Raw genomic sequence first — 288,358 nt, forward strand, 5'->3', positions numbered from 1 at the left:
TTTAATACTAGGAAAAAAAATCTAATGTGATTTCTGGAAGTACCAAATTTTTACTTTCTGGAAAGAATCAGTTATTGGTAAATAGATTTGTTTGACATCCATCCATGTTTATTCAGATTGGTTCTTGCGCTTGGAATCTGCTGGCTTGTTTTCTGCTGTTGAGAGAGCAGCAGGAATTCAATATTTACTAACAGAATTAAATAATACTTATAATTTAAGGGAGACTTCCTATGTTATGACTCCTATTTTACACTTTTCAAAATGCTATTGCCATAATGAATACCTGAGACTTTGTGAAAGTTTTCTGTGGTAGTCAGTAACTTGTGTTACTGTGCAACACAGGAGGGATCAGTTCTTGTTGGAGAGATAAAAGTCAGTGCTGAATAAAGGGAAGGATCTCATCCTCAGTAAGCTGGTAGGACTCTTCAAATGCCTTTTATTTTTCTGCTCACTCACAGCAGAAGCCCTCCTTCTCTCATAGTCTGTTTTCTTAAGCTACATACAGCAAAGTTCTCCAAATAATCACAAATAATTTTGATTAATTCAGTTCTGGCTTTGAAGACTTCTAGGGTCTGATTTCATACCAAAGCCATATAAGCCTGGTTTTACCTTGGAGTTTTTGAGCAGAAAAATGCAAGGAATAATTCAAGCACATAAGTCCCATTGAACACGTTTATTGGCCCCTGGCCTGGCTTTCCAACTTCACAGGGAATCACAGTGGCAGCTCAGAGAGAGCCTCTACTTCGCATCATGGAAAGACTCTTCAACAAGGTTTATCAAGCAAAGGATTTACCTAGAAAATAAATTCCTTTGAAGTAAGGCTGCAGCTTATTTTCTATTTTTGTTGACAGCTGCAAAATGCTGGCAGTTTTTCTGTTAAAGTTCTGCCCAACACTGATATTTTGAATGGTCTTTGGTAGGGCTTGAGAAAGGTACAGGAGTGACAATAGCCTGAATGTCTGCAAGTGAGCTGAGCCAAGTCAGGTAGCAGAGAACATCAGTTTGTTATGAGAGGAATTGAATTTGGAGTTGCTTTTAGAGTCCCAGTAGAGCACTTTTCTGCTGAGAAATGCTTATTCAAGTTCAATTTGAAATATTTTGCAGGAAGCTGTTTCTAAAAAAAGCCCCTTTTGATAGCTAACGTAATTATATTAACATTGATATATAATAACAGTTTGTGTCTAAGATAATTGAGAGAGTGACTGTTAGAGTCAATATATGAGAAATGCCTTCCAGTAGGATTTGGGAAAGAACGAACTGTCAGCATTTTGAAGTGATTAAAAGTGCATCTATACATTTGCCATCTCTTGAGGGCTGTTACAACTCAAAACAGCACTGACTGTCAGCACAGGGAGTGAAAAACCTCTCTTTATGAGAAGTATATTTTTTCCTTGATACTCTTGTGTAATTTTATACAATAATTTCTCTCAGTGGCTATGACAAGTGTACCTGTTGTATGCCTGCGACCTGTTTGTGTCCCTCCACTCACGGTGCTGTTCTGAACCTCCTGCAAGTTTTTTGGCTTTCTCTTTCCATTTGTTATTATTGGACTGAAAAACTCAGGAACTGTGGGGCCTGTGTTACAGCTAGGTGCAGAGAAGAAACTGGTTAGTGACAGTTTCTTGAAGAGAAAAGTGTATAAAGGGAAGGGACCTTCCTGATTTATTGATTTGTTCTCCTATAAGCAAAATGGCACTTAGGGATTGCTCTGTTGGATCAGGATTTGTCCCATTTCTTCCTAGGGCTGTTTAATGAGGGGATAGATATTGGGCATTTTTGGAGGAAGAATCTGTGTTAAGGAAATAGTGTTAATCTTGAAGCAACTAGTAATTGGCCAAATTCAGCTGAGGATGCAAGAGGTGGCTACTGTTGGGTGGCTCTACTCTGCAGAGCTTCCCTGGCCCATCACAGACCTTCAGCAGGATTCTGGAGCTTGGGCTGAGGCAGGAAGGAGGATGCAGTGTCCTACCTGTTGGAAGGGGAGCAATTGGTGTAGAATCATGAAAAATGGAAAATGGATTGATACTTCTGTATAGAGACCTGGCTAGACCTTTTGTTTTAGGTGGAAAAATGGCTTTTACAGCTGCAAGACCCTTTTAAAAAATGAAGGATTGCTATGGAGAGGAGTATCTACCTGGCTAAATGGGGCAACAGCACCTTTGTCAACAGGCTGGCCAGCCTGATGAAGACAGGGAAGGGCACAACTTGGGAAGTAAGGACATCATATGTGAAGATGCAAGCTGGCAGTTTGCAAGAAACAGCTCAGAAACAATAAAACAGGGCCAAATACACCTGTATGAAATGTATGTATATGAATGTATGGGGCCTGTAAAACAAATGGGAGGAACAATCACTCTGGTTGTGCTTGCAAAATCTACAGTCAAGCTGTATCACTTGAAGGGATTGGTTAGCTCTCTTGACTTGTCACTTGGTAGGCCATATCTGGGCTACTGCATGCAGCCTTGGACAAGCCCCCTTCTCAGTGCAAGAGAGACATTCAGCAGAGGCCGTCAGGGTGGGAGCCCTTGTCCTGTAGGAAGAGGCTGAGGGACCAGGGTTTGGAGCAGGGATGTACTTTGGGGTTCCTAGCAGCAGCCCTGTATGCTTGTGGAGAGGTTACTGGGGAAAAAGACCAGCCATGCATGGGCAAGATGTGAAAAGCAACTTGCAGAAGCTGAAATAGAGGGTCCAGATTGCATGTGAGGAACAAAGACTTCCCCATGAGGAAAGGCCAGCAATGAAGCAGGCTGCACACGCTTTGGTGCATTCTACTTAGTAGAAATTGGAGTAGCTGCAATTTATCACAGTTCTGCCTCAGTAATATCTCAGGAGAGTCAGGAGTGATTGACATGTTCCTAGCTGATCTTTGTGCATGGCTCAAATATGCCATGTCATCTCGTGGGCTTTGGGGAATAATGTCACCAACTGCTCTGTGCTTGTTGTTACTTTCTTAGTCCTATGCAAAATTGTCAGGGAATGCAATTCTGGTCTTTCTAAGGTTGTCTTTTCTGTTCACAAATTCACAGACTTAGTGGATTTGCTGGCCTCTTTTAATACCTTAGTGTTTCAGTTTTCTGTTTTAGAAGGAGGATTATAAAAGGACTATACTGGTAGAATTCTGGGGAAGCTAGTTCAGCATAAAGCTCTCTGCAGTTATTATTTGGTTACTAATCTGGTTTGTCTCATTTTTTAACCATAAGTGTAGAACATGCAAATTAATTTTGCTCAAATAATATCTGAATCTGTGTATGGGATTTCACTATCCCAAATATAATATTTTGATTTTTCAGTAAGTGAAACCTATATTCCTTGTTCTGGGAACAGTGCCTTGATCACACACTTCACACACTTAGCATGCCATAAATTATTTAGACAATTCCATTTAAATATTAGAGATGTTACAGTTCTATCCAAAATAAAACTTCAGTACAGACAAATTGTGCCAGTCTGGCTTTAGGCCTCTGCCTAGAGCTCTAATTTAAGAGCTTGTGATGTTTCAGCTCAATTTGTAGAAGCTATGTAGGGCATTCAAAGAGATTATAGGATGGGCATATCAGATTCCTGCAATCACATCCAGTCCTCCCACAGTACTCTTTGCTCTTCTCAAGTATAAATTCAAATTAATTTCAGTGGAATAGAGATTTCAGAAAGAACTTATACTTACCTTATACATTACAAATAAAATTTGCTGCTGCTCCGTACGTACTGATGAATTCTTGGATGTTTTGGGTTACACCAGCCAGTGAGCCAGGGGATGTAATAAAAGTTCATCTGTTTCCTCACAGCAAAGTTGGTGTAATGGTATGCTGATTGAGTTATGTCCAAATGATGGTACCTCATTTCAGTGGAATAATTTTCTATACATTCAAATCTATTTCTGTACAGCACAGCATCAGTTTTTGCAGACCTGTTTCTTGACATCCTCAATAGTTTGATTTGGCCTTGGGATGTATTCTTGTTCTCATCTTGTAGAGATTTAGTTGCTAATTGCTTGTTTGACAATAGAGTTAGATATTTGATACTAGAGAAAAAAATCTGAAGCAGACTTATGGAATATGGCCCTCTTTTCATAGAGCTTGCACCATATCTTTGTTTTGTCAAAAGAATTTTTCTGTATTTTTCCACTCCTTGTTACAATCTCTAAATTTTCTTATAAGTGATAACTGTTCTTGTACTCTGTCTAGAGTAGTGTACAGAGGTGAGTATTGTTTCCAAAGGGATTCACAGGGCAGTTCACACATAATTTATTTTATAAATCTATTTTGGTTTTTGACTGGGTTTGTATTTTTAGTCTTGGTATGAAATCTGTGCACCCCTGCATAGGTAGTTACATGTATCCTATGCTTAGTTTGGGGAAAAGGACCCCAGTGACCAGATTATGCTACTCTGGTTTTTATGTACTGGAAGATGGAAAATGTCACATGCAGTAAGGCCACTGATTTATCATTGAGTTGGCATCTTCATTAAGTTACAACATATTGCTAAAGAATTCAAAACTGGAGCATCCAGGAAATTGATGCTGAAGCTCCAAAGACTGTGAACAAAATGCAGAAGATCTGTTCTGGGCCTCTTTCTTCTGCTCTGTGTACACTACACTGAAAATGAAAGAGTTTGGTCACATATTCAATAATTTTAGCTTTAATATCTGAGACTTGTATCTGGCAAGAGTAACATAAAGGCTTTGGAGGACAAAAAGAGCCAATGACATAATTAGACTGTTAAAAAGTCAGTGAAAAGTTAACCCAACCTTTGTGTAATCAAGGTCCTTTACAAACTTAATCCTCAAAAGGAATTTGGAACTCTGAGTGTATTTTGGCTTCATGGTTTAAACCATGTGTGAACACTATTGGTGTGAACACTATTCTGATTTGAATGTGCAAAGAGTCATCCATAATAGATATTTTTCCCCTTGGCTAAATCCTGATGAGACTGTAGTTTAAATGTTAGACTCAATATCTAAAATCAGTATTTTGCAGAAGTTTGCTATCACACTGATTGTTCAGCTACCTTGATGTTTTAATTAGTTGGCTGAAGATATTTTTGGTCAGAACATAAACATGAATATGTATCTTGCTGAATTTGCAGGCACATGAGTTTCTTCACTTTCTTAGGACTGGTGACAGGTTAAGCATGTCCTTGAATAACTTCTGTAATTGTGGAAAAATGTGGTGCAACTTTTGGTCCTTGATGAAGGAACTGGTCTAGTCAACCAACAGTGCTTTCCTGCACTTTTTTTTTTTTTTTTTTTTACTTGCACAGTTGGACAGGGCAAAGATGACCTTCAATTTCTAAGCTGATAGCAGTTTGCTTGATAAATAAGGTGAGGGAAATCTAAATCTCTCACGCTGGAGCTTACAAAGACCTCTAGATAGCCAGCTTTGGATGGTAAAATGCTGTATTTCTTGTGTGAGGGTAGCCTGATGGCTTTGGTGTTGGTTACATAACATTCTCCTTTCTATATTTGCAGATACTGCTCAGGCAGCTTAAGCACTGCCCTGACTTTGGCTGTACACAAAACACTGCCCTGACAAAGTAAATTTTGTGCCATATTTTGAATCATCTGGAATGTTTATGTATGAGTGAGAACAACTGGATTAGTTGTATTGATTTATGACTAAGTCATTCAGCTATTGATTCAATATGTTATTGGCAAGTAACACACTGCATTGCAGAATTATATGCCTGCTAATCAACTCCATTGTTCACCACAAAATGATTTGGTTTTTCTTTCCAATGGAAATGAAATCCTTAGCTGGAAAAGACTGAAAGCATATTTCTGTTGCTGTCTCTCAGTTTCTAACCCTGATATAACATTTGCTGTTTGCCTGGTTCTTGCCATGCTGCTGCATGCCAGGGGCAGTGCAGTTGGTGTTAGAAGTTTCACTGGGTAGACAAAGTTTAGAGTACTTTATAAACTTCATGATTTCCTTCTGAGAAAAAGGTCACTTTTCTCATCAGTTGTGTACTCCTGGGGCACTTGGTCCTCATCTAGTAAAGCACAAAGTTTTTGGATATGCAAGGAGGCAGAGCATGAGCCTTAGTGCCTGCAGGTTGTTGGTGTCTGGGTGGGTGCTTCAGGGACACTCCCTCTGCAGCTGGGCTGTGCAGCAGCTTTGCTTCTGATTTGTACTGTTGGATAATAAATTCATGCAGAAGGCAGAGTGGATGTGCTATATTAAACTAGCATTGTTCTACATTTGTCTGGCTGCTCCCGTGGGATTGCGCTTGTACTTGGTTTTTAAGCAGGAAGCTGCAGGGGCAGCCCCCCACGAGTGCCTGCAATTGGAACTGAGGGTTCAGGGAACAGTGAGCTTGTAATACTTCTTCATGTCACCTAAGAGGAATCAGAAACCACAGATGAGCAATCTGCAATCTTTTTTTCTTTCTTTTTTTTTTTTTTTTTAAACAAGCTTTTCCCTTCTTCATTTCTTGCAATAAATTTTAGATTCTGTAAAAATAGTTCCAAGTTATTCGCTATTGAGTTCAAAGGCCCTCTTGGAGAAAGTGTGAGATAGCACACTTCTGCTGGCTCTTGTACTAGTGCTTTTATCAAAGTTCTCTGAATGTTAAAAACAAGCTGTACTTAGAAGGAGAAACTTGCCCTCAATCAGTGTGTTTGACTTTCCCAAAGGCTATTAAGCTGCTAGTACCTCAGTGAGAGACCAGGGGACAAATCATGGTACATTACTACAGGAATTCTGCATTTCTTTGGAATATGGGAAGGCTGCTGCATCAAAGAAGTAATAAAGTATTTTAAATAAGAGTTTATTAGCAGTGGGATGCTAAGCCTGTCCTTGTTAGAGTCTCAGTGTTTCTGTATTGAGTTATAACTGTAACAATTTCCCTTGTACATTTTGAAATACCACCCAATGGTCATATAATAAGGGATTTTTAATTAATATTATTCTGGTTACATTTTGTTTTAAGGGAGCATAACATCTTGGGAAACAATTGTGTTTTGGACTAGGGGCTTTTTTATTTCCGATGAAGGCTTTATAAAACACAGGTTGTTGCCTTAAAGTACAAGGTTTGCTTTTAATTTCCTGTTTTAGAAACCTAAGATAGATATTTGAAAGCTGAACTTCTAGAAATGGCACAAAGAGGATTTTTATTATGATAAATATTCTAAAAAGTGTGGGGTTGTCATATTTTGAAAATATATATATGGAATGGTTGCAAGCCTTAAGTTTAGTTCAAGGTATATGTTCAATATATAAGTTGAATTAGTAACTATTGTCTATGCAATAGAAATCTGAGGTTTTAATTGTTTCACGTAAATATTTAATTCTGAATTTGTTCTACTCCAGCTGTAATGAAGATATGAGGAGCTGAGCAGCAATTACTGCAGTTGTCACAAAATTAATCATTAATGTAGGACAGTCAAAGTGAAAATTATTCTTCAGCACTTTCTCTCTGGCCTGACAGATACCCTTCAATTTCTGCTGCTTTTGGTTAAATATGTTCCCCTTTGCAGCGATGGATTTTCCCTTTTCAAACAACAGGCACAAGCTGAGTCTCTGCTTGCTGGTGAAGGATGCAGACCTTGCAAAGAATTCAGCTTGGCTTTTAGAGCAGGACTCTGAAGTTCTTTCTTTTGTGTCTGGCAGAGAGGTAAAAACAATAAGTGCAGTTTTCTCCTCATGAAAATAAAACAGATTTAATGGTTATTTGTAATAACAGCTATCTAGGACAGTTGGTTTTGACCTTATTGATTTATGGAAGGGGGAAGAATTAAATTCTCCATTTAAAATATATTGAAATAATTTGGTTTTTAAACCCATGTTTTTGCATGGTAACATTTTTGAGTCACTATTTTAAGCCAAGTGCTGATTTCAGAATGAAAAAAAAGTTATGTTAGAGTTGATTTGTTGGGAGAAATGACTGAAAACCTGAAATATTTTGTGAATCTGAAAATTATGTCAAAGGGTTGTTTTTATTACAATTTTTTGGAAAAAAAGAAGCTGGGAAGGGAAGGTGTCTGGGGCAAAATGTCTTCTAATCCTCCTATTTGAAAGTCCTCAACCACTTTTAAAAAAAGCAGCAATCTGGTGTCTTACTGTGCTGGCTGTTCTAGGGTGGGTCTGACAGGCAGCAAGCAGCCTTTTGATGAACAGCGAGTTGCTTTTGAAGTGGGAAAATTTGAATGACTAATAGCTGGGACCATTTTCAGTGATGTGTAGCCTCACTGAGGTCTTACAGGAATAAATATTTGATAACAGAGTGATGTTTCATATTTGTGTTTCTTGCTTTTAAGTGAGGTTGGCATTCCATCCACCAAGTAATCACTTTAATTCATGTTCTGTGAGAATTTCTTGCTGAGAAATCTTTGTGTGTTTGCTTTTAATCTATTCTACCAGAAACAGGCTGGAAGAAGCAGCAGATGCTTGCAATGACTGTACTGCTTTCCTTTTTGCCTGGTGTTGAAAGAGGGAAGAGAGCTGGTTTAGATGTGCTGCTTTCTAAATGAAGAGTTTTTGGAATTCGTGAGAGCTAGGAGATACATGTTGGAAAGCAGAATGGAAAATAAGGAGCAATGATAACTGTGGAGCTATAATCTGCCACTTTACCTAATTTTAAAGCCATTAGCTGTTGTCTGTATGATACCTCATACTTTCATAATGATATTGCAGGGGGCTAGTGATGATCTCTCACATTAGAAAAGGAATTCAAAAAACTGCAAGTCTTGACACTTTCTGAAGACCACTCCTGGCTTTCCTCCCTGCCATTTTCTTTTGCATCAGCTTGCTGGCAGAGCTTGGGAAACTGAACAGTCACTGACGTAAGGCAAGCCTTAAGCCTTAGTTAGCAACAGACAAAAACATCAGTGTGTTGTCATCATTATTTTCATACTAAATCCAAAGCACAGCACTGTACCAGTGACTAAAAAGAAAATTAACTCTATTCCAGCCCAAAACAGGAAAGCACTGTTGGTTAACTAGACTAGTTCCTTGCTTCACATTGGTGTTTGGGCAGAGACTTCTGAGAGATGAGAGACAGAAGGATAGCAAGGACTAGAACAAATAGAATCTGAAGCTGTTTTATGTATGTGTGCTGAAGTACAAACAACATTGCCTTTGTTGAGATACTTACCCCCTCTTCACACACTTGATGTGGCACTTGGAAACAAAAAGAAATCCTTCAGGTCATGGATCTCAGCTGCTCAGCCTGCATAGCTGTGCTGCATCAATGTTCCTGGCGGAGGTAAATGTGTGTAGGTAAAAGAATTTGAAAATTCCAGCAAACTAATTTGTGTTGATTATAAACAGTCCTCCCTTGAGAGCACTTGCTGACATTGCACCTGGATCATGTTTTACCTGCTTCACATTGAACTTCCTGATTGTGTCTGATCTGAACTTTCTATTTTGCTTGTATAAAAGCTGAAAACAGACTAACTTAATTGTTCCATTTAAATCTAACCCTTTATAAACAATTTTTAATGGAAATTTATTCTTTATTCAAATAGTGTTTCTGTGGTCCAGCAAGTTTCTAAGTTTTCATTCAATTTCTCAACTGACTATGTGAGGGTGAGCCTTAGTAGAATGTGTACCACCAGTAAATCCTTCCCTCTTTCCCCTAACTTTTGGGAAGTGTGGGAATTAACTTCTTTCCTGCCTGGAAGATGTTAACTATAAGCTGAAGGAGAAGTTTGGGCTGTCTTTTGACCAGCCATTCTTTAGGATTCTTGACTTATTTATGAGATCAAGCTATTATTCATCTCAATTTGTAATATGAATGGGTGGAGGGAAGAGGAAGCCTTCTAAGTAATTATTTTCAGGAGTCCATAAGAAGTTATCGCTAGCTTGCTTGAGATTAGTGACTCAAGATTTTTGACATTCAGTCCATCAGTTCTGTGTATTTCTACATGTAGAGGATAAACATAATTTTACATTCCTTGAAATCATAACTTTTAGAAAAAAAAGGTGGTTTTGTTTTGGTGTTTTCTTTTAAACTGAACTGTACATGTTTGAGTCACAACATTGTTTTTCCTGTAGGGAGGCATAATTAATATATGAGCCTCTATCTTTTTCTCATTCTAAAGTAAGAAGTACCAAACAATTATATATGCAAAGATCTTTTTTATTCAGCACAGCAGCATGCTGGTCTGCAAGCAGATCTGCTGATTTAAATGGTTCTGTTTCTGAATATTGTTAGAAGAGTTAGAACAAATTTAGAAGGTCATGTTTGATTCTGATGAGGCCACAGCTGCAGAAAAGTGTTTGAAGCATGTACAAGTTGCAGAACACAGCCTTATTACAAATGGGCGATTATGCAGATTTGAGTGTGGTCTTCCATGTGTGATGTCTTCTTTCAGTAGAGAAATTATACATTTTAGAGCTATACCATCTTAGATCAAGATGGTGTGCAGCAGGTTTCACCTATTTTCTATTTCAGAAATTGACTATTCTTGCATTCATTTCAAAATTCTGTATGATGGGTTTGTGCATAAAATTCAGAATTTCAGAACAGAATTTCAGAACAAATGTTTTTTTTCTTGGTTATCTGTTATAGGCCTTTCACAAGTAGCTTACAGAAATGAAGGTTGGAAGTCATTAGGAATAACATCTTTGTTCTCTGTCCTATTACTGGGTAATGAACTCTTTGTTGAGCAGCAGTGGTGAGCACCCAATGGCCACCAGCAGCTGATTCCCCGTAGAAATGATAATGCTTTCACAGATGTAAGTATTGATGTAATTTTCCCTCTGTTTTAGGGGATTGGATGATGCTTATTGTTTATTATCTCTTTGGCTAACAGATGTTGGTAGTGGAAATACTGATAGAATAAATTCCTGAGTCTGTCAGGCACCTGGTGAAGTATTCTGTTGGATGAGCCTTTCCAAGTCCAAAGACCTCTGGATGAAGGAAACACTGCTGTGTGCAGAGCTCTGGCAGCTAATTTTTTTCCCCTTTCCTATCTGTGGAGAATTATAGTAAACTTTAATGATGAACTCTCTTAATCCTGACTGGATAAGGAATTCCCTCTTGCTACCACAATTTTTTCTCTTGAGAAGTCTTTGCCATGGTGGTCTGTAATATTACTGGTTCTGCAGCTATGTGTGAAAAAGGATCAGTCATCCAAATTATGGGGCTTTTTGATGCTTAAGTAGGAATAAAACAATCCTTTCCTTCACCTCCCCTCCAGTATTGAACCCAAAATGTTCTCGGTATTTCTCTGCATTTTGACTTTCTCAGATTTGAACTTGTTTTTTTTATAGGAAGTCTACCTTCTTTTCTAACCCTTCATGTCAGTGTCTGCCTTAAACTGAAGATCTTACTTGCTTCTGGTTTTTCTGGGACCTCAACTATATCCCATGCAAAATGTCATATTTCCACAAAAGCTCAGTCTCATATTGTACCTGTTGTGTCTGGACAGATTTGGGTTTACATGTCAAAAATGGTCAGAAAAATAGTTTGTAATACTCTTCTTTGTTTGCTTCATGCAGGAGAAGGTATGCTGAAGGTGTCAGCTGAAAGGGGAGTTAAGCATCAGTCTTCATCATTTATTAATTTTAAAAAATGAATTATTGTGTAGAGGCGAGGGACAATTGTTTCTTCTTTATCTGAACCTTCTGTGTGTTGCTGTGAATGTGGGCATGGGGCAAGATAAATGTCACCTGATCATTCAGGACTGGAATGTGAGCTACTAAATGTGATCTTTAGTTAGCCCTTCAAAATGCAGCAAAGGCCAGGGAGCTGAGGAGCAAAACCATTTTAAGAACATGGTCTGTAGCTCTAGCTTCCCTTTTTACGGTCACTTGTTCTTGAGGCTGAACAACTGGTCTCCTTCTTGTTCATTACTTTCTTGATAATGATATTTTTTTTCTACAGAGGGCCGGAAAGTCTCTTTTTTTTTCCAGTAGAGTGATGTCAGAACATTTTCTTAATCAGTGGAAGGACAGGAAGAAATCTGTGAAACAATCATGGGAGTTTTTGTGGGAGAAGAGGGCTTGCTGTGACTGCTAGGTGTCTATTACTTCCTAATGAGACAAGAAATGTATTGAAGTGTCTAGGCTTTCACATGAAGTAAGTTGGTCTAGGGACAGGATGAGAATGAGATACATTTTTATAAGTAAATTTTTATCAGTAAACAATTTTCTTCATTGAAATGAAGAGAAAGTGTGAACCAATACTATGTTAAATAGGATAAATGTTAGCTGGATGCAAATGCAAACTCAAGGGGTTTTTAATACTTCACTGAAACTGGATTAATGTTTAATTCTGATGACTAAATCCATTAATAGATATATTTCTTACTAACTTAGATAAATGAGTTTTTCAGGCAATTTTGTTACTCCCTCAGGACATGGTTTCCACTTGCCTGAATATTGCTCTAATTAGATGATGACACAGTATCCCAATAGCTCTTTTTAAGATATAGGACCTCTGCTACTAGACAATAAGTTTAGTTCATCTTCTTTTTTTTTAATTAATGAAAAGGGGTTATTTTGTTTGAAGTAATCAAATAATACTCTGGGGATATGAAGTATTTAGTATCATCCCAGGTAGGGTAGAACAGACTGAATTTAGAAGACATGGAAGATCTTTACTGCAAAAGGCAGTTCCAAAAGTTCTTCTATATTTTCCATTTTTGTGTCTCTTGAAATAATTAAATTCTTATTTTATCAAATTAAGAATGACCCTACTCTCTAACTGGCTTTCAAACAAAAGTTATTGTTTGAAATCTATTACAAAAATCAAGGGGCAACGAGAAAGTTGAACTTTTAAAAACAGTTTGGTAGGTGCAGTTAACTGAAACCTACAGAAAGGTGGAGTAGATGGTGCAGGCTGTTCTTCATATTCTTTGTGATAACTCATGACTGGAATGTGAGCTACTAAATGTGTGGCTGACATGGGAGGAAACAACCTGGCTTTAGATAATGGATCTGCAGGGGAAGAAAAAGAATCCTTCTGATATCAGCTACAAAACTGAGGCTACAATGACAGGATGCATTTTCCAACAACGATTTACATAAAGGGTTTTTGCTTGACATAAGGCATTGCTCTGTTTCTTCCACCTGTTTGTGTGACATCTGTCACTACTCTCATTGCTCTGGTCCATGAGCATACCAGAATGTGAGTCCCTGGGTGGGAATTACCTTGATTTTCTTCCTACCTGCTGGATGTAGAATCATTCCCAGCACATGTCGACACAAAAAAATAACTTGTCTAGCTTTATCTAGAGAATAATATTGGGCAACCATATTTAAAAGTAAAGACCATAAATCTTGAATTTTGGAATTATAAGGAGCATCTAGATAATCTAGTCCCTGCTTGAAATGGGGGTTAACTAGCTTCAGAGTTAAGTCAGGGTACTTAGGCCTTGTCCTGCTGAATTTTAAATAGCTCCAAGAATGTAAACCCCCAGACCTCTCAGAGCAATCTGTTCCAGTGCTTTCCCATGCTCACTGTGAACCTTTATTCCCTTTTATAGGTAGCAGTAATTTGCAGAGTCTCAACTAGTGACTACTGTCCTTCTTTCACTGTGCTCATCTGAGAAAATGGTGGCATCTTCTATATAATAACCCACAAGGTAGAAGACACTATATTTATTCCTGAGAACTTGAAGTTCTTGAAGTTAGACTTGACCTAGCATAACAGATTATATTGAGAAGGCAGGAAGAATAGACATTTCAAGCAATAGAGATGGAAACAGAAGTCTGGTGATTGGCTGCTGGGATTTAGGATTCACAGGCTCAAGTTTTTGCTCAACTTCATTCAAAGTGAAGATCTTTCTGCCTCTGGCAAAAAGACAATGTTAGAGCTTTAGTTTGTCACAGGGGCTGTGACAGGGTTTCAGCATGATGTGACTTTACAGAATCTCCAGTGCCAGTAAAATGTACAATCTAACTTTAAGGACTGCCTTTGGTTGGCAGATGGCTTTTTATCTGTTTTCATGAGCAGTGATAGTGTGATATTAGGTAACTATTTGCTTTCATAAAATATGTGACTTGACAGGAATCTTGATGCAAGTTTTGACTTAGTCTTGGGGGAAATTGATAAGTCAAGAAGTTTAAAAGCAGTTAAATAGTCTTAAAATGTTGAGAATAGGCACTTTCTACTTTTTTTTTTCCTCTTGAGTTAACTGCGTGTATTTCTGTTTTAATTCCATTTACCCAAATAAAAAAAGCCCTTTACAGTCTCATTTTGAAAGAATACAAACAGTGAGTACAGCAAATGAGGTGTATAAATGTGTGACTAGGACACAAAATGTCAGCACAGATTTGGCCTTTTTTGCATTTGCAGTTGTCACTGCCAAGGGAGTAAGTGACATTCAGCATTGGCTTCAGTATTAAAACATGGCATTCCCCTATGGCAGTATCCCAATGAGGCAGGCAGAGTTTCAGAGTGAAAAGAGCAGAGGCAAATATAATTTTTTTCTCTGTTTCTTTTTAATGAGTAGTTTTATGATATTTTTCTTTGTGTGAAGGAAATAATTTGAAACAGCAAAATCTAAGGCAAGTAATTTAACTGCTAGTGAAAGACTTTCTTCTAGGGCAAGAGTTTTCAGCAGACAGGAACACAGAGGATGCCTCAGTGGCTACAGTGCTGGTCTTGGAGAATGGGGCTCATTCAACTTATTTCTCGGAGATTTGTCATTAAATGGTTCTTTCCTCTCTACCTGTGCTGTTTGGCAGGTGCTGAAAAGGGAAGACTGAGGAGGGTTAATGATTGAGAGCTTTGTTGATACTTGTATGATAGAAATTCTGATTTCTAGTCCAAACATTCTAGTGGAGTGCTGCAGCAGAATTGTCCAGGTTCAATGGGCAATGATTATCCACTAGCCTTTATGCAAGGGAATGGTACCACCTCCCAGTCTCTGAATATGGAAGAACCTTGAAATCAGGCTAAAGAAGGAGGTCATAGTATTTTGGCAATTTCAAGGTGCACAGCCTGAATGGTGATCTGGATTGTGACATTTTACCAGTCTTGCAGAATCACTAGTAGGTGCTAAAGTGAAATGCTTCCCTGAGCAGTGCTAAATTCTACCAAACTGAATTGTGTTCAGTCTTGCACAAGATCAAGATACCCCACACTGCCTTACCTTGAACTTCACTTCAAAATGTTAAAGCAAAAATTGAGGTTGTGTTCTGAAAGTTGATCTTGTGATTAAAAAGAGAAAGGATATAAGGGTCAGGAGGGCTGGCTTTTATGAGTCTCTGTGGGGAAATTTGTTTTTATTGTCTCAGTTGCAAGAACTGCAGGAAACTGCTTTTCTATCAGAGCTGGCATGCTACCATGGAATTTATTGCTTGGAATACCTGTGATTCCATCTGAGATACCTATTGAGTACATGTGCTCTTTATTTCCTGGCAAGCAAGGGAGTCATCTTTCATATAAGCCGTGCTGATGCATTTTCTGGAGCACATTGGAAGAATGTGAAATTTACTTTGAAGAACAGTTAGGTAATGCACTGCCTTTGACCTTGGGGTTTCCCAACTGTTGGTAGCATTGCTCATGTTGATGACAGAGTAAGCAAGAGGGTTATTTTCCCACTGTTGACCTGCTGCACAGAGTGGGGTGTGCTGTCATATGCTGGATCACCCAGCCCCTACTCATGAGTACATGCAGAATTGACTCACTTGCTTAGTGTTACCTTTTTTTTTTTTTCATTTTTTCCCCCCTTAGAACATAATAAAAATATTCAACTGTTCAGGAAAGAGTTTTGTATTTGTATCTTAACAGTATGTTTGATTTCTTTTTTTAAAACTCTTGTGTCTGGCCTCAATAAATTACAGAGGGTTTGCTCGTTTGAATGTAAAACTATCTGCTTTTGTCCTTAAGTTTATGCCTTATCTTTTTATGTATTTTCAGTCCTCATAGGTGCAAAAGTTGATACTTCTACACACCTTGAATTTGGATTTCAATAAATTTTATGCATTGTTTTGCAGCAATGAAGATCTTTCATTTTGTCAGCTAGTCCTTAAGACTTTTCTTGAAAACTTTGGCTGTTTTCTTCAGTGATATATTGTCATAAAAGAAGGAGGAGAACATAAGTGGAATTGAATTCAGAAGAACTTTTTGGTTGCTAGATTTGGTTTATTCTAATTGCTCAGAGAGCAAAGGTCTGACAACAGCTCTTTGATTAGGTTTTGCACTTGATACATGTTTTCAATATGTTCATTTCTGTTTTAAAACCCAGAAAACCTGCACATCTTTTTCTTCACCCTAGTACTCGGAATTGGTGTCTTGATTTGGACTTGCTTCAGGGGAGAGCTTATGTATAGGTATTTATTTGTAGGTGATTTCATCCTTTAATTCTGACTTGTAGGAATCTGGTTTTGAAAAGATTTCTTTTCAGTGTTATGTTTACTGACTTCCATTTCAGGGTTCCTTCTGGTGAGTCGAGTTTTCAAATGTCATGTGTTCTTTTCTTGCCCAAGTATCCAAATAGACTCGACAAACTTCTAAATAGTGAATGAAAATAATAAAATAATAAAAATCAAGTGCTCCGACTTGCGGCCTCATTGGATTTGTTCGGAGCTGTGTGGGAGACTTCTAAAGTGTTAAAGTTTTGCTGCATTTGTGATACTTCTATGGGGCAAGAAAGTAACTGTATCTAATTTAGTTAAAAGTACTGAGAAGGCTTGAATGTAGCTGTATTCTAGATGGCCAAGATTAAATCAGACCTTTACAGCTGAAATAATACGGTAAATAAACTCCCTATTTTACTGACTTGCAGAGCCACCTGTATCTATTAAAATACCAGGACCCTCCTGAAGTCAGAGAGAAGGGCTGCTGCTGGGTGGAACTGTGTCTCCTTGCTTTGCTCTGTCTCTCCCTGCAGCTGGAACGAAATGAAATGAATGTGATAAATGCCAATTAGTTATGGCTTTTTGATGCAGATGAGACTTGGAAGACACCTGGCCCATCTCCTGCTGAAATGTTTGGGAATGAGCCTGGTGCTATATTTGGAGCATAACTGTAACTGGACAGATTATTTTCTGACTCACCCTAAGCCATTTAAACAACAAGGCTCTCATCCTGCTGGGTGAACATGGGGTGAATTTGGCTGCTGCTGAAGAAAGTCTGTGGATTCACTGTGCAGGAAAAGAGTGCCATTAATGCTTAATGCCATTAAGCAGTTGCTATACTTGTGACTGTTTCAGCAGTTGTAATTTAATGAAGGAGGGGTCGGCACATATGCAGATGTGATTTGTGTGTATAATTTGATACATAGGTCTGGATTAGTTTGCCTGTGACTGACTGAAGATCCTTTGGATGAAAGATGAGCTGCTAATGTGCTGCTAAGTTTATTAATATCCAGCAGAGCAGCTATTATCCATTTTATCAACAGATTACAATGCTTGGTTAATAGCTCCTTTTTTGTCTTCTCATGACTTGTCAAATTGCTTCCAACTGAGTATCAATGCTTCAAAGCTACAATACCTGCAGAAAGCACTGCAAGTATGTAAAATTAATCTTTCATGGTGCAACTAATTTTCTTTGACTGAAGAATACCAGTGCATTAATGTCTATCTGCATTTGTTTTTAAGGAACTCTAGACTTTTACTGAAAACTTGATTGAGCATCACTCTGACATATAGAACTTGCTGTATTGTATGACCTAAGTGCTGTACTTGTCACCCAGCAATCCAGATACATAGGGCATGCAGATCAAAACCAAGCACAGAGTTTTGCTGTGGAGTTTTTCTGCTGGAAAAAGAATTTTTTTTTTCTTGGTGTAGTTCCTAAATTCTGAGTAATTGAATATGAATGAGTATAGATAAATTACCCATGTATTAATGATTTTGGAACTAGTTTTAAAGCTTATTGAAGCTTGTCTAGTGATTAATTCAATGATCTGCATTATTCTAAGGTGATTGGTATTTCAAATATGTTATTTGAAATTTGACAACTTTTAGCAGAAAAGAGCTTTATATGTTGCTTATACTCTGTTTCTGTTCCTTGAGTAAAGGTACCTGAATTAATTATTTAATGAGTGAAGAGGAAAGGATATTTGCTCACCATGGTTAATTACTACCATATGTCCTGTGCTTGCTTTGCTACCATTAATCTTCCTAAATCTTGGGAAATTTTTGTAGGTTGGTGTGTCTCAGGATTAGCTGGGAGAGGACATCCACTTGTGGTGTAGCAGCCAAACTGCACCTACTGTGAGATCCTTTCCCAAGCAGGTTTCCTGCTGTCAGGATAGCTGCTCTCCATCTGCTCTTCCTTACTGCAGAAGAGTTTGTGCATCCATTGCCACATCATATTCTTCTTGCTTTCTCTGGCATGATATGAAAAGGTATCTGTATGGAAATAATATTGCTCCAAAACATAATGCACAATCAGAGCTGCTGCAATAGACTGCTGCAGTTCTGTAATGGGTCCTGGCATGAAGTGTCCTGGGGAGACTCCAAGAGCACTTGGAGCACTGCACTGGCTGCTAATGGCAGCAGTTTGTACTGTCATCCCTGATGGATGCTGGTTAGTAGGTCATCTCCCTTCCAGAGCTGTATCTGGTTTTGGCACTGCTTTACTGCAAATAGAGCTGTAGACTGGTTTTACAATGGCTTGACATTTGACTAGTGGTGCACAAGCAATAACAATGTCCCAGAATTTTTTTTTAATTTTATTTTTTTAGTTTCCATGAACTGACACAGATTCAGGGTATTTTAAGCTGCTGAAGTACCCAGACAGGACAGTTACTTCCTGCAGACAGTGTGTTTCAACCTCAAAGGAAAAGCACTGTGCTAAATAAGCTTCTCAGCCTGCAATGTGAATTTTTGAGAGTCTTAAAACTACTATTAACTGCTGTTCCAGTCTGGTTTTGTAGGCTGGATATGGATCACTTGTATTACAACATTTGTGGATCATAACCCAAGTGAGTTACTACTTTATTCTTCTGGATTTAAAACAGGCTAAGATGGTAAAGAGCAAACAGGCTTCAGGATGGGAGGAGGAGGACATAAGACTACATGTTAGAAGTGGCAAAGCTTGCACTTCAAGAAATTAATTCTATTTCTGCTGTAAAATCGCTTAACAGGGCACAGGAGATATTTTTTCTTTGGAGATTTTTGAGCTCAAGGCTTTTCACTGGTTATCACTGAAAACACATATCAGCTAAGGCTGTTTGAAATTTCTGTACAAACTGAGAGTTGAAGAAACTTTCTATAATATTCCCAGTGGAAAGTGCTTTTTTGCTAGTGTGTTTACATGGCTGAAGAGGATGGTAGACATGCATGGGCAGCCATGGATGGGATAGGAACAATGTTAAATTAGATTGTTGACTTTGAAAACTTCTGTATAGGAGTTGTGTTTTTATAATTGTATTATCCACTTGTTTAGAAACTCTAGCTGGTTCCTGGGATCTCTGTGAGTGGTAGGTGCTAGGAAACATTGAATTTTCTCTTAAGTGGTCACAAAAATTGGACTGTTCCACCTCTATGGGAAAATATACAAATGTAAATATATACATATGTATTCAAAGAAAATTAGAGATGAATGTAAATGGCAATCTAATAGAATTCCACAGCCCCACCCCTACCCCCAACTAGTTTAGCCTTAAGTTAATTCTGTTGATTTACTTTAGTAGGGAGAGGAAAAAAAGCCAAGGAGGGAAGTTTCAAAACTTATGTACTCCCTCAAAAAACTACAAAGTTAAGGACTTTATTAAGTTTTTGCCTTAAAGGTAAGGACTTTATTTTGTCCAATAAAGGCTTCTGTATTGTCAAGTAGACCCTACAGTGCAGGAAATATCTAAAGTAAAGCTACCCTGCTGCCTTTAGTGCTTTCATGTGCTCCACAATGTATCTATGCAACTCTTTCCACTTGGAACCTTGCCTCACTTTGATGGACTGGCAAGAGAAAGAGGCAGCTGTTAATGTTTATGGTCATCCTTCATAGAACCACAGAATGATTTGGATTGGAAAGGGCCTTAAAGATAATCTAGTTCCAATCCCCCCTTGGGACACCTTCCAATAGGCAATAATGCTTGCTGGGAATAGGAACACATCCAGGACAGAGGTTGTGTTCTAATGAAGCCGTAAAGGCAGGGACTCTGGCAAAGGCTTGTTATGCTGTTATAGCCTGCATATCTATATAAAATAATGAGAGACTGATAATGTTTCAATGTAACTTTAGCCTAGCTAGACCTACTACTTTTTCTTTTCTATTTTTAAGTTTGTTTATTTTTTGATTTTTATGAGGAGGAAAATTGAGTGTCATCTTCCTGAGACAAGCGGAGGTTAGGTGAGACCATGTCTCTTGTACTTAGAGATGAACTTTACAAAATTGTTTTTTTCTTTCAAGACTGTAGGGGAAAGTACATTCTTCCTGTTCCTAATTTCCAGATGTGTGCAGGGTTGGTTTTGGAATTAATTAAAAAATTTGAAGATGTTATCTTGTGTAGCAATATTAAGTCAAGGTGCATGAAGATAAAAGTTCTTTATCTGCTCAAGCCTAGCAAGCAAAGCCTGCGAATTTCTAGTGAAATCTTTCCTACTCTGTGGTATAATTGCATTGTGACAATACTAGCTTTTTAAACTGTTTAATGAAATACTTCTGCATCACAGGAACTGCTGCTAGTATTTCCCCCTTCTTTTCTGCTGTTCCATTTATCTTTTATTCTTGAATAATCTTTGATATTTATATATTTCCTGCGATTTTGGTGGTATTTAGCAGTCTTACTGCAGTGCTAATGATTAACTTTTTTTTACAGTATTCAAGATGTAATATCAATAGAAAGAGGTAGAAAAGCTTTTTAAAATTTGTATTTATTTCTTTTTAAAATTCTGCACAAGTCATCAAAAAGCAAGCAGATGAACTATTTTTAATGCTATTTTGCATTACTGTATTTGCCTGCCTTCCATATTGGATTGCTTGAAAATGTCAGTGGGAGAAAATTTCCACTTTCTGTAATCCTCAACTTTTCATTTGCCCTCTTATTTTTTCACTTTACAGCTAGCTATGATATACTCTAGGCAGGCCTACTTTGAAGGAAGAAAGAGTACTGGCAACATAAAAGGCTGGAGAGGCAGAGAAGTATTTGAAGACCTCAGGAAAAAAGAAATGCCTGGACAACACAATGGTGAAGAAGCAGAGATGAAAGTAGAGAGACTCATATCTCAGCCTGTAAGATAATAGTTCCTAAATCTGTAAATTTTAAGACCTGTGTGTCACTCTGCTCTGAAGGTTTGCTGCTCCTTACAGCAAGGGGAACATTTTCAGGACAGTAGGGGCCTCAGGACTGTGACCATGGCTGAGCAGCCCCTTTGATTTTAGTAGGGATAACTTTGGAAAGTTTGGAAAAGGTGTGGCAGTGGGTAGAAGATGTGAAGCCAAACAGTGAGCTGCACTCTAGGGGCACATCAACTGGTGGATGTGTAGTTTGTCATGTATTATTTTGAGAATCCTTAAGACAACATTATTTTTTGTAGGGGATCAAATTACTGGGTTGCACATGTAGGAGGGGCAAGAACATGTATTCAGTCACTGAGTATTTCAAACTAGAGAATCATCAGAAATAATCACTAATATTCAAAATGGAGAAGTATGTTGTACCCCTTTTCCTGCACCTCTGGAGCCTTTTACATCCATAAGGCAGCATCTTTTTGGCACTGATTCCTATCTCTTCACAGATCAGCAGGATCTTCAGGCATGATGGTGGGTTTAACTATGATTATCTGTCTGCAGTTACCTGGCTTTTAAAACTGTTCCAAACAAGAGATCATCATTTCACCTAACAAATGGACAGGGAATGTTTGCAAGCTGCTAAATTTGAATAAAAGCCTTTTGGAGTGAGTAGTTAGCATGGCTGGCACCAGAAGGCCACTGCAGCTTTTGGGTTTTTGTATTCTCTGGCAGCTTTTGGGTTTTTGTATTCTCTGGTGTATTCCTGCAAACTACAAGAAAAACAGAGATAACAGGGAGGAGATGATTCCCCTAGAACATAATAGAACAGCAAAATGTTCTAATATGGCTGGCAGGTTTGCTTATCTAGTGCTATTTTAAGCTAATGAAAGCAGTATTTCATCCTTGGATCAAGGTTTATACATATTCTTACAGTTGTGAGGGTTGTCAAAGTAATTGATGTACTGCCAAAACTGCAGTGAGGATACAAATAGATTTTTGTGTGGGTTGGAGTAGATCTCATGGTAATTTAGTGGCAATTGGTGTGTGTAGGAAGACTATTTAGTCCCTTGTTCTGAGGTAAAAACAGTCCATTTGTAATGTTGATCTTGAGGAAAAGGGATGTTGCCTTCCTGAAGAGGGCCAGTAATTGATCTAACTTTGTATTTTGCTTGGATCAGTGGCCAAAACAACAGAGGAGGATGCAACCCTTTTGAAATTTGAGCTGTTATGGATGTCCTGAACTAGCTTCTCTTTGCATCTGTATATGAGTGTTATGTTTTTTCACTTTAACATGAGCAAAGTTCTGGTCCCTGTGATCAGCTGCTGGTATGGATGTTTTGTGGGAAAGGGAGGAAAGTATTCACAAAGATTTCTCTGGGTACCTAGCAAGGAAGCAGTGCAGCACACTGACCTTCAGAGTCCAGCATTTCCTGTGTGCCAGCAAAAAGCTGTGTGATCTTTCTGGGTGCTGTGACTGTTCTCCCTGCACACTGTTGTGCTACAGTTCAACTGTTCAGTGTCTTGTCTTGTGGTGTGTTCTGACCCAGACTACTCCAGGCCAAGGGCTTGGCCAGAGTACAGGGTACCTCTTCTCTGTGCTTCTCATCATAAGAAAAATGAGGCTGAAAGGTGAGGGAGAATTGAACTCTTTCCGCCCCAGTCTGTTCTGTTACAGAACAGTACAGTTCCAGTGTGGATCATTACTCTAAGCTCAAAACGTTTCTAGGTCCCTCATTTTAGATACAGGAAAGTGTCTTTGTGCATTTGACAGAGCCATTTTGTGTTAATTTAATCTGCCTAAGAGTGCTTCTAGTTAGGAGTTAGAGAAGAATACCAAAGGTGTTGAATATGACCATGTGTTTCACTGAATTGACAGATCCTTATCTCTTTCTAGTATCAAAAAATGCAATGGTTCTGTTGATGCTGTCCAGCTGAACTGTGTCTTTTGCTCTCTTGAAATTAGAAACCAAGCTCTTAGATACATACAAGATGTATGATTGCTTTCTAATAATGTATGCTAATTTCTATATGAGTTTCTTTATTTTGAGAAGCTTTACTTTGTTTCTGAAGCTGTTCCTTTTGAACTAATGTCCCTTCCAAGTAGAAGTGATGGGATCTTGTGATGTGTCAAAGAGAAGCAGGCAGAGAACTGGTATAATGTCTTGGTTTCTTTCTTTCCAATAGAGAATGACAGGGTCGCTACTGCCAAGAGTGTGGGAGGACTTTGAGCCCAGTAAAATATAGGCAAGGACAGATATGGGTGTAAATGTCCTGATAAAAATGAAAGAAGCAGCTTACTGTGTTCAGCGACTCTTCCTGAAGATGAACTGCATATTTTTTGCTGCTCTTGTTGCTATACACTTTAAGACAGATGGATTTTAAACTCTTTCTTTTTAGAATCAGCAAGGTAGAGGGAAATAGAGTTTTTTTTTGGGGGAAAGCCTACCAGTGATCTGTTTCTACTGCAAACCCACAACCATTACTTACTGGTGCTGCTGATACCATGTATGTACAGGCTGATGTTTGTCAGCTCCATGGTACAGTAAGGACCTATTTGCTTGCTTTTATTTTGTCTGATTTGGTATGCATGTGAGTTATAAGCTTTAAATGCAAGAAAAAGTGAAATAAGAGTGATAATATTTTCCAATAACCATTGGAATAACCATCCAATTCTTATTACTTTCCTTTTTTTTTTTTTCTTTCTTTCTTTATTTGTTGTTGGGGGTGAGGGCTAGGCTTAAGGAAGCACTATTTCAATAGTTGAACGACGTGATTTCCATTTCCTTTCATTTGGGTAGCCTTTTTCAGTTGAGGTGAGAGCACACTAACAGCTGATTGAAGCCTGAAAATGGATTTCCTTTTCCTTATTGCCTTTTATGGTCCTCACAGGAACGGTCTGCGATCTTTGAAGGGCTGTTTCCCGGCTGGGAGCCGCTGGAATATCGGAATCGGCGTTGTGGGGGAAGCCCATTGGCAGCAGTTATGGGATCGGCCGGCAGATGGCGCGGTCAGGAAAAACGATCCCGCCGAGACCTCGGCTGGAACGAGGAGATTTTGGGGTTTGTGACGAGATTTTGGGATTTGTGACTTCCAGCAAGGTCCTCGGCTCCCGAGACTAATTACCTGCTCGGTGTGATTTGATATTTTCTTCTGTGAAAAGAAAATATCGTGTTGCAGCCTGGTAATCTCAGCCGTGGAATTTAGAGCCAGCTATAACTGCTATAATGCTCAGAACGATGAGTTTGGGAGGAAATATGCAGCTATTCTGCTCAATGGTTGAATATGCTGCTAGATTAAATCCTGTCTACCCTATAGAGTGCAGACTTATACTATGACAAATCTACTTTCATGCTTGGCCAAAACATTTTGGAGCTTTTAAAGATAACCTGCAGCTGGACCTTTTGACACATCAGTGTGTTCCAACTCTGTTGTCTTTTAAACCGGAGGTCGTCATCCTTTAAGGACTAAGAGTCTCTGGTTAATCTGAATTTTGTCTGAGAAATGTTATTTTCCTTGGGGTACTGTGAATAATTGCTCTGAAAATGTTCTTCAGCATGGCTAAATTGATAAGTTGCAGATTTTTAATGCAGCTTTTAGGTGCTGTGTTTGGAAACATTTGGTGTGAAGGATCAGCTACTGCAGTATGTTTCAAAAATATTAGGGGGCACTATGAAGAGAAAATTCTTGGTTAGTTTTCTAGAATCTGAGAGAATCTGTTGGTAAAGAGCATTATTAATCTGAAGTTATTGGAAGGATTTGGTTTGAAGTTTTAAAATGACATAAAGGCAGAATGTATACCTCTGAGTTGGTATAAAACTGAAAGTATAGTTATTTGCTATGAATTGACTATTTATTCAAATGGTTATGCACTCAAATTAATGTTTTTGTGATTACACAATGAAAAATTCCACAGTATTTGAGAAATTCAAGGAAATATTTTATGATGACCTGCATCAGTTCTTTAGCCTGTGAAGCATGCTATTGGCCATGGAACAATCAAAGGAAAACCATTTTTTGGTTCTTGAGCACAATCTAAAAATTATAAAGCTGGGATCAATAGCTGTCCAAGTAATGTGATTTTTGTTTGTTTGAATAATTTTGTGGGTAATGTTGACTACATACTTTGGAAGGGCTGTTGACAAGGCAGGAGAAGACTGAAGTAGAAGGGAATGGCAAAGCATAAAGTGAGATGAATTTTTGTAGAGTTTGGCTAAAAAAATGTGTTCAACAGTCTTCATGGTTGCTTAAATTTCTCAACACTAAGGCAAATATTTTCAAAAGCAATTATGACAGTTGTATACATCAATTTTATGTAGCAGGGCAGCTGTATTACACTCTTTACTCTCTGTAAATGCTCAATTACTGTTTTGCCTATTATAAAAAAAAGATCTATTCTTTCAAGATAATTCTAATTGAGCATCTGAAAATTAAGCCACTCAGTACACTAGTAAAATCTGGCGAATTAGGCCAAGCTTGGGAAATAAGCTGATGTTGATCATTTTAGCACAAAGTGAATAGGAATAAAGTTCTTGTAAAACTACTGATCCAGGGTTTGCTTTTTTGTTGTTTTCTTGTTTTTTAGAAAATTTAACTGCTTTAGAAGGCTCAATCCACTTTTTGACCCAGTCACACTGTCAGAGATTTGTTCAAACTAGAAAGCTTTTAATGCTTCCTCTGCATGGAATTGTCTCTCACAGATCTCCAGTTTATGAATGCTGTGTTTAAAGTCCAAGAAGCGCACCAAGTTCTGCTGTTGTTTTACCTCTGAAATAACCTTGCTTCCAGGATTCCTGGTCCTCTGCTGCCAGCAGAGAACACTATATACTCCCCAAGACTTTCCTAACTGTGGATTGCAAGTTGCTAGCTAAAAACTTGCACTGGTGTGCTGACACTGTGAATCCTGGTACGTGACACCCAAAATGACGGGAATTGCCTGTTTCCCCAGGAAGTGTTGCCTCTTCTTACACTTTGTGTTTCACTGTAAATGCCATTTGCTTGGTGTTGTGAGGCTGGGAGTGAATCACAGATGCTCTGTTTGTCAGCAGGTTATGAACTTGATGTTCTTGGAGAATTTAAGGACTTTCTAAACAAAGAGCGTGTTATTTCTTTGCAAATATTACTTTGTCATTGTTCCAAAGATGGCAAGAAACTGTGTTTTTAATCTTCAGCCTTCTCAGCTCTTCACAAGAAGTAGATGTGCTGTTAATATCACACAGCTCCTTTAATTAGGTAATTAGCACTGGAATGACAATGCTAAGAAATCAGGAATGGGAAAAATAATTGACTTTCCAGGCCTTAACTGTCTATCTGTTACTACAGTAATCTTTTAGCCTCTTTCCTTTATGAACTAATATCCTCAGTGGTACTGTCATGTCTATAACTTTATTCCCATCAATGAAGCTGCACAGACTAATAGATCTGTCCCAGGTAAGCAGTTTTCACTCTGCAGAACATAGATGCTTTGCCTACTCAATGGTCCGTGTCAGCTATTAAGTACTGACAATGGGCTTCCCTGAACAGCCTTTTAGCAAACAGCCTATTTCAGTGAGCTTCCCTGGTGCTACAGGAATGATGAAAGGTGGGGTTTTTTTGGTTGCTGGTTGGAGTTCTTGATAATTTAATATTCAGTATCAATGCAGACAATAGTTGTATCTTTATGGTAAGTGTATTGGGTCAAAAATACCTCCTTACTCAACATGGCTTTTTAAAAATTGGTGCACAAAATGCAAGCTGCTTTTAACAGTTCATCCTTCTGGTCACTGAACACATTTATTAATCATTCAGTACATTTTGCTGTTTTGATAGCTGAGAAAACCTTTGATGATGCATTGTTTGAGTGCATTGGTTTGGCTTGGGTTTTGTTTTTAGCTTTTTTTCCTTTGTTTTCCAAAGGGAAAAATGGTAAAATATAGGATTTTTCTTTATGCAATGTTTTCTTTGACTTTCTCCAGCCTGCTGTTACTAAGATGATTAATTGCTCATGCTGGAAGATAGGACTCTTTTCAGAGTCTTCTTTATCTGATAGAGTCTAAATTCATTGGGGGTGGGGAGAGGAAAATATATTGGTTTTGGATTACAAATAGTTTGTGCATTTTAGAAGTAAAGTTTGAAGGAACCCCAGCGTTTCTGAGAGAGGCATGAGAGAGAAAGAAAGGCAGCTCCATGAAGTAAATCATGTTTGTTTTTTAGGAGCTGTTGGACTACTTGGCAATGGGAAGAGTTAATTCTGTATGTGTCCAGGAGACTTAATAATGCATTTATAGTAGTAGCATTCATCTGCAAACTAAGTCTCTGGACTGCTTGCATGACAGCTTGTGCAAAGTCATTCACTGTAGTGTGAGGTCATGTCTTCAGAATCATCATCTCCAGGGAAAACTATCTCAGTCTGTCTCACTGGAGAAGTGTGCTCATTGTCAGAATTCTGGGATGGAGGATGGATGGTCATCCTGTGGACCCAGATGGCTCCTTGGAGTCTCCTGAGAATGGGGTCACTCTGTGTGGATGTTTGCTACATACCTCAGGAGAGATGCTGGATGGTGGCAGAGCCTGAAGGAGGAGCTGGGGAGATGCTGCTTAGGATCCAGAGCTCTGGGTGGATTTTCTCAGAGTACTTACCCAGGATGAAGGTCCCTGCTGATCCTGGTGAGAGGTACAGATAGCCTTGGGAAGGTGACAGCAGAAAAACACGTTTTCACTTGCCGTGCTCTCTCCTGAGCTCAGATGCTATCTTGTATAACTAGGGCTATTTGCTGAGGATTTCCTTTAGTCCAGGGTTACATGGACAGCAAAATCTCTGTAAGAACATAATGACTTGTATGGCAATAGTCACAAGTAAGGGATCCAAAGTGATTTCTGACCTGCTAGAGACAAGAGTCTCTGTGGTAAGCTCTGTGCAAGGATGGCCTGTGTGGATCCCCTGCTTTCTCTCTCTGTATTTCACTGTGTGTGCCCTTCTGCAGGGAGTGTTGGCTGATGGGCTGGCCTGGCATAGGCTGACTTGGAACAGCTGCTTCTTCTGTGGCATACAATGAGGAGAGATCCATTCTCTTTAGCAGCTGTGAGAGTGCCCCTTTGGTGGTGCTGACAAAAGGTCATCTGCAGCCCCACCTATGTAGGAAGATTTCCACTGGTTTGGTTCTTCTCCAAAGCTGGTCCCGCTTTCTGTTTTTGCTGCAATGATATCTAAATTCCACTGAGGAGAGCTACAGTGTCCTAAGTGTGCATCTCTAAGCTCTTGTGACAATCCAAGCCTCTTGTTTTGTTGCATGTAGTGGTGTTAGGGCTGATCTAAATCTGAGTGGCTTGGCTGGCTGTAGAATTTTTGACTGGGATGGGGAAAATGAAGGAAAATCTTGTGAGATGGGAAAATCACTTCCTTTTGTCTCTTTCTCTCTCTTTCCCTACCAACTTTATGAAATAAGTTATAGCTTTCAGATCTGAGTATTTTCAAATGATATTGCCTCCTATGATTGCTTTCTGTAAATGAAAAGTAAGCCCAAGAATTTGAAGTCCTTCTAGAGTAAGTAGATTTTGTGTTTTTCCTTGAACCAAGTTTTGTGCATAGATTTTGGTATTTTAGCAGAACTATTTCTATACCAAATTTTCTACTCCTGCTTGTCTTCCTTATCACCACCCCAAACTGCTCCTCCCACTCCAGATAGAACTTAAGAGGGGGCTGGAGTGCCAGAAGTATCAGACTGATCTCTTAGTCACCTCAGAAAGTTCTGTTTTTTCAGTGAATAAGTTAGAGAATAAAGGAGCAGCACTGTAGGAGAAAAAGAATTTGGGCTGTTTTGAAATGGAAAATACCTGTCACCTCTATCAGCTCTTCTCTTCAGCCTCCAGAAATGCAAGCGTTAATCCTGTCCCAGAATATCACTGGATAGTCTAACTCTGAAACCCCCATTTCTGTTAGGACTTTGCTGCCTTCCTCTCAGTATCATTCATACTGTATAATTATATTCTGAATTATGTGAAATGATTACTTTCTGTAAGTGGGTTGAGCTAGCCATTTGGTACATACTGCTCTAGATATAAATAATCCATCTTTGAAACAGGCTAGATGGTCTCTGGAAACTTTTCTAGCACTTTGTTTCTGTAGTGGGCATGAGAAAACACTGTCAGGTTTTTGTTTACACAATGTAGTTCATAGGTTTTTCTTTTGAAGAAAAAGACAGCTTGTTTTTGATGTCAGTTTCTTCTGCCCAAAACTTGCTGATTGCTATGACCTTACATTGTCCACGTAAGAGGAAAAATTTTTGCTTCCTGCTATAACTGACTAATGGATGATGTGCCAAAGAAAAGTAAAAATCTAGTGTGAAAGTTACATGAGAGTAATGTATATCTTTATCTAAAGAGGTCTTAAAAATATATAGTTTATTCAGGAGAGTTTTGGATGGGATATTGGTCAGGCATTGGAATGGTGGAATCATCTGGAAGTGTTTCAATAACATCTAGGTGTGGTACTTGGGGACATAGTTTAGTGGTGGGCTTGGTAGTGCTGAGTTAACTGGTTGACTCAATGAGCCTAAAGGTCTTTTACAACTGTAATGATTCTGTGATTTTATGAATATTTTACATAGTGTGTTTACAGCAACTTTGGAGTAAGAGGCTGTGTTACAGTAAGGTAACTGGGCCATTTGTTATGGTTACAGAACAGATTTATCAGAACAACAGTTACATCTGGGGATGAACAAGAAACAGGAATAGCACAAATAACATACTGTTATTGAAGCATATTGCAATGCTTTAATAATAATCTGGATAACAAAAAGTTGAAATACTATACTCCATTAGCTTTTTCTCTTAGGTTGAGTAATTTGATCAGAGAAGTCAATGGCACCTTGTACACCAGAGAAAATCTAGGAGCATCACTGTCTAAAGAGCCCAGCTGGAAAGTGACATGATGGCTCATGTCACCCTGCCAGTGATGCCTCCTTGTCATCAGAATTGTCATCAATGCTGCTGTTCTTTCAGGTAGTTGTACTTGACTATTCACCAGATTTTGTCCTGCTTACTTACAAAATGTGTCCACCACAGCTTTAGGTGGTAGCTCGAAGAGCTGCAGCTCTTTAGTGTTGGGAGCAGTAATGTGGTGACATAAACAGCAATGAATCCTTCTAGGGTGATAGAAGATCTGCGACTAAGCCATAAGTGGTTTTTTTAGTAGTTTTAGTTTTAAAGTTTACATAAATACCTTTTTCTTTAACATGTACAAAACTGAGTTGGGTGTTTCAAGAAAACTACCTAACTCTAAATTCCTTCTTGTATTTCTTATTTCCAGTTGGGCCAGAAAAATAGAGCCTGTGTTATGACTCTATAATATAAAAAATTTAGAAGGAATGTAAAATAGAGTTCCTATCTATTTTTCTTTTCCCCTTGTGTTTTTTTTTTGGGTTTGTTTTTTTTTTTTTTGTGCCTTTGTTTTTTGTTGCATCTTCAACACTGGGAAAAGTATTAGAGTAATGCTTCACTCTGTCTTGGACTTTATCCATTACAAAAGACAGTCACTTTTTCTGGTTGTTGGATTTTTTGTTGTTTTGTCTATTTGTTTAGGTTTTTTAGTCCTAAAGTACCTGGTTTTTCTCTTTCCCTCTCAGCGGATAATTTTAATTATTAAAACAAAATATGTATGCTTTTAATCTCAAGTGCCCTCTAGATATTGTTTAATGACCTTTAAGTTGATTCTGGAAAAAAGTTATTTCATGATGGTGAAGATGCAAGTTTTGGGATCCTTAACCTCTTGTCTAGAACTGTTTGTGGAAGAGCACCCTTCTTATTTGCTGGATTGGAAGGATTCTGAATTTGTAGTGTGACTGTACTTGGACTCGTTGGCACTGTTGTAAAAATGAGTTAGATGGTGCCTAGAGTGTATATAGGAGTTTAACTGTGTAATATTTTAACCTACAGTGAAGGTAGGAAAATAAGAAAAGTTGGGCTATTAGCTTTATACCGAGTACAGAACATGTTATGTTTTAATGAGTTATCTGGGGCATAAAAGGGAACAAGCACAGAATCAAAGTAGCAAGATTTTATCATTGTTGCAGGAAATAAGAGCAATATTATGTTATTTTATCTTAAGGATGGCAGGATGTTATTTTAATATTATTGGAAGGTGAAACAATGTTTCCATGTTGGAAAATGTAGTAATGTTTGAGGTTTTGTAGTAAATGCTGATCTTCTGTTGGGAGAAGAAATACTTCTGTTGGGAAAGATAAGTGTACATGAGCAAATGTGATCAAAGTTATGTGATCTTATGCTTGCAAAATAAAACCATGATGAAAGCCCTGGCCTTGGCTATTTTGTGCTTAGAGCATGTCATTAATCATATCTTTTACTTTTAATTTAAGTTTTAACTTCTTTGTTGTTGTGTAAGATGTGTAGCAGTTTCTAATTGGATAGTATTCATTATTATTTGGAAAAGGTGGGACAGATGAGAAGCTATGGACTCAGAATTGATAAAACTTGTCTAACCAGCAATGCAGTTAAAATGACTTTTTTGAGATTACCTCAGTTTTGCAGCAATGCTTTACAGATTACTCTTCTCTGCCTTGTATTGACAGGTCAAGAGAGAGGACATAGTCAAGATACAACTTCAAGTATAAGAGTAGAGACATCTTGTCTATTTTTTCTGTGAAATCTCTTTAAGTGTGGCATTTGCTTCCCATTTAAGTAAAATCTAAACCAACCTGCAAATTTGCAGAGTGTGCAGCAGAGTGTCTCTTGACAGGAAACTTGAAGGAAGTGATAAACTGGCAGATAAAAAAAAAAAAAAAGTTAGTTTTGGCTGCAATATACTTGGAAATTACTTCAACAAGAATTCCTGACGTTTTTTCCCCCCTATCTCCTACCTGCTAATATGTATATGCCATCTGTCAGAATTCTGCCAATCAGCTGACATGGTTAGACATTTTTCTGTCTCTGCTGGAGAAATGTCTTTTTCCCTCTGGCTCATAAAAGCCTGAAAAGGAAATGTCTGATGACAAAAAGACAAAACTTGGTAACTCATTAATAGGCCATATAGAAAGAAATGGATTCCTTTTTGTAGCGTTTAAAGTTGTGATTTGATTCAGAAATATAGGCTTCCCCTTAAGCTATTTTTCTTAATTTGTGTTTTTCTTTACACTCCAGCCCCCCGCCCCATGGTGCTTGTTTGTTTTATTTGAGTTTTAAAATAAATGCAGTACAGAAAGCCCCCAGGTGTAATGATGAGTATTTAATATTGTGATTCTGACAGCTACACGGTTTAGGCCTTATCTGTAACCAAGTTGGCTTTTCTCCAAGATGGGCACATCTGATAAGGGGTCTGATATCAGGTGTTTGCTCTGAAGCCAGGACTGAAATCTTAAAAAGCTGTGGTGGTGTGGTTTTTTTTTTTTTTTGGTTTGGTTTTTTTTTGTTTTGTTTTGTTTTTGTTTTTTTTCTTTTTAATATATTTTCTTTCTCTCCCTACTAACAGACTGGTGATCTTTCCAGATTTTATTCTCTTGAGGTTTGAGAAGCTTCTTTACCTGAAGCTCGCTGCAAACATTGCACATCCAGTGAACACAAAAAGCCCTACTTGACCAATTGTAAATAAGCAATACAGTCTACTTGGTCATGGGTAAATATTTCACAGATCTGTGTGCATAAATAAATAAATAAAAGGCCATTGTTTAATTAGTTTCCAATGAGATATGAAAAGACATCAGACCATTTCTATCACTGAAGAGACTGAACTGTCTCTGTTCAACCATTGGTTAAAGTCTGGTCATGTTTGTGCCTTGATATTTGTTTTAGTAATGCTCTGTCTCAGTGAATACATATTTGGTGTCCTGCAGAAAGCAGCTTAAATTGTGTGCAGAGAGGTACAGTCCAAGGCTCCTGATGGAGCACTTAAGGATTCAAGAGATTTGCATTCTGAATAAGAAGATCCTCAGTTCTGTGTAAAAACTGATATCCTGGTACACTTGGCTACTGCACAGATTACCAGTGTTGGTTGGCATCGGTTGTTTCTTTTTGTTTCTTTGCCTTGTTGGGTCCAGTGGTAGAATAAAATATTTTGGTAGCTGAATGGATAACTATATTTAAAATAGCAAATACTTAGCAATAGAGTGTTTTAAAAAGCAAAACACCAGCATCAGTGTCCTGGCCATACACCCCTCAATAATAATGGACAAAACACCAAAATTCAGAAGTAAAACTCTGCCATAGATAAGAAAAAATTGTAGTTAAGCAAACATTGTGCTGTTTGATGCAAGAACAGAAATGTGTCAGCTTTTGCTAACCCCAGTGTGTAAGTGGGAGTGTAGTTGCCTGACAGTCTTGTCATGGTATTCCCCAATTAAGTGCTCCCATCACAACCACACTGCTGCTTGTTCCCTCCACTTTTGCCCTCCCCTTCCCCACTTTGATGGAGAGCAGATTTGGAGGCCCAAAGGCAAAGATCATTGGTTGAGATAAGAACAATTTACTGAAAACAGCAACGGGACAAGAAAATAAGCAGTAACAGCAACAATACTAATGACAAAGGGTGCGAGAAAAGAAACAATTCACATGGAAACACAACCAGAAATGGACAGCTCCCAGTGCTGGGGAAGGAAGCACTTCTCCCTGGAAGAGAGTCTTTTTCATGTGCCCTGGCAGTGATGTGAGGTGGTACAGAATAATCTCCGTGTCCTGGCCATGCCCCCTCCTGGATACTGAAAAAATTAACCCTGTCCTGGCTGGAACCAGGACATCTGCCCATAGAAAGTCTGTCATAATTAAGTTGTTGCAGACAACTGTGCAAGTCTTACACCAGATTTAAGAGCAGCTATTTTCTGCCTTTCTTTTTTTGTGTTGTTTTTGGTGCAGACACTGCAGAAGCTGCTTTGGACCCTTTCCAAAAAGTTATTGAAATCAGTCTTCAGTAACTGTATTGGTTTTTACTGTGCACCAAGGTTACTGAGCTGCATGAGCAGACAGCTGTGTTAAAAACAGGATTTAGGATTTTAGAAGGTGTCTTTTTACAGTTGGACTAAATAAGGTGTATAAAAGCATGCATACATCTAGTATTTACTACTTTTATCCTAATCTTCTGCCTCTTTTTCTCTCCAGCTATGGTCCTGCTGGTCAGTTTTGAAATCAGTAGCAGCTCTCCAACATTTATCATGTCGAACCTCTGAAGAGAAGAGAGGTATTGGGTGCCCCACAGTTGCTGGCACTGCTAATTAGAAATACAAGTACATGTCTTTTGAGCAGGGTGGTATGTTGTACTTCTATACAAAGGAGGTGGTAATTTTTGATGAAGTTGCTTGGTATTTTCCCGATGAAGTATTGTTCTCAGCAGAAACAAAATCCATATGTCAAAAATGGACTTCTTTCTGTCTAAAGCTTCAAGACAGTCATGTTTGAACTAAACTTGTTCACCTTTTGTGTGAAATAGAATTTTAAAAGGACATGCAGGTGCAAAGGCTGCTTTTACTATACCCACCATGGCATTCTATCCACCATAGTGTGAGGCCTGGATTCAACCTGTCCCCTACCTACATTAGACCAGTCACCAGAACCAGATGAGTTAAGACACTAAGACATTATTTGCTTTGGGGTAGATCTCTTATTTCTTCTCTTGAAACATGTTATTTCATGTTCACACTGACACAGACCTTCAGTAATTCAGCCTAGGTGGATGTGGGAAGGGAGGGGTAGAATTAATTTTGTCATGCCTATCTTTGCTTTGTTTTAGGAGTAGATCTTGGATGTCTAGAACAATAGTGTCAGTATACTTTTATGAATCCCAGGTAGCTGTAGGAAAGGCACTTTTTGCAGAGTTCTTTAGACTGAGATATGCTTTTAATTTACTTACATTAGAATATGTGATGGAGAAAGACAATATTTTAGAGAAAAGAGCTTGCAACTAGGGTGAGCATTTTTAAAAAATGAAGTATCATAGTAAGTACCTGGAGGAGGACTTGGGAACTCTCAGCCTGTGAAGAACATATGACCTACACTTCATTTGTTATGACAAAAAGTTAAATGCTTATTTTATTACTTGTGTTTTTTTGTTGGTGTTTTTTTTTTTAATATATATACACTATTATTGACTGTTGTTAAAATCAGAATAGCTGGCCAAAGAAGCTTCAAAGCTGTAGTTCCTTCAGCAAGGATAAAGACATAGAACCATTATTGTAGGATTTCTGTAAACTCCATATGAATTTGTGTGGTCTGTTTTATTCCCAGAATTCCCCAGAGGTGACCCCTGCCTTCCTCACAGTATCTTTTCATAAGGGAAACTTTTCTGAATGTACGTAACTGGATAAGTGCCTTCAGCATTAACAAACTTATTAACCACTAATCCAGCACAACAATTCTTAGTGCAGCTGCTGCAGAAATGCACAGTGAGGAAGCACAAAAACTGTGCCTGAAGACAGAAAAATAAATAACTGTAGTGATAATTGCTTCCTGTAGGTACTGCAATGTGGCAGTCATCAGAAACCTATTCACTGCATCTGCCTTTCCCTCTCTCCCTGATGAGTTTCCTTCATCCCCCCCCCATGCTAGCCTGCCTACAACCTTTTAGAGAAGTTCTCTGGATTCTGGCTGGAATGCTAGCAGTAATTAGATAAAACATTGCTGTCAATTTCTGTGAAGAGAAATAAATTTATTACCTTAGTTGAATTCAAGCCAAACTTAGCTTCTTCAATATATAAGTAGTTGGCTGAACAGATAAACAGCTGGCAAAAGTAATTTTGCTTTATCTACCTTCAGAGAGGACAAAAGGTAACAAACCAAAATGACCAAGGAATCGGAAATCTGTCACTTTAACACTGGCTTTTTTAATCATGGTCAGATACTTCACCTTCTGCATAAACTGCTGAGTACTCACTTCTTGTGTCTTACCTTGTCAGGCTGAGGAGCCCTCCCAGAGAAAGGTCACACTTTTAGCTGATGGTAGGTTGCTGCTGGCATGAGTCAGGACAGGATGAAATCCTGATGCATGTATCTTCCAATGTCAGCTGGAATTTTTTGTGGGTGTGCAAGGAGTGGGAGATCAGCACTTCCAAATTAATCCAGTGTGCACTGGGACGTATTGGCCACTTGGATTTGATAAGGTACCCACCTTGTGCCTGAAGCCCGTGGTCTGACTGAGGGTTAGTGGTGGCTTGCAACAATTCTACTTTAAGAGTTGTATAAGAGTTATACAGTGGAATATATAATGCAAAGAAAAAATAAGGAATCAGAAATCAGAGTTTTGAAATTGAGTGAATCATAGGAATTAGGGCAAGCTCAAGTGACTAAGCAAAGCTATTGAATTTGATGCTCCATCAAAATGTAAGAGTGTATTTGGTGTGATTGTGACTCAGCACTTGCTGGTGAGTCATTCCTCATTCCTCATCACTGGGACCTCAGTGCTGTTGGTTTTTGGGCTGAAAAAGAAAAGTCAAGTGGGAAGGGATTTAAACCTACAGAGAAAGTTTAAACTTCATGAATACAAAGGAGAAGGGGGAACTTGTACCCCCAGTTAGATTATTTTTCTTGGGAGACTTTATTTTTAACTTTTGAATCTGTTATTTTCAATGGAATGAGATTAATTTTCCCAGTGTTACTTATAGTGGATGCTTTTTTTTCCAGATCATTCATTTGTGACTACATAAAACTATCAAAGCTTTAAGGCAATGTATTTTGCTTTTCCATGGCTCTTTCACACAGATGAGTTTAAAATATTTCATACCAATAACTCGGTTGTGAGAAGACAATAATAGTAGAGAAGAATTAAAATCAATCAGTGCAAATAGGAGAACAAAAGTCTGAGAATATACAAGTATTTAATGAACTTTGTATGTCTAGTAGAAACTGCAGAACATATCAGCAGTTATAATGTCCTAAGAAGGTGAGAACTTGAGGTGAAAAGCAGTGAAATCCTCACCAGAACTCTGATAGTCTGTGTTCATCCCACTGCAAGTCAGTAATGGAATATCAGTGTAAGAGGTTCTATCATCTCTATAAAGCCAGAACAAGGGTATCCCCCTTCAGCTGCAGTGATGGCCAGGATGACAGTGTTAATCTTTTTGTGAAGCTTCAAACTTAGCTATTAATAGAGATGGGTTTGTTTGTGGGGATGATTGGGTGTATTGGTGTGTTACCCTGTTTTACCAGATATGGAGATCAGGAGGGAAGCCCCTTTTTCCTTTTCTGTTCTATTTGGCAAGTCTGGCAGAGACCATGGGGGAGCTGTAGTTTGTGTTGTAATGTGCAGTATGGGCAGCTGCTTGGGAACACCTGGGGATCCCAATTCACAAGTTCTTTGCACTCCTGCAGGGCCAAGGCACTGGCAGTGTTGTTTTTTTTTCTTCTTCCTGTGTCAAATTGAAGTTGCTTTTTTGGTCCTTTTATTGCAGGTCTCCATATATTATGATCCATTCCTACCCATGTCTATGTTACTAGCTGTTTGTATAGGTTATAAAGAATTTCTAAATGCAGCATTAATTCAAAAAAGTAGCAGAATCTGGGGTGTTTTTCTAAATGCAGCTTTTTAAACCATTTTCTGCAGGTGATGTGCTGCAAAATACCTGCAGTGTCAGATCTTGCTTTTCTTTTTTAATCAAAGGATGTGATAAAATCACTTAATGTGGCGAAGACACTGTCATATGTGCTCATTACTTGTTTTGATCTCCAGACTCTGAGTTTTGCTTTCAAATGTAAGTGCCTCCATGGGATTTGTGAATCTCTGATGGGCAGGTTGTTTGTACATTAGGTACAAAAGCATACCAGTGTTCCCACTAGAAACTTTGACTATCTAGCAATGTTATGTTAAGGAACATAAAAGAAGATGATTAGGGACAGACAAGGTCTAGGAAACACATCTGGAGGATTTAATAAATGAGGAGTAGTTTTAAGGGATATATCATTCTTTCCTTACACACACTCTTTCAGCACTATGGGGAATTATCACTGGTATTTGATTTATGTTTAGAAGTAATATATCTTATGCTCATGCTTTTATTGCATATAGTTGGTACTTTTCCAGATTGTTAAGTAATTATGTTTAAGTGGTGACTGAGCTAATGTGGAGCCTGGCTTAGAGTCTGAAGGAATGGATATATGGCAAAGCCCATAAGACCTGATTCAAAAAGATCTTTTACTTCAAAAAGCCCATAATTAGTTTTATGCAAATTATAGAGGAGGATATCTTGGTAAAGCAGGAAGAAACAAAGGAAGATCCCAAGTTAATTATTCTTTCATCCTTATTTTGTTATAGCACATGAGTCTGGTGATGGCTCTGGCATAAGAATATCTGTGTGCTGGTGTGAGCCCATCTCTGCTACATCCCCACAACATGCTGGTGCCATGCTTTCAGATGAGATCAAGCAATGTAGTACTGGGGGTTCTACTTCAAAATGTTGTCTAAGGATTTAGGTTTTAAGAGCTGTTAAAAGTAACTTTAAATTTCTGTACTTGTAGTGGAAAACAAGTGTCTAAATAACGATTAAGTAGGTTGCTTAATTTCTTTTCCCTCTCAAAATTATAATAACAAAGGACTTTAATTTCATATACTACATACACTTGGGTATTGAGTATCTTGAGTATTTTATGATAGATGAACAGAGAACAGTTCTGATTCTCAGCAGTTTGTACAGATTCTCAGCAGGGGTTACAGATTGTGTCCTTTTTTTTTACATTAGAAAAAGACTGTAATGTTTTGGTGATACTGCATAACAAAATTGCACAGAAATTACCCATTTTCTATTTTGAAGGGCCAAGATTTAATTTCAGCTGCTTTAGCTGAAATTAACTAATCCCACTGTATCTTGGATATCTTTCAGGTGAAAACTTTAACCTGTTTCACTGGAAATGTTCTGATTAGTTCCAGCTTCAGAGTATTTTAAAACCAGAACAAAGCAGCAAACTGCTAGCAAATGTGAGCCAAGAGAAATAAAGTGTGCAAAGGATTAGACCCAAGGACTCTGAGAAGCAGGGCTGTAGTCAGGGCTTAGGCCAGATCTAGCTCAACCTAGAAATCCTGTTGGTTTGAACAAGGTATTTCCCAGTTCTTGGCAGTTGCTTGTCTTGGAACACCCCAAAATCAAAGTGTTGTGGTATTATTTGTTACTCAAAAATTGCTAAATAAAGGACTATTCTGCATGGCTTCTTTACTTTTTATGTGTTTCTGTTTAGATGAAGCTAATCTGAAAACACTTCAGCTGTGCTAGAAAACAAATATGAAGCCAGTTGGCTTAATATGGTTTTATTCAGATTTTAATGGGACAGAAGCTTTTTCACAATTAGATACAAAATATTAAGAAATGTGTATGAGAGAGTGAATTTTCTGGTCAAGTAATGGTTTTGCTCTTCCAAGAGGGACCAGCCTCCAAAGTAACCTTTTCAATATCTGTTTGTTTCTGCTTGCAAAATGATGACTGTTCCTTAGTAAGGAGTCCATGCTCCTGTTTGGGAGGCAGACATTAAGAAAGCAAGTGAAGCCATATTTGCCCTCTCCACCTCATACTTTCGAGCAAATGCTTATAATTTAATTAGTATGGGATTTTAACTATTCTTCACATGAAAGACAAGGGAAGAGTAAGACTGATATTTGATAAATGCACAATTTGGGATTTTTTTGTCTACGGTCTTCTGGTTTGTCTTTGTATCTGCTGCAGATTGTAGGAGTAGGATGGGAGATGCAAGATGTTATTTAGGCTGCAGAAGTTTCAGTTTGAAACTCTTTTCTCTGTCTAGGCAGGAGTAGATATGCTGGAAGAGAATGGGTTATTTTTAGGATTTTTTAAAGGATGAAGAATCTTTTTCACTGGGAAAAGGCCATATAGGTGTTACTTCACCCTTTCTACCATTCACCAGGTGAATCAGAGTCCATTTATGCATTTCTGCATAAACCTGAATTTGTGGTATCTGGGGGCTCTAAGAATAGCTGTGACGTGAATAATATTCTGTGAATGAGTTTTCCTATGGCATTATGCATTTCTTCCTGGAGGAGACCTTGCAACTTTATGGCTTCTGTGGTGTCATCTATTACATTACTGCAGCAATGAATGGATGCAGAAGACAAGTGTCTGTTACTTACCTCTATTCTACGTTTAAGGTGCTGGACCACTACTTCTCTCCTTCTCTCTGGGATGCATTGAAAATATGGTAAGGTGGAAGCTATTACCATCAAGTGTAATACAGTTTGGTTATGTAAAGATCTTTGTAATTTTATTTTCCTGTGTTCCTTGCTAGTAAAGAACCAATGAAAATCTTTTCTATGCTCTTGGAATGTTAGTGATTCCAGTTGCTCTTTTATAATCTCCATGTAGCCAGACACTGTTTTTATTGTTATTAGTCACAAAAAGAAAGATTCAAAAGGTTAATGAAAGCCTTTTGTACATATGATTTTGAAGAGTACATATTTGTGTCATTAGTTAAATCTCTGTGTATAATCAAATAACACTGCTTTTTATGGACTCTTGCTCTCCTCCATCCCATACAGTTTGCAATCAGTATCATGAGTTGGGTTTTTTTGCATGGAAATTGAATCCACTCTATTCACATGCATTGGATTTAACCTGGCATGCTACATACCAATAGAGAATAGCAATGGGCAATGCTATTCACAAGTATTTCTGTAGCTCTTATACTATCTTGCTCTGACAGGAGCCTACCAAATAGATCTTGTTTTTCTTTGTTTAGGCTTTGAGACCTGAAGTATAGAGAAGAAAAACTGAGCCACAGTGGCAAAGACTGATCAAACCATTTGTTTTGCATAACTCCTTTTCCTGTACCTCACTTCAATTTCAAAGAAACATCTGTGCTGTCAGTTTTCCTCAATAATAGTTGCATGTTTAGTAGTTAAGTAGTTTCAGACCACTTATTTGCTTTGCACATAGACTTTATAATAATACTACTTCTTTCTGTGGGTATTTGGCTATTGAAACACACATATTGATTTTTCACTGGTATTTGGTTTGTTGTGGAACTGGGAGAAAATGGTTTACTTGCAGCTGCTACGGGGGGTAGGGCTTGGCATTTCAAAGCATTTGAAGATTTGCCTTCAATTAATGATGGCTCCATATTTGGCACATTCTGCTTAATTGTGAACATTCTGCTCTCTTCAGCAGAGAAGAAAGTTTTTTTGTGTACAAATGGAAATTGGTTTCTCCCTCCTTAGTACACCTATCAAAATTCAAGGCTGGGCACTGGGATTCAAGATCTTGCCTAGTTACTTGGGTACCTTGTCAATAAAGAAAGCTGTTGTTTCTGTGCCAGAGGGATATAAGGCAGAAGCAGACTATTATCATGTGAGAAACTTTATTTCCAAATGTATTGTGCTCTGATGGAGCAAGGTCCTCACTTATGTAAATGTTTAAACAGCATTATCACTGGATGGGTATTTCTGGAATATAAAACAGTTGTACTGCGAAAGCCTTGTCTATGTAGAAGAACATTCTCCAGTACTCCTTCAAATTGTTTAGTACTACTGAAATTGTTCAATACTTCTTCATACTCTTCTAGTAAATATTGATCAATTGATGATCAAAAATATGAGAGTTTGATCAGTTTGCACCAAAATTGCAGGGTGATATTGGTATCTTCAATAGAAACACATTATTTTCTCATGTAATTTTTGTTTAAAAATAAAAACACTCAAAGCTCAATGTTTGAAAACATTTTGTCTATATTTATGTAAATAAAGTGGTCTACAGCTCCCTCATGGGGGAAGCACAGGGGCAGGGCTGATCTCTGTGGTGACAGAAATAGGAGCTGAGAGAATGGCCTGAAACTGTGTCAGGGGAGGTTTAGGTTGGATATTGGGAAATTTTTTTTTTACCCAAAGGGTGACTGGCTATTGGAACAGGCTCCCCAGGGAAGCGGTCTCATCACCAAGCTTGACAGAGCTCAAGAAGTGTTTGAATAATACTCTCAGGCACATGGTGTGATTTTGGGGGCTGTCCTGTGCAGGGCCAGGAGCTGGACTTGGATAATCCTTGTGGATCACCCTTCCAACAGAGAATATTCTATGACTATATCAAATTAAATCCCTTGTTCCAGATTATTTGCTTAGTTTTGTGACTTTGACTTTGCTTGATTACCAAGGTCAGTTTGGAAGAAGAAGTGGCCTGTTTTTACTGAGGAAGGTATGCAGGGTATTGCTCTTGCTGGATCACTTAAGTTGTGATTTGAATGCAGTGAGTGAAATGCACAGGAGGCAAGATAGATAATAGCTACAGAAAATATTCAGAAAGAGTGATGTGGTGGGCTGACCCCAGCCCACAGCAAAACTCCTGCCCTAATAATCTTTCCCTCTCCTATCAAATATGTGTAATGATTTCTTGGGAAGACAAATGCTATCATGAACGTCCCCACACCCTATCCATTTCCTTGATAATTTATTGCTAAACATGGCATTGTGTGGAATGGAATGTCTGTTTTGTCAGTGGCAGCAGCTGTCCCAGCTGTGTCCCCTTCTAGCCCTTTGCCTACCTCTGACCTGCTGGCCTCTGAGTGTATGGGAGGTTGGAGAGAAAACCTTGGTTCTTGCCTTAGCAAGAACTATTCAGCATTAGCCAAAAAGTTGGTGTGGTACAAACACTGTTTCACCTTCAAATGCAGAGAACAGATTACATAGGTTGCTATGAAGAAAGAAGAAAACTCAGTGAAAATAAATAGGTTTTAGGAAACCTTAATTGCATGAATCTGCATTTGCATCTTAGTAGCATAAAAAATTACCATCAGAGATAAGTGAGGAAGAAGTAAAAAAATCTATTAGGTGACTTCCCAATTCCATACTGACTTTAATTCGTGTACTGCTGTCTGTAAATGAATGAAATTATACCACAATGACTGAAATATTTCTTAGAATGCATAGATTTTTGCATGATGGAATGTATTTGAACTTTAATTACAAGAGTAAAAGATAGCTTGACAGGTTTCTCAGGAAAAATGCATTATTAATTTCTAATTATTAACTGTAGTTCTGACAAAAATATTATCCAAATTAAAGTAGGATGCTATCTGGGATCTCAGTTCTGTGTAAGTAGTACTCAGTGAGGCTTCTTGCAAAGTGGAAGAAAGGCTTGAAGTACAGACAGAAAAAAAAATCCATTCCTGACTTTGGGAAAGCTTTTCTCTGTTCTGGAAGCAGTTGATTTTGAGACAGATGCAGAGTTAAATTTGGATGAAGAATAATGTACTTAGTTATATGTTTATTTATTTGGTTTATTGTGGCTGGTCAGTTTTACATGTTACTTGTAAGAGTATATGTTCTGCCAGTGCTCAAGTGCCCAAATTCTTAGTCTCTGAGAGAAGCAGAAAAAGATGGAAAGAACAAAAGAGATTCTGCATGTTCTCCTTGTATTTGTCCTGTTTGCAGTTTTTTGTTGCTAAAAACATAAAGCTTTGCTTGGAGATGAAAATTGCTAATCAGTACGTGGGTGAGGAACTTGCCATTCTGCCCTTGCTGAAATGAATGATCCTTTGCAGACTCTGCAGCACTCAAAGTTTCTGCAATACCTCTTTATTTAATCCTGATCTCTTGCCCTTGTGAAAACAGTCCACAAATGTTTTAGTTTAAATCCACATTGATTGTGGGCACACACTATTGTTACTCTGAGGTTGGATGATTAGTTAGATGTTTTTAAGCAGTTACAAGCAGACCAAATATAAGATGCAGTCTTTCTCTTACTCTTGGGCAAAAAGATGGCTTTCTATTTATTTTGGTCTTTCCTGTCTAGAAATGTTCCTTTTGATTGGTCCTTATGCAGTGATTTTCCTCAAGTTCTGTGTGACTCTGATAAAGACCTCTCCTTATCTGTCTTTTTGTTAAGACTTTTTTACAAATGGAAGCACTTTGTTTACAGACGGATATCTCTGTAGCACAGTGAGGATTTCTTATTCTGCAGTGATGCCTAATTATCCAAGGAGCACAGGAAAGATGCAAGTAGCTCTGAGTGTTTGGAAAATCAAGGCTATTTGCCTTTTGTTCCTGGTTAGCAGCTGATAAACGACCCTTTCTCCAGTTTGGGCTGTTGCAGCAGAGACTGCTAGTATGTTCATGTTAAAAATCGGACCAAATATTTATATGCACATTTTGATAAGCTCTTGACATCTTTTTGCATTGTTAATTCTCTACAGAACAGAGACACATAATGTAATATTAATGAAGATGGTGCAATTAGTAATGTGCCACTTTGCTTGGATACATCCTCCCTGTTTTTTTTATCAATCAATGTCAATGAAGGGAGAAGAGACAGAGGGGTGAAGTGGTTGAATGGATTTTGGCTCAGCCATCTCTGCATGAGGTCCAGACTAGTTATTTTTAGGCTTCATGGATATGGCTTAATAAATGTAAAGGAGCAGTAAAATTCATTTATGTAATTTCTATATAAATAAGTTGTGCACTGAGCTGACATTTACTGCATACATATGTTCTCTGTATACATGCAAAAAACATGAGTTGTATGTATATGATGTCTAAATGTGTAAATTTAATGTATTTTAAGTAGCAGCTCCTTACGATTCAGCTAGTAGGATATTTGGCAATTAAAGTGTCCAAGGATTTCTGTCTAGTTTCCTAGGCAGGAAACTAAACCGTGTATAGGGAGTTTAATTTTGAATCCATAGAATATCATCTACCAACTTGAGACTAGAAAATCTATTTCAATGTAAGTGGCCCTATATTGATGTTTTGTGTAGAAGTTCAGGATTTAAGAAAATAAGGTTTTGCAAAATATGTTAAAACATGTGAGTAGCAGTCACCCAAAAGTTAGGAGCTGAAATACAGTTATAGATTTGGTGAAGCTTTGTGAGTTATCAAAAGCTATGTCCATTTGTGTTGCATCTAATGAATTAATTCATGCTTTATTTCAGATAGAAAATCTTTCTGGCAGTGGAAGTGCCTTCATCAAGTACCTTAATGTTCCATAGGCATAATCTGTAAGAGTCTAATGGATTTATCAGTGTTACTGTTATTGTTGTTTGATTTCTTTATTTTTATAGAACTTGCTATGGTAACTCCCCTGCTGTTAGCAGACTGGCAGCCACTCTGTGATCAGCTCATTGAAGACAACAGTCAAGAGATGTGACCCAGCATGGTTCCTCTCCGAGTTCTTATTGTGATTTTGTTTTACTTTCCCCAATCTAAAAGAGTCTCTGTGGCTGCATAGGTATTTCCTGCCTTTCATGTGGGGAAATCTGATGCTTGACAAGGAATAAACAACATGCTGTTCAGCGCTGAAAATGCAGATGGATGCAACAATGCTTTGCAGTCCTTCTCTGTGCTAGAAATAGCAGAAGGCATTTAAATTTCTCTCAAATGGCTTTTTCTTGGCAGAGATTTAGATAGCACTAGAAGCACAGAGCAATAAAGTGTGGGGTACCCAGGCCCAGCTGTGCCTGGGTGGATCAGCAGAGGCAGAGTCTCACAGCACCTTTCTCATGCAAACTTTGGTAAATGTTAAGCAGACTTACAAAAGGCTGCAGATCAAAATGTCTTGGATAGCAGAAGGGTTGGATGAAATTCTGTAAGAACACAGGGTGAAATGTGATAATAGCCCACTGTTTTTGATGGGGGTTTTTATGTTTTTGTTTTTTTTTTTTTTTTTCCCTTTCTCCACAGCTCCTAATTTTCTGTAGTGAAGGCCAGGCTCAAAATTAGATACCAGTGTCTGGTGCCTGTTGGAACAAAGCAAATCCTCCATCCTCTAAGTGAGGCTATTCAGTAACATTAATCTGTGTATGGGTGGTTTAGGTAAGACTTAACTTTTACAAAATGTATAACATGTGTGTTGACCTCCAGAAAAAGGGATGTACTCTACATTTACAAAGAGAAAAAAAAATCAAATGAGCATTTAAATAGAATTTTTTTATTGTGGAACAACATTTTTTTTCTGCATAGAAAAAGATCCTGTATTTCATCACTATAGAAATCTTATGTTCTTTTTCACTCAAGCAGACTAAAACTTACAGGATGAATGATTTCAATAAAAGTGAATGTTGGTTTTAAATGCAGTTCTGTAAAACATATCCTGGGGTAAACCCAAACCCTTCTGTGTACTATATTTGAATTACAAAAACAGCAGGACCTAAGTTGAACTATAAAACAGCAGGATCAAAGTGAGAACCTTTTAAAGAAAAGCTAACAGGTGATGTACAGTGGGGCAATCAACACTAATTCCCACTGAGACAGCACTAGGCCGTGCCCCTGGTGTGCTACAATTGATAAGTGATTGTAAGCCTGCATGGAGAGAAAATATAAAAATTCTTGTAATGGCATAATAAAGTAGGTCTACTCTTGGAATTGTCACCATAGGATTTTCAAGCCCTCAAAAGTAAGCATTCAGAGCATCAGTTGGTGAAATCATTTTCTGCAACCTGGGGTCCTTGTTACAAAGGAGCGCGGGGCTTGCTGCAGTGTTGGTGCCCAGGTGCCAGTGCTGATGCTGCCTGCCTACCATTTATTGTGGTAGCATCATTATGCTGGGGTAGGCTTTTATGTAAGTGCTTCTTCTGAAATGCCTCAGAGCAAAGATGCTCAAAGGATGAGATGGGCGATAGATCGACAAGATGAAACACTGGCATGCTTCCAGGTAGAGTGGTTTTTTCTTGTTAAAAAGGAGAGTGTTATTTAGCATTTTAAACAGAAGTGCTTTGTTTGGAAAGGAAAAAAGAGGGATGTTTTGTGAAAATCTCAGATTTACTTGCCATGGTGGAAGGAAGCTGGGATGCATATATCTTCCCCAAAGCTGGAACCCACTGCATAGAGCGTCAGACATATTGGCAATACTTTATGTTCTAAACTTTTTCATAGATTTTCCATAGTGTAGTTATAAAAGTTTGCAGAAGTTCTGAGAGTTGTCATAAAGTTTTGTTTTTAAGGTGGTTTTTTTTTTCCTCACATTAGCACAGAGTCAGTGCACAGTGATTCTCTTCTTATAAACTGAAATTGGTGCATCCATGAGTAAGTCCTAGCTCTGACAAGGATGCCTTTCCTAGCATAAAACAGTGGACTTCTTCTGGTCATTGTTACTTTTTCAGAATGCCTAACAAGCCAAATTGTACTTAATTACAGTGAAGATAAATCTGAATCCCTTTGCCTTGTTGAGAAAGACACTGAATCCTACACAACCTGTTATCCTCTTAGTTCATAGGATTGCACCAGGAGTGAAAACATATTGTCCTCTTTGCCCTGGAAAAATGAGATGAGAAATAGGACTTCACCAACTCAGATAATTTCTGTTTTTCTGTTCCAGACAGTGGAGTTTTTTGAATCAAAAACCAGGCTGAGACTTTGCCACCAACTGTGCAGTTTCATTACAGTATCTATATTGCAGTCCTGCCTTGCTCTGATGGCATGCAGCTTCTGAATCTCCCCATGAATGTTGAGGAATTCAGGCTGGTTTTTATCCATCTTCCCTCTTTCATGTCTGACTAAAACATTTTGAGTTCAGTGATCACAGGAGAAGGCTGTCTGTGGCATGCTAACCTTGATCTCCCTTTGTGCTCAGAGGACGGAGTGCTTATATTGATGAACAGGTCCCTGGGGTGGTGCTCAAAGGTGGGAGGCTACAGTGCAAGCTCAGCCACAACTTGTTTGTAATCTTCCTGTGTGAGAGAGACACCATAAGCTGTCTTATGTAACTTATTTCTTACATTTAATCAAAATCTTTCATTTATGAAGCCGAATAGAGAGAAATGTGTAAAGATTTTATATAAAAAGATTTAATATTTTAGTAAAACTCTGTCAGCTGTAATTGAATCAGTTAGTGGAAGAACCACAAGGAAATAGCAGCCCAATTTGTTATAAGACCTGTATTTTCATATGAGTTTCTTTAAAGAGTGTTGCTATATAATTCTGCCATTAGCAAGGTCTGTGCATCACCATAATGTGCCTGTAAACAGGATGTGAAAGTGGTTGTGCTTCATTAGATGAAGACAGTAATTCACTGGGCACTCAGACCTGCATTGAGCTCTCTTTTGGGATGCAGTCTGGGTGCTGCTGATGTTCCAGTCAGGGGAAACAGAAATCATTTGGTACCTAAAAAGTGTATCCAAAAAAATCCCCCAAAATTTAGCATGAGTACATACTAATTTGTTGAAGTGGATGTGGCTTCTCTCCACATATTGCATTCTGGGGTATATTTATTTTCATCATGGTCTTTGTAAGCTACTTGTATTCAGCAGATGCTCTGTCCTCCTGGAAAGGATAAACTTCTGTGGTTAATTAGCTGTTAAATGTTTATTTTTGAGAATTTCTGTAATATACTAGGGTCTTGCAAAAAATATATACACTTAAAAAAGCAATTCACTTTCCATTCAAAACTATTTTAACTTCTCAAGCTTTGTATCTTAGTCTAACATTGCTTCAGGCTGGGCATGGCTAATAGGGGATACAACTTTGGCCACCAAGAGTCTGAACACTCAGTTTTTATTGAAATAACCTTTCTATCTTAGGCACATTAAAAACAAAGATGTTCTGATTATTTAATCCTGTTTCCATTAGTCCTCTTCTTTCAACTTGCCACCTCTGCCCCTTGTGTCTCTCAGGGCAAGGAGAGGGAAGTGGCTTGAGGTTTTCTTTCTAGTGGGAGTTTTAAATTGAGGGATACCATTCCTAAACCATGACAGGTGAGTGAAAAAAACCCACACAGTGTTCTCTGTACTCTTATAACTTTAAAATTTTGTTTAATACACAGAAAAGCTATGCACCAATACTTCATAAAGGTCTTATTTTTGACACAGAAAGATTTATTTTCAAGACGAGAATGCTATAGTACTTAGGTTAGTTTTAAAACTCTCCATGCTAGTGAAATGGTTATTTTTGGAAATTAAAGAGAGACTTTTAGTGTAGTTAGCACACATTCTAATTAGCATGTTTCTATGCTTAAAAGAGCATAAAAGATGCTATAGTAACAGTGTTTTTTTCCCTGAGTAAAAACCCACCATTTATTTCTTCTGGCAGGACTGATTCTCCTTTTAGGAAGAACCTGGAATAATTACATAATGAAAACACTCAGTGGCTGTTTTGTGGGTGTTTTTTGTGTGTTTTTTTTTTTTTTTTTTTTTTTTGTGGGATTTTGTTGTTGTTGTTGCACTTTTGTGCTGTGCCTATTGTCTAATTTTTCATACCCTTTCAAAATCCAAAATTTAATCTCATTCTACATACACCTCTCTTTTTATTTTTTTTTTTACAAAATGTTTTACTTCTTTGTTGTTTGTTTTAGGGTGAATCACACTATGTGTTTTTAATTTTACTCCTATGCTGTGTTATTGAATTAACTGAGCTCCTAGTTTGGTTTGCATGCCTGGCAATGTAACATGGTCTATTGTATTTTAAGTTAAGGGGGAAAAATAGTGTTAATTATCATCTTCTTTATTAAAGTTATAGGCATTTCCTATTTTGCATAAAAAAAGTCCACAGTTTATTAAATTTTTGATTGCATCAGTGTGAATAAACTTGAAAAGGACTTTAAGGGGAGGGAGAGGTTGTCATCTTGCCTAGAGTGTATCTGTTATTTTTCTGTCCTTTATGTAACAGACATCAGCAGTGATTGTTTGGTGAGACTGTAAGTAAAGGTCACTGTGTGGGTCAGTAGCCATCATTTCATGGGGTCCTACTCCCTGCTGTTACACTGCAGTTCAATGCATGGCTTCTTCTGTTTCATATGAATTTATGAATTTTTCTAAAAGAGAATGTGCAAATTTAAACACAACGTATAGTTGTGTGCAAATTATATATTTGCACACAACTATAAATTATATATATAAATTATAAATTATCTATAAATTATAGATAATATATAATTATCTATAAATTATCTATAAATTATTGACACTCAATTAAAGATCTTCTCTTTATTTTTGCCAGATGCAGAAGATTAATGATAGCCATTCAAAAAATATTATTGATCAGAAATCGGCTGCTTTGCATTGAATACTTGAATACTTGCATCTTCAAATTTAAAGTATATTGCTAACTTTATTTAAATGCCATTCATCATTAGTGTGCATACAGGCTTTAACCTCTACCTGAAAAAAGGCCTTTCTCTTGAAAAGTCTCCAGAGCACATTGTGAACAGTGCACAAATGTGACTAGACTCCCTTGAAGTCAAAAGCAATACTTTTAATTGACATAGATGGGACCAGATTGACAAATGTATGTACAAGGATTGTTTCTCCCTCCAGTGAACTGAAACCCCTTCAGGGGGTGAGGGCCAGTCTCTGTTTCACCAATTTTCTGGCTGTATAACTTCATTGATTTCCACTGCACAACCATGACATGTGAAATGGAGTGGACAATCAGGCCCTAGGGATGGTGGTTGCACAGTCAGCTCTGCCTTGTGCTTTGGGGTGAGAAGCATAAAAGGAAATATGTGCTCTCCTCACAAACTCCTCTGCAAGCTGGGCACCCTGCCTGTGGCTCCTCTCCTCCTGTGTGCTCTGTACAGGCAGTTGGTATTCTCTTTGTAAAGGGTTCAGCAAAGATTTGGGCACCTGGTACAGAAATCCATCAAAAGTGCATGGGGTTGTTAGATCTAGGCAGTCGTATATAGTGTTCATGTGCTCAAGAAACCCAGCTTCCTTCTGTAGTTGGAAAAATCCAATATTCTTTAATAAAACTTCACTCAGCTGGGAGTGTATCATCTCACAGGAGGTGTTTTGTGCATTCTACTTTAGGTTCATAGATGCATCCCATAAGTAATGATGAAAATATGTCTTTATTAACATAGCTTAGGAAGTACCAATCAAGTAAATTTGCAAATTTTTGTCATCGTAACTAAGTTAAGTCAGCATAGAATAATGCCTTTTGAAAACATTTCATTCTAGAAAAGAGCCATCTCTATTTTCAGTGCCCATTTAATTTTCTACATGATATATTTAATCATTATGCTCTATAAGATAGAAAATTTCTGCCAAGAAAAATTTGATTTTACTGATGGCAGCAACAAGGAATGATGGGAACATCCTCAATATATTTTGAACTACATGGTAGCATGTAGCAGAAAATCCTACTTGAAAAATTCAAATTTATTTGAATGCCACAGTAGCATCATGTGGGTTGCAGTCTATGTCATGTCTTCTATATAAAGATACTGAAATGCAGGAAAAATTTATAGATTGAAAGGAGAAGTCCCTTCTGCAGATGTTTGCACGAATTAATGCTAACTGCAGTCTTCTTAGTCCTGCTCTTTGACAAGAGGTGAAAATGGGCTTATTATTTATGCAGTTAGAGTGCTCTTGTAGATCTAATCCAGACACAGCTTGCTCAGGAATGACAAGCAAAGAGCAGATCTGTGTGGTGCTTCTCTGTGGCAGCCTGCAGCCTTGGGAAGTTCCCATTGTAAATAACTCTGTGTCACAGGCTGGGGTGCCTTTCCCTCTGGTATTAAGAACCCCTTAAGGCTGGTAGAGCAAGCAGAGATCATCTGAGACCCAAAAGTGTGACAATGCCCTCTCCTCCTTCCTCCAGGGAGGAAGGCTGTCCCCATCCCCGCTGGGTTGTGCTGATCCCATGCAAGGCTTCCTTACATGCTACAAAGCACCAGCCGGAGCAGCTGTCAGCCTGGTGGCAGTGCCAAAATGCCACTGAAGGAACTGAGCTGGGGTGAGCATTTGTTCTGCAGCCTGTGCTGACAGATTTGAGTCACTACTGTTAAGCTGCAACTGTTGTAGAACATTTTGTAATGGTGTAAATGACTTGTAATGTTTTGCAGCTGTAGGATACACTTACCAAGGTCTTAGGGGTCCCTTCAAGTAAGTTGGATGTTGGCATATGCAGTGTTTGTCTCCAACTGTAAATACTTTCAAAATTTGGAGATGAGTGATTTTTCTATAGGTATTCATTTGGATCAGAATGAGACCTCTCCTTATCCCTCCTATAAAGTATAGCCTTCCTATAACTTATTAGTCTTCTGTTTAGAGATAATACATTTTTTCCCCCCCACAATGGATTATTTATACCCATACCAAAGTGAAGAATTGAGTTCATTTGCTCTCCATGTGCTGCAGCGATAGCAGCAGATGTGCTAATGCACCTTCAGCTTTTCCATGTTAGTATTTCTTGTCTCATGACATCCCTGTGCTCCCATGGGTACTGGCTGAACAAGAGGGGAAATGACTGAAAGGAAATCTTGATTTATAGCAGCTGGATGCAGCATCTCAAGCCAGCTCCTAAACATCCAAGTCTTCATGGGTGGGAGGGAAAAATCTGTTTCCTGAGCTGAGGATGCTAAGGTGTTTCTGCATGTTTGCACATTTAGTTCTGTGAAAGAAGGCAGATGTAGGAGCCTGGAAATTAGAAGGAGTGTGAAAGCAATCTGAGCTGATTCAGCATGTACTGGGTTCAGGTGAGGGTGGAAAATTTGGCTGATTTTCTTCATCAGACAAGAAGAAAGACTGTTAACACAGTCCACACAGTGTTGTATTTTAGGCTGGTAACCAAACCAGTGTTTGTAGCACACCAGTGTTTTTGCTATTGATGAACAGTCCTTGCAAAGCATCAAGGCTTTCTCACTTTGCCACCTCAGTGAGAACTCTGGGCAAGATGCTAGGAGGGGATAGCAGACTCTAATTGACCAAATGCATGCCTCATGGCATATGATGTTATGCTTGGCAATAAAATTGTGTGTGTGTGTGTGTGTGTTTGGGTGGAGGGTGTGGGAAAAGGGGGAGAGTTTTTCCCAGGATAGCTGTTTCTGGGGCATCATTCTGGCTGGGTATGAGTCCATTGGTGATGAGAGGTTGCTTTTCTTCCTTTCTTTTTCATCACTTATTGAACTGTCTGTGTCTTGATCCTTTATGTACTTTTTGCCCTTCCAATTCTCTCCCCTGTTCTGCTTGGGGGTTAAGTGATTTGCCTGTCAGCTGTGGTCAATCTACCACGTGCACTGTGATTTGAAATGAGACTAGTGAGGACTCTTTAACATTTAATGCTCATTGGTCAGTATCACCTTATGAATCCCTCATTTTTCTTGTAACTGTATTATTAGCTGTGGTATCACAGACTTGGCTTATATTTTTGACTGGCAAGATCAAGCTTAGTTAGCTCTTGGCTTCATGCAGACATAAGTAAGATCAAGTATATGCTGACAGCAGACTATCATGTGCTTGTTCAATTGAATGAGATTGTGCAGAAAGCCTGGGTGAAGAGGTTGAGGTATTCTCCCAAGAGAGCATCTTTATCCCCAGGGGAAGGGGTCACAGGCAAATGAATCATTCCTCTTTCTGGTCCAGTAAGTCACAAATCACGGTTTGCTCAGTGCCGTGGCTTTAGTGGGGAGGTGAATTATGTCACACCTGTGTGCTTTCTGCAGGGAAATATGTATATTTCAGCCTCCTCAGGCTGAAGAGACAACATTGGTCAGTGCTTTTCTGAAAAAGTGATTTAGCCACTGGGCTATTGCATAAAAGAAGTACTCTAACCACTGGGAAACAGAAGTATTTGTGTCTGTAGTGTTTTAAAATGCTTAATTCTTGAAGTGGGCATGAAACATCCATTGTACATGCCTCTCATATTAAATCCTTCTAGTGAGCTGTGAAGAACATGTAGTCCTGTGTGACCACTGGAATGATGCTACTCCAAACTCCAGAGCCCATATTCCTGTTTATCAGCTGATAAGGATTAAGCCAAGGAGGATATGTATTAATTTACATCACAATGTAGTTTACATGGTTCTTCTAACAGATTTCTATAAAGTGTGGGATTAACTCTCCTAATGAGTTACTTTTACTTGATTCACTATTAGTTAGAAAGTTTCTACAGAAGTAAGGATCCAGCTCCCCAGTTCCAGTCCACTGACTTAGAAAATTGCACAGGGCCTAACCAGTAAGGCCAAGGATGTTGGTTTATATATGGGTGGAAAATGAAAGAATAAGCTGGTGGACAGAACTTTGTGCAAAAAGTTTGTCTTAAATTGAACTAGAAAATGGGAAACACATGTCAACCTTTCACAGGTATGTATGTGGATTTTGCTTGTAGTTATCCAGCTGGGAAATGTGAAACAGTCCTTATTTTTCCTGCAAGTTTGTAACAAAATGAATTTTTATGTCCCTCTATTAAAAATATATCTATCTATATATATTTTAACATCTCAGGTTGTTTGATTGAAAAATGTACATCTCAAATTGGGATTTTTAAATTTCAATTTTTGAGGTTTGGCTGTGGAACAATTTTCTATGTGACATAAATAATTTTGGAAGCAGGCTTGTGTCCTGGACTTTGTGAAATACTAAGGGTTTGAAGTTCTGTCATTGTCCAAGAAAAAGGAATGACTGCTGTTAGGGATATTGTTCTTTAAGTCTCTTCCCCCCAATCAGTAAATAATTTATTTATTAGTAAATAAATCTGGTGCTCCCTTCACATAGCTGTAAAAAAAAAAAAAAAAAAAAAAAAAAAGGCCAATTTTTGCTATGTCTTTTTCAACTTACCCAGTTGCTATCTTGTGTTACTTGTAACTTCAATGTGCAGTTCTACTGTAGTCCTTGTTACCAAGTATGCTGCAGTTAAATATTGTGTGACATTTTTGAATTCATTACAGAAAAAGAAAACTCTCAACAAACTTCCACATGCAAAGATAAATATATATATGCACAGTTAGCCAGTGCTCCTGTTTGTGCTTAAATGTGGAAACCTAGCTGTATTTTGCATTGTTAGATTTCTAGGTGGCTTTTGCATGTGATTCAGACAAGGCCATTTTGCATATTAGTCAACTTTTAACTTTTCTTACTAAACAATTTGGTTTTGCTTATGTAAGTATGCTCAAATGTGTTTTTTTTTTGGTATTGCTGTCATCAGGGATAAATGTACAGATATTTGTTTTCAAGATTGCATTTTCTAGGAGTGAGTTGGATGTATTCAGTTTTATCTTTTTGTTGATGGTGGCTAAAAGAATGAGATACCTTTCTTCACTGACAAGTTTAAGATAAACAAAGGAAGATTCAAATATCCATGGAGAGTTTTCCTTTGAGACTCTGATAGTAAATATCAAATAATGTTTACCAAATTGGCTAGTCCAGTTCATCGCAGGGTCAACAACTGCAAAAGTTGGCTTGTTTTTTATGGCAGTTTAGGTAGAAATGATATTACCCTTTTTTTTTTCCCTCTCAAACCCTCCTTTTTGGCGTAAGTTTTTGGTTTTGGCTATTTTTTCTCTAGTGTTTACTCTATCCCATCACTCTGTTTCAGGAACTTAAAACAAGCCAAAATATTTACTTTTTCTTTGGAAGCATGTAATTAATACAAAATTTTCTCAATTAGAAATCTTGCTAGCCTGTTTATGTGATAACTGAAATACTGATGAATGAAAAATATAAAATTTCACAGAAATAGTTGCTTTTTCCAAATACTGAACAGGAATTCTATTATGCAAAAGAATGTTATACCACTCCTAAATGTTTTTACAGATTGTACAGGGCTGCTTCTTTACCTTTTACAACTTTATTGCCTTTTGCAATAGAACTTTAAACAATTGCATTTGTTTCCTCAATAAAACAGGAATTATCTTAGCGATAGAAACAGATGTCACTGTTTTAGTTAGTTATCATACCAAGTAAGTTATTGGAATCCTTGAAGACATTTTATATACCTATTGTATTTTGACAAATATGAAAAATACAGACTTAATGGTTGAAAGACAAATTCCTAGTGCATCATGGACCAGGCTTGGATTTGTCCATTCATACCTAATAAAAATAGTCTTCTTGCTTTAGAAAAAAATATTTAAGAATCTGGGTGTGAGTGCAAATGTATATGGATTGTTGAATCAGATGCTTTCTCTGCAGCACATTGGTCTCCTTCATGTGGAAACCCTGGGTAACAAAAGAAAGGATAAATGTTTTAAGAGCAATGGCTGAAAGACTTGCACCAAACTGATGGAGCAAAAAGCAAAATCTGTCTTCAGCCCTGCCAAGGAGACTGGAAGAGGAGTGGCAGTGGAAAGTACAGGTGATGTATCTGGGGGAAAGGAGGAGATGCAATGAACGGATTGGCAAACAGACCTGGAATGTTATGGCATTGGTCAAGATGTGGTGACACATTTAAGATGCATTTCTAGCAAAAAGAAAAATGAAAAATTTAGGCCACCTATCTAAACATGGAAAGGAAACAGTCTAGACAAGAAAGAAGAAATTCAGATAGGACTGTGTGAGGTTTGGAGAAGCTTTCGATGCAAGGCAAAACTGGTGGAAGCTCCTAAAGGCAATGGTGGCATGAGGATTGCTTGTAAAATGATGGGCAAATGGCTGAGGTGAGTTGTACCAACAGAACAGTGCCTCTTGCTATCTCTGGAACACTTTTGTGTCAAACTCTGAATGGTGGTTACTGCAGTGAAGGCAAAGCAGCTGGATGAACATTTGCTTCTCCAGAGGGAAAGACTCTGAAATTTTATGGGCTTAGTTATACTCTAGAAATTTATTCTTGTCATTCTATTCTCTTGCCTTGCTTTCTCTTTTTTTTTTTATTAAAAATTGAAATATTTGATTGTTTTACTTAAAGTTTTAGATGGGCAGAAGTGGTTGCTGTGAGTGTAATTAGGCTAATTTCCCCAGCTCTCTGCACAGATCTTCAAACATTTACCTAGGAAGTCCCTGAAATTTGAATGCATCTGTGTTCTTGTCAGCTGAATCATGGCAGGAAGGTTGCACTGGAAAGTGATTTGGATGTTTGGTTGGCTGAAGAAGTGACGTATTGATTCCCAGGAATAGCAAGTATAAATAATGCATATAAATGCATCAAATCCAATGCTGAATTCAGGATTGGTTTCTTCTTGTGATATTGAAGGAAGGAGAGACAATCTGGATTTCAAAGGCATGCATATTTCTATGCACATTTCTAAACACAAAATTAGCTGGGACTCTCACATATTTATATTTTATTTTAGGGAAAGGTAACAGTAGTTAAACATGGAATTAAAGACTTTTTCCTTTTATTTTTTTTCTTTTATTAGCTTTGGCAAATATATTTGTGAGCCTTTCTGCCTTGAGACAACAAATGACTGCAACACTCTTTCACAAGCAGGTATCTCAGGAATCACGTGCTTTCAGTATCTACAGTCCTTACCCAGAATATGCAAGCAAATACTGCCTGTGGTAACAAAGCTGTCATGCTAGCTCAGAATTTAGGAGATGTTTTATGCATTGCTGCACTCAGAAGTTCCTTTCAGTGGAGTGGATTATAAACCAGTTGCTGAGGAACATTGTTTGTGACACATTTTAGGTGATGGCATTTTGACTGTTGTTTTAACATACATAACTTTGCCTTTAGCAATGAGTAACTGTTCCAGTTCTGCTGTCATCTCAGTTTTTTTAAGCCTAAACCCAAAGAGCCATAGAGATGGAGCTTTTTTATTTATGTTTTTCTTTTTATGTTTATGATTGCCCTTTGGTTATTGGCTAAGTGGATTTAAATCTGTCATGTTAAAGGTTTTACTTTTAAATTTGTTTTTTACCTTTCTAATACTGATGTGCTAGTCGTGTTGCTCTTACTATTGCTTCCTCTTGAGGAACTCCACTCATTTTCTTTAGGATGGCTTTAGAAATTCTTGAAATTTGGCTGGCAAAAGTAGTATTTCTCAGAAAGACTGCTGAAGTTGTCAGTTTGGTTCTCTTAGGGCTGTGAATCATTTAGCTGCAGTGTCTACAGAGCTGTCAAATTTCATGCCTTATACATAGCACCCATTCATTTGGTCCCTCTCTCTGCCTCATGTATTTTCAACAGTTCTACAGCTTCTCTTCTGCTCTTTGAGCACTGACATTAAGGCAATCACTGATCATACACACAGTCAGAGGAAAATTTGGATTCTGCAGAGGTAATGACAAAAATATTGCCTTCCTTCAAGCTGATGGTGCCATCTATACTGGGGAAAAGTGATTGTTTTTCCCTTATTGTTTGACTGATCTCCCCTAGGGCTGGAGTTATTACTTTTTTCACAACAGAGTGGATCATACACCATGTATAGACAGACAAACATACATATGGGCACAGACTACTCTTGGGCATTATTGAACTGACTATTAGGTACCTTCTTCCCACCCTGTCCATTTCACTCCCCTTGTTGTGCCTCGCTACTTGGAACCTTAGCAATCAGGGCAACCTCTACTTGTGCTCCTCTCTGAAGGCTTTCTGGGTAGAGATTTACATGGTTGTCTTCACTTTTTCCAACTCTACTCAGCTGGAGAATTGCTTGGCACAAATGGCTCAGTTCTCTGGTGGTGTTATTTTGAGATAAAGTGCAATATGTTGCTCTGTAAATATGGTGCTTTGTAGCAAGGAAAAAATATCAGTCTAGTCCTAATTCCCTATGATGGCATCTTGTTCTTTGGGATTTCTTGGCTGGAAATAAATACACATTCATATTTTTACAGTGAACAGTGATAGTGTCATGTCTCAGATACGCTAGATGTGTTGAACACATGTAATATATGGAATAGAAATATCCAAGTGGGAAGATAAAATGCACCCAGGAAATTCCAAATATGTGTCAAACCCTTCTGAAGTGTGACAGAAAGCTTTAAAAATGCTGAATAAATCAGTAAAAAATGGGGGTCAAGGGCAACTCAATCTATGCAGAAGAGGAAGGAATAATTGTATCAGTTTCTGATAAACAGAACAGGAACTAACCTAACAGAACATGAACTAACTTAACCCTGTGTGTTGGTACTACAGAAAATTTAAGGTGATTGTTGGAGTGTTATTTTGTGTTAGGGTTTGGGCTTGGTTGTTTGCTTTTTTGGGGAAGAGAGGGTTTGTTTATAGTGGTTTTAATTTTGTTTTCTCAGATCAATAGCTGAAAAACTTAAGGACTTCAGGATTTGATGAAGTGAATAAAAGCTATCCTGTGATATCTTAGAGCACTAATATAATTTCTGTTGCTTTTTCATTGCTAGTGACATCTGTATTCTTCCTGCAACACATTCCTTGAGCTACCTCCTTGCTGTCCTGAATAGCTCATTATTAGGTGGCATGAAAAAGTAAGAAGGTGTGTAAAAAGGAATCAGAATGACATTTTGAGTAATTTGGGTCATTGCTGGATGGAAAGGTAGTCTGATGTTTTTACATCTGAGTCATGGATATAGTAGAGTTTGTCAGGTGTTTTTTTTAATCGTACAGTAGCATTTTTTAACTGTTATTTGGATTAATAATTAATGCAGCAAAATTTGTTGTGGTATCAGAATTCCATTGCCATCTTAACAAAACAACATAATCTGATTTTTTTTTTTTTTCTTTAAACTTCTCATTTAGTCACAGTTGTGATACAACTTCCCCAAACATGAAAGCAGGATTCAACTGCACTGTTAGAGCAGTGGTTATAAATCCAGCCAATGGCCAAACTATGCAGTGATTAACTACATCCTGCAACTGCATAGATCTCTATAGATAGCTGTAGCCTGCAAGGTGAAGTGATTGCTCATAACTACTGAGCATATATCCCCATACATCACTGCATGAAGACATCAATCCTTTTCAAGGTTAAAAGGATATTTCTCAAAAGCAGCCGTTGCTGCAATTCACAAAGGCAGTAGTACAAGCAAGCTTTCATTCTTGAACTCCTTTGTTACTGTTAGAACTTTAGGATTATAGTCATTTTAAGCATGCAAACCAGCACAAAAAATATGGGGCATGGTTGCAGAGTACCTCACCTTCAGGGCTCATCTTCTCAGTTTCCCCAATTTTCAACAGCAGAAATGTATCTTTGATAGAACATGCAAATATGGCTGCTACTTTTCTTCTTTTGGGCTAAGCCTCTCTTTCAAATATCAGCAAAATATATTTTTGCTATATTTATATGCCTTAGTTTTGTGTTTTTCTTTTTTTTTTTAATTGCATCACTGCTGCCACATCCATTATTACTATGAAGAAAAACTGACTTCATAAATGAACTGTGTACATATGAATGTGGGTTCAGTTTCCAGTGTTGTCCAAAGTGTTTTTGAATGATTTTGGGTGAAGAAAGTATATTATCCTCTGGTAAAGTGACAGTTTCTATTTCTGTCTTGTACCAATTTGGGGAGAACAAATCCACTATTACATGTAAGAAGTTCAGAAATGGCACTGACAAGGATCTCAAAAATCTGGACAAAGAGCAGAAACCTTTCTGGATAAAAAAAACCCCTTCAAAGTTACATGATTTTGTTCCTTTTTTTCCTATCTTGTGCTTTTGTTTCTGTAATTCTTTATTGTCTACATAAATTCTGTAATTTCAATGCAGAATCTAGCATAACCATAATATTGAGGAGAAAAGGATGTAAAAACAAAAGAAATAATTTTGTTCAGAGTGTTGTAATAATGATCTCCAACTCCTTTTAAGAGGAATTCAATTCTTCTATGTTCCAAAAATGTAGTTTCCTACTCAAGATCACATAATGTGCTCTTAGATTCACTAGCTTTGCTAGAATGTACAAGAAAAGACTTAAAATCAATTTAAACACAATCCCTTTTAGAACATTAGTATTTGCCAGATCATTTTTTTTTGTTTCTAGTGGTCTTAATGGAGCATCAGAAACTCTTTAAACATGATAGGTCTTTGTTCAGCTTCATTTGCAGATAATTATTTTTTTATTTTGGAAAAATACTGTTTTTAGATTTTAATTTTATCCTATAAAATGGCCTTGACAGAGGAAAAAAGTACTCTCATGGGAAATTTCAGTGGCAAGAAACACAACATTGTAGAGGCACAGTAGCAACACATTTTCATGACTAGCATATCTATAAAATCCAGCAAATTTTCTCTTGTTTAGAGAGATGTAATTCATATGCTAAACATTATTTGTTTAATTATTTAGAAATTAAATATTTAATTATTTAAAAAGTTAATCTTTTTTCTATTTCATGTTTCCATCAACTCTAATATAATTTTAATTTTGAGCTATATTTAGTTGTGATAGTGTGTGTGAGTCTGTTCTGTCAATTTTTAGTAAATATGCAAAAAATGTGTGAAAAATGTTGTGTCCACCATTTGGTAGCTATGTAAGAGCTTGATATAAAGCTATCCGAACTTGGAGGAAGCATTCTTTGGAGGACTGCAGCTCAAGTGCCAAATGACCAAGGGAAATCAGAGGTATCAAACTGTGTCTGTGTGGTTGTGTGGACACTGTACACCCTAAGGAACATCGGTGCCATTGTTTGCACACTACCAGTGAATCCACAAAAATATTTTGCATAACCTGGCATAGCATCAATGTTTCCAGGCTCCCCTACCCCCTGCATTAGGCTGTCTACAACATTTCATGTGATTTCCCTATAACCTGTTCTTTGATGTTGCCTTTAGGCATTTTGTTATATTCTGTAACAAGGACATTTTCATCCTTTCTGAGCATTGAGCATTATGTACAAGTGTCATTCTGACTCTGTGCACACAAAATATTTTGTGACATGCTACTGTTGTAACTTTGTGGAGGCATGAATACACTTGAGAATGCAATCACAGTTTTTGACACTACTGATTTATTTTTAGTATTTTGTTCACATTATATCTTTTCCTATTAATCTGTCACCACACTTGATGGATAGAATAAGGCTCCCTTTTTGCTGTTTGCAGGTGTTAGGTGAATTTGAGACATAAATCTAAAAATAAATATTTATTTTCTCTTGGACTTTGGGGTTAAAGGCCCAAGAATCAGTAACTACAGTCTTTCTTGACTTGCAACAATTAATTATAGGTTTTTATAGTCATAAATAAAAAAAATTGAGTTGTTGTATAGCATGTTTCTGGAAGGCAAGACCAGATCATCTCTCTAAAAATTCTTTTCCGCTTAAGAACCAACTTTAAATATGAATGTAAACAATTTTAGCCTAACATAACCTGTCTACAACTGTCAATGCTAATGTTGAAGATATTTGCATGAACTTGTTTTCTTCTAACAGAAATGACTGTGAGAATTGTATGAAAATTACAAATGGAAGAGCTGGCTGCAGCATGAAAGGTAATTGATCTTAAGAGCAGGAAAATAGAATCTGTGTTCTTAATCTGGAAGCAAGAAGAGATGCTCAATGCAAAATGCATTCTCTGTTAATTTTAAACTATAAACTTCTATGTCAATATGGGAACACAGCAGAAGGGAAGCAATGTCCTGTAATGAAAGTTCCTCTTCAGGGTTAGGTCCCTTCTCTGTGCTCCCCTGAGAATTACACTGCACTCATACCTTTTGAGGTGTGCAGTGGCTAACCCCTGGCTAAATCCTTTGAAATATCTTCAAGTATCTCTTGGTCTTATTGAAATAGAGTCTTGTATGAGCTGGCTGATTTTGGGAGAAAGGTGAGTATTGCGCGATGGATATGAAAAAACAGGTGACACTTGTCATGTCTTTCATCCCTTTGCTGGAATTAGTATTAGTAGAATAATAAGGTAGAGCTGGTGGAATAATAGATTAGAATGACAGAATCCATAAAGAGGCTCCTTAAGGTCACAGGTGTTTCATCATAATCTTGTTGTTTTACAATTTTTTAAAATATTACATTGTTGCTTTGATTTAAAGAAACTATTTTTTCTCATTGGTTTATATGATGATTTTGCTATGGTGACTTACATAACTTTGCACAAATGGAAATATTTATTTGGATTTAATTAATGAAAATGTTTGAAGTTAAAAGCTCCGTGTCATTTAAATTATCATTGGATAAATAATTTGCTTTCATTTGAAGCAAGTCTGTGCATCTCCGATCTAGAATTTTTCCTAGCTTTCAATAATGCAGTAAGATACCAGAGAGCCCGTGTTGCTGCTGCTGTCACTCAATAAGCTGTTTTAGAACTGCCTGAAGAGGCACCATTTTGCTTGTGCTGGAATTTCACTGACTCTTGGAACACAAACTCTACGACTCTTTTCCCAGTGATACCACTGAGCAATTGTTCAGTAACATCTGAAATATTAGACTTGAAGCTGTTCTTTCTGCTCTCCTTTGTCTTTTCAACTTAATAGTCTCATTATCTCCTCTTTATTTTTCTGCATTTTTCAAACTATTAAAAATAGCCTTGAACTACCATCAGTGCAAAAGATAGTTTGCTGAGTAATTTGGTGTATCTTCAGTTGGCTTCATCACAGAAGTCAACTTCCTTGTCCAGCAGAGCCAGCTGTACAGCTGTGCTTGGGCCATTTCAGGAAATGTGATGATAAGATTCTGGCTGCTTTAGGCAGAAACACACTGAGGATCTCATGTGGGATAGCAGATTAAGTAACACCCAGTGCATTATAAGGGTGGTTTGTAATTTACATCACTAAATGAACATAATTGGTAGGTTAACTTTGCCATTCATACTGTACTAATTAATTTTAGGACTCAATCAGTGGAACAGGAGGTGATGGACTGATACAGTACATATTTGTAAATACCAAACTTTAAGATTGTGCCAAATCTTTTTTAAGTAAAGTCTTTTCTTTGTAAGCAAAGCAATTTTTGAACACTTGTTAGCAAAGTTAATAATAATATATTGATGGAAACAAAATACAAAAATTACAAACAGTATAATTATGAGTTCTTCAGGAAATATTTTTATTCACTGTGTGGAGTGATTAATATGAATAATACTGCAGAGACTAAATCAAGTGTACCTCAAAGTCCTTCGCATGTGGTCACATTGTAATTTATGGAGAAACTGAGAATTACGACCAAAGTAAAAGTTTTCAATCACATTTTTGTTATGCCATGGGAAGCCTGCTTTGAAGAGAGGGAGATAGATGGAAAATTAGGAATAAAAATTCCTGTGCAGTATTCTGTGCCAGCTTCTACCTAATAAGATATGCAGGAACATCTATAATCTTAATTTTTCTTTTCTTCTTACTGATTATAGCCTGGCATGGGATTTTATGCTGCAGACATATGGCAAAATGGCTAAGATGAAGACACCTTTCAATATTTTGACAGGAGAAATTATCTTGGGGCTTCATGATTAGGTTAAGGAAATCAATTACAAGTGCAGAAAATGTAGCATTAACTTCAAAAAAGGCAAAAGTTTGTGTTAAAGTTCTGAGGTTTGAATGAATAAAACATTCATAACATATGCTTAATTTTGCTATATAAATAACAACATGGTTTCAATTAAAACACTTTGATAAATGCAATGTGAGATAAGGTTAAGATGGATTTGAAAATGAATTGCCTTCACTTTTTAAGAATGTGATTTGAGATAAATAGAGAAGTATTTTTTCCTTGCTTGTTAACTCTTCTTGGCATATATTCTGGTGAGGAAGTGACTGAGATTGAGAATGTCTTCTGAGAAAAAGCAGAAAGCAATCAAACCTGGTCCATATCTGTCTTTCACACTTTGGTTTTCTAAAAGTGTGATGATATTTTTTTGCCAACGGCTGGATGTGGAATGTGGATTGGCCCTCTGATTCATCCTGATGGTCCAGAGCCTCTTTTCAGTTGGTGGTATAGGCTGCTGTTTGGAATTTTGGAGGCTCCAGCTCTGCAGTCTGTCACTGCTCCTCACTATTATTTTCAACAAGATGATTGATCAGTTTTTTCCAAGAAAATCACCAAGATGCAAGTTTTGCTTATTTCTTTTATTAATTCACCTTGATAATTGCCTGTATAACCATATGCAAAATTATTCATCACTAATATAATAACTGTGTTACTTATCACTAGTATGGTAAGTGTAAAGCCTTAGATCAGGGAACTAATATGATATAGGTGAGAAGCAAGCCAAATTAACTGCATGCCACCTGAATAATTTCCTCAATAAATATTGTTATTATTGAGTCAACCAAGTAACTCCTCAAATGCTATTGTGATTTCTCTTCTAACACTTCGAATTTTGGAGGTTTCAAGCTTATAATTTGGCACTTGCCCCTTCAGTTTCTTTTGCCTTACCTTTGTTCCTATTGCAAAGCCATTTGGCATTCTTGTTGCAATGCACTGTGAAAAAGTGTTTTAACTTCTGATCTACACATATGGTTATAGGCTCATTTGGTACCCTGTTGGTTATTAGGTGTGTTGGGTTGCTAATAGGTTAAACCATAATTCACTATTGACCTGAATTTGCATTCTGAAGTTAAGGCATGTCTGTGCATCAGGTGCCCTCTATAAAGATTATTCTAGAGATTGAGGCTTGCCTATTTTTTAATCTGTTCTGTCATTGGTAGCTAAAATCCAAAAGATTGAACAAGGTTATGAAGAGATGTACTGGAATATATAATATATTTTCAGTGAAACTTACAAGGGAGTGTTGATTAAAAAAGCCCCCAAAATCTCGTAGCACAGAAAGTTCATTATGAGGATTTTGTGGGAGGGGTATGGAAGGGGGCTTAAAACACTGGATTTTTGTCATTATCTCTGTCTCCTTGTAAGCTCTCTAATACTTCCCAATCCCTGCCACTGATGACCTTTGCTTAGAGAGTTGGATGGCAGCCCTTGACAGAGCCTTACAGCCAGAATACAGTACTGACAGATGAAAAATCACCCATATATCAGAAAAAATAAAAAGGGGAAGGATGAGGGACAAGAAACCTGATAGTTCCCTATTTCTGCTCCCTCTTGTCTGCTTTCAGGTGTCAACTTGAAATACAGTTTTTAGCTTTGTTAAAATATAGAGATAGAGAATATATACCCAATTTGTAAAAGCTAAATCTGATCTTCACATGATTTCAAATAATCTTTTCCCACTGTTCTGTAAATCTGTTCCAAATACACATGGACAGCATAGAAGTAGGGACATTTGGGTTCCTCATAAGAATGAGAAAAAAAATCCTCATTTAGGCCTTTGCTTAGTCAATTTTTTGAACTTGAGAAAGTACTTCAAAAGTAGACAGCAGCTGTTTTCATTTCATGAAAGCTGTTAATTTTTTCTGAAAGCTGATGCCTTTGTAGGGGACTGCACATTTGGCTTTTTTAATGGGTGGGAAAAAGATTCCTAAATTCAGTGAATTTCAGTGATAAGTAGACATGTAATTTACTTTAGTAATTTTTAAAAGTCTTTTGTAGAACTTTAAGCATTTTAACTTTGCTTTTTCATCTTAACTTTCTGAGGGCTTTAGAAATAAATTTTCCTGCTTTTTTTGTGCTTATTCGAGTAAAATTACTCCCAACTAATTGAATAGTCCCAGAGTAGTTATCTAATAAAGATTAGATTTTGCTGCATAGAACTAGAAAAATAGGAGCAATAGCAAGTATTTGCTGGATGTTGTTGATGGTATATAACACTTTCTGATGATTATATGTAAATTTTAGTTTTCAGAGCTGCAAAACTGAAAAGCAAAGGACAGGAACTTTTGACACTGCTCTTACTTATCAGGGTCAGTTGTAGTTACTCAGCCTAGTATCTAATGCATGTAAAATTTTTTTTCAGAGCCATAGATAAACTTTTGAGAGAATTGGACTAAAGAACATATGCAAAAATTATCAGTTTTATATAGGCATATGTATTAATCTGAATAGTAAAAAGCTAGATGTATTTGTTAAATTAATATACAGCTCCTGGCTTTACACCTCTATGTTGTTAGGTAGAGTGGGTATAGGTGGATGTTGAAATACTCTGTAGTTAAGGCTTTGGTTTATAAGTGAAAAGATTTTTCTAAAGAAAAAAAGGACAGTTTAGTTTTTTAGCTCTTGCTTCTATTTATTAACAGTAACTTGAAGAGTGGTATGAGGCTGTTATGACATTGAAAAATAGTATGAAGTTATTTAGATGAAAATCAGATATTTGCAGTAGGATTTAACTACTTCAGATGTAAGGGAAAACTAATCTACATTAAAACCCTCATGGAACATTCTCTTTAATGGGTCCACTGAGATTGTGGTATGGTATAGGAGTGTTTGTTGTCAGTGGGAGGGATGGTATCCAATTTTTGCCCCAACACAAGTTCAGGCAAGTATTACCTTGCATGTCCTCCCTCCAGGGAGGCCCAGAGAATGTGTGATCATTTAATGTTCTCTCTGAGAAGCTCTACTCATCTAGGTTTCCTCTTCAGCAATGTCTGGCAGCTCTTGGATAAGTATCTCTTTATAAGAGGAGGAATCATTGTTTGGGGTGATAATCTTCCATCCCTGACTAGGAAAAGATGCTAAGTGTCTGATTTACACCCTTGATTTGGTTGTTAAAAAGCAGGAGAAAACAGTTTACCATTAAAATTGGTATGAGTTGAATAAATTAAATTATCCCCTGAAGGTACTCTATCTTAAACTAGAGTCCAGGGTATTAAAAATTCAAAACACAGTTGAGAAATCAGGGTTGGTTGTTTCCCAATGCTATCTGAAAAAAAACAAGATTATTAGAGTTAGAAATCGATTGCCTATGAGTAACTGTTGCCCTGGTGGTAAAATTTACAATTCCAGGTTCTTTTAATGAGGACTTTTGCCATTTTAGACAAATAGGCAACCAGTCAGCACTCACAGAAAATACAAATACCAATAAGACAATGTTTAGAAGCCAGATTTGGGACTATAGCAGTAGGATAAAAATTCTGTACTTCCCTCTCCTGGCATCTGTCACAGGTACACAGGGACACACATATACATTTTTGGAATTAAAAAAATATATGCAGTTGGGAAACTATGCAGTTGTTTCATTTTTCCCCCCTGGACCTTCAATGTATTTTTGAAGTTTTCATTAAATGAGACTTTTTTCCCCCATCTAGCTGTTTCATTAAAAGGAAAACACCTTGTAGGTCTGTGAAAGAAGATAGTAGAAACTAAAATGCAGACTTTAGAAAATATCTGGAAAATTGCTAAATGGCATCAAAAGTAGGATTATCATGCATCCAGATGTTTGACACAAATTGGGTAACTTGATTTTTTTTCTCCTCACTACAATTAATTACTGTTTTTAACCAAAGGTTTCTACCTGTATTTATATGTTAGATTTCATTCATATGAGACTACAGAGAGTGATTTGATTTTAGACATTTCCTTAGTATTCATAGGATAATTTAAGTTGGAAACTGCCAAACAGGGTCAAATTTTATTGGGTTGTTTGATGCTCTCTCCAGTTGAATGCTGAACATCTCCAAGGATGGAAATAACACTGCTGCTCTGGACTCCTGTTCAATTTTTGAGTAGTCTTAAGCTTAAAAATTTTTAGCTGAATCCTGATTGGAGTTTTCTATGTCACAGTTTGTGTTTTGCCTCTCATTCTATCACTATGCATTTCTGAGAGGAAGCTGACTTCATGCATCTTCACAGATGCTTTCCACTAGGGTGAGCCCTGGACCTGCAGCAGAAAGCCAATGATTTCCTTGACTGAAACTCCATGTGTGGGCACTCCAAATGCAGTCTGAATGGGGATGAATCCCATTGACTGGATGTTCTTCCTAAGGCAGTTGAGTATGACTGTCCTTGCTGCAAAGCCATGTATAGACCCACACTCAGCTTTTGGTCCACCAAGTCTCCAGGGTCCTTTTCTACAGTGCTGCTCTTCAGTCTGTTCTGTTGCTTCTAAATGTAGAATTCTCTGTTTGTTAAACTTAATGAGGTTTCTGTAGGGTCATTTTTTTAGCATCTGGTTATTTTCAGGGTCTTTGAAAAACATGTCTGCTTTCTCGTATGCCAACTACTGCCCTTCATTTATTATCACTTACAAAGTTGATCTTGAATAAAGTTATTTTGTTAAAAATTAGTTAGATTTAGTACCACTCTGAGGAAGTGAAAGTCTCTAGGTAGCTCATGATGTACTTTATCTTTTCCGTCAAGGCTTTAGTCTGGAAAGAATGACATGGCTTCTCTGTAGAGTTGTATGGTTGAACAGAAATTACATTAGACTGTTTCAGGCTAAAGGACAATACAAATATGCAATAGAAATGTTACTGGTGGTATAAAGAAAGAACAAAAAGAAATATTTCAATATGAAAGCATCAGTGAAAGTGAAAGAAGAGATAAGAGATGTGTTGGTATCATCTCGATAATGAAATTTACATACAATGTATAAAATGATTATATATGATTTACAATGATGTATAAAAAGGATTGCAGTGACAACTGTACATAGGAACTTAAAAGTGGCAGTTGTAAGCCTTTTGTTTATTTTTAAACCCCTCGACTCTGACATAAAGTCCAAAGAGAATTATAAAAATATACCACATGCACCTACTGGATTTGAAAATTTTTTGACTATCAAAAAGTCAGAATGTACTGTTACAGGTAAATGAGGAAAGACACCCATCTACAAATGTCATTGCTGTTAAAATTACTTCATATGTATAATAAAGTCTTCACTGCAAGTGAATTGGCTACCTCATTTGTTGCAAGTTATTTTTTTGGCTTTGTTGTTTGTCAGATTTTGTACCTTTAAAGAGTCATTAATTCCCATCTTGAGAAAAGAGAAACAGGAGAGATTTTACATATTTGGATAGAGGCTCTGTGAAACAACAGTGTGGATGATTATTTTTTCCCTGATTCCAGATCATCCCAAGTACATTTTAGTATAGTTAGAATTTATTGATGCCCTTGGTCAAGACTATCTTTGCCAAATCTTGAGACACTGCTCTCCAGCAGCACCTACATCCAGTATGCCATGTGGGTTGTAATAAACAAGTACTTTTGTGGTTACCTTCTGTAGTTCAGTGCTAAGAAGAGGAAGAAGTGTTTCACCAGGATTTTTTTTCCGCTCATCTTTTTGTTCTTTGTGGACTGTGGCGCCACTTTCCTTCCTGCTGTTCTAATTAGCGTGCCGTTAATGTCCTAGCTGCTCTGCTTCTGTTGTCCTTCAGATATGAGACAGGAAAAAAGAAGGAATGCATGAAATCCACAGAATGAACTTCCTATCAATGGAAAGGGTCAGAGGGCTGTGGCAACCAGAAGTGAAGGCCTGGTGGAAACAATTAGCAGATTGGCAAAACCTGCCTGATCTCTGCAGAAACAAGCGTGGCACTTTGGGGAGTGTTTCTTTTAGTCACCAACAAACACGTTTTGCCTCTCTTGCCAGATGTTTTGCCAAAGTACTAGACAAGAACTTCAGACAAAAAAACAGGACAGCAAAAAATGTATCTATGTAGTTTAGACTCTCAAACTGAGGAAACTCAAACTTGGTGGCTCTCAAACTGAGGAAAACCAGTTGCTGAGAAGCTCACAAGTGGGCTGATTTTTTGTTTGTTTTTATGTTTTTTGTAATAACCTTATTAGAAGCTAGCAAAACCCAAAGTTTGCACTTGTTTGTCCAAGGAATGTATATTCTAATTTGTTTGGCAGCTCTGTTAATTGCTGTCTAAAATAAGAAATATGACAGAAAAAAATTCTGAAATCTGTGTTTTTGAACAGCTCTTGCCTTAACAAAAACTCCTGCTGTGATTCCAAGACATACAGATATAACAATTTGCAATCAGGTTTTCTGCACGTGGTTAGCTGTCACTGTGTTGACAAAAGAACAAGAGTGAAGGCTGCTCCTGTGCATTTCTGTAGCTACTTATTTTTTCTGGTTTCATAGCATAAGGGCTAACAGCAAAAAAACCATGGTAAATATTATTTTTAAGTAGTGTAGATAAACTTTAATAATGGTGATTGTAGCAGACAGCATATCTGTGGAAAATTTGCCTCATAATTGATTAGGAAGATTCTTCTCTTTTTCTAAGATACCATACTGAATTCTGCTGTGTTACAAAGAGCAATGCCTTTATATTAAAATATCCCTGTGCCCCTTGTTGTCCGCTTTGGAGATCCATTCAAAAATTTATGCATTTTATAACACTTGATTTTTATTTATGTGTTAAAAGTGTAAACTTGCAAAGCATTGTAAGACTATGCTATAATTAAAAAAAAAAAAAACCCTTGACCACTTTCCTTTAGCCTTTCCAAAAGCATGCTTTGATTGTTGAAATAATAAATCTGGCAGTTTGAGCCAAAGTTGTAAATGTGTTCCAGCAAAAGGTTCTGTAAGAGAAAGAAGTTGTAAAGTACAGCATTGCATCTGCTCCCACACTGTAAAATTATAGTGAAACAACAGTGGATCCTTGCTCACTCTTCTGCTCAGTTTGGTAAGAATCATGGCCAAATAGAGAGTTCTCAGACCAAAACAGGAAAGCTTGCATTAAATTATGTGTGACTGACACAGTAGGTAATAGGTAATAAAAATTTCTGTTATGATGCTATTAAAGGGGGAAAATAACCTTTTCCCAAGAATAAGGAAATCTTGCTTAATAACTGTGTCTATTCCTTTTACAAGAAAAGTGACCTTACTGCATTAAGTTCAAGACCTAATGATTCTGATATTTCTTTAACAGGAGTTTTCCTCCAAGATATTTGGAAAACATAGCTAGTGAGTTTAAGTTTTAGTTCAACTGAATCAAGCATCAAGTTAAAGCATCTGAATCTTATGCTTATGTTGTTTCATTTGGGTTTTTTTTCTGACTGAGAATCCATGTTTATACTTTGAAGTGAGGTGGATTTATTTTTCCTTACAGTGAGGATTCCCAAAACATGTGGCCCTTCCACCCTGGATTGTACAATTCTATAAATTTTAGGAAAGGTTTTACTGGGAGGAAAAATTTGATAGTTAATTTTAAAATAGAATCTTAGGAAAAAAATCAAAAAAGTTTTATAAATAACTTTGTCTGTCCTGTCTCCTGTATCTGGATTTGCCTTTAATGGCAAAGGTTTAATGTCTTTTGTATTCCAGCAAAGCCTGTGTGTTCCTATGGGGTGTAGTCCACCAGGAAGAACTGGATTGCATTTCCTTCCTGTTCCACTCAGAAATGCCTTAGTTTCTTTACAGTGCTGGAGACTTTTTCCATCCTTAGTCTCTTACTCTGCCTTTTCCCATCTCAAATTCAGTATGTCTCATCCTGATCTAAAAAGCTTTCATCTCTTAGCATCTTCTATATAGCAGAAGTAATTTATTACTCCATCATGAAGGCTTTCTGTGATTCTGTCTGTCCCATTTTGAGTGGATGATAGTCTCAAGCTAAGAAACAAAACAGATGATGTCCATTGTATTGACTCCTCATGCAATTTCTATACTCTAAAGACAGATATCTTAATTAAATTTTACACTTTTTCCATATGTAGGAAGCCTTAATTGGTCTTTGTAGCATATTTTAGAATGCATGAGATGCAGCTCATTATATATCATAAATGTATTAAAAGATCTTCAAATATCACAAGAGATGCAAAGGAAAGACTTGATATTAAGGGAAGTATTGCAATACAGATGGTCTCACTCCTAAAAGTAATATCACATGTATTAGGCTGTTTCATCCTGTCTCTTTTCTTTTGCTTTATGTACATTAAGGTTTCTTTTTCAAGTCACTTCAGAATATTCTGTCTGGCTGAGCTGCTGAGTGAACATGGTTTTTATTGCAAGGGATGGGGCAGTAGGGAAAAGCATATATTTGCAAAACATCCTTTCATTTTAATGTCTGCTCCTGGCTGGACAAAGGGATCCAGATGACTCCAGCAGGATCCAGATGATCCCACTTTTGGACTCAGATCAGTTTTCTGCACCTGATATTTGCTGTAAAGCCAAAATTTACTTTCAACTATAGATGCACAGTTGAGTGTCTGTAATAGTGATGCATGTGTAATAATGATGAGGTAGTTTGAAACTAAATTTAATGCATTTGAGATATTTAACCTTGCATCACAGACAAATTTTAAAGGATCTAGGGTAATGGTGCTTGCAAAATCTTCTGGACAATAATGGACATACTGGGCAAGAACATAACTAACTATAGGAAAGTAATGTAATTGCATCTCCTGCTTTGCTCTTTTATTTGCTTAAATGGGTATTTTTTGCCAAAGGCTTTAGCTGCTGGCAGCTGAAATCAAGTAGATTGTGGGGAATCCTGCACCACCTTGTAAACGAATATTTGAAATCAGTGACAAGTTAGTCTGCAAGGTTAAAAGAAGCAGAGATTGCTACAGAGCCAGCCTAAGATTAAATATTCTCTAGGTTTCATATCTTGATTGCTACTGAATAATCAGCTCATAAGTAACCACATTGTCATGCTCTGTTGAGTCTTTTTAGTTGGCACTGCTTTTCATATCATAATATAATTGATAGCTTCTTTTGTCAGAAATCACTAGGTAGCCAAATAAACAGTATGTCCTTCTGTCTGTTCAGGAGTAGTGTAATGTTCAGAAATATTGATCCCTCATGTCAGATAAAGCTATAATGAGGATAATAGCAAATTAACAAAAAGCTGCTTCAATATCTCATCTCTTATGCAAAGAATTATAAAGTTAGTACCTTATATTGACCTTCTTGTGACATGCTAAAAGTTACTGCTGCCAGTGCTATGTAGTATTTTCAAATGGCTGCTCTTCACAGGGAGACAAAAAGGAAAATATTTAGCTTTTCCATGACTGTGTTACTTTTTATTGATCTCCCCACTGCTGATTTAAATGTGAATACTCAGTGATAAGTCATCCAAGTCATTTTAACAGAGGATGGCAAAAGCAACTTGTTGGCCAAAATTTTCTGATTATGGATATTTTGGCAGCTTTTGGTTTGTCACCTGCCTTCTTGCCCCCTTTCCCTCGTTTGTTTAATTCCTAATTAAGTGAATGCTTGACCTATAGCAGTGTTCTAGACTTAGTTTAGGAGACTGTCAGAAATAATGCAATGCCAGTCCTCTAAGTTCACTGCTTATTCTTCAAAACCCTCCTACTGAACTTCAATTTTCACTTAAATTCTATTCAGTTATGGAGAGCTTATTTCATGCTAATTATGAATTTTAAAAATTCCATCTGGAGCGAATAATATAGAATGACTGATTAAAAGTGAAAAGATTAAAAGACTCTCCATCAAATAAGTGCATTTAAAAATTAAAATATATAATCATCTGGGTTTTGACTGTGCCAAAAGAACATCTAATAAAAACTAGTAAAATGTAATTTGGTATATTTTTTTAAACATCAAGTAGCTTTGAGACAGTAAGTAGATGAATAAGCTGCTAATGGACATTATTCTCAACTCATTGCATGGATTGTATTAGTGTTATCTAGAGTCTTGCACTAACACTGGATGCTGCAAAGACTCTTCAATTATGCCTTTGCTGCTAAAGAAAGGAATGGCCTTGGAGGATCAGTGCTTACACTGCTCATCAGCATGTTTGGTTCCTGCCAGCTAGCACTCTTCCAGCTGCTGCCTGGGCACAGTTCTTGTGAGTTGTTTCCAGCATGAGGCTGGGCTGCGGCTGTTTTGAGATATTTTGAGCAGAGGACAGTGAGCCATGTAGGTATATACTAAGTTGTGCTCTGCTGCTTGGTTACTAAGAGGAGTCCCATGTCTCTTATATTTAGTAGTGTGGCAGTAACATTTGTGTTACAAGGTTTTCTTCACAGGCCTTTAAAAAACTTACTGGAATTAATTGATAAAGTAAAAATATTTGTGCACATCTCTTTTCATTTGAACACTTAATAAGTCACATGAAGGAAGCTAATGTAACACCACTAAGTTTTCATATTTTAAAAATTTTACCTTGAACTATATATTTTTATGTTTTTAAATTTGGCTTGGATTTAACCTGGTTTTATCAAAAATTCCAAATTCAATTTAATAAGACTCTTGATTCTTTGCTGTCATGGATTAATGAGGAGAAAAGGATTATTTTTTCCTCATATATCCCCATCTCTATCAAAATCTGCCTCCAGTGCCCCAGTATACATTAACTTTCATGTGCAGAACCCTACAAACTGGATTCTGAAACAACTGAAGCCAGTGAGATGGACAACATAAATAAAAGTTTCGGCTCAGATTGCAAAGCTGTTTATGAAATTATTTTATTTCTTACTTCGTATTTACACTGAGATGTGAGTTGTTACTACTTTTAGAGGTGTCTAATTTCTCCCATAAACTGAGTCTTTTGTGCTGGCCAAGGTCATGGGCTGTTACTAAAATGAGAGTTCAGAAAGCTGCTTCTGAAGTTTCACAGATAAAGACAGTTTTTCTTCTCAATACTGTTAATAGAAACCCATGGAGCCAAGCTTGCACAGAGCATTACCTTCGAACTTGAAATAGCTAATTGTAAAGTCTGAGAATAAACCTTGTCTTCTCTGCAGTTCACTTGACTTGCAAGTAAAAGGATCATTCTACTGCCAATGCTGAACTAGCATCTAGGAAATAGAATGTGTTAAAATCTTCCTACCTCTTTGGATCTGTTTTTGGGCTTGTTTATTTATTTATAATTCTGCTTAGCACCTTACTCCTTGCAGTTTCTGGCATATTTTCAATGGTAGCTTTTCAGCTGGATGTGTTTGCATGGGAATTCTACTAGAACTAGTTCTTAATGATACTGTCTGGAATATAGTTTCAAGTAGATCTGAAACAATAGCATGGATTTGGCCATTACTGACATCAGAATTTTGGCTGGGATGTTTACAAATACACACAAGCACTGAGATTTATATTTAATTTTTTTTCCTTTTTTAAAATAACAGTGAAACTCTTTGTGTTTAAGCTGCATGTGTGGTTTTGTTTTTGTAGTGGTATCTCTAAAGAATCCAACTGTATGATACCAAAAGTAGTAAACCAGAGAATGATTGTGTGATTGTAGCCAACTTTGCTCTCCACTTTGAGAAAAATCTATAATGTCCTTTCTAGACAAGTCTTGGAATAAAAGTTCTTACAATACATTCTTGACAAAATTCTCATTGGTGTTTGCATTATTCTAGTTATTTTTCAGAAGGAAAGATGCATCAAACTGAGCTCATTAAGCGTTTGAACAGTCTTTTGTACAGTTTGTATCTTAATGTAAAAATCTGAATCAAATAATATACTTGTGTAGAATGCAGAGGTGTCAAAACACAACTATTACATTAATGCTTGAAATGAAACATAAACCTCTCAGCTACAGCGATGTATGCTTTAATCCTGCATAGGTACTATGTGCATGCTTAGTTTTATTAAAATATACCAGTAAGGCTTTCTATTGCACTTTTTTTTTTTTTTTTTTTTTGGTGAATATACTGTTGGGTTAACTGTTATCCAAAAATAAAGTCCATTACTTTTAAATGGGAGCTTTATTTGTGGCTTTGGCTTGGAATTAATGGGTTGTTCTAGCTAGAGACTTTTCTGAAGTAATGCCCCTCTAAAAATCAGTAAAATTTACTTCATTTGAACCAACAAGACACTTCTAGACAACTTCTAAGTTTAGCTTCTTTATAATAACTTTCTTATGTTAATCTCAGACATCCCATGTGGATATTCCAGTTATGACTCAGCAAAGAAACTTGTCAGTAGCAAGTGACAGTTCTCTGCAGCACTGATGGAGAAACATGTTTTGCTATACCCAAGGCAATCCCCATGGAAATCTGAGATTGTAATAAAACAGAAGAGAACAACAAAAAATGTATTACAATAAATGAAATTATTTAGAATATCCTTAAGGCCATTAACAGCATTTGAAAGAGAGAAATCTCAAAGGTAGCAGGCTCTGAAAAGTAACAGACTAATTTTTTCTGTATTGAAATTTCATATTAATATAACATTTTTAACATGTAATCCAAGTGTGTGGAGAAAAGCCATGGTGTTTTGAGAAATCTTCAGGAGTGTAGAAAATTCTAAATTAAAACATTTTGTTTTCTTGTGTTGATATTATCCTATGGGAACTGAGTATTTAGGGTACTGTAGGAGTTGAAGTAATTTTTAGAAAATAATATAATCTCTTCTGAAACAAAAACACTCTTTCAAGTGATGCCATGAGAAAAGAACTGTGAAACTTGAAGGTTGCTTTTTTTCCCCCTATGATTTTATGAACTTTATTTTAAAGATGAAGGATGTGTTTAGTACACTCTGAAGTGAGAAGAAGCCAAGTTTGATAACATATTGTAAAGGGACATCACCCCTCCTGCTCCATGACCCTTTAAACTGGGCTTTTCTTCAGTGACAGCTGAATATTTTTAATAATTCTGAGAACCAGATCATAACATTTTGAGTTTTAAATTAAACGATGCTTTTGTCCCAGTTGCCAGATTACTAGATTAAAAACCCAAGCAAGCCACACTTCATAGCATTTAGACCATTTGATCTTCACAGTTATCTAAATATAGTCACAGGCAATCTTTCAGCAATCACATCTGAGACACCCAGAAGTGATGAGAAGTTAAAGGATGAGACTTCCTTTTCCTTTTCAGTTGAGAAAGTCATATCTGTAATACTTCAAAACATTTTGGAGCCTATTGAAAAGCTGGTGAAAATTAGGTGCCAGTCCTTGCATCCTACTTAATATTTCCTGTGTGAGCAGTTATGTTGCTGTTTTGTAAGGTTATTTTTTACTGGATTGTACTTTTGTGTAAAGCACAGAAATAAGGTTTACATGTATTGTTAAATACTTGATCATCTTTCTTTCCACAGAGTAGCATCCATAGTATTATAGTCTTGTCATTATATTTTAATTTCTGCTTATGTTACCAAAGAGATGGCATTTTTCAGGATGAAAAGTCCCAACAGGTGGTATTTCTTTAACCATTGTCCCAGCAGGGTGTTTGCAGTTATCTTGATTCTAGTGATATTCAAATAGCAAAATTTTCGTTGACATAAGGAATGTCTACATTTCTTTTGTTAATTGCAGAGATACTGATTTTTATTGGTCAAGGTACATACCAACCTTTTTTTGTAGTTGGAGTCAGTAGATATATTCTCCCATCACTCACAAAAGCCTATTTCAAAAACTATTATTTCAGTCTGTGAAAGAAGGCAATAATGTGTGAATGAAGGGAAAGAGTCTTGCTTCAAAACCAGGAGACATTTGTCAGTCCTTGAATTTTGGGCTTAGACATTGTCAGTGTCACTAAAACTAGAAAAAATGTTGTTATTAAATATTGACCTCACTCATAGTGAAGCCTATACTCAAACTCATTTTTTGCTATCAGCAGTTGTATTAGTGCAAGAGAACTTCTGGAGAAACATTCCCATCAGCCAGGCATGAGATAAAGGAGGAGGCGCCATAGAAGAACTGGAGATAAGAATATTCCTCTGATATCTCCTCACATCCTTAGAAGTCACCTGTAAAATTGGGGTCTCAGTGCTTCTGAGATGATAAAGAAGGAAAAAAGAGGCAGTGACACCTTAGAAGCAGTGGAAACAGGTAAGAACAGGGACAACACGTGAGGACACGAGCAGCATGGGGTCTCTAGGAGAGCAGATGTTGCTGGGAGCAGGAGAACTTCAGAAGTTGGTTGGGATCCCTGAGCCCAGCCTCAGTGGTCAGCTGCTGGTGCAGTCATTGCCATGGACAGCGCTTCTCCTCAGGCTTAGGAAAGGGTAGGGGAGAAATCGGCTACCTGGGAAAACTAGTAAACATCTTCCTAGCTCTGAGATCAAAGGATTTCAAACTTCTGGAGGAGAGGAGGAAGGGAAAATTGGCTTTGCTGCTAGGAGGTTTGATAGATCAGACTACCTCTTATCAGCAATAGCAGCTTTGTGACTTGTTTACTGAGAAAAGAGCCTTTCCAAAGAAACTGGCTGCCACTGGAGCATTTCTCTGCAGGTCCCTAGCAGTTCTGAAAATTCATGGATTATGAAAACTGGTAAGGTCTGAATACACAATACAAAACATAAATTTAACATATTTTAAAAGGCTGTCATGATTTATTTTCTTGTGTGTTTTCCTACAGTGAAGTGACACTAAATCTTACTTTAATGTTTGGGAATGCAAAAAGTATTTGTCAGCATTATTTGTTTCTTTTTACTGTGTGCACAATATGTTTTAGAAATACATTGTTTGGAAATATGGGGGATTTACAAATATTAAAATCTTAAGATTTTATTTATTTTATTTTAAGAAAAGGTTGCTATCACCTGATAGCAATGTCTGAGCATAAGTTTAGGAGGGCAGGAAAGGGAAAGTACCTGCTACAGTAAATCAGTAGAAGAGGAAAGTCTCTGCTTATCAATTTTCTGGTTCAAAGGTTGTAAACGAGAAGCTAGAGCAACACTGTGGCTGGGCCAAGTTCATGTGGTGTGACCACTAACTGTGTAAATGGATCTGAATATAACATTAATATAGATTAATATTCATATACATTAATATTCATATATTAATATGTATATGTCATTAATTTGTGTGCAAAGACACAAAAATTTTGTAGAAAGTTGTGTGTGCACTTGGCAAAAACCAGGTGAATATATAGCTGTACTTTCATGTCCTATGACCACCTGATATTTCTCTTCTACCAAATGCTTTTCTTCTACTGTTTTTATACAGGTTTGTTTATTCAACCTATTTGTATATTAATATATTTTTGTAGGATTCCTGCTCTTATGAAACTAATATCTAAAACTTTAGAAATTTTTGTTCGACTTTTATGGAAAAGTAAAAAAAAAAGATAGGTACTTATTATGTGGGTGAAATTCTGTGTAAGAATTATCCCTCTCTGTGCAATGTATTTAGTCCCTTTTCTAATCACCAAAAAGCAGTTTCCTGTAGTTTTTTGTGGCATTAGCAATTTTAAAACTGGCTGTGCTCTCCCAGCATGGAGTGGTGATACCTGCAAAGGGGATGGTGGTCTAACATACAGAGGTTTTTTTTCTGTGAAACTAAAAACAGAAACAAAATGCATTTCTTTGTCTTTAGAGGAGATTAAGTATCAGAATAATCAACAGGTAACACAGTGAAAATGTTTAAGATGCCATGCAGTTAGTTAGCAACAAGGATTCAGTTCTTGATATTGGCAAAAGTGTGAAGCGTTTGGTAGAAACATTAACTTACATAAACTTTTTCCCTTACATGTATTTCATATGTAAATATGGTTTGGGGTTGGTTTGGTTTTTTTGCTGTTGGAATACTAAGGAACAGCAGGAGTGAGCAATAACTGGGGCAATGTATGGGGCCATGACCAGTACAGGATATCTAGTAGAGCAGGTGCAGTTGGAAGCAGGAGAGATTTTGTTTCTATCATGGAGTAATTTGAGGAATTCTTAAAAGCAAGTGAGAATTGCAAGATGGGGTCCTTACCTTAGTTCTGTTTGTACAGTGTAATGTGGTAGAGCTGCTTAAAAGATGGACAGACAGATTCACAAGAAAGCATTAAGAAAAAAATTTTGATGTTTTTGAAAAATTTCTGTCACTCCAATTTGGGAGCTGTGGAAATATGACCATAGTGTTGCAGAATCTAATGATTTACAGCTACAAGAATGCAAGAGCAAATTTTCATTTTTGGAACGTTTCTGCAAAAATAGATTTTCTTATTCTGTTGTGTGCTTGGTAATGACAAGAACAGCCCCTTGTTAGTAAGTCAGACTCTTGTCAGAACAACTTTTTCAGAAGCAAAATGAAAACCCTAAAGTAGAAATTCAAGCCTTATATATATATAGTCAAGGATTTGCTGAAGATTCTGGTGAATTGTGCTTTCCTGCAGCCTGCATGCCTTTATCTGTCTTCTGAAGTGGGGAACCTGGTGTGCCACTAGTTCTTGTGGATACATTCAGAAGGTCTCACTTTTATATGCTGCAACTTGTCCAAATACTCTGTGCTGCTTTACATAATAAGAAAGAAACAGATTTGCAAAAGGCATTGTGCTTGGTTGCAGAGTAAGCAATAAAAATAGTTTTATCCTAAATTCAAACCCTTTTAGTTATCTAGTTATACAGTGTGCATTTTCCTGAGGAAAAGGTTAATGAGATAAAGATATGACTTGCATGCCTGATTTTGAAGGAGTCCTTTGTATCAAAGGAACATTTTGCTACCAGATTAAATTTGCTACCTTACTGCTGATGAGGCCAACATTCGCACACGGAAAACACAGAATGGCAAAGTTTAAAAGTTTTTGTTGTCTATTTTTATCTATATTATACAATTGAATTCTGACATGCAGGCATGGTGCATTTTTTTCTGTAGAAAGCTTGGATGATGCCTGGTAGAGAGAGAACAAAGTTACTTTGTGTTTGCTCCAAGTGGCCATGATAAGGACACCTCCGAAGATTTGCTTAATTGTGCTCCTGCTCCTTCTTGGCAGAAGAAATGCAGAAGAGTGAGTGTAACAGATCCTTGAATGATTGCTGTTGTGTTGCTGTATCGGAGCCTTTTAGCTTCTCACAGTCATTCTCTTGCATTTTCTGCACCTGGGCTGTTTCTCCAGCTGTCATGCTTGTCAGTAATAACATAGGGCAAAGATATATGTGAGGGAAAACATAGGCAAATGACACTGCTGTAGAGCTGCTGAACAAATTGTCTTGTCATTCACTTGGATGTGTATGAACATACATATGCACTGCCTTCCCATTTACTTTAAGGGCTGATGCCCTTATTGCAGAGCTAAAGTCTTTCTGCATACATCAGACCATTATGCTTGTAGTATATCTGCACACTAGTATCATTCTGACTTTGCAGATGGATGTAATCTGAATTTCCAGAATGTGTGTTGTCCTAGGATATGTATAAAGTCTGTAGCTGAAAGGGGAGATTAAAAAAGTAGCTGTCTGCATAATACTTTTGTACTTCAGCCATTTAGTATGAATAGCTGGATTTTCCTCACTAATTTTAGTGTATGCATGATGCTGTTTGCCATCTAAGAATTTTGCAGACAGGAAAGAATAGGTGAATGAAAATAAATAGTAACAAAAAATAATATTGTACAGATAACTCACTCTGCCAACTGCCTTACGTGTAGTCAGACCCAACACCAACACTGGAGCAGGGGATGGATTCCTCTCTCTGAGGAGGAAGCAGTGACAGAAACAAAAGGTGATGAACTGGCTGTAACCCCCATTCCCTTTAAGCTGCTGAGGGGAAGGAGCTAGAGAATCAGGAATACACATAAGCCTGGGAAGGGAGAAGGTGTTTTTTTTTTTTTAAGGTTTATCTCATATTATCCTGCTCTGAGCTTGGTTACTAATAATTAATTAATCAGTTAATTTCCCCAAGCTGGGTCTGTTTTGCCCGTGGTGATTCCTGGTGAGTGATCTCTCCCTGCCTTTATCTCAACACTTGAGATTCCATTATAGTCTCTCTCTCTCTCCTGTCCAGTAATAGGGAAGGGAATGATAGAGTGACTTTAGTGAGCATCTCACAACCAGCCAGGGTCAAAGCACCATGCACATCCTTTCAACACTTGTCCTACTTGTGAGTTTGGTACTATGGGTATACTGTCACCTGTAGATACCACTGCTTATTTTGATGCAGGATTTCTGTTATTTTATACCAGCACAATCTTAGCAAAAAATTGCTCCTGAAATAGCCCAAAGATGTCAGCTGACCACCTTCTGCATGCTTCCCTAGAGCATATATTTGCTGTCAATGTGACAACTCAAATAGACTATGCTGGTTAGCCATTTTTCCTCACTCCCTGGTTCAGCTGAAAGCTTCCACAGAGCAGGATGCCCTGTTCCCAATACTTAGGACTAAGGTATAATATTATCTCTGCCTGTTTGTTCTTGTCCCAGAACAACTTTGTGTTGACAGTCTGCATTGCTGGTTATGAAGAGAGCTTCAAGACTTCCTGGCAAAGATCACTAGTTTCTAATTTCATGAAGCACCTGGAAGAGAGTATGGACCCATCCTGAAGGTGGTGGATATATCTGGAAGTGTGTGGGGTTAGGCTTCCTCTCGGGGCACAGCATGGCACGTGGGTCACAGAGTACCATCAGCGGGGCTTACTTGCCTCTTCAGCAGGTTGCCTCTGTTTGAACTGAGAGATTTAGGCAGAAAGATGAGATCAGCTTGGTTCAGAGCCCAGAGAAAGAAGACAGGCAGATCTCTCCATCTAGAGGGGATGTTAAGGAGAGAGATGTTACACCTGACTTGGAGAATAAGACTATGTGGAGCACAGAAGGGAAGCCTCAAAGAAACAGAACTGTATCCAGACTCTCCTTATGGATTCATGATCCTGGTAACTGTTTTCAGGTCTGGGGCTCTTAGATCCTCTCTGTGGGTGAAGTTGTCTTGGAAAGTGGTCCCAGGCAGGTGTGCCATGCATCGGCTCTGATGTATGTCTCTGCTCGGAACAACAGTCACTTTGGTCATGTCCAAATCTGCCAGACTTCTCTGCCTTCCAGGAAACTTTGTCCAGTATCAGATTCAGCTGCTGAGTGACAAGTAGGTGAGATGCTGGTGAAGTAGCAGCTGTTTATATACAGGGTGGCAGTTGATGCTCTCTTTGTATGGGAGTCACATATAAAACAGATTTGGATCTGTTGTTGATTTTATTCTCTGTCACTTACAATGCTGATGAGAGTTGAAAAGAAATATTTTCATATGAAAACCAGAGGAAATTTTGATGCAGTAACAGACTGTATGTGTCCTTTCCAAATTCTGTTTTCTTTGTTTAGAGTGGGGTGATATTTTTTTAAGGTATTCTGGCCAGGACTCTGTGAGGGTAATTCAGAAAGGTCCTAAAGATTAGGCACTGCATGGATGGACAGAGACCTTAGCTTGAAAGAAACTGGTGAGAACACTGTATCAAGGTATGATAGTTATGGGTCAGAGGGTTGTTGATCTGCTTTCAAGGTGGATTTTTAGAAGCTTCTTGCTTCTGCTACAGTGATATACATCCATTCATCCATGTGTCGTCTCTATTTTCTTTCCTTGAGTCTTGCAAATCTGGTCACTTTCTTTGTGCCTTGAAGCTGTTTTGAATCTTTTCACCAAAACTCCTTCGTAAGAATGCTAAACTGAAGTGTCTGAAGAGAAGCTTGATTGTAAGAGTAATTTGTTATTTTCTATGTCTCATTCTTAATACTGCTATTCTAGTAAATTGTGGTAAATTCTTCCCCTCCTGTGTTAAGAATATGCAACATTAAATGGCAACTAAATTAAATTCTTCTCCTTAGTTGTTTGAGATGACATGTTTGGGGATTTTTTCGTGCTGATATATTCTCCACTGGTATTTTTTTCAGAAGCTAGAATAGCATGAAAAGTATACTGCAAAGAAAATTTGCTTGGAGGGGTGTGCCGTTTAGGGACAAAATGAGAGAAGTTGCCATGGGTGAATACAACTCCTGACTATCCTCTGACAGTGGAATTTTTAAATTAGGCTTGGATAGGTTTCTGCCTTTAAGCAGTGTGTCATTTATCCCAGTACCAATAGCTGTAGTTTGGTAACTGTAGCCTCAATAAATATAGGTAATAATTTTGTGTGTACATAATAATGTGTATTCCATAGGAAGAAGAGAAACAATGGTAATGCAACAAACGTGGGTAACTTCATTGGATTTTTAAAAACAAGTAGAAGATGTAAAGTTTGTTGATAAATTGAAAATCAAGAGCTATAATAGCATGCATCTGTGAATAAGAGTTTGGTCAAAAAGGCAAGTAAGGCTGTATCAAAATAATTTAGATAACTCAGTGCCATATAATGTTGAAAGAGGAGGAGAAGATGCTCATGCTCATGCCTTGAAACTATACATAGGGGATTTTTTAAAAAATCAGTTGTGGCACAGCTGTGGAAAGGAGAAAGCGAGATGTCCAGTAGAAGGAGGTAGATGTACAAAAATGCAAGTGATATAAGCTAAGATAGCTGATCCTTTGTAATAGAAAGTCAGGGAAATAAAAAATATCACCTCCCAGATATTATATGACAGATGTATTTTCTGACTAGGGCAGTTACCTGTTAATCTTAACCTGACACAGCTGAGCCCAAACTTGAGAAATCCTTCTTACATAACCATACAGACAGGTTTATGTGACTTATTCTATTTTCTGTCATTACTTTTCCTATCTGTATTCCTGCTAAGCTTAAAAGCATGCACAATAAGGACTGAACAATTGCTTCAGATTTACCCAGTGACTTTGGGTTTATAAAGCCCTGCTCCTGAGCATACCAAGAAGTGACTACCTTAAAATCTACCAATTTTATTCCTAAACTTTCTCAGAAACAAGAAAATAGGATCCAGTATCTATCTGTCTAATCTAATGAAAATTTACAGAGATATGTCTGAACTCCAAGCTGCCTCATCTCTTTGATTTTAATGTAACTATAAGAATAAAGTAATTGGAGTTTGGCCTGGAATTAATTTTGAGGTAATGAAAGCTATTAGCAGTATGAAGGTGACAGATGCACCTGGAAGTCACTCATATCCCACAGTTTGCATATGCATTCACACTCGTGATTGGTGTACTTGTGGAGCTCCCTTCTGAGCACTGTGGAAATGACAACATAGATATGGATCATTCCTTGATCTGTTTTCCATTTTATGTTCCATACTGCTGTGAAAAGTAAGATGGAAAACATACTCCAAACACAGAGTTTAAAATTGAGAAATAGTTGCATGCACTTACATTAATTAACCATGGCTTTGGCAGAAAGTCACACAGCATAGATACAGAGGAACCATAGGGATAGATGGTGATGGAAGGCAACAGCATAATGTTTAATATTTCAGCACAGAGTATTTTGATTGTTAGCTTCTTGGGGGATTGGTTAATTGCATGTTTATCTTCTGTATAATTTGTTACTAAATAAGCTTTTAAAAGCATAATTCTGGGAAGGAGCCAGTCTGAATCTGATCCATTTTGACAGCATAAAGCTTACTGCAGTTACACATTAATGCCTAGCCTTGCTTGCTGTGCTTTAATGGAATTGTGTAAAATGGCTTGGATGGAGTCCAAAGAGGAACAAATTTTACTGAGAGTTGTTAAATCTTTTTCTGGGGTTTCAAACAGCCTATAGTGGTGAAAGGGTTGGGAAGCAGTCTTACCCATACTGACAAATTAGTAAAATAAATATAATTACTCTGCATGCATGAAATGACCCTACAAGGAACTTTGTGAATCAGAGAGCAGGTTTTTGAAGTTAGGTAAACGCATTCCAGTTCTAAGACTATTGATTAATACTTCTTCCAGTCAAGCAGCCTGGCCTGCATTGAAGGAGTTAAATGGTGATTGTGAGACTGTAGCTTGACCATAAAGTGACTTAGTTGGGCTTTAAAGCTTCTCTGGTCTGGTCAAACCCCCCATGACTGTGTGATATTGAGGTTTGGAAAACTGATAAGTTTACTGTGATAGCTCACATTTGTTGCAAACATTTAGATAAGCTAATTATGCATTGAAGGCATCACAATGGATCTGCTATCGTTTTTCAGTGTATCTCTGCCTTTATGACACATAAAATACCATAATATTTTCTGTACATGACATAAGAAAGCATGAAAATTCCATGAACCATAACATGGGATACAGTAACCTAATCAGATAAGATGCAGGAATATTATATTTAATTTTTAGTATGTTGTTTGAACTCTTGTTTTACAGTATATTCCTACTTGTGTACATGGAATAGAGGCTGTTGTGTAATCAAAGTAGTGTTCATGTTTCCTTAACTAGGTCTCAATCATTCCAAACTCCAAAAGCTCAATTATTTTTGCAATTTGTTTTTATATTTTGTAGCTGATAGTCCAGTAAGAATGTTTTTTTTTCCCAGCTAGCACTCGCACAGTTCCAAAGAAAAAAGAAAATTAGAATGATGCTTTAAAGTACAATGTATAAAAATATGCAGCTGAGTGTTTCCCAGTTTTACTTTGAAGTATATAATTTTCTGCATTTTGTTGCATAGATTTTTCTCTGTTTCTGGAATGGCATTTAAAACTGTGTCTTAGAGAGACAAAGTGAAAATATTTATTTTATAGGGCATTCATATACTTCAGAAGACAAAACAAGCAAATATAATAGATTCCTTGAGCAGTGTCTCTGAGTGCATACCATCTCCTAAGTGGTAAAGTTTGGCAGGCAGGGGAATGGTGAAAAGAGCAATAATAATCTTGAAATATTCTGAGTAACATTTTTTTAATATATTGTTTAAAAAAAGATGTCCTAGCCAGCTGACAACGTTTACAGTTTGGTGAATTTTCTAGAGTGTATATCTTGGTGTAAAATTTTAAATTGTGTATATTTTATTTCCATGAAATCTTGTCTACTGCACTTGGTCTCCTTCCTCCTCCCTCTGCCCTCATGTTGTGGGTGGTGTGAGGGAAAGGGACACTTGCTGAGGCAGAGGATGGTGTTGGCATGTTCTTCCCAGAGCCAGTATTGGCTGGATGAAACTCTTGGAGCTCTGTAGCTAGCTGCTGCTCTGTTTTCTGCCTTCTCATGTTTCCTCTAAAGCTGGTGAGCATAAAGACATCTGCAAAAGTGTATAAGCAGCTATACTTTTCAAACTATATTAGTTTCTCCCAGCTTTACGCCTTATCAAGTTTCTCTCGATTTGAATCTATTTGTACAGGCTGAAAATAGAGACTGTTGTCAAATACCTTCCATGAAAGGATGCTATTAGTGGGATAACTAAGGAAATGTAGTCAAGGTTTGCTTTGGCCTGTGTGAATTCACACATTGGTCTCATTTGGTCTGTTTCTGGTTTTGCTCTGTTCATTGCAGGAAGTGGATATTTACAGGACACAGTTATGGACTGTGACACACTGGTACAGTCATCAGAATGCAGCTCTCACTGCCACTTGTTAATGCTATTTATTACTGTGTGGGGATACTGACCTGGGATCTTAGTTGGCTATTTCTAGAAAGGATGGGCACAAATGATACAGATATTTTTTGGCTTGTTAAGTTGACACTGTCCAATTTAGAGCTACCATTTTTGAACTGTAATAAGATAATGAAAATAATATTGCTTTTTTCCAGGATTGGTAATGCATGGCTGGGAGAAAAAAACTGGGAGATGGTCAAAAACATTCCCAGATGTTTCAGGTTTGCAGGTATTTCCAAGTTATCTGTTTCAGTGGAGATTCAAGTTACCAGTCTGGTTACTAGTGATCTGTGAAATTGGGTGGCAATTAGCACTTGTGAGTTGGACAGGCTGCCAAGCACCTCATCTCAAAGTCATTACCCCTATCTTGTTCCTTTATGGCATTTTCCAATGTTCTGTTCTAGTCTCTAATATTAGTTATGGTAGGTTTTCTTGTTTGCTTATTTTTTGAGAATTTTTTGAACTGCAGGCATAGCATATTTGTCTAATCTCCAGAATTTCATAAACAGGCCTTACAAGTCAATACTAACCTTTACTGAAAATAATTAGTTGACTATTTCAAGAATATTCCTTACATGAGACCTCTCTAAGCAGCTTTTTCACAAGAACAGTTTAAGTTTAGTAGTATAACAGGTAAAAAAATAAAATGTAAGGGGTAGATGATTTTAAAAATACCTGTGTTTTACATCTGTTGTCAAAATCTTGTTTTCTATTTAAGTGTTTCTTTTGGTAAGCCTCTGGTGTGGTAGAGCATTTTGATTGCAACACCAATTTACTTGGGGCTGATGTGATTGATAAGTTTAAATTTTTCTATGTTAAACAAGTTTTCTCTTTTATTAGCATAATGAGATGCAGTACAAAATTGTTCCTGAAATTGAGAGCAGAAGAATGAGATTAGTGGATTTTAGGATAATAGAGAGGACATTTGAATTAAATGAATCTGCTGGGTTCTATATACTTAAAGAAATTACTATGAAGAGCTGCCTGAAGAAATCTTTGACTTGATTTTCCCCAGTGCAGTTGATAATAAGACCTGTTCTTAAGAACATCTTCAGGGAAAATGTGAAAATTGGAAGCAAGTTCAAGAATACTCCAAGGATTAAATCTGAGAATGTATTTTTTCTACACAAAGCAGGGATATGTTTTACTGGGTTGTGTTTCTCCTTGTGTGGTGGTAAATGATCTCACTTATCAATAGCAAAGTAGTGGAATGTGGCTTTAATTTCAAGCCAGTACCTACTTTCGTTGGATTAAATGGTCAGCTCAAGTGCTTTTCTGAATCAAAGCTTGTATGATGTCTTGTTCCTCACTGACAGTGCACAGAAAAAATATTAAAGGTGCTGCAAAATCCACTATATGGGTAATCTGTCACCTTGAAAAGGTCACTCACTTTAAATTGTGACTCACTCAGTTGCAATTGAGACAGGAGCAGAACCTGTGTGGTGGCTTGAAAAGCTCAGGAAAGGAAATAACTATCGTCATTATTTTGAACTGATGCTAATAATTCTAATGCAATTAAAGTGAGTTGAACTGTTTCAGTGATGAGCAGGCTAGAGTCCCTGGGCATGCCACACTCCTTTGTTTCTGTGCATTCCCCAGCTGCTCAGCTCCCGCAGCAGCTCCAGCCTGAGTCAGCTCTGAGATGTGCTTCCAGCTGTGTGCTGGGGGCTGATGCATCTCGGTAGGGAACACTGCAGGAGGAACAAGCACCTGCAGCTCTGGGCAATTGACACTGAGACACTTCCCAAAGCTGTCCATGCTTTTTCTTTGTACTCCATTTCCTAAAATGGGACTAAATGTGGAGTCGTTTACTACTTTTAAGTAACCCTGAAGCAGAATCTGAGCTCTATTCTACTTAGGGCTTTAAACTGAATGTAAAAATCCCAATTTTCTTGCCCCAGGCTTGCTTAACATTATTTAGGTTTCCCATATAAAAAGGCAATACACCACAGAGTAGAAGAGCTACTTAGGGAGAGGAGCTCAAGTGCACAAATGGACTTATTGCAAATTGTGGTTTTCAGGAGAACTAAATTTGTTTGGCATTGTTTGATAGGAGATCTGCATTACTTGGCTTGCTCAAAAGTGAAGGAAAAAAAAAATTGAGATGTGAGGAAAATCTAACACCCTTAACATCTCTGTTTTGGTAATCTTTATTAGATTATTTTAATATAAGTTGTCCTGACACACAGTCTTCACTATTTGCATTATGGAACTATTATTTTTATTAATTTATGGAATGAATTTTATTCTAAACTAAATAGGTATTTCTGAGCCACCTATTTGTCTAATTTCTAAATCTGAATAGAATAAAGCTAATTAAAGCTACTCTCTTTTAAAGTTTGCTGGTTAGTCAATGAAAGAGAAAATACTGAAACACGAATTTGAACATCAAATATTTATCTGTGAATTGTATTTAAATTTCATTAAATGATGTAAAGCAATTTTAAAACCTGGCAATGAATGTGCTGTATCATTTTTTGTGTGTACATTTTTCTGCAGACTCTTAGGAGTTTGAGGACTGTTTCTATATAATCATTTATTTTGTTGCCTTTACAACCAGGATATATCAAAATAAGATGACATCTGCTAAAAACACTGCAGCCTTCATTTTCCCAGAAATGCATTTTCTTCTTTGGGCAACAAACCCCTGTGTTTCTGTTTGGTAAGCAGTGGGAAATTCAAAAGCAGAAAATAAATGAACTCATATGCTGACCAATAGTATTTTCCTTTAGAATTGCTATTTATTTTCTGCCCATTTTCTTTGACCTCTTTAAGCCTAAAACTTCCCTCAGCATGTTAGAGGACTATAATATTGTACTTCCAATCTATGCTGCAAGCATATCTTTCCTTGCTATGAAATTTACTGAAGAAGGGATATGGCAAAGGGAAAATGCAAAGAGACTGCTGCTGCATGGAAAATAAAATTATTCAGTATATGAGCCAAACACACATCTTGGGCAAGATATGTATGTTATAGAAATAGATCTGACCCCATGACTTTTTACCAAGTTCAACTTCTGGGATGTTTGATGTGAGGCTAACATGGTTTTAATCTCCCTTTAGGGAGGAAGGTGAATGGAGCTGAGTCTGGAAAGCTTTCTGTCTTTCCCCCTCTTTTCTATCTATTTAATTATTTCTCTTTTCCCTTATCTTTGTATAATCAAGGATAATCTATAATAATTTCCCTCTGCTCTTTTCTTTTGTGAAGCTGCCTACAGAGTCCAGATTTTCCTTTGCTCTTATTTGTCTCTGGGAGAGAGGAAAGAAAGTCAGTTTGTCTTATTGCAAGACATGGTGTCACTTCCTTCAGATGTGCAAATTGGATATTTTAGTGTTAATAGGAAGCAAAGAATATATGCCATATACCACAAAGCTCTCTAGCTGTGGATCTAAAATGTAGTGATAAATTTTAGCTCTTATCTCTCCAGTAGCAGATGTTTTACTGGCTTTGGTTATCTGGGCAAAACCTTTGTCCTTGAAAGGATATTTAGAAATGCTGCATAATTATTATTATTTTTTTAAATATGTATGTTCCCCCAAAAAATGCTAAATCTATCTTCATGCAGATCAATCAGAAAATTGGGATTTTTAAAAGTACCTTTTCGATCTTATAGAGAAGCAATGAACAATATGGCTATTAGAATAACACTGGGAAGTGTCTTATTGAGAATACTCTGAGTCAGTCACTGAACCTGGCATTTTCTGGATTTAGGATTAGGGTGGTTTCCATAATTTAAAAAATGTGGATGAATCTGCACATCAATTTTTCACCAAAGTAAACCATCACACACAATCAAAAAAGAAGTTATTAATGAGAGACTATTTCACAGAAAAAGGTCTCTTGCTTTGATCCTGAAAGGAAGAACAGAGTCCAAAACCAAGCATGGAACATCAAAGTAATGATTCTGCTGGACCCTAAATTTTGTATCGCATTATATTTTTCTTCACCTACTACCCTTTGTGTGTTCCATGGATTTCAAGAGTTAGATGACCATGGCATGGCCTCTCTATGTCCACTGTGTCCAATTTGCTTTTCTTTAAAGTGGTTTGACTGTGACTTCAGAGAATCGATGGAACTGTGCTTAAAATGTGTTTCGTTTTGGACTTTGCTGCTTTCACCTTTCAGACAGAGTGTTCATGGGTCCAAAATCTGTCTTCCCCTTTCTCATATGCTACCTAAACAAACAAATATTAACCAACCACACACACAATACTACTGCTACTTATAAATCTAGTTTTTCAGAAAAACATATTTTAGTGGATTGATTTGTAATACTTGTTTTTTACTTTGTGTCTTTATAAGTTTGGATGAATGGGAGTGAATATTTTTGTTGCATTGTTGAAACAATTGTGCTCTGACACTGGACCAGTGACTGAATTATCTGTTAAATTTATAAACTGAGCCTTCAGTCTCTGTTGTCAATGCTAAGTGTGCTTAAGAAGAAAAATATGTCTGGAAGACATATACCTGTCATAAATGCCAAATTTCAAAATTTTCTGCCCTATTATCAGGGATATTTTAAACACCAGCTACTCAAAATTAACTTTGGCATCTAAGTGCTGAATGACTTTGTCAAAACTAGGAGTAAGAGATATTTTAAAATCATACAGGTTATGAAGACAACTGAAAACTGTTTTACTAAAGGTTTTAGGAAATTCTGCCTAAATCAGGAGTTGAAATGCAAAACCTGAGGAAAGCCTGTGGTTTATCACACACTTGTCATAGGCAGAAGGAATTTCAAGCCTGTGGAAAAAAATTAATGAATTGCACTGGTTTAAAATATTTAATATCCAAATACTTACTTTGTTTTGCATGTAGTTTTGCACAAATGGCTACTTTGAACATATTATGTGAAATTAATTTGAAAATATTATGAGGATAAATGAAAAAAATTAAGAGGAGAATTTAGTGGAAGTAAATTTTGAAGATGAGATTGTGTTTGTGTTACCACAGAATAAGAGAGTATACTTTTGGGTCTGGCCCCTGGATGAACATTCTGCAACACTTACACTTGATGATCTAAAAGGTCATTTCAAACATTAAAGATGCTATGATTTTTGTCTTCATTTTGAAGACAAAATCTTGCAAAATCAAAAAAGCCATGCAAGCATCATTCCATTTTCGGAAATTATTAGAAAACAACCCGCGCAGTATGTTCTAATAAGGAAAGAGTTGTTTTGTATTGTTTAATTTTCTAATGCTGATTTTTTTTTTCAAGACAACTGTAAAGACTTTATCTCTCCCTGATATAGGGAAGGAAAAAAATCCCAGTGGTCTCCCTCCTCAGTAGCATATCTGATGTTTGTTTCTTACTAACAACATGGAAGTTATGTCCCTTTGAGTAAGCTGCTCTGTTGTTTGAGGACATAATGTCCTGATGCCAGCTCATTTTTCATCAAATTAAGGCAACAATTAGCAGTGCATATATTGTCCTGACTTGTTTTGTGCAGCTAAAAATGAGTAGTCTGATGTTCACAGTTTGTGTACAGGGCAGATTTTTAAATGTCTGTATGTACAATTATTTGAATTCATAACAGTGGAGGAATCTTAGAATGCAACTCAGTTTAGACAGTAAAAACTAATTTAATAGTAATTTAAAATCAATATTTGGTCAAAAATTTTAAGTGATAGTTGGGCTGTTTTACTTGCATTTATGTTGTTTTTAACTTTCATTTTAGAAACATTTTCTAGTGACATTCATGATAAGCTAATAAATGTAGAGTCTATGTATTATAAAACTGTAGTTTTCATAGGGGAGTTATTTGAAACTGCATGAAGGCTCTTAACATGTGAAAGAGGATGCACAGGTACAATGGGAGTGGCAGGATTTGAATATGCAATCCCTGTGTGGAGGAAAGTGGTTCCTTTGGAGACCAGCTCACAAAACTGAATGACTTAAATGATGCTACTAAATACAAGACAAACGGGATAAATGTTTTCCTCTAAAAGCATTGCTTTGTGATCAGGTCTTTTGCTGCTGACCTTGCATTAGGTCTGTGAACTGTTGTCCTGAGACTTCCTGTGCCTTGCTTGGAGGTGAATTGCCGTGAACAAAATAAACCTGTGGAGTTTAAGTAGTCCTCCGACAGAAAAAGAAATAAAAAACCCCAATTAAGGTCTGCATTCAGTTGTCTGTTTCCTTCACTCATGGGTGTGGAAAAAAAATCCAAATGAACCTGGCTGCATTTTGTTCAGAGGCTTACAATGTTATTGATACTTTCAAGATCAGTAATTCTCATGAGCTGCTTTGGACCCAAACATTGTAAGAGCCTGTTCTTGGATGCCCAGACTTGGTGTATAGGAGCTATAGCAAAGATTCTCATTAGATCTTCCCTCTTGAGAGGTCTACACAAATCAAAAAATATAAAACAAAGGATAGTTGCCTGACTAGGAGGAAAGACTGGTTAAAAATACTGGAACAATAACAGAATTTAAAAAAAGAAATCAAACTTTCATGACCTTTTTACTGTCATTACAGGAGGATGTGTGAGGGATGAGTAGGCTCCTCTTGCACGGTCGGGGTGTAGGGAGGCTGAGATCTCTGAAGCTTGCTCTTGGGGGAAGAGGTTTATTGGAGAATTCAGGGATGCCCAAGCCTCGTGCTCTCAGGCGTAGCACGTGGCTGGGCTTAGGAGGACGGGGGAGGGGAGAGAGAAACGGAGGGTTTAGGAGAGGGGAAGCCCCAGGCAGGGAGGGAGTCCTAGAGAGGAGGAGAGGGCCAAGAGAGGAGAGGGCCAAGAGAGGAGAGGGCCAAGAGGCCGCATGGCCGCTCGGAGCCCCCTTTTCAGGGGTTCCTAGGTGGGCTGGGACAAGGCATGGGCCAATGGGGTTACAGACTCTGTTTTAGGGGCAGGTACAGAGGTGCGGGATGAACCACAATCTTTTGCAGGGTGGGAGGAACAGTCCATTTCACTCCAGGATTCATCCAAGGGTAGAAGTGACATCCGGCTAGCTAAAATAACAATCATATCTATCTATCCTCTGCAACAATTGCCCCTTTTCATTAAACTTTTGAAAAGGTAAATACAGACTTAATTACTATTTTTGCACAACTTGGGGTACATAACATATTGCTAATGAAACTATACTTATTACTCTAAAAACAATCAAGCTTACTTTACAGAGTTCCTTCAGCCAAGATGCAGAGCTCAAACCTTCAGATAAACTGTTTAGCTAGATTATTAATTGTAATCAAGGTGGCGTTTATTTCTTTACTGATTGAGCATTTTAACCTTTTGACTGCTTTAGTCTAATGGAAGAATTTAACTGAGGTAGTGTTATTAAAATCTTTTGAGGAAGGTTCTATAATTGACTAGGTTGAAAAAGTCTATTAGAGCTTTGTATCAGTTAGAGATATGGTATCAGAGCTTGCAGTCTTGGCCAGAGTTACCCAGGCATTTGTCTTTGGTAAACCTATAGGTGAAATCTCAATACAAAAATTTGAAATAAGAGAACAAATGTAACAACAAGGGTACAAAATTAACATGCATGTGAAAATAAATGTCCATAGTCTTGAATTGTTTCTGGCAGGTAGTTTTCATCTCGTCTTAGCACAGTTCAAATCTGAGCGCCTGCTTCTTGGTTTGCACCTGCAAAGTCATTGCCACTGGTGAGGGCACTGCCAGATTTCGGTGTATGGTAAGGCTTTACATTCTTTGCCGGGATCCATCTGAGTCCTTCACCTGTAGAGACACAAGCAAACCCTCTCTCCCATGTTACGAGGTTGCATGGGCTTTCTATTTGTCCTGTGACTGAGGTCTTGATCAAGACTTTTATTTTTACTTTTTTGTTGTTCAGAAAGTGTCTGTAAATGGGCATGTCAGGCTGTCCTATACAGCAATTTGAAAGATTGTATGCATATGGGGCTTTGCTGAAGCTATTTTGGGATGTGGCCTTATATATTCCCCTTTTCTGTTTTAATAAGCTGCTTTCTAGGGCTTTAGATGTCTTTTCTATGGTACCCCCCAACAGCTGGTAACCATAGGAGAAAGGTAAGCAACTATCTCCTGCCGCTACTAGGAATTCTCTCTTGTCCAGAGATGGGACAGCCGTCCACTCTCTGGGACCATGAGGCTTGGATATATGCCTGTCCATCAGTTGGAGGCCATCGATGATCCCCTGAGCATCCTGGGAAACTGAGGCAGCAGGGGTGGTACTGGTAGGGCTAGCACAGTTCTCCGTGGATCCTGTACTCGTCAAAGCAGCTGCCAGGTGCTGTTCCTCTTTCCCTGGCTGCATGCTAAGCTGTGAATTAGATGCAGCAGCTGCCAACAGCTGGGGCAGAGGGGCAGGAGTGGAGACTGTCAGCAAAGGCTCATGGGAGAAACCTGAGGATGTGGAGGGCTCTTTCCAGGCTGAGGCTGCAGCTGTGGAATGTGGATGCAGCCTAGGAGAGGAAGCGGGGGCATCCAGGGGCTGTAGGGACGGCGGTGGGGTGACGAGAACTTGTTGCGCGGCTGGCCAGAGTTCCGGGCGGGCACCCGGCACGGAGGGCTTTAACGGCAAACCCGGAAGCGACTCGAAATTCCCCGGCAGCGGCGGTGGAACTCCTTCTGGCGGCTCCGGGGGTCCTGCCGGCGCCGCTGCTGAGCTCGGGGGTTCTGGTTGATCGCACATCGCGGCACGGGCGGCGTGGGGATCAGCAGGCTCCATCGGCGGCGGGGCAGAGGCGGCAGGAACTGGCCGGACCGGGGACACCGCGAACCGCGCATGCGGGGAGGGCGTCACGTGGTCCGCCGGCCGAACCAAGATGGCGGCTGCGTCTGCCGCCCCGCCGGAGCCGTCTGATGTTGGGCCCGCACCGCGGGGGGTTTGCCGGGAGGCGGGGGGTGGTGGGGTCTCGGCACGGGGCGCGGCGGGAGTGGCAGGCGGCGCGGCAGAGGCGACGGGGACCGGCCGGACCGGGGGCACTGCGAACTGCGCATGCGCGGGGCGCACCACGTGGTCCGCCGGCCGAACCAAGATGGCGGCCGCGTCTGCCGCCCCGCCGGAGCATGCTGACGATGGGGACGTTCCGCGGGGGGGTTTGCGGGGGGCGGGGGGTGGCGGGGTCGCGGCGCGGGGACCCGGGGTGTCCCCCCACGGCCGGGGCTCGGGCTGGGGTGGGCGCACCGGGCTTTCCGGTGCTTCCTGTCGCACGTCCGGGATTGGGGGCGTGGCCAAGCGCCCTCCCGGCGCGGGCAGCGGCGGCAAGGCAGCGGCGGCGGTGATCGCCGGATCGAGCGTTTGTAGAAACGCGGCGAAGGCGCTTTGTAAGGAGCCAACGAAAGTAGCAACAGCCGCTGCTAGGGGGGTTTCGGGGGGAGCCGGGGCGGGCACGAGCCCCGCGGCCAGTAGGGGGGGCGGGGCGGCAGCGGGGGCCGGGACAGGAGCGGCGGCCGCGGGGGGTGGGGCGGGGCCGGGGCTGATCGCGGCGGTGGGGGGTGAGGTCGCGGCGGAGGTGGGAGGGGCGGGAGCGGCCGCGGCGGGGGCCGCCGAGCCTGGCGGCAGGCGGCGCGGCGCGGGGATCGGGGGGGTGCGGGGGGTGGTCGCGGGGGCCGGAGCAGCCGCGGCGGTTGGGGGTGGGGTCGCGGTCGCGGCGGAAGCGGCAGGGGTGGGAGCGGCCGCGGGGGCCGGCGGCCGGCGGCGCGGCGCGGGGCTTGGGTGGGGGGTCGCAGGGGCCAGGGCGGGGGCGGCGGGAACCGCGTCACTCAGGGGGGCGGCTGCGGCGGTTGCGGCCGGGGCCGCGGCGGTTGGGGGAGGGGCGGGGCGGAAGGGGATCGCGGCGCCGCCGTCAGCAGCCGCGTGGGCCGGCCACATGGCCGGGACCGGCTTTCGCGGAACGAACAATTCGGCCACAGCTCTAAAAGCTGGGAGTAACCTGCAAGCAACGGCGTCTCTCCTGGAAATCTCAATAAAAAGCTTATCACCTACTGAGTCCCAGAAGTCTTTGGTAAAGGCGGCTGATCGATCTGCATGAGGGAAGTGGGGCAGGACCCATTCCAAAAGGGATTTTAACTCTTTCTTAGGCAAACTACTGTTATAACTACGTAAAAGATGGTTAAATTGCTTATAGAGATCTCTATCTTGGGTAGAGTGGGATTGTCCCATATTTTAGACCTGTGTAGCTCACCTCAAATTCGCAAAAGCAGAGATCCTCTCCTCAGGACTCTGCACAGGTCCCCTCAGAGCTCCGGGCGTCTCTCCGGACGGCTTTTCCGTGCTCGGGACCTTCAGACCTCCCCCCTCGGGGCTTCCAGCGCAGGCAGTGCTGGGCAGTGCTCGGTGCGCTCTCTTAACGTGGCCACGTGCCACCAGCTCACAGCTCCTTGTCGGGCAGTCCCAAGAGCTCCAAAAGCCGGCTATTTACAGGCGATGGTGCTCGAGGGTAAAATGCCTCGGCAAACTTTAAAGAGATAAGGCTTCTACGTTGCTTAGCAACGACAGCCTGTGCTCAGAGCGAAGAGGAGGCTATCACAGGTAATTACCGTGCATGGAGGTGTCGAGATTCGTGGGTTCCTTTTTCTTTCACGTTGGGCGCCAGTTGAGGGATGAGTTGGCTCCTCTTGCACGGTCGGGGTGTAGGGAGGCTGAGATCTCTGAAGCTTGCTCTTGGGGGAAGAGGTTTATTGGAGAATTCAGGGATGCCCAAGCCTCGTGCTCTCAGGCGTAGCACGTGGCTGGGCTTAGGAGGACGGGGGAGGGGAGAGAGAAACGGAGGGTTTAGGAGAGGGGAAGCCCCAGGCAGGGAGGGAGTCCTAGAGAGGAGGAGAGGGCCAAGAGAGGAGAGGGCCAAGAGGCCGCATGGCCGCTCGGAGCCCCCTTTTCAGGGGTTCCTAGGTGGGCTGGGACAAGGCATGGGCCAATGGGGTTACAGACTCTGTTTTAGGGGCAGGTACAGAGGTGCGGGATGAACCACAATCTTTTGCAGGGTGGGATGGAACGGTCCATTTCACTCCAGGATTCATCCAAGGGTAGAAGTGACATCCGGCTAGCTAAAATAACAATCGTATCTATCTATCCTCTGCAACAGATGTGTTGATGCTTCTTCTTGACAATTAACCCAGACCAGGTCTACCTGCACACAGGTGTGCATCCTGGCATCTGCACTGCAGGATTTAGGAAAAGCAGTATGGCTTGATTTTCTGCTGGAGAAACACCCAAGTTACATTTGTTGTCTTTATGTTGGTTGAAGTATCTAGCCAGAGAGAAGGGTGGCTTGGTGGTACCTCATCCTGTAATGTATATGGCATATTATGTCTCTCTGTAATGCAGGAACACGTGTGGGGGTTGGGAGTGAATTCTGATTTTGGGATCTGCCTCCAAAAAGTTTTTTTTCCTCCCTCTTTCCTCTCTTCTCCAGCACTAGAAGATACAGTCTTCTGATATTTATTATCTTGTGTTCTTAAAGGCCTAGTCTGTGATTTGTACACAGATCTGGGATATTGGAAGAGATAACACAAGGATGAATTCACAAATTCTTTTCACAAGGAAATTGGTATTCTTTTCTATAAGGATTCCACAGAAAAATCTTGAGGTGCTTTGATAACCTAATATGTTACTTTACATTGGTGCCTCTGATTTTATTTACATTTATTTCAACGTGGTGAAGAATGGTTTATCAGTTATATAGGCTTGTCAAGATTGGTTCTGACTAAAAGGGTGCATGTGTCATGGAGTGGGTAATGCTTGAGAGTAGAAGGAGATTCAAATACTGCAAAAAAAGCAATGCCAAACAGTTTATAAATATAGTAGAAATAAGGTGTTGCAAATAAGAAACAGAGTATTTCTGTTCATTCTATTTATTTAGTCCCAGCTTTTGGATAAAGATGTTATCCAGTGGTTTTGTTTTTAGGAAAATAAAACTCTTCATCTCTGAAATTCTCTGTGAGTTGTTAAATGACATCTGGTATGAATTTAGCTGCTTCTCTAGGATAAAGGCTATCACTGAGGAGCTTGTATTTTTACCACATCAACTTAATTTTAAATACACGCTGCCTAACTTTTTAACTCGGTCCTGTGAACTTTGATTTGGCTTCTTGGTTAAAAGTCAGCTTTAGAATCAAAGTAAATGTAGACTTGATAGCTACTGGCCTATAAGAAGTTAACCTTGACATTGTAACACCAACAATAATTATAAAAAGCCGTGCAATAAGTGCACAGTGGTATAACCTTATTTCAAAATGTTTGGTTTAGATTTTTACAGAGTAAAAGGATTTTAGCACTGACATGAATAAATTTATGTTTGTGGTGACAACGAGAGACCCCTGTTTTTTAATGCAAAAGTGTCTACATCACCTTAAACATTTGTTGAAAAGCAGAAAATAATCATATAGATAAACAAGAAATTTGCCTAAATTACCTCAGATTTCACTTGATATATTCTGATTGTGTATTGGTGAAAATATCTATGTAATTCTTATTCAAAGTGTGTGTTAAGTGTGGATAAGTCATTTAAATGTACTCTCCTAGTCAGTAGTCCTGAGCAATTCTCAAAAAATTGAACATAATCAGAACCTCTTTAAATGTAAACATAAAAATCAAATATTTTTGGCAGTCAAGCAATGGAGACTCAAATGGAGGAAAAGATTGTGCTTGGAATATTTATGGTACAAACAAAGTGGAGAATATGGAATAAATTTCAGATGATACCGCATTTTTCTTAGATAACCAGTTGTGTCCACTCAGGAGGTTTTGTAGGTTATAGGATTTTTTTACATTAGAGTTGTCTTTGCCATGACATTTCACTCTGAGCAATCATAACTTTTAATATTAATATTTTCTGTATTATTTCCATGTGGGAAATAAGCTTTAAAAATCCAAATGGATGAAATGGCTCAGCAACCAGGTTTTTTTGTATTTGATGTAGGTTAATGCACAGAATCTGAGGCACAGGTGGTTTGGCTTGTCTCAAACAAGATTAACAGCCAATCTGTTAGACAGGAAGAGAATTCAAGATTTCCATTTTCAGGGATGCATTGTTTAAATTGATAATGGGATTACTAAAAAATTCATGTGTTCATGATAGATGGTTTTATTTTTTTTTACTGCTGCAGTTATTCACTGAAAAGGACAGTTTTCTGCACAGTACTATAAATCTCTGCTTGAAATGCAGAATTAATATTTTCAACAGCTGACCTTTACTGTGTTTTTCAAATGGGAAAACCACTAATCTGTAAAAACCTTTATGTTAATAGGCCTCAGTCCTTAAAACAAAGCATCACTGTGAGTTAAAATTGGTCAAGCCTTTGCATCCCAAATAATGCTCCGGGTTTGGTTCCCATGGTTACTGAAGAAAGTGCTTGTGTAGCATCCAGCAGAGAACCCCAGGAAGAGGCAACAAGGGAATCATGGTTTTGGAAAGACCGGGCTATAACAAGCATGATTCCAGTTAGGAAGAACCCTTACAATCTATCTTCCAATAGTGCTGCTCCTTACTGGCACTGAACCAATTAATAGGTAGTGTCATAATGATACAAGTTAAAATGCCTCTCAGGACAGAGGAGAGTTGATTTAAGAACTGTTTGAAGCACCTTGTCATTTGCTATGGTTGAGGCAACGTGAATTAATTTTCAGCCATTAGTCACTATAATAACTTCACTATTTTACTTAACGTACCAGATTGATGCCACTGTAACTAAAATGAGAATTTAACTGCTAAGAACAAATAGAGCTTCCTAACTCCCTTTCTGTTGCTGTCCTAGGACAAAATTTATAGAATAAAATGACCAAAGGCAGCGAGTTTAACTGCTGAAAATGCAAAACAGGTGAATATTAAGTTAAATGGCTGGTGGCTATTTTTATTTCTTTAGCACCTGAATATTGGTATTAAAGGGCAGTGGAGGAAAGGTCATGTCCACCAAGATTATGATGACTGATCTCTTCTGAGAATACAGCTGATATAGCTGAGCTTGACCTGATGAAATGTGTGAACAACCTTACCTTAAACTCAGATTTACCCCCCCTAAATTCAGTAAGTGAAGGAAAGCTTCCCTCAGCTCAGAAGCCGTGGAAGCACACACCTAAGAGTACAAGTGCTTGATAGCTTCACTATCAGGAGAATGAAGGCTTTAATTTTGCCTCAACTCACATTCTAAAAGTAATCCCAAAAAATCTACAGAGACTGGGATGTGTGGCCCTGATGCAAATTTTCTCAGGAACAGGTGCCTTTGCAGCCAGCTCTTTTCCTCATATGCTGCGTCCCAGGCCCAATGCCCTTGCAGATCTACCCTTTTTCTTCTCTACCTTGATAGTACCCAAATTTTTCTCGAAAAAATGTTTTTGGTGCTCTCACTAAGATTTGGCAGGCCCATGCTGGGGCTTTCGTTTGCTGTCCATATTGACCTTATCCCTAATATTCCTAAAAATTCCCCAAAATATTTGCCTGATGCAAAATTTCTCTCATGTTTACTAGGCTATGTTTACCAGTGGATGTCTTAAAACTTTAAATGTATTCCACTTTTTAAAAAGTAGAATTTAAAAAAAAAATGATATTCTGGTTGTAATAGTAAGCCTTACATAAAATAACATGGGCAGAGTTACTTTTGTAGTTGAAGTCACCAGGGTAATCCTTTAGAACACTCAGCTAAATGTTATCATATTAATTAAATTTTTAAATCCTGTTTTTTTAATCACTGTTATTTTTTTGAGAAGCCATAGAGAACAGCTTTTTTTAATTAGAAATTAGCATCTCTGGAAATAAAATCAATTATTATGTAGATAATAATATATTTAAAGCTATGTTGGCTGTAACATTGAACATCAGTACTGTGGGGTATAAAACTGAAATTTTAATTTTTTTTTCTAGTGCACAAATATTATCTTCATTTGAATCTATCACTTAATTTACTTACTAACAAAGTACTTAATCCCCTTGTCCCCTCCTGCCTATGACAAATATAGTGTGATCTTCATTTCTGTAGTCAAGATGAAAATACTCCCATTTTTACAGTTGCAATTTCTGGTGTGTTATTTTAACTTTAATTCTGGATTTTAGCTAGTATATGATTTGGGCTTTTAATATAATGAAGATTCCTTAGACTTAGACTACCTATGCTGCTGTCTTAATTATTTTTCAGAGGAGGGGTTAGTGAATGTTTACTTTTAAAAATACTTCAATACTTTTTAAGAGTAGATAAAATCTTGCTTGTATGGCAGTGATTTACTTACTCTTTGTAAATATTTTTATGTAGAATTAAATCACTATCAAGATCCTCATGTGTATGCGAACTTTAATTATCCCTATGTGGTGTGTCAAACTATTTCTTTTATGAATACATTTGGAGCACCACTAAGGGAGGGAAAGAAGCTGGTTCCAAAATGAAATTAAAATTAGTAATGAATCTCTTGGAATGACACAGACTTAATCCAAATGAGCTCTAATACATAATAATTGCAAACTTTTTATGCTGAATTTGATCATGTTCCCAGTAGCTCAGGGTAAGGAATGGTTTCCAAGTACTCACCAATGACTGATATTCTAGGAAGCAGAAAAAGATTAATCCTGCTATAGATGAAAATCTCCAGTGAATGTACTCTTGAGGTGAGTATGATGTACCTGTCTTCCTGAGGGGTGTATGTTTAGGGTTTCAGGTTTAGTATGAAAAGCGGCAGAAGCTTCTCTGAAATTGTGGCTTTTCTTTATGTCGGTGCTTACCAGCTCCCAGGAGTTTATGCCTATGTCCACAAGGGCATTTGGCACCCTTTTAGTTGCAGGTGATTGTAGGCTGACAGCAAAATGTACTCACAAACAGTGGGCAACTGCACTACTGAGTCCCTTTGAATCCCTAATGATAGCTGTGCTGGTAAATTATACAAGTTGATTTCTGAACCCAAAAGTAAATATGAAAGAAAAAGAAACCGCTCAGGTTTTTCACTCTTGCTTACATCTTACCAATTTTAATTCTTATAGTTAATCCTATGGTGCTTTCAAGTTTCAGCTATTTCCATTGTTTATGTATTATGGTTACAGTCTCTCACTTCTAGATCCAAATACATGACAGAAACCCAAGCCCAGAAATGCAAGTGAAAATGCAATTTCTGAGAGGTGTGATGCTATATTTTGTTTTATGCAGTTCTCTGAGAGCTGACTTCTGTAAATATCCTTGGATGTTGGCATTCTAATAAATTTCAAACAAATGAACACACTCAGAAGATTTAAATAAAGTTATATGAGACTTTAGTGACTTGAGGCTTGTAAAACTGATCCTATCCCAAAACACTGGTGAAATAGGAATGACAGCTTCTTTCCAACTTAGAATTTATATATCCTACTTTAGTTCTGTGTTTATTGGCAAAATAGGATGTTTAAAATATATATTTATCATCCATAATTTTTCAGGTTTTTGAGCTTTTTTTTGGTTTTTTTTTTTTTTTCCCCTAACAACCAGTCAGGTGATATAAACCATAATTTAAGAGATCTGTAATAGCAAGGAGAATGATATGTCAGAGGAACAGCTGAAGCTTATTTGGGCAGCCTGACTATACCAGGACAGCAAAATCCCAGCTCTATACAGCTAGCCCTTTACCTATAGCCTGAACTCAGCACTTTGGGTTCTTTTTCATTTGAGTGGACTGAACAGAAGTTGTGCTCCTCTCAGTTGATAATGGTAGTCATGAGAAATGGGCATGAAATGGAAAAAAAACTTTACTCAAGCTCTAAAAATTATACAACTTTGGCATCTAGACGATAGGCAGATATGAGCATAATATGTGCATTACCCATTGTTGCAGGCAGAAGTAGCTCAGCAAGGAATTTTACTTAATTTTCCTAATTATTTCTAGTTAAAACAAATATTTCATCACTGATTCCAGTTAGAAGAGGCAGAAAATAAACAATTCAAGCACCTTGGGAAAGAACTCTCCCTGTTCTGAGCTCAATATCAGTCGAACCTTTTGCTGGGTGTTGCACTTGTGCCTCACAAGCCCTTGTGGGACCCTGTGTTAGACTTTATCTCTGTTGCCCCTCTGCTCTTCCTACTGGTTTTCCTCTGCTCCACCTGTGCCTTACCCATGGCTGCAGTCCTTTAGTCCTTGTGTCCCTGCCCCAGTGGGAGTTGGCTCAAGGCCATGGTCCCTTAGAAGTGGTAAAAAAATTATTTTTTGATATCTGCTATCTGACACCATTGTTTACCATGCTGTGGTTTTTTGTTCTCCATTGATAAATTTTGTATTAATAAAATAATTAAAACCCCCCAAACACTGTTGAGACAATGATTTAGGCTGAGTTTGCTGCAGCATCTGGTGAGATTTTGGTAGCCAGTATTTCTGTAAACATTTCTTTTGCTGGATACATACTTTTGGCTACACTTGAGAAACAGATGTAATAGTCCCCTGAGAGGCAACATTTGCACTGAAAGTGTGCAGGCAAATTACTAATTCTTCAATTCTGTCTCCACCAGAAACTGATTTATTGAAAAGCTAATTGTTTAGCTACAGGCAGGAATGGATGAAATTGCTACCTGGAGCTGGGAGACTGGAAAAAAACAACACATGTTGTAATCAACACCCTTTTCCATCAGTGCCAATGGCAATATAAAAATCTTATAATTTAGTGTTAGAAAAACCAAGAAGAAATAAAAATGGGTGAGAGTTGAAAAAACCCACCCAACAAATCAAATATTTCTTATGATTCCCTTAGGAATAAAGATGATGGTGATCATAAGCAAGTTTATTTTTTGAATGCCTGAATCTGAACCTACAGAGAGAAGGTGATAATAGGTGTTAATGGCAGGAACCTTTATTTGTTTTGATACGAAGCTCATTAGCATTATTAAAGAACTTTCCACTGACTGACGTAAGCTTGTTTAATGTTTAGTGAGTACTAAAGTATTTAGAAATCTAGGGAAGGAACAGCATTTTTTTGTTGTTAACTGCAAAAAGATAGATGTTTTGTATGCATTTTTTAAGAAGTTATCTTTAAGACAAATAGAAGGGTATTATAGAAAACCGAAAACCCTGAGATCAGTGTCATTGCGTAGGCTTGTGGTGAGCTTGTTTTCATCTGCAAAATCTTCCTCTTTTCCTAAAGGCTTGTTTCCTTGCTGTGGTTCAGTATATTTTCTGCTGTGCAGATGCAGCTATGTGTAGATTCCATTGAAAATCAGGATCACTGACAGGAACTTGGGATAAAGAAAATACCAAACCTTTTCCTAGAGGAAACCTGTGTACTTATCCTTTTCTATCACGTTTCTAAATAGCTATATTGTTATTTTCAATTTCCAGAAATTGCATTGGAACATCTCATTCAGCTGCCTGATTGCCAAAGCTGTCTGCCACTACAAAACCTGGAATAAATAGGAGTGGTTTTCAGGAAGCTTGTTCACAAGCTGAGGAGAAGAAAAAGTACAAGTGCTGTGCTCCAGCTTCAGAGTAGCTGGGGATCAAAATGTTATTTGGAAAAATAAGAAGAGGTAACTATAGTCAAGGTAGAACACTCCTGAATATGTCCCTGTGGAAATTTCCAGCATCTCTTGTTTATGTTTGTGGCATTTTCAGCCCTTCTTTGATTAAATCCCAGGAAGAATTCTGTGACACTGTCTGGTTATGTATTGCTGAAGCTCCACTGAGGGGAAAATAGTATTAGTCCTTTGACCTGGTTTTGGATTACCTGACTTGTTTCATATAAGATGCCACTCAATACAAGTATTCTAGAAAGTATAAATAAACTTGAGCTAAAGGGGGAAAAAGGGTGTATGGAAGAAGATTTTGACATTTTGAAGTGTTGATCTTCAGAGCAAACAAATTAAGATTAATCACTTTAGGATGCAGAATGAAAATTTGTTATAATTTTGAGGCTCTGGTGTTTGAGCTTACAGTTTTAGGAATCAAAAGGTACTTTGAACTTATTGCCTAGGAAGGGCATTGGACACTGGACTGGATCACTCTGGAACACTACCTTGTATAAACAGAATAAAAAAATGAATCAAGGGCCGACTAGTGACAGCTTTACTATGTAGCCATTTCCAGTCATAGTATAAAAGAATTAACTAGCATAAAGGCAGCCTGATCCCTGTTCAGCTGGCTTCAGGAATTGGCATAGTCTTGAAATAATCAAATTATTGAAATAAACCAGAAAATTGGCAAGCTTTGTTCCTTTTCACTGTGCCACATTTCATCTCAGTACATTTTTTTTTGTAGTCACTCCATTTCTAAATTTTCTTTTTTTTCACAGTTACATTTATTTGATCATATCTCCTTGCCAGAGTGTTTGTTCCACTTTCTTCTCTGATTTTAATATTTCATTCCCTTTCCTGAAAGGAAGAATTTCCTTTCAAGAAAGGGAATGAAATCTTGTGATTTCAATGAGGATCAGTTGGACAAGCTATGGTCCATTTCCCTGCACTTCATGTCATCTCACTCCCTTTTATTGTTTTCAGTATGTTTTGGAATTTTCTCTCCTTTTTTAACACGTTTTTATTTTCTTCTCCTGTCTCTATATTTACTTTTCTTCCCTGATTTTGGTGTTTTGATGGGAATAATTTTGACAAGTTTCAGTGCTTTTCAGTGTACCTCATTTCATCTCAGTACACTTGGTTTTAGTCAGTCCATTTGCAAATTTTCTGGTTTTTCTTCAATTTCATTTTATTTGCTCATATCTCCTTGCCGGAATGTTTGTTCCACTGTCTTCTCAGATTTCAAGATTACTTTCTTTCAGGAAATTGAATGAAATCATGAAAAGAGAAAAGAATTTGAACAATCGCTCTGGAATTGAGACATGATTAAATGAAATACAATTGTAAAATAGAAAGTAAATTTGCCGTTGGACTGACTTCAACCCAACGGATTGAGTTGAAATATGATGCAGCAAAATGGACTGAAGCTTGCAAATATTTTTGCTATTGAAATCCTGAAATCCAGGAAGAGACAGGAGAGGGAGTTGAAGAAAGGAAATGCTAAATAAATAAAAGCTAAGTTCAGAAACAATGTGAAAACTTATAAAAGTGACTCAGATGACATGAAGTGCAGGGAAATGGACTAAAGCTTGCCCAGCTGATCCTCATTGAATCTCAAGATGTCATTCCCTTTCCTGATAGGAAATTATTCCTTTCAAGAAAGAGAATGAAATCTTGGAATCAGAGAAGAAAGTGGAACAAGCACTCTAGCTAGCATTTATGTTAATATCAAATGCAATTGGATAAAAGGAGTATATTTGGCAATGCATTGACTAGAATATTGACTGGGATAAAATGTTGTGTAGGGAAAAGGACCAGAATTTGTTAAAATTATGGGCATTGAAATCCCAAAATCAATGAAGAAATGTAAACAAAGAGATAGGCTAAGCCATTAAGAAAATGGAAAAGAAGAATTTCCTTTCAGGAAAGAGAATGAAAATTTGAAATCAGGGAAGAAAATGAAACAAACTACCTGGAGTGGACTTTAAAGAAATTTAAATTTGAGGAAATGAAATAAAAAATTTTCAGAAAATAAGTGTTTGCAATCAAATGTATTTAGATGACCTTAAGTACTCAACTTTTGCATGGCTTTTGTAGTTTCAATATCTTTGATGGTCTAGTGTTCTTTTCTTTTTTAATCTTTAGACTTATTAATCCCTAATCATGGCCTTAAAAACAGCCTTTTTCTGAGGTGCAAATCACAAGGGTGTTTCCTAGGAGAAATGTGTGGAGGGAGCAATGTTGGGGCAGTGCCATGGTCCTCTTGGCATGCCTTTTGTAGAGTAAATGTTCCTGAAACTCTAGGCCTTGTGGATTATCCAAGTCTAGCCCTAATCAAATCAGTAAAACCAGCCTTTTGCTGAGGGGCCCAGCACATGCATGATGCTAAGAAGAAAGGAGTGCAGGGAGCAGTCTTTGGGCAGTGTGGTGCTCCTTTTTGAAGTGAAATGCACTAAACCTTTCCAAATTGATACTCCTTGGAATCCTGAAATCAGGGAAGAAAGTGAAAGCGAGAGACAGGAGAAGAAATTGGTGTAATGAAGTACTAAAATAGAAAGGGAATATTCTGAAGTGAAGTGAAAACAGTAAAATTGCATGGGATTACATGGAGTGCAGGGAAGTGGACCAATCCTTGCTGAACTGATCCTCATTGCAGTTCCAAGATTTCATTTCCTTTTATAAAATCAAACTGCCTAATTCACAGGTCCATCCCAATTTCCCGCAGCCTCTCCCCATACCTGTGAATGATTATACCTCCTCTGATTGTATTCACTATGGAATTCACATTTCAAACCTACTCACATTGAGTGCTCTTTGTTTAATTCACCGATTATCTTGGAAAACACAAGTGTTGTGTTAAGTCAAAGCAATTTCAGTGATTGTGAAGATTATTGAGTTTTTGATAAAATTACTAGTAAACACTTCTAGATTTAATTTGTTCAGGGTGTATGAAAGACAGAAGAGGAAAACAGAGGTAGTTACTATGAATTGTTTAGACCATCAAACGCTTTTAACAGAATGCACCTTGCAAAACATCTGTGCTCACTGAGGTCAGTACAAAATCATTAATTAACATCAGGTGATGACAAAAACTTTATTTGGTTTTGACTCTAAAGAAAATATCTTCAGATTTTGAAAGTAGAAAGTTTGAAAGAACCTTCGGCTGTATTTTAAATGTAATTATCATCAGGGTTTCAGGTGTTTTTTTGTGTATGTATTGTTCTCACGGTTGAATAGAGAAATATGACTAAACTAATTTTTTTTAACATTTAGCTGACCATTTCTGTCATGATTTGTGGATAGGTTCTTTAAAGCAACCATTAACATTGGATTTTTTTTCTCTTCTTTCTCATAAATTGTGTTCTCAGTCTGTTTTGCATTTAGCAAGAGTTGGATTTTTCTAATGCATTTAATCAAAACTATTTTCATTACAAAACTATGGCCTTACTACAACTGAAGAATAGGTAATGGTAAAGTTGGGTGGGAAGAATCCCAATGAAGAATCAGCTTTCAGATGTTTTGAGCAAAGATATGGAAGAAGTAAGCTTTTATACATTTGATATTTTCTTCAGCCTTCCTATTAGCTTTTTCTCAGAGAATGGGTTTGAGATATTGAATCATTCTCTGGACTCTTTGCCATCTATTGTGCCCTTCCTGAGCTGTGGATCGTGACTGGGTAAGATCTTATTATTATCAGAATTCACTAGGGACTAAATTTCAACATCAGTTTTGCCATTTTCTACTTGTGCTAGTTGGTTTATTCCCACCAGCATGTATCTTTAACGATTTTTGTCTTCCTCTTTTTCAGGTCATTGTTCTAATTTCTCTGGAGTTATAATTTCCCCAGGCTTTCTGCAGTCTGTTCCAGCTTCACTTCTTTCAAATTCATAAGCCAATTACCTTTATCATAGTCTGTAGTGAACAGCACCAGTAACCAGTGTAAGCTAATACACAGTTCATCCCAGCTTCGCTGTGAACCACTGATATTCTGCAAGTGATTTGTTTCCTTTATTTTGCACGCATCTAGCATCAATTTTAGCTTGACTAGTTTTCTGTGGCTTGCTTTGAAAATGCCACATGAAACAGTGCCAGAGGCTGAGCTGTACATCACCTATAGCACCTCCTCTGTTTGTAAGGCCTGCCACCCTGCCCTAAAGGCATTTAGATGTGTTTAACAAGTTTTGTTCTTGCCAAAGCCATGCTAGCTGCTGCTCCAGCCTTTTTAATTTTCAGAAATTGTTTTTTTGTTTGTTTTTCTGTGTTCTTACCAAAGTCAGGCTTGGATTTGTCCCAGGTAGAATAGTACCCTCTTCCTCTAAAAGAACACAGAATTAAAAAAACCCAAGAAACTCTAAAACAAACCCTCCCCCCACTAATATATTCTAAGATAGATTATGAAAGAGAGAATCAGCATTTAAGAAGTGAGAAACAGCTTCAATTAAATCCCATGCATTGGAACCTAAACTATGTTCAAATATATATTATTTTTCTAGATGTTTTTGAAGTTTATAATTAGAAGATGTGAAACTGTATTAAGAAAAAAAAGAGTTTGATTGGTAAGCTAATAACATGGAGGTGGTTTAGAAGTTATTATGATCATCAGCAGCTGTTTCAGAAAAATTGTTTATTTCCCTCAAAAATTCCTATGAAGTATTTGCGTAAACATCTTTGTAAATAAACATACCTTCATAAATCAGGATGCCACTGTAAGGAGGTGTAGCCACAGTTAAGCCAGAGTTGGCAGCTCATTGATCAATTTCTAAATGTAGTGTTTTCTAACATTTCTTTCAAAAAAGAAAAGCCGAAGGAAAGCAAGACTGGTGTTATCCACTGGCTCCTGATGCACAGAACTCAAGGGCAGTCTCATACACTTCTCTTAATAGCTTTGCAAATGTTTCATCTCCTTCTAGCAGTTTGGTTTCCACAAGTTGAAGAGTTGTCAGAAGACATAACATAGCTCAATTTTGCCATGACACTACATATTTATAAGAAAAAAAAATTAATGTCCTTCAGCCACAGGGAGTTGAAAAACAGCCCTTCAGGGTTCTGCAAGGGTCATCTGCCGAGTGTAAATTTCAATGAACCCTGGCAGAAACTGGTGGGGCTTTCCAGTGGCTCCATGTGTATGGGCTGTGTGGAAATGAGTGGCTGTAAGTACATTAGAAAACTGCAGGGGAAGAATCACAGTTGTATTTCCTGCCTTTTGAGTACTATATTATGTAATGTTTTTTTTTCTGTCTTCCCACTTTCAAATACTTCCTACAGAGGCTTTTAAAAATTTCAGCTTATTGGTGTTTTCTTTGTCTTCCACCTTTTGCATCCGATTATAGTGACTTTTTTTAAGTATTTCCTCTTTGTTATTTTCTTTGACTGTGTTTTTCTGATTTTTTTTTCTCTCTATCTGCCAAACAGAGTGGCTCATTTAGAGCTATATTTAACGACACTTTTTACCAGCTCTGTCGTCATTTCTGGAAACAAGGTACCGTTTATATAATCAAGTCATGGTCTAGTCACTGCTTTCTGCTATTTGCAAGGTAAAATGTAAATTCTATTTGTGATTCATCAGGATAATTATAGCATTTGCCAGAGTACATGTGGGCAGGTAAGTACATACACAAGTTAGATAATTGGGTCAGTAGTGAACAATTTGTCCTTAAAAGAACTTGATTTAATAAAAATAGGTTTAATCTAAAATGAGATGACCTTTGATGTAGTTTTCACAGAACTTGGTGTTTCAAAAACATCTTGCTTATATTAGAGAAAAAAGAGATATGTATGACCTGTATCTTGGACATACACATTTAAATGACATTTTTGATGATCAAGTCAGATATTTTAATATCTTCCTAACTGAAAAGTGTTAATTATAGCTGGAGACCCGAATTTGGAGATCAAAAATTGGATCTCATAATTTGAGGGATTTTTGTTTGGTTGGTTCTTCTTCCTTTTTTTTTGACATATATATCTATGTTTAACTATCTTTGAACTTTTTCTGTTGATGTAAACATACTGTCAAGGTGCAGAATGAGGAAGAAGTGGAAATACATATGTGTTTATATTATTTTTTTTCCCCACATAAGAAAGACCTTCTGCCTCTTTGTTACATGAGTGTAATAGCCAGCCTGGCACACTGGGGAGCTGTCACAGACTGATGAGAGAGAGCACCCATGGTACTGCCTTGGGCAGTTTGTGACTTATCTGTGCCCAGAGCTGTCCTTGACAGCAGTCAAATACACAGAGCAAGGCTGCACATAAGGCTGTGCTTTTCCAGAACAACTTGCAGGGTTCATTCGAGCTTTTCTCAGCAGTGTTTGCTCTAACCCAAAATTGAATCTCTGACATCACAAGATAATTTTCTGGACTATCACAATAAATAAAAAACTCCACTGCTTCTTAATTTAAGGTAAAGATCACTTTGTCAGTACCAAGATATTTTCTTTTCTGTAAACAGGAACTTTCATTATCTACTGACCAGCTGCAATCCTTGCATGATGTTTAAAGTCAAATTTTTATCATCTACTGAGCTCAGATTAAAAAACAGAATTATTTGTTATACTACTGAAATAATTGGTGCCAATCACAAGCCTTGACTCCATTTCCAACCTTTAAAATGGAAACTGTACTGACAGAATCTATATCACCAAACATCTGTACTTCAGATTTCAATGGGACTATTTTCAGATTGCTGCACTTTCTGTAAATGTTGTAAGGAGAGAGAAATTTTCTGAATACAACCCTAAACTTATGGACTATTGTGCTAGATACAGAACTCTACCTCACTCTGTGCTGGTGTACAAATTTACGTTTTATATGTCATTAAGTGGATGTAAGAGACCACATGTGAAATTGCACAAAATAATTAGACTCCACATTGATTCAATAACTATTCTTCAACTTCTTACGTAGGCCAAGTACATTCCTAGAATTACTCAGATCAGCAAGATCTCATTAGGAAAATCTAGACTGGCTTTTGGGGTGTTACAATTTTGCTCTTTCCTTCATAGACTTTTACAGACATTTGGACCACTGACTTGGTTTAATATATGTAACATTCCCCAAATGAAAACAAAATAAAAAAAAATATTAATGCTTGTCTAAGTTCATTCTTTAAGAAGAGGATTTTGCATTACAAAATGTAACAGTAGTTTCTCCTTTCCATAATTATAAGTTTAGAATGCTGCATCACTTAGTAAAAAGCTACTAATATTTTAATAAAATGATTAATGATATAGTAATGATTCAAAATGTGTTAAAGGGAAGCTTCCTTTAAAAAATTAATCCATTTCCCTCCAATTCTTGTTCAAAGGTTTGTTTTTGTCCAAATTCACTGTTTCTTATTTCTAGATGTGCTCATTTTCTTCCCTTATGCTTTTCCACTAATTTTATCTTTGTCAGCTAGATTAAACAGCACTGAAATTATTTTTATTTAGAAAGAAATATACAATTAAATTTTAAAAATTTGTAATTCTCTTGATTACAGATCCCTCTCTCTTGCCACACACTAAGAGAAGTAGGGATAGGTGTACTTTGAGATAAGTTCCAATGAGGGACTCAATAGAAGTAGAGATCTCATATCAATAAAAATTTAGAGAAATAATACTGTCAAATAACTTGTAGCCAAATGTTTTCATGTGCAGTGCTTATCATTACCAACTTTATATAGAATGTAAAATTATTTTAATATGAACTACTGTAAATCTAGGAAGATTAAACTGGACTCCATTGTACTGCTGTTTTTCAAATGAGTAAAAATCATAGAATCACAGAATGGTTTGGGTTTGAAGGGATCTTAAAGATCATCTAGTTCCATCTCCCTGACCATGGGCATGGACACCTTCTGCAGACCAAACTGGCCAGAACTCCATCCAGCTTGAACACCTCCAGCAATGGATCATCCACAACTCCTCTGGGCAATGTGATGTACCAAAATCAAAGCCAGGTGCTGCATAATTTGGAGGCTCTGTAGGGGTGGGGAGGGGCAGGGACTCCCCAGGGACCAACAGGGTAGTGTGTTGGAACTGGGCTTTTTTGGTAAAACAAGAGTGCCATAAATCCAGTGGATCAGGATTCCCTTTGCTGTAGACATTGTTAGAGCAAAGGACAAAGATACAATATCTGCTTTTAAAAGCAAGGGGAAAATGGCAAAGCAAAACAAAACACAGGATGATACTGGTTGCTGTAACACTGGTTTCTGAGCACGCCACTTCTGGATGCTATTGTGTTTATTTGTAAGTTTCTGGAGGGACAAAGGTTTGGGGAGAAGAATAATCAATTTGCTTTGCAGATGTTCACTGGGGGCTTCTCTCAGGCATGAGTAATGGGGAAAGCTGAAAGGTCGTACAACTTCATTATTCATTTTCCAAGGTAGAAGTGGCCATTGAGAAGCCCTGTGAGCTACGTACAGAATTCATACACATAAACCCCTGCTTTCCCCAAAGAGATCTGAATAAGCTGTATATAGCCTGAATAAACTATAGGAAAAAATATCTATCAATTAGATGGTTTTAAAAATACACAAAAAAGTCTGCAGTGAATGTGGTTGAAGTGCATGTCCTGAATTCCAGTTTAGTGACTTAAAAACTAAATCATCTTTTCTGACTCCTGCTCTGACTCCTAGAAATTATATTTCATCCTCCAGCATTCCCTTTAAATTAAACTTTTAAAATTAAAGAACTGACAACAGAGAGGATATTCATGATTTGAGTGTACATAGCAAAGTGGTAGTTCTATTGTTTGTTTTTAATGGCGTCAATGTGATTTTTCAAAATCTATCTTACATTACATATCTATTAGACCCAGGCAAACCACCTGACAGAACTGTTTCTAGATTGGGTGTGTAATCATATCTTACCTCTTCACCACTCACTCTTTTTTGATGGCACAGCTGAGAAAAGGGTGGAGGGAGAAAAGACAGCTATACAGCCAGTATACATTAATTTAAGTGTGTGTGTGTGTATGTAAGAGATGTAATAGTATATGCATTTGAGGACATCCTCTCAACCTGTAAAATCTTCATTACCTGCCTGATTTGCAGCACAGAACTAGCAAAGCAATAGAGTTACAAGGTCATTTGTTTATATGCTTTGTGAGTTGCATGTATGATAAGGAAATTTGCAGTTGCAATTTTGATTGGCACATTCATTTGTAAATGCAGGGAAGGGGCACAAAATTCAAGACAGGCTCTCCATTTTAATACATTTGCTTTTTATTTAATTTCTGTGTGTAACCAATTTTTTATATTCTAAAGGCTTTCACCCATCTCATAATACTATATTTAACCATTTCGTGATGAACTAATTTAGTTTTCAAAATATGCAAATTATAGGAACAAGCTTTTTAAAATGGTCTTTATCTAATAAAATGAGTCATTTTTCACTTATCAAGTTCAGAAATAAAATTGCATACAGCTATTCTTGCTCTACTAAATGAGAAGAGGAACAATATTTCTTTTATTGCCTGTCAGCTCTGAATCACTTTAAGTGCACTGTGGGAGGACTGTGCTCCAATACTTTCTTTTCAGCTCAGCACCCAGAAATCAATTGAGGTCTAAAACTCACCCCTTTTATTAGGGTCTAACTGGTGACTCAAAACAGCAATGCAGCTATAACCTATGATTTTTCTTTGAACAAAGTAATATTTTGTTCCAATTAGTGCCTCAGTTTTAGTTAAAGTGGAACATGTCTCTTTGTTCCTCAGCTGATGCTTGCGAATTTGCTGCTAAGAATATTTCACTGTATTGACTGTGCTCACTGTTAATGTAGCAGAATGTGAGATCACCCAAGTGCATTTTCTTTCTCCGCTGTAATCTTGTTTTTTTAAAAAACTGTAAACTGTTGAGGTGAATTTTTGCCTTCTGAAATACAGCATGTTTCTTGAGTGAAAAGAAATAAACCCCAATTTCTAACACACTCTATGCACTCAGTATTCAGAACACAATTTCACTGGAGGGAAATTCAACTCCAAATTATTTATTAGTAGAGCTTCTTATGAGTTATACTCTAAAAAAATGTATATCCTATGTCTCTGAAAAACATACACTCATCTTGTCTACTACTATTGACATTGGAAGGTGAATAGCGTTATGAACTATTCATGAACTAAAAAAAATCTGGTTCATAAACTGTGATATTTGTTTTCTTGCTTCTTCCCTTGTAGACCTGTAATATGTAGAATTTTTATTTTAAAAAATGTCATCTGAGTGAAAAGAACAGTGATAGAACCTGTGTAGTATGTGCTGAGTGGTATGATATTAGAAATTGCTGTATCTGTTAGTCTAACAAAGCAAAAATGTTAATGCTTTGCATCATTAGGGATGCACTGTCTTTGTCTTGCTAGGTCTTTCTTTTCTTATACTGCTTTAAAAGAAAGATCTTTGTAAAAATACCTCTTATCATATAAACAAATGTAGGATAAATAACCCATCACTGCTCAGGTTGCAAGGTTTGGCTGGAGATCAGATGGGTATATCTTGATTGATTTTACATGGGATTTTTTGGTACTGAAGATGTTGTGGAGCAGTATGTGCTGTGGGAACCATTTTGACTAAGGCCTCCTGACAGATTTTGCTGGCTTTTGAAACTCAAGAAAACTTTTTAAGCAGCTACCAAGGTAAGATCTGTCCATATTACTGAGATTTATACCTCTGAAATAAATAACAGGTTGATAGACATGAAGATAGTCAAACATGTCTGTCACCGTATCTTGGGCATGGACTGTGAGTCTGAAAATATGGCTAATGCACAGCAATTTTGCCACTCCTAAACTTAGGTATTGTGGTTCAGATTTTCCAACAGCAGATCCTTGTACAAGAACTTCATCCATCATCTCTTCAGGAAACAAAAGAACTGTTGAAGTCATGACTTAAAAGCCCTTTCATTTCAAGTTAGAAAGTAATTACTGAAGAACTATGGAAGTGTAAATGAGCAAATTGTTTGAGAGATTTCATTCCTGTTTATACTTTCTGAGAAGAAGTAATTCAATTTTCAGTAAGAGCTGGAGACCCTGAATAATTTTGATAAGGTTTAAGAGTAAACAAGTTCCAGGATCCTGTTATCAGTGTTTCATACTGAAGCCTCTTGTTTGCATCCTCTCTTTTCAAGGTGATTTATTTTGCAACAGATTTTCTCTAAAGTTGGTCTGTTACATTTCACCCATTCCTCAGAGAAATACATGGGGAAGAGTTAAGGTTTTTTATTTGTTTGCTTATGACAGGAATTGAGGAAATGAAAGAGAAACATTGAAATTGTTTTCTAGTTCTGCCTGTTCTTAAAATCCTCATGAACTTCATTACAGATAATTCATTTACTATCTTGGCCCTGTCTGAAACCCATAAATGCTATGAGTCTATCTGCTGTCTCTCCACTTGCAAGTGAATGTATATTCTCTTATTCATGCAGGATACTCATATAGTGGCAGATGATATGTCAGCAATGATTAGTAAGTATTTTGCTTTTTTGAATAGAAGATTAAACAGCCTTCTGTTCAATAAGCCATGTACACTCACCAGATTAGTCTTGTTATGTGGCTGTTCACACAAACCCCAAAACTGCTTTGCTTTTTCTGAGTTTGTCTGTATCATCAGCACTTTGCATGGTCAGCATTCAGGGCATCTGCTTTTGGTGCCTTCTTTCTCTCTTGAGTGGCTGTGGATGCAGTTTGCTCTATTTTAATGGTTAGTGATCCTGAAGGGCCCAGGGGCATAGTTAACATGTGTACAGGCATCCTTACACTGAAATATGAGTGTGGTTGTGGAGTAATGATCTAAGCATCAAGACAAGACAAAGCCTTCATTTGCACACTTCAAGGGTTTGTTTTGCTTTGTTTCATTTTTTTCCTGACTAGTTGATGTTATTACCTTGTTTCTTGCTTATAGTGGAAAGTGGACTATAGTATAAGAATACTTGCTCTCATTGTGGTGGTATTTTCAGACACAGTGTGGAAAATAATTCAGACTAATTTGTCCTGCAGAGTGTATTTTTGAATATTTGTGCAGGTTTCATAATCTTACCTTTCTGTACTGAGGTTATATGCAACAATATGACTTTTATTGACACTTCTTGGTGATTAAACTGGTTTAAAGATTTGTATAATATTATACTTGGGCATTTTGTGTAGATACATTTAAAGACATATTTGATGTCACAGTATTTTGCTGAATCAGTCCCCAAAATCCTCAGTACCTTGCAGAATTAAGTCCCTGACAAAGTGAGGCAGCACAGCAATCCCAGGAAGATAATTTACCCAGAGTGCTATCACTCTGTAGTATCATTCCTGTTTCCTGACCCACTCCCTGCCAAACAACTCCTCTCAATCTTACTGTGGCATCGTCTGTTTAGCTGTCACTCTACAGCAGCAATAAAAAAAAAAAAAAGCTGTTTCCTTTCCAATACTGAATATTTAGAATATCACAAAAAATTGTAGCGGTTCTAATAATTTCCAATGACAAATGTAAGAATAATTAACTGATCTGTATCACCCCCTCCCCAAGTTATGGAGCTGATGCAAAACAATAAACAACTGCAGTTTCAAAGGAGTTTATTTGACAAAAAGACATCTCATATAAATTGCTAAAATTGGTGCTTTAATCATAAAAGGTCTTGCAACCTTTATTCTCAAGACACTCAAATTAGATCGATTTAGAACAGACTCACTATAAATCTAACAGATTATTGTCTCTGAAATAGGTTTTGTAGGTGCAGCAAGATTAAACAGCTGTAGTGAAATAGAATGAAAAAAGTTAACTTTTATCATGGCAAAACATCAAGTAAATTACTAAATACTTGATGTTTAAATTCTGAGAAGATAGGAGATAATCTGAAGGTATTTTTATGCAAACTAATCTGTTGAACCTTTTCAAGACAGAACTCAATAGGAAAATATGGGTAGAACAGAATTTCTCAGAAGGAATTCAACCTCAGTGGAAGTTAGAACTTAAAATGAGACATTTGCTCATCTCAGCTTTTGGAACCTATTCTCTTTTGTTGACTTTGGGATATTGCAGCAATGGAAGAATAATTCTTCTTGTTGTTTTAGTTAGAAAAGAAAATATTATGTTTTCATTTTATGTTCTTCATGTAGCGTTAGTTGGTGAATTATCATATCCAAAATGATAATGGATGACATTAAAAACACTTGACAATGGAAATTAGCTCTTCTAAGTCTAGTGAAGAATAGTGTACAGTACCAGAAGTTTGCTTTTAGCACGTACAATTCTTAATGTTGATTTATCTTCTGCTATTTTAAGTCTTTTTCATCAGGAACACAAGTGATCTCTTGAGGGGTATTGGCATCTGTTTTTGTGCTATGCTAATAAGGTGATAGTGATCAGTGAGAAAGAAAATGAACAATTTCTTTAAAAACATTTTTTCTAGCAATAATATTTTGATACAGACCTATTGACTTGCTGATACTGAGATTTCTTTCTCATAGGCATTAAGTTCTGTTGTTTCTTTGTTCCACAGCAAGTATATCAATGACTTTTTGATATGTCCTAAAAGTCTTGGGTTGAAGGAACCTTAAAGGTCTTTAGTTGAAACCCTGCTACCTTTGGCTGGGGCACCTTCCACCAGACCAGGCTGTTCAAAAGCCCAGCACAGACTAACCTTTAACAAACCCAGCCCAGCACAGACCAACCTTTAACAAAGAAAGTGGTGGGTCATCCACCACTCCTCTGGGTGTCCATGGTCTCAGCACCATCACAGTAAAGAATTACTTCTTTACTGGATTGCTTGTGTCCTGCTGTGTTTTCCTTCCAATAAATGGCAAGGAGGCTGAAGTCCCTCATGAAGACCAGGGACTGTGAGTGTGAGGCTGTTCTTATCTGCCACAGCAACATCACCTACTCTGTCTCCATTGTGCAGTCAGCCTGTAGCAGTCCTCACACTCTTTCCTGTCCTTCCTTAAATCCTGACCCATAAACTCTTGGTTGGCTTCTCTCCCTATCTTATGCATAACCAAAGACTTTTTAAAAAAATAAATTCTTTTTTTTTAAGTTATTTTTTAATAATAATTTATTTTAAAAAAATGGGGAAAATCTAAGGGTAATTCTGAATTCTATATAAGAATATACACACAGTCTAGTAACAATCCCTGAAATCTTTTTCATTGCTACCTGAGTACCTAAGATGGTCCCCTTGATTATCAAATAATTTATTGTCGACAGAGACTTATGGCTTTTCTGGTTTGACTTTTAAATAACCAAGTGAAAAAAATGCAGGGTAACACTGCTTTTGTTTACCTAAGTATCAAAAAGCTGAATTAGAACAAGAATCCAGAGAATTGTGGAAGGGGGATACCATCACCAGAAATCATCAGAAATTTGTTGTATGCATTTTAATGCTAGAAATAGTGTCTTGAAATATCTGGTTTTTAGTTGTTGTTTTTTTTTTTTTTTTTGTGATAAACATGGATTTTGTGATAACCTATACGCAGTGCACATTCTGTATAAATTAGGGTTTATAGAGGTGCATTATTTTCAGAGTGAAGCAAGACAAACCAGAAAAAAAAGCACTTCAGATTCTCATAATGTGGAGGATTTTCTCATATGTATGTTTTTGTTCTGCTTGTTTGTCACCACCTCAGTTGGAGACATTTTGGTGCCTATCTTGTCTTTCAACAAGCAATTAATGGTATATCTGGAGAGCCACTGCCTGGGAATTCTTTCTTCTTCAGATCTAGTGATTGATCAGAGCCAGTGTCATACTTAAGACTGAGTTCCTGGGTCACATTTTCCTCCTTCAAGTCTTGCTGCTGTTTCAATTAAGCCTGCAGTCCTTGGAGAAAAAGAGGGATCTTCAGGCTAGAGCCTGGAATGAACAGAACAAATTATTCTCAAGGTGTATGTTTAAATGTTGTTACAGGAGTGTATTGTGGCAGGTTCTGATGTTTCTACATTATCAAAACATTCTCAGGAGACACTGTCATTGCCTGTAATTGACACTTTCTTAAGGAGAGATGGAAATATTCAGACATCTCTGAAGGAATTGTAACTTTATGTTTTCAAAAATATCTTCATTTTCAATTGGCCCAAACACTTAATGAAGATGAAGCCTGCTGTGCAGCCTCTTCCAAGAGCAAAATTATAAGTACCTTGTGTAAGCACAAATCACAAAAGTATTCTGGCCTCCCCGGGTTCACAGACTCTTTTGCCCCTACAGGAGTGGTAGTGCCATGAAAGAAATATGCAGAGAGGGAATCTGCTGTGTGGGTTAAAGGATAATAAGCATTCTGACTTTCACTTCTTAAACTATTCTCCTGTGGTGTATTGAAGTGTTTTTTCAGCTATGAAGGCAGAGACTTTAGAAATTATGGGGTGTTGGTGTTCTCATATAGTTCCTTAACTCCTAGTAGGCTGGGTGTCTGATGAAGTGTAAAAGCACACTGTGGAATATTTAACATACAAGGCAGGGACAATGACAGGCTTTTTGCATTTTCATTATCTTGATTTCATGACGGTGTACAAGTGTCTTGTGTATACAGCAACATTAATTTTATTTCCTTCCTTTTCTTTCTTTTCCTGTGGGAGTGAACTCATTCTTTGTCACAGGTGACTGCATTTAGATGTTGTGGGAGGAAAGCAATGAAATCATGTTGCAGGGCAATTAAATTCAGGAAACATGTAGTCCAAAGGCTGACCTAGTCTGCTCTGTGACATATACATTATCCACATTCTTGCCACTTGTTACATATTGCAGAAGTTTTAATTGTAGATTCCCCTCCTGTGAGTAATTTTGACATAACAGACAAGTGATGAAATTAAAAACAGACACTGTAGTATCTAAAATCAGACAGTAATCAGCCACCTGCAACCAGGAACTTTGACATATGTCCACATAATGCTATGTGTATTGAGTCTCAATATTTTATTTATACAAAAGAAGTGGTAGCCTTGTTTAGATCTATGATAATTACTTGTGCAACCTTAGTACAAAATTCAAGCCAAGTTCCTAAGATGCATCTGACTTGGTATCAGGGGGAATCATCTTTCTGCCTGGAGTGTTCACTTTTAAGGTTGTACCAAATAATTAAATACCTAATGTATTCCTAATTGCAGAATGTTTTCCATTAATGGTGTATTCTTTCAAGGAAAAAAACCCATATTTTGATGCTTTAAAAATTTTTTAGCTTTAGTCAGATGCACTAAAATGTCAATTTTCTTCCACTGAATTAGAGAAATAATAAATATCACAATCAGTTATTACAATGGATATGCAATTCTGTTGGGTTCCTGATTTTATGTAACATGGAGATCCAGAAGCTATGTGACTGATGGTAAAAATGGTTAGAGACTGTACAATGACCATTACCTTTTGTTAATTCCAGCAACACAGTTATCAATTATGGCCAGTACAATTCAGTCTACTTTGGTTTGGGTTTTTGTTTTTTGTTTTTTATTTTTTTAAGAAGGGATTGGGATACACTATCTCACTGGACAGAACCAGAGTCTCTTTCTGAAGTTAAGGGCTCTGAGAATATTAGGGAAATGTATTTTTATATTTTTGCTCAATTTTTGTACTTAAGTGCTTACTGTTGGTAGTCATCAAGGACAGCAACAGGTGGCCAAAGTGGAGCTTGTTCTGGTCAAGCATAGCAGTGGTATTTTATTCAAGTCTATGTATTGAACAGTGTGGGACACAAGGAGTGGATATCACCTGAATGTTTTCCAAAATGTAAGGACCTTTTCTGCTTACAATTGATTCACACCCTTTGCAACATGACTAAGAAGTAGAATTAGCTGAGACAGTAAAGGGAAGTTTGCCTCATAGTGCCCCACTCCTCTGCCAGAGCAGTACCGATGCGCTGAAGCTTGTGTCCATCTTCTGGGGCAAGCTGCATTGGGAGCAGCACAAGAAAGAGACAGACAAGTTTGGCAGACCCAGCACTGCGGTGTGTTTGGAAATATGATTGAGGCGAAAAGGTAATATTCAGCTCTTGGTATCTTATTGGGTGAAAAGGGATCTGTATTGTTTTTTGCTTCATAAAAAATTGGTCAAGTCCTACCCCTTTAATGGATAACAAAACCCTTTTGGAATGTAGGTTATCAGGAGATGGCTGTCTTGTTCTATGTGGTTTTGAAAATTTTAAGATTTAAAACACTTTAAACACACTTTAAAAAGTGTGAATAGTTCCAGTTGGAAGGGACTTACAATATCACCTACTCCATCTGCCTGACCATTTCTGGGCTGACCAAAAGCTAAAGTATATTAAGCATATTGTCTAAATCCTTCTCCAACACTTAACAGGTTTGAGGGATTTATCATCTTTCTAGGGAGCCTACTCCACTGTTTGGCCACACTCTCAGTGAGAAATGTTTCATAATTTCAAGTCTGAACCTCCCCTGGCATTGCTGTGAACCCTTCCCATGTGTCTTGTCACTGGATGCCATGGAATGTGCTCAGGACCCTCTCGTCCACTTCCCCTCCTCAGTAAGCTGTAGAGAGAATGGAGGTCACCCCTCACCCTCCTTTTCTCCAAAGCCAGCAAAGCCAGTGCCTTAAGCTTGCTTGGTCCTTCCTTCCAGCTCTTTCAATAAGCTTTGTTGCTCTCCTCTGCATGAGTTTAGGTACCTTAACATCCTTTTTAAATTTTGGAGCCCAGAACTGCACACAACAAGGTGAGGCTGGACCAACATTAAAGAAAACATTTCAAAACAAATTTCTGCCTTATTGGGGATAAACCATCTGGCTTTCAAGATGAAAACTGTTCCAATCATATAATTTTGACTGTATCATGTTAGACCTTTCTTGGGTTTTAATACTTGTCCTGTTATTTTTATGTTCTGTCAGAAAATATCATCTTATGTCTGTTTACAATTTGTGTGATTATCACCTTGGTTCATTCATTGAAGTACTAAATGTATTGTTGGTCAAAATATTGTGGATGTTATGAGACTACGTACATACCCCTTCCAATTCAAGTGGAATGTCTTGGTTCATTTTTAGACATTACATAAAATGTCAAAACTTTTTATAGCTATTGGTGTTATAGTTGTATTGTATTCAGCTATTGGTATTATATTTGATGTGACACTCACACAGCTTTAGCTGTTTCTAATGCAACCCCCTAGCCTAGACAGAGACAGATTAAGACACAGAGAAAGCCTCCAAACCATAAAATATTAAATAGAATTGGAATAGCTCCTGTCCTCTGTATTCAGATGTTGAAAAAAAAAATAAACAGCACAAGGTAAATGAAAGGTAATGGAAAAACGATATTATGCTTAAGAGAAAAGTAAGAATAACTTGTTTAACATTTGATAAAGTAATACTTGTAAACTTTTCTGTACTCTCTAAACTACAAAGAAGCAACAAAATACAAGCCCTACTTAAGAACTGGAGACCTAGACCTATTATTGGTTTATCAAATCCACTCAGGAAGTCTTTGCTATGACCTTTTCACTTCAGGTACTTAAAAGATAATTGTGTCTTGGAAAGTTGAGAAGTGATTGTATTTTTTAGATTAAGCTAATGCTGTAAATAAACCAATCCTGTCTTGAAGCAGTACCCAGTGGTACATTAAAATTTTTCATGAGATTTTTTTTGAAACAGGTCACTCTTTGGATAGCATCCAATAAATACTGAAGAGTTCATCTTAAAAGACTGTGATCTAAGTTCACCCTTGATGAAAATGAATTGACTTTAGAGGAGTTGCAGCAGGGAACAATCTGTTCCAGAATGCATTTTTACCTTAACTGTGTCATATGGTGATGTAATGCCATGGCTAAGAGGACAACCACTGCATGAAGAACAGGAATAAAACTGGTTATTAAACAGAAGGTAACTCTGGGGGGGGTGGGGGGGTGGGTGGGGAGGGGTAGGTAGAATTATCAAAGATGCAAGTATGTGGGCAATGAGTAATTCTATTACATGATTTGGAAATCACACAGGATGACACTTTGCAAAGACGTAAATCTTAAGAAAAATGTACATTAAGAAATGTTCTAAAAAGCTTACATGTGTATTTGAACAGAATCTTTGCTAATTATAGAACCTGTTACTGAATTTCAAAGTTGCATATAGCAGATCAGTGACATTCTGGCTGTCTTGTATTATGTCCATACTTGAGACTAAAGCAGAACTTAGGTATCAGGCTGTGACCTATGGAAAATAAGTACTCTTTGTAGATAAGAATTATGTTACCCCAGGTCAATTACTCAGATTTAGCCTGGCTTGGTAGCTCAAACAAGCACATTTCAAGTAAAACAATACTGAAGAAGAGATCACGCATCTTTGTCAAGGTGTGATATTTTTATGATACAATGTCAGATGGTTTCTTCACTCTTGATTAAAATATTTGGGGAAAAAAATTGACAACAAATTTGGAAACCATGGATAACTAGCTAGCTACCTAAAAACCTTTGAATATTTTGATTAAAGCTTTGAGGTATTTTAAAATTTTGTTTCTTTAATTCTCTGCTATTCATCATCTCCTTCCTCTCCCTCTGTTCCCTATGCCCCCCTTCACAACCCTTGTGTATTTTGTCTGATATTCCTTAGGAAAATATAAACAAATATTGACACAATAGGAGAAGATGTTGTAATGTTTCAATCATTGTTAAAAATAAGTTACTGGAACTGTCAGCAGAGACCTGATTCTCATGAGCTACTCAGCTCATTAGGCTGGAAGGGATATTAGGCCCTTCAGATGTTTCTCTCAATTAAACCTTGAAACCTTTTGAGATTGACTGGTTATTACTTATCCTGAGCTTGGATACAGCAAACTATTAAGCAAAAAACCTTGAATTATATGTAACTGAGAGAGAAAGGAGGGCTTGTCAGTCTCATGAGATGGCTCAAGACTGAGATGCTAGGGCAGGTAAAGTGCCTCAAACTTCTGCAAGGTTAGAGACTATCAGGATTTGTCCTACTCTTTGGCTTCTTTGGCCCTTCAGGTGAACCCTTTAAACACTTTTTTCCCCTAATAGTTATGTCCTGACCCTGAGTTTCTTGCTGGGATTCTTGGGGAGTGAAGCTGGATGAAGAAAGCTCATCCCCCTACAGAACTGTAAATACATCCAGTGTAAGTACTTCCAATGATCTCTTTCACTGATGGATGAAACGTTTGTTCTTTCCTCCCTTTTCCTGCAGGAATAGGAAAACTCTCTAGATATACCTATACCTATAGGACAGGTGGTGTGTGTGTGTGTGTGTGTGTGTGTGTGTGTGTCTCTCCTGGAGCTGAGGGAAGACATGGACTTCTGCCATGCAGCATTGCTTGATCTGTCTGATATTGCAAGCTTGTTTGCTACAAGAATGTTGCAAACACTTCATTAAGGTTTCCCTTGCCTTTGTGCCTCTTCAATCTCTCTTCCCACTGCCAGTGTCTGTCACTGTGTGCTCTGTCAGGCACAGGAAGGTGGGCTGCCACTGTCACAGGGGATGAAATGGAGGAGGCAGTGGTGGCAGCTACTGCTGCCAAGTCACTGCTGTGCCACGGGCTGGTGGCAGCCCCTTTCTCCTGGGTTCTTCTCAGGCAGCATCCTCTAGGGAGCTGGCAGCCAGGAGCATCCTGTGGGCTTCAGTCCAGCTCTGTGTGGCCAGCTGGCCAGCACTGTGCCAGTCTAGCAAACAACTGGGTGCCAACAATGGGGGAATTCAGTCCCTGGAGCTACAGCTGTGGTGCTGTGCAGGAATCAGCTGCATTAGGATGTCAGACTGCAACTCTGTGTGTGAGTTCTTGTATTTTCCTAGTGTAATGAAGGCTGATCCATCATTTTGGATATCATTTGGGGGTCATTCTGCATCAGAAAGGGACACTTTATTTTAAAAAGCTTCTCTGGCCTGCTGTAAAAAACTCCAGCTATGAACAAAACTGCCTGGTTATTTAGTATTCATGTGTTGATGGTGATGAGCATCTTGGGACGGCTTTAAGCAATAGTTTTCAGATTAGTTAGGTATAAATCCACTTTATCAAATGCATCTATAATGTGCTTTTCAAACTCTTCATCCACAGATTATGAATTGTTAATTTTTGAAGCAAGTATTTCAGAATTCTTTTTTCTGTATTATACCTCTTTACACAAGTAATATAAAATGTTATAATTCCTTTGGTTTTCTTCAATAACATTTCATTGCACAGTTCTGGTCTATTAGTATCTAAAGCAAGTTTTAGGCAAAAAACCATTATTTTTTCTTACTAGACTAATATAAAATTTCTAATCCTGCCAAGGCAAGTTGTGTAATTAATATATGTTCTTCACAAGTTCACAATTTTTTTAAAATAGATTTTCAGGCATGTGGTTTTGACTTTATGGTTTCTAATAACATCTGTAAGCAGTTGAGTGGGGGTAGTGTTTCACTCTGAATGATGGGATTTATACATTTTGTCTTCTCACCAAAGAGAAAAATAACTCACTCAATTATTCATGTCATGCTTTAAGTGATACAAAATAAATCTGTCCTTGACTTTTTTCTCTTTTGAATGTGTAGTTCCATTTATTTTTTGCTGAAGTTTATGCTAGATTGACAGGAACAGAGGCCTGTTCCAGGGCAAAAAGTAGCAATACAACTTTCACCTTTCTGATTGAGCAGGGAAAAAAGAAAATATATTTCCCATTTTGCCACAGTGCACTTGACCCATATACTTTCAGCCAAACTGACAGAAAAGGCCATTTTACAGTCTAATACGTATATTAGGGTCATAGGTAGTCTATATTTATTATGTGAATATTTTTGCCGAATAGGGCACTTTGCATTACCATCAGAAGGACAATAATAGTCAGGAAGTGGAACAAAAAGGTTAACTCAAATGCATTCCAAAAATGGTTGAAAACCTTATTTCCCATTTCCAGTATGCATTCAAAATAACCCATTAGGCTACATACAGCCATAGCATTTTTTTATTGTCCCAATTCAGTGCAGCTGTCAATGAAACTTCAACAAAACTTCACTGACTGAAGAAACATACTGTTAACAGGTTGTACTAATTTGATATGTCATTAGAAGTAAATATGTTTTTGTTCTTATGCATTATTCTTGTTGCATGTTTTATGGGAGCTTTATTTCTAATATGTTTTAGCTACTCATTAGGCTGAGATACTCAGAGTTCAAGTGAGCTGCCTGGAGTTTTGAGTCAGAGTCTGGTGCATTTTCCCTCTTGGCACCTGAGGGCTCATCTCACCTGTCATCCCTAGGCAAGAGACAACACAGCAGCAACACAAATTCTAGTCCACATGCATCATCATTTCATCCATATGAAATACTGTAATTTTTATCAGTCAAAAATAAATAAAATAGACACTAGTTTCTATAACTTGTTTATAACTGTTTTTTTTATACTTAAAAGTATAAAAATTTACAATCTGATCTGAGCATGTGTTTTAAAGATTTTTGCTTTTTTCCATTTTTTTACCTTTTTACCAGGCATTTGGACAGAGAGAGTCAAATCAGAAGATGCTTCAAAAGAACTTGTGATTCAGAAACTAAGAAGCTCATTAAAGACAGGCATGATCAGGCTAATATTCTCCATTTCTTCTAGAGCTTTAGCAACATGGCACTCTGCTACTATGATATGGATGCTGGAGCAGGGCTGGATCCTGTTTCACCTGGAGGAGAGTGCATATGAAGGTGATGTGTGCCTCAGTGCAAACATGCTCCTGGACATAGCCTAAAGCTTAGCTCCAGAGATTCAAAGTGTTTTCTGGTGTGTGAGAGGAACTTGTCCCAGCCCTAGTCCAGGGTTCAGCAGGGAGTAATTAGAGGGGACAAAAGAGTATCTCTATTAAAAAATGCATTTTGTGTACTTGGTTATTATTGTCAATATTTTGGGTTAATATTGATGTAAGAATTATACATTTCTTAAGTTAGGGAGAAAAACTATAAATAGATTTAAAGATTTTATACAATTAAGAGGAAAGTCTTAAAAACTGTAGCTTTGAAACAGTCTTTCATTAAGTTTGTACTATTTTCTGATAAAGATTTGAACATGTAGGGTTGGTATGAAAGCATCTAAGACTAAAATCAATGTTTTTTTTTCTTTGAAATTAATCAAATTTTTATCATCTCTTGTAATATTTTGACATTTGTATGAATGGTTATGGTGGATATATACTAGGAATGATTTTCAGAGGAAATTGCTAAATATACCTAAAACCAAGTTTGCAGTTAATAGTGATGCATAGCTTTCTGTTGTACTTGGAAATGTGTTTTGGTTTTTTGTGAGGGTTTTTTTTGTGGTTTTTTGTTTTTTGTTTTTTTTTTTTTTTGAAAATGAACTTACCAGTGGTTATACAAATACCTTTGTGTAATAACTTCACAGTGTAAAATAATGACAGAACTAAATAAGGTATTGCAAGGAGGGAGACTGTAGGACAGATTTCCTCAATCGGTGATGAAATATTCTGGGGTTTGTTCCTTCAGTTTCTAAGCAAGTAAAATATGACAAATATACCACCTGTTAGAGTTCATGTAGAAGTATTCCTGATGTTCTTCTTGACAAATTACTTTTAGTGCTGGTTTTAACGAAGGTATGAAGAGAAAAAATGGGATAGGAGTACTTTCCATATTTGAGATCAAAATGTCAAAGTGAATAGCAAAAGAGAAGTGTTTTCTAGCTAAGCATATGTGCTCTATACAGGCTAATAATATGCGCTGTATTTTAATGACATCTTGAATTGTGAAGGCAGAGAATTACTGTCTTTTGAAGACCTGATTAAACCGATGTAAAATAGATACATGTATAATAAAACATACAACCCAATAATAACTAAGTCCAATGACATTCTGCACGATTGTTTGTGAAATTTTGTCATTATAATTTCTAAGGTGAGACTGAAAGACATAAAAAGGTATTTTCCCATATTCTGTTATCTTCAGACCAATATAGAGTAAATTGAGGAATGCAAAATAACTGTTCTTATTTAAAAAGGAAGAGGTCTTAAAAGAGGTCTTAAAAAAGAAGAACCTCAGTAAACCATGGTCATAAACTGCCAGATCTTTCTGCAGTAAAAAATATATTGCCCAATAAGGGATTTTCCAGGCAGTATTCTTCAGGCAGTAATAAATAATACAAGCCAAGATGTTCACCTGAATATATAGTTTCTATTTTATTTAGTATATTAGTATCAGGTTTTGAGGGTTTTTTTGTGTGTGTGTTTTACTGATTTCTGTGGAGGCTTTGGTATTTTTTTACTGGGTATAGGGACATGGATACTTTTTTATTTTTTTGCTTTTCCTGTTTGACTGACAACAATTGAATTCATATTAAGAATCACCTAGGAGATATAGAAAAGAAGCTTCCATATGCTGTCACTGTTTAAATTTTTCAGGAGATAAGAAAGAACCTTCTTGGTCTGTCAGCTATTAAAGTGAGTTAAGTGGCTATTTTCTATTAAAACAACATACAGTACTTTAAGCAGTTATAAGATTTAGGATTAGCCCTAGGGCAATACTATAGAGATACAAAATCCCATTCTAAACTCCATTATTTTCATTTACTGAGGCATCAGTTTAGAGTACAGAAACATGTATTTGCAAGACTTATTAACCCACTGAAAGAAAATTGCTATTGTAATATCATAAAGCTGACATTTTAAATATTTTTTAAACTCTCAGTTAATATATAATGCATACTCTCACATCTGTTTTGAGATACTTTTTAATTTAAAGGTGAGGTTGTATTTTAAAACTATTTAAACTTACCATAAATTTAGCTTAGTACAAATATTATTGAATACAACGTGAATACATATAATGACTTGATCTGGACAAAGCACATTTTGGTGATGTATTTCAGTGACTTTTTCTGCACATAAAGCATCACAGAACATTGAGAAATTCTCCATATGCTTAGTACTTTCCCAGAACTTTCTTATCCTTCTGTAATGCTCTTGAACTTTAGTTCAAACACTAAATAAATTTTGTACACTAGGGTAACTCTTGCTCTTAGCTGTTTTATTGCACTATGTAAGCTTACTTCTGTGTTGTTATTATAAATTATAGGTTAGACTATAAATTACCTGTGTTACATCATATACAATAATAATATAACATGTACAGGCTAGAAATACAATACTACTTTCAGTAATTTTTTTCTCCTTTTAATTTTCCTCTTTTAGAGATATTTGACTAAGTACAAAACAGGTATAATACAGTATAAATACTGTATATGCCCAAATATTCCCATAACTGATGTGGTACAAAACATTCACTTGCCTCATTAAGCTGGGAATCTCAAAATTTTCACCAGCTTTACCACTTAATTTCCTTCTGTGTCTTATCCTGTGTTTCTGCAATATTATTCATTATATTAAGCTGATGGTTCTAGTGAAAACTGATTTTTCAATTATGATGCCTGACTGACAGACATTAAGGGCGCAGATTTTATAAATTAGAATTGCTTGAATTACTGACAAAATATTACTTTATACTGATGGATGAAGTGAAAGACACTGAAATGCAATATCATTATTTCAAAGGAAGAAGCTCTACTGGTGACATTTAGACCTTTGAATATACGTTCACGGCAGAGTGAAATTATTATTCAAGCTGTGAGTGGGAAATAAATGTGGAATGGCAGCAATTTCTTGCTGTTATATTTCTCATAGCTGTTTTTAGTGAGATAATATGCACACAGAATACATGGTTTAATGTCACAGTGAACATTTTGGATTGAGATGTCCATACCCTGAATAAGTTGTGTTGGGTTGACCTTTGCTTGTTGTCAGATACCCACCCAGCCTATCACTCATTCCCCCTCCTCAATCACACAGAGAAAGAAAATAAGATGGAAAAGCTTGTGGGTTGAGATTAAGGCAGGAAGATCCCTTACCAGTTACCATCTTAGGCTAACAAGTCTTGATTTGGAGAAAATTTTTCCTATACTTCAGGATGGAGTCCTTCCTGGGGTATTCAGTTCAGTTCCTGTGTGGGTCTTTCTCACAGGCTGCTGTCCTTCAGGATTGGTCCATGTGGTCTCACCATGGGCTGAGGGGGAGTTTCTGCTCCTGAACCTGAAGAACCTCCTCCTACTTCTTCACTGACTTTGGTATCTGCAGAGTTGTTTCTCACACATTTTTCATCACTCTGTCTCCGCACCTCCTGTGCCTTTTTAAAAATATGGTTTCCCAGAGGTGCATCCACCTCTCCTGTATCCAATATATTCTGCCCCTGTCTCTTAGAAATACACATTTATGAATAATCAAGAATATTTAAATTTGTTACATACTTTTAATGAATTTTGTTTGCATCAACAACAAAAAATTCCTCACACCAAAATCAAAGGAATGTCATCACAACACCAGCAAACACAGACAGTATAGATACACTCCCAGCCTCCTGGATTTGGGTGGTGTAGAGCTGGAGGGAGAGCCCTGATGGTGTGTGAGCACTGCTCCACAGCAGGCAAAGCTCTGTTTGGTGTAGCACCAGCACTTCTGCAGCCAGAGGTGCAAAGCATAGCACCATACAAGGTGCCAGGAAGAACAACTCCAACCCAAGCAGATTCCCTGCAATATAATTTTTGTATCAACAGAAAGATAAATTTGTGAATTCATGGTGTACCTTGCTTGCTGATCTCTGATTTGAGCTAAGAACTAAATAAGAAATACTGTAGGAAAGGCCATGAAAAGAGTAAAAAATGGGGCCATGTGAATGCACTGACAAGAACAGACGTTCCATCTGTACTCTTTGATGTACTTTATGAAGCTGGTAACAAAGTCAAATTTTATTTTCCCTGTAGTATTCTTGCTGCCTTGTTAGTGTGTTAATGGCTTCTGTTTGAGCATAATGGCAAGCTCTTTGGGGGTTGTGAATTTAAAGTACGGACATGCTATAATATTTTAATGGAGTATATCATATCAACAAATATCATGCATATGTCTACCAAAAGCAAAGTGCTGATAGCTATAAATTAGTCCCCAGCTGGTGTTCAGAGGGTCTTATTTGCTTCTTAGGCCAAGTGAGAGACAGTGGATATGAATGATGTCTAGGTTTTATTTGATGTTTGTCCATTACTCCTATTCCTCTACTTTGAGATCATTTGCCAGACAGAATGCAGCAGAGCTCCTGAAGGTAGAGTTTGGTGATGCTTCAAAGAGTATTTTGACTGGTTCTTGTTGAGAACTGTTCATTGTCCATGAAAAATTAACAATACTTTTAAGTTATCCATCAGAGAAATAAAAAGATGATAGATGACTGTAAATTATCTGTGAAACAGTATTTCTAGTACAAAAAAAACCAAAATAATATTTTATCTTGAAATTATTTTGATGGGGCTCTCTGGTTTCTGCAGTCTTCACCATGCCTTCATTCAAGAGCCATTCAAGAATGGAAATCACCTCTCTCTTTTGGAAAGTTTCAGATATTTCAGAAATTCAGAATTCACTTTCTGTGAGTTTTTTATGCTCTCAAAGTCTTTGGAGTCTCAGGGTTAAAAGAGGTAAAAAAGATTGCAGGTAGAATTAGCTACAAAATAGATGTTTTTTTTTAAACTGCATAATTTAGGAAATCAGTGAAATCAGTAGGTGGCCAAACAGAAAGGATTGTAAGCACAGGTAGGTAAAATAGATCATGCTGAGGTCAAAGAAAATAGAAATTACTAGACATTTCCAATATTTTATTACTAGAATCTCATTTGAATTGTAGCTGAGCTATATAAAATAAAAAAAAGTCTCTTATTTGAATAGAGAATCATAAATAGTAGTGTTTCTTTGCAGAAAGGTAGTAAAATATGGCTTCTGTATGCTGTAAGAAACCCTTAGAGATATGAGTATTTATTGCATAAACACTGGCAAAGAAAATAGTCGGGAGACTTTATAGCAACAAAAGTTTCAAAGACTGCATATCACCTTCATTATAAATCTTGGAGCTGCTGTGTGAATTTGCCTTCTGAGAATTTTCCACTTCAGAAGGCATGAGACCTTGCACTGGTCATCCTGTTGTTCATGAAGACTTCAGCTTTCTCCACAGTACTGGCATTTCTCCACATGACTTAGGGAGATGGTAACTGCTGAGTTGGTCAAGTCTTCCATCCTTTATTATATATTGTGTTAATACTTCTAAGTGATCCAGGATTTATTTATTATCTAGAATAAAAAAATCATCTTTCCAATTAGATGAAAAACCAAATACAAAATCACACTTACCAATGTGAAACGTGAGAAGAACATTATATAAATGTGAATTTCTTTGCTATTTACATTATTGATAGTCAGAGAGTATATCTTTCCTGCAGTAGCTGGAACAGACCAATGGGATAGGGATTTAAAGTGTTTTCTTTGAATTTTGTGTTTTTCTTTTCTCATATTAACAGTACTTGTAATTCTTTGTGCTGGCTGAAAAACAAAAGCTGCAAGCCAAGTAGGCCTGCAGCTGTTATCATATTAGTTTTTAGATGTTGGTGAAATGTGTCATGAAGGTGGTAAATTCAAATCCTGATTATTTCTTGTGCAAGAGAAATGTCATTATACAATAATTTTGTTGATATTTATTACTGAGAAAACATAGCATATTGGATTTAGACTTATAAGATCTATTGGAATAAGGTCTATTGGAAAAAAATGTGGGTGTTGAGATTAGTTATAGTTTCCTGTATTTATCATCAAGAACTATGCAGGACATTGGATAATAATATAAGTGATCCCTTTTGAGTAGTTGGAGACATAAAGGGTTTTAAAGAAGTAAGATTGTGGTGAGAGAAATAAAAATTACTAGTGGAGAGGCCCCCTGTCCTCTCTGGGTAATCGTTTCCTTCTGGCTGAAGGCTCCTCTGTGGACTTATTTTGTACACAATTGCAATAGATTGGTGCATTAATATACAAGAATATTTAAAAGCTTAAGAGACATGAAAACATTCCCATAAATACTGATAGCTGTTAAGCATGTAAGGCTGGGGAAGAGCAGTAAAGCAGTTAAGGATGGTAAACTAGAAGTGGAAAAATTAATCTTGAGAGAAATGTGAGAAAACCTTTTCTTGGTGCAAAGATGATTTATAAAACATTATTTAAAACCTCATGCTACTAGAAATTAACAAATTGAAGATTTTAGCTTTAAGTAACTTTGTAATAATAAATCCCCAAAAATTTAAGTACCAGGAAACAAAATTTAAAATGATGCCCTTTATCTAGGGATATCACAGGAAATAAAATGCATGCATTAGAAACTTTTGCCTAGAAGTCTTTTGATATTATTTATATTTCTGTGAGAAATTTTAAAGATCCTGTCCAAACACTGTTGGTAGCCAAGGTCTATATGAGACTTTAAAGGGGTCCATGCTTTTCTAGAATTGCTGAGATTATACAGATCAAATGAAGATATTTTAAACCCTGTAACTTTTATTTCTCTAGATGCACACAGCTAAGCTTTTTACTTAGGAGGATTTAGAAGCTTGGATTAAACTTGGCAATTTTATTTTAAATACATTGTCTTGTATATTAAATCTGCTATAACATGAATTGTGGTTATTGTGATTGAATTTACACAGGTCAGTAAATGTGGTTTTCCTAAAGTTTATAATTTGATCTCTATCACATTTGTTTTTAAGAATCTCTAATCACTAATTATAATGATACTTTGTCTCAAAACATGGCGACTCTTAAGCTTTTGAATTACAGGCAGAGAGTTTCTTAGAAGTTGTCATTACAGCTGTGTAAAAAAAAATTAGTTGGTATGTGATCCTGACAAAGAAGAAAATAGATAAATGCTCAATTTGAAATTATTAATGAAAAATAAATAGAAAAATATTTGCTACCTTGACTGGTGTTAAGATAAAGAGGGACTTTTTTATCAGTTTAGATTAAGATGTGACTTTATCCAACTAGCATGATTTAAAATTCTTTTTGTGCATGTAAACCTGCTCATTCTCATCTCTCTTGATACTAAGGTTGCTGATTTGCATCATCAGTCCTTCAGCAAAGGGGCTTGTGGAAGCACCAATGAGACAGCTACTCCTGTAAGCAGTCCCTGGGTATATCATGGTTTACCCCAGTTGTGTTTGAATTACCCACTATTACTTTTTTGTGGCTCCTGTAGTGAGAAGCACATGTTTTGCTTAGAGGCTGTAAAGGTCTCTTCAGTGAGCGTTTCTAGCACTGTGTTTCTTTCCAGAGTGTCCTCTACTGAAGATGGGTCGTTGTCTAATTAAGAGAGGTTCTGTTTTCTTCTGTAATGTTTGGACCCAAATTTGGACGTCTGTATTTCATTCTGTTCTCACCATTCGATGGTACATTGGAGCAGAGCAGGAAAGAAAACAAAGCTTTCATATACATCTCAAAAATACCACTGTTTTAAAATCTAATGACCACTGATACAGCTGAGCAAAAACCCAGTCACAGATCTAACTTGGGTGAGACAGCAATGATTTATAAATTATGCTGAGATAAACCCTGAAGTTGAAGCACTAGTCCTACATTTAGTTTAGAAACATATTCAAGAACAGTGTAAAACCTATTAGTAGTGATACTGACAATAGTTTTGCCTTAATCATCAGGGAAGTAATCTGATAATTTCAGAATTTAAAGGTAATTCACTTGATTAAAGTAAACTGCTTATCTTTTCCCTTCCCCAGGGAAAACAAATAAGCAATTAAATAAAGTATAATGAGAAATAATTCTTCTTGATTCTCCTTCTTTCGACTTTGCTAAAAATTGCCCAAACTGTAATTCAGTTTGTGCCCATTGCCTGTGGTCCTGTCACTGGGCTCCACTGAGAAGAGTCTGGCTCCATCTTTGCAACCTCCTTTTAGGTATCTGTATGCACGAATAAGACCTGTCACAAGAGCTCATCCCTCTGATCACCATCCTCTGGGCCTGGCCATTTTGATCCACCTCCCTGTCTACTCGTCCAGTCCATACTCTAGCAACTTGTCAGTGAGCATCTTACAGGAGACCTTTCTGAGGTCCAGACAGTCAATATCTACTGCTCTCTCCTCTTCTACAAACCTAGCCATTTCATTACAGAAATTAATCAATTGGTAAAGCATGATTTCCTCTTGGGGAAGCCCTGCTGACCTTTTTGTCCTTCATATATCTAGAAATATTTTCCAGGATTAGCAGCTCCATCACTTTTCCAGGGGAGTTTGACTGGCCTGTAATTCTCGTAATTGGCCTTCTTGCCCTCCTTAGCCCTATGACAATTGGCTTTCCTCCAGTCTTTAGGTATTTCTTCCAGTCAATAAGATTATAAAAAATGGACTTGCAATGTCATCTGCCAGCTCCTTCAGCACACATGGGTGCATCCCATTAGGACCCATGGACATGTATATATACTGGAAAGCATCTTTGAAAAAGAACTGCTAAACCTCAATTCTCACTTTTCCACACTCGGCAGCCTCTGTACCTAGCTGAGAACACAAATCTGTTACTTACTACCTTTCCAAGGTCATCTCCTTCCAACTCCTTGCAGTTAGCAGGGAGGGTAATTTTTGACTAGATCAGGTTGCTCTATCCAACCTGACCTTGAATGTTCTAGTGATGGAGCATTTACCACCTATCTAGGCAACATGCTCCAGTTTTCACCACCAACCTCACTGTAAAAAGCTTCTTTCTTATATAATCTAAATAGACTCTCCTTCACTTGAAACCATTACCCCTTGTCCTATTGTAACAGGCCCTAATAGGTTTGTTCCCACAATCCACATCCTTAAGAGAAGGTAAAAAAGCTGTGAAAATCAAAGAAACAAATACAATTCTGTGAAAGGGAATATAGATATTACCCCAAAACTTGACTCCAGTAATTACATATAAAATTTTTTTTCTGATACAGAAGTTTCTTATCTGAAGCAGAAATTCAGGGGGTACCACAACAGCAGCCAGACTTTATCTCATAAGTTTGGAGATGTTTGTTGTAAGAAAAAGCAGCGTTGGCAGGAATGCCACAGTGCAAGATCCATTTTAGCATGAAGCAGAACTGCAGACAGTGAGACAAAAATTTTAACATATCCCCCTGTGAAGTCACTTAGGCGAACTAAATGACAATATCATGGAAATGTTATTACAAGTAAGCAATAGTTCTGTGTTCAGACTGACCTTACAAAGCTTCTGTGCTTCAAACACCTGAACCAAAAATAACTATTGTTTCAAAATAGCAGCTGCAACTGGAAGGTGACTCACAAGTTATTAACATTATTCTCCTCCCTGCCATGTGTTGAAAAATATTATAAAGAAATTTTGAAAATTACCTTGTAGACAATAGATAACATTTGAATTTTTTTAGTTCATGTATTTTGGTGAGAAGAGGGAAGACATTTTAACTTAATTTATTCTTCTCTAGATTTCCAAGACTTAATTAAAATCCTGTCATTTTAAGATGATAAGGCAAAACCTATGGAGTTTTGTAGTCAAAATTTCTGTTATGCAATCTGAGAGGTGCTGTGACCTAAAAATATCTTGCTTGGAAGTTGGGCCACTTGGGTCCTATTCCTGCTTCCACTGAACTTGTAGCTTTTACAGAATGGATTAGCTTTCACAGCAGGAGCTTGGGATCATCTTCTTTTAGCCAATGGTTAAGACACTTGGGCAGTGAAAATACGAGCTTTGAATTCTCCATTCCTCAGGCTGAGCAGTAAATAGGATCTTTGTCTCCCAAAACCTGATGTAAAACTATAATTTCCAAACCATTAATTGCTACTTCATTGAGCAAAACTATTTCAAAGTTTCAAAGGTTTATTTTTTTAATAACTTGAACATTATGATATATTTGAATTGAAACAAAGAGCCATTTCAAGTTCAATTATACTTTTGACAAATACACCACCCTGCCCCATAATATTTTATTATTTTTGAGGGAGGAAAAAGAGTGGTTTGGGGTTTTGTTTTGACAACTTCTAGTACCAATATCTTTCTGTCCTGACGCTAGACAAAAAAAAAACAAAAAAAAAAAAAAAAAAAAAAAAAAAAAAAAAAGACATATAATTTTTCTTTTTAAGGGACTGGCAGAAGTCCAGATCCATGAGTAATACAGTCAGTGAGTCATGAGCTGAACAATTTCTATGGTTCCTTACCAAACACCTGTAATTCATGTGAATTCACAAGCGAGGAAAAGGCTATTGATTTTATTCTACTGCATTAAAATAAGATGAGGAGTTAAAGACATTTTGTATACTTGGACATTAATACTTGTAAAATGGCTGATGCAATAAGCCAGCACAGAAGCTGTATTTCTAGTAAAGTTACTGCATTTTTCACTGCCATGGTACTGAGAGTGGAGAGACCTGTAGGCTATGAAGAGCTCAGCCTCTGGTCACTTGGGTCACGCTCTGCTGATCATCATGGGCTGTATCTCTCTCTCTCTCCATGGTTCTTCATAAAAAGTTATTGACTCTTCAGAGATTTAGTTAAATGTTCTAAGTGAGTGCTTTGAGACTTTTTTTTTTTGTTAAAAAATAATTACAGCATCTGATTTAGTTAAATGTTCATCTCTTTCTAAAAATATGCTCTTATAACAAAAGATTGTCTATATTTCCATATTCATGGAAATCAGATGCAGAACTCCTGTCATACTGATGAAATTTCAGCTTCAATATTTTTCCTAGCTCAACTCTGAAAATGTATCTCTATGTCTCTCTCTGCTACTGATTCTTCTTCCTCTCACAAATAGATCCAATTAGAAAAGCCGTCATATTGATGTAGTATGGGCAGACACAGATTTGCAATGACAACAAAAATATAAAAGAGATGTCACTTTTTTCAGCCTTTTTAGGAGGGAAAAAATAAAGTCAGGTGATGCTATTTGTAGGGCTAAAATTGTAACCCTCTGACAATAATTTGGATCCTTGGGATTCTACAAGAAGATAGGGAGATTATCTGCTACTTTAGTCATTGCAGGTATGCTGCTGAGTACATAACTGAAAACCAGAAAAAAAGCATTATCATTAGTTCACAGCTCTCTGCAATAACCTCTTATCCAGCTTTTGTTTAATGCTCTTCTTATTTATTTGTCTGTGTGCTGCGTATGCATCAATCAAATGACTGTAACAGATACTTGCAGGGCTACAGTAGAAGTTTTGCCTTGCTATGTCTCATGATGGAAAATTCTAGTTGCATACACAGAATATTTCCATAATTAGCAAACACAGGATATGATTTACTGGAAAAAAATTACCTATAGTACACTTTAGTATTTTTGCTGAAGTCCAGTACTGGCTTTAGTTCCTCTCCCTCTCCCCCTCTCTCTCTCTCTTTGTAATCTCTTTGTCTTCTTTCATCCTACAGTTTATTCAAAATCCACCACCATATGTTTATACCAGAAGACAAGGAACTAGCTTATTCCAATTTCCATTCTGTATTCATCATTTACTAATAAATCTTTGTAACTTTTTGCAGACCTTGTGAGTTATGACATTCCTTTTCAAATGTGGGCATATGTGAATCCTCAGTGCTTCCTTCCCCATTGAGATGGGACACCACAAGAGCTCAGAAAGAGTTTTATCTGGTGTTATTACTGGAATCAACATTAAAATGACATGTACAGAAAGAAATTATGACTCTTTATATATAAGTTGCTGTAGAGATTATAGAATTTATTCTGTAAACTGAACTGCTTAATAAAACAGCTACATTTTCACTGTTAAAGACAGTTTCCTTTGAGGAAGCCAACTGGAAACAGTTAGCAAAGTATAAAATTCCAATTGAAGAAAACATGGGGGTGATTTTTCATCTGAGTCTTGCTTTTTAAGATTAACATATGTCTCCTACCTGTTTTACCTTTACTAAAAAATCCCCACAAACCCCCAAAACCTGTGATGCTCTTTAGGTTAAAAAATTTGGGAAAATTCAGTTAAATGCTGATAAAAAGTAACTTATGGAAAAATCTCTTACAAATTAAGTCAGTCAATATTCAACTGCTGGCTAAATCTGAACCAACAATTAATGCTTTTAAGTCACTTAAACCAAGGTGTTTCTCAAGCTTTTTATTTATGAACTAGGTCTATGATAATATAGCTTATCTTTCAGGATTTCATCTTTATAAAGAAAAATCACCTATAAACATCCTGGGCTGGTTTAGGTTGGAGTAGAGTTAAATTTCTCATAGTACCTACTATGAGACTATATTTTGGATATGTGCTGGAAACCAATGAGTCTTCTATCTTTTGTGTTTCAAATTTTGTTCTCCCATCCTGCTGGAGGGAGTGAGTGAGCAGCTGAGTGGTGTATAGTTGACAGTTGGGGTTAAATTCTGACACATCCTTGAATAGAACCTGCTTAAGAAATAAAATTTTGTAAAGCTGATAGAATATGACTTCTGTATATAATACTTTTTACACCTTGTCTTGATTGTCTGTGTAAGTGTTTTGGGTTTTCAGTGTACATTGTCTATGATGGTTCATAGAAAAACTGCTTGGAAATGGAAAGAGGGCTGAATGGAGTAATTTTGTTTTATCACTTCCCAGTATGAAGAAAATTACACCATGCCTCTTTGGTTCGGAGCTCAATAATACAAAAAGGCTGAGAATGTGGTATTTTCTGTGTGAATAGGGCTTGAGGATAAAGGATGACTATTGTGTTGGTAGAATTCAGAGAGGCCTGAGATGTAGAAATGCTTTCCTTAACATGATATAATACTGAGATGTTTGTGCTCTAAAATAGTTTTACAATGCCATTACTTTTGAAATTCCATTTTCTGCATTCCCCAATAATGTTTCCCTTTGTTCAGCTTTGACATTATTGGAAAACTCTTTGCTTGCTAATTTGAAATAATATCTTCTGGAATAAAGGAATTTATTTCTGGAAGAGGGCTGATGAGGGATAGAAAGGTGTATATTCAAGGTTTTTATGTTTAAATGTTAATATTCTTTCTACTTGTATATACCTATGTTTATTTATAGCTAACTCAGTTACTGAAATACTGAAATAATATAAAATATTTAATCTAGATAAATTAATATGTTATTGAAATAAAATAGCTCATATCAATGTGTGTTAGGTTGAGCTGTTATTTTATTTGAATTGCCCTTCCTTTGACCCAGTTGATACTTCTTAGACACAATAAAGCCAGTTCATTCTACCTATTTAATCTTTTTTTGTCCAGCTCCTTTTGTGGATTTTTTTTGTCTCAGTTTTCTGGCAGGTTTCTTTGTCTTTAGAAATTCAGCTCAGCTCAGGGATTAAGTTTCTTTTATTATTATTATTATACCGTTCACATTATTGCTAAATTTATGCACATTTTGCCACTCTGTGGTTAGTGCTAATGAGGAGGAGGGTGAAGCTCTTCTTCAAGAGCATGTGGTTCTCATTTATTCAGCTAAGTCCTCCATTGCCCCATATTCTCAGTAGACCATCCAGACAGGAGAAGTCTGGTCTTGAAATTTTCCTGCATTATTCATAGCATCAAGTGGTTGTTCAGATTGCAATTTACTATAATCAATTTTCTGGGTCCTACATATCAAAAAGATTTTTAATTATTAAATACAAGGTTATACATAAGCTCATCTCCCAGAAGAATGTTAAACCTCACTAACTTATTTAAATTCCCTTAGAAGCTATGAGACCTATGAACAGGATTAAGCAGTTCTTCAATTATCAGCATATATTACAAACACTTTTTTGTTTTTTTCTCTTGAGTAGTAACCCCTCCTCTAACCTAGCTTTTCAAAAAAAACCAAGAGGTTCTCTCTGCTTCACCTTTCTCCATTAGGTTTATAAAATGCCAGGGTGCTGCCACTATCAGTCCAAAGCTGTGTGAGGATCCCCATATTTCCTTTGCAGTTCTAATTGCACAGTGTGTTACTTGTAGAGCATTTAAGTGTTACTGTCAAACTCTTTAACTCAATACAAACACCAACTTTCTTTTCTTGTAAAAGGAAGTAGCTGGAATATGAATACAATGCTTAGCTTGAGGGTGAGTTTGCTTCTGGATTTCTGAATTTAGGTGCCAAAACCTGAGAGAGAGCTGTTCTTGCTGACCATTTATGACTCATTGTAGTGAAACTAGTGGAAACACAAGCATCCACAATCAAAAAAACATCAGCCTTTGACAGCTTGTTCTTCCTTGTTGACTTGCACTTTCACATTGATGCTTTCTCATTTTTTCCTTGGTTACTTGCTTTTTATTTTACAGACTACATCTGACATTCACTGTTCCTTCAGTTCCTTTCCAGCTTCTCTTGGGCAACCCAAAATTCAGCCCTGACACCTGCATGCAAGACTGCTCAGTTCTGCTGAAGTGTAATGCACACAGGAGAGGAATATGTAAAAGTTTCAAGAAAGGCATGATCCTATTTGACCCTTGAGCTCTCCTGACAGAGAAGTGTTTCCCACATTTGATTTTAAATGGCAAAGTATCCTCAAATATAGCACAGCTATTGTATATGTTATCTTTCAAATCTTATGTGACATTTGACAGGCCTGAGTATCACCAGTCACCCACTGTAAACTGACACCACCAAAAACTGCAGTCCCTTTTCCTGCAGTTGGAGAAATCCAGCTGTGGTAGTTTGAGACAAACAGCTCTCAGCTTACAGCTACCATCTCCCTGGCAGGAGCAGCTGCAGTAATATGTATTCATTTTTCAGCTGCTCCAATTTAGGGCCGTCAGTGCTTGTGTGGCTGTGCTGCCTCTTATCAGGTGGCAGTACCCTACATGCTGGAGGCAACTGAGGCACTGGTGTGATCCCTTCTGCAGCTTCTGCAAGGGACTGCTGGTAATTTGAAGAGAGGGAGCCAATATTTTTAAACAGCTGCTGCAGCTGGAGCCTCCAGAACTTTCAGCATGCAGTTTACAACTGTAATTTATGAAAGTAGGAGTAAGAGGTCAGTATTCATTCAAACCAGTAATTTCATTCTTATCTTGTGATTTTAGGATTGTTACTGATTAGTGTACGTGACATACTGAAGAAAGTGTAAATATTTTCAATTCAAATTTAATCTTCCATTATATATTATTACATGCCTCAGCTGTTTTAATAGTTTTTATTTAAGTTTCTGAATTTATCACCACTGTTTTTAAGCAAGTTGTCTTTTCAGGCACATAAAAATGCATCTGTATACATATGCAGATAAAAATGTATAAATACATAAAGCTTTATCTGTACATAAAGACAGATGAAAATACTTGGTTAAAACATAAATAACATTGTAACTTGATTGCAGAAGTAAAGCAAAGGCTTGTTGGAATATTTGTAATTCCTTTTGCTCAGCGCAGATTATGTAAAATTTAGTTTCAAGGACTGATGGCAGAGTGATTAGCAGCAAAGTACAGTGTAGTGGGAGGTCACAGAGGTTGAGTTCCCTCTCAGAAATCTCTCAGTCTTGAAAGAAGTCTAAATGAGTTGAGCACTAATGCTTCAAAATCTCTTGGCTGGCCACCTGTCTGGGAAAGGGTAAGAACTGATACTTCTCTGAGTTTGGCTTGAAAATGGAATTGAGAGTCCAGAGTGATGCCCTTAAAAGAAGGGAAAATAAATATTGAATCAGGGGCAAGGCAGAATTAAATTTATTTGCCTAAAATTCCACTTCCTTTAAAGTACATTTTGGTTATGGAAAAAGTAAGATAGTAGTGGGTGTTGATAAAAACAACAACAACAACGAGCCAGCAAACACCCACACATCTTTAAAGCAAAGGAATCAAAAGGCAAGCAGTGCTCACAGCAGATAAGAGTCATGCAGTCCCAGCATGTAGCAGTGGCTGGTTGTAGCACCTACTTTGGCTTGGCTCCCGGTGCAATCCCTCATGGTTTGGCTACATCAGAAGTGCAGCACCAGAGAAAATCCCTTCAAGTGCTTCTAGTGAGGTCATTCAAAGAGCAGCGAGCTTAGATATAGAAACATTTGCTAGAGGAAAATAACCTGCATACAGTAGGGTTTTTGAACTATACCTGTGAGATTTAGGGGGACAAATCTCATGGATCTTTAATATCTCATTTGCAATTGTCTTAGCAGCGTCACTAAACGTCTGTTTGCCTTGCTAGAGAAAAGTTCCTATGGCAGAGCAAAATAAAAATACTTGAGAGCACACTTTCAGAGAGACACACAATGCACTTTCTCCCTGAAACTACTCAGCTACTTTATTGGAAACAGAAGAAAAATACAAAATTAAAACTAATGTAGTAATATTCCGCAAGGGGTGGCTCAGAGAGAATGGAATGACTGTGTGTGTCGTTGGACTTAGTAATGCCTTGCTGCCTTTAGAAGGAGGATTCTTGCTTGTGTTTCTCCTCTCCCAGTTTTTGGGTCCTACCCTTACAAGATGTAGGAATCTCAAAGGTTCCTTTGGGGATTTGGTCTGACTCACTAGGATGATAAAAACCACTTGGTTTATTAAAGTATCTTATAGGTGTTGCAATATGCCAAATTAGCTTGGAGGAAGGAGGGGAGAGAGATTTATGGGCTGGACCAGATGACCTATAAAGGTCACTGCTAAGTTTTATGATTCTGGCAGAAGAGAATTTGATGCTGGAGAGGTGATCGGTTGTAAGGATGTGAGCCAGAAGTTGTGGAGGGGAGGAGGCAGAGAAGGACTTTTCCATTCAGCAGCAGTTCAGCCCAAACTGATATTTGATATTCTCCTGTTTTTTGGAGTGATATTTAATGTGTAGCCTCACACCTCTTTCTTCTTCCATTTCCTTGTCCTGGATCAGCTGAGACTGGAGGCTCTTCACAGTACAGCTCTTGTTACTCAGTCTCTCTGTAAACTACCATGGTAGCATGATTTTCTGTGATTGGTGGGATTTTTTTTTGTTTGTTTGTTTGGCTGCTTTTTTTGTAGGGTGTTATTCAAACTTCCCTATTTTTGGCCAGCAGATTCCTTTTGAAAGAGTTGATATTTTGATACAATATTATTTTATTCCTTGTTTATAACTATTAAATATTTCCGCGTAGCATCTGCATCTCAGCAGACAAATATAATAATTAGGTCTCTGAGCCTTTTCCAGTTTGCAGTGGTTGGCACTGAGCTGACCTCTATACATTGTCCATGTTCTCTTGGGTATTTGAATTGAGTAAGATTGAATTTCAAAGGGAATATGTTCACTTTCTTTTCTTCTCCCACCTTCAAAATTGTGCTGCCAGTGTTTTACCATAAATGCCTTCCAATTGGCAAGGTGACCTGCCTCACTTTCATCTAGTCACTTGAACCAAATGCCCTTTGTTAGATTTGACAATTGTATGGTACCTGAGGAGAAGGCGTACTGCATAATACATAGCACACTCTTATGATCTGTTATCCCTTGCATGCCCTAAAAATTTTGCTGAATTTTGAGACTCTCTGTGATGTCTTTACTGCAGTGAGCTGTGAGGTTTGCTTTTTTGCATTTTTCTGCTCCATAGTAAGATATTTTAGGTACAGAATTAATGACTACGCTAAAAGCCTACCTGTCCAATATCTGCCCAGCACTACTTTAAGGAATGAAAACCACTATAGCGCAAATGAAAGCACATTTGTCTTGCCAACCCCCCCAGTCCTCCTCTCAACACCACCTCCCCACCCCACCCCCACTTTTAAAAGGTTAGAGAGAAGGTATTCAGAAAGAAGTAATGGCTTCGTCCTCTCCTTACATACTTAAGGAATAAGGACTGTGGGATATGGAGGGGAACATCAACTACCTTTGGCATCCTATCTGTGAACACAGGGCTATGCCTTATATTTTGGGTGTATCCTTTTCCTACAAATGTACATTTCCTAGATTCATAGAGGTAAGAGCAAAGCAACAGTAGTGCACTAAGTCTTCCCCAGAGATATGAGTGGTGATGTGCTGTTGTATCCCAATGCCTTGCCTTTCTTTACACCCCTCCTTTGGTGCTAGTATGTTAAAACCAGAGAAAATTTTGATTCATTGATTTTAACTGCTTCTTCCTACAGAAAGAATAAAAGAAAAGTCCCCTGGAGTATGAATGAGTACAAGTTAGAAAACTGGTGACCTGAGACAGCATGCACAGCATGAAATACTTTTTTCAAGTATGCATACAACTGTTCTTATCTTTTATAGCAGCGATGTCTCTAAAGGCTTATGAAAACATTAAGAGCTGACTAGAAGAAAAGCAAAGGAAAATCTAATTTCTCCTCTCTTCTCAGTCATCTACAGGACTGCATATGTTGAGACCCTTACGATTATAACAAAATGGGACAATGTGCAAACCAAAATACAATTACTGCTGAAATCATCCTTTTTTAACAGAAAAAAGTATCTATTTGTACAGTTACTTGCATACACCATCACTTAGCACTCTTGTGCATTTCATTAATGTGATGTTTCACACAGTTCCACACAATGATCACATCACAAACTCAGGAGCTGAACTGTGTATCAAGGCAGCAAAGAGTGATATGGAGCAGATGGACTCTCAGATGTTCCCTGAGCCACAAGTCCTGCCTGAGTGTGTTTGTACCAAAGAGCTCATTAGATCTAACTGATGGGTGTAAGATGCAGAGAGCTGGGGTTGCATGAGAGGAAAGTTAAATATCTGTTGGAAAAGAGAGAGGTGAGAAAGCACCCTCCATAGGGGTTCTCCCAAAACATCCTTGTTAAATATTTATGCTGCCTAAAGGTGAATCTATAAAACAGTGGAGAAGTGACTGCTGTTTGCCTAGCTTTGCAGCCAACAGCTCTTTCTGGTTAAAGCAGCTGATGATTGCAGTGGGAACAGTGTGGGCTTCTAAATATAAGCCTGTGGAAATGCTTGGATAATATGAAGTGAGAGTCAGGAGGAAGCCCATGAGATTGAATCCTCACTGAAGTTTTGGTCTGAAAAACCAGTTCTAAATGAGCTTGATTACATCTCCAAGTAGCAGCCAGGCCTTCCAGTAGCTGCAATGTCTTATTGCATAAGCATGAGTAGCTAGAGAAACTGTTGATGGGAGTACAGTCCATACTTGTGGGGGAATTTTTGATTCAAACATACAAATAAACTTTAAACAAAAGAAGATTAATAAAGGGGAAAAAATTAATCTACAAAATGGATCAAAAAGCCACCAACACATATAAGTGCTGCAATAGCTCTTGTATGTGTTCATTTGTTGCTATAAGAATGGCTATATATCAGAGTATGCTAATAACAGAAAGGTAATTGTCTCATGCCATAAGCTGATGCATATACAATAAGTAAAACTTGGAGATTTTGTAGTTGTTTGTTTTTAAATTACTTTGTTCTGTTCCAGTCAGCCAATGAATAATGTGTGCTGTTTGAGGGAAGACATACTGAATACGATGGAAAATGTAAGCCACAAATTACTTTTACAAAAAGCAACAGCTCAGATTGCAGATTCTGTCCCTAGGCCTGGGAATTTTGTTGGGTAGGCATGTCCCAACACCTCCTCTACCTACCCACAGGAGCCCCAAGGACACAGCCACAAGGGGACTATGCAGCTCCTAACCAGTTCTAGCAAATTCCATACTTCCAGAATATTAGGCAGAGTCAATTATGTTATGGTGCCTTAAGAATTTGGTAGTGACTATTTAGATGAGGAGTAACTTATGGCACTAACAAGTGTATTTCTGGAATGAAAAATAAAACCAACTGAAAGGATTTTTAAATCTGGCATAAGTGTTAATTAGATTTTATACCTAATTTTTAGGTATAATGCTAATTTGATCTAAAAAAAGCTTGCTGGTACCAGGATAAAGGTTTTTTGAACAGCTCAGAGCACTTCCTAGAAATCCTTGTAAAAACAGCTTCAGGAGGCATGCAGCCTCCTTAGAAACTACATGAGAGCTCTGATGAATTAACATTGTCTTTTACTGTGACAGAAAGACTTGTAAATGGCATTCAGAAGAATGATAAGGGTAATAGAAGTAGGTCAGCTTGGCAAATAAATAGCCTGACTTACCCACAGGCCTTGATTTGCTGGCACTTGGAGATTCCAGGCCAGCTATGCTCCAAATCTGCTCATCCCATATCATATTTAATCCATACCATTTTTTGTAGCTTGTCAAAGATTTATTTGATATACTGTGCGTATAGAAACTAATATTCCAGTGCTGAATTTTTTAGTGGCTAGTTTAACTTGATTCAATGTGACATTCCCATGTGTAATGACATCTTAGCTACCAGTTCCACATCATTAATTATGATATTACTCTGTACTGTGACAAGAGACCTAAATTAAAACTTGTTTCAAAATATATAAACTGACATTTTTGCAGGGTCATATATTTAATGAAGTAATAGATATTGCAGAGATGAAGGAAATATCACTCCAAATTCTGTGTTTTCCTAACAATCTTTATGGAGCAATAGCTGTTGGATAAACAGAAACAAAATTGATGTGAAGATCTTTTTTCTTTTTCCTGTTCACCCCAAGCAAATATTTCAGAAGCATCAGAGTTCTAAAAAGATTTTCTATCTTTCATTGAAGAATTCTACTGAATGTGACCTTATATTATCCATTTAAGCATATGGCTATAAAGGGTGTTCCAAGAGTTTTTCAGCAGGAATTTAAGCAGATGCAGGCTTAGGAATTTAATCTAAATTGTTTAGGATTAACTAAAAAATAATCATGATCATTTTATCCAGTGAATAATGGATTTCCTTAATCTGATTAGAAAACTGGATGCAGCAGCAGTACTTCCTGTGTTTGGCATAAAGCAAAAATGGACTGTAAGAAAAAGTGCTCTGATGTGTGATTTTACCTTTTCTGTGTGGGTTTCACAGTTTATCATATTATTTTGGGCACACAGTTGTTTGAGAGAAATGGCAATTTCTTTCTTCTTTTGCATTTCAGCACTGCAGGTAGCTAATAGCTCTTTGCTCCTTTTCTGCAATGAGACATGCATTTGGTTTGTTAGCAGATGGTCTTTTTTCTCTACAGTGCTAATCAAACTTTGATACATTTGGATTTGCACAAGGGAAAAGCTGACAAGGCTGACTGAGAGCATCTGCTTGGCTGTTTCTTACAGTTCCTAAGACATGACTCAATATTCACTTAAGACTGAAATGCTGGAATTGTAGCATCAATGTGGTGGCAAAAGCTTCCTTTTTTGTAATCAACCAGGGCAGAGCTGCTGCTCATCTCCAAATAACACTCAGGCTGACAGCACCACCTCCTTTTAATTGATGAACTGCCACATTACTCCTTAGCAGCATCTGAGCAAGATCCTCTTTGTGAAAAACCTGAGTAACCAGGGAATTCCATTTGGCTGTTCTGAAGTGGGCTCTTTTATAAACAAGACAATCTCAAGACTTGTTCTTCCAACCATGTTTTGATATGCACAGGGGTTATGCATATATAGGGAGATTTTAGGTATACTAATTGAAGGTTAAATCAAACTCTTGATATTGGAATTGATACAGCAAGAATTGGCAGAAAGGGTGGTCCAGTAGCATTTCCATGTGAATAAATACTGTTTTGGTTGTTTCTTGTTTTGTTTGTTCTTTTGTTTTTGTTTTGTTTTGTTTTTTAAACTTCTTGGTGCCTGTGTTAGTAACATAACATATATGATACCTGAGCTGCAGCTAGCAGCTCTATTTTTTTGGTAGTTAGACTCCTCTCTGCATCCTAATATTGTGCTTTTTAGTTACTTGTACTGTGAAAAGCCAAGGTTTTATCTTTTTGAATTTTTTCCTTTTTACCCTGTGTATCAACATGTGAGAGACAATGAGTTCCAAGTATTTATACTGAGCATACAGAAAATTGTTATGCAGTTCTAGCTTTTCACTTCTGGAAATAGAAATTCAGACTCATCTATGGCAAAATAATGTGAATGATCCCTTTGGTGACCATATTCTTTCATAGCACTACTTGACAGAAATGCACATCCTACCACAGAGGAAGGTCAAACCTCTGATAGGGAATTTCATCTCTGTGTATCATTGAAAAACAATTTAAGAACACAGCAATGAAACCTGTTCCCTTAGTCCCTGCAGGGCATCCATCATCTGGGGCTTCCTTAGCATATCTTTTGTGACTGTTCCAGAAAAGAGGCTTGTAGGAGGACATATGTTAATAAATACCACCTATTCTTTTGTTAACTGAAGACTCTTTTATGATTTACAAGCATGTTTCTGGCTCATTTGAATCTCTAGATTCTGCCCTACAAGTGAGTAGCTCTGCTTACAAAGTTGTTGATGACTAGGAAATGTTTTCATACTCTAATGGTTAGAGAGAAGATAGAAATAATCTGAAAAGAAGATGTGAAAAATGAAAAGAATGAAAGATATGATAAGAAAAGACAGCATCAGAGTGTGCAATGGATATAAAGGCTCTCCTATTTCTAGTGTCAAGAACTCCAAGTAAATAGTTTGTTTTGTAATGGGTCCATAAATATTTCAGTGTGTTTAAACTAATATCTCTAAATCAGGAATTTAAAAATTAATTTATATGGGCAACACCAGATAATAAAGTTTTCATTTTTCAGTTAGGGAATTTAACTTGATAATGATAGATTGCCTGTTCGCTGGATTTAAGAAAGTGGAGTTTGGCTTGTTTACTTGGTCTGCTTTCTTCCTTCTTAATTTATGTTCTCTGTGAATGGATAACTCCAAACAACTATGCGAAAAAGAAGAGGTATTTTGCAAGGCAGAATAATATGATGAGTGCCATCAGATTATTGCAAATCATTATTGAAATTACGATACTAAAGAAGGATGCTTTGGTGCTTCTATGTAGACCATTCTTATTCATGTCGTGAATCTGCAGTTTTACCTGAAGTTTCTAGAATGTAAGAGAAGGCAAAGACTCATTTTTTGATAAATTGTTTGGTTTCCTTGTTTAACTGCATTTTCAGAGTGAGATAAGAAGAACATTTAGTTACTTTGACTTGTGGTTAGGTTAAAAAAAATAAACAGAAACATTGGCAGAGCTCACTGCCATTGGCTTGGACATCTAGCTGCATTCTGGGGTTATTTTCTCAAGTGAGCTTTGCCACAGTGTTTTCTTTTATCATAGGGAATACTACATATACAATATACTAACAATAGCCATAGTTTTTTTGTTTGCTTGAAGTGGTTAATTTTGTCTTTTTAATTTCAATGCAATGTTCACAACTCCAGTTATTACTTGAATAATTTTGGTCCACTTTTATCCATACCTGTTCTGATTTCTGTGCAGTCATATTACAAGTAAGTATTATTGGAAAATTCTGTATATATTGATCCATCAAAATGGCTGTATTTGTACTGATAAGTAAAAATAAAAATTAGTAAACTTTTAATAAGACATTTTCTTTCCCTTTTAATACTAAGCCCTCTTAACGATCTAAAATTAACTTATGGTACTTTTAATTTATTTATTTATATTTTGTTTGTTTGGTTTTTTTGGTATAGAAAATGATTCTGCAATATCTTAAAACAGGGGAGGTTCTTCACTTCTTAGTGTATACACATTTCAATATGTATATGTATTATATATTTTATATAATCTCATATAAATTTATCTTCTATTATCTTATAATATCAGTTTATCTTATATCTCAATATTTACCTTCCATACCATTTCTTGAAGTGATATAAATAAAAACACTTCAACAGAGGAACTATTACTCTTTCAGATGATGTATTTTCTCATTGCTTAAGATGGGATCTTTTGGAAAAGAGTGTAGTTTAATCCCTCACCACTCATCAGAGATTCAGGACTTCTGTACCTGCAAGGGAGAATAATCCTTTCTGTGCATTGTAATTGTGATATTTCCCTGTTTCGACTTACAATGTATTGCTTTCTTTGTCATATAATGTTATGGTAAAATACAATTTTCCTTATAGTGATTTTACACACTGCTGGATTTAAAGCTACTGGATTTGGGTTATGGGATAAGCAAATAGTATCAGTGGAATAATAAAATGAAAGAATTTTGCTTTTTTTTGCTAGCATGGAATATAAAAAATGAAGTTAAGAGACAGTGGTGAAGCAGCTGTGTTATTTAGAGCCTATGGTAAACCAATATTCCCTTGAGACTTGAGCTCAAGCATTTCATCATTTGGCTATTATACATCAATGGTGACACATAATTTTCCATGTTAAACTATTTTTTAATATGTCATAATATCTGAGTTAGGTTGTAAGAGATAAGGTAATTTTAGGATCCTCCAATATCTCTCTTATAAATGTCCAGATTTATCCATATTTCCACAGCAGACAAAATTGGAAAGTTCTCAGATCAAAAAACAATTAGAGTTTCAGCCAAGTTTATTTTTTATATTTGACAATGACAGTTTTGTCACAACACTTAGAATTGTGCTATACAGTGAGACTCCCAGAGATGATCACAGAATCATAGAATGGTTTGTGTCAGAAGGGATCCCAAAGATGAAGTAAAGCTGATGTTACTTCTCAGGACTTTAACAGATAATAATGTTATACATATCTTGTTATCCCTACAATTGTATTTTGTTCTAGAGATCTTCTTTAACTCAGACTAAATTCATGTGCAAGGATGTACTTTGTGTTGTCTCAAGAATTATTCAGCCTCAGAGGCCCATCAGGGCCTGGGGAATGCTTTAGATTTTTTTAGTCTTTTGCACACTAAAGTCTAGGAAGAAAATGAGAGTCTAAATTTACAGGTGAATTTCTTATGAGCCGTACTGAAATATGCAGTAAGTGTGACCAAATACTGAAAAAAAAGACATCTGACATCTAAGGGGTGTGATTTTTGAACAGTGAAGGAGAAATGAGACGGAAGAAGGAAGTGCATCCAGCCTCATTCTTTACATCAGCTTTACTTGGCTGCTTTGTACTGTACCAACTTAGGCAGTAAGTATGAGGTGTGACTGCAAAGCAAATCCTATTATAAGACATGATTGATTTTATTATGGGTTGGTAGAGTTTTCCTTGGTTAATCTGATATTTGGATCATAGTTTTCCATGTCTGTAAAGGTTTATGAAAACATTAGGAGCTGACTAGAAGAAAAAAAACATAGGAAATTATCTTTCCTCCTTCCTTTCAGGACTCCACAGGAGCATGAGTAGTGCTTAGGTTGATGTCCTTATGCTCTGCTGCAGGGGTGGAAAACACACAATTACCTGTGAACTTTCCTGGCATATTCCTGTAGCAAATGTCTATTTTTCATCTCTTACAAATTTTATGTTGTTTTTTGAATGATGGAAAGAGTTACGGATATAAAAGGATTTTTCTGTAGCTTCTAAATACTAAAAATCATTGTCATGCCTGTGATTTGGAGCCGTGAGATTAATGTCTCAGGTCCTTCTTTCAATGGTCCCTTGCTTTGGATTAATGGACATCATAACAAATAGAAGTACACATAGAAATACATAGGTATACACAGGTCAGATACAAATCTGCTGCAGAAACTGTAGGTTTATAATGTTCCTGTATAAAGAAAGACTTGGGATGTACATTTCTGAGTGCTTATCTTTAAATATTGTTGCTGGGATTTTTGAAATGTTAAATTAAACATGAAGTGCTACATGGTCATATTTTAGTAGCTGAAAAACTCCTTAGCTAACAATTAGTATGTAAGCTGGAAAGGAATGGACTCGGAATCATCTACACTATCACAGATTTTCCTCACATTTCCAGCTGATGTCAATATCTGAAAAAAAAAAATCTACCTACTCACTTCTCACCCACCGGGACAATTTGGGATGATAACATGGTTTGTATAAGTGCATTATTCAGACACATATATTGGCCACAATTATAAACTCTGCATATCTGTATATGGGAGCCCATATTCATAGATGTGGCAAAGGTGGTAGTTAAAATGCAGTCCAGATTCATACCTATTGTAAGAACATATCACATCCAAGCATTTCAGTTCTAAAATTCTCCTGCACAGTCTAACAGAATATTAGGATTTTGAAAACTTTAGAGGATGTTCTGTGATATGATAAGAACAAGTGAGCTTTACTTACTTACTCATAGATTTTCAAAGACACCAGCCTAATAGTCTGAAGATGCATGTTCCTTGTGGAAATGGAAACCATATTCTTTGTTTATGAAGAAATATGGGATCCTATTTGTTAGAATCCCATTACGTATACAACAATAGTTTCCTGAATGCAAGGTGCAGCAGAAGACTGCCGTGGAGATTACACGTATACCTGCAGGTTATATATGAAGAAACATAATGACTGTATGAAAAGAACTAGCCTTGAAAAATTGCCTTTGTAAGTCTCTTAATGAAATTATGTTGCCTCCATTTGGCAGATGAGGGGAACTGACGTGAAGGAAATGTTAAAGCAAGTACCTATCTTTAAGCAGCTTTCTGAGCTTATCTTTCAAGAGCTTAGAATGTAATTGACTGAAAATCTATAGCACTGTTGCCTGTTGAAGCACATTTCCTGATCATATTCCTGCACCATAATCACAGGACCTTCCTATCTTAGTAGAAAGTCAGTTGCCTCCATATCTGCAATTACTTGACACAGGCTGACTTATCCTGAGGCATTGGGAGCCAAAAGTAAAGTGGCTGTGAAGATCAACAAAGAAAGCATTTGTGAAGCGTAATTCAGCAGCATGTGCTGCTGGATCTGTATCACCTTTGGTCTTTGAATAGAACCTTAGATCAGAATTTTGGAGATTGTATGAGAAAGATCCAGATAGATAAAAACATGTTGTCCTTTCAGGTTTTTTTTTGACAAATATCTTTTCAGGTTAGCATGAAGAAAAAAAATCTTTGAAACCTATCAGTTTATCAATCAAGTCATGACTTTGAGGATCAGGAAAACATTGCCTTATCTGGACTCTGGCAGCAGTATATCTGTTATTTTTTCTGATATTAAGTTAGAAGCTGTGTGGAAGGATCTGGGACAGGGACTGCTCAATGAGCTTGTTTTTCACAGTAACACCTCTCATAAATTTGGAAAAAGGGAAATTATGTTAATTACCTCTAGTATAGTATATTTATAAAAAAATATTTTAAAACTTTGAGGAACATACTACAACTAAAAGCACAATGAATATATTTATCATAATGAATATGCGATCAGCAGCTGAAATGGGACTTCAAGAGTACTGTTTGGAATGTTTTAAAGCATTAGTGTCATGTAAAAATATATGTATTTCCATACTAATCTTTTGTTCAAGTATGCTGCTTTGAAGTGCTGGAGACTCTGGGAGAAGGCAGTAGTTGCATATGACTGGCAAGAGAGTCTGCTGTTGCCCAGAGGCATAGCGTGAAGAAAGACTAGATCTGAAAAACAACAACTAAAAACTCAATAGCAATAAGGATCAGCTCCCTAAAGCACTTTTTCTTACTTCCCTTCATATAAGTGATTGGGGCAGGGGGATGGCTTCCCTCTGGTAACTAAAGGTTGTCAAGACCCTGTGTCCTAGAAACTTCACAGCTGGTATTCAAACAAAATTCTCATCTAGGCTTATGCACACAAAAACACAATGGGAGCATGGAGCATCTGAAGCCCAGGTTGGATATCCACCACTTTAATTTCTTATCCTAATTTTACTCAGTTCATATTTTGGGATATTAAGCAATTAATCACATTTTAATGCCTCAAGCTGAACATCCATAAAATAATGTGCTGTTACTGACCATGTGGGAAAAACTCAGTATAAGTGACCTCCTTAGCTGGTCCATTAAAATGCAATGATGGAATTCAGAACATCTTCATCCTGTCTCGCCCTGGGATTCCCACTGTTACTTGCAACTCTGTTCTTTACTGTCTCCATACTTCTGTGTAATGGGTAAAAATCCTGTTGATAAAAGTATCAAACAATTTGTGATATTGATCTTGTGCAAAACTGAGGAGAAAGAGCACTCCTGTCATCACACATTTAAAGACTGGTAAGTTAGTACAAGCTGGATTTTTCAACCAAAGAAAAGCGTAGGTGGGGGATGTGTTAGCTTAGTGTGGGAGAGGAATCTGGGACCACTTCTAAGCTCCAGATTTGGAAGGTGTTTCAACTGCAGAAACTAGAAAAAGGTGCCTGAAGTGAACCAGCATGTGTTTTTCCCTATCCACTGGCAAAACCTTCATCTTGTCCTTCAAGTGGATGTATTTTGTCCATGACTCTCTCTGCCCTTGGGAGTGATAGTGCTGCATGATGAGGAATAGAGAGGAGATGCATTTGAATACTGCAGGATCTAAAGTCCCTCAGTCCAGGCTATTTTCCTCATAATGCTGTGGAACTCTGCTTGTACTGTCCAGGGCCATTCTGAATATTATGTACCATTCCCATATACACCTTTCCATAAAAAGAGTTTCTCACTGTATAGGACAAATTTATTTTAGATTGAAGAATTTGATTACCTCTCTGCAGCTGCTACAGGCTACTCAGAGCATGTTTTTTAAGAAGAGCAATGGCAGGATAATTCTTATGGCAGCAATTTTTGGTCATTCCATTCTCTTTTCTGCTGGTTTGGATTTATGTTTTCTCCACTTACCTCCATGTGCACATGACTTTGAGTACCCATAGGGTGTTACTTCAGTGAGATTTGCGGAGTTTTTAAATATATTAAATGTTTGTACGTATTTTGTGATGAAACACTCCTTAATTCTCTGTAATGATCTTAACATGTTGACAGGAAAGTGATTCTAGCTTTCAATTCAAGGGAACATTTTAGCATTTGATAAGCTCTGTGTACATGCGTAAGTGCTGGCATTAACAGGAATGAAAGGAAGTGGTTTCATGGAATAGAGACATGCAAGCAAATGGCACCAGTGTGACTGGTGCTACATGTGGTTATTTTGCTACACATGGCCAATTTTGTCTTCTTTGATGTGGCTACAGAAGGAAATGCTGCCCCACTGATGTATGTGAAACTAAACATATTGGGGGGTGGGCTTTAATTGATCCAGATGAGTTACTTGAAAATATTTTTTTTCATCTTCAAACTCTATATTTATGTGTTCCTTCTTCATAATAATATTTATAGCCTTTTACCTTCATTTTTTTTCCCCTGTTCTTATGAAAAGTCTTTTCTTGGTAATAAGATTTTTACATAACGATGACATTGAATATCTGTACTTTAAACATTTTTATTGATGTGATGTTATCTAAGAGATTTTAGCATTATCATCTGCAAGGAGAGCTTTGAGGAAAAAATAGCATTTTTTTTTTGTTCATATAATTTCTCCTCACTTGAATCTGAACTGTTTTGAGGCATTTTACTTAAAAATATCTACAGCTTATTATATAGGACATACCTGTGTCACTCTGTTACTGCAGTTTACTAAATGGAGAGATGGAGACACCAGAGGCTGGTGACTCTGTTGGTTGTAAAGAGGAAGCGTAACAATATAAGCTACTTTTTAGTCCTTATTTCATTAGCTGTGGTCCACCAATATTCTGGAGTGTTGTTTGTCCCTGTGTCAGTTGTTCTAAACTAAAAGCAAAGTAGTGTCCAGTGCATTTTCCTTTTTCATAGACCAAGTGCAAGGGCTTGAGCTGCAAGCCGTCATCTGTCTGGGGTCAGCAGCAGCAAAGATTGCTTTTGTTAGTGTTTTGGTTAGAGCTTCTGGCAGCTATTTGGGTTTGGTTTGATTTACTGCTTTTTCTCTATTTCTCTGAGTAAAGATTCTTTAAGGTGAATGAAAAGGCCCTTAAAAATGCCTTCTCTGCAAGGGGCATTGCTGCTAAGTTCACTGCTATCTGAAGGTGTGTACAACTGAGCTAAGCTCATGATTCCTCGCTGGACAACCCTGCTCCCTTCCAGTGACAACTCACTGACAGCTCTTCTCCAAACCAGTTCAGTTTGCTGTCTCAGTAGGACAGGGTTTCCTTTTCCTTAGGGAAAAGGAATTTGCTGCTGCTTTAGTTAATTGAATGAACTTGGCAATGGGCAGTATGTTCAATGTGTGCTCTGAAATGTCATGAGAGGCAGCAGCACATGATCTAGGGGAGGACAGGTGTCAGGTAATGTGTAAAATTGTGACTTGGAAAGATGCCTGGGAAGATATTGGTTTACAGCAGGAGCATACCGAGTCCTGAGGCTTACCAAAGCTGGCTAAAAGCTCTTCTACTCCTTTCACTACTCAGCCTCCTGTGTAGTGGTAGATCATAAGAGAATCAGTTATATGAAGTTATTTTCCTCAGGGCTGATTTAGAAAAACCCATTGCCTTTAATTTCCTCTCTTTCTCAGAGGGTCAACCCTTGCTTTTTACACTCTCCTTCACTGTTTATGTGGCTTAGAGTTTTGGCCATGGGAATGTGATAAGGGTCATAGTTTGCATACCCCTTGGGTGACAGGAACATCAGTATTTTGGCTTTTTTAAAATTGGAGTTCTATGCTTTTCTTTCCTTTTTTTCAATGTACATGTCTGGGCTTTATTCGTGTGACTTCTGTTCCCACAGTGGGTATTTCAAAACTCAACCAGAATCCCTGAAAGTGCCTTTAGAAATTACTTTTCTTATTGCATCATATACTACCTTATAAAGGAGAATTCTCTGACCTGGGGACTGCCTCTAGACAAAGCAACAACATTGTCTAATTTTCCTTCTCTGTTTTCCCTACTTGTAGATATATTTGAGAGAAATCAGGACTTAGGAAAAATTAGATACATTTGAACTCTCCATGTCAGTAATTTTGTGTCTTCTTGGCTTTATTTCACTTCACTGAACATGTAAACAATGTGAAATCAAAACAAGAAATCCAGTATTATCTATGTATCCTATTATATTTTTCATTGTAGCAAAAGCTGTCATGAGTAGTGAAGTTGACAGGAGGTTACATTGCTGCCTTTATTTTCCCATCTGTGTTATTAGTATCTGCCTTCCAGTGGTACACAGACATCCTGATTGAAATTGCACAACACATAATTTGACGAAGTAAAAAAACTTTCAAAGTGGAGTCCTTCATTTTCCTTAGAATCAAAAAGTCACAGAGCCATTCTTATTATCAGCCACTCATTAAATAGAAAAGGATCTAATTAATGAAGTTGCCTATTAACCATTTTATTGTGCATAGTACTCATATCCCCTCTAAAGATAACCAGTGATGTCTGCCTTTATACTGCAAAACATCAGAGAAAGAATGTCATTAAACCAATATTTGCACAATTGTGAACCATATGATTTAGAAACAGAAAAGCTCTTGGGACTACACCAAGATTTTTCCAAGATTGAATTTTCCAATTGGATTTTTTCCCTTGGGGAGCATATTACAAACTGCTGAAATTTATATTGTGCTACTATAAAGAACAATTGTATCAATTTTGTTCTCTAACGAAGCTCCTTTTAATTACCCATGATCTAGGAAATTTACTTGATTCTCTACCTTATGTTCCTGTAATTGTAAGCAAGTGATTTTCTCTTTGATCATTACACCTTAAAAGCAAGCACTTATCTTAACGTTGTCTCTTAATCAGAACCTTTTTTGTGGTTTCTTTTTGTTTGTCTCTAGTTTGGAATGTTTACATAATGCCTGGTAATGAATATGTAAGGACTCTTCTCACTGCTGGAATATTAACTGGCCAACCTTCCTGGCTGGTGTCCCTGATGTGGAATGTGAACTGGAGCTTTTTGTAATGAGACCAGGAATTCTGTTTCAAGAAGTGGTGTTAAACACAATTGCAACAGGTAGTCAGCAGGTTTTCTGAGTGGTGGAGGGAGGAAAAGTAGCAGGTTAACAGCAGGGAATCTTCCTGTCTCAGTAGTAACGTGTTTCTCCTTTCTTAGCTGGTTTGATTGCGATGACATTCTTGGCAGTGTTTATTCCTAACCATTAAAAGACATTTCCTTCCTCTGGTTTTCTCATTTTGTCAAGCCCTACATGTGTATAAATTACTGTCAATAGTATTTCTCCCCAGCATTTCTTCTCCTTTCACTATACAAATAATTTTACGTAAACAAAATAAAATTGACTTTCATTTCCCACTGACATTTTACTTGACTGTCTCCTCAATATATGTCCAGCATTCTAATTTTTCCAGGTTCCTTCATAATAATATTTCTCTTCTTTATGTTAACATCAGTGTTCTACCTAGCAGGAACTAAATGTATGCAGTTAAGGGGGTCATTTCACACCTGTCATAACTGGTTGATTTAGTTTTGCCTAGAAATAGAAATTCACTTGATTCTGATTTCATAAATTTATGTGTCTTGACTGCAGTTTTTCATTTTCTAGGCTTATATATCAACTACATTAAAATGTATTTTCCTTTAAACAAAATTAACATTAATGTTTTTGTCTCCTTTTTTTTTTTTTTTTTTTTTTTTTAATAATTTCTTTTCTTACCCCTTGTCCATTCCTTTCCAGGAAAATACAGTAATTCATCGCCTACTGACGCAATTTGCTTTCATATGCCCAGGAGTCTTTTGTATCTGAAAAACTCCAGTGATATCAGGTTTAGGCTGCTCTGCAGTTTAGGGGATATTGTGAGAATGGGTCAGAACACTTTGCTGTGCCAGTCTGCTTTTCTTATGCAGCTGGAAAATATCCTCTTGGCATGTGAAAGCCCCTAGGAGTGTCTCAGCAGGCAGGCAACTGGAGTGGCTGAGCTTCACAGGCATCCTGGGGGCTGCTTAGCACATCAGAGTGGAATGTTACCTCTGACAGAGAAGCAACAGTAGTGCCACACACTAGAACCTCTGCTTTTTTCAGTCAGTGCTCTGTGTCTCAAAGATGGCAACGTTTCTTTTGCTGGTAGTTTGATGGCACTTTGTGGGCTGTGAACTGTGATAGTTTCAGTAGTTGTAAATCTGATTAATTTCACAAACACATGAAGGAAAGAATGGATGAAGGTCTAATGATGAACTATACAGGCAACAGTTGAATTTATATGCTAAACTAAATTAAATTAAATTGGATTTCTTATTCACCTCTATGTTATGCTTGTAATGGAAGTAAACCCACAATTTTCTTGATGTCTCTAGTTATCTTACAAATAAGACATTAGAGCTAAAACATAATGAAGAAGGGGAAAATGGAAAATATAGTCTATAAATATATTAACAGTTTTTTGCAAACAGAAAATGGTGCAGATTTCCACCATTAGGTCTATATTCTCTTGCAGAGTGAATGCTTGACAATTGCCTTAACCTAACATACAGTCATCAATATGATTCTCCTGCTGATGAGAATATAGCTCAGTTTATTGATACTGGAGACTGTTTTGGCAGCATAACATATCTCAGGCAGGACTGATTTGATAATGTTTGAAAAGCTAAATTTAATCAAGGTAACATCAGCTGTTTACAAACAAATGTTTAAAGAAAATAGGAGAATTCTTTTGCTTCACTTTCAGACAGATATTGCATGGTGAATAGTGTATATATGGTAAATAGTCCATTCAGATATTTTGGTAAATTCACTTGGACTTGCTAAAAAAGGCACTAAAATCTTCAGAGAGGATTTATTAAGGACATTATTTGGAATGTATTAGTTGTCCAGTTCTATTAGTTTTTGCTTTAATTTTACTACCAATTAACCTTTCAGTCCTTTGCATGGTGAAGAGGGCTAATGTGCACCAGAAAAATGTGACTAACGTTTGCCTACAGAATGTCTTCTGAACTTGCTAAAGCTCACGGGAAGTAAAAATAAATAAGTAACAAGAGACCTAGAGAAAATAGAAGCTCTTCTTTGCTATGCTAGGAACTAGAATTAAAAAAAAATGACTTAAAATGCTAATGTATTAGACATGACTCACACTTAAGGTATTGTTTCTGGAAAGGCAAAGGAAGGACAAAATCCTAAGTGAGGGAGATGGGCCTTTTCAGTCTTGAGAAGAGATGACTGAGGAGGGACCTCATCAATGTATATAAATGTATGGAGGGAAGGTGCCAAGAGGATGGAGCCAGACTCTTGGTAGTGCCAAGCAATAGGACAAGGGACAATGAGAAGAAAATGATGCACAGGAATTTCCACCTGAATATGAGGAAGAATTTACTTCAGTCAGTGTGGGTGACTGAGCACTGGAACAGGTTTTTCAGAGATATTGTGGAGTCTTCCTCACTGGAGATATTGAAAAACCACCCGATGCAATTCTGTGCTCTAGGATGACCCTGCTTGAGCAGGGAAATTAGACCAGATGACCCATTGTGGTCCCTTCCAACCTTACCCATTCTGTGATTCTGTGAACCCAGATTCACAAACAGCACTGTGGTATTTGATGGGCTCAGAAAAACAATTAGAAAATCCTGAATGTTGCACTAAAAGCCAGAGAAAATGAAAAGTGCAAAAATATGTCTCAAAGCTCTTTTCTCTCCAGATGTCACAAACTTAGCTGCATTGAGTTATGGAGACTAAAAGCCATCCTAGAACAGACACACTTTGGCATTAGTTTTGAAAGGATGGAGCAGACCTTCCTTCTATCCATCAAGACAGATTTAGGCAATACAACCATCCTGCCAAGTGGCATGTTTTATCTAATGATCTGTAGGAAGTGCAGAAGGGAGGAGAGTAGGGCAGGCTGTGTAGCCCAGAAGTTAGAACCCTTACTTTGTGGGGAATGAGGGTGGGGAATCTTTCTGCTTTCACAATCCTTTATGGAGGTTGTTCACATGAATCAGAATCTGGGTTTCCTCATCCTATGTTGATGTTCCAGTTGGTGTCCCAACTGTGAGAACTTGGATTTGGTTTACGCATCCTACTTATTTTCTGCTAAGCCTATTAATCTTCCTTTTTCCCTGTTTTTTTTTTTTTTTTTTCCTCTTTTTGAGAGACCCAGTTCAAAATGGAAAGTGAATTCAACTAACTTAAAGTGATGGCCTGGTGGGTGGGGACTTTTTTGTAAGAGATGGAAGATGAGCAAGACATAAAACAGAACTTTACTATTCTGGGTAAATATTTGAATAACCAAAGTATTATCTATTATCTACAAAGCATTTAAAGAAATATAAAAATAAAGCATTTCTGAGGGCCTGGGTTTTTGATCTGTGTAAGGGCCATGTAAGATCAGTCACCACATTCCACTCTGCCTGACTCTTGCTACTGGCCATTTCCTGGCCCATGGCCACCATTGCCCTGATCCTCTGGCAGCCCATTCCCACGGCTCCCCAGTCAGGCCCTCCAAATATGTCACCACAGGGGTTCAATTTCTGAAGCAACTGGTGGACATCTGAGCAGAAATCCTACCTGCAAGGTTTCGGGCCAGGAAGGAACAATTGTGAGTTATGAAAAGAGTTGTATTGGCTGAAGGACATCTTTGAAAGTGCCAATTAGGTTTATTTCCTAAGTCTTTCATTGCTTAAGGAAACAAAGCTTCCTCTTTGTTCTTTGAAAAGAAGATGTTTTTGGTAAAATCCTATTTGTATCATCAAGTTATCTTACTGGCTTCAGGAGCATCCTGAGCATAGATCAGGCTTGGAGGCAAAAAGGCCTCACTGAGAAGTACAATGTGGTATTTATTTTTTAATTGACAACAGAGTGTTTGCAATATAGGCATTTTTTATATCTTATGTTCAACACATTCAGTGATGACAGCAGAGTATCCATGTCAGACCATGAAAACAAGAGTGAGCTGATGTCCTTCTGCTCACTCTGTCTCCAGAAAGACACTTGTGTGTATTTGAAAATGCAAATCTGGGGTATGTGCTCTTCTGTGTGCAGCATATTTTTCTGTATATTGTCACCTTGTCACCTCTTCAATTTGTCCAGTCACTTACTCTACTTGCACCATTCAACTCAGTCTGAATTCCCTAGAGCTTCTAAAGAATTTTTGCTGATAGGATGGCATTTAGGGACATATAAGCACTTTACTCATTCTAGAGCCTGACCCTTTTACTAGGATGTACATTGGATTTACTATCTCTCAGTCTTTTTGTATAATAATACTACTGGAAACAGCTTTACTCTGACTGTCAAAGTTCCTCAAGAGTTCAAAAAGCTGTTAATTTGGTTTCTTTTAGTAATTTTTTCAGTAATTGTTAGAACTTTTCTCTCAGCTTAGTACTTCAAATAAAAACATCTGAGCTCTAAAAGGTGAAAAATAGCATGTAGGTCAATATGCAAACAGCAAACACACATCCCAAAACAAGATTTTGTCAGTTCAATCAAGCTCAGACTGATGCAAAGAGTGAAATTTTCCAGTTTGAATGTTTCTTTTGTGTCTGAAACACACAGATTCTAGGTGGCAAAATAACTCTTTTTTTCTTATGCTGACAGATAATTTCTCCCCAGCTGCAAAGTTTCTGAGTGGGAATTTCAGTTCAAGTCAATATTTTTACATGCCACCTGCTTGTTTTCTGTTAAAAAAAAAAAAAAAAAAAAAAAAAAAAAGATTGCCTGCAAATTGATTTCTGGTTGGCATAGGATATAATGGATTTATTATTTTTTCTTTTTTTCTCTCTTGGTCAACTAAGCTAACTTAGTTCGTTTTTATATCTTGCCAACACTTCCTTTGCTGGGGCAATATAAAATAGCATTTGATATAAGTTATTTTTTTTGTAATTGGTTCAACCACTATTTCTTTAGTCCAAAATTCTTTTTCAATTAATAATTTATCTATTATACATCTCTCTGGGGTGCAAATTGTCCTTGATTTGTCTTTGTTGATACATTTGGAACCAAAATACATAATCTGTTTTTAATGGCACCTGGTAGAATTTCTATAATTGGGGAAATATTTTTTATCTTTTTATACCCAAAATGCAAATGAAACAGGAATTTCTTACTCATATGCAAGTCAGCATAGACTTGCAGAAATACATGACTTCTAGTTTTTGGTAAATAGGAAAAATAAGGAAATATTGGTGAGATTGCCCAGGAAAAAAAGAGAAAGTCGAAACAGTATATGATCACAAATATACATCCAGAAATAAATATATTTCCAGACCCTGCAGATGAAAAACCTGAGAGGATTGAGAAAATGTTCTTCAGCCATCTCCTTGAGTGGACACTTTAGTATTATCTGTCATTGCAGATTTGCTTTCTGTAGAGCCTGTCAGATTCTAACATCCCTGTTGCAGTGGGATCACACATCAAAGGACTTTAACCATCACTTGTAGTGTACTTTTGCATTTAACAACAGTCTTTCTCTTTGTTTAAATTTTGGTTTTGTCAACTAGCTACTCAGACTCAACCTTGCTGATGTAGGAAGCAAAACACCAAGAGTAACTAATCAGTCTGAGTCAGTCTTCTGTTCTGATGGCCCTCACAGCTGATAAACAGGAACCTTATACCTGGGACCATTAGTTTCTTTGGCAGAGGTGGGAGGGCTCAGCTGCAGAAACTTGTACAAGTGTTTTGTTGATGTGGAGTACCCAAAAAATTTACTCTTCATTGCTATCTTTCAGAGACAGAGGTCAATAATACATTGTTCTTATGCAATGTCATCTCCCTGCTCTGTGTCATCCTCTGCAGTGTCATCTCCTTGCTTTGTTTCCCTTTTTTGTACACCAAAACCTCACGTTTAGCCCTTAGCTACAGCCTTGCCTAGCCTGGGGCCCAGTTTTCTGTTAGTTATGTGGCATTATTCTCAATCTGGTTTCATTATCTGCCACTCCATTGTATTACAGGTCTCTACAACTGGACTCTATACCTGTAATGTATTGTTCATTTCACAGTGCCTAGCTTTGTGTTTTTGAAGTCCTCAAGTGCTTGTTTTTCAGCTAAGCCCCATCTTTTAGATTTTCTAGGCTGGCCAGGTTGAGCATCACCAGCTAGTGTTCTCAGCATTATTAGCTTTAGAGTGAGCTTTGGCACCACTTGCAGAATTCATCTTCTGTTGTCTTTTCATATTTTCTTTAGAAAAACAGTGAGTACAATTGGGTTTTAATAGAAGTTTTAATTAAATAGTCTTATCTGGGTTTTGTTTTTTGGTTTGTTAGCTTAATAGGATCAGTGAATTGTTTAGCATACAGGATGAATGGTGCTCACCATTCATGACCATCTATTTATTTTTTCACTTTTATCTTCTTCATTCAGTATTTGGCCTTATATTTTATTTATTTCAAATTATAAGAACATGCACTGAAGGTGGAATTATTAATTTCCTCATGGACTTTACTTCAGTACTCGGTATAATGCATCACACTTTTCTCAGTGCTTCTGAGGCATGTATTTGAATATATTTCTAACAAACTCCTCTGAGATACAGTGTTATGAATATTCTTGTTGTACTGAGAAGAAACTGAGATACATGGAAACTTAGACTGCATTTTCACATGAAGATAAGATGATGCTCTTTTTTATTTTTTAAACTTGTTAAACCTTTTTGTGAGTAATTTCAATTTGTGAGGTAGAAAACTATTTTTATTTCTTTCTCCCTGGGTAAACTTCCTACTAGTTGGAGTGTTGTACAGGCTTGTGGAGTGGTTTCAGGAGAAGTGATTGATGGGATTGGATTTCTCTACCTGTCAAGAAAGGGGGGTAGTTAGATTTGTCTACCTGTATCTCTTCCAATCTCACCCCAAGTTTACGTACAGCTTAGAAGGAGCTGCATTCATAGCCATCACTGAGCTTAAAGGCTTCTTGTTTCCATAAGCTGTTGCTTATTCCAACAGTAAATAGTTCATACAGGTGTACTGTGCTACACATTCCCTGAACACAGAGAGACATGATTCTCTCTTCTAGGATTTTTCCTGGGAACTTGTGAGATAGTGAGAAAGCTCAGAGAAAGAAGAAAACAATTTTCATCTCTATTTGCTGTTCCTGTTGTTTGGCACATGTGGAATGTATTATGGAGATTGTTTACTGAAGAGTGATTTGTTAATTGGACACTGGTGATAGTTCTTTGGATTGATTGCCAATTGAGTCAAAGTTGTGTCATGACTGTCTGGAGACAGTCACAGGTTTTTCTTTAGTATCTTTTTAGTATAAGATATTTCTAGTATAGTATTAATGTAATATAATTCAGCTAAATAAAGCAATTTATTCAGCCTTCTGCAACATGAAGTCAGAGTGCACAGGGGGTCACACTGCTTTGATAGTGTGCGGTGCTGTTTAAACATCTTGGTACCTCCTCAAGTAGTCTGAGTGCCATTAGGAATCTGCACTGTTGTGTTTTGAATTAGTTTTCAAACTTTTGAATGGTGCTTTTGAATCGGTGTTTTCTTCATAAGCTTCTGCTGCAGCTGAAGGTAGAGAGATCAACAGGCAGCAGTACATGTTCTAAGGAGCAAATTGACTTCTCATTAGCAAGCAGAACATATACTACAGTTAAGAAAGACTAATTCTTAGCATTTTGAATCTCCCCTAGCTACCAGATAAGAGATCTGTTTTCAGCTGCCTCATCCAAAAGTTCCAAGAACAGAAGTTTTTACCACAGGCCAGGTAATGATTATTGTGGGTCCCTTCTAACTCGGGATATTCTATGAACCCCTGTGACAAACACAGAAGAGTTTGCAGTGTATCTAGATTATACATTTAGTCATAATTTTTTTTCAGCTGGCTGATATTGATGGTGAAAGGGTGAAGCTGAGTCTCCTGTGACAGCAAGATTTCTTTGAGGACTACAGTTTACTTCTGTTCCCATCAGGTGGGAGAATGACTTCAGGTGTCTCCTGCATGAGACTGAGCACAGTAGCATGGCTAATAACATTGCCACAACTCTCTAAGGGGCCGTGGTGTGCTGTTGAAAGTCACCAACCAGAACAGTCTGATCTTCTCTCTTACAAACCACAGGAACTCTTCACAGTGAGTTCACAAAATCAGTCGACAGTATGCTCTAGCTGTGGATGGTTTTCTAGAGACTGGTCAGCTGTGAAGCCCGTGGTGAAAAGTAAAATCAGCCTAAGATATTTGCTTAGCACCACCCAGGATCTTTTTGGAAGGTGCTAGAATGGGGTTTGCTTTTCCAGAAGGCACAAAGTTACAGCAACTGTATGTAAATTCTTCCAGTTTCTCTTTATTCACTTTTGCTTTCTGTTTCTTAGAAAGGAACAGGAGATCTAAAAATGGAAGCTTTTTTTGTGATCTTTACTTATTCTTACAATGTAGTTATCTTATTCTCTGAGAGAGGGCCCTTCAAAGAAAAATAGCCTGCAATCATAAGAAAAGCTGCATTTGTTATTGTCCCTATCCTGCTGAAGTAGGTAGATGCTATCTTGAGTGCTTGGTTTATTGAATTTCATTTTGCACAGTGTAAAAGTACAGTTTCTAACGGAGTTGCCAGCCAACCAGAAAAATCTCTTTACAAAAGATCCTGGAGAAGCCAGCAGATTTCTATACACTGAAAGTCTGGTTATTTATTTCCTACATGAATAAAACTTGATGAAAGTGCAAATGTTTTAGATAATATCTATATTTTTTAATGGTTGTAAGGTCTAGCCTGATCTAAAATATGCTTGCACTACTTCAAAAAAGATGGTGATAGCTGCTCTCAGATGGGAAAGAGCAAGTTTTTAGCTTTGTGCAAATGCTATGGATAATTTTGGCAGCTTCTGTTTCTTTAGTGTTCAAGAACCAAATACAAAGTTTCCAAAACATGTAGCAGGAAAATATGTTTAATCCACAGAACAAAAATTGCATAAACAAGGTACTCTGACAAATGCTTCCTTTTTCTGCTGTATACTTTCTTTTTAGTGTGAGTTTCCCAGCACAGTGTTTGGGAATACCAAATTCCCTCTATTGTGCTCAACACAGGAGACATGACTAAGAAATTACCTACCTTCTATTAAGTGAAATTTGGCTAACTAATGAAGGGAAATGAAGCAGAGATATTAAGTCCCTGTAGCCCTACATTCTCTCCTATCATGAAGGATCTTTTTAACCAGTGTTGCCTGTAATGTTTTTAGCTGGTGGATATCTCAAGAGAAAATTTTGTAGTACTCCTGTACAACAGAGTTTTAAGAGTACACCATTCATTGGATAAGATCATTCATTGTGAAAATAATAAGAATGAGCGGGAAATACTTATTTGGTACCCATTGGAAGCAGAAAAATAGCCTGTCAGTTTGTGAATAACCATTTCATTTTATCTTAAGTTCCCCTGCTCTTGCTTATCCTGAGTTATCACTTGTCACACTCTGGCCATGTGGGCATTCAGGGAACTCCCCACTGAGGGCCATTGTGCAGGCACAGAATGCTTTTTGTGCTTGTGTCTTGGACTACCAGGCTTGGTAGCACATTGGGATCCTTCCTTAATGCAGGAGGAGAAAAAAGCCTCAAACATTTTACCAAGGGTTATTGAGTTTTGGTAGGGTAGGATCTTCCCAAGGGGAGAGCTGCCACTGATTTTGCATTTAGAGTCTTAGCTGCAGTAGCTACTCTAAAACTTCCTGTTAAGATTATCACCAGCTAAAAGTCATCAGAGCCAACGCTGGCTAAAAGGATACGTGTTGGCTGAAGAGAATATTTGGTTTTTATTTATTTATTTATTGTGTGTATATTTGTATACACCACATGTATTCCATTCATCCTCCCCCACCTCAGGGTTATTACCTCCTCCCTGCCTTTATATTTATATATATAAATATATACTTATATTTTTCTCTGGAATATGCAAAGTCTTCCAGAAGTATATTACTAATGCAACTCTTATCTTTCATATGTTGTTTACTCTTTTCTTATCTTCTTCATGTAAGAAGAGTTTCTTTTTTTTTTTTTTTGTGGTAGGTTTCATTTTGACACAAGTCCTTTAGAAAACAAATATCCTGTAATGTCTTTCAGGTAGGTTACATCAAAGAAGGCACTTTGCATTTAAAAGACATAAAGTTTGGAAAACTTCTTAGTTCTTTTCAGATTGAATGCCAGAGATTTAAACCTGCTCTGGAGAAAGCTCAAAAAAGCAAAATTATTTAGTTTTGTAGAAGATTATGCCTTTTCATCTGGCGAGTGTAAAATTAAAAAAAAAAATCATATTTTAAAATATCAGCTTTTCTTTCTGGCTATTTATGGTGTTCCATATTTCTATCTAGTTATCACTAAATACCCTACAGAATACACTTTTCAGAAAGTTGGGAAGGTGTGAATGGTGGTCTGAAAAAAATGAAAAATTACAAGTGAAACATAGAGGACCCTTGCTAGGAAGCTTTACAAGTACCTGTAGGAGGCTCAGAATAATCTTTAAAAGAGTGATTTCTGTCAAGATTCATGTTACATAGATAGATGAATCCAATCAGCTAATTTGATTTATGCAAAACATTTGTGGAGTTTGAGGCCTGTAAATTGACAGAGTTGAGGAAAAAAAAGAACACTGGAGAACTGATAAGCAGAAACCATATGTTTTAGTTTAAGAGTGTGGATTTTTTATCTTGTAAATAAATTTAGATCCAACTGTAAAATTGGCCTGTGGACTGTAATTTTTTTTGGCTAGGGTATGTGTGAGGAGTCCACAAAAGACTAAATATATACTGAAGTCATATGCATGCACAGAAAGGGAGGCTACATTTTAATTTATAAAACACTAAGGAGTAGCTTGTGCACATTATCAGTATTGGATAAAGAGGTAGAAAGCAAAACTAAAAATTATCTTTTGGTCAACCTGGCCATTAAAATTAAGCATCTGTAGTTTTTCTGCTGAAACCAGTAGTTTAGTGGGATTATTACAAAAAGGAAATATATATTCCTGAATATTATTGTATGGTTAGTGGGTTTTTTTAATTGAAAATGGCTTCTCGTGCTACCTATATGTTTTATTCTAATATGACATGACTTGCTCTCTGTTAGATGGCTGTAGTGACTGCTGCTAATATTTGTCCACACCTTGCATTTACAGCTTTGAGGAAACTGGAGTGTCAGTGGGCATTCTCCATAGACATCAGCATACTCTTGGTCTTCAGTTCCATCTAACAAGGACATGCCTTCTTTTCTTTCTTCTTAGTTTTTAAGACAACTTAAAGTTAATGGAGAATAAATTTTTCCTGAAAATTTATTTTTGCAATTAATCCCAAAGAGCACCACTAGCCTTCTGCATCAAACCTAGGATAAGTTTGTTAGCAATACAGGGTAGAACTGGAAGGTACTAATGAAACTTTCCTATAAATAATTCATTCAACAGATGTACATAATGGAAGATAACAATCTGAAAAAGGTCTTAACTCTAACTTAACCTCCTTTATTACACAGGATATGGGTTTTTGTTCTGCAGCATTTAGCAGAGCATGGGCTCAGAATTAAACATATGTTTAGGTTCCTAGTTCAATGAAAGTCAGTTTCAGTATGTTTTTAGGTATAATGGGAGGTCTAATGAGAGGCAGAATATGGTCAGATCAGTCATATAATTGGGTTATAGCTCAGCACTGTCAGTGGTCATTAGAAGTTCAGAGAGGTCTCTTTCACAGAGCTGTGAATTACCAACTTGTGCTTTCCATCTCTTTACTACTTTCTTTTAAACTAATGATCTGTGTTGGAGCATTAATGGTATTGTTAGTAAGGTGTACTACAGAGAACTCTTGTCTTTTCAGGAGCTGCATAGATTATAGGGGCTAATAGTGGAGGACTGATGTAATTGTCTTTTCTTTTAACTATTTCTGAGGAATGGATCCTGGTCTGCTCTCCTGTGGAAAGGAGAGCATACCTTCATAAAGGTATAATGCAGCTAAATACCTGGATACTAATTAAGGATTGATATATAAACTCAAGGTAAGTGATATTGCTTTTTGGGGTTTCCTTTTCTGTTTGGTTTTGTTCCCCCCACATTCCCTCCAAATCTGTTTTCTCCAATTTCATATTTTAGATTTGTATTTTCTTCACTTTTTTGCTTGAATTCAGTTTTCCCTATTTTTCCTTGTTTCCAAATGTATGTGGGGTTTTGTTTGTTTTTGAAAGAAAATAATGTTAGAAGGTAAACAAAAGGGCATTTTCTTTGCCATCTCCCCTGACTATATACATGGCTTTGACAAGTAGGAAAGAAAACCTACAGAATGTCCATGGCATGTAAAATGTACCATAGAATGAATCATTTTCAGCAGCCTTGATGCAGTGGGAGATGTTCTGTTTGGAACTGGAACCATCCACCTACTTCTGCTCATTACACTGACACTGCTCTGTTCTCTTCTCTGAACTCTGAGAGTTACTTATCCGCCCACATGCTTAATCTACAGGAACCATTCTGAAAGGTTTGTTCCTTACCCTATAATCTTTTATACTTTCTACCCTTTTTGTGTCATCAGCTAATTTAATCTATTTTTAAAATTAAGTAATATATGTTAAACCATATCAATATAGGGTTTTACTTGAAGCCATAAAGTCCTAAAAATTAATATTTAAGTAAATAAATATATATATTACAACAGGCATTTTATACATATAATATTGATTATATATAGTTTTCTGTGAGAGATTATAATTAGATTATTTATTTCATATTTAATATTTCAAGTACTTGAAAAATTGCTTTCTTAGTATATTTTTATTATAAAATTATTTAATTAATTTTAGAAAGAATGGTTAATAGTCTTTAATGTTATTTTCTCTAGAATAATTCTTTCCATTTGGTAAAAGCAATGAAATGAAGTATTAACAATTTCAGAGCAGAATAATGGATGTGCTTTTGAGAAGCGAAAATGTGAAATTTCCTGTATGTGATATGTTTTGTATTCGCTTTTTGGTGGGTCTCTCGTCTTCTTTTCCCTGTTCTCTCTTCATTTTTAAAGCAACTTTCCACCTAAATAGAATTGCAGCATATAAAATGTTCACATACTCTTACTTGTAGCAAATCTGGTAGTTGAAATTTTCACAACTGCTGGGAATTGCATGTGTTGCCCATCTGCCCTGCACTCTGCAGCTGTGCCTGCTCAGGAATTGTGCTTCTGTCCCTGCTTTCCATCTACATAATGCTTCCAGTCCCCAGGGCCAGCTTGTTCTATGTAGAGTTGGTTCATCGAGGTAGGCAGACCAATGTATTATAAACCAATTCAAATTCCTAATCTCAACAAACAAAAAAAACTTAGTAAAGGAAACCTGCCCTAATAGTAAGAGAAGCAAATTATTCCTGAACTTCATGCTATGATGGTTGTGTTGCTCAAATACCTTATTTAGCAAATAGGTGCTTCTGTATATAGCTGGCAAGCAGACAGTCCCCAGCAAAAGGTGTGATGGAGGTTATAAAGCCTCTGGCATAATTTAGTGATTGATAATTTGTGTCCATTTTGTGCAAAGGGCCCCGTTGACGTTCTCTTTCCCAGGTGCCTTGACTGGTGGATGTATTTTACTGAGATGGATGTGGATTTGTTAAAACACTCTTTTACTTTTTCAGCCCTTTCATGTGGTGTACAAGGTTGAGAGAGTAGATTAATATATACTCTGCTTTTTAATTCACTTTTTTTCAGAGAGAAAATGTACCTAGATGAGTTTGCCCCTGACACCTAAATATGAAGTTTGACAACAAAAGCTGTGGACAGCTAAGTACATCTGGAAGGTAAGTGCAAAAATTACAAACCTGGTGCTATAACTGCATTCAATCTATCCTACTTATGTGCCAAAGTCTTCCCTCTTCCCTTGCTCATGCTTTCATAATTCATGGCTGTAATTCACCTGGGGGTCGCTGGTGTTCTGTCAACGTTTAATTGCTCTAATTACCTAATTACCTGCTCTGGTGAAGTGGTAAAGCCTTGACATTTCACATTTTCCCTAGGAATATGCATCTGTGGGATATATCAGTCTCTGTATTTGTTAAATACAGGAAAAAATAGCTCAGTTAATCCAGTTTTTCAGTTGCATAAGTCTACACTGTTACTGATTCCTTACACTGGGCTACTGAAGACCCTTTTTTTCTCAAACTGTAACTCTTTGTGAGAGGTTTCCTCTTTAAAATTAATCCACTTAGTTATGATTTTTTTGGTGAGATGGGAAGGCTAAAAAGGATGTGTCAAGTGATATATTTGCAGGCTAATCCAATTAAATTGTAAGTCACTTTACATGGGGTGCCATTGAATGGCAAGGGAGAAGCATGGCCTCATCAAGCAAGAAAGTTACCTTGTTTACAGATACTGATGTTCAGAGATCATAGTGGCAACTGCTGAGTGACACTCCAGGAAGAACTGTAATAGATGATGTGGTTACAACTTTGACTTTGGAGAAAATGACAAAAAAGCGTTTTTTCTGCAATAAGTAGACTTTTTTTTCTATGTTGTGGATTTTCCTTGCAGAAGAAGCAGCTTTAGTCAAGTGAAACTTTTGTGCAGTAAATGTTTCTGTAGTAAAGAAAAATGGAAGAGTTGAGGATCTTAAATGCCATTTACTGTTAAGAATTATTTCTTTAATGCACCTTTTGTTTTACTTTAACTTCTCTAAAAGTGGGAAAGAAAACATTCAATGTTTGTGTAAATGTTTTTTCATAGCTGTGTGATGCCAGTTGATAAATGGCAGGTACTAAAGGAAAATGCTCTGTGAGGTAGCTGTTCCTTCAATTTTTGAAATAAAATTACTCCTGAAAGGCTAGAGAAGTCTTTGTGTTAGCTTTGACTATAGAAATGAAAAGACAGGCAGAAAATAGTACAATTCTACTAATAGCAGTTAAATAATGCCTGTGCTCTTAGTGTAATGGGACAAGTACTACCAATTTTCTGTTTTCTTTCACTAGATGAAAAGGAAGAGGATAATTTTATTTAATCAGGTGGACTTAGCTGGATGAATGCATGAAGGGCATGGTGTGCAAAAAGCACTGTTTTTTAAGAAGAAGGATCATGTACAAGCTCTGTTCAGCTCCTTGGAGAATTTCAGTAGGTGTAACTACCAGGATTCATGGGACCAAGTCAATAAACTCCTAAAGACCAATGTCTCTCCTCTCTCCCTCCTCCCCTCTTTACCTCCATATGTAAAGACGCAGCATGCCCGTTGTAAAAATAATCACACACTTTTTCCTCATGTTAGTGCCCCGTGTCATTCAGAGAAAAATCATTGTTGTACTGATGATCACAGTAACAAATCTACAGGAGCGGGAAGAAAGCTGCTTATTGCGAGGCCTTAGTGTTGGAAGGTCTGCTGATTGTTTGGACAAGGGAATTCAAATATCAGGAGAATAGGTAATGCCAGAGAAGGAGCTGGAAAATATTATATCTATCAGCCTTCATCAATCTTGTGATTTAGGCTCAAGGAACATGTTTCTTCATGTCAGTATAATTTTCAAAGTCTCACTAAGCAAGAGTGCTTTCTTGATAAAGCTTTGGGCTGGGATTGGCAAATGTGCACCTGAAGCTTATCTAAGGCATTGTGAGATTTGCTGAAAGTCACTTATCACCAGTCTATGCCACTTTTTTTTTTATAAGCTAAGGCCTTATGTATTAATATGTGAATTACCTTCTAAAGATAGTATTTACATATGAAAAATCTATATTAAGATGTACATATTGCTATTTCCACAATTTATTACATTTAAACAAGTACCTTAAAAAAAAAAAAGTTAATTCTACAGTTATGTTCCTGCTGCAAAGCTGGGATTTGTTGAGAGACACAAAGAGTATAAAAACATACTTTTGGTATTTTTACTTCTAGACTGGTGAACCTGGAAGTGCGTTTAAGTTCCCTGCCAGATCAGGGCAAGTTTTACTGGATGCCACTCCTCACCTCTGTGCCTTTATGTTTTTTGTGGGGAAATTGTTCATGTGCTTCCTTCTCAGCTTTTTCTCCCAAACCAGTTGGAGGAGGGGCTGCTGAAATTTGCTTTCTAGAGGAGATCCCTTTGGGAAGTTCCCTCCCAAATCTATCCCAAGCCAAGAAACATACATAGCTGGAGTTTGTGGTTTTGTGACACAGTCAAGTCAATGAGAATCTTTGTGGCTTCTGAAGGTGGTGGTCATACCTTACTGCCCTCCTTCCAGTCTGCAAATATTCAGATTCTTGTCTGGTCAAATGTGAAGTCAATTAGTGATGAAGTCAGGAAGTTATGTCAGCACAAAACTGTTCAAGTTCTCTTGCAGTTATTATTTCTTCTGGTTCATCATGTGAAATTTTCTTATCCTTGGAAACCATTTGAAACCCACCAAGAGAAAAAAAAATGCAGGGAAAGGCAGTGAGCTCCATTTCTACATTCATTTTGTGGCAAGATCTGTAAAGGAAAATATAATAATAATAATAATGAAGTTATTGAGTACTGTTTCATATTTTTGAAACAACAAAAAGAAAATTTGTACAGTTTTGTATTTCTGTGTGTTTGTGCTTACTCTTTGAAGTGAAACCCATGTTAGAATATCTTTTTAAATAACCTAGAAGAAAACTGATGATCAGGGTATTTGTCATTGAGAGTGCAGTAGGCTATGTACAAGCTTTAGAAGGCATTTTTTTCAACTAGTTTTGCTAAGACACTTTTATTTTGACCTGCCTTAACTCAGTCTTCTCATTTCAGTGTCTGGAAATGGTTTTTAAGGATGCAGAGTTATTGGTTCTTTCTGATGCTATGCTGCTGCGAACTGCATAATATGAACGCGTGTATCTGCATCTGATGGAGCAGTAGCATTAATGATATGAACAGCAGCACTGTGTTCTTTGCATCATTCTCTTCTTCCAGGTGTGGAAGAGGAGGAGGAGGAGACAGTCTGTCACAAGCGGGATTCTGCAAAAGAAGAGACTGTAAGGAAAAGTGGTAGGGCTTCCTACACAACCTGATTCGTTTTCTTGTGGTGCCGACTCCCACACTGCCTGCTGCGCTCTCATTAGGAGCTGTCTGCTCATTTCCAGTCTCTGTCAGGTTCCTTAGAGGACCCTATTAAGATGCATGGGTCATGCAAAAGCAAAATTTAGTAACACTCTAAAAACAGGACAAGTGCTGAAGCAAAGGATCCTTCTCACATAATGTGTGCCAGGTAAATTCAAACTGTGGCAAACTACTTTTGTTCAAATTATCAGAAACAGTTTTCTCTGATCCAAGCAACACTATATCCCTGAGAGGATGCACAGAAGTATGTTTTTTTTCAAAAAATAAAAAGTCCTTGATCCCTACTTATTATCACAGTTTAATAGATTCCACCTTCTCCCTTGCAACAGCTTTAATTTGTGCTTACCTTAAAAATGATTCCCAGAATTTTCTTACCATATTTTGCCCTCATAAACTAACCAAATATAAGACACTACTTGATAACAGGATTATCTTTAGAAAAAATACTAAAAAATATTTTGATTTATAGGGATGTGTAAATGGTTGCCAATGGGTATAATTTCTTTTCTCTCGTGCTGATTGCAATAATAATGAATTTCACTGTTGGTTAAATCAATTTTATGCATCTCTATGACACTCTTATTTATAAATTGATAGGATTCAATTTAACATTTTGGATAGTTTCGTGAGCTAAGAAATTTTCTTTTTTTTTTACCAGTTATGAAATGTTTAGCCTTCACTTGCATGTGCTCAGCAAGGCCAATGCAGCAAATGTGTCAAAGGAAAATCCTTCTTTAAGGTAGCCCTTATATGTGCCTTCTCTCTCTGCTTTATTCTCTCCCTGCTCTCTTATAAATGCTCTCATATGCAGGTACTGGAAATGGATTCTCTTTTTAAAAAGATTAAGAAGAATATACTGAAGGCCAAAATTAGTAGTATGCTTTTATACCTCTGCTTTTTAATTCCATAATTTAAAATATTTGAATTAATACTGTGAGATCAACTGGTGGAAGAAGAAAAGTAGTGTATTTATAAAATAGGGTTTAAGGAGACACCAAAAAGACATGAAGCATAGTCTGCACTGGCCTTTGCAGTGCTGTCACTTATGTTGTGCTAGTGAATTTCATAGCAGTGCTGGGTTTTATTATGTATGTAGTTGAGGCTTAGTAGACTAGAAGAAAATAATTTCAATGGTCAGACTCTTTTTGTTATGAGTTTTCCTGGGTTTTTTTTGATATGCCTTGTTATTTGCGGGTTATTTTTTTAAAGGACGGTAATTTTGTTGGAAAGATGATTAATTTGGATAAAAACTAATTCCTTTGAGTATGAAAGCAAAGTGTTGGATTTTCACTATAGATACAAACAAATCTAGTAGAAAACAAATACTTGGGAATAAAGCCTATGGCTTCATATTGCAAATAAAAGATTTAACTTAAACTCTTCTTTCAATGATAGCCCATAACCTGCACTCTGAGCAAATGCTTAGATTTCTGGACTTTTGGGGAAGAAAAACCTCTTCCTTTTGGTCTTATGGATAAACTGACTAATGGCAGTTTTAAAACATACAGCTGTTGAGCCCACCCTTAGAATCACATAATTCTAGAATAGCTTTGGGTTGGAAGGAACCTTTTTAAAATACGTGTGCAGATAGGGAGTTTTTGTAGTGTTTTCATGCAGTTTATGAATTCCTCAAGGCAGTGGCTTGGAAGCAGACACTGAGATGTGTGTCCCTCTGGCAAGGTGGCAGAACTTCCAGGAAGAAGTGGCTCTGATGCTTTACCAGGAAAAGAAGAAGCTTCCAAAGATCTCTTAGACACATGGGATGAAAATTATTTTCTCAGATCAGACAGTCAAACTCTGATTTGGCTTCATTTTAGGTACTTTGTGTGGTTTTCTTAAGTGCTGATATGGTAGTTTTTGTAGCTAGAAATGAATTCCTAATGAGAAAGCATGAAAAATTGTTAGAAGGAAGTGTTTTTCTGATACTCTACTTCTGATACTCAATCAGACTAAGTAAATAAATTCAACTAATCAGCTTCTGATAATGTTTAGAAGGAACTAATTTGCTTCTCTCCTATTTGTTTTGAAGTTATGTTGTCACCACTGATGACTTGCATGGGATTAATATTTAGCTAAGACCTTCAACATGTGGTGAAGATCTTAATGAATAATTACACTATTCTACCCAGCTTTTAAACTGATGTGTTTGTTTTGAGAATAATTTATTTTATTTAGAAAGAAAAAGCAGATTTTTGCTTTTCCTTTATCTTGATGTCTTTTTCTGTCCCATTTTAATAGATCACCTTTGCTATATTTCTTAAACTGACCCAAATTAAAGATCTTAATATGGTGTTGAAAGCAAGGAGGTAGGTGTGAGAGGGAATTAAAAGATTATTAGCATACAGCAAATCGCTGAAACTGAAGATACTTTGCAAGCATTTCCTTGATTGTCCCTTTGGGAAAGAATCATATCTGTTTACCTAGTATGTCCTTAGCTCAGACCTCTTAGGATTTAGAGGATATTGAAAACAGCAATGTGTGGAGGCCTGATATATGCTAGAAGGATAAGGATGCCTGTGTTTTGCCATGAGAAGTGGAATTATATCTCAATCCTGTGCACAACAAGCTATTTATCATGCTCAGGAAACAGCAGTAGGTAATAAACTTGAACCCTTTGCAGCTAGGAGACTGTTTATATATCTCAAAACCTTTTTTCTTGTGAAGAAAAGATTCTCACCCTCATGTCATGTTGCATTGCAGTTTACTGTGGAGTGCTGCAGAGATTTCTTATTTTAGCTTGTTGCATTTTATCTAAGGATAACTGATGTATATGAATTTGTTGTGTCAAATTATACAATATGGGTCTGAACTCATAAGTTTCTCTTTCCTTTAGGCTGTTTAAGGTGATTTCACATTTGTTATGAATTTGCTAGTCCTTTTAGGGATAAAACCATCTAGCCTTATCGGAGATCCAGCAATTTCTTTTTTAAAGACTTCAAAATAGGTCAGCTAAATGGAGTGTGAATGGGGGAGTGTGAAGGGCTGAGGCTTCTGGTCAGTCAGGTATGAGGAAGATATTGGACTCCATTCTGACTCTGAGTGAAGGCATTCTGATTTTTAATACCTGTGAAGAAACTCTGACGTAAGGTATGTCTCTCTCAGACAAAGATGTTTAGAGGTAATGTTGCTATGGGGATATTTGGGCTCTTGAAGAAGATCCCAGGCTGGGCATGCACTAGTTTAGTCTAGCATGACAGAATTCAAACTTCTGGGGAACAGGCTCAAATCCAGCTCTGTGTAGTATGCCACATAAGTTCAGGGCTGCTAAAAAAGGCCAGATACTACAAGACCACTTAAAATAATGCTGCCAATATGTTTAAAGGCAAAGTATCCTTCCACTGGAAGGATTGACTCTAAATAAAATAACAACAATAATAATTATTATTAATAATATTAATCCTTGCTAATGATGATGACATAAAATAATAATAAATAATAAATGCACTTGTACAAAATTGTTTCCATTATCCTATGACTTTTGTGCTACAAAGGAACTGGCTTTGTACATGTAAAGATTTTAGCTATTTTTAGTAGTAGTAGACAACCAATAATAACACAATTATTGCATATTTTTTATTAATAATTTTCATGCAGACAACATGTCAATTATTAGGATTAAAGTTTACTGTCTCTATCCCCAGAATTGGTTATAGATGTGCTAATAGAGAATCATCTTCTAACAACTGGTAGCTCTATTGGAAGTGAATAAAAAGAAAGAATGATAGATCCATTTTTTCCTAACACATCTCTTGGCCAACCCAAGAGACAGGAAGACTTAGCAGACAATACAAAATACATTTCTAGCACATAAATAAAATTCCATTTGGTTTTGATTCATCCTTTGTTATTGTCTTCATTACTCTTTTATTCACTTTTTTTTATAGTAGGGATTTCATCAAAACTCCTAATGTTTTCCTTGAAGATGATTATTTACAGTGTTACATAATGATTTTGTGAACAGTATAAATTTCTGTGTCTGTGTGTGGGTATGGTTTCATGGTTTTTTGTGATTTTTTTTCTTTCTTTTTAAAAAAATATGTGCTCTGCACTCCAGTAACTTCATTCTTTCCATACAGCTTAACTTATGACAACTGTAGAAATGACACTCTAAGAATGAAGGGAAAAGGAAAGCTAGTTGGATTTTGACAAGAATGGACCAACCAATAGCAAAAATAATTTACTTTCTCTTGACATAAGTGTGTCAATTTTTGAAAAGTATTTGACTACTGCCAAAGCTAGACTGATATTAAAAGCTTTACATTAACTTGACTTTCAGAGAGAATCAACGTGAAATTTTATTTTAGGCTTGTCCAAACACTATTTTCTTTCTAGGTCTTATCTTAATGAAAGATTTTACACTATTTTTACAATTGGTTGTAATAGTTTCATTTGAGAAAAGTTTTCTGTTCAATCTAAGAAGATGCTTCCCTGTGTGGGTGAATTTTTTTTATCTTTCCTTTTCCATTTCCATCCTTGTGAAAATGGGAATTTTTCACAAGCAGTAAAAAATTATTAAATGCACATTTTCATGTCAAAGTTTGATTAATTTGCTGTAATGAGAACATTCCCTTTTAGCTCTGCTTCTGAAATCTAAGACTGAAGAAACAGAAACTTCTTAGCTCTTCCAAATTTGGTTCATAAATGCATTGGAAAATTAAGATCTGTGGTGTTTTTGCCATGTTTTCTGCTTCCACCTAAACTGTTTGGAGAGAGAATGCTGCTGTGGATTCTCTACAGAAAATTTATACAGAAGGATATTTCACTGTCTAAAATCCTTCAGCTGCATATTTCTCTGTATTCCTTCCTGCTGTTTTGAGCTTTAATTTCACATATAATTGCAAAGAATGTAAATTAGGCTCATCATGGGCCAAATTATATTTTATTTACTTGAACTAATGCAAATATAATGATCTTTAAATAGGTAGAAGGCTGCAAAATATGTTGAAATATATCTGCAATGTATGTTTTAACATAGTGTCAGTACATATACATAAGCAATTGTACAATAAATTCAGATGTTAAAATCCCACTAACATTTTTAAGAATTATTTTGTAAGGCTGAAGCCTTCTGATTGCTTTAAGAAGATTTAAGTTTGGTCAAGTTCTAAAAAGTAGTTCTGCTCTTTCTGCCACTTTTCTTCTTCATAAGGTTGCATATAATTAGATCAAGAAATACAATAATCAGTTTTATCAGAATAGAGAGAAATGTTGGATTTTAGTGAGTTGAATATGCTACTTTACTTTGTCTTTAAACTGTATAAGCTACAGAGAGAAGAGAAGCAGAGGTGGGTTGGTGGGAATTTCCTATTGTCAGCACTCAGATTAGGTTTAAAATGATGCTGAAACTGTGGCCTTATCCCTGAATAGTTCCCAGCAGCTTTTTACTGCTGTCATGCCTTAACACCAGCCATTCATCAAGCCCTAAGCAGCTGCTCACTCACTCCCCCACCAGCAGGATGAGGGAGAGAATCAGAAGGGTAAAAGCTGGAAAACTTATAGGTTGAGATAAAGACAGTTTGTTAGGGAAAGCAAAGCCACACACACAAAGCAAAACAAGGAATTAATTCACTTCTTCCCATGAGCAGGCAGATGTTCAACCATTCCCAGGAGAGCATGGCTCCATCACGTGTAATGGCGACTTGGGAAGACAAATGCAATCACTCCAAATGTCACTCCCTTTTGCTCCTTCTTCCCCACTTTGTACACTGAGAATGATCCTCTATGGTCTGGAATATGCCTCTGGTCAGTTTGGGTGACCTGTCCTGGTTCTGTCTCCTCCCAACCTCTTATGCACTCCCAGTTTCCCTGACAAGGCAGTACAAAAAACAGAACAGAGCTTGGCTCTTTGTAAGCCCTGCTAAGAAATAACAAAAATATCTCTACATTATTACTATAGTGTTCAGCACAAATCCAAAAAACACAGCCCCATATTAGCCACTGGGAAGAAGATTAAGTCTACCCCTGCCAAAACCAGCATAAATATGTTACCCATATTCTGGAATTGTGTTTTTATTTGGTCACTTATGCTGGAACCATGATGCAATAGGGAATGTCCTTTCATTACCCTGAATATTTATGTTTCTTGAAAAATATAGCTCTATATAAAGAGTATCAACAGAGAGATTATTTGAGACTGATTTAGAGTGATATGGGTAATGGTGATAATCATCTATGGTAAATGAATGTATATTTTTCTTATTGTTTTTAAAGGAAAGTTTCTTATCTTTGTTTCTTTGGAGGTTTTTTTGTGGTTTTTGTTCTTGTTATACTGCTATTTTTCTGAGGTGTCCTACCATTTGCTGAAAGACAGTCAGGAATCCATGCAGTCATGACAGACCATCACCACCAGAAGTGTGAAATGCTGGCAATATCCATGAGCAGTGAGTGGAAATCTTGGAAATCTCTTGATATGACTGCCCAGAATGTTTGATTACCTTCTACACTCTACAATCAACTACAGTTTTCTTCTTTTTTTTTTTTTTTTTCCTTTATCAGTAGGAGTTTATACTAAATTTTTCCTTTTAATAAATGCCCTGAAAGCCCCTGGAGAAAATTCCAGTCTCTTCTGAAGTAGAACCACATGCCTGACATGTTGTAAGGCCAAGAGGCTGTAAAGGAGCTCTCCACAGGCAGGCACCATGGCTGGTGCACAGGCTGCTGTACCAGCTGTCGAGTTGCAGTTCTAACTTCAAGTTTTAAGGCACTGTGTCCCTGCTTGCAGCCCTTTTTTCAACACTTCATTCTCTTGGGATAGATTTTCCAGCTTTCCCAAAATGGCACGATCATTGGACCTTGACAGCTGCTCCTTTAACAGCTGCTATGCCTCTGACCACCGACCTTCTGGCTTCCTGTGCATCTGCTGTTGGTCAAAAAGATCAATCTAAGCATGTGGAGAACCTTGCTGGATGTACTTTATCTGACATTAATTAGCTCCTTCCAGTACAACTAATCAAATGCACACACATACACAGGTCCTCTGTTACTACTAATTTTAATTAACATTTTTATAAGGAATTTCTGTTATTAATTAGTGGAAGAGCATCTCTTGTGACTGCTGCTGTGTGTCTGGCAGAATAAAGAAAATTGTAAAAAGAGAGAGGGACATTAATGAATAAATTCTAGGTAAACAGTACATCAAGATACCAAATCAAGCTTTTTTCAGGTTTAATCTTTGATGAATTTACCTTATATACAGAAAAATATCCTTCTAATTATGGACTAATGACTATATAAAATCGTAAAATATATCTATTGGATGAATACCTATCTGAAGGAAAGCTCTTTTCATAAAAATGGATTTATGAGTCTTGATTCTTCCTGGGTAAGCAGAATAGCTTTTTGTCTGGTTGTCCAATTTTGCTGATATTGGTCAGGCCACCTGAAATCACAGTGGCTAAGCTCAGTGGTCAATGGATTGGAGGGTTCTGGTCGGCAAGACCCTTCTCCAAACTGTTCCCCTTTTCTCAGCTTCCAACTGCTGTCATCTTTCTTTTGGTATTTGAAAAAAAAAAAAAAATAAGCTGGTACATCAGCATGTCTCACTAAGTTTTATATTGAGGAGAACAGGAAAGTGTGATAAGAAGCAAATACTGTCCTTTAGATTTCCTAAATTGCCCTCAACAGTCTGTGACATTTTCTGTGACTATCAATTGCAATGTGCAGTAGCATATCAAAGGGCACATGGTGCCTTGAGTAATTTACTTGTGTTTCTGTGCTGTGAAATCTATATTCAGAATATTGTCTTATCCCTAGCAAAAAAGGGGAGAGGATGGGGAAGAAGCCCTGCAAGGAAATATTACTACTTCTGCTTGCAGTTCACTAGAGGTTTTCTGTTTGGTTTGGTTTTTCAATGAACTAATCTGCCCTTGATCCTAAGACTATATGAATCGATTTCACAAGTCATAATTTGTATACATAACCTACTGTCTATTTAAATCTCTTATTTAATCTCTTATCCAACTTATTCTTTTCTTAGTTTTAAATCTCTCAATGTAAATGTAAGGATTTGAGCCTTAATGTAATAGTGTTTGCATGCTTAGTTTGTTTCTTTCCGTTTATTTAACAATCTTGAAGACTTTCCTCTGTGCTTCTGACTGATTCTCATATGAAAAGATTAAATATTCAGAGAAAGATGTAGAAAATTTGGCCATATGTGGGTTTTTTTTATTTGTTTGGGTTTTTTTCCATGAGATTGATTTTTATTGAGAAATAATCCTTCTGTTTTTCTTCCATATATATCAGGGCTTACCTCTAATCTTAGAATCCAAAGCCTCTAAAATTGCTTTAGATTTATTTTTTAATTTTCTTTTGTAGATTGGCATGTATTTCTAACATCTGATTCAATATTACTTATACTGTAGTTTTGACCTTAAACATCTGAACAAAAGGAGTTATGTTCAAATTAAAATTTATTCCTAAAAAAAATTATTGACATTTCTTTCATCCTCTAAATTGATTCCTTTGACCTTTTTTGTAAATTTTGTTACTATTGCTGGGTAAGGTGGAAGGAAGGAGGAGCTGTATTAGCTGAAAAGGTAGATAACCAATATTTTTGTAATTTTTGTTTATTTTGTACTGTATTAATGTGGGAATGAGCCTAGTTAAAACCACAGCATTTTAGTGGACACAAGAAGGGATCTCTGAAGGAAATCCAAGTTTGTGAGCCTAAAATTTATAGCAGCAGACATGGCCATATGTTTTCTGTTGTCTTAGATGCAGCAAGCTGATCTTACTCCCTTGCATTTTCCTTCCTTGATCTACCTCAGCTGAAACAGAAACACTTTTCTGCTTCTCATCCAGAATGTGCACTAACTCACCTGTTCAAACTAAAGAATTTTCTCTTGTTCGCATTTTTGTGGGTTTTTTTGCCTTCTCTCTCATGAAATACATGAGCATCCCTGAATACTGAGCATCAGCCCAGAGCTAGAGTTTACATAACATAATTCTTTATAACTTGTGGGCAGAGCTGCAGCAACATTGTACCCAGTGCTGTCCAGGTGTGCAGTGTCCCTTATGGAGCAAGACAACACATTGTCTACACATCTTTGGCAAGGCTTTTCCAACACAAAAGATTATATTAAATAGTACTAAACTTCACTAAATGTTCTGCTGCATGTTTTTGATATATTTTCCTTTAATGTAGCCATTTACAATTATGAGTTAAATCATGTCTGCTTGGTATTTACTGAGAATATCTCCTTTTTTTCTCTGGTTTGTTTTTGGTTTTGGAATTTTTTTGACAGGTTAGTGTAGAGAGATGGTCTCAGTGATGTAAAATACCTGTCAACCGAAAAACTGATTATATATTTAATGGTTCTAACTTCAAACACAAGGAAGCCTATTAAGAAAAGCGCTGAAGAAAAGGAAGATTTTGAATCTTTAGTTCAGCTTGATCTTAGCAAACTAAAAGCTAGGGGAAAAAAAGATTACATTATACACTCACAGGATATTATACTGAATAATCTTTGAGTAACAAAGCTTTATGAAGTCATTAAGTTTTGGAGGATTGTGTTTTCCATTATGTCTATATTCTTGTTACATTCATGTCTGTGTTTTTAAAATTTTTTTTATAATGGTTTCAAAAACTTTTTTTATAAGTATTTTTTTATAATACTTTCTGTCTAGGAGAGATGATAATCTAATCAATAACATGATCAATATGCTGTGCTTCCTTTGTAAGAAGGAAGAGACAATCAGCTTGTCTAGTTAAAGCCAGTGGCCAGGGTTAGCCAACATCAATTTCTGACTTGTTTTTATTAGTGATTTCTCTGCAAATTAGAGGTAGGAGAGGAAAAAAAGTTGAAAAATCTTTTTCCACATCTTTAAAAAAATGGATCTTTATGGGTCTTTGCACTGGGATTTAATCCATTATGTCAAATCAATTCTTATATTTATTAAAATATATATATATGTTAATTCTGATTTTCTTCACAGATAATTTCTGATATGTAAACAGCCTCTGCAATTTCTTCCTAGGATTTCCTTACCTATCTTTAGTGATATGCCAGGGAGAGCTAAAAGTGCTTCCTTTGAAAACATGGGATCAATAGGTGGTTCAAAGCTGATTAGGTGAATCTACCAGCCTGATAAGTTCCCTTATGAAATCTGGCTTACAGAAAAATATAGAAGGGCTAAAGATGGGGAAGATACGTTACTGGCTTTGGCTGCAAACAAGTGATAGGAACCTCTTGTGTAGTTTTCATGCTTTCTTAGCAGTTTGTTACCTGCATTTTGGCAAATAGCTTCTATCCTCTCTAGCTCTTCTTGCCAGCCCTTCTTCTGGCTTGTGTAGTCAAACCTGTGAGCTCAGACAGGGCTGCTCTCTCTCCTCTCTAATCATTCTGCTTTGAAACCATCTGTCTAATGAATAATGGTAGTGCTTTTGTACCATGAGGAAAATAAGTGTGAAGCAGTTAACTTGCTATCCTTGGATGTTGTCCAATAACTTTCTCAAAATAGGTCTAGCCCTTGCTGAATAGATTTTTCTCACCTTGTCACACGTGTTATTGCTGTTGTGTTACTTAGGTTGAACAGATGTTGTGTCTACATGGTTGTATCATGTGCAGCTTTCACACTTGCTCACTGTCTTTCAGATCACTAAATTAATATCTCTTCTATTCAGCTTTTTAATGTTTGTCACTCTGCAAAAGGCATCTTTCTCTAGCTAGTGATAATTACATACCTGGTTCATGTGCTCTGTGTATTTACTCATTATTAGAGCTTAATCCCAAAGTGACAATACTGTCTCTGGTGTTAACAGGATGAAATCTCCATACATATTCTACTCCATTAGTTTTCCTAATCATTTTAAAGCAATTGCTCTGAAGATTTCTGAGTGTGATTTCCACAAAATACCTGATTCTCACCATTTCCTGACTTTATTCTCTCTTTCCAAGGTGCCAATTTTAACTTTCTTTTGCAGTCTTAAGCATCGCTGAACTGTACACTCTGTATCCAGTTTACACTGTGGGATGCTATCTGGAAAGTTTCCAGTTTTCTTGGTCAACCACAGGGTATGTGTGTGCCAGAGCAGTGAGAATGAATGTGTTGCTGGTCCCCAGAGACACTGTAGCACCATCTGTGAAGAAATGTTATGGAAGAGGCTAATTTAAGTTCTGCTTTGGTTGGATAGACAAGAAAAAGTACCTGTCAATATTTGTAAAGGTAAAGAAGATCAAAGACATAGAGCAGACTTCTGGAAATTCTTTAGAAGCAAAGGTAAGAATTTGGATTAGTTTCTTGTTAGAGAAAGTACACAAGGAGCTCTGGAAATTTAATATAATGCAGCTTTACTGCTAACCAGCATGTGAATACAGGAGATGACAATCACAAAATCATTATAGTTGGAAAAGACCATCTAATCTAAGTCGAATTTTTAACCAATCAGCACCTTATCAGCTAGAGCATAGCACTGAGTGCCACATCCACTGGTTTCTTGAACACCCCCAGGTGTCTCCACCACCTCCCTGGGCATCTATTCCAAAGTTTTACAATCCTTTCCACTTTTATTTACTTCTGCAATTATCACTTTGAAATGTTTATCTATCTATCTATCTATCTATCCCGTAGTAAATATGCCAAGACACTGATGTTTTTTATTAGCTCAGTTTTTTCAGGGTTCAAAAAACAACTTTGAGACATTTTAGTGTTAAATATTAGAATTTTTGAGTAGGCTTCAGAAAGGAAGATTTATATGGATTTTATCTAAATTAATTTCTTATTTCTGTAAAAATTACACTTTAATTACATAATACTGCATATCACTGGGTTGCTAATAGGCTTTTTTCTTTCAAAACTTGATTCCAATTTATTTTTAGCTACATGCAGTTGTTGTGGCTGAATGCTCTTCTGCATCTAAATGGAATTTTTTAAAAAATGCTAGAGAGAAAAATTTCAAATAAATGCAATGTAAATTGTACAAAAATATTAAAATGAAAATAAAAAAGTTAAAGCTGAAAATATGCCACCTGGCAATTCTATTCAAAATTTACTGTGTGGATTTTCAGGTTTTCAGACCTGCTACTCAGGTTTTCAGACTTTAAAGAACCAATAAGCACTTACTCCTCAGTGTCCCTTATATGTGAAAGTTTTCAGAACATTCATTAATTTGCTCTCTAAATCATGCCTGTAATCTTTCTGTAAACAGAGCCTTGTGGTAAGATGATTAGCCTTTCTTTATTGCAAGCACTGCATGTTCAATTTTGTGATAAAAGGTGCTAATATGAAGTGATGACTTTTGGAACTTTGGAAAAAAGTGCTTAATTTGGAAGTATCTTTTATGTTATAAAATGCTATGAGATGCATGCATTGCATGTTCTCAAGAGCCTTTAGAAAATAGTTTATCAAAAAAATGTTGCTCCATACAGGGAATGCTTTGTGTGAGCATCTTTTCATTATGAAGCTTATGAAAGTCTTATCAGCTGCTGTAAACGAAGTGTTGTTTACTTTGTTTGTTTTTAGTGATCGATACCAAATATATCAAGCATTCCTGTATGAAAACTTCAGTGATGCTTATAGTGAAAACAAGGCATTTTTCGACCCAAAAAACCTCAAGATTAACTAACTGATGTATCATTACATGGGTGATGATTATCTGAAAGGTCTTCTTCCTCTTTTCACATTTTAACTAAATACTGTGAGAGAGACATGCAAGCAGAATAGTCTTATTAAAATATGAATTTTGCAGGTATGAAAAACATAATAATTTTTAAACCCTGCATCATGAGTGTTAGATTACTTGAAAGGCTTGTATTCATGGGTCGAACATCATCCATCAAAAGGAACAATTAATGTGAAGAGAGCCACAATTATGGAGTACTAAGGTTTAATGAATTTAAGAGACATTTTCTCTAAATGCTTTTAAGGTGTTAAATAAGGTTCATCAAACCAAGAACTTCACAGAAAGCAAAAATTTATAATTTAAGGTAGGTGCCAATTAACCATCAAAGTGATTTTAATTTTTTTATTAATGTACTGAGTTAAGTAATAAGGCATATTAATATTTTTCTTTATCCAAAAATTAAATTTGTATCTGTCCCTTGTACTGTTGGGGAAAAAAAAAATTAATAGATTTTTGCTATAGCAACACCTTCTCTTCAATTCACACTTCACATTAAGCCGGCACAGAATCTTCAGTGTTTCATCTAAGAGGCAACTGCACAGGACAGCGAGATGATAAAAGTAGCAAAGCCCTCTCTACACTGTACTGGGAATTTTCAGATAGGTTTTCCTAGGCAGAATTTCTGTTTTCAAGTTGGACCACTGAGCATTAGAGCCTTTTAGGTTTGAGTTTGTAGTGTATAAGATAGAATTTATTAGAATTGATGTGACATCAATTATTCCTTTGTCTGATATAGATATACAATTTTTGGATGAAAGAGTGAAGCAATAGAAGCTTGTATTGCAAGCCATGAAATTTACTGAAAAGTTGATATACCCAGGAAAGTGTCGCTTATGACAGGTTTCTTCTGCCTGAAAGTTGGAGTTCCTCTGTATGACCTATTTTCCTCAGATATTTTTTCAATTCAAGATCCAAAAAACCAATTGCCAAGGCTATTTTAAACATTTGCTTCATACTGGGAGTAAACTGATGTTTAACCAAAGTCTGGAATGCTCTCTCACAATGCAAACTAGAATGCTCTTCTGCTTTACTTAGTTGGCTTTTTTTTTTTTTTTTTTTTTTTTATTTTCAGTGCTACAATAAATATTTTGGTTTTGTAAATCAGGATAGCAGAAGAGGTAGGAAATATGCAAGATTCACTCCCTAAGTCACACTGAGATTATTCAAATAATAATGAACAACCATTTACCTGCTTGTGTTGCTATGAAGTTCAAGGTCAAAATATGCTCATATTACAGTTACTAGGGAACCTGGATAACTGGAAAATCATGGGCAATTAATGACTTTGAGAACATGAATAAATTGCAGATATGGCTGGAAATTCTTCCAACAGAAGCTCTTACAAGGATACTTAGAGTGACAATGTAGTATATCATTTTTAGTAAAAGAACATTCTGTCCTGGCTGCCTTAGGAAGCCATGAGAAAATGCTGAAGAGAAACATGCTGATGAGACAGAAGTCAACCTCAAATCTTTATTCTGTAAATCTGCTTCATTTTCAACTCCAAAACATTTGAGTGTCAAGTAACAAACCTATCCCTAAATTTGTTTCCAGTGTTCCTATGGTTACACCAAGTGTGTTATGGTTTCTCCAGAGGAAAATTTCAAAGTAAAATTTGGACCATTTAGCAAATATTCTGTGCTAAATTACAAGAGTGACAGATATAGCAACTTGCTCTACATGAAACTTGTGCTATTCAGAAACAGCAACATCTTGGCAAGGTGATTGTTCTTCCTGTGATATGGTTCTGGAGAAGGAGGCAGGGTTTGTCAGTATGGTATTGTCAATATGTCTGCTTGAACTCTGTGATTTCTCTTGGCTGTTCACTCAGTAAAATGTTTGTCATAATCAAGAACAGGATATCTTCCAGCAACTGTACACAATGTATAATTTTGCAACATATTAAAATAAGATTATTTTCAAATGATGTCTTTGAGATATATATATGTATATGTATCTAAATATAAATATATATATTATTTAAATAAGTTGGATATCTTTAACTTGTGCAAAAGGCTTGCTTATATTCTTGGAGACTCATTGGTAGATTTAAAAATTTTTATTTTCTTTCTTCCATTACTTTCTCCCATTTGCAATGGATAAGGAGAAAGTAAAGAAAGTGGAAAAGTTAAAAGGAGTCAGACAAGAAAAAGGAAAAATTTCATCCCTCAGACATTCATTTAACTGTTTGCTAATCAACAATATGCAAAGATTAATACTGTCAGTGTTATTTCAGAAATATGTAGCATTTTGAAACAGGTTACGTGTTGTATCCCAGTGAAACTGTGAAACTTTGGGCTGATGGACAGCTCAAACCTCAGTATTTACAATTTCCTGACCTTTGGATCCATTTGTGCATTTTAAACTCAGCAATGAATCCTTTGCTCATGCTCAGTTTTGAGAAGTACTGCCATGCTTCAGAGATCTTGTGTAACTGGAGTTGGGTGTGAGATGAAAATTGAATTTTTACCACTCATTCCATACACAGTTTACCACTACAAAATCTTTTTTTGTTTTTTTCAACATAGAAAGAGCAGGAGAATTCATCTAGTCATCTAGGAAACTAGTGCTTTCCTAGAAAGCAACCTTCATGACCAAATGGAGCTGGCAAGACATTTTGCTATGCAGCTCTTAGACAACACAGACTCACAGAGACTAAAACTTATTACAAAACCCCTTGGTTTTGAGAAATCTTTGATTTAGAACAAATACATCTTCTAGAAAAACTTTAAAGGTTTCATATTTTTTGCTTTGAAAATAGAAAATCATGCTAATGATTCCTTAATAATAAAAATTTATAAAATTTGAAATTAAACATGAAAACAGTGGAAGAAGAATTATTGAATTTAATTGAAATTCAAACTTTGGTTTAAAAATAATTTTCCCTATTGCAGAATGAGGGTTTTTAAGCTCCGGACTTTTTCAGTTTTCTGGAGAAAAGTTTCCTTCTCTAACCCCTCTATTATGCCTCTAATTTTTAATTGGTTTTATTGCTTTTAAATTTAAAAGTATACTGGGTTTCCAAGTTTGCTCTAGGAGTGTCTCACTGATCTGACATTTTTGTATAACAAAAACCTTAGAGGAACTCATGAGGGAGAAACCCACTGACAACAGGATAATCCCATTTCTGAGTATCCAAGTTTACACTCTGTTGAATTGCATGGGATTTTCCTCATCTTTTGCCTTTTCGTTAACTAGACCAGACTAACTTAGCTAAATGGTAAACTTTTACTGAGATGTTCACTTTGCTAAAGACTTGAAAATCAGAAATTAGTGGAATTCCGAGAACACTATCCTACCTGCAACTGCTATCGACAACACCCTAATTCCACACTGTTAATGAACCATCTCTTTTTCTGATTTTTCCCTGGCTTTTTTGTTTTTTTTGTTTACATTTGCTGTTTGCATTCTCATTTCTTCTAAGAAAATGTTCTTTATCCATAAATTCCCTGGAAAAATCCTGACTAAAAAGCAATCAATAGCACAGCTTTCAGTGATGCCACACCTGAACTTTTCCAGGATTTCTTGAAATTTCCTAGCACTTTTAGGTTCAGCCTATCATACACTATGTACACTTTTGTCTATCAGAATGATATGTTTCTCATGCTGTCTATTTCAGAATGATCATCTCACGTTTGGGCATGGATTCCAGTCTTGGGGTCATTTATACACACATTTTTATTTTTCAGCCACTGAAATACAGTCTATAACTTTATGAAAAATCAAATATATACAAGTATTTCTTTAACATTATTCTGAAATTTTACTGATAATATCTTCACCTATGTCTGACTTTGAGAACTCCAGGAAGTCCAGATGGCAAAAGGATTTTTTTTTTTTTTTCCTCTTCTCTCAGCAGTGTTACAGTCCTTTCTCTGCACCAAAGCTGTGGTACTGAGGAGTTGCATTGGGGTGAGTAGGGCTGTGCAGCTACTAAGCTTAAGTGTATGAAACTCCATCAGACCATCAGGCTATTTATATCAAACCATCATGTGCATATATTACATGTGCATCCAGCCTTTACTAGACACTTTTAATTCGAATGCCATCATCTTGTCCTATAAAGTATGAAGTGGTGTAGGTCATTCTACACCCTGAAGAGGAAGGAGAAAGACTGATGATAGCAACAGCAGTGCCTGTCCTTCACATTTCTGCCACTCTGCAGAAGTGGACTGCTGACCACAGCAGCTGAGTCAGGAGGACCTGCTGTCTGCAGAGCATTGCATTTTGTTGGATCTCAGAGTGTCCCAATGTATGAGATGTCTAAGTGGTTATCAGGGCCTGTGGTGGTGTCCATCACACCAAAGTTCCCTCCTTCATTATTCTTTTGGAGATCTCGTGTAGAGTGGCTAAAGGAGAGATGGAGGCTCAGGGAAGACCTAATCATCTTTATAACCACATAAAGGGAGGCTATAGCAAGATGGGGCCTGGTCTCTTCTCCTAGGTAACAAGTGATAGGCCAGGGGGAGATAATTTGGATATTAGGGAAAACTCCTGAGCAAAAAAGATTGACCAGGCATTGGAACAAGCTGCTCAGAGTAGAATCATCATGCCTGGAAGTGTTTAAAAAACATGTGGATTTAGTACTTAGCGACATGGTTTAGTGGTGAATACAGCAGTGTTAGATTAATGGGTATACTGAATGGTCTTAGAGATCTTTTCCAACTTAAACAATACTATGATTCTAAGAGGATCTCTGTTCTTTCCTCTTAAAACAGGAGGTTTAACTGTAGCTTGGGATGCTGGTAGGAAGAGAAAGGGCACATTGATGAAGAGAAGGTTATTTGTATAAAATCTCTGGCTTCTAATCAATTTTAACTTTTATACCTAGAACTCTGTTTATGGATCCTGGCTATATTCAGGATCACAAAGCTGAAAGCAAAGCTGGTTTATTTAGCCTTAGGGGCTTTTGTGCCCTCATACTACTTAAAAGCCAGTCACGATTTGGCCCATAAATTGCTCAGTGCTTTGCACTTTCAGAGGAATGATTAAGAGCACTCTGTCTACGAATAGACTATTTGTACTTCACAGTCATCAGCAAAACACTCCTAATAGATGCTGTAGTGTTTGGCTTTGACTTGCCCTTTGCAAAGTTCACACGGTCTGCCATCTGAATCATAGACAGCAGATGCACTGAGGTCTGATCTCGCTGCTATTTGCCAAAATTGAAAAGATATTAAACATAGGGCAAAAACACAGACATACCTGACAGTGCTGAGAGTAGGGCATGTCGCTTAGATTTTCTTCTCAAGTATTATCTTTTTGTACATGACATTTGAGGATGAGTTATTATATGGCTGTTTTTAAGAAAAAAGCGGATCAAGCAATGAGTGTTCATGAGCCTCTTCTGTACCTTCTATCACATGCTTTTTGTCAAACTGATAAATATCAAATATTGATTTGTGTTGTTTTCTTGGCACACCTCTTGAATTTGTCAAGTTTAATGGATCTTCCCCATGATGCTTTATTTATCATGGAATCCATAGTAATTTTCAAGTGAAATGACAGCTCTTATGATTGAATGGGAACTTCAGCATTAGTCTGGATGAAATTTGCCTGCTATTGATTGAAGTCAGGTATTTCTATAATTATGGAAGTGATCTATCATCCTTTTTTTTTGAAATAATGTGTCAATAGTAATCTCAAAGAATAGTCTGCTCATCCTGTGTATTAGAAAGGTTTTATAACTCAGCACTGGGGATTGACTTTATACAGCTTGATATTGGTGCATGTTGCCACTTACTTCTTTGATACTGGCACCTCTTGGCACAAGATTAATAAATACTTTTAAGGAAATTACAGGAAAGGATATTGTACTGTATTGTATTCAATGGAAGTCCTCCAGAAGCAAAAGACTGCATTTGGCACTGCTTAGCAGCCAGGCCACAGCTTTCGTGGTCAGACTAAATAAGCTGGAGGAGCTCCTTCACATACTAAGAAGTAAACACCAGTCATTCTTAGCTTATCATTTCCAATATCAGGGGTCAAATATTTTTCTAAAGATCACTTTTTAAAATGAAAGTCTTTTTTTCTGATAACTGTCTTTTAAAAGGTACACTTAACAAACTACAATGTCAAGGTAAATACTTTAAGCATACTTATCTAATTTAATTCTGAGATCAGCCAAAATGGTATTTTTGGGAAAGCCTGCAAGGAGGGATCTATTTCTTGTACAGAAATGTTTTGTTGTTTAGGAGTGCATACCCCTCAGGCTGTTTGTGTGTGTTTGTGAATGTGAGTGTGTGTGGTTTCATTCCTTTCTGCAGTTTTTTTTGGGAATACTTAGTATAACTTTTTATGTTTGAATTTTCAATGTCTGCATTTGTAGAAGTTTTCTTTTTAGAGGGAGCACTATATTACTTTAAATAGATACCAAAATACACAGTGAAGTTATATAATGTCTAAGTTAATGCTTATTTTAGATTTCTTATAGATACTGATATTCTGAAAGAGTCAACATTAATGCAACTCAGATAAGCTCAGAAAAGCTTGTTCACGTACACATTACCCTAAAATTATAAATTTTTTTTTATTGTTCCATGGTTGAAAATGCCCTTTTAAAATAGCCATGGTATAGTAATCTTGTGAGTGTTCAGAATAATCATCTGATTCTTTGTGGTAGCTAATGGAAAAGTAAAGCATTTTCTGTTTAAAGGTCTGTGTTAGGGACTTGTCCTGACTTTATAATAGCAGTGACAATTGAGCACTGGAAAAAGAAGGCTTTTGATACAGATTGAGTTCAGTGCTTTCTTCTTACTATGTGGTGTGCTGACAGCTGAATGATTTATGATGCCTCATAAATAAGAGGCAATATGGATGGATACCTTTTTTAAAAATTCACTTTTATTTTTAAGATAAATAAATCTTTGAGTGAGAAACAGATCCTTTCCAGAAATATGAGGGAAGTACAATTCAGAAACTACTCAAGTTTCATTCACAGTCAAGCCTCCTTCTTGGTCCTTGCATGCCTTTTGCGCTGACACCCAGACCCTGGCTGGGTCTGGAGATGTTAAAATGTAGGCTTATTGACTTTGGATAACATGCTGATCAATCCTAAGATCTGAGTTAAGATCTGAGCTGATAACGAAGCTTGCATTGAAGTATTGCTTGGTGCAACAGTAAGAACAATGTCTTTCTGTTCCACATGGAGGTACAAGGTCCATAGAGGAATGAGAATGATACAGAAAATCCTTTAGGGAGAAAGAGAAGGGGAAAGAAAATAGGAATATAGAGAGAATAACAGCTGAAATCCATGGAGGAAATCTTAGCAGATCATCCATGTATGTGTTTTTCAAAGCCTCTGAGAAAACCTATTGAATCCTGTCTTTTTAAACTTCCAATATTTGAAGATATTTTCTGTAAGAACTGAGACTGCTTGCTAACTGTGTGTAATTAACTCTTTTACAGGCTTTATCTAGGCTCCTTTCTCAGCTTGTATGTTACAAAATAAACACATATTTGATTTTCTTCTCTCTTGGGTGTAGTCTAAGGTTCTTTTGAGTTGAGGGGTTTTTTTGGTAGGTTTTTGTTGTTATTGTTGGTTTTGGTTTTGTTTTGGGGTATTTTTGGGGTTTTTTTTGCAGAGTGAAAAGAAGAAAAAACATGGCTGTACATCTGTGTATTTTACTGCATACTCAATAATCATAGTGATTAACAGAAACAATAGATTTAGCTATCCTCTGCCTATTTGCAGATGTTCAGAGAAGGAATGAAAATGAGTTATATGTTTGGGGTATTTTTGCCAGACTCATCATTATTTATCTATTTCTTCGTATCTCAGATCCCCATGTTTAATATACTGCACTGATTGTGAAAATTGTAGCCTAATTTTAAACCAGGGCTTATAGTCCTCTTTCCAATGAACTTCTTCGAGTATAAGAAATAGTTTTTGCATGTTAAACTGTGCCTGCTTCATCTTGTTATTAGCAAGAAACACTCAAACATCTCTTTAGGGCTTTTTCCTATTATTTTTCTTTGTAGCAGAATATGACCTAAAAATAAAATGGATCAATTGCAGCTTAAACAGCAATGACTTCTTAAAGAAGTAATGATGTCATTACAATACCAACAGCACAGAAACAGTCTGAGGTACACATATTCTCAATGCCTTTTTGCAGCAAACCCAGAAGCACTTCTAATAATCCATGAATGCTGTAGGGAACATGAAGCCAGACTTGACTGAGAAGATTCAAAAGTTAATAAAAAGAAATATTGGAAAATAATGAAATTTTTTAAGGATGTCAAAAGATGCACATTTAGCTAAGAGATGCATCTTTTCTTAGGAGAGGAAAATATTAATTTGGCATTTTTATCTAATTAATATTTTAATAGAGAGGTTTGTCACTCTGAGATACCATTCTTAACTCCTAGTAAGTATAAGCATGGCAGATTTTGCATTCTATTCTACTCTTTATTTGAGCAAGTGTGGGAAGGAACTGTTTAGGGACACAGACATTGATAAATGGCTTCACTATTAATCTCTTAGTAACATTTTGGAACTGATTTGGACACTATCATAATTTATTTTTATAAATGTCTTTTATACTAACACTTTAAAAATGAAGTCATTATTTTATTTTAATATTTCATATTTCAATTAGTATTCAGTATATTTACATTAATATATCTTGGTTCATTTAAATTAATATTCTTCTTCATCAGGAAATACAAGAAGTTAAACATATTTATATCTATTAGAGATGATTTAACTGAGCCGTTTATCTTTCAACTATCTTCATTGACACTTTAGGAGAGCAAGGTGGATTTAACAAAAATCGCCAGTCCTGTCACTAAATAATAGTTCTGGGATAATTTAGATTAATGGAGTTAGAGCTGGATGTTGAACACAGAATGACACCTGAAGAGGGCAGAGTCACAGAAGGCAGGCTGTGGGCATAGACTTTGGGTATTCTAAAAATTTCCATCTAAAAGATGACTCTAAGGCAATATGGTACAGAGTTATTGGTATTGGTTATTGGTTATTGGCTGATAAGTTATAATATAGGAAGGGCAAAAAATTAATTACCTTGCCAAGTATGTTCCAAGGAGGTTGTTATTTTACTAATATTTACTAGATTTGCCTAGTATACAAAGGTCTCCTTGTTTTTTCCTGTTATTAATATGTAAAATACAAACTGGCCTATTCATGTTTAATATGTTAGACTGTTGGTGTTTCACTGTAGCACATCCAAAATGCTCCAGAACATACACAAACATGTGTGTTGGACCTGAAACACAGGATTTTCTACAACTTTTTTATGTCTTGGCAAATTTTGTATTTGGAACATCATAAAAAAGATGATCCATATTTTCTCAAATATCATGGAATAATGCCATTTTTTTGCCATTTGGTGGTGTTATGAGTAAAAGAGAGAAATTTAACTGTGAATCTGTGGCTGAGGAATGGATAGGTTTCAGAAAGAACAAAACAAAATGTGTTCCTGCTGCTGCTACCATGATGGTTTTTCTCAAATGCCAGGCAATTCATGAGGAGGCAACAGCAGGAAGAAAACAAACACATTGCAATGCTGTTCTGCAAAGCTCATTGTAGATCTTGTAATTTGTAAGGCTTTTAACTAGCAACTAAGGCTTTGAAGTATGTTTTTTGTTAGAGAAGTGTGATGTCTGATTGAAGGTTTATTAAAGTTTTTTTGGTATGTAGCCATTTTACTAATGAGTATATACTCCCATTAAACTCTGACATACCCAGCAGCAAAGGACAACACTTTTGAACATCTCTGGAGGATGCCAAAGGAGAAATTTGATGCATGAATATTTTCATAGTTAATAAACTCTGAAAAATATAAATTATACCCTTATGTTGACTTATAGCCTGCCTTTAAAAATATGGCTTAAGAATAGTATGGTCTAGGTGTGAACAGCCAAATGCACAAAAACCTTTGTAGGTAAGTGGGGAATGACAACTGCTTTTGCTGCAGAGGCCAGTTTCATTCAGACTGGTGGAAACCTAAGAAGGGTAGTGACACAAAGAGTCACAGAGTCACTGAGCCCAGCAGGATCATTATCTAAATTCCTGTAATACCCTAATCTGAAGTGTTGAAGTAACACTTCAGAGGCAACTGAAATGGTATGGATTTTTAAAAAATTTGGTTACCAAAGTAGTGTAGGCACTAATGTATGTATGTATTTCAGGTTTTTTGTACTTCTGTCAAATCTCAAAAAAGTTTGAAGAGACCTTACGGGAAGTAGGAGAAGAAGGCTCATGGAGATGAACATGAAAGTTGTGGTTCACCCATCTTGCTTTTTGTCCTCAGCTGTGGAGCATTCTTAGGTAAGGCAGACAAAGAAGGATGGAGGACCAGGCAGCCTTCTATTAGAACCAACCACACAAAAAAATGCAAGTAAATACCACTGTCTTGTTCATATAAAATCCACTGACTTATCCTCTGAAACAGTATGGGAGAACCATAGAACTCTCATGGGAGAAAAGATATGGAGAGCAATCAGTTTCAGAATGTGAGACTTGAGCAGAGGCCAACTGTGGGAACCCCAGCCTTGTTTTGGGGCCACATGTGGTGGTGAAATTCCTCCTCCAATCCGTGCTTCCAAAGAAAAACTCCGCAGGCTTAGCTGTTCGGTCTCAAGGCAGTTTATTGCTAGTTATCTAACAGATTATGTTCTTGGACTGCAGCTATTTGATCAGTGGCCTGGGTAGAGGCACACACACCCTGACATCCTCTCTATCTGCTGTCTTCTTTGTCTCTCCCTCCGCCCAGGGTTGCTGCTATCTTTTATAAGATATATTACGTATAACATGTTTACAATTATTCCCCAATACCTATTACCTACGTTGCCAAGTGTTTTTCTACTCTAAACCAATCTGTGAGTGCCAACATCACCAAGAACATGGAGGCAAGGAAGAAGAAGGAAGAAGGATGGGATCAGCCCACTTTCCTCCATCTTAGAACTTCTGACCCCCATGTACAAAGTGAAAACCCCCCTGTACATGTGCTAAAACCCCCCTGTACAATACTAAAAAAATTTCCCCTCTACTTCGTAACTACTTATACTATACTATCTAACCTTTTGTGATTGCTTGTTCCACCTCCAAAGCTGGTAATTCATTCCATGGCTCAAACTCAAAATCATAGTTGTTTTTCAGCTGTCTGCAAGGGTCTAGAATGCTTCTGACCAAGGCCTGGAACCTCTAAAAATGTCTGAGAGACATTTTGAGTTCCCACAGCCAACAATTAGGAAGTTTACTATTACCAGACTACAGAATCATAGAACAGTTTGGGTTGGAAGGGACCTTTAGAGATCATCTAGTCCAACCTCCCTTCCATGGGCATTGATGTGGTCCACTACATCAGGTTGCTGAAAGTCCTGTCCAACCTGACCTTGAATATTTCCAGGTTCAGGACATCTACCACCTCTCTGAGCAATCTGTTCCAGTGTTTCATCACCCTCACAGTAAAGAATTTCTTCCTTATATCTAGTCTAAATCTGCCCTTTTTTTTTTTTTTTTTTTTAATTCTTTATTTCTTGTTCTATCTCCACAGACTCTGCTAAAAATTTGTCTCTATCTTTCTAAATTCTTATTAAGCACTGAAAGGCTGCAATGAGGTTTCCCCAGAGCCTTCTCTTCCCCAAGATGAACCTCTCTCAGCTGAGAGAAGTGTTCTTCATAGGATAAATGTTCGAACTCTGATTAATTTTGTGGCTCCTGTTTGGACTCCAACAATTCCATGTCTTTCTTGTGCTGGGACACCAGAGCTGGAAGCAGTGTTCCAGGTGGGGTCTCACCAGAGAAGAGCAGAGGGACAGAATCACCTCCCTCACCCCAACAGCTTTGGATGCAGCCCAGGGTATGTTGGTCTTCTGGACTGATAATGCCTGTTGCTGGCCCATGTCCAGCTTTCTATCAATTATTAACCCTAAGTCCTTCTTCCTAGGGCTTCTCCCCATCCCTTCATGCCTTAGCCTGTATTGATACCCCAATTCAAGTTTGATTATTAGTAAATTTGAATGAGTGCATTTATGTCTGGTAGTGGGGTACACAAAGTAACTGCACTGATGTCCACTATATGGGTTTTTTAAAATTATTTTTTATTATTATTTTGAAAGTTCTGTCAGCAATTTAAATTAATAGAATTCTAGATTTGGACAATTTAAGTTCACTTGGAAGTGGAATGGTTTTTTTTTGGTAGGTCTCAATATAACTACTACGAAGCTGAATTTATCTGAGACTTAAGAAGCAGGCTGCATTTGAAACATTCTCTGAAGTTAGCTGATTATAGTAGGCAAGAGGTGTTTAAGCTGCTTGTTTTCTATGGATCTTCTAATTTTGCCCATTCAGATTTTCTGTTATGGATGTTGTGGATGTCTAGCTTGAAGTTTACTCCAACACAGGTTGTAGAAATATGCATCCTAGAATTCTAGAGTCACAAGTGCTATTGCATCTTAAAGGGATAATTAGCTTCAGCACAAGTTGTTAAGAATGTCTGTTTAAATCAGTCAACACAGTGCCTTTGACTCTACTAAGTCAGGGATCTCTGTGCTATACTTAATCATGCAGTGAAAATATGATGGCTTACTATAGTATGGGATAAGTGTGTTTTTTTGGTTTTTATTGAAATTTGGATGTATCAGTGTGGTTGTATCAGTGAAAGCTGATGTCTGTCATAGATATCCATCTATCAGCTTAGCTCATTAATGGATTCTACCTCTAAGTATTATGCACAACTTAAAGCCTGCATGTATGAATCTAAGGGAAACATTTTCTTAAATAACCCTATTATCCTTCAAATGTCTGTCAATATTAATGTTCCCTACTCCTAAGACCTTAAAAAATGGATTTGGCTTGGCCCTTGGTTCTGTCAGATGCAAGAAGTTCCAAAAGCTTCATTAACCTATGGAAGATGTTTATAAATTCTGACACAATTGCTTTGGTCCCTTGCCCCATGTTTGAGTGTACTTTTAATGATGATTAGCTCACTACTTTATGCTCTGAATATTATCTGTTGTAAGTTCTGCTGTGCAGGACTGAAAATAAGAAAAAATGTTTTACTTCTGATAGTTCAAACAATCCCCTACAGAACATCTCCTCCCCCATCTCGTCTGGGGGGCAGTGTGCAAACCTGGCCTCAGCAGGTGAGCCTGTGGGCTATGGACTCCCCAACCTTGGACCCAGACAGAGATTGCATTCAGGACAGCTGATGGGTGTGGCTTTCTTGTGAATACATTCTTCTCCCTCAGTCTTGTTTACTTCTCCCCAGACCTGAGATAACTGGACAATAGTGTCACTTTTATCTCAAGTTCCCTTAGGTGTCTTAATTCACAGTCAAAGTTCCAGAAAGGAGGCAGATCCAGGCAAGAGTAGTCTTTGGTGGTCGCAACTTCTTCATACAGTTTTGTCATAATGGGAAAAAAGTGCTTTATAATAATGTTTAAATGATTAATCATAACATTCCAGTCTCTGACAGTAGGTCATTGAAGTTGCTTTAAAGTTTTAAAGAATCTGGAGAACAGGGAGGAGCAGCCATTAGCCCATGGGCTACTTCTAGCCCAAAATGTTTGACTCAGCTTGTTTCTGCTGCTTTTCCATGTTGCTCCAGAAAAGTCTCAGGAGCAAGTTACCAACGTATCTTCCAACATTCCTGGTGTACCCATGGTTCCTCTTCATGGTATGATGTATGCATTTACGGTATTGAGGCTTTTCCTATGTCAGCTGGGCCCTCAGGCAAGAGAACAACTGAGAGGTGGTTGTTGCAGCAGAGATGATCTATTCTCTGTGAGCAAAATCTTCACATGCAGCTGTAGTGCAATAGGATCTGCATACAGATGGAGGGCAGTGCCCCTTTAGTCATAAACCTCAGACTAGCCTAGTTAGCCTTGATGCATAGGTACAGCTTCAGACCAAGTGTTCTTCATTTATCCGCAGCTTTTTCATGTTCTTTTCTCTTTCTCAACCACCTGCCTACACTGACATCTGCACCTTAGCATTTTTACTTCATGTTGCTTCACTTCTGCTCACCCAGTAGGAGTCCTTATAATCCTATGATTACACAGTCTTCTATTTCCATTTTTTATATCGTATATGCAACTGAAATTATCTTTTTGGGTTGAAATTATTATTTGAGTTACATGTGAGCTTTGAGGAAAACACCTGTAAAACTGGTAATTTGTAGAGGATTGATTTAATTATTATTTGGAGGATTTTCATGTCCACACTGAAGCTAGTTTAGACTTTTATAGTGACTAGTGAGAAAAGAGCATTTAAAAATTCATTTTTTTATTTTAGATAAATATCTTAGATATTGTTCTATTTCTTTTCTATTTGTAGATATTGGGTAGTGAAGGACAAAAATGTTTCCAATGTATCTTATTATATATGTCATTCTGGTGCCTAGCTGATCTCTCTTCTCTTACACTTTATGTTTATGAGAGTCAAATCACACTGAAGAAAATCTACGTTTGAATTCTCTAGTGTATGTTTGTATTCCCCAATTAAATTGCTAATTAAATATTGTCTGTAACACGTGTTTATCAACTGGCTGCTGCATAAATTTATGTAAATAGAAGTAGCTATCCATCTTGGTTTGCTTTATCTGATGTGTTTTCATCCTCTATTTGTATTTTATTAAAACTACTTAATCTAAGCAGTTTAAATTACTCATTGAACATGAATAAATCATTAACATGGTTTTACAGTCTTTAATTGCAAGTCCCATAATTGTAGCTACAGAGAGAACTGTTTAATTAAGAAATACAAAGTTAAGTGCCATGTCACTGATTTCACATGCTCCTCCCTCCCCCTGTTATTTCACCCTAAGTTTTCTTTCTGGCACTGTTTATCCCTAAACCTGGAGTAATGAACTAAATCAATGCAATTACTTATGGAATAAAGTACTATCAGCATGAGTAAAAATGGTAAAGTCTGTCTAAATAAACTTCAAGTTTTTCCACTTGCTATATTCAACAGCTCATCAAGACTTTGGCTGCTTTTCAAACTTACTCAAATACACAGTGTCACTAGTTAAGCATTAGAAGAACAAGAAGTTCCTCTATTTTTCATGTGTCTGATCCTTAGAAATTTAAAGAGCTATCCAAAGCACAGAAGCTAATGACAATGTTAGACTTCAGTTATTGAGGGAAAACAGTATGACAGGTCACAGCAAGCCTGAGTGGCACTGTAAAGCCACACTGACAGTTAGACTTTTGTTTCAGAAAGTGGAGGAGGCAGAGAATGTGACTATTTTGGGCTATATTCTCACTCCACAGGGAGAATGCAGGGAGAAGTTTAAGTGACCTATTAAGGTGTTGGAAAAGTTTCTGAAATGACATCCCCACAGAAAGGAATACAGTGGCAAAGTTAATAAACTTGGGCAAATCAGGGTCTCTTGGGAAAAACAGCTAAGTAATAAAGCTCTCTCTTCACACCTTCTAAATATATGTTATGAGAAAATGGAATATGTTAAAAAAACAGTGGCAATTTATATTAGTGCAGAAGTAGAGATATGAAAGCATATGGAGAGGTTGGGGTTTTTTGTTATTTTGGGTTTGTTTGGTTCCCTTATTTTGTGGTTTTTCTGGTTGTTTGGTTTTGGACTTTTGGGTCTTTTCAATATTTCTGCAGTGTTTCCTGTGGTCCTCATTTCTTGATTATACTTTCAATATATTTTGTGTACACTTTTTGAGTTCATGGATATTTAGCTTTCTTCCATTGCTTCTCAAATGTAATCAGTAGTGACTGAGAAGGTACTTTACTTTTTGTGTACTCAAAAATATCTTTTCTGCATCTTGATTGTATCTGAGGAGCAGAAGAAAGGCTAAAGACAATAAAAAAAGGATAGCATAAGTGAATACATAATATAGAGAACTAAACTAGCATGTAACCTGCCTAATTTGCAAAAAAAATGAAAAGATTCATGGAAAAAATAGATATATAAAGGAAAGCATCCATCACTCTTCAAAAAAAAAGATAGCATTAAAGCATTTGTTTTGGAAGAATAAAGATACATTGTAATTATATTTCTAATGCATTAATTTTTAATATGGACAGAGAAAGAGCAATTTTAAGATTCTTTTATTAACTTAGCCATTTTTAATTGGGAAACTGTAATGTCTTTTTATCTTCAAGGGCTTAAAAAAACAATAGGCATTTTTTTAATCATTAATTACTTTTGAAAAATGATGGAGGGCAGGTTAGATCCTTGGGGACTGAAGAAGAATAAACAATATGTAGAAAATGTAGTTTAGGGTGAAAAAAAATGAGCACAATGTACAGTGCTAGGGAAGGAAAAACATGCTCTAAATGAATTATGAAACAATTTCTAGAACCTAGAGGATAATGAAATAAGAAGAAAACCAGAAAAATTTGACAAGAGCAAAGTGTGTCATAAAAATCTGTTTACTTTCTTCAGTGGAAGATGATCATCTAGTGGATAAAGAAATAGAGCAGCCTTTGTCATTTTACCCAGTAAGAATTCTGATATCCTCTTACGTGATATGAGCAAAATGACCAGTGACATTGCCCAGGTGAAAGTGCTGATCAGTGCAATTCATGCAACTGGCTGATCCTGTCCCCCACACTCTGTGGTTTTCTCTCAAATTGAAAGGGCCTTCCTTGGTACAGCTCTATCTAATGCTTTAAAAATTAGGTTTGTTGTTAGAATGCAGCATATAGTTAGAACACCTCTGGATTTAACTGTGTTGGATATATATTAAATAGGACAGGAAAACACCAGAATAAACTTTGAGAAATGATGAACCAGCTAATCACCGGTACTGCAGTGGAGGATTGCAGCAGATGGTCAGCAATATGTCTAGAAAAAGGAAAAGGTCACATAAACTTTCTTCCTTTTGTTATAGGAGTAAAATCACAGGTCTTTTATTGAAGTGAAGTAGCAGGAATTTTGCTTGTAACACATGGGAGATAATTATTATTATCTGATGTGACTAAAACTCTCAGCTGGAACAGTGTGTGAAGCTCTAAGTATCATCCTTGAATGAATGCATAGCTAAAAAGTGAAGGATATTCAGAAGAAAATAAATCCGTCAGATTTGGAAAATAGTGAAAATCATGAAAGAATTCCACTCTAGTAAGTTTAAAAAGAGATTATATATTTTGCAAAATATGCAAACCCCTAATAAAAAGATGGCAATTGCTTCCCCACACCCCAGTATTACTAGTAGAAAATAGAAATAATCTGTAAATGTTGCTGACAAGTGAAGAAACAACTTTTAAATGGTGAGGTTCATAAACCACTGGAATAGCCTACCAAGAAAGTGTGTGGAACCTTCTTCAGTTCATGCTGTATAGAGTAAAAAAAAAAAATTATATTGGTTAGAGATGATCTACATGAGTTTTCTTTCCTACTGAAGGCCAGACATGTGCATCTTGAGTCTTCTTCCAGCCCTGTCTTAGTTTTTCCTTATTCAGGGGATGTTTCTTCCCTTTCAGGATAAGTTCTTCTGTTAAAACTACTGCCAGAACGGAGACTGACTTTTCCTTACTGACTGTAAGGAGAACAGTATGTTCAATAATTCAGAACACACAATGACTTGTGTGGGATGACTGCAGGTACATTGTCATTGTAGTCAGTATTTATGCAGGAAAATAACTCGTGTTATCAAAGATTCCATGGTGTAAGATAACCAGCTATGTAATTTAACCTAAATATTAAAGGGAGATAAATATCAACAGAATGTGCAGTGGGAAATAGATTTGAATTTGACCTTTTCTCTCCATTATTATTGCCATGCAAAGTATGCATGAAAATTTGGTAAAATGTTGTCATGTATATTTTGTATTTACTGATGATATTGAGCATTTCTACCTGATTTTAGTGCAGGAAAGTATACAGAAAGAAATAGAACTTAAGCCTATTAAATGGTGTCACTACTAGGTATTGCATAATTTTTTTGAGTTTAAATTTCTGCTGTAACAGTCTTTAATGAAAATTAATATTTCAGGGATATATTAATCTATTGTACCAGCCTGCTAGAAATAAATCATTAAATATTGGGCTATATTCAATCACTGTTTTTTTTTCCCCCTTGATATTCCAACTGATTTGGAATGTACTGACTTCCAACAAAAAAAAAAAATCAGATCAAAATAAAAGAATCTCTTTGTGAAGCTTCTGGTAGTTCTAGGAGCTAACATTTTTTTAAATAGCTAGGGAATTACCAAAGAATTACATAGAGGCTAAAAAAAAAAAAAAAAAAAAAATCTAAGTACATATTAGTTTCAAATATGTCTACAGTTCCTGAAACTGTCTACAGTTCCTGAAACAAATTGAAGAGCTGCCTTTTCTGTCAATCTGGTAGAATTACAGAGGAGATAAATATTTTAGACAACTATTCCAAATGCTAGTATTAAATGTTTTTTCTTAGAGGAAGAAACTTAGAGGTATTGGAAAGTTTTTATATTAATAAAACAGGCTATGACTATTTGCACATTTATATTTTATATTAATTTACCACTTGGACTTGTAAATATTGTCTCTATCTCTGTTTCTACAGAGACAGAGAGTAAGAAAACTTGCTTTGAAGGTGATTTCTTGTTAACCATATTTTTCAAAATGCTCTTTCTAGATGAATTCATAATATTTCAGCCTGAGGCTGCCAAATCCACCTGGAGATATCCACGTTTTAGGGTCAGTTGTGAGGTATAAATCAATGAGAACTCAGTCGAGTTCATATATCTTCTACTTCTCTTTGACTCATCAGCTTCAGGAGAAAAAAAGGAAAAATGTTCTCTCCTTTGAATTCTTCAGAAGTAGTACTCTCTCTAAATTATTCCAAAAGTCTAAGATTTGGGCCATCAGTCAACATTTCAACCATAACTTGTCTCTTGGGAGGCACTTTATTGCAAATGGGATTAAGTATATTTTCCTCTTTAAAACTGTATACCTAGTGAGCCAGGGTATATATTTCAGTTTCAGCAGTCTGAAGCACCCATGTGTGCAGTCCCACAGCTGCAACTTGCTCACTAATAGATTGCGGTAAGGAATTTAGTAATGGAACTACACTCCTGTGTTACATAGCTGATAGCAGCCCTTTTCCAATTGTGTTGTAAGTGTTGTCTTCAGAAATATCAGGCTCTGTTGTTGTTATAGGAAGAGGGAGAGCCCAATGGGATGTAAAACTTACTTGTACTAAATGTTGTAGGGGAGTGGGTTCCATTTAGCAGCTTTTCTTTTTGCTCTCCAGCAGTTTGTGACCCAGTGCCTCAACAGACCATCAAGGTCCCGTCCAAAGTGTGTAGAGTAGGAGGCTTCGTACCCTTAAACAATACACATGGAAGGAAGCTTTCTTTATGGAGTCCTCACATTGGTAGTCCCATCCTTGAGAACTGATGATGGATGTGGTGGTGGTGAATGATTTTCAATGTTTATTTGGTGGCTCTAGTTGCAAAAAGTTCAGAAAAAGCAAACTGGTTTTAACCTGGAGGAGGTTCAAGATGCACAATCTTCTCCCTGATAATGGGAAGTAAATAATTATTATACTTATTTAAATATTTGACTACTAGTTTGTTTCATGTTTTTACTATTTTTGTTTTCATTTTCTTGTCTCACAGAAGTAGTTTAGGAAGCTGAATTCTAGTTTCCCTGGTCTAATTATTATAAGATTTCAGTACTTTGAAATTTTCCTCCACTTGACATAATTCTGTTACTGATGTCTATATGTCCTTTTCAGACCTCATTTCTCTATAACTACAACTTTAGAGGATTGATAAATATTCAGGTCTTTAAGACCTTCTTCATCCATAAGTTTTCTGCATATTTCCCTACAATGCTATCTTTATAATTTTGATTTTCTTTTATTTGTCATTGATTTCAAGCTGATGTTAATTTTGGGTCTTGGTTCTAACCTCCAAAGTAGCTAGTGTGTTGGCCAAAGATGTGAGGGACTTAATTTTGATTCTGGAGATGCCCAGTAATTGGTCTTTTGGAGGATATATGTTTGTAGGTGTTTTTCAGGAGGCTACTCCAGTACCCAGGCATTTCACAGCATTTTTTTTAGTTTTCTTTAGTCCCATCAAAATATTGCACTGTGATGGAAGAGTTCACTTAAATGCAGGTTAAAAAATACACCTACCCACCTCTGCCCTGCTCTCCAAGTTCTGTTATTTGCAACCCATTTTCAGGGAAGTTTTCTGAACAATTGCAACCGGAGTTGCAATGGTATCCGTGAAACAGACCCAGTCAGTACCCTGCAATAAGGCATCCATTCAGCACCAGCGCATCACATAAAAGCTTTTGCCTAAACTGAGAAGCAGAGAAATTAATTCCTGAATACCTTTGTCATTACATATAGGTTCACCATTAGTTTAGAGCTGTAAATTTGCTAAAAACATTTCATTCAGACCTTCACTGAAGCTTGAACCTGTCTTTCAACCTGATATTAATTAATGAAATCAGCCACAGGGGATGTTAAGGAAAAAAAATATCCTGCAAAATATTTGCACAGAGGAATGAGATCTACCTTGTAAACAACCATTTGGAAATTTTTTTCATTGCAGTGTAAGAGCTATGCCAGAAGTTATCGTCCAACCATCTTTGCTTTTCTGAAACTCTAGCATTTTTGTGTAAATGGTTGACTGAGTCCTGACTTCTACAGGGACTCTATAAATATCTGGTAGAAATCTTTTCTCTAAGTGCTCATATTTGAGACTGTTTTAGCCATATTCAGAGTTAGACTTATTTCTCATTGCATTATTCCAGTTAATGTTACAACATTTTGTAAACAAAGTTTTGGTTAGTTTTCGTTCAGACGTTCTATTGTATCTTTTGTATTTGCTCCACTGGTCTAACATTTGTAAAGTTCCAGTGCCTGTGGAAATGTGTTGATTTAAATTGCTGTCTCTGAATTTGGGTCTTGATAGATTGCTTTCCTTATAATATCTTCTTCATGTGTTTAAGATGGTGAACACATTAGGTCAGTCGGTCGTTTTGGAGGTGACTGAACTCCTTTTGTATGGAGTAGGTGGAGAAGGAGGAAGGGAGAAGAAACATTTGGTTAGCGTGTTTGCTGGCCATGGGCTGGTTCCTGGATGTGAATTGTGGATGGTGTGTCTCCATTGTGTTTGACCCCTGAGAGTCTTTAGGCAGCTCTGCTGACAAACTCTTTTTTCTTTTTTGTGTCTCCTGCCATGCTCTCCAATGGTCTATCCTTTCCATCTCACATGGTCTATCCTTTCTTTTAAAGTGTCCTTTGTTTTCCCACTTTGGGTGTTTTTGTGAAATCAAGCATAGATGGATGTTCTGGAACCTTCATGATGGGCTCTGTCATCCAAACTTGTCATCCTTTTATCTCTTTCTCTTCTTGTTCCTTCTGGGGCCTCCATAGCCATGCTCTCTCCCTTCCTAGCAATTTTAACATTTCAATTACAAATACCTGAGCAGAAAAAAATAAAAGAAATTGTTGATTTGCCATTTTTGTGGTCCATGAACCATGCAGAGAAAGATTGGTAGAGGTAGAGGCAAAGGAAAAGAAATTGCTAGGCGAGATTAAGAATTTCTCTGAACTTCTTAATTCAACAGCCATAAAAGGAGCTGCAGAGTCCTTTTGCTGTTGAATGTACGGGGCCCTTAGAGACAGCTTTCTTTGCTGTGCTTTTAGCAGCATCTTCCATCATCAGAGAGTGTGTAGAAAGTGATATGTGCAACTAAATGGGAGCAGAGAACTACCTAGAGCTGATGCAAACACAGCAAGCAGCTGCCAGAAGCTTCTCTCTGTCTGTGACCATAAGGTACCAGGGAATAGGAATGTTTTGTCTTAGCCTGCAAATTATAGAAGGCAGCAAGTCTAGTGTTAGGACTTCCTATCTTCTTCTCACCCTAAGACTCACTTTCCAGAAAAGCAGAAACTGGGTTTCATAAATATAAAATAAGAAAAACAAGGTTACTGTCAACTCATATGTTATAGTGGTTAATGGCATTATAGATCTCAAGTGTTGACTTCCTCTTGATAAACATTTCTGCTTTTGTCTGTCATGTTTCTACACTCAGCCTTTTCCTCAAAAAGGCCAGGGTGTAGAGAAGGTTAAAATTAGTAATAATAAAATAAATTAATCCATTTTTAAAATGCTGAAAGAAGAAAGAGAGAGAGAGGTGTCAATAGAACAGAAATACCAAAACTAGAAAAGGGAAGATCTTGGGTAAGTCATAAAAAATGAAAAGAATGTAATGGTGAAGTCAGAAAAGATAGGAAGACTGGTATTAGAAAAAAATGATAAAACCAAGTGGGTCATGTAGCAACTAATTAATGACAGCATTATAAAGTATAATGCAAAAATATTTGTGACAATGAGGAGCAACAGACTATAACAGCTCTAACTACACAGTGCAACAGAGATACTTGTCAGACTCTGAAAGCATTACAGCTTCATCAGCGTGTGCCTGGGTTAATTAACACAAGTGTGGAGTGGTGCCGAGGCAGCTGCAGGGCTCCCAGCCCTGGGGCAGGCAAACTGGCAGATGGAGTGTCTGCAGCATGCCTTGAGTTGCACCTGACAGCAGAGGCCAAGGTTGCCTGACCCAACCTAATGCAAATATAAACAAGAAGACTTGGAAATTGCCTTCTTGAAGAGTTTTAGGTGATAAAGAGGGAGAAAGAATGGAAGAGGAAGAAAAAGAAAGGGCAGAAAGAGAATAGATAGCAAGGGGTTTTGGTCCCAAGTATAAGAAGAAATAAAAGAACATGGCACCTCCCACATATCAACTGCATCAGCTCACATCCTCCTGTCATTTCTTCCAGTTTACACTAAATGTTTGAAGCTGCATACTTGTGAAGGGCTTTGGAGTAAAAAGTAGTGGAAGGGGGATGGGAAATATTTTGCCTGGAACAGCTAACAGTGGCACTGTTCTTCCTTTTGTGTGATATAAACAACTCTTGCTGTTTTCAATCTGTGTGTCATTCTTATCTCTGTTAAAAAGAGCTATGAATTTTTTTTTTTTTGTATTTTTAAAATCCTTGTAGTATTGAAAGTTACTTGGGATGGCTTATCCTGTCTCTTAGAGAGTGGAATCAAGACAAAGGGTAATAGATGGTTTGCTCAAGTGCAGAGGAGATGTGTTCCATATAAAATATTTCATTCCAAACCTCCATGGTCTTACTCTGCTGTCTCCTCAGTGGAGATCCACATGAGCAGTCCTCTCACTAATTTACCAACATAGGAATAAATAAATCACAGGTAATTCCTGCACTTGTGGCACAAACTCAATATCCTGCCTAGCACAGGATTCTGTGACTTTCTCCTGTATTTAGATGAGTGCTGTAGAGGAATGAAGTATAGTCTCAGATAAATGCCACAGTGAATGGAAATTTATGTGCCAGAATGAACTCAGTTAGCAATGTAGTTCTTGTGCTGTATTGAATATTAAAGTGACTGAAATTGCTGCATACAGTTTGGACTGTCATGCATTTTAATGTTGAATTCAGAAAGCCTCCTTTTTAAAGTTTCTTCAGTTAATCTTGGAGAAATAAAAGACAAAATCAAATTCTGACCTGCTACAGAAATTTAGATAATTGCTTGATTCAGAGTTTCTTCCAGTTCTGTTGTGAAGAACTTGTGTTCTGAGATGCAATTTAAAAAGATTTTTTTTCCCCTTGAGCTGCAGTCTTGGTGAGCTGATAAAAGCTGAGATGTCTTTTTTATTATTATTACTATTTTTTGTATTTTTCACTTTTCATTAATAGCTAACTTATTTTTTCCCATGATAGGTGTTTTCAGAAGTTTCTGTAAATCAATCCAAGTGCTAATACAGAGTTCCAGGACTGTATGTGAAATATGAAGTATTGTAGTTGTAATAATTCAACAGGTGACTGAAAAATATTGAAAATAAAAAAACATATTATCTATAAATGTGGAGAAAATTAAGTCAAATGTTCATGAAAAAATGAAAAAAATCCCTTTCAAGATTAATATTTACTGGAAAATACAAGTGTTTCAAACTAAATTCTGCAATATTTATCTGAAGTTTTAAGAGTCTATCATGAGACCAAAGCTAAATTTTTGATTTCTATTCTTTTTCTTGTTGAGAACTTTGTGAGTATGACAACAAACAATTACAGCCAAGAAAACTAATATAGAAAGACTTTTCAGTGGGAGTTTTATTGTATTTCCTCCATCACTGTTCTTAGCATTAATCTGTTCCTGACTTACAGTTCTGAGCCAGTGTTTCACTTTAGAGACCTGTGCCTTATCTATAAACTGCTTGTGGAAAAAAAATATCTATTGGGATGCTGTTGCAATGTATTTTATTGGATAGGGTTAGAAGTATTTCAGTTAGCTACTCTGTTGATACTTTTTGTCTCTTAAGCTCTTATAATATATATTATATTTATTTTATTCATCATTTTATCATATCATAGAGAGAAAAAATTTAGGAGGAAAATTATTTGCATCAATGTCATGCTTCTGCTTTTTGTTCCTGATCCCCTTATTCTCAATATTTAAGGAGTATAGTTAGCAATTTTGTAGTCTAAAATTATGTCTTGAATGGAATCCTTGTAGCATTTTACATGCACACAGATGACATTTATATTTAAGTATTTTTATCATGCAAGCATACAGTCTAGTTTCATTCAGAACCATATCCTTGAGTGAAACCACTGCTGATTATCCCAGCTTCAAAAATATGATGGGGTGAATCCCTACCCCATGTATCTGAAAAATCAAATTTAGCTTTCCTCTTTCAACCTTGTGAAACCACATAAAGCACATTTGGAGATGTAGAAATCTGTGACAAAGCAAATGAAGGCAGTTTGACCCACAGAAAATTGGACAGAAAGAAAAGAAACAAGACTTTTCAAGTAATGAAAGGATGGTGAATACTAAACTTGAAAGTGCTTCTAATGCTTGCAAGTTTGCAATACCCATCAGATATTGCAGCAGGGAATTACCAGCTAGAGAGGGCAATATACATCTTTTTGTTAGTGGGGACCAGTTGAAACAAAGGACTTCCACCTAAACCAGGTAGAATTTAAGGACTTGAGTCTTAAACTGTGTGCTGAAAGGCCCACTGCTCAACTCAGAGGCACGTCAAACTCAGGAGATGTCTCCTGAGGCATGTCCCTCACTCTGATTCTGCTATACATATGCAGAAACATTCTGGCTTGAGGATCATGTAGGTTTTATCTGTCCAAACTGCTTAAGAGGTCTGGCCTGAGTATAGGTCCAAGCACACAAAAAAAGTTTAAGTTACAATAAAAATAGAAAAAAAGCACCAATATTTTCCAGACTGCCATTTCAAGATAAGAAATATTATTAAATCTAGTCTTGTTGACAGGAAAAGTATTATTTATCCATAAGAGTTTGATTAAGTGGAAGATTAATTTTCAAGCAGGACATTGAAAAAACCTATTAACTTTCCAATTGTTGCAAAGGAACTTTCCTCCTGTGATTTGTTGCATGTCTCTGTCTTACTGAGAAGAGAAATCCTCATTTATTACTGTTTATTCTCCATGTGTCCAGAGGGCTTGGGGTATAAACTAATTTAAAAATTATCTTGTCTACATGTTTTACCTAGAGCAGTGATGATGTGAGCATCCTTGAGCTGCAGAAGATACGAAAAAAGGTTTGTCTTATTTGTTTTCTTTATAAATCTGCCTATCTGCTGACTCTATTTAATTTAGAGTTTTCTTAAAATGTGGTCTGTGGGGACATAGAAGGAAAACTGCAATTGATATAAATGTGTGCCCATATATCTGTCTATTTGTATGAGGTAAAAGGATCAGGACAATCTTTCCCACTAAATGGTAATGACACTCACGAGTCTCAATCATTGAGACATTCCATGTCTGGAATCTTAAAGAAATTAGAAATATATCTAGAAGATGTCATAGATGAAAGAAATTCAGATGTCCTCAGGATTCTGATGGTTAAACCTGTGGAAAATCAAGATTGGCCATCCAATCAGTGAGAAAGGTACTCCACTGGAACTGATAATGAAGGGTTGTCCCAAGTGAGTGTCTGTCAGCCCCTGTTTTTGCTTGCAGACTGGCTTCTGGCTGACTTTCAAGTTTTACTTGGAAGGAATATGCCATATTATAGTTATAAGAGAAGATTTCAGTAATATGGTATATTATAATAATATATCATATTACTGAAATCCTCTATTGCTTGAGTATTTTCTTGGTCTTTTCTAGATAGCATCTCTAAGCCTTTTAAATTTACTTTTTTCTCAGGACTTGCTTTTCCCCAGCCTTTTCCCTGCTCTTCTTGTACTCCTAAATGCCTTTTATTTGTGGACTCTTGACTTAACTTCCCCACAATACAACCAGCTGATGACTATAGTAAATGCTACAACTTTCCTTTACTCATGTTGAAGGCAGAATTTCTTCCCTCTTCCAAATGAGAAAGCTTTGCTTCTCACCACAGATTAGACGACAGGGAAATGATGAGCTACATATTCAGGTACACAACGCAGCAAAAGGTTATACAATAAGAAACTAATGTTTTGGCTGCAGTTGCACTAGTACCCCTGATTCAGGTTATGTAAGAATGCCAAGAGAGGGACTATTAGATTTTGATGATGTTCATGTTGTGTTCACATTGGTGCCCAAGTATGGCTTTGTCACTGATGGTGACTGACAGTCTGTTTATCCTCACTTATAAATGTGCGGCTTAGTTCGTGAACCTTTCATGAGGCCTTTAAAAACTTGGTAATCTGATAGGACTCAATAAAAGACTGGGAGGTAGAGTTATTTTGCTGATTCATCCTGCCAGCCACACTGATACAAAAACCTGGCTCCACACCAGGAGTGTAAAAATGACTGAGTTTCTCTCTGGCAAAGAAGACTCCATATGCTTTACGGACAGTAAAGTTCACAGAGAAGATTATGTCAAGATTTATGTCTACTGTTATTTAAGTTAATGAGGGAAATCTATCTCAGGGTAATGCATGCATAAGATCCAGTTGAATTAACTGTTTTAAGAGCATAATGAAAACCTATCAGGTTGCATATGTTACTAGACTTTTTCTTCTAGTTCTTGCAGTGAAAAGCAAAGTGGCATTTCCTTTTTCTCCTATTCATACTTTTAGTGAAGAAAATGTAGTTTTGGGGGTTATAGAATTATGAAGAATTTAATTTGCTTTAAGATTTTAAAGGTTAAAAGCCTGAAGAAGTTAGTTATTACAAGTGGGAATGTGAAAGTCAGCTGGAGATGTCAATTTAATAGGAAAAATCAGATTAGAAAATGGAGCTGTGGACTAAGTGTACTTTTATAATTATGGTAAATTAATTACATTAATGCAGCCCATTAAACATTCCATTTATACATCAAAATCTTGTCAGGTGAAAGAGGTCGTAATCTGATGGTTTAATATTTTTATTATAAATTTATCTTTCAGTATCAGTTTATATTCAACAGTGCATCTGTTCTGGGACTCTATACAGATGCTTTCTTGCTGTCTCTTTGCCAAAATGAAAGTGGTTCCACCTCAACAGTGTAAGTACTGGTAGTGAAAGCAATCAGAAAATCTTCTGTTCTCCCAGTCCATGGACAGGTACAAAGGCAATCACTGAGCTAGCCTGAGGTCTTGTCAAATGCAAAATAACAATTAATATCTTGGGAGGAAGGAGAGGAATTTCATTTTAATAATTTAATGTACTCAAGTAGAGCATGGCTTGTTTTTGGAAATCACAAAGCCAAAAAATATCATTGAGCTAGTAAAAGTTTGTGACAATTCTAGAATAACTGAAATAATAAAAATTATAATAATGTGGTAACAATACAGAGTTACATACAGCTATTGTGACAGAAAGTCCCATGTTAAACTTGGATTGGTAGCTGTGCTAGTTGAGACAAAGTATTAAAAGCAGCAACCCAGATCAGGAATTCTGTGAATTGGCCCATTGTGTTTTCTTGTCTTTAGAAGCTGCACTGGTTACCACGCATACCAAGTGTGGAGTTAGAGTTTTATTTATTTGCAGGACTGCAGACTTCTATAGTAAGACATCTTTCATTTCAGAATATTGTGGATGTAAAGAGATGAGATGTACAAAATGTTCTGATTCAATGGGTAGAGAAGCAGGTGTACACATATTATCCAGCTAGAGGAGTATGAGTGTAGTCTCCCTAGCCTACACTTATTGGGCTTTCTACATCTAACGAAGAAAGAGAGGGACATGTTCTCTATCACCAACTGAAACAATCTATTTCTGTGCAGGTTCCTCAGATGGATAAGGAGGATTTCATAAGTTGTACATCATGTCAGACCCAGGGATGATGACTAAAATTAGAGGTCTTGGGTAAAAGTAAATACATTCTCTGTAATGGCTTCCAACAGAGAAATGTAGGTGGTTTTGTTGTTCTGTTTTGTTTTGTCTCCTTTTTTTTAAAAAAAAAAATCAGGAATCTATTGCTTTTTCTCATGAAGTTGTCAAAAAATAATGCAAACTCAAGAAAATTACAAACAAGCCAGCATCATTGAAATTATGTATATTTATGGAAATTTGGAGATGATGGCAGTCCAATTTTTTCTTCCAATATTGAATAGAAGTGAAAGGGTTTGGGTGAAGTCACAAAGGTCACTTGATTGCTTTTTGATTTAAGATAAATGTATTAAAACATTAAAAAAAAAAAAAAAGAAAGTAAATCCTTCAAAATTTCCAAAAGTTTTTCTACTGCCCTCAGAAACAGGTTTTAGGTAAATTTTCATTCAAGCTGAATTTTAAAGTTTTCCAATCTTCTGTGATAAGACTTAAAAAAAAAAAAAAGCTTTGTGTTGTTGATTTAATCTATTCCCCTTTTCTAACCCCACATACAAAAAATACCTCACTCCTGTGAATGAAGAGTGAAAGCAAAAGCCTTTTTTTTTTTTTGCATTGTTTTTTCTTGAATGGAATCATATAGACCACATAATCACATATTAGCCATAGACCTCTTATCTTAATTACTCTGCTGAGAAGGGGCAGGCTGCGTAAAAAGCAATAATCAGAACTCAGTGAACTGTTTTTTGTCTTCAGCATGTTTCCTTCTAATGTTATCTTCATTAACCTTGCATTTAATTGGGAAAGTAAACTTCTCAATGAATTGCCTGTGTTCTGATTTCCCTTTAAATTTAATACTACATAAAAATCTGTTCCATGTGGTAGAACAGACAGTTAATTCTTGTTGCTGTCACAAGTGTGTGTTTCAAGATAAGTTGATAATGCTGTCTTGAACCAGCATGGAAAGGACTGGGAAGTTCAGGAAAAAACTCGAGAAGATAGGGAAAAGGAAGAGGGCAAGGATGGGCTGAAAGGAAGTAGCTGTAACAGGAGCAGAGAGAAAGCAAACATTGAAAAGTTGATCAGAAAATGATTGCCTTCAAAGAACTTGAAACTTTGCAGCTGTTGAGCACAAGAAAGACATAACAAACCCTCACAGTGAAGTGCTTTCTTAGAAAGAGTGGTACTACATTCATACTGATTCACTGAAAGCAATAATACTAGGGAGAAATGTTCATTTCCTTCAGATCCTGGTTAAGGGAGGATGCATATGGCAGAAGAAGGGCCAGGCTGATCAGGTCTGCCTTTCTCAGCGTCCCTGATTGTGTTGGCAGTTAGCTGTGTTCCCTTCCTTGCTCTGTCCTGAAGCTTTTCAGTTGCTTGCTATTTATTTTTCCCATTTGCTTTCTATTTTATGTCCCTTTACATATAGATTTTTAAATTATTTTTCTACTTTTCAGTCTTCAGACTTGTTTCCTTTCTTCTCTGCTGTTTGAAGTCCCTTTTCCATTCAATAGAAAACTATGTTATTTGGGGTAGAGACACTTGTTGATAAATGTTTTCTTCTGTAATTTGACTTACCAGAGTAACAATAACAGGTGAGGAAAGTGCAAAACTTTCTGTGCAGAAGTGTGATCCCACTTGGTATAGCAACTGTGCGTGTAGAATAAGGTCTGATCTGAGACAGGAGGAGGTGGGTCTGAGCTGGTTTACCATGTTTTTCCTGAATATGCCAATCCTCTGTGGACTTTGACACTTTAGCTGCAGACTGCATGCCCTTCAGGACTCCCAAGTTGAACAACATTCAGGATTCCTCTGCCATAGTACTTGAGGGAACTAAATAGTTTCTCTGTTAAAACCTGTAGCTGAAGACTGATCTACATATCCAGGTGATCATTTATTCTGCAGACCTCTGAACACAAATAGGACATTGAAAGCTGCAGGGATTGGGGTGAATGTTTATTGTCTTGCCTTTGTTGACATGATTTTCTTCAGGTATTTCCAGCCTACCTGATGAAAGTCCCAAGGTAAGGAGTGAGTAGTCAGCTGTAGCTCAAGTACTCACATAAGTACCTTTCCTCCTTGAGGAAGGTTATATAGGCAGTCTAGAAGACCAGATGCTAGTGAAAATGTATTTTCTCACTGTTTTCAGAAATGAGCTCTTTTAACAGTGTAGAGGACTTTTAGAGCTGCTAATAAAAAACCTGTTTCCACTTAAAAAAAAGTGGCATCTGTCATTGTAAAGGTTGTGGTGGCAATATGTTGACTGTTACAAACCAGAGCATTCATGTTTGAAGTATTTCAGTCCAAAATGAAGCACAGGAAAGGAGAGAAAAAGTGAAACTAAATTGGGCAAAAACAAGGAGAAAGAAGGCTATGAGCAGACTCATGGCCCTAGGCAATATGTAACTGATGAATGGTAAGAGATGAAGTTTTATTCCCATTGTGAAATCAGTGTAAGTGTTAAATAAATTAGTAATCTCATCAATATCCTCCTGAGTGAATTTATTTAGTACAGCAGGAGAACTTCTGATTCTTTCTCTTATCTATGTTTGCAGAGTCCTCTGACAGGAAACCACTTGCTGGCAGATACAGAGAGGAGGAGATCTGCTGGAGAGCTCTTCCACGGACTTTAGAATAATGCTGACCTCTGGATGACAATTAGACATCCAACATGCGTTGCTGCTGATTTGCTGTTTCTTCTGCATAACCTGAAAATGTAGTGGTATTTACTGAAATAAAAGTAAATATTTTCTCTGTCCTTGGAGACTCCTCTTCACTTTATTTGGGTCTGTTAGTTAATTTCTTCATGCATTGCTTTCACAGTGCAGAGGAAAATGTGAGCTTCTTCCTGAGTACTTATTCAAAGAAGTTGGCAGAAGCAGTTTTAACTCAGTATCTGTAAGGATTTAGCCACAGTACTTTGTTTTCAACTGTCCAATAGAAATAAAAGATTTAAAAATAGCTTTTTTGCATAGGGATCTGAGCCTTGAGAATTCTCCAAATATTTTGAGCACCTGTGAACTTAAAGAGGCATGAAAAGAATATATGGTTCACTTAGCTGCTTGTAAAACAAACGGCATGTCCTGAGGGAGTCACAGTCCAATATGCTTTGGCACTGTTGTATCCTCCTGTGGTCCTTTCTATAAAGAATTCTCAATATCATAAATAGAAGTTCGAGGATGAATAGTATTCCTTAAAATAAACTCATACTCAATCAGATGAAGTAGATGGCTAAAAATAAACCAACAGAAACTTTGCAGTCAGGAAGAAAACTCTGAGCACTTTGTATTAATACAGTACCTGACATTTCCTGCTAAAAGCCTAGAATTTTTTTTCCAGTAATTTCTATGATAAATCAATAGAAAAATTGTTGTTTAAGAAGGCCATGATGAAATAGCCTGCTACTTTATAAATGTGGATTGTCATAACTACTTTATTAAAACAAAATAAAGAACCCCACTATAACCCTCAAAACCAAAATCTACAGCAGAAGCATAAAAACATTAATTTAAGCAAGCTAAAAAACAAAAGGTAACTCTTATATTAAATATGGTGGTAGTAAGATAATCCAGAGTTGCTGAATGTACTAAGTAATTCCTAACCATTCTTGGTGCTATTTATTCTCCTTCAGATAGCAATAGAAAGCTGCTGGTTTGTTAAGTCAAAAAAGTAATCTTAATGTTTTTATGGGTGACCTTGAGAAAAAATTGCTGGAATGGAAAAGGGAAGAAGCAGTTGGATGGATTTAGGACATGTATGTCTTGTAAAAGGGGTGTGGAAGGAGGGGGTAAAATATCCCAGTGCAGGCATCAGTAAGTGGAAGAAATTATCATTTTAATGCACAATTTTTTATTACATCCCTGTGAAACTGTCAATATTTAATATAGAAATCACACAGATGGAGGGTGAACTGTTCCGTAATAGGTCTAGTATAATAACTCCTACTAAAATTAAAATGACAGAATGATTTGTCAAATTTCCCCCCAGCAAGCTTCTGTTTATAGGATGACTTACTGCACTAATGGAACAGAAAAATTTCAAACTTACTCAAGGCATGGTTCAGCAAGTAGCAGTTTCTTGGAATAAAGACAAGAAATTTGATCTGAGCAAAAGTAACAGGAATAGCCAATTGTACTAAAATGAAGCAAATAACAAGATCAGATTACATCAACTGGAATAACACCAATTTTCGTCAGCCTAGGGTTTATGTAGAGTACAAAGAAACAAAGGAGTGGATTTTCCAGAAGAAAGTAAGTCTGCAAAGTTGCATCATGAACTGAGAGGTTATTCCCCAAGAAATTGGTGACTCTGCAGTCCACACCTTGGTCTCTTCCTTTTATGGCTGTACTAAAACCTTTCTTTAGGCTTTTTATGAATTATGTCACACACTGCCTCCACATTTCATTTCCTCCTGCCAAAGTGTGTCCTCCTATTTCTGTAGAACTATTTGTTTGCTGGTAGTATGTTTTTTAACTCTAGTTTTAATTTTCTAAGGTTTAGTTGTCTAAGGCTTTCATCCCCCAAATGCCCATCTACTCCTAGAAAGCACCCTGCTTGTTTTAGATGTGCTGGCACTGGGATTTCTAGCCTAAATGTGAGTATAATCCTGTTACAGAATACACATACAAGAATATTAGTACAGTCTGCTTCACTCAGGATCCACAAAGGGGCTTTGGTTCACTCTGATGAGTATTCTTTTTGCCATGTGAAGTTCACTGGTCAAAAACCTCTCTTGGCCTTCAATTTCCAGCTTTATTGTTATCTTTATTGCTGCTTTAGCCTATGAGTGGCTGACTAGGCTGAGCAGCTGTAATGTGTTTGCTTCTGCTGTGAAACAGCAGAGGAAAGATCATGTCTGAGGGCAGAGACCTGAGAGCAGGAACATCTTACACTGCTGTAACGAGATCTGGCCATCTGTTAGTGTTCTGGCATTAGACATTGCTTGCACTCTATGAAATTTAGATCATATTTTTTATCACCATTTATTGAATTAAGAAGGAAATGTTTTCAGCTACATTTGATATCAAAAGTAAAATTCCGTGTCACTGGCACTGAACATTAGCTAGTGTGGGGAAGTGTCCATGTCAATAAAGCAATGCAAATACCTGAGTTAGGGTGGTGGCATTTTTTTGGGTTGAGCCCAGCTCACAAACTCAGCACTGTAAATGGTTTTTATTACTAGTGAAATGCTTCAGACATGTTTTTAATGAGTTGACTTAATATGAATAACTACATTTACAGAAAGAACTTTAATTCAATTTGCTAAGGAGTTGACATGAAGAACGTATTATTTGCACAGGAAATTGCTTCTGTATAAAAATGTAACAAAATACCATAATGACCTTTTGAAGAAAAATAGACTTCTTTTGTCTCTTCTGTTTTAGTCTTCATTCCTTTTCTATTCTGAGTAAAATTGTAAAAGAAAAGTCATAACACTGGAATAATTTTATGTCTTAGCTCCTTTTAAAGTGTTTTTTTCAAACGCTCTTTTATTTCTATCACCCCATAAACTGTATTTTGAAAATAATTCTCATTATGTTTACTCAGCTTATGAATTTCAGCTTCAAAAAGCATTTGGGGGGGAGGAGGTTTGTCTTTTTCCTGCACTTTGAAAACTTTCTTTTGATTACTCTTGTTATTTTTATTTTCCCCATGACTATGTTGCGCACCTTTCAGTTGTTCAAAAATTAGGTTGTGATGTTTGCGTTTAGTTTAGAGATTAGCTGTGTAAGGCTAAATCAAAAATGTGTTGAGTTGTGCAGTCTGTTTGATACAAGAGATAATGCTGAGAGAAACCACAAAATGATAAAGGGTTCTTTCTCTTGTGAAGTTACTTCCTTCAGTGTTGAAAGTGATCCATTAGATCCATTACAGATTCAGTGACATGCTATTGTTCTTCATGTTCATTCTCAGCAATTCTGACTCTGTTGCTGCTGCTTAATCATAGAAATGAAGAAAACATTAGAAACATCATCACAGCCTGGTGTGGGTTGCCAGGGTTCCCCTGCAGGCTCCCCTTTCCCACAGTTTATCACAGCAGCATCCTTATGTAAAAGATGCCAAGCAGTCTTTCTCCATCACTTCTTCCCTTGCTGCCTAGATTGGTATCTCTCTTCTTAACCCCCTCTGAGCCTTTTAAAGCTCCACCAGGTGAACTTGAGCTTTGCATTTCTCTTTCTACTCCACACATCATAGTGCTGTAGTATCTCAGTGCATGTTCTACATACCCACTTTATCAAGATAATCTCCTATGCCCTGGGGTTTCCATTGTCTGTCTTTTCTCCTTGGAATCATTACATTTTGCCTATATGCAGTATTTTTTTGGCTTCTAACACCTAATATTATTCTCAGTCTTCTCTCTCATTCCAATCCTATTCTGTTGTTCCTTGTCACATTTGTAAATATCATTCCTTTTGTAATGTTTCATTGACTACTGAAGCCTCTTCAGCCTACCCCCTTACACCTGCAGCAATTTTCAGGTGGCTGGAATTGCACAGCTGCAAGAAGTGCTGCTGAGTTCAAGGAGGTTTTCTACTTTTTTTTTTTTTAAGATTTGTCTCTGTAAAGCTGAGTGCAGGATTAGAACCTTTAATTGCAGTCTTCCAGGAATAGGAATTGTATTGTTTTCATGAATATGTGTGTGTGCTCTCCAGAAAATGCATTGTATACTAATTCTGTGCAAGTGTTGCTACTTTAACTAACAGGACTGTGGTGGGTTGATGCTAGCTTAATGCCAGGTGCCCACCAAAGCTGTTCTATCACTCCCTCTTGTCAACACGACAGGGACAAAAATACATGACAGGGCTGAAGTAAGAACAGGGAGAGATCACTTATCAATTACCATAACAGGCAAAACAGACTTGATTTGGGAAAAAAATAATTTAACTTATTACCTATCAAATCAGAGTAAGGTAATGAGAAAAACACTCAAGTGTTAAAAAGAAGATCCCCTTCCCTCCCCTCTTCCCAGGCACAACTTTATTCTCCATTTACTCTACCTCCTGCCTGGAGGCTGCAGCAGCAGGGCTCCCCACAGGATCACAGACTCCTTTGGGCATTCATGTGTCCCAGTATGGATCCTCCACAGGCTATAGGTGGATCTTTGCTCTCCTGTAAGCCTCCATGGAGTGCAGTGGGACAGTTGCCTCACTATCATCTGCATCATGGCCTGCAGGGGAATCTGCTTCTCTCACATATTCTCACTCCTCTTTCTAGCTGTGACTGCTGCTGCACAGCAGTTTTGCCCATTCTTAGCCATGTTATCCCAGAGGTGTTACCACTGTTGCTGCTGGAATCGGCCTTGGCCAGCAGGTCAGTCCTGAAGTTGGCTGGCATTGGCTGTGTTGATCACAGGAGAAGCTTCTGGCAGCTTCTCACAGAAGCCACCTCTGGAGCTCCCTCTGCTACCAAAACTTGCCCCACAAATTACCCAAATACATCCAAAGCCTGGAACATGTGTTTTCCTGCATGTACATGGAAACACTGAATGAAAATCAGAGGTTACTATAGCACATCAGAGGAAACGAGATAGATACTTCTCTGAGCCAGTTTTGACATTGCTGTCCTCTGACAGACACCTCTTGTGTAACAACAAGCCTTGTCTGCCTCAAGACAGTACGTGGCGTCTGAGTGCAGCATCAGGAGATACAAATCTGACATGGTTCACAACACTGTCTTTCCTCCATCTCTGAGGCCGGATCTCTGCTGAAACGACACAAGAGCTCTGCAGAACAGGGAACATGCACACTCCCCTGCATGCAGATGGGGAGCCCGGGCCGGGCTCAGCATGATTCATCACTGGCACTTGAAGTGAAACCTTTTATATTGCTTCAAGCGCAGTAGCTCAGAATCAATCATGCACTATTCTGCCTGCAGTTTTACACAAGCAGTCCTTTCATTTTCTTAAACTCTACAGAACTGGTGTTTTTTGCCCCTTTTCTGAGAGGGAGTTGAAATACTGGAACAGGCTTCTTAGAGGGGTGTTTGATGCCCCAAGCCTGTCAGTGTTTAAGAGGCATTTGAACAATGCCCTTAACAAAATGCTACAACTTTTAGTCAGACCTGAAGTGGTCAGACAGTTGAACTAAAGGATCACTGTATACCCTGTTAGACTAAAATCCTCTTCCCTTCCCTTCCCTTCCCTTCCCTTCCCTTCCCTTCCCTTCCCTTCCCTTCCCTTCCCTTCCCTTCCCTTCCCTTCCCTTCCCTTCCCTTCCCTTCCCTTCCCTTCCCTTCCCTTCCCTTCCCTTCCCTTCCCTTCCCTTCCCTTCCCTTCCCTTCCCTTCCCTTCCCTTCCCTTCCCTTCCCTTCCCTCTCTCTCTCCCTCGGTAAATGCATCATTGTTCTCAACTGACATAGTAGTAGAGAGGCTCAGAGACTAAAACTAACGGGCATTTAGTGGATGTCTGAACATTCCAGCACTCTGTTACCAAAATTCAATAACTAAAGATATTTTGGGATGATAACTCCTCCAGAGTCTATAATTTGTAGGAGTTCTAAAGACACTGATGAAAATTGAAAGAAAAATTTTAAATAGGTTTTGTAGAGGTACTATGGTTTAGATTCATCTCTGGTGTAAACATCAAAATTTCAGCAGCTATGTATGTCTGGCACAGGAGTTTTGTGAAAGGTGGTTTCTGCTTTTGTACTTCTCCATCCTTTTCTTTCCATGGTTGATAACTTCAGCTTGTGCAGTTAAAAAGCACAATATGTAACATTTTTACTGGAAATTTTTAAAATTAATTTTTATTAGAATAAATGTGACTTTTTACTTTTCAGTTCCAAGGCATATGTCTTTATGGTTGTATTCTCACAACTTTTAATTCTGCATACACTGAAGATGCTTAGAAGCAAAAACAAAGAGACAAGATCAATTTTTAGAGAACTGATGAAACATTTGTGTGTGGTGTTTGATAAATGCATCACTTTGCACAACAAAACAGGATTAATTGAAAGCATGCCAGACATGTTATATGAAGTCTGGACCATTTAATTGTTTGAGATCTTTGCCAATCTTTTAAATTAAGGTTTATGCATCCAGTACTAAATTCATTTTATATCAGTAATGACACTTAGACAGTGATAGAATAGTCCCATGAATGCTTTACTGGATGGTCAATTCAATTTTTCAAAAGACAGACCAAAAATATAATGTGAAATGATATTTAAATTATGATATGCAATGATATTTAAAATAAATTTTCCCAGAAGTAACAAATTCCTTATACTTTTGTTAGGAATGATGAAGTTTATTGTATTGCCCAATATTGAAATTATTTACATATTCATTTCAGTGCTCAAATTCAAGCATTTATTTCCTTCTTCTGTTGATTTTTCTCATGCATATGATCTGTGAAGGGAACATGGCTGAACTGTGAACAGACAGTCCCTCAAATTGATCTGTGTAAAGTGCATTTAAAGTTAAAGATTCTTTCTGCATCCTGGGATTATGGAACAATTTCACTGTCTATACCATTTTAAAAATACTTTGATCGCACTTTAGTCACAATTAATAGTAATGCAGCCCTGATTTCACTGGTGTGTGTCATTTATTACTTAAGCCACTTAGGAATTGCAAAAAAAAAAAGAAAAATAGTATGTTGTATGAATGTCCCAAGCATTTTATATATAGCCTGAGCTTCTTCTTGTGACCTAATGTATTTGAGATAAGATACCAATTAATTTTAATAGGATTGCCTATGATAGGCTGTTCTTTGCATTTTGATATGTGCAAAGACTATAATAAGAGTCTTGCATATATGATTTTATTGGGTGTTCTGAATTCACAGACTTCATTTTGGCAATTACAGGTAATTTTTGTTCTCTGTAGGAAAATTCATTAGATTTATGTAGAGTTGCATTCTGTTTGAGGGTTGTTTCCAGGGTTTATATCTCCGAATTAGGTTTATATTGGGCATGCAACACATTTGTTCTGGCAGTTCCAGGAAAAGCAAGGTACTGACAGCACTCCAGGAGCAGAATTATACGATTGCTGGGTAATTGAGACCTTAACTTTACTGCAGCATGGAAGTAGCCTAGCTGCTGTTGCTGCTTGAGCAAACCACCCTGTTTCTTGGTAGAGAAAGGAAGGGATCAAACTGGATAATAAGCTCTGAGGCAGCACAAAACACTCAAGTAAAATGAGTTTTTGCGCAAATGCCACCATATTAGTGGAAAATACTTAGAATATTGCACTTCTTGAACTCTAACTAAGCTTCCTGGAAATGCCCTTCCTTTTATCTTCTACAGTGGAAGAGCAGTGGAAGAGGGAAACAGGTTGTTTGTGGGAGATCAGTTCAAGTACCAGCACCCATGCTTTTATAATGTCTTATTTGTTGGTTATTCAGATAACTGAAGTTTTTACCCATTTTATTTATTTTGCTTTCAGACTAAGTAATATTATAATGAGATCTGGTGCATCAACTCTGCTCCTGTTAATGTTAAGTAGTTAACCATATTTTTTGCAGTGCCATTACTAGTATTACCTTTCTCATGACAGTGTAGTAAGACCCAGTCTTTTATCCTTTATTTGTTTTAGTTATTAAGTAGCTACAAAATTCCATTAGTCACATGCTTAAAGCAAAGCAAGTATGATTGCAGTCACAGTGGCAGGATACAAATGAGGATACCAAATACCATGCTGTGAAGAAAATTAATATGTTTTAAAGAGAGCTTGGATAATGGTATTTATAATGTAGTGTATAAACGGGAGCCTCTCCTTTCTATATCTTTTTCCACCCTCCAAGAAAAATGAAGAATATTTCTTGAAAATGAGGGTGTCATATATAAAGAAAAGATATTTATTTCTATAAATGTAGTTTTCTATATTTTTTCCCAGCACTTTCATTTATTTTTGCTTGGCATTCCTAGAAATGCATATGTAGACCACAATATTGCCTCTCTTTCTTATGTCACTTGTATTTTAGAAGTTCTTCTGTAATGAGAGGGAAATGATGTATACAAATTAAAATTAAAGAATAAAGAATAAGAGTATCTGCAGCCATCCTGCTAGCTATATCTGTTTTGCAATGTACCTTTGGTGGATGAAGTGATTCACAATTGAACACAACTGATCCAGTAAATTATTTATAGATGACAGACACTGGTAGGAATGGAATTTTTGTAATGCATCATAAACTGTTCTCTTACAATGCTCTGGTTTTGCTTTGTAGTTCCAGGTGTCAGAAGTGTTATATAAATCAGATAAATGTGGACAGGTGGCTTATATCAGGACTCCTAAGCAGATACTCATGATACATGTAACACATAATTTTCTTGCCATTCATTAGGATCTATTTGATAAAAATGAGTCAATATTTTTACAGCTCAGTGATCATGTGAATGAAATTAAATGCTCAATATTGTTATGCAACTCATTAGACCATAAATATTCACTAAATATATGTGAAAGAATGATTATGGATGTAAGTATGCATAATTCTGAACACATTGCATGAACAATCATGTATATTTAATTTAAAACATATTTTTCCAGTCAAGTTTCAGCATCAACTTTTTAAATGTACACACCTACTTCTTAGATGATGTAAACATATATGTTCTTTAGGAAAGGGGTTCCTATAAGGATGTCTTAGGTCCTTTTTACTGTATCTTGTAAATACAGCTTGACTAAGAAAGTTTATTCTTTAGTGTTAATAGATAGCCTGTTCCATGCTATCCTGCCTCACAGGTTTTGTCCACTTCTTGTCTACTAGCTTGCCATGTTCTCCCAAATACATTGTCATATGTATAACACAAATTCTTGCCTTTCAAGTCAGACTTCTGCTATAGCATATACATGGCAAGATTTTTTATTGGATGTAGATGTCTATGCCTCAAGCCAAATTTTAGAAAGAGTTTTCTCAAACAAGGGCTGTTCCTGTAAACATTTGCTGAACAACTCCAGTCTTAACAGTGATGCATAGTTAAGTTTTGGTTTAATGACTTAGTCTAATTATGATCCATAAACTTTGGTTTTCTTCCTATTTTTTCATGGGATGCAAAGCATGACCATCATGACATGAACAGCAGGGTTAGCTAGAGTGATTGCAGTCAAGTGAAGGAGAGGAAGATGGCAGTAGATTCCTATGGAGTTGCAGTTTACTCCAGAGAGTAGGAAATGTGAGATGCATGCCAGCCTTTGGAGAGTTTCAGCTCTGCTAGTTAAATTATATAGAAAGCAGCTTGTACATGAAGGAGGTGAAGATCGTTCAAATTTAATTTATCTGGGTTATTCAGGAGTCATGTTTGGTCATTCTGTTGGTCTTGTATCTGAAATGAAGAGGGTATTTGAAGAGAATTTACCAGTGATCTGTAGAAGAGGTTTTGGTACTGGTGGCCTGTGTCATTTGGAACTTGTTTCTACTCTCTGGGAACACAAATGGGTTGAACTAGGGAAAAATATATTATGCATTTTGGTGGCTGAGACCAATCTTTCTGTCATATATGACTAGCAATTATCTAAGTTTTAAAGGACAAAGTATATAAAGCTGCAGATAAATCTGATATCCACCTTTTACAGACAGCCTTATATTCTTCATAATGACAACTTAGAGTACTGATTTATTCAAAAATGTGTAATTGAAAGAGATTGTAAATAGAGTATGGAAGATATGACATAAAAAAATCTATTATCAGGAAGGTGGAGTTTAATTAAAATAAAATGTTCCTAATATTAAGTCAAAAAACATAAAGAGATATTATATGTGTTCATAAACTAATTCAGAGTGTGAAAACTGGGAAAATTGCATTTTGCAATGTCCTTTCGACATAAGGCAATTAATTTTTTTTTATTCAAAAAGGGTCTATTTTTTCATTACATTTATTTTTACTGACACCAAATCTCTGTTTTTTTCTCCCTACATTTATGCTGTTGTGTTATTTCTGGGAGAGACACTTCTGACGTATGAAGACTTGGTAAAATGTTTTGACTGAAAGAAGGATAATGGGAATGGACAAGTTTTTAATCTTTAGAAGGGTATAGGAAGCTGTCATGGGTGACATGACAGCAAAGAAACTCTGAATCTTTTTTCACAGTGTAGGAATTCTTTTTTTCACAATGTTACCAGGGGTCAGGATGGCTGGATTTCTTTTCCATTGTTTCAACAGCTTCCAGAACAAGTATTTTTTTTGTTTTTACCATGCACAGGTAGAGTGCTGCAGTTGGCTGGGAAATTTAAATCCAGTTTTAGTCCAGCTACTTTGCTCATAGTAAACAGGAAGTATATGGACTACAATTCAACATATCCTGCTGAATATAGACATATCTGAATAAAAATTGCACACTTCATTACTATTTTATTATGCAGATAAGGTCACAAGAATAGAATCAGCTTGGACATTTCTGTAATTATACCTCAAATTTCAGAACAGTTTAGTACAACTGCCAGAAATCAAGAATGTGTAAGGAAGGACAAGTAGACAAGAAAAAAACAAAAGCAAAGTACAAGAATTCTGTAGGGTTCATCAGAACCAAGAGCAAGATAAACTGTGAGGTATCGATGTACGAGAGTTATAAAAGACCTTCATACTGCTCTAATGCTACTTCAACTGAAATAAAGGCTGACAAAGGTGGAACAGCTTGCAAAAATCCAGAACTTAGCTACAATGTGCAGCAGGGTTCTGCAAGAATTATTCTGTAACAGAGTGCATGATCTGTAGTCATCTTATAGCAAGACCCCTGACTTTGTCATTGACAATAACAGGGAAGTGTCACTGTTGGATTTCTTTGGCAGCAATTTCAAGGATGGAAGTCTGCTGGCAGGTGAGCTCGCTTGGTTTGTTCTCAAAATTGTTAGAAAAACAAATTTTTGAAAGTAGGATTTATTTGTGTCCCACAGATGAGCCCTTAGAAGGAGACTGTACTATAGAAGTAGTTCTTTAAAGCACCAAAGTATAATGACTGGTTTCTTCAAGAAAGCAGTCTGTTGATGACTGTAGAACATTATCAATTTTTTTTTTTTTATTTTGACTGTACTTCTTTTGATATAGAGTATTTGATTCCTGCAATATTTTGCTTTTCTTCAACTGAAAAGAATACATTAATGCAGTTTTCTATTTTCAGTGGTGAAATCACATGGCAGGAAGCAGGATCTTTGTGCTAATGGCTTGAGAATGTAAATCTCTGCCTTCTAAGACTGCACTGATTTTTTTTCTTCATTAATTGATTAATATTTCATTGCTGGGCAGGCTTTTACTCTTTCTAAAGTGATTAACCAATTTTTTAGCCCATTACCTGTTCCTGAGGGAATTATCCTGCTTTCATATTGTTACAAGGCAAACCACTAAAGGCAATTATAGATCTCAATTATTGCCTGTTTATTTTTGATCAGGACTATTTGAGGTCATTGCTGTTCTACATTTTGTGAAGGAAATGGTAAATCCAGTGTTCTGTTACACTTAATATTGTTTCAGTAGTCCCTGTGTCTGAATGGACAGAAACAAGAATCTTTCTTTGAGTAGCCCATCTACTTGTGTAGGTTTACAGTTGTATAAGCAATACTGTTTTTCAGAGCTCTCAATCCCTCATACAGTGACACTCTCTCTTCCCATCTTTAATAATAATTTTTTTTCTCTCTTTCACCTTACTCCTTTACCCATATCCCACTGTAGTGTACTTATACTAGCAGTTCAGGGACTAATATCCCAATTTCCATGCCATGTGTGTAATTAACTTATAAAACTCTGTAAGTTTTTGCAGATCATTTGACTTACGTTGTTTCTTTCAACCATGAGCATCCATGAATCTTGAGTACTCCTTTCCCCTTAAGGATGGGATGTCACAAATGGATATGTAGGAAACTTTCATACTTTGCTTTGTATCTAATGATTGTGACAAATATTTTCTATCAATGGAAGTGAGATTCTACCTCAAATATCACTACTCACAAACTGATTCATACTTGCAACTTGAATAGTTTGCCAATTGAAATATATATGTATATTTCAATTCCCTCATCCCTGCTGCAGCAGTAATGTTGCAGATTAGAAATGAGGACTGATGAATGGGAGGCAAAACAGAGCTATGAGAAAAATTAAAAGCAGCTTTTTTTTTTAACCAAAAATCAAATTAATCCTTTCCTTCAAAGAATCCAAATACCTACAATCTTCGCTATTTTTATCCTACTCTCAGTAATTTATAGCTGTGGCTGAATTCAGGAGGAGAAAAATGGTATGTGACTGCTCCTTGTTCTGAAAAACTAGCCAGAGCCACAGGTTGCAGAATAGCTATGGAAATATAATCAGTATATTGACTACATGAAAGGCAAATTCTACAAAAAGTAAAATTGGCTGTAATCTTTGAGTTTCTGCTAATGCAGAGGCCTGTCATGATGTGTATACATTTATTTTAGATTTTGTTTGGCATTTCATCTTAAAAGAAACTATATTCATGAACAAAAGACTTGCTATTTTTTCTTAAAGGGAAAAAACTATTACAGTGAAGTGGTGATTTTCTTCAATTTTTTCTTGCAAGTAGTGTATATCAAAATTGTAATACTAATGCCTAGAGCTTGATTTGATCTTAAAAAAAGGTGTATGAGGGAAGCTTTGTAGAAGCTTTTCATGTGCACAGTGTCATTGTCTTTTGAAGTCAAATATGGCAGAAACATAGATGCAAGGCATTAGAGTCAATGGCACTACAAAGGCGAATGTGATCATATGGATTTGCTTTTCCAACTCTGCACAGCCAGCAGGGAAAAATCTGAGTAGTCAAAGCTATCAAAAGAGATAGTCACTCACCTCAGACAGGTACTATATGTACATAGAAAAAGAAGTCACCATTTGGCTACTTTGACCGTCATGCATTACAGTTCACTTTAAGGGTAGAGACTTAAAGTTATCCTGTGTCAGAGTAAGTCTTCCTGGAGGTTAAGGATAAATGATAGAATCAAATTAATTTGATTGCAAAAAATGTGGCTCAAAATTACGCTTTTAGGAAATAAGTGTTGAGTTTTGTGACTGGCTTGGTAGGGAGGGTGATGTCATTGACCAGGGGAAGGATCTCTAGCAGATCAGAAAAAAATGGCTGTGAATGGCCAATGCAGGGAAACAGACTCAAACAGTAGATTTTAACAGGTTGTTCCAACATATTTAAAATGTCCTGAATACAAAATCAAGCTCTAGGAAGTTTCCACAAGAAATAATATGCACAATTTTGCTGCAGAGTACAATTATGTATTTCAGCTGTTACTTTCTCTTACACAATAAAAATATTTTTTGGTACATGTTTATCCTGTCAGAACAATGGTATTTCTGTTCCTTGTTGTTTTTGCTTTCCTATTCTTCTCTTTTATATTTTTTGTGTATCATTTTCTGTATTCTTCTCTCACCATTTTCTCTATTGTAGTTGTTTATTTCCAGATGCTACAGGCTTCACACTCTTACTTATCCACAAAAATAGTAAGTACCAAAATATCTGTGCCAAAGTAGACACTGTTTGAACACCATCATCAGACTTCAGAAACATGCTCAACATTAGGTTAATCATCCCTACCTTTATTTTTCAATGAGATTTGTTATGAGTAGGACAATTCCTCATAAAGATTCTTGCATCTCTATGTTTGGAGATCTTCAGAAGTTGACAAAGCCTTGAGCAACCTGATCCAATTTTGATCTTACTTTTAATAATCTTAATTTGAGCAGGAAGCTAACGTCCAGATGTCACTTCAACGAAAAATATTGTTTTAATCCAGAACTTCTTTGTTCTATATTGCCACAAAAATCATAAAGAGGACAACTGTATTGGCTGAAATCAGATCCAAATGGGAAGATTTTCTCTGCTACACTCTATGTAAATGGAAGCTGAGACTGAAGAACCTGGAGGAACTGAGTAGTTTATTTTGCTCTTTCTAACACATCAGACATTTGCTGTCATGTTTTAGCTTATCTTTCCTTCTAGTTTTATGTCTTTGAACATGGACAATGGCCCTGTATAGTCTACAAGATACAATAATACTTTCAATTTTTTTAGAGAAGCTTCTTGTTCCATTGCTATCATTTTAATTTACTATTAGTATGTTGCCTTTAAAATAAAAACATACCAAAAGAGGGAGTAGAGGAGGGGTGAGAGTGAGTGAGAAGTCCAGATCAGCTTTTGCTTGGGTATGAATATGTATGGAGAAAAATCAACTAAATTATTTCGGTGAAACAAAGATCAATAGCAAAAAACAAGCTCTGTTTGTCCTTGCTTATCATACAGGCATAATATGAAAGCTTACCCCAGCAAATAAATTGTTAATGAAAAATTTTCCTAGCCATAACAAAAAAAAAAAAAAAAGAAAAAGAAAAAAATAAAAAATATGGGAGAAATCTTAGTTCTAATAAGAAGAATAAGAGGAATAGCTTTTTGGTAGCGTTTAAAGGAAGACTGTTATTCCTCTATAGATGCCATATGGCCATATGGAACTGGCAGATTTATTAAAAGAATTTATGTTAATAGCTACAACTTGGACATAGCCTGAATTACTAGTGGAGAATGCACTAGGACAAGCTATTTTGTAATTCTACAGCCTTTGTTCTATGAATGAGTAATTCACAATAAGGTAACATAAAATGATTAAGGACCTATATAATTCAGATATATAAGTTGTTTTAATTTTCCTCCTGTTCACCCATTATTAATTTCAATTTTTAATTTTAAGTAGGAAAGACAGCCTTTTAACAAAAACTGCTGAGAGATTGCAATCATATTTGCTAACAGCAGGGATAATTTTTATTAACTCTTTTAGTAGTTTTAAAACATGTGGTAGATCCATGCCTTTTTTCAACTGTAGGTTTTGCAAGATCCTTGAATAACACTAAGGCTTCTGACTTGTATTCTGTTCAAAAATTGACTGAGATTTTAGATTTGGGTTTGAATTTCTTACTGAGAGAGCATGGTTTTGTTTTGTTTTTTTTTACCACTGTTTATTATTCTCTCTCAAATGCATAAAGCTTTAGATAAATAAGAAAAATGTGATTCTTTGCTTCCTTAGTCGCTGTGGTAAGCTTTCTCTATGAACAGACTTTGTGTCTGGGTTTCACAGCAAGGCTACAAGCAGCATTTTCTCCTAACAAGAAGCTTGCTTACAGTTCCTTGGTGCATGTCCCACCACAGATGGGATAATGAAGAGGATGAGCATGTAGAAGAGAGAGGGACGTGACAGAAAGGGAGTGTAGGGGAAAAAACTTCTGACCTGCAATGCTCTTTCTCACTTGCATGTGGAAACAGGCATATGGAATATGTGTTAAATAGCAAATAACAAACATTGATGCACACACATATGAGACAGGAGTGACAGCTTGAATGAAAAGTATGGAAGGTTTGATCCTGACAGTTTTCCTTAATTTCTCCTAGCTGACATTCTATGTTCTACTCTTCTATCATTTAAATAAATGAGTGAAGATGCAACTGAAATAATGCTATGTTTGACTATAAAGTCCTTCATTTTCAACATGGCTATAAAAATGCAGTTGATATCCTCCAAATTTAAGATGACTCATTCTTACTGGGATGATGCCAGTAACCGAGGTTATTAGTGGCATAGGCTGGAAAAAACCCAACAGTTTGGATAAATTGTTCTTGGGAGATAATTCTCTTTGCATCATTCATGGACATGCATCTAACTTACTTTTCCTTTTGTTAAGTCTGTCACAGAGGTTGCAAAAGAAATAATATTTTTAAAGACAATGGCTAATAAAAGCCATGTATATTGCACTTGTCTTTACACTAATGGTTTGATAGGCAGATAGTGCATTGTAGTTTGTAAAATGCTTTCATTATTTTAAAACATGAAACTGATGATTAGTCATTCAAATAAATTGTAATTAAGTGGGAGCATTATGAATATATTAGGCTAATGATAGAAGCATGTTTCAAATGTTTGCAAGTTATTCAAGAGAAAGTATTAGGCAATTAGAAAAATGTATTTGTGTTTATTCACTCGAAGCTATCAAGTGACTTGATTTGCATTAACGGTTTTAAACCTCTATAGTCTCATTTATAATAAATTGCTGATATGTAGGAAATACTCCACCAAATAGAGGTACGGGAAAGAAGAAAGAAAGGGCAGAATGTCATTGTTTTAAGATTAATATAACATAATAACTAAAGCAGTCTTTAGAAGCTGAGGGATTTTGACATTTATGGTAAGTTATTTATTGATGATACAGCAAAATTTCATGGCTGTCATGCAGTTCTGTATGACCTCCCATGAGAGTTGCTGAAGGGCCACAGAAAACATGGACTAGAAATGTTTTCTAGTTTTAAATTATGAGAAATTTTATGTGGAAATGGCTCAGTCCTGATACTTCTGGGTGTATTACAAGAATAAGTTTTAAAATGCAAATTTCTTGTACATAATGTAGAATAAAAAAATATAAGTGGATAATTTTGAACATCAAAAAAAATGATCATGGAGGAGTGAAGTTCAGTAAAAAGATTTTGAAAAAAGAAAATTAGTAGAAAAGGAATAGAATGTATGGTGGAAACAAATTTTTATTCTTTTAAAGTAAATAGCAGCAAAGAGCAAAGCAAATGTGGCCAATATAGATGTGTTTTGAATTCTATTCAACGTGAGAATATGACTGTCAAACAAATGCAGGAGTCTTCAATTAAACCAAAATTTACTTCTAAGCCCTTTATGTTTTTTTTTCATATAATTTCATTTTCTAAATTATTGTTTAATATAATCAGAACTCAGCATATGTTCTGAAGCTCCTATAGTCTATGTTTAATATAATTATTTGTCTTTCTGCATAAATTCTTTTGAAATTGTCTAGCTATTTACTTTCTATTATTAATGCTTCACAGATCTGAGGAAATAGAAATAATTTTTGATTTTCAGGGTGTGTTATGTACTATACAGTAAGTAAGTTCCCATCTGACTTTCTTTAGTACATAAACTTCTACATGAGTCTAGAGTACAGCTCATTACTGGGATAAATCCCTGACTTTTGTACATGCAAAAACTCAGATGAAAGATAACATATGAGAAGAAAGTGCTAAACTGTTGGAATGTGTGTGAAGTGAGTGAGCTCAGACTTGCAAAACTTTCCAGCTGAGTTTTAATGTGATGTGGAAACTTTACTTTGTTTTTCTTCATTGTAAAACTTTGTGAAGTATAATTCAGGACTTGTAGCTCTTTTCCTTCTTTTCTTCTTGTCACAGTAACGTTAAGTTGCTAAGAATTAGTGGAAATAAGGACATATAATGTTCTAGACTAAATCTTGCAAAAACTGTGTAGGATAAAGTCTGAGCAAGTGAAATATCATTGTTAAGCTTTAAAAGTTTAAAACCTTATAAATTAACTTTGGCTAAAATGTATAATTTATGACAATGATTCTAGGAAAACAGGATTAAATACAAAGTTAGTATTGTTGCAAAACACAAAGGTAGGTTTTGCCATAGGTAGCCTGAAAATCATTCAAGTCAATAGAGATTTGTTTATTCAGCTTGAGAAGACTTGGATATGCAGAGGAGAAAATCATGTAGGATTGAGTCCATTGTATTATAATGCTACAGTTGTCAGTGGTAGCTTTGAGTAGATGAATTTCTTTACTGTGCTGGGTTTAAGCTAATCTGAAATTGATATACTTAATGAGTCCAAATAGACCTAACTGTTTGCTTGGGAATAGTAATTAAAACTGTTAACACAGTAAGTTATATCTTGTGGTATTTCTGTTAGAAATAAATTCTTTCCATTAATCATATTGAGAGGAAATACAGTAATTTGAAAGTCTTTATAGGGCATGGGAGATACAGGCTTAATTCCCTGTACTACCTGAATAAAACCACTTGTAAGGATGAAATCTGTTACTTTCCCATTAAATGTTGTGCTAACAAGCAATTAGCTTCCTGTTGGACTTGTACATTGTAGATATTAAGCTCAGCAAAGTTTTATATCTTTTCTATCCCTCATGACACTAACCTAATTTGTAAAATTTTATTCAGAAAACCTAAATATTTATGCTAAAAGAACATATTTAAATGTAAGAAACTAAGCATGCTGTAAAATAGTGATACTGAGTATTTAAACTACTCTTGCTTATGCAAAGCCAGATATCTCTTTTGCTGATTTTAGTGCTAATGTAGGCATGAAAACATTGAGATGTAAGTTGCCTGGAACCAGCACATCTTGCTGACAGCCCATTATACAAGATATGATTATTCTCAATTAACTATTTATTAGGTATAACCCACAGTTTGAAAAAGACCAAAAAATAGTGGAAGTGGGTGACAGGTCAGAAGTCTAATCCTAATGTAAAAAATGGACTATGAACAAGGTTGTATCATGTTAAACATTTGTAGTAGGGTGTTCATTCATAAGAGGTTATGTATCTGCATTTGGCTTCTCCAAAATATGTAATTAATCTATATCTACAATTCCAGACTATATATGACTCACTAATACAAGTAATAAAAAGCTTTGTCAAATTACTGTTACTGAAATGTTAATTTTCTCATTTACAGAATAAAATACATTAGGGAGAGAAGCAATGCAAACTTCTGGTTTCTACAGCTGGTTTCTCTAACACATCACATAATATCCTGGGAGATATAGTGAGAGGAAAAAGTAGTTATGCAATAGGAGATATCTGTAAAGGACAAAAATCTAATTTTAATCCTGATATCATATGTATAAATATATAAACAACCTTTAAGCAATGCTGCAGACAGAGGCTTTAAGATGATTGCTCAGACTTCACTTGCACTGACAGACATGATTCACTACTGTGATTGCAGAGCAGCTGACATAATGGCAAGAGGAACAATAAACTGAAAAATCACAGTTTCTAGATTGATTGAATATCTTCTGTAGCACTCTTCACACACACAACCAGTGCTTATTAGATGTGATGCTCTGACTTCGTTACAGCTAGAGATTTTAGTAATCTCTAAATTCATTCACAGTGTTGATGACCCAGGACATTTGACTGAAGCTGCAAAAGATGTTTGTTCAGTTGCATTGTGATTTTGACAGATGTGAATGCTGTGTCCAGTTCTGTCCCCTCAGTTTGGGAAGGACACTGAGATGCTTGATTGCATCCAGAGGAGTCAAAGAGGCTGGTGAGGGGCTTGGAACACAAGTCATATGAGGGACAACTGAGGGAGCTGGGTTTGTTTAGCCTGGAGAAAAGGAAACTCAATGGTAACCTCATCACTCCTATAACTTCCTGAAAGGTGGATGTAGCCAGGTGAAGGTTGGTCTCTTTCTCTGGGCAGCAACTGGCAGAACCAGAGGACAGAGTCTTAGGCTGTGCCAAGGGAAATATAAGGTGAATATTAGAAAAAAGTTTTTTACAGAAAGGGTGATAAACTACTGGAATGGCCTGCCCAGGGAGGTGGTGGATTCACCATCCCTGGAAATGTTTAAAAAAGGACTGGATGTGACACTCATGGATGTGCCATGGTTTAGTTCAGGTGTTGGACTCAATGGTTTGGACTCAATGGTCTTAAAGGTCTCTCCCAACCTTGTGATTTTGTGTGCGTTATTTATTAAGGCCAGTATTAGAACTAATGTAGTAGCTGAAAATGGAATATACCATATGATCAAAAGGGTAAAGATACTTGCTTTTGTTGTAAACCTTTCAGCATCCAAACAGATATGCCTAGAGCATGTCAATAAAATTTCTATGAGCTAGACACCCCACAGTATGGTGACGTGTCATTGTAAGGGGCTGGCTTTCAATGAGATTTGTGTTTCTGAATCCTTCATTATGTCTTGAATATTTTTGAGGCTCCTAAACTGATATTGTCTGCATTTTATCTCCATTTTGTGTTTATAAACTAATGATTAAACTCCCAAAGATATTGAAGAAGTAACTGTGAATCTTAGGTTAGGGTGTGTGGTGTTCTGAAAATGCAAAATGATACAATAAAAGGCTGTCAATGCGTAATACAGTTTCTAGTCCTCAGACAACTGCTTTTTTTTCTTCAGGTAAAGTATCATGAAGAGTCCATTATGTCTTTCTCCATCTATTCTCTGCTAATGGACTTGTGTGGAGAACATAGTTCCCTAACCTGATTTCTTTGTTTTGTGTGTGGTAAAAATAGCCAACAACATATTACTTGAGGTTTATCATTCACAGAAAAGAATAACAAAGTATCTTGTAGTTTTCCAAACAGCCTCAGGGACTATACACCTATTATTGTGCTTGTTATAGTTATTCAAGCATGACAGGTTTTCAGCTGAGGGGTTTAGAGGCTTTTTAATACTTGAGGACATCTAATAGCACATTCAAGAGAGTTTCTCTGTTAACTTCCACAGAATTCAGCTGATTGACATTTCTACAGAGCTCACATACAATTATGCTATGACTTTATGGGATATTTCATGGTTCATGCACTGAGTCAATATTCTCTGTATGTTGTTAAACATTGTACCATCAAAATTAAGCATATATTTGAGTCTTTAACTTTTTCTGTCTTTATATGAGAAGATGTGTTAGGAGAAAAAAGTATGCTCTCTAAATATCAAAGATTAACTGTTTCTCACTCCAGAAAATTTTAAATATATTTTTTTATTGCCCTGATGGTCTACCAGAACAGTTATGAATTGGTATTGCCTATTCAGTTAGAGTTTTTAAGAAGTTTTTATGTGTCTATTATATGCATTTTCCAATGTACATCTGATAAGCTTCTTTCTCTGTTGTGGTGCTAAAAGGAGACATTCTCCAGGATAAGCTGTTACATTATGTTGCTCTGTGCCACCAGTGAAAGGTGGAAATTTCCATCCAAGTGTTCAGTTACAACTGATTTGGTTAACCACATTGGGTTATCTGTTTGGTTACACCTGAAAGAGAATTTGTCACAATTACTTTTTAGGTTGTCTTTTACTTTAATATAGCAAGTGTTGGATCAAAAATTGATTTCACTTATTACGGCTGTAACCTGTCCAGGAACTGAAAACAGGGATCACCATGTAGGATTTTGGGTCCACTTTCCTCACGCCTTGTCATTCCTTTTGCCAATTTGCTCCCCTTTGGTTAGATCATGTTGCCTCTTCATACAGCACCTCCTTGGAAAGCTGGGTATGTGATACATCCAGAAAATGCAAAATTTGATATTGTTTGAAGACCACTATAAAAAATCTAAGACCATTTTCAAACATAATTTGAGTTGTCTAATGCTGATGTTACTATAACTCTACTACATTATTTACCTCTTTGAAACTCAGGTGCTCTTGTATGTAAATTCAGATTCAGGCAACTGATTAATTTTCTTCAGGCACTGCTTGGACTAATGTACCTTGAACTGAAGATCATATGAATTGTAAACTTAAAAGAAAGACCAGGTTTTCATTTTGTTCAGATAGAAACAATAAGATTTTAGCATGTGGCTATGGACTCCTGTGGAATGGTCTGACCTATATTAATGGCTCTATGTCCCAAAATAATAGCTGTAGAGCAGTCCTCATGATAGCTTTTGTAATGAAACAGACGTGTTTTTCTTAAATTTTGAAGTAAGGTTTGCTAAACAATCTTACTTTTTGCTCATGTTGTACTATGTCTTCTCCTTGCTATTTTTATTGATTATTGTTTTACTGTAGTGTTAATATTTTGCTTTAGACAGAACATGCAAAAATGTCATTTTTTCCTTTCCTTTATATCCTTCTGTCTATTCTATGGGCTCCTTCCCTGGTTGACTGTGCTCCAACTTCCATTTTATCCTAATCTGTATAGTCCACAGCCATTCATCTCTAACAAGTTTTCAGAATAGCCATTATATCACTGTTTAATCTTAGAGCTCTCCAGGTTCCTCAGGATATTTTTTGTAAATGCCAGGCTCCAGTTTTGATCCAATAATTACTAGCATACAGCTAATAGCAGGTGCAGGAACCAAAATAGGTAAATGCACAACCCTGTTCCACTAGAACAGAAGGGGGAAAAACAGCACATACATGATGTAATTACAACAGCTTTGAGCTAAATGTTAGACCTTTTATATTCAGAAACCCTTGTTCCCTGCATGGGCTATACAACAAGTCATTAACCTAACAGTGGTATTCTGGAATCCAATTTGAATATTGCTGTCTATATCACAGTTCCTAATTTCTTTCATTAGTCTTTTTCTTGTGTTTTTCTGTTGAGAATCTTTTGAAGTCTATGTAGATTTAACCCATCTACTCACTCCTCTGATCTCTTACTGTCATTTCCTTGAAGCTAATTAGAAGCTAATTAGATTTATCTTGTATTATATCTTCAGAAATCCCCACTGAAAATTAGAGCAGTTTTTGTATATCTGAGTTTCCTTTTCTTGAAATACTTTCTAGGCCTAATCTTGTATCAAAAAAAACCTGTTTCTTATTTTTCTTTGATAGAATGATGCTATGTTAAATTCACATTGTCACGTTTGGGAAAAACCCATACAAAAATCTACTAAGATTTTTGACAAATATCTGGTCTCAGGAAGTGAAATCATTATAAGGAGTGCATCACAAGAGTATCACCAGCTGCCCCTAGCTCAGTGGATATCACATAATAACAATGAGATCTTTAAATAAAAAAAGAAAAGAAAAAAGAAGGAAAAAGTGTATTAAAAAAAATTTGTAGTCACTAATAGTTGTTTTTAGTGGCAGAGGGTAGCAACTCATAGCCAACAGGGAAAGATTTCGGCTGTACATGTGCATATTCTAGTACCCAAGATGATGCAGGAAACAGACTAAAGAATAAGTTACTGTAGAGTATCAGGACTTGGTGGAAAATGTTTTTTTCCTAACCTATAGACACCTACATGTTCCTGAAAATACCAGTATGAATTTATGCATGCTAAATTACTACATTAGTTAACACCATTCCTTGTTTATTTGATGTGATTAATGGTGTTCATGCCCTCTTAAAACAAGTTGGAGGGTAAAGCTTTGGGAGATGACCTCAGGGATAGATAAACTGTATGGAAGGACTGTGTAAAGTTTTGCAGGGACAGAAGTGTGCTGTTTGGATTACTTACAAAGAAAAGTCTAGGTTTGCCCTAGAAGCAGTGGGAAACAGCTTGCAGGACACTTTTTTATTAGTTTGTTGACAATCTTTCTGTCCCTGTAGCTTTTCTGTGTCTTGGCTGTGAAGGGCCTTGAGGGAGCTGCTCCCTTGCAATGAAGAAAGACTGCTACTCTTAAAAGAGGTTAAGCATCAGGCATTGGTTTCCTATCTCCTCTCAGTGCTCAGGATTTGAAAACAGTATTCAAGTGAATTTTCTGTGTATGCTCTCAGACTCAGATGCAGAGTTGAGCAATTGCATTTCTTCAGTTGCACAGTTCAATGACCTGCTTTAGCTTTCAGTCCTTATTTTGGTAGTGGGGCAGACTTTTAATGACAGGTACACTCCTTAATAAACAATTATTTCTTTTTGTTCAAATATAAAACTCTCGTGTCATAATTTCTGTGCAGCCTAATGGTATTTTTCTGGCATAAAAAATGCTGATTCTGGAAAAACTCTTGATATCTGATTTTTCTGTCTTAATGTAAACAAATTGAAACTGTTGATCAGTGAAAGGATTGCTTTATTTTTCTGAATTTCCTGATTGTATTATTTATAGAAAAATTGTTTTTTTTCCAATGTAAAGTCTCTCATCTCTAACTTCAATATGATTTCTTTTCTATAAATATCTCCTATTTTAAAATTCTCTTCACTGCAGGCTTACTGTAAATTTAGTGCAGTGATTTTAAAGTTCTTGTCCTTGTTTTTAAGGCCCTGAATGGCTGTGGTATTTGACTCATTTTCTCTTCTGCATTTTCTAAGCTGCTAATTACAGTCTGAATCATAAGGTTACTTTTTTTCTATACTGTAATTTTGTGAGTCACGAAAATTTTGTAGCTCTACCCTTTTAAAGATACTGCAGGATCCTTCCTTGCTGCCCACTTGGTGTTCTTATTTAAATATAAGATTGAAGAAGGAAGTCTTTGCTGCTACTTTTAACGCCATATTTAGTTGTACATGTTCAGTACTTCATAACTTTGTTTTTAAGGATAATGTGCTTTTCATAGTTAGTAAGTCCCCTTAAGTATTATATGAAACACAAAATGTGTAGAGTAATATAATATATGTAGTGGTACGGGCAAAAGAGTTCAATAATTTTTTTTTATGGTGCTTCAAGTAGACTAATGTGAAGTAAAACCTGTCATTACCATATTTTTCCAGTATGTTTTTATATCACAGAATTGTAGAATGGTTTGGGCTTTAAAGTGCCAACCTACCTTCCATGGACAGAGACACCTATTACGAGACCATGTTGCTCAAAGCCCCATCCAACCTGGCCTTAAGTATTTCCTGGGATGGGACATCCACAACATCTCTGGGCTATCCAATTCCTGTGCCTCACCACCTTCACGATAAAGAATTTCTTTCCCATACCTAATCTAAGCCCACCCTTTCAGTTTAAAGTCATTCCCTCTTCTCCCATCACTCCGGGCCCACTTAAAAAGTCCTTCCCCAGCTTTCCTGTAGTCACCCTTTAGGTACAGGAAGGTCACCTTGGAGCTTCTGCTTCTCCAGGATTAAACAACCTCAACTCTCTCAGCTTGTCTTCACAGGAGAGATGCTCCAACGCCCTGAGATCATCTGGACATCACGGCTGTCCTCTGACAGGTCCATGACCTTCTTATGTTGGGGACTGCAGAGCTGGATAAAGCACTCCAGGAAGGGTCTCATAAGAGTGGAGTAGAGGGGAGAATCACCTCCCTCGAGCTGCTGGTCATACTTCTTTTGATGCAGCTCAGAAGGCACAACAAAAATACTTAATAGTGTATGTGAAGCACATGCTTTCCTCATGACTCCTATAGCTATTTCTCCTAGACAGCAAATATTTTTACAATTTTCAAAATGAAGCTAAGAAAATTATTATCTTAAAGAAAACAATATGACTTATTGGCATATTCAAATATTTGAAGTCTTGTCCTGTCATTACTTCTCACCCAAAAAATACTGGGATATATTTCCATCGGAATAGAATAAAAATCATCGTTTTTAGAAGCAATTTCCACAGAAACCTGAAATGCATAATTTGCTCTTTTGCATATATTGTTCTTTTATCCCACTGAAAGAACAAGTAAGTTTAAATACAGCTAGAGACTAAAGAGGAAGGATTCAATTTATTTATATGAAAGACTGCTGATTAAAACCACACATAAACCTAAAAAGAATAACAATCATCTAACTGTCATAAATTCAAATTATTCTTCCTTGCCATGATCAACTTACAAATATTTGATTTTAAACACTTGGAAGAATTGTTTTCTGATGTTTCCTACTTCTTGTTAACTTGAATGGCTTTTTTACCTCCTTCTCTGAGAATGTCCTTAGGCATTCATTTTAGGAATGAGAGATTTCAAATTATTCATAATTGTGTAAGGCTTGAAATAATTGGTGACAGCAGAACTTAAAACAAGACAGAACACTCACATTTCTCACTTGCTATAATAGTATCCATTACTATTTTTCCAGTATTCTAAGCCTCCTAATATCCATGTAGTTCCCTAATACTATCTTCTATGAGACCTGTTTCTGTTCCTCTGGTAACTTTGAGTTTTCCATTCTCAGCAGCAGGCCTCTGTAATTTGGTGGAGTGAGAGGCTGAGAGGTTAGATGGTGGATTGTGATCTCTTCCTGGGAAGTTTTGCTGACTTTGTCATGGGGCTGGGGCATATAAACAACTCATTAGAGGTTAACAAATTTAAGACATGATGGTGTTTTCTTTTTCTGAGAAAGTATGGGATTACCAGTTCAGCTTTCTTTTTAAAAGGAGCTGCTCTCTACCTTAAATCTGCAGTATCTATTACACTTAACAAAGTAGAAGTATTTTTCACTTTGCTTACTTAAGCTTGAAAGCCAGAATCTCAATGACTTTTTTTTAACCACTTAATCTAGCAAAGCACTCTGTAGTTTATTATTGTTCAGGTCTAATGGGAATCTTTCCTATCAGTTGCACATTTTCACTCTTTATGAATTATTTCACAAGGAGAATGAAATCCAATTTGAAACAGAATTTCTTATAAACACATAATAATTTATCAGTTTTATTGACATGTATTTTGCAAAATAATAGTATTGTACACAGGTTCTGTATGAGCAAATAGAATTACTGCTAACATCTTTTTTTAAGGTTCGTGTTGTACACTCTCCCCTCAGTCAAACACTGTTAGCTCACCAGTCAATCTACTTGTCAAAAATGTTCTTCGGCAGAAGAGGCTGAGAAGTTTGACAAAGCACATTAAGTTGGCGATGTTGATTAATGCTTTTCAGTTAGTAGCACTTTGTTGAACACTATAAATTAAGAATTTTGATGACAGTTGACTTTTCATAAATTACATACAAGAGGAGCTTATCATTGCAATGAAGCAATTGATTTTTACTCTCTAAGATTTGTCATAGCTCTGCTTCATGTAAGTTTCTTTTAGATTTTTTTTCTTTGCCCTTTTTTTTAAGTGTAAATAGCATTACTTAAGGTCCATAGATCTCTTTGGGAAAAAAAAAAAAATAAATAAAGAGGGCAAAGATTATTGATTCTGAGAGTTTTTGGGTATTCTTAATTTTCATCAAAGGCAAACTGTAGGGAGAAAAGTTCCAAGAGATGTAGACATTTTTGTTATTTTTTATATCCCAACTGTCAACTTCCCTGAGCAATTTGGAAATGTGAAGAGTTTACATGCAGGCAATGGTCTGCAAGAATTTCTTTAATAATTATTCCACTGAATGCAGGGGGTTTTCTTGCTTTTGACTACATTTTCTTCAGTGTGTTCAGCATTCTTGATGAAATTACATCCCCAGAGTCAACAAAGATTAATTGCTTCTATAAACACCATACCTCCAAAAAACATAAGATTTTCAGGATGTTTTTAATACACAGTGATAAAGACCTTGTATAGGACTTGCTATACAAAGTATTTATTACTGAAAACATTTCAGGTAGTTGTTTCACAGCAAGAGCCAAGAACAATGCTGTCATGCTGCTTCTTGAAAAACATGAGCTTAGTTTAAATTCTCTCCATAAACTGGGAAATCTCGAATGTTGCTTCTTTGAATTTTCTTTTCACAGGCTGTGTAGGAATGAAGAAAATATTTGGGGAAAGGATTGTGACAGAAAACTTGGTAAAACACAGACTCCTATAAGTGAAGAGTTTTCAGTAAATCAAAAATTTAGTACCATTTTCTATGTTCAGTGAGAAGCATTCCAGAAGAAGTCATCAGTTCCTTGACTGACTGCATCTCACCCACATCACCCCTTGCAGTCAAATAAGAGAATCCAGTTAAGCCATATCCAGTATTAGCAGTCACTTTCCTCATGTCACAGGAATACACTGCCTTCTAGCCATCTTTGTGGAGTATTTTTTTAATGTTTTTATCTCTTCCCCTGCCCTTTGAAATGCTTCTTTCCAAAGCCTCTATCTGTGCATACTTATGATGACTTCAAGAGAATCAGGTAGGTACATTAAGCCACATGGAAGCCCCATTTTCTTCTTCACCAAGCAGAGGAGGTAAATTGTAGTACAACAGTAAATAATGCTTTGCTCCTTGAATTTCTGGAAATTTTAAGTTATTCTTTCTGAACAGTAGGCTAAATTGGCAATGTATGCAAAGTTTTTCACAAAATATCAAGATTTTCTGCATATTCACTTGTTATAAATTTACTTGCAAAAATGTGTTGCTTTTGTTAACATGTAAATCAGTAGATACCTTAATTTTTTACACTTCTGGTCTAAGTATGTATCTATTTACCTAAGTAGAATATATTTGGAGCCAAAAATGAAAAACATCTGTGAGAAGTACTTGTCATACTGAAAGCACAACCATGGCCTGAAAAATATGGAAGGGAAAAAAATTCAAAACATTGCTAGTGATTTGAATTTCAAACAGAATGGTTCATACAAACACAGTGTGACAAATTTTATTCAATGAACAAGACTGGCATTCACAGTGTAAATTCCTATACACATGAATGCAAGTGTTGCTTAATAAAAGTGTAATTTAATATGAAGATGACTGAATCACTGCAGAATTTGAAGAAAATGTTTTAAGGCTGTGGAGGGTTGTCTTGGGCCAGCTGCCAAATAAGTTACTCCCTCTCTTCAAAAAGACAGGTGTAGAAACTGAGGTGAATTAACTATGGGTAGGGAAAAAGACAACAAGATGACCTACCAGTTAACACCATAGGCAAAACAGAGACAATTTCGGGAAAACGTGTTTAATGTATTTCCATTGAAAATAGATTTAAATAGTGAGGAGCAAAGGCAAAAATTAAACTTTTTCACCCCCTGATGCACCATGCAGGGGAAAATGGAAAATATGGGCAATGTGTTCAGTTTTTAGCAGTTTCTCTCTGCTGCTCTTTCCTCTTAACATTATTGCCTTGCTCTGTTTTGGGCTTTCATGCACCACAGTTCTTGAAGATAAACCTGAAGTGTTTGGAAGCTTAAAAAACAGCTGGAATTTTTAGGATGAACCTGTTCCAGTGTGTGATTTTTACAAGCCCCAGTTCCTTGAGGGAATATCCACATGTTCTGGTATGGGATACTTCTTGGCCTGAAGTGTGGACATCTGAACCAGCATGGATCCTCTCCACCTGCTGGTGGGAAATGCCTTCCCCACCCTGGTCTCCTCCATGGGCTGCACATAAATATCTTCTCTGATGTCTGGGGCACCTCATTCCCCTTCTTCCCTACTGCTGATGTTTTCAGGGTGATTTCTCATACTTTTTTCTATTCTTCTCTCTGAAACTTTTTTTGGATCTTAAATGTGTTTTCCTAGAGGTGCCACCAGCTTTATAAATAGCCTTGGCTGTGTCCTGCCGTGGGTTTGTTGTGGAGCTGGTAATGTCTAGCAGACATCTATCCTCTTCTCACACAGAGAGTCCTGCTGTCCCCTGCTGCCAAAGGTAAAACAGATCCTGCGAATTTCCACTTTTTAATATTATTACCCAAATACTACCAATATGCCTCTTTAGTAAAATTACAGATCACTGAAAAAAAATGTTTATGTATGTATGATAGCTTAATCTGTGGTCATTGCTATCAGCTCTGCTTTGGAACAGAAACAAGCTTACCTGACTGAAACTGCCATAAGATCTTAGTTAAGCAGAATGCAATGACTTGAAATGTAATTTAAAAAGAACACTGGGGCTACCACTTCTGACTTTTCTAACTCCAAATGTTTTGTTTTGACAAATAGTAAGAATTTGTTTTTCTAACTCATCTAGATTTTATGGTATTCATAGGAAGAGAAAGGAGACAATGGAGAAAAAATGGCAATGGGTTTCTAGTGTTTCCATATTTTCACTGAACCCACACATGTAGTAGTTTTTATCCAACTACTAATGAAGCTACATATTCCTATACTTCCAAATGGAATATCAGAGTAAATAAACAGTAGTGTCTAAGTGTTATGATAATCAGACATTTCACCTGTTGAATAAGTGTGGTATATTCCCTGTAAAACCACCACTGATATATCTCAAGAAATGTTTTTAATTTCAGTATTCAATCACCCAAAAAGCGTGAGAGTGATTTAGAATTTTTCACAAAAATAAATTTTGTTGATTTTGCCACCACTTTAACTGTTCCTTTACTTGCTTTACCTGTTGTAGAATTTGGCATTTGCATTATTTTCTGTAGAAATGAAGCCTCATTCTTTGTTGTACCTTTTTTAAAAGTAAATTGAATGTACTGTTGAGAATGATGCAGTGCTTTTACCCCATGTGCTTTGTCACCCTAACATTTGGATTTTTTTTTTTTTTTTTTTTTTTTTTTTTTTTTTTTTTTTTTTTTGTTGCTAGGCTGTAGTGGGTCTGTAGTCCTCAAACAAAATTTCTCCTGGGGGTATGCTGACCTTCACTCTGGCTGTAGGCACAAATATTAATAAAAATTGAAAAAGAGGAGTAATATTCTTTTATTTTCCATTGTTAATATCTTCGTTTTCAACAGCTTAGGATTTGTAGAAATGAAAATAGACAGTACTTGAGGCTAAATATGTGATTCTGCAGAGTGCAAACAGCACAGATGAGTATAGTGAAAGCTTCTTTCTGCTCACTTGCTGTGTATGTAAACCACAAGGCTGAAGACATTGTTCAATTGACAAGCCAGTTAAGTCACCGATTTTCCTGTCGTGCTTACCATCTATGCTCTTAACTTCTAAAAATTATTTCCCTGAGGAACTGGACAGATATATTTTCTCACGTCACATTATCTTACAGTAATTGTTATGAAGCTGGATTAATTTCAGCTTTTTAGAGGTAAAAATCCGATTTACTGCCATTTCTTGAATTATCTCCAGTTCCCTGGAATTCTGTAATACCCTTCAACTCTCTTTAAAATGCAGGGTAAAATGAAAGGGAATTAGGAGCAAGAGATACATGTAATTAAGGTCCCATTGTGAGTACATTTCTCATTATAAAATTAAATGTAGATGTCTGGAGTACATTTCTCATTATAGAATTAAATGTAGATGTCTGAGCCTGAAAATTAGGTTATTAAGCATTCTTTTTTTTTTTTTTTTATCTAGCTGTAAAAGTGTTTTTGTTCTTTTTCTGTTGTTGCTTTAACTGTTTTTTTAAATGAATTGTTATTTTCCCCCATCTGTCCTAAGGGAAAACCATTCTTGATTTTTATATCCTGAAAACTACAAATTTCTGTAATTTCCTTGCAGTGGAACATATTACTCTAGTGAAAACCCTTGTGGGGTGCATTTCTGTAAAGGGTTTCCTTATATTTCTTTGTGTTCTGTTCAGATACTTAGCATCAAATCACTGAATCACAGAACCATCAAGGCTGAGAGACCTTCAAGACCGTCATCTAGTCCAAGCATCAACCCAGCACCACCATGATGACCTCTAAACCATATTCCCAAGTGACACATCCAGACACCTCTCTCCTTCCAGAGACCGTGACTGCACCACCTCCCTGGAAGCAGGGAAGCCTCTTTAAGAGGCTAGATGGACTTGTGATTATACCAAGATTGTTACTGATATTTTCACACATTTAAATGGAAAAGTAGGCTCTCAAATTGCTCTCTCCCTTGGCACACTGTTAGAAACTGTAAAACCTGTCTATGAGGCTGTTTTGTGACAACAGCTGGAGAGCTGACATTTGTGCTATTCCTCAGCTTGACACCTTGAGATCACTCAATCCCACATAGCTACTCATGAGTTGGGTGTTCTCTACAGGCTCTTTACATCAAAATGTGTTACAGAAAAAGCTAATTATGTTTTAGCCTTTTCCATCAAGCTCTCCACTGCACTCTTTTTAAAGATCTTTTTAAAGATCATTTGAAAGCAGTATGCAAGATGAACAGAGCCACATAACACTGCACAAGGCTTCAGAGATTCAGGAGAAGGTAAGCAGTGTGTGCTAAAATGCCTGATTTTTATTTAAAAATGAGTGAAAAAAAGAAAACCCAGGTGCAGACCAGTAAAGAAGGGACTAGCTATGGTCAATTTAAGAAAGAAATGGAGATGATTAAAAAACTTTGAAAAAGACCTCTCTCATTTTCTAAGTGTTGACTTGTATGGGAACGCATTTGGAACAGAGTGTGGCATCTGAAAATCAGCTGTGATGAAGATAACCCTGAAAAAAAAAAAATCATTGTTCATGAGTTTGAACTTGAAAAGTTACTTTTTAGTTACTGGTTTTTGACCTTTAGGCTGTAGCAGCCTTCATGATGTCCCTGAGGTAGGCAGAATTTCTTCCATCTGAGGACATTTCCTTGTAATGTCTATTTAAATAAAATTTTAACATAGAAGTAGTGAACGCACTAATTTTTCAGTACAGTAGACTTCATCTTAGTGAACCCAAAGGCTCCTATCCTGACAATTTATGTCTAAACATGGAAATTACAGAGAGAAGGCCAGGGGGAAAACAGCGCCACTAATTTTGAAGTGTGTTAGATATTTAAAAATATGTGCTTCAGTTCCTGCCAGGTGGTCTTTGCACACTGTATGCACCAAATAACCCAGCTGCTATTCCTGCAGAACTTAATTTATAATTATAATACTGTTGATTATTTTTGAATGTGTTATATAAATTCTCCATAGATTTAGACTCAATAAAAGAAATCCATGCATTTAATTACTACTTTGAAAATATGTAATTCTATGATGTACTAAAACCAAACTTAGTTTACATAAAAATAAAAGCATACTTTTAAAGCCAATAACGTGAAAGCATACTTTTGCTGAGAGATTGGCTATATAATTCTTTGATGGGACATGTTCTTTGCATAGGGTTTTTTCATTTCATTTAAACTTAATTCTCAAATAATTCAGGAACAGGATTAAAAAATATAATTAGTAATAAATATAGTTGTTTGAAGTTCATGCATATTAAGGCTTCTTATTATGAAGGATTCTTAGGATATCTTAATTTGCAAAATGAGAGTAGTGTGTGGAGTTGCGTTTTTATATGTTTTACTACATTTTTATTCTGTCATGGTTTGTTCCAGTGTACCCTCATATTGTATGGGTTTCTCCCTGAGTTTTCCCGCCTTTCCCCAAGTGTCAGTCTCTAGAAAATGCCAAGTCATTCCCCTGTCCCCTCCCAGGTGCCTTGTCTGTCACTCGGTGTCCCTTCCCTACCTCTGGAAACTTCCATCCAGGGCACCAAGTGATTGGATGAGGTCCGGGGACCCCTACTCTGTCCATCCCTCACTGGATCCGCCAGATGTCAATCCCCACAGAGTCACTCCTGTCTGTTCCCCACTGGCTGATCGGCCCCCTCCCTCTCCCTATGTAACATGTTGCCAGCACCCCCGAGTTGCATTTGTTGGCTGGCCCCCTCCAGTGCTGTTGGATCCCCAGGACCTCAATAAACATCGGATTTTTGCCCCCAACAAGTGCCTCTCCTCATTTCCTCGCCGTTGGAATCAGCAGCGGCCTCAGGACCCACAAAGCACTCTCCAAAGCCCAGCCGGGTACAGCGGAGGGTGCTTCCACTCGCCCTACTCGCCCCGCAGGAGAGCTAGCCGGGGCTGAGGACAGTGGTCTGGGGCAGGGACGTGGCAGTAGTGGCTCAATTTGCCCTGAAATTTTTAAGTATTGAGTATTCAGTTTTGTCCTATGTTTAAAATTAGCGGCTTTTAATATTTTTAAATATGAGAAGAAATAATTTTTCCATATTTAAAAAATGTCCTTGTTATAAAGGATATCTTTTAAGTTGAAAAACAGTTTCGATCTATTCTTTGCCTTTCCTTTTCTCATAAAATATTTACTCTTCTAGAAATATTTAATACCATCTATTTCATAGTGACAAAGTTGCAAGCTCTGAAGACTTAAGTTTTGAATCTACTCTTGCACAAGGATTGAACTACACCAGTGATCTATGTGCCAATACAGATTGTTGAGTAAACAAATGTCTCACAGTAGTTTTTCAACTGAATCTGATGAAAAAGTGACCTCCAAGTCAAGGAAGGGTGACAGGAAAAATGAATTTGACATGCAGCCAAGAGTCTGCTGCAGGGAACAGATTCCAGAGAATGCCAGTCTCTATTTTACTAAGAGATCAATCCAGATACTTTAGATAGTTTAATGGGGCCAAAGGGGCTGGATAACAAAGCTTATTTTAATATTATGAATCTACTGTAACTATGGGTTTCCTCAGAAAAGGTTTATTGCATAGGAAAAGGCCAACAGGTACATTATAATCCTCTGAAGAAATTACAGTAACAGGAGAGAGATTCATCACGGGTAATTACAGTTGTTAAACCAAATTCTCTCTTCTGAATGCATACAAAGTAGATATTTCCATATTCCCAAAGGTATTTTAAGTCCTTATTAAATATTAGCCTTGTAATAAAGCTATGACTGTGATTTAAAAAAATGATGGATTTTTTTCCCTTTTCTTCCTTACATCTCACTTAAAGTTGTTTGGAGATGGATTCAGATGTTTCATGTAGTGTCTCCAGCTCATAGTCTCCCGAGTTCAAGTTCTCTTGCATATATTCAAAGTATGAATGAGAGATCACCACTAACTTCTAGAGGCTCAGATTTAGTTTTAGGCAAATTAGTAATTTGATTTACAAAGACCTAAATATAACACTTCATTAAACTCATTCAGGTTAAATCCCTGTCCAGGCTTACAAATCTGCCTATTCCTTCATTTTTCTTTGGTTTCTGATCAACATGCTGCAAGAATTGCTATACTATTTCACTTAACAACTGGGGGTATTGGCAAGATATTGAACTTGCCCAAAATTACACAGAAATAATATGATGGAGATTTTAGAATCTGTTTTCTCAAGTTTGTTTTCTTTGTCCTTAGCCTTTTCTAAATTTTAAATTTAAAAATATGCATCAGTAGAGCTTCCCGCCCCCTCCTCTGCCCCATGGGTTTTCATCTATCTATGGTATCAATAGTACATTTTAGATAATTTATTCTAAAGGTTTCTCTTGAAGAAGTCTAGTACAGAAGACAGCAGCTTGCACAAGACCCATCTTAAATTTGTTACCAGGTAATAGGAAAATATTTTATGTCCTGTATAATGATATAGATGTGGAATGGGTGTTTTGTGATGCTTTCTAAACTAAGCAGCAGTTAGACAAGTAGCTGAGATGGAGTGGAAAGTCTTGGTGGAGCAGTTCAGTATTTATTATCTACACATGAGGGAGACATAGAGCTTTGTCCTATGTCAAGCAATTACTGTTATTATGATTAGCAGAGCTATGTGAAAATAATGAATACTTTTAAAGAAACTATCTACTTATTTTCATTATAAAATTCAATTATGAAAATGGAAAATCTGATTCAGAGTATCTTAGATTTAGATGTAAGCTTGAGTGTATATTGTACTGCACGGCCATAGCAACAACAGCAAAATTCTTCCTTTTCGCACTTCCCTATCCATTTCTTAGGTTTTTATATTTGGATGTAGTTGCAAGCTAGATGAGTGTATTGGGTTTGTGTATCTCAGTTTTGGTAGTGGAGGGCTACAGGGGTGACTATTTGAGAAGATGCCAGAAGGTTTGCCCTTCTCCAACAGGCCCTATGCCAGCTGGTTCCAAGATGAACCTGCTGCTGGCTGAGGCTGAGCCCATCTGTGATGGTGCTAGAGCCTCTGGGGCATGGATGTTTAAGAAGAGAAAAAAAAAAATGCAGTACAAACGCAGCCAGGAGAGAGGAGTGAGGAAGAAGATGCTCTGCAGATACCAGGGTCAGAGTAGAAAGAGAAGGAGGAGGTCTCCAGGCACCAGAGCAGAGATTTCCCCAGGCTGCTGTACAGACCATGGTGTTTAGGTGTGCCCCTGCAGCCCATGGAGATCCATAGTGGAGCAGAGATTCATCTACAACCCATGGAGGACCCTACACTGGAGCATATGGATGCCTGAAAGGAGCTTGTGAGCCTAGGGGAAGCCTGGATTGGAGCAGGCTCCTTGCAGGATCTGTGGTCCTGTGGAGAGAGGAGCTCACACTGGAGCAGGTTTTCAGGAAGGGCTTGTGACCCTCAAAGGGATCCACCCTGGAGCAGCCTGGCCCTGGAGAACTAGACTTTGTGGAAGGGAAAGGTAATGAAGACCTGTAGCCCAGGGGAGGGACTCATGTTGAAGTTCATGGTGTGCTCTCCCCCATGGGAGGAGCCCCATATTAGATAAGTGGAAGACAGTGGGGGGAAGGAGTGGCAGAGAGAGTGTATGATCAACTGACAGCAACCCTTATAAGGTTTTTGCCATATTTTCCCCTGTTCAATTGATGGGAAGGAGTGATAAAGTGGCTTGGTAAGCACCTGGCATTCAGCCAAATTCAGCCCTCCACAGTGAGGTTGCTCCTTTTCCCCATTCCAAATGATGATATAAATCCTCATCTTCTCATTTGCTGAGAGAGACAAAAGCTTCTGTCTCTATGCTTGCTGCTTTTTTGTGAAGCCATTGAGCTCTTGGCAGAGCATTTCATCTTTGACCTTGACATTTGCCTGCCCTTCAGGGAAATGCTGTTGGGCTGAACATTCGTTCAACCAATGTACCTGACTGCTGGCTTAGTGTGTCCCATGCAGAATCTTTCACATCATGTTTTGGTGAACTGTTAATTCCCTTTGCACTACCAGGTCTACTGAAGGATTCTTGCATTGATTTATAAAGCCTTCAGTTTGTGAGGCCATGCTATCTCCCTGATGAATCTCTTTCCAGTGTAACATTGATTATCTGACACTTGGCATTTTAAGTTTTCTCAAAAGTAAGTTGCATTCTCTGGAAACTTTTCTCTGTGTAAGCTGGATAGAGTTTCACTTTGGTCCCTCAAATATCTATTACAAAAGAAATTTCTTCTACAGTGTTAAATATCACCATTAAAATACACAATTAAAACCCTCTCAAACTAGCACATGCTATAGGTTCAGACATGTGGAGTTTGACTTGGAATGTGCCTTCAGTTACAGAGACCCAAAGTTGTTAATTGTGGGCAAGTCTCCAGGTAAGAATGACTTTGAAAATAGACATTCACAGCATCTGTGTAAGCAGAAACAAGGAGTGATAAAGGTTTGTTGAGGGTGCACCATAATTAAGAAATTATTTGGAGGTGGCAGCAAGTCTGGGAAAAAAATCATCAGAAAAATCAGTTTTTTAATTGATTTTAAATCCTTACTGGTCCCATCAAGGAATAAATAGATTCCTGAGTGATAATCTTTGTTCAATCAAATTTAGAATTGGAAACAGGGACATTGAAACATTGTAACATTGAAACAGTAACATTGAAAAATATTTTTGGGGCCCTAATTCAGGATAAAATATTCAAATTTATAAAACCAGAGCCATGTTGTTATTGGACATGAAATGAGTACACAGAAGTTTGTTAAGTTCAAAAGAGAAAAAAAACCTGAGTTTTATTCAAATATCTGGTATTTACAGAATTCTAAAGGTGACCATGGATTGGAGGATGGAATTACCACCTCTCCAACCATACTGGTCCAAAGATCAATCAATCATTTCTCTCCACACAGAGAAATATGTAAACAATTATATCCATACATAAAACTGTGTGGGAACTCTGACTCTCAAATGTGTAAACATTTTCAGAAGGCTAAAGAAGTTTTATGAGAACTTTAAAACTTTCAAAAGAACTATAGAAGAAAACTTAACACTTAAAAATCAGAGCCAAAATTCTTTTATCTTATACAAGAAGATAAAAGGTGAGTTTTGTGCTGCTGCTGTTGGGCCTTATTTGACATTTTTTTGTACAACTATTATAGGAATTTTACCCTTTGCAGTTAGCATGATTATTTTCAGAGATTGTAGTAACAGCCAAGAATCCCCTGTTGTGAATCGTGACACTGCTTCAAGGTGTCAATAGGATATCAAACAGGAAGTTTATGATTTCTGTTGGATAGGAACTCTATGAGTGCACGACATCTTTTCAACTAAAAGGAGGTACAGGTAAACATAAATAAACTTACAGAATTATTTGGTTTGGAAAGGACTTTGACAGATCATCTAGTCCAGGTCCTGCCCCCTTCCCCCACCCTGTCCCCCCCCTTACTCTCCACCCCACTCCCTGCCAATCCTCTCCCCTGGTCATGGACAGGGACATCCTCCACTAGATCAGGTCACTCAAATCCCTGCCCAGCCTGACTTTGAACAATTCTAGTGGTGGTGCATCCACAACTTCTCTGGGCAGCCTGAGAAATTGTGGATGAGGAGAGATATGAAATAGTTCCACTTGGTTATTACTACAAGTGCCAGTTGTAGTAAAAAATATAGTTAGGTATATGATGAGAATTATGAAATTCCATTTTAATTATCCATGGCTTTGCCATTTTTAACACTTGAATAAGAATTTTCCAAATCAAGTTCTTTCATCTGTCTTTCATCTGATTATTATGTTCCCTATTATTTTCACTGCTGCAAAATTCTTAATCTATGTCAGAAGATAAGATTAAGGGAATAATATACATTTCCAGATGTTTCCAAAACAGAAAAACCCTGTCTGACTTCAAAATCCCTTCTATTTTGCTTGAATTATGAATTTTGCATACTTACATGCTCTTTGATTTTTTCCTAATGCTGTTTTGTTTTTAAAACCTTTTTTTTTCATTTTTGAACTATTTATCTGCAGTTGTATTAATTATGTGGTGCATGCAGAAAAATGCACAATCATATATGCTGAAAAAAGAAAATGGCAAAAAGCCATTCTCAACAGGTGAATCTAACTGTGTCTACTGACACTCAGGAGTGAAAAACATGAAAAGGCATTGATGCTTATAAATAGTGCTGAGAAAATAAACTGCAACTTAGCACTTCCTTCATGATAACCTCTAGATTCCACATCATAAAAACATCAGGGTGTTTATGGTTATTCTGCCTGTGTACTCTTAATTTTATTGTGTCGGTACCACCTTCTTTGAAATAATTTTAATCAAAGCAGAAAGGCAGCTAAATTAAAAGATTTTAAAATATTATATAATTAGAGATGATTAAAGTTTCACTGTGAGATACCTATCATTATAGACATCTATCATTATACCTGCTGTTACAGCATATTTTAAGCATGTAATATTTCCTTAAAAAGTCACCTACTGACTATTTTGTGGCAATTTTGCCTGCTATCATCTTTCTTTTATATAAGCAAATATAAGCAATTTTACTGAGTTCTAATGGGACTTCCCACTGAGCATGTGCGATCAACATAATTTTATTTCCTATGCCAGTGTGTTTCATGTTTACAGTTCAAATAAAGCTGTCTCTGTCTCAGCAGCAGCATTAAGGAACTTGAGCCAGTATGCATGTGGAAAAATGGTACTAATTTTTCAGAATGCACCTTAATATAAAAGTGTGGTTAGGTATTTGAAAGGCACTATTGAAGTTCTGTGAATGCTCCCCAGGCTGGATGTTGTTTATATGCATCCTCAGAGAGTCTTGAGCCTGCTTAAGGACAAAATGGAGAAAGGAAGTGATAGGACAACTGATTAAAAGGTAATCGTGAGCACAGTGTTTTGAGATTATTCCAAAGAAAAGCTTTTAAAAAAAAAGATCAGCCCTGAGAACAAAATCCAGGGTGCTGTAACTCGCGGTCAGCTCCCCTTGCCGCGATACTCCGATAAATATTTTAATTAAAATTTACTTATGCATCCTGCATTTGCTTACTGCAATATAGAGTCGCTATGAGGACTTACTGCATCTTAGAAGCTGAAAGCTAAGACTTTACAGATTATTTTTATTTTTTTACCCAGAGAGAGTTATGTACAAGAAAAAACACATTATCTACTTAAGAGATACTAATTTCTTTAATCTGAATGGAGCTGATATAAAAATATTTGCCTCCATAAACAGCAGAAAATACATATGATTAAAAGGTATTTTTGACCAACAGTACCAGTGAGGTTGGCACAATCTGAAGAAATAGTGCTTGCTAATGGACTAATTCTGCAGAGGCAGCAAAGAGCACAAAGCACTTCTTGTTTCTCTGAGCTCAACAATATATAGTAAGAAAGGCTTACTCAGTTTAAATAACCTCTGCAGTGGGTTAATTAAAAATAGATACGCAATATCCAGCCAATTCCTTCCATCTCCTTCTCTGGTAACTTCAAAATAATATTGAAATTAGCAAGATCTTTATAGAAATATGTTGATTAAATGACTTATACTGCTGCTGGAATATAACTGGTATGAATATAGAGTTAAGAAAATTATATATAAATGATGAATTTCAACAATTGCTTGTGATGATCTCTGGTTAGAGTTCTGTTTGCAAATAAGATACTGTTATACTGTGAGTTTTGAAGAATATAAAAAGTAAAGGGATATCTTAGGTCACTTCACTTTTGGTAGCTCTCTTGAATCTTAAGTTTTCAAAAACAAGTAGAAAAGGACATTTCAGGATGTTATGACCATATTACTTCCCAAACACACACCAAAAAAAAAAAAAAAAATCAAAAGGGAATTACTTTCTCCCGTCTCCAAACATTGCAAAGTTTGAAAATGTCTCATGAACTATAAAGCTGGCCTTTTTGGAATATCTACTGGAATATCTATTCAGTGTCAGTGTTTCCTGAGACTGCAGATTTGAAAACAAACCTGTTCAGATTTGTACACAAGAATGACATTTGGCCCAGCATGTTCAGACCCTCTGAAGGGAATTAGAGGCAAGACTCTACACCAGGAAAAAAAGGCTCTGATATACCACAAATATTGATAAAACACAACTCTGTGATACCTAAGAATTCACTGTTAATGGAAAAGAAAATAAAGGAAAAACTACCCAAGCAAAAGGATTTCTAGGAAAAAATAATATAAATGATGTGCACATTACTTATACAACACTTGTATAAAAGATGGTTTCCACAGTAGAAGAAGCAGCTTTATTGTGGCATAAAATTAAATAACTTCATTTGTTGGTAAAGGTTGGTAGCTCAGAAGACCCACCATATATTTTCAATGGAATTCTTTTCCTCCCAGGAGGATATCTGTTTTCCTTATCTATTTTCCAGACTGTTTCTCACAAAGAGGGGCAAAACATGCATGCTTTTAATGCAGCAGTCTGAACCTGCCTGGTTCACACCAATCTGGAACGTTTGATCCATCTGAGAAACTTGTGAGTTGAACATTATCTGCCTTTTTGCAGTTCATGCAATTTGCTACTTGAAAAGCAGGAGCTGGCAGTCTGATAGACTCCTTCCATATTATGATTATTTTCCTAAAACCAAAATCAAGCTGCTAGGTCCAGAGAGACTCTTCTCACAGCAGATAATGCCAATAAAAGGAGTACCGAGAAGTGGTGGGAACAGTGGGTGTGCCAAGTCAGCCACATCATCGTTATAGGGTTGATGCTTTTTAGCTTTGTTGCACTCTCCTTTGTCTGACCGCTGAGGTCAGAGAAGATGGCTGGCATCTCTGCCTCACTCATCATCTCTGACATGTGGCTGGCACTAGCAAATTTACTCAAAAAGGATGTGCCTGCTGTGTTCTAGATTGACCTGCACTCATGGGAGGGGAATCAGTGCTGAATGTTTCAAATTGGGGATCTAAGAATGTAATCAGAACTCTGTGTACTACCCTACTGTCTTATTCATTTTCATATGGGGGTCCTTTCCTATTTAGACCAATAATCTGTCTGTTCAGAGTACCACAGTAAGTCATAAATCCTTCAGGCTGCTCTTGCAACTATTTTTTCTTTGTCAAGATAAGTAAATCAGATGAGTGTGTTCAGAGAGCACCATCATTTTGGAATATCTTCAAGGTAAAAAAAAAAAATTATTTCCTACAAAACTATTTGCATTCAGAGTGCTGACAAACATTTGAAATAAAAATATTTCCCATTAATTTTAACAGAGAGAGGAAATTTTTACTAATCTTTCTTCCTTCAACTTCTTTTCCAATGAGTTGTATGGTTTTGAATGACAGATCTACAGAGGGGACAAAGGCAAAGGGTTTGTATACGAGTTTTTTCTTTGTGCTTGCTCATGATGACTTAGACATTCGTCTTCAGATTATGCCCAGAATGAAGAAACGTGTGGCTTTTATGGATCATCCTGTGAATTTAGTCAAAAGGGTCTCTGTGTTAGTGCCTTTGTTAGTGCCTTCTGAGAAAGGTTTTTATAATGCCTTAATAAATCATGTGCATGCATCTTCACTCTTGACCGCTAAGACTAAGCAGAGCAGTTTCTTAACTCCCTTTCTGCTAGTGAATCTCAGTAAGGATTTGAAATGGTTAGGGGTTTATTTATTCTTCATGATATAATAATCTAATTCCTTGATTAATGTCTTTTCATTTTATCAATAAGCACTATGAATTCCAATTAGGTTTTTCCATTGAGGAATAGTGAGAAAAATATGAAGTGTTTCAGTAATGATGGTAGCCAAATGAAACAGCGCATTCCAGGTGGAATGTCAAACATAGAAATATTTACTTTAACAGTATGTGTGAATTTTTTATTATTACATGTGCATTCATTTCCAGAAGTGTGAATATACACTGGCAGATTCCTAGTCTTTCTATTCCCAGTTATAAGCTTGGAAATAAATATATGTACAAAAAATTGTTCATCATCTGCTTGGTTATAAGAAAGGAGCACTTCCATTGTTGCCTGCTGCCTCAGAAGCTGAATTGACCACTAATTTTTTGTTTATGTCTTTGTTTATTTTTGCTTTTAATTTGGCTGGCTACCTAATTTGCAAGAAGAACAGATACTTTGGAATCTTTTAATGGTGCAGTTTTATTAAAGTGTACATCCTCCTTTCAAACTCCAAATATACAGCCTTAATCATTGGCATGAAACATCTTAGAACAACAAGAGTTGCTAGTGCAGTTTTGATTAAAAGAGGAAAAGGGATTTGCTGGTTCATGGGATAATAAAGAAAGATGTAATGGGGATAAGTTTAACTGGCAATATTGCATTTTTGTAGCCAGTCTGTCCATTTAAAACACAAATAATAAGTACATATTTTGGTTAGAACACAAAAGATTTGTTAAGAAATTTTGGATAAAGTGGCCTAAAATAATCACAGTAATATGAAGGCTAAAGGGTGAAGAGGGATTTTGTGATCACAAATCAGTATGCTTCACTGTCACTTCTAATGCCTCAATGAACTATGGTTTTGTCTTGTTCTCTTTTGGTGAGCATGATTCTTCAAATATTTAATGGATCCATGGTTGGTTGACTGCTGAATGCAGCTCACTGTCTTCTCCAGAAGATAAATACAGGAGAATAAGTGCATTTACTGCTTCTGCAGAGGTATTTGAGCTCATTGTTACTGAACTGTCTGGAATCCTGGAGCAAAGCCATACTTGTTCACAACTCTGCCTGAGCTGACCTGTCCTGCAGAAGGAGTGGTGCTGTTTATGACACAAAGCAGTGGGCTATGGGGAAATATATTCCATGTTTTCATTAATCTGAATTCCTAGATGGCTAAGTGACTGAATAACCTGCTGCCACTGATCTGCTTTAACTCTTCCTTACACTGAAAAGAAAGCATTTTTTCCCAGAACTAGATGTTATCTGGAGAAGTCTCTCTAAAAGGAGTCAGTAACTATTTGGTCTGAGAGATCTCGACCTAATTTAGACATTTTCTATTTTGCCCCAAACTCTAAAAATACTACCCTGGCCTGTTTGGGTGAAAATGTTTTACATTATATTAATAATCATTCACTGGAGTACATAGACTAAAAAACATAAAAAATGGTTGCAGAGCTTCATATTAAAAATATTAATTTGAGTGACAAGATCAACTATTTATTAATGTGAATAAATTAATGTGGTAGATTTGGTGCTGAGGTATTCTCCTCGGACATAAAAAAAGCTGAGACTGTGATAAAATACTTGTTCAGAGATCAAATAAAATGTTTCCCATCAAGCAGGAAGGTAGCCCTTGGCATGATCTTCAAGACAAGTGCTCTCTTGCCTGGGTCATGGGGCAAGCTTCTTAATTTCTATGATTCTGTACTATGACTGGGATTCTCAAGCAAAGATCAAACACTTGCAGGCATTTCCTTCTCAGCTAACACAAGTAGCTCCCTGTCACCTCTCTGGCATTTGTGAAGCTGGTGTTTCTAGAAGGATTAATTATTCTAACTTCAGGCTGTGAGTTTTGACTGGCAATACAGACCCTTTGTGGATTTAGTTTTCAGTATCTCTATTCTTTGTTTCGCAGAAGGAAAATAGAAGGGAAAAAGCACTTTCCAGTTTTAGGATTGTTCTAAAAATAACTACGTGGAAACTTGTGTGATATTCAGATATTAATGTAGTTACAAATATCTAAAGTAAGAATGAGTCACCAACTATGAATGCAATATGACTGTTATTTAGCTTTAAGAATTTGTGCTAACCAGCTAGAGAAGAATCTAAGCCACCAAATCATCACAAGGAAATCATCCATGTCTGAATCAGATTCTTTAGCCAGTGTAAGTGGGGATTGTTAGCTGGGAATGTTAATGATAACTTGTTAGGACACAAGGAAAGGACAATTATTTTGTGCTGCAAAAAGATACATGTGACTGCAAAAGTCCTAGCAAAAACTTCAAGAATTATAACTTAATTTAACCATTTCTGCTGCTTGTTCAAATCCCTGTGATGGCAAAACTTTGCTTCTTTCTCCAGGATATTTAAAAATAACTAGAAATTGTAATCTAAATGAAAATAATTAAAGAAATATTACTGGAAGGAAATGATACATAGTCATTGTCCAGTTAAACTGGAGAGTGTGAGGTCTAATAGTCCTACACCAGTTTAAGTTTCAAGTGAATTGGACCTTGGAGACCACCATAGGTGGCACATGAAATCATAGCTAAAATGCCTTTCATGGTTGAACTCTGTAAAAACACCTTTTTTTTTTAACAATTTTGCCATATTTTGCATCTTTTAATGAGACTAGTACCTCATAAAAGAGAGTTTACCTTCTTCTTCATGTTACCTAGATCATAATCAGAATGAATTTCACCTCATTAGATGAGATATTCTCCATTCTTTCTTTCTATAGGTACTTCTTTCTTCATTATGCTTATTTTCTGAGCATGGGGAAAATCCATAAGAGGTATTCTAAGAAAGCTGGTTAGAGAAATGTGAAGTATTAAAATTAAATGTTAACCTGAGAAGAAAGAAGTGAACCAAGAGAAAATTATGTGATCAAAATCCAGGGCATATCTATCCAAAGGCAGCTGACAGTCAAAGAGCAATGAAGGGATGAGTAAGAGAATAAAATAGCTCATTTGAGACTTTAAACAATTTTTTAAGGATGGAGTGGAAAAATCAAATCTAGGAAGATGGAAAGAGTGTCCCACAAAGAACTGTGATCAATATAGATAAATAGAATGTAACATTTGTTTTAGAAGGGATTAAAGTCTGGGATCTGTGGAATCTTCACAACATCTGTTTTAAGGATGTCACATTTATAAAGGAGCAGATTTGATGCAGTCATCTGTTGAAAGCAAGAAGATGCTGGTTCTCAAACCAATGGTTTATTGCTCCATACAATTTTGAATGAGTTTACCATGTATTTGCTCACAGTTGCAAATTGTACATGACTTCAGCTCAGTTTTTAGCTCAGCAGACCAGTTTTACTCTTTTCAGTTTTAAATGCTGTCTTGCCTCCAGTTGTGACCTACAAAGTAGGCATACTGGAATACAGAAATACCAAGGACTGAAAAGGAAAGAAAGAGATACAAAGGGGGCTACAGACTGCAAAATGTCAGTTTGGGTAATCTGAGTGCACAATAATTTAAGCAAATTTTAATGAGAAAATTGAAGCCTTTATTACATATAAAAAGTGAAAATTTACAGTGTCAGAAGAAATTTAAGATCTCATTAACTTATATTTTAGTGTATTATAGTGGAATTTTCCATAATAAAAGCATACAGAGAAAATCAACAACAATCTGTATATAGTAAAATTCACTAGAGTAGACATGCACACAATAGGCACGAATTTTATAAAAAAACAGAACAGTAAATCAGCCTCTTAGAAACAGTTATTAGATTTAATATGGGAAATCTAATTTGAACAAAAGTATATGAATGCAAGCATATGTGCAGCATGCAGTTAATGTATGTTCATGTAAGGATTTGTTCCACCTAGAACTTTTCTTTCAGGCCTCACTAGTGATTAACAATATAAAATAATATTCTTCATTTCCACCTTCATGTTTCTCTGATATTTTTCTGACTTTGCTCTGGGGGAGAACGAATGATGTTTCAGGGATGGATGTGATTCAGTGGTTTAGACCATGTTCCAGTTAAGATGTTATTATCAAATTAAATTTTAATTTGGTTCATTTTTATCTTTAGACATACTTTTGAATTCCAAACCAATATCTGTGACCTAGAGCTTTCTTTCCCATTTTTCTTTTTAGCAGCAGAGATTTTTCTTGGATTAGCAGTCTCATATCTCTTTCAGTTGCTTTCTGTACAGTTTCTGTGACATTTTTAAAGGATGTTCCTGGGTGTAAGGAACCCTGACCATGAGTCAGTAATGTTTTTGAAGAGTTAATTTGTGTTAGACCTGATTCAGGTCAGGTTCATTGTCCAAAGACGTCCCACAGAGCATTCTACCGTGTGGTCAGTAACTCAGTTCTTTTTTGCCCCAGAGCTTTTGTTGCTAGGCCCATTTCTTCCCATGTGCCAATCCACTTCATTGAGCTATCCATGTTTGTACCTATGTATTTATTCATTTATATTTACTGCTGTGAAACAGACCACATATTTTCTAGATTGCAGATCCATCTATATACCCTGTTGAGTTAGGCAATGCATATACATCCATGAATATGCTGGTGCACTTAACTGCTTCTTCACAAGGTCTGTGCAGCAGAATGGTTTTATGAAAGGGCATAAACAAACTGTATTAACTTGGATTGCCTTCCCTCCACTGATCTTGCTGTATTCAACTGCCCTTCCAAGCCTTCTTTCAAACAATTTAAGATGCAAATTCTATTGTTAGCTGGGCAACCATTCAAGAATTGGCAACATAACAAAACATTGCATTAATAGTCTTGGATTCTTTTTTAAAGCAAAAATTATCTAACTAAAGGCAAAAACTATGACTGATTTGGAGTTATTCAGAAAATGATAGTGATTCTGGTAATGCAATATTCTTCTCTCAGAAGAACTGGTCTATGGTCCAAGTGAATTCCCCAAACAGCAGGCTAGTGGCTCTTCAGAGGCTTTTATTGCTTCCACTCACAAATTTAATGATGGACCTATGCAATGAAAACATGCATAAAATTTGGAGGGATGTGTTGTGAATTTTTATTTTGATGGAAGCATTTATTTGAGAAACATCTCATCTGAAACTGAACTTGAAGGAATATATCAGTTTTAACAGCTTTATTCCTTCATTCTTCACTCTTTCCCTCTTAAAAAATTGTAAAGGTACAAGATTGGTGGTATAGTAAGCCTAAAATGCTACAGCACCATTTTCATTTGGACTATTTCTATCCTAATCAAGCTGTAAAAAAGCTGTAGAGATCTACTATAATATCTATCATTGCAATTTTGAAAAACTCAGATATGTTGAAAGTCCAGATAGGGGAAAATTCATGTCTGTTTTTCTTGGTGCTCTTTGGACCATGACAGTTCTCTTCTTGCTACTTGGTTTGAATTACATTTGAAATAGAGCAGTGACACAAGCAGTTAAAGTCTCAATGATTTACAATGAAATTTTGATAAGCCAGTGCTGTCCAGCATAAAGCACAAAGGATTAATTTTGAAATTTTTTCAGGAAAGATTCCAAAATTAATTTGGATTTAGTGATAGTATATAAAGATATAAACTGATATCAACTTGATGAAAGAAGTACTGATTTTATTGTGAGACTAAAAAATGGTATTAAGCAATACAATTTTTTGAGAGTGTACTTCTGTCTTCAGGACACATTAAATATTTTCACCACAGGGCTTTGTGAGTTATGCTGTCCTTAGTAGTAGATGAATTTTTTTGGTAGTAAATCATGCAAAGAGGAAAAAGCTTTTGTTTCTTAAAGAAAATAGAAAGCTATTGAATAAATAGCAAAGTGATTCCTCAGCTGAATTCAAAATATTGAGCTCCTGTAAAAAATTATCACATTAAAAAAAATCTTTAGTGCTACATAAAAGATTTTGTACAAAACCATTTGCATTGGACTGAATCATCAATAGAAATGCTTTTTTTCAGCATATGAGGAGTGCTGTGGATAATAACTTATGTAAAAATGTAATACTTTTATTTCACTATGACAAAAGAAAAGAAAGGAATAAATTTTAATAAGACCCTGATTCAGGAGGGGATTTTGCTATAAAGAGGTGCAAGAAAAAGAAACGAGAGAGGAGACAAATGTCTTTCTTTTTCAGTAGTCAGTCTGTGTAGACAATGATATTTGTGTGAAGTATTTTTGTTATAATCTCATATTTTATACTAGCAGTTTAGATAAGTCTCTCTGGGAATTTATTTTAAACAAGAACAAAAAAGAATGTGCCTAGACTAATGTCACATGTTATTTTCATAGTTAGTGGAATTTCTTTTAAATTACTGAATTTCAGATGGCTATTATGTCTGTCTGGGAGCTTCCCTGGCAGTCTCCATTTTACTGTAGGGTCTGTCAGGTACCACATCAAGCAGTGATCCAGGGGCTCTGATCCCCTGTAATTGAAAGAAGGAAGCTTGATGAGACCCACATTCTGCTGGTTTTAATTTTCCTGGGCTTGTGTTGAGTTACAAGTATAGTACAGTCTAGTTTGATTTTCTGGGGGAAAAAAATTGCAGTTTTTATTGCCACTAAACAAAGGAGTGAATGGGAAGAAGATATTACTGTGTTATGAACTCCAACCATGATCTGGGCAAGGAAACAATATTAGCTACTTGTGATAAACACTAGACAATACTCTCATATCAAATCCAACACTGAACATTTTTTGTCATGGCAGGTGATGAAAAAATGGTTGGGACAGGTTTTTCTCCAATGTCAGATATTAAAACCCCGTTAAAAAAAAAGGAAAAAAAAAGGGGAAAGTGAATAAGAACTTATTAGGTCACTAGCTTTTTCATTTTAGATTTGGATGAACCTGTAGGCCTGAAGTATTTTACACAAGCCATCTTTTTGTTTCCTTTTTACTGAATGAATGAATTCTTCAGGTTCAGTAAGACCACAACCTGCATTTTGAGTATTTTGAGCATATCTGTACTTTAAGGGTACAGTATTACAGGACTGCAGAACATAAAAGTATTGAGGAATTATTTAGTTGAGAGACATTTCCTGGTGTCTCTGGATTTCTATTACATTACATATTTGAAACTCTATATATATTTGATTCTCGCTATCTTTATCTATATATTAGTTTAAAAATTCTGTGCTGAGTAACTCCTCAGATCTATCAAACTTATGCTTATCACATACATTTTAAAGATATATACTATGGAATGTAATTTTCATAACAATGTATAAAGGACTGCAGTTGTGTTAAAAAATTATGGTTTAATTTTTTTTCTCAAACTAAAACTTTTTTTTCACAAATTTTTATTTTTTCTCAAACTAAAAAATTAAGAAAAAATAGGTTAAAGAAATTTTAAAAATTTATTTAAAGCAGGATGAACCAAAATATTAAAGTCAAATGAAATTATTTTATTTGACTGAGTAAGAAGTATTTTAACTTTTCTTAATACAAATATTATCAATATTATTTTTGATAGATCATAAAATAAATAAGGATATTTTTCTTTATATAACACCATGTCTACTTAGTTGTATAGTGGAAATTACTGTCCAGTCCATTTTAGGTTTGAAAAATGTTTCAGTCAGTGTAAACTTACTAAACTGAAAGAGAAAGGATTTTTGACTGATAAATTTTACATTGAAGATAATGATGAATATACTAAGCTTTAAGACTGTGAAGTTCACTCTATTTTCAGTGCTCACACACTCAGTTCACAGTGCTTCAGCCAGCCCATAGGATCTTTTGATGGCTAAACAAGTTGTCTTGGAAAGATACATGGATGGTAGAGCCGTGACCTACAAATTTTAGCATGTTCATAAATCTTTTGCATATTTAGCTTATATTTTAACAAGCTGGATCTAATTTACGTGGTAGAAGCAAAGATAGCTCACATTAACTTGTTTTTTAACCAAAAATATGCAATGGCACTAATCAACAGTACTATGATGATTCATATCATCAGTGTTGTAGAAGGATTACTAGAAGGAAGGGGGAAAATTAAAGACATAAAAACCAATTTTAAGCCATCAGAGCAGAAGAAAATAATCTTCTAATAGGTCTGTCAAGATAGTTCTTATTATTGTTATTATAACAAATCTGTAATATTCAATATTTATATTGATTTATTGATGATTTAACATGTTTCTGCATTCTCAGTTGCACATCTTCCCCCTTCTGATGTTTACATCAAGAAATAAGATGCTACGTCTAATTCCTCTGCCATAACCCTACTGAATGCCTAAAAAAAGTAGTCTTGATTCAGCAAAACACCATCAGCATATTTCACTTAAAGCATGCAGAGTAATTCACTGACTAGTGAGGATTTGCTTAAGACTATGCAGTAGCTTAAAATTTTTACTGAAATGGAACTTCTTATATTGATTTGGTACAGCTCTAATCTATGCAGAAATCTGGAAAAAAACCCCCTTTATTCATATTTAAAAACAGTTTTAAAGAAGTTGTTTGGGGGATTTTTTTTATGTTATAGAAAATGCTAGAATTAAGAAATATATACTAAGTGGAGATAAAGCAAATTTCTAGGAACTGTTATGTTGCTCAAAGTCTCTGAGATGAGTGTCAGTCTCTCCTTAACTTTAAGGTAAGTAAAGAAAATTCAGTTTTTATAAAAGCTGATTTAAAAACTGTTAGAATGACTGCTGACAGAAATTGCTTAATTGTTCACAGACTGAGGGGTGTGTTAGTTTGAGACACTGGATGGATGGGAAATTCCATTAACTTTCTGTCACTGAGTCGAATCTCAGCCACCTGAAAAAATTAAGGTCAAGAAAATGTTTTATAATTTTTGTTCATTTAAGGCATCTTTGAAAGTGAGTTGTTACTAAAGTTAGTACAAATATGTTTTCTGCTGTGGATTCATATTCAACAGGGAGATGCAAGCAATTATTTTCAGAGAAGCTAGTCCAGAGTCACTAATGATGCTTTTGTTGGTTTCTGGACATGATAAGGGTAGATAAGCATATGCCTTATATAATATTATAATATTATATATAAAGTGACTTAGATTAGATTGTTAAACCTTGTAACCTACTGAAATAACTGAAATTTTGGAAATCTTATAAAGATTGCTTATTGTTCCTAAGAAACAACCTGGAAAAACCCCTTTCTCTCCCCTGCACCACCTCCCTTTCTACTATTTTACAACATTAGTTAGCAAGCTGTATTACATTTATATGTTATGTGTGCTTATATACTTTGGAATTAATTTGAAATACTCTCCATAAACCCAAAATTAAATAAGTAAGGGCAAATCTTGGCCCACATTCTGGCTTAAGTACTTCTTTTTATCATGGAACTTCAAATGCATGGTTGTTATACTCCTAAAAACTGTAGTATTGAAATTATAATTAGGACTTTGTTTATCTGCATATTTTTCTCCTTGTAGAGCTGAAATTTTTTATACTGGTTTGTTTGTTATATTAGAGGACTTTCTGAAAATACAGCAGAGAAAGGACATAAAAATTAAACGCAGAACATTCATTAGCTAGTGCTACAGTTATGAAAAAATAGAAAACTAATTCCCATTCCCAATCTGCAAATTTATGATTATCCTAAAACTCTGTAAGACTGAAGTTTAAAACTTAGGCAAATAATTTGGAGTTTTGCTGTGGTCTTTACCTAGGTGATTAGTATATCTTTAATTCCTATTTCTTTCAATGCACTGATTTCCAGCTGTATATTTGCCAGGCAGCTTAACTTTTCTAGTACTGACTATGTCTACATCAGCAAATACAAAGGAGAAACACAATATCAGATCAAATTAACTGGTGCTGTCTTGTCCACTGTTCTGGGGCATTATTTTTAGCAGATTTAGTCTGATTCCCTGATTCAAATGTCTTCACCTCACATAACAGTCTGAAGTAATTTTAAACACTTACCTCTGATTGGAACACTGATGATCCTATTACTTCTTAGATTGTATTTGGTGCATGCCTATTAGGAAGTTTTCTCTTCAGTTTTTTCCTAAAGAAATCTAGTTTGCATAAATTAAAACTGCTCTGTGAACCACACTAAGGCACTGTAAGAGGAGATATGTTCAGGAGGCTAAGTTCAAAACTGCAGCACTCTGAACTAAAGTGCTAATTTAGACCCAACCCTTGAGATTCATAGATTTGTAAAGTTCAGCTTCAGGAGTCAGGAGGGATTTTTATGCTGCCCTTCAGTGTAAAAGTGGTTATGCAATTGCCGCCACTAAATTCTGCAAGCTCCAAACTTCTGTTTTCTGTCCATACACTCATTGGTTAGTACCAGCTGGAAGGGTGCTCAAGAGGTCTCCAAGTCCTGCTTGTAAAAGAACCAGCTCTGGGATTAGACCTGGTTGCCTGGGGCTTTGTTCAATCAGGTCTTGACAACCTGATAATACAGGAATTTGAAATAAAAGTTCCATATAGCAGCTCTATACATACATACTGTAATGAAACACCTGTGATTGGCAGAAGGATACAGTCGTTCTCTCCCACCCTAGAGTGTTTAATGCATATTTAAATTTATGCAAGACAATCTCATCATAATTCAGAGTTGACCATTAAAATAGCTCTTTGGAGGACCTAGGGTGTCCTGGTAGATAATAAACTGTCCAAGAGCAGTGTGCCCTTGTGACCAAGAAGGCAAAAGGTATCCTGGCCTGCCTAGGAAAAGTATTGCTGAAGGAAGCAATCCTACCTCTTTACTCTGCCTGGTTAGCTGGTTTCTGAGTCATGTGTCGAGTTCTGGGCTCTCCAGTACAAGAAGTGCAAGATACTACTGGAGAAATTCCAGCAAAATGCTGTGAAGATGATGAGGGGACTGGAACATCTCTTTCATGAGAAAAGGATGAGAGAGTTGGGCTTTTTTAGCATAGAGAAGAAATGACTGAGAGACGATCTTATGTGTACAAATACCTTCAGAACAGATGCTAAGAGGACAGACCACTCTTTTCAGTGGTGCCCAGCAACAAGGCAAGGGACAGAGGGCACAAACTGAGACTGAAGAAGTTCCACTGGAATGTGAGGACAGCCATCTCTTCTGTGAGGGTGGTGGGATGCTAGAAAAGACTCCAGGAAATTTTGGATCCCCTCTGAAGATATTCAAAACCTGCCTGGGTATGATCCTATAGTCTCCTCTGGGTGACTCTCTTTAACAGGGCTGTTGTACTAGATGATCTCCAGAGGTTTCTTTCAGCCCTAAACATGCAGTGATTCCATAAGATGGCCCTGGTTTTATTATATCAAGACTTAAATGTGTGAAAAAGGAATTCTAGACACTTGAGTTCTGTTTTGTTGTCTCTGATTGACTTCTGAGATGCAGAGCCTCTGTCTACATGATGGACTTGAGATGTCTGCTTGTTTCAGTGGATTTTGTAATCTTATTTGGTATCCGTAAAGTTAGGGGACCTAATCTTATTGAAAGCTATTAAATTCTGTAGGTAGATACCTTTATGTCCCTTTATTCTTGTACACACAGATCAACATCATTTGGATAATTAAATGTGTTCTTTAACAACAAAAATTCTGTAAGCAGCTTAGCTTCAAAACAAGAACTGAAAAAGACAGAAATGCCGCTCAGCAAATATTGATCTGAACAATCATTTTTCCTATGCACAAATGGAATCACATGAAAATAAAAGGAAGGAGGGTCTAATTTCTAGAGAGACTATAACTGATTGTGCCAGAAATTAGTATTTTGTATCAAAGTCTAAATAAAAGCAGGGCATATGGTTTTCATAGTCTCTAATAGTACAAATGAGAGTTGTTCAAGGAGTGAATTATGGATAGGACTAAATTATCCATGCATATTCTGCAGGGGACAGATAATGAACTTAAAATTCTCATTTTTAAACTAAATGGTTGCTATTTCAATTACTAGTGGGTATCCATCAAAAAAGCTACTTTTAAAGTACTTGGGTTAGATTAAGTATCATTACAGGAAATTGAACTATGAGAAATAACAGCTCATCTGAAAATACAGATGATATCTTGTTCAAAATATGGCTGTAATTGAAATTTGTTATTCCAATCATGGTTTTGCAATATATAAGTGCACAGCTATTTAATATTAACATAGATAGAATTCAGTCCCTGCATGCTCTGGTAGCAGAACTGTCTGCATATATGGTCAAGTCCTCCCAACAGCTAATTAGAAATGTTTGTTAAAAATGAGTGTTTATAATTATAATTTAAAAAATACAAAAAAACCCCCAAACCCCAAATCCAAACTCAGACACAGACAATAACATGAGAATTTGATAATGTGGACAGTATTATTTATTTTAATAAGTTATTCTATAGCAGTTTGCTATGCTTTTAAAGACTCCATTTTAAAAAGTGATCAGTGTCTCTAATTCTGTACGCAGAATGGATGTGATACTTCTTAAATCCATGTGAGGAGAAAAACTATTTCTAGGATTTATGCACACATAATACCTTGGTGGGCTTAGTATTAATGACACTTATCATTTCCCAGAATGACTGCGCTTTTTGCAATCCTACAGGAAAGATTTTTGCAAGCACAGATGGGCAAAAGGAAGACAGTATGAAGATATAGCTCTAAATGAATTAAGTTGCCTATGTTGAGTGCTCCTGATAACTATATATTTTTGTAAGTATTAAAGACTTTATTTCTAATGACACATTAAGGATCCACTTACTGTATTCCAGCTTTCAGATTTATTCTGAATACATTTTTAAAGAGCACTCAACCTTAACTTTTATAGTGTGGGCACAGATTTATGCCCCATGAAATATTTGCCTGTGTAATTTTGGTCTCTGTATATCTGGTTTATTTGTTGAAGGTGTCAGAATACGAATGTCTTTGTTTATGGCTTCCTCCTGCCTCATTGCAGGCATGTGCAGGCAGCCACGTGTTTCAAGGCTGCAGTTGGCAGGAAGGGCACAGGATTTTCAGCCTGAAGCAAAGAATACTAGAGGAGAAAGTGTGGGTAAAATAAGTTCTGTGATGTGATATGAAAGAAAGAATATATCATATGTAGCATTTACTTGGAGGAATTTAGAAAGGAAGAGGGAGGAAGATTAGAGAGTTTAGGAAAAAACTAATAGTCTGAGAAAAGATGTAAGAGGATGGACTGTACACCTCAGGAAGAATATGTCTATACCACATATTCTAGGATGACAAACTTACACTTCACGTAGATATGACCACATCATTTCAGGTATAAGGTATAGATCTGTTTGCATTCCAAGTCAGCTGAAAACTCAGCTTCAGTACTGGATTAAACTGATGGTGTTGCTTCCCAGCTGGCACTAGCTCTGATATGTCCTAAGGCACCAGTTTTATTAGCAGTTTTTTGGGATAACAAACTATGAATGAAGAACAGTTTTGCTTAGAGCCATCAATAATGAAAAGCTTGATTATTTCAAATTCTTAAATTCTTATAGTTGAAATATTTTGTAGAGCATTTACCTACTATTTCATATCTCGGTTTCATTGTTGGGGAGACTTGATTGCCTACTTGTTTGAGAAAAATTAGTATGGCTTCTGTTTTGTATGAAAACAGAATTAAAAATTAGTATGGCTACTGTTTCTGTATTAGTATGGTTTTAAGAATATAGAGAAAATGTAGGCAAGCACAGCATTTTCTTGTTTATTAAGCAACCACTATTGTTTATATGGGATAGTTCCATCTGGAATCACTCTGATAAGGTTGAAAACCTGCTATTTTAGTTTCCATTAACATGACAGAAAAATCTTCAAGTGCTCATTTCAGACTGACAGACAACCAGTGAGGTTTCTGGCTTATATATCTGGCCATGCTACTGTATAAATGAAGCAAGTTCCCTGTTGTACTTCTTCTTCACCCAGCAAAATGAGGAAATTTGCTCAGTATAATTTGAAATCAATTTTTCAGTGTATTTGACCCAGTCGATACAATAAAAATGTGGCTACAGAAAAGGCTAGTTACAGCAATGCTGTTATTGTGGTTATAATTTTTAGCTATATTAGTCAAAATATCTGGAAATGTTCTCTGTGTCTGGAAGTGGCACGAGGCCACTTAAAATCAACCCATGTGTTTTGACTTGCTTCTGCTGACAAGTTCCCAATTGTCTGACAAAGTGAAGAGGTTTTTTTTTTTGAAAATGTGAGCTTTGATTTTGTCACTGACACGGTGTGCAGCAGCCAGGGGTGCAGCCATCCCCACAGTCTCAAAGGGCTGAGTGCAGAGAGCCTGTGTGTGGAGCCTTGCCAGCAGCCTGTGAATTGCATTAATATGTACCTGTATTTCCTCACAGACTCCCTGTCAGCTGCCTGTGTGGGTAAGACACAGCCCCCTGTGAGGGGGTCCTGTGTCTCCCTCCTGTTTTCTCAAGAAACACACAAATTGTGTTTTGTGCAGTGAGGGCCACCAGTTGTGCTGTAGGTGAGTGCATCCTAATTTTGGCTGCAGGTTCAAATAGGTTATTGATTTCAGATTAGCAAAAGCAAGAAAAATCTAAATAAAATATTTGTGTGAGAGAGGCTTTTCTTCCTCCAAAAATTCTAACAATGGCAGGACATTTTTTCCAGACAGGCACTTGTATTGATTGTGAGTCTGAAACTATAAATCACACAGAGAAAAAAAAAAAATAATAAGGAAAAGGAAGCATACACACATTCAATAATAAATTAAAATCTTTAAAATTCATATCTTAAATGCAAGAATTTTACAACTAAATTCACAGGTGTTGGATTGTATTTCCCTAAGTGGCTTAGCTAGTCTATGTAAACTCAGAATATGATTTCACTGTCAGAAAGGTATGGAGTAACTGAAAGAAAAGTAAATAAAAATTATTGCAAGTGTAACTTAGGATATACCATATGATTGTCATTGTGAAGTGCTCCTAACTATTGTCTTTTCTCAGCCATGGGTGAAATTGAGCAACATGATGCAGGATGATTGAACTGGAACAGGTCAGAGGAGGAATCTTCGTCTCTCTTATGATGTACAGTCCTGAATATGAAACCCAAATCTGGGCCTCACACAGAGTGGTTGTGTTGAGTAGTTTATTATACTTTAATCCCTATTCAAGACTGAGTATTCAGTAAATTGATAGCTCAGGACTGCAATATAATCATACCATGAAGGGAGCGATTAAAATAATACAAAATAAATTTGCTGCATCCTTCCACGTTGATTTAGTTTTAGAAATCTTCTTAAAAATATTCAAAATATTGTATGTAGTTGATAAGTAGTTTTTACAGGAAGCATTTTTTTTTCTCTGACCTTGACTTTACGGGGCAGTACATAGAATTCCCTTTGCCATTCATTAAGTTGCAATGTTCTTTAGTGTAGTCACCCTGTACATAGCTCCTTTCCTATTGGATTTAGATGCCTAAAAAAATTTAATTAATCTTCATTCTTTGTTACTAATCTTTATCTATATCTACCTATGAAGAATGGAAGCAAGTGTTCTCCAGCTTATAAATGGTACTAATATTTTTCCTGTGTAATATTATTATTTCATTAAAAACAAAATTATATCCATTTTGCATATGCCAAAATCAACATTTAACAATATGCAAACTTATACTGGTATGTCCCTACCTCGGATCAGAGTGTAGCCAACATATGACTGCACTGCTAGCATATATGTAGGATGTGGTCTGTCTTAGGAGAAAACCTGTTTCATTGGTGTGGCTGTGACTATTACAACAACATGAATAAAAAAAAATGTGTATTTTGATTAAAAAAGGCCTCTATGACTTTTTTATGATTTTCTGTCAGATTGGTTTTTCAGCAAAAAGGACAGGTGTTTACAGGGTAGTATATGTTTTTATAGAACAGTTTCTTTCAAATTTGATGTTGAGAAAAATTATGTATTTAATTTCAGAGTTTTTTATTTTTAATTTAATTTTACCTTGTTGGAGCTGCAGTACAACAAATTTGAATTGCAAATTGTTGTCCAGAGATTATAAAGTTGGAATGAAAGATGATCTTATTTTTTCCTATGAACTTGTTCACTGTCTAGATTGCATTTCCATGATGCATTGTCACTGCATTGATTGAGCATCTTGCTTGTTTTGGAGATGTGTTCCAGATAGGAAAAATAGTCTATGGCTGTTGTTAAACAATACTTGCATTTTAGTGCTTATCGGAATGATCCTAAGCAGTACAGTAGGACAAGATGAAAACACAAGGACAGGCAAACAATGTAAAAAGATTGGCATGCTTTCTCTCGGTACAAAAATCTGAAACAAAATATCTGAATCTGTTACTCTTTCTTTCATAGTATTTTTAGGTATTATTCTTGCCCTTTCCTTACTGTGTTAACCATCAATCTCTCTTAAAATAAATCTTCCAATTTTCAAGTACATAACAGAACAAGCATTCTGTTTTTCCCCTGGGTCTAAACTGGAACATTTGAAGTGTCTGATTTTACCCTTCAACCAAAAAGAGGAGGAGAGATCAAAGAACTCAGTCTATCACCTTCAGGTACAGTACTTTTGTAATTTTAAGACATTCCATGTGTAGGTGCTGATATCTCTAAAATATGTCTCTGAAAATATTACTAAATATCTAGTTTCTTAACATTTCTGTAGTTATGTAGTAAAGTATCCAGAGTTAAACCATAGAAGAGAAATAAAAGTTAAATTCAGTATGTTGGAAAATGTAAGAACTCTAGAGAAATAATTTTACTATTTTATCAGTGTATAAGTGCTTTTACATTCAAGAACAATTTGGAGCAAGAGCTAGGTGATTCATACAAAATATTCCTACAGTAAGAAAAACATTTCTGGCCTATTTGAACAGAGAAATTTTTGTGACTTTTAAATTATAAAATGAAATAACTTTATAAAACATATGTTTGAAGCTGCTTGCAAGTTCTATAAGGAGAATTTTTCCCTTTGGTATAATTAAATATATAAAGTTCAAGATCTGATTACTATAATTGTTTCTGTCTGATTATTGTAATCATTATAACAGGAAATTTTGCATTCAGAAAAGCAATGACATTATAGACTTTTGTTTTCAGAAGAGGACAAATAATTCTCATGCTATCCTTTGTTTCTATACTGACCAGATTTACAGGCATTTATTTCAAATAACAAGGTATTCATCAAATCACATAACCATTTAGTAGGTCATTGCAGAAGCAGCAACTAATCCATTCAAATATGTTTATCTTAGATTTGCACATTTAACTCTTTACATTACAATAAGACTAATTAAATATAATAAATATAACAACAAACTGATAATTCTATTTTGTATAACAATGCCAAATAAGGGTAACAGATAAAAACATTATTTGCAAAGTATCAATCCTAAGCTTATAGATTATAGCAGAGTCTTCTGAAAATACTGATGAAAACCAGCAATGAATTACAGAAAACTCTCTCAGTTACAGCATCGGTTGCATAAAAGAAACAAAAGGATCTTCATGAAATATGAAATATATGAAAAGAGAGGCAGGGTGATCAATTTTTCTCCCATAATATGGGCAAGATGAGTTAGTAGGCAGAGATATTGAAGATGACGTCTTTGACAGAGCATGTCAGTGTTTCCCTCTGTATTCATTGCCTCTGCATTCAGCAAGCAGCACTTTCTGAGTGTCCTGGTTTAAGGTGAATTTGGGAGGAAATCTCCATATGGGGTCGCTTTAGAAAGGAAATTGAAGCAGCCCCTCCCCCCACCAGTTTGAGAGGCATAAACTTTCTTTGAGAGAAGTGGAAAAAACTGTTTATTTAACAAACATGGAAAATTTAATAATATTAAACAATGGAACCACTTGCTGTTCTGAAGACATGGCAAATTCAGAAAGTCCTTTTTGTGGGTTGTAGCTCAGCTTGCTCAGTCCTTCCTGCACTGGAAAACGCTGTGTCCCAGGCCCTGGTGGGCCATAGGTGTGAGCTCCAAGTGTTTTCCTGGGTCTTCACTCCAGAGCAAGGCTTACCAGTTCCAAGAAAAAGGAAAAACAAAATCTGGGGAATTTGTCTATCTCAACTAGCAAACAACAACAAAAAATTAACTAAAAGCAAAGGAGAGCTCTCAGCCCGTCCATTCTGCAGAAACACAGTCCCTGAAAGAGAGCTGAAGCTCTTTATGTTTTTGAATACAGCCGCCTCAGACACTTCACCACTTCTCCTTCCTCCTCCTTCACTCTCAGATTTAGTTTAAAAAGACAAATCTCAATATCCAGCATAAGCAGAACAGAGGATTGGGGATACAAACATCATAAAGTCACCCTACCACACTGAGCAACAGATGACGGTGAAGCCATCATTAGTTTTACTATAGTCCTGAAGTCCTGAAACAAATAGGCATTGAAGATGTCAGAAGGGAGGTGATAAAAAGAATAATTCCATTTTGTACATATATGATAAAAGATCTTTCAAAATAAAGACAGCAAGGAGGTAGCATGAAAACAGGGATTTCCTTCCTGAAAACTAGGTTTTATTTGTACCTATATATTGGGTTTTCTGAAGCAAAAAATAAAGATCCAGTGGGAAAAAAACACAGGAACAAGTTTTCTTCTGATCACTTATCTATGAATATTTGTGGGATAAATTTTTTTTTGTGAAAGCCAGGAAAATAGCTGCTGAAAGTAACTGCTGAGAGCAGGTGTCATGCCTTAACTCCAGCTGGCAATTAAGTGCCATACACCAGCTCCTTCTCCCTCTTCCCCACCCTCTTGGGTTAAGATAGTAATAGTTTAGCGATCAAAACAAAGTAAAATATAATAATACTAATTGTAATAATGATAACAAGGAAAAGGAGGGAGAAAAAGGAATTAAACCCAAGAAAAACAAGTGATGCACAATACTGTTGTTCACCACACAATGACCAATGCCCAGCCTGTTCCTGAGCAGCTGTCTGTGGCACATGGCAAATTCCCCTCAGCTCATATGCTGAGCATGACATGCCAAGGCGTGGAATGTCCCCGTGGCCACTTTGGATCAGCTATCCTGTCTTTGCTCACCCCCAGCTACTCGTGAAACTTCACTGACAGACCATGACACTGAAAAGTCCTTGACTTTGGGTAAGCAATACTGAGCAATACCAAAGACATCAGTGTGTTGTAAACATAATTCTCGTATTATATCTGAAACACAGCATTGCACCAGCTACTGAGAAGAAAACTAATTCCATCCCAGCTGCTACCAAGACATCAGGTGAAGTCAGAGGTGAGAACAGGATTTTTTCCAGGTGGTCTTCCTCTCTAATGCTACTGAATCTGCATCCAATATTGCCTATGTATCTGTCCACACAGGCAAGAAGTGGCCTATGTTGCAACTGCAAAGAGATGCAGAAGAATTGCAAAAGAAAGATTTTGGGAAAAATGTCAAGGAATTAGGTAACTTGAAAGAACGTTCAAAAGCTGGTGTTTCAGCACTTGTCACCATGGAGCATTAGCTGTGTCTTTATTTTCCTTTTCCTTTACCTCTTTTAGTATATAATAAAAAAATTACCAACTTCATTTTTGCCTCTGATTCTTGATGTCCTTTACCTTTTCTGCTTGCACTCTACCTTTTCTGAGTGGAGTGGGTCACATGTGACCTAAGAGGATAAAAATAGTCAGCCTTGTTGCAGTTGGAGTTACAGACTCTATTCCAACCACTGAATTTCAGAAGGTTTTAAACCATCTGATTGATAGAGCTTTGAGAAGTTATTTGTGTAAATAATACTACATAAACGATGACAATAAATTTTGTCACAAACCTGGGGAGAAGTAACCTCATCAGTGAAGGATTTGCTTATTTTCTCCTCAGTGGGAAAGACTGTATGGTTGTGCTATCCACTGTGGTCAGAAAGATACTGGAGAAGGTCTGAAGGAGAGGAAGGACTTTGCTTTTGGTAGCCTGATATTGAAGGGATGCTTTCCTAGTCAGGTAATATTCTATTCAGATAGGAGAATTCATGTCAGTAGAGGAAAGCAGAAGCATTTTTTTAGAACTCAATTCTGTGATTCGGTGTGATTCCGTAACTTAATTCATACTCTTAGGTAGTTTTTCTCAGAAATAAAGCTTGCCTTTGTGGATGATAGGAAGGTGGAGGAGAGATGTACAAACACACTATCTCCTGTCAACCTCTACATTTGCCTGCAGTCCTGCCTGTAGAAACCTTGCAGATATGTAAAAACCATTATAGAGTGTACCACTCTAGCAAGATTAACAAACTACAAAACTGAGTTTCTTTGCATCTGGGGAAAAATGAATTCTGTACACTGTGGTTCCTCCCACTTACATAATGACATACAAAAATAAAACATACAGGAAGAGAGAATAAGACCAGGGAGAGAGTCCTATGGAGAGCCACAGCAAAGGGCAAGAAATGCGCAGTGTGGGAATCTGCGAGGACCATCTTCCCCAAAAGCTATAGGTGAACATCTTGAGAAGAGATTGGAGTACATGAAGACACATGCCTGAATGACTGGAGAATTTGGCATGGAGGTATTTGCACACATATATTTGTGACCTGACAACAATCTTGTGATATCAGTGGTAAGTCTCCCATTGATAATTATGATCAAAAGTCAATTCATTACCCTTATGTGCACATTTAGGATTTTATCCCTTTATCATTCATAAACACAACTTCGTGAGTTTTTAAAAAAATCTAGCTCTGCTTGTTATGTGTTTTTTTTTTTTTCTTCTCATGAACCAGAATAAATGATAGAAACATTTGTACAGTCCCAAAAAGCAGGCATGCTGGCAATTTGTGACTTGGACAATGACAAATGCTCTCTACTTCATATGAGATCAGGAAATCACTTGCCTTTAAGCCATCCAATCTAAGGGTATTAATTATGTATTACATCTCATGAACCTTCTAAATTTAGATCGCCTTGCAGAGAGTGGTGTGATTTATTAATATAGTGACAAATAATTAGCTGAGGAATGTATCATGTATATTTCATCTATAGCCTGAAACTTCAACCTCTGCCACTTGGGAACATGAAAAATCTAAGAGTCTGTCTATCATTCAGTTATTGAAGACTCGCCTTTTTTTGGCCTTTTTTTAGAGCAACAACATGAAGCACTGATATTGTTTGAAACTGATGTTTCAGCACACCTATACTGATGGTGTAAGTCATGTTATGTAAGCGAAAAGTGCTTCTGAATCAATGCAATTAATGTCTGATAATGAATAGAAGGCTCTCATAAGCATCTGGTTGTGGTTTTTGGCAATTAATGCACTTGAACCAATGCTGCAGCTGATTGAACTATTGTTGTATTGTTAAGAAGCTGCTTTCAGTGCAACATTCATCTATCATAGCCTCATGACTATTTTTTACTGTAAAAATAAATTATAAAAGGGTTAGTAACTCAACTTCAATAGAAAATACATTGTTTTGGACAAAAATTATAGGAGACAGAAATTGGAGATAGGATTGCTAAAATAATTTCTGCAGTGTAGAAATAATCTTGGAGTAGCATACTTAGCCTGGCTGCAAGCTGCTCATCAGAGGATCAATTTCTTCTTGTGTACCAATACTCTATAAACAATCTTTTAAATTCCTATGTAGTAAAAGCAGTTCAAAGTTGACTAGAAATCAGAAAATGTGAAGCTATCATGCATTGCTTTTGTGACCTTCAGGAATGTGTTCCACTGTTTAATAATTTCATTTTTTTTTCTTATAGCTCATATTCCTTGTAGTGGATGGTTCTGTTTTATCTGTATCTACCTTGTGTGACTGAGGCCTGGCCCATCTCCCTTAGCAGTCCAGCTGTCCTGTTCACTGTTTTGTATCCAGTTTTCATTAGCTACAACTTCATCAAAAGTCACACAGTGTTTTTTCTCCCCAAATTATAGAATACTAGGTCCCTGTGTAGGACCCACTATTCCTGATGCCTAGGAGTCCTAAGAACATGCAACACAGTACCACTGTGAGCATCATTTTTGCTCTCTGCCGAGTTCATGATAGTGCCTGCAAATCACTTATAGAGACTGAGGTTTTCTAAGCTCTTGCACTTGAAGTATTAACTGCATCTCAGGCCTGTGCTTACTTTAAGATGTATATTTATAAAAACAGATCTCTTGGCAGACTCATGCAGATTCAGGAAAGAATGACAGCATAACCTTGGAAAAGAGCCAAATGTCAAAGGACTAGTGTGAAGTACTACTCTAAGGGGTTAGCAGCATGGCAGATGGCAAGGGAAAGATTTTCACTGACCCTTATTGTCCTTTTGTTGCTTATATAGAAATCACACTCTTCAATCCAAAACTCCTTTAGTTCCACTGCTCTCAGTGTTTGCTAGTTACCTTCCTCTTCTGTTGGTCTCCAGGCCACAAATTTCCTATAGGTGACTACAGTAATTCAGAATCCAACCACAAGCTTTTGAAATGCTGTTTCCCATTTTTATTGAAACAAAGTAATTTGCATCCTCTTTCAGCAAAGTTCTGTAAATAAAGAAAAAATTCTCTCTAGCCTGTCAGCTGTTTTTGTCCAGCCAATATCACTGTCAGTAAGTATTCAGACCTCTACAGAAGGATAAGTAGGAAAAAAAAATAAAGATAATTTAATATTTTAAAATCAAAGTAACAAAGGTCTGATTAACTTTCTCATAAAAACTGTTGCAAAACCAAAACTACAAAAACTTTAACCACTGAAAATCACATCCAACTATGGTTAGTGGTGGTGAGTAGCAGAAACTATGTCCCAAAGAACAGAAAAAAAAAAAACAGAAGAAGAAGTTTAAGAAGTTTAAGAAGTCCTTAAGATTTTGTTTATAGAATGTCATCACCTTAAGTAAAACAGATGGTCATAAATTTGGAATAGGAAAATAACTTCTCTTTGGTCTTCTTAAAGATTTCTCAAAAAAAACCAATTTTAGACTAATAAAGTTCTCAATTTTGTTTTTATCTTGATGCAGTTGCCTTGTACATTCACTGCTTCTAATGTTGCAAGAAAAATATGGATTAGAATGGTGAAGAAATTCCACCAGAATGTGTAAATTGTGTGATTTGCCTATGAATATGAATAGTATTTGATAACTTACTAGTGGAGAGGTATTGTAAAACTGTATCTTATGATAAGGACATTGGAAGTTAATTTATTTTTATTATTTGCTATATAGAACAGGTTAACAGAATTGCACAACCTTCTCAGAGCCTATACTTTGTATAGGTTACAATGTGTTTGTGTTGTGTGTAATATTAGGATCATTCTTAGCCCAGAGAACCTGCCAACATTTTATATCTTTTTATTTTATAATGATTCTCCCAAAACAAAGCCACAAACGATGCAACTAAGATCACAGAGAGTAAGACAAGTTCAATGAAACAGAAAGCCCAGATTCACTGGTTGGGTTTGCTGGTAGATGCTGCTGCTGAGCAGGCACTGATGTCAGGCTCTGTGCATTTTGCAATGCCCACTTCAGAACCCTGGGAGACTCTGTGTGCATCCATGTGTGTGCATGGTTTCACATCTGACAAAGCATCCTGGACTTTGGCTCCAGCTAAAGGTGAACTGTCACTGTCCTCTCATTAAAAACATTGCTCCTTACTTTGGAGTGGCTCTCACTGCCTCAGAGGGACAGACCAGTTACACAAGTAATTAAACCAGCTCTTACTTATAAACCATGGGGAAGTTCTCCTCTCTCTCTTCAAGACAAATACCAACAAATTCCACTGTTAGGTGTTACAACCTTAATTTAGGTAGGCAAGACACTCTTAAAAACTAAGCTCAACAGTTATTTTGCAAAATATGCTGCTCAAATATCAAAACTGAGATATTTTTCTGAAATTCTGTCACTTTAATGTGTCGGCAGAATAATTGCCTTACACTGCAAGGATGGTTTTCAAATGTAAGTCGTTATTCTGCCTTTTCCTGTTCCACTTATCATTAGCTGTAAAACTCCTAAAACCTTCTATCATATCGTTATTGCCAAGCTACTATATCAGCTGGAGACAATCACAAAATAACTTCCTATAAATTTAGGCAATCATGAGATTTTTGCAACTGCCTTCAGTCCCAAGGCAGAAGTTCGAACTCTTCAGCTGCAAATCAACACAGTTCTTGTTGCCTACTCTAAAATACCATTGGAATTTACTCTCTGCATTTACTGTATACTTAGTTTTTAGCTATCAGCCTCAGGCTACACTATTCACTACCATCAAAGTTACCCCTTCAAATATAATACAAAAGTTAAAGCACTGTTCCCCGAAATCATGATATTGTTCCCTGGATATTTCAGGGAAAGCTATGTTTAATTCAGATAATCAGGAAAATTTAGAGATATAATAACAAATCACTTTACTTTAAAGGCAGTAATTGCATTTCTTATCTCTTTGGGTCAGTCTGAGAGACTGCAGGGAGCAGAAGGCACATGGACATGTGGCAAGTTTTATGAGTCTTGGGAGGTGATAGCAACCCTAGAAAATTTCTTTGGGACCCTTGTCCCAATAATTTGTAAGGTATGACTTCTTAACAGCCAAAAATCAATTTTTGGTGGTGAATCAGAAATATGTTATAGACCTTAGTAGGTCTATAATGTACTCAAGAGGAACCCATCACCTGGGTGGGAAGAGAACCAGGCACGCTGTCAGTTTTATGTCACTCCATTTCCAAAAGTTGCCAGATGAAAGTGATGTCAGAAGCTCATAAAGCAGGGACTGCCTTGTGTGAGGAAAGAGTTGTGTTAGGCAGCATTCTGAGATATACTGGAGCTGAGAATTCAGGTAATGAATCTGTTATTGAGATTTTTCCCTTTATGACTCCATGCTATTTAGTAAGTGTTTCCCTGATTTCTCAGGCTTCTCTACACACATTTGCTGTGATGAGGCTGTTTTAATTTTAATGCTTGATATTTGTACAGGTAAAACTCTTATCAGTAGGTGTCTTAATTTCCAATACTTCCATATCTCAGGACTTGACAAATTTTGTCTTGTTTCCTACTTTGATTTTGTCATTCCCTCCTACCCTGTAATCCTTTGCATGAAACCTTAGACTGTAGATTTCCTTTGTCATTCTCCTACTTTTATCTCACAATTTAACCTCCCCTCTGAACAGCCCTCAACCTCAGGCCTATTAACCAAGAGATAATTGTCTTTAACTAGCAGCTTTTCACTCTGCTGCCTTTCACAGGACTTGGAGAGAAGTACCCACAAAGCTGACTCCTTTAAATTTCTTTTTAAATTTCCTTTTCCTACAATGCACCCATGAATTCTCCAACACTGCTCCCCATTGCTCTAATCATTACAGTCTCATTATTTCCCTGCAGTCCCTTGGCAGTCTGTATCCATCTGCTGTATTGCCTACTTGTGAAACTTGTAAACTTGAAGGAAAGTTCTGTACCAAGGTAACACTTGGTGAATTTTTCTTTAACTTTTTAAGTTAAAGGAAGAAGCACCATGACCTACTCTCACTTTTTGAAAGGCATAAGGCTTTTCTGAATAAATACCTTTTTTAAATCTGGGACCTGAGTCTTGAAAAGAAAAATTTTTCTGAAAAATTATTAGTATTTATTTTTAAATTCTTAGCAATAGGAATCAATTGAATTATTTTTTATCCTAAAAACAGGTACATTAATTTGTGTTGGTAACAAATATGAGAATTCAAAATTTGTTTGTTTATTTGTTTGTTTATGGATGATATCAATGTGGCAGACTTCATTTATTTTGTTTTGGATCCTTTAGGCTAGTAAACACAAATAAACCAAATAAGAGAATTTAAAAGACTGAAATCAATGTGTCTGCCTAATTATTAGCTGATAACAAGATAGCTGCTTTTTGTCAATATGACTGTTCCTTACTGCTATAAAATTTTTTTCCTCTGTCATAACCAGTAAGTTTAGTGTGTTATCAATTTAGTATGCATTATATAGGTGCATATACATGCACATTCTTATAAAGAAACTGTAAACAGATAACAAAAATTTTTATTTTTTTTCAACAGAACAAATGAATGGAAATATTTAATCTCACTATTCTTCAGTTATTTTTGAGTTTTGAACACTAAAGCTGGATGCAGCATTTTAGTAACTGTTGCCTTCAAAACAGACACAAAAATTGTAAAATCTTTCTGTATCATGAGTTTTAATTCTTCAGGGCCACTACTTACCAGCATTCTCCATTCTGCAAGTACTTCCTGCATTAATGTTAAACTCTGGTGTAATGCCATGCAAGGTTTGGTTTAAACCACCTGACGGAAAAATAAAGACAATTCTTTATTTGTTACCTATTATTTTTTGTAGTTTGCATTTGTATCATTTTCAAAGTT

The 288,358-nt window shown here is 36.7% G+C and overlaps 2 long non-coding RNA genes across 2 annotated transcripts; both read left to right on the forward strand.

Annotated features, from left to right (window-relative positions):
• The first annotated feature begins 9,107 nt into the window (after positions 1–9,107).
• Positions 9,108–38,249, forward strand: LOC146768350 (uncharacterized). The gene is made up of 2 exons (XR_014952835.1): positions 9,108–21,072; positions 23,962–38,249. It is a non-coding gene; the product is annotated as an uncharacterized LOC146768350 (long non-coding RNA).
• A 58,713-nt stretch (positions 38,250–96,962) lies between these two features.
• On the forward strand, positions 96,963–220,410 carry LOC110470897 (uncharacterized). Its single transcript, XR_014952836.1, has 7 exons — positions 96,963–143,336; positions 167,510–167,583; positions 167,698–171,834; positions 173,523–173,611; positions 176,699–176,773; positions 214,964–215,011; positions 220,208–220,410. It is a non-coding gene; the product is annotated as an uncharacterized LOC110470897 (long non-coding RNA).
• The last annotated feature ends 67,948 nt before the right edge of the window (positions 220,411–288,358 follow it).

This window comes from Lonchura striata, chromosome 2 (assembly GCF_050655825.1).
Source record: "Lonchura striata isolate lonStrDom1 chromosome 2, ASM5065582v1, whole genome shotgun sequence".
NCBI lineage: Eukaryota > Metazoa > Chordata > Aves > Passeriformes > Estrildidae > Lonchura > Lonchura striata.